A 288,358-nucleotide genomic window follows, 5' to 3' on the forward strand; every position below is an offset into this window, starting at 1 on the left:
CATGAGCTGGATTTAAACTCACAGCGACTCGTTGATGAAAGGCTCTTCAATTAGTTACTGGGCTGCACTGGCCTGCTAACTACTCGATCACCGAGGCTCCATTGATGGCTATAAGCGGTGGACATCACTATACTGTGTCGGTTTTCGATATATAACTGTAATTATGTTGCAACTGAATACTATTTTATATTGCCACCTGATCTGTTCATCAATACCAGTGATAAATCTCCACCTATTCATGGGGGTGACGAGCATATCACCCACCCCTACCTCAACCTCCTACCCTAAAGTTAAGTGTTTAAATCACATTTCAAATTTCGACTTTAAGAATAAAAACTGGATGTGTGTAAATCAGTCTCAGAATTCGTGAATCTTGATACCCTGTGGTTTGTCACTCAGCACGAAGTGACAGACATTCAAGTTTTTGATGACCTAGTGCCTACATACTGAGACTGAGTACATGTGTACTGCGTCAACTTTGCATGGTGTTTTCAACGTGGCATTCCAGTGAGCCAGCGCTATAAACACGTATAGGACATTGAGATCGACCTGCTACAAACAGGAGCCGCTATTTTGTGACCAAAATACGACCCTCAAGTAAACTACGGAAAAAAAGGCAATCAATAAAATTTATTCAGCTCAATCCCATGCAATAAAATGATTCAATCAACTACAAAGGCGTCTCAGAAATAAATAAACCAAAAGCAGCCAAGCATATCAATTCAGTCAATCAGTGAAACACATCAAACCAATGAATCCAATCAATCACTTTATTAATCCATCTATCCAATAATCAACCAATCAACAAGTTAATCCAATCAATAAATCATCAATCAATTAATTAATCATTCTATTAATCCATCCATAAATCCATCCATCCTTCCATCCTTCCACCTATCCATCCACCCTTCCACCCAACCATCCATCCATGCCAATCAATTATTCAAGCAAGCAATCAAGTTATCAAATCAGTTCCTTTCAGATCTTATCAGTCGGCCAAGGAATACAAAATCAATCAATTAAAAAGTTAAACAAGCCCATGTCGGTTCAACCAGCGATGTGAAAGCTAAACATAACATTAAACAGACGTTTCTATGCAGCAGCCATCTGAACAGTTCTGCGCCAAGAGCTGATAGATTTGTACAGTTCCGTTCACAACTGTTAAGGTGCTATTCATAGCATCGACTCCTTGAACTCGACTATACTCCAACAGGACAAGCGTTGTTTCATAAACCGCGTTAATACGGTGCGATTAATCGAATTCTACAAATTGTTTAAAATAACGTTTATTTGGGTTTCGTTCCATTTGTCGAACTAGTCCACACAAGAAATCACATTATGTGAACGTGGTAGCACTGGTAATATTTCTCTGGCAATCAGGTGTAAGCTTCGGGAAAATACGAATTTAATAAGCTATACTTCATTTCCAAGAGAAACAATACAGAAACAATTTGAAGTGATACACCCTGATCTGCCATCATACTGAAGAAAACAAATATGTACAATTTGCAAGTCAGGTTTGTGGTCCTCATCTTATTACTTTTCAAACTATGAGCAAATAAGGGATTTATATATGCCGTGTATGACGGGAGAAAGTAAATCGTTTCCACCGATTGCGGCTTCACACTAGGAATACTTCCCTTCACACAAAACACACTTGTATTGTGTGAACACAAACTTGTGTTCTTTCCAGTAAAAGTCTTGTGTCATATTTGAAAAACTCTATCTTGTGATGAATTAACACAAGGTCTTGTTTTGAAAGAACTGAACACAAGATATGTTGAATGTTATGGCACTAGTTGTTGCAAAATACACAAGTTTTTGTTGCCTTGCATAAATTACCTCATTTTGGTTCAACACGAGTTTGTGTTTTATTATTTTTTGTAACAAACATGTGTACTTCACATTTATTTATCACGTAAGTGTGTTAGGATAACACATGTCTCTGTTGAATGAAAACAACACAAGTTCTTGTGTTAGATTCCAACACAAGTTGTGGAAAAGCTAGAAAAAGATCGATTTGAAACAGCAACGCTTCGCTGTGGTAGCAGAAAAAGCTGACGGGGATCTGTGCCTTGGGTATTTGGCTTGACCCCAATGTCAAATTTATAATGGTTGAATGACGTGGAGTGTGCATGTTGTTGATGTTGTGAGGTAAGAAGTTTTCTCCCAGAAATATAACATCTGGAGATAGGACTGCCTGTCGTGTTCCCGCGCAAACCACCAGCAGATTCTGTGATAGGTCTCCCTACAACACGTATACTGTAATTCAGGAAACTTTGTCAATCAATTTGTCACATTTTAAAAGAAAATTGCGAGAAAATGGATGAGTGAAGCTTTTTTACTGATTTATGTCCACCTTCGTAAAACTGCGGGATTCATGTCCACCTTCGTAAAACTGCGGGAGTCATGTTCACCTTCGTAAAACTGCGGGAGTCATGTCCACCTTCGTAAAGCTGCGGGAGTCATGTCCACCTTCGTAAAACTGCGGGATTCATGTTCACCTTCGTAAAACTGCGGGATTCATGTTCACCTTCGTAAAACTGCGGGAGTCATGTTCACCTTCGTAAAACTGCGGGAGTCATGTCCACCTTCGTAAAACTGCGGGATTCATGTTCACCTTCGTAAAACTGCGGGATTCATGTCCACCTTCGTAAAACTGCGGGAGTCATGTCCACCTTCGTAAAACTGCGGGATTCATGTCCGCCTTCGTAAAACTGCGGGATTCATGTCCACCTTCGTAAAACTGCGGGATTCATGTTCACCTTCGTAAAACTGCGGGATTCATGTTCACCTTCGTAAAACTGCGGGATTCATGTTCACCTTCGTAAAACTGCGGGAGTCATGTCCACCTTCGTAAAACTGCGGGATTCATGTTCACCTTCGTAAAACTGCGGGAGTCATGTTCACCTTCGTAAAACTGCGGGAGTCATGTTCACCTTCGTAAAACTGCGGGATTCATGTTCACCTTCGTAAAACTGCAGGATTCATGTTCACCTTCGTAAAACTGCGGGATTCATGTCCACCTTCGTAAAACTGCGGGAGTCATGTTCACCTTCGTAAAACTGCGGGATTCATGTCCACCTTCGTAAAACTGCGGGATTCATGTTCACCTTCGTAAAACTGCGGGATTCATGTTCACCTTCGTAAAACTGCGGGATTCATGTTCACCTTCGTAAAACTGCGGGATTCATGTTCACCTTCGTAAAACTGCGGGAGTCATGTTCACCTTCGTAAAACTGCGGGAGTCATGTTCACCTTCGTAAAACTGCGGGATTCATGTTCACCTTCGTAAAACTGCGGGAGTCATGTTCACCTTCGTAAAACTGCGGGAGTCATGTTCACCTTCGTAAAACTGCGGGAGTCATGTTCACCTTCGTAAAACTGCGGGAGTCATGTTCACCTTCGTAAAACTGCGGGAGTCATGTCCACCTTCGTAAAACTGCGGGATTCATGTTCACCTTCGTAAAACTGCGGGAGTCATGTTCACCTTCGTTAAACTGCGGGATTCATGTTCACCTTCGTAAAACTGCGGGAGTCATGTCCACCTTCGTAAAACTGCGGGATTCATGTTCACCTTCGTAAAACTGCGGGAGTCATGTCCACCTTCGTAAAACTGCGGGATTCATGTCCACCTTCGTAAAACTGCGGGAGTCATGTTCACCTTCGTAAAACTGCGGGAGTCATGCCCACCTTCGTAAAACTGCGGGAGTCATGCCCACCTTCGTAAAACTGCGGGATTCATGTTCACCTTCGTAAAACTGCGGGAGTCATGTTCACCTTCGTAAAACTGCGGGATTCATGTCCACCTTCGAATAACTGAATTTTTGTTCATAGATTACTACAAACATCAAGAATTTAATTAATTAAATGAGTGTACAACTAAGAGGTAAACACTAAGCAAAACCTGTCCGACTGATCGAGTGGGATGAAATGTGTTGTCACCAATTAGAACGGAACAAGTATTAAAACATAAAAGAAATAATTAAATAATGATAATGATGATGATGATAATAATAATAATAATAATAATAATAATAATAATAATAATAATAATAATGTTGCCAGAAGATCACAAGGCAATAAGCATGGACTCTTTATTTGTATCTGCATATATATCTACATTATATCACAGATTGACAAATTTGTTTGTACATTTTGTTTCATCACATCGATGTCACATTTTTCTGTTAAAAAAGTTTAACAATTAATTTTACAATTTATATATGCACATGTATTTCACTTTCGAAGCAAGATATTGTTATATTCATGATCTAAAACCTTTGGATCGAGAAAACGCTTTGGCTAGGGAAACCGAAACACGAGTCTGTTCAGGTGTATTGAAGTTCCGAACGGAGTTCACCAGCTTTATTCAATCAAGGGGACGTAAATCTTTGCATCAAACAAATATCAACAACCCCTCGGGAAAATGAATAAAAAATACAACATGGTTCACATTTACTGTTATTTCTAATCAGTAAAATATCTGGACATGGTTATAAGGTAGTGGGAAATTATTAAATCCCACCAGTTCGGTTACCTCCACCCACAAACCAAACAGAAATTAGTCTAATAAATATACATAAAGGATTGTTTATTTATTTATTTATTTGATTGGTATTTTACGCCATACTCAAGAATTTTTCACCTATACGACGGTGGTCAGCATTATATTGGGAGGAAACCGGGCAGACCCCAGGTGAAATCCACGACAATCCTCAGGTTTCTGCAGGACCTTCTCACGCATGGCCGGAGAGAAAGCCAGCATGAGCTGGACTTGAACTCACAGCGATCGCTTTGGGGAGGGCTCTTGGATCATTGCGTCGCGCTGGCAATCTAAAGACCTAGGTAACGGAGGCCTCGAAACGATAGTTTCCCATAAAGAATAATGTCTTCACATTCGCAGCGCTCAAAATTCACTTGCAGCTCTCAACCATAATAGCTTATAAGGTAACGTAATTATAACCACGCAGGTGATAACACAGGTTAATACAGATGTAGTATGGCGTTAAACGGCGATCAAATACAAAAATGAATAAATTATTTAAAAAGTCAAGGTAACCTTGCCTCAAGACAGTTTCTTGGTCATGTAAGCCATGTTTTGAGCTAAAGTGTTTCTGAAAAAGACAAAGAGCTCAGAATCAAGATGATCGCTGGACGTCTTTTTTCGGTTTCTTGTGTAAGGTAATCTAAAGGATATTTACAATGTAATGTAAGAAGGCTGTATATAAAGATGTATTCGCGATGTTATTCGTGCAAGGCCCACAAATACAATTTCGTAAGTATTATGTTATAATAACAGAATACATTCTAGCGTGACTCAGACAACAGACTTTCTGTCAACACATTAATTAACACAAATTAATATACTATTTACGAAAGCATTCGTAAACAGACGACAAAAAAATTTGTAAAATATCAATCTATCGTGAAAGTATTTACGGTTATTTTTTCAGCTGTGAAGAGCAGCACGATATGACAGGAGGATATTGTTGTTGTTGTTGGGATGGTGTTCTTATTCTTGATCGTAAGGTTCAGTTTTAATTGGACTGCACATGCGTCGCAGTTATATGATCAGACGCTGGAAGTCAGCGATAATAAAACAGCTTCTCACTGGACATCAAACAGCAAGTAGGATTTGAGAATGGTCGGTAAAGGTAAAAGACTAATCTTATTCGGGAGATCGGGTGCCAGAATCATGCGCAGTTCTAATCGAATCAGGTGCTTTAGAGGACGAGGTGTAGACGCATGCAGCATGAGAAGGTCTTTGACTTCCGCTACTGCACCACGTGATCTTGCAATGGCCGCGACGTCAAAGGAGACAGCCGCGTTCAACAGCAGCTCGAGGATATCAGGCTTGGTTATCAGATTCGAAACATACTGCAGGATCCCGAAAGGATCGCGCATGCGCAGGATGCGGGACGCCGGTTTGAACGTGACCCTGGCGCCGTATTTGAGGAGAGTTTGTATGACTTCATAGGAGACTTCTTCGGAGACGTTAATGAGATATTCGGTGATTGGCGAGAGGCAGGGCGCCGAATAGCTATACTCACTAGAATGAGCATTTGGGTCCGCCCCTCTCCACAGCAGGGTCAACACGATGTCCATCCGGTTTTTGAGATTAGGACTTGCACAAGCCAGCATCAGGGGCGTGCACCCTTCGTCTGTCGGTTCGTCGACTTCAGCACCGCGATCCAGCAAAATCTCGCAGAGCTCTACGCGGTCCTTTAGAACGGCGTAGTGCAATGGCGTGTATTTGAACGTCGACGTCCGTCGCGTTTTGGCGCCATTCTTCAGCAGTAAGTCGGTGATGACGATGTTCCCTGACTGCACGGCGAAGTGCAGCGCCGTCTTGGTGTCAAAACGACTCGGACATAACAGGTTGACGTCGGCGCCATTGGCCAGCAAAATCCGAACAGCCTCTATCTGATGTTCTTTACAAGCCTTCATCAATGGCGAGTGGCCACACCTGTTGAAGGTGTTAGGGTTAGCACCGTGCTGTAGCAGCAGTTCGAGACACGCCAAGTTTTCCAGGGGCACCAAGTTAATTTCAGAGCCCATGAAATAACTGTGGTCTGCTTTGGCGCCATTCTCCAACAGAAGCCTAGCACACTCGACGTGGTTATTCTCAATGGCTAAGTTTAGCGGCTCAATCGACAGGTAGCCCAAGGAACGGAGTTTTTCTTGCACTTCGTCCCCAGCATCGCAGTAATTCACGTGAGCTTTGTTTTCAATCAGCAATTTCATAGTTTCGTAATTTCCCCGCCTGGCGCACAGATGCAAGGCGGTGTAGCCAATATCATCATGAATGTTGACGTCACATCCATGGTCTATCAAAAACTGGACGCCGAACGCGAAATTGACGTAAGAAGCGTAATGCAAAGGACGTAACCCTCGCTTGACTGGATCGTTCACACGACCGCCACATTTAATAATCAATTCCAAATCCTCCAAAGGAGCCTTATACGTTAAAGCGTCGGCGAAAATACGCTGTACGTCAAGGTCGTCTTCAATATCAGTTTTGGCTAGTTGCGGACTTTCCCGCCCCTTCTCCCCTCCGTCCGCCCCAGGCGGATCTCCATCATCAGGTAACTGAAATAACAACAACAGCAATAACTATGTAATGTCTAAGGAAAAAGACTCTTTGTGAACTGCAATATTTAGAAAATTGTCCAGTGTCATTGAAGTCAGCGTTTTTGTTAAAAACTATATACTAGTCATGCAAGGAAAACATGACGGGTTGACTCGATGTCAGTATAATGTGACAGGGGGGTGTCATGTCTGGTGTCCTTGAAATGATACTTCAGTGGCGGCGGCACTTTGGCCTCGCTCTTCCACACGAAGACACATTATATACGTACACACTCCAAAAGACCCATCGTCGTCAGATGACTGAAAAAAATGTTCAGGCATATATACATCCATACTAACAATGAGAAATGCGGGTTCAAACTGTTTACAAAGCCCTGGCGACAAAACGCTGTCGACCATGCCCCTGTGTCGGTTTGTGTCGTCTAAATTACGTTACAGACCGCTTGACTTCCACTCATGTACATGTATATCATTAAATCACACATGAGAAAGTTCGTCAGTAACTTGCCAAAGGTTGCTACCATACCCAAGGCTCTCTGGTTTCCTCAACCCATCAAATATGACTACAATTGTATAAGTGAAGAACCGTTACACATGGCGTTAAGCAACAAATAAATAAATACTAATGACGACATCTCATGAACATTAGTCGAATCCATTAGAACGCGTCTATTAACTTGTCATGACGAAAAAGTAGCCTAATGGTTAGAGGGTCCGCCTCGAAATCCAGTCATATCAAAGACTTTAAAAATGGTGCTTGCTGCTCCCTCGCTTGGCGCTCAGCACTGAGAGATTAGAGCAAAAATCAGGACTTGTTGGCCCTGTGTAAGTACAGTGTGACTGAGTGGGGTGTCATGTCTGGTGTCTTCGGTATGATACGCCTATGGTGGCAGCACTGGTAGCCTGGATTCGCCCTGCCACAAGAAGGCACAGTATATATAAACATACCTACTGGCCCCTCGTCAATATCTGAAAAATTGTTAAGAACGACACACACGCACAAACGCACACACCCTCACACACACGCACACACCTTCACACACACACACACACACGCACACGCACACACACACACACACACATACATACAGTAGGAAATCATAGCTGAAATTTGTGTGCAGTTCCCCACATTCGCTACTCCATATATATGAACGACAGCGCTTGCGGATGGTCGTGGGTTTACCCTAGTCTCTGCCCTGATTCCTGCCACCATAATGCTGGCCGCCGTTGTCTAAGTGAAATATTTAAATAGCAAATGCATCCCACCAACTCCCAATAACTATAACAATGTGATAATGAACCGCAATGTCAGAATTGTTAAATGTGATCAAACGAACATTCGAACAAATACCAAAGTCTTATCATTAACGGTATTTTTATCAATAACTATAAAGCTAATAATTATAAAAAAAAGTTTGCAACCAAAATTTGATTAAATCCGGAGAAATGGTACAATGACAGGCACCAAAATCTACGTTATCCAAACCCTTAAAGCCAATGAAATTCCCAATAACTGTGTAACAGAACAACAAAATAATCACAATTTCAGACGACCAGGAATAAAAGTCTAATTAAAGTCATTATAAGAAAGTCTGAAACCAAATCAGATTTATTTCGGACAAATGGAATCAATGACAGGGACCAAAATCCAATTAGTTCAACCTTATAATAATGTCTTCATAAGAAACAAGTGGTCTTGTGCAAACGTTATGATGTGATACGTGCTCCGATTTCTCAAATATGGCGTATCCCATGACCTATAAAATTTTCAGATTAAAAACGGAAGTCAGAAAAAAGTGGATGTGGGTGTTTAGGCCCATAATAACAAAGGTTACATTATTGGTTGACTCTTCTTTTAAAGGAGCAGACCTCTAAAAATCGCAGGAGGCATCACTAAATAGACCACTTAAAACTATGCATAAATATACTTTCATTTACCTTTTTCCATTTTTGTGAAAAGAGTTTATCCATCTCCAGTCACGACACTAACTGTTGGAATAACTCTTTTTACCTGTCAGTAAAAGATTCCTTTCTTCAGGTGAACATCAGGAAAAAAAGTGATGTGACGTCAAAGTTCCTAGATACCGTCAGTATGGCTCATAAAGCCCACCATAGTATTCAAATGACTGAATGCCTTTCAACACACTCAAAAAAATCAGAAAAAAAATATATAAAGGTAGTTTTGCTATTAGGTTGCAGTTGTCTGCATGAAGAACCTTAGTTCATATTTTATTTTTCTTTCGTTTTAATCGAGCTAAGGAGAATAGATGTCGTCCATCATCAGGGCATATATATATAAAAACTACGTATACCTTACAACATGAAGGAATGAGATCTTCCCTTGTCACTTTTCATAGTTAAACTGCATTGTATATAGAGTATGTGATGAGAGTTGCCGATGCTATACATGTGGCCTAGTGCTTAGAGTGCTTGCCTCATAAACGGTAGATCTGGGGTTCAATCCCGAATCGAGTCATACCTAAGACTTTAACCTGAGTAATCTTGACATTACCTCCCCAAGTGCAGCCCGGGTGACAGGGTGGAACGTTGTACCTGGTGTCTTTGGCATGGCGTTCCGGTGATGCAGCACTAAACATATGTCGCCACTGGGCATATTATATTACAGCTATATTACTGAATGTTTCACTTATAGACGGCGGCTCGCATTATGGTGGGACGAAACCGTACAGACCCCCTAGGGAAACCAGCATGAGCTGTGCATTGGTGAGAGGTTCCTGTGTCATTGCGGCACCCTAACCACCTACCCCTTTCCCACGCCGTCCCACCCTCTGCGAGCTCGATTAAACTCATAACACCATGTATACATGTACACACTGCGTCTTTTGCGCCGCCTGGTTTACACAATCTCTGATCATAAATACCGGCACTGTGTTTAGTTGTTTTCTTACTTATTTTACTGCTTGTTTAAGTCCTGCTCCATCGTTTTCCACCACTAAAAGTCATGTCATGTTAAAGAGGTATGGAGGGAACAAAGAGTATCAATAACTACCAGATTAGCGCGAAACAAAGTAGTATATTCTATTTGATCTACTGGACAGCTTAATTAGCATAATAATTACTTAGAGTAACCCCTGAGAAATTCATTTTTTACGACCTCAGTATTTCGACTGTAATTTATTTAAGTGTAATTTCACAGCCAAACAAACCTATAAGAGCTAGCAATGGTGTTTTCGTATTAGTATATCATATATGCCTGCGGATATAGTAGCGCCTCTAGGCCTATAGGCCTACGCTGTTAGCATGTAAGTACACACCACCAAACAGACATACCAGTTACTGTTACATAGAGAGCGGTGTAAATATAGCGCCCCATCTAGTTGGCAGAAGTACCTCATCTGTACATTACTATGCCCTTAGCCCCCTACCCTCACGGTGCCGTCTTACATCTCATCCGTGCAGATGCGCTTGCACTTTTATGACTGCACTGGGTAGTGCCCGCATGGGACCGCACAAATAAAACATCTACTTCACTCTTATCTATTTTCAGATAAACGTTAAATCCGTATGTTCTGAAAACTGTTTATGATAGACTGTACAATACCTGTTCCGCCATGCCTACGTCTTTGACTCCATCCTTGGGCTAAGATGTTCTGGAGAAAGGTTGCAGTGAGACTGCGTCATAACGCGAGATTGTCTCTACCCTATAGTTTGTATGTGGCATAAACCCACAGCCGAAAAAGGCGCTTCCATTACGTTACATGGGGTGTAAAGGCAACACAGTTGGAGGCGATACGGGTCAAACTCCCAGACGAAGCCGTCTATCTAATGAACGCAGTCTATACGTGCTGATAATGAAACCTTTATTTTTAAGACAAAACTAAATTTAAGTATATTTTGCAACTTTTTCTTTCCAAAACAAACATTTTAGAGACGAATATATGTTAGGATGACGAGATGTCTTACCGACAAGGAAAATTAAAGACAAAGATTTTTTGCTTTAATGGCTAGGAATTTCTGGAGTTGAACACGTCTTGGTACAGCCCTGGCAAACCAGGGGCGCCTAACACTACGCCAGTTCATTTTCTCAATATCTGATGTAAATAGACGACATGTTTAAGCAGAAAAGAACAAGGGAAGTAACTCCTCTTGACGTTTTGGACAGCCGAGTTACAGCCTTCCTCTCAAAACGTTGGCCACATGGAAACGATTTGTACCGGAGTCTGTGCTTAGTAGACTGGTCTCGAGGAACCCGGATAGCCATCAGTGTAATGTTGGCAAACATCCCCGGCTAACGTGGTGAAAAACAGATACTGTGTAGTTATCACAACGACAACGAAATGTCAGAGTGGAAGCCAAGAGTAAGCAGGTTTTAAAAAAGAGAAGAAAACAAAAATGTTGGAAAAGGAGCCTCTCAACAATGTGGGCGCTGTGAGTTGAAGTCCGGTTCATGCTGGCTTCCTCTCCGGCTGTACGTGGGAAGGTCTGTCAGCAGCCCACGGATCGTCGTGGGTCCCCCCCCCCCCGGCTCTGCCCGGTTTCCTCCCACCATAATGCTGGCCGCCGTCGTATAAGTGAAATATTCTTGAGTACGGCGTAATACACCAATCAAATAAAAAAAAAAAAAATAAATAAATAAATAAATATTATAACATAGACAAAAAATACTGTTCTATGCTAAACGTAAGTTTAATACAGTTTTAATGTTGAATTGATAGAGTATGTTTGTCGTATGTAACAATGATCTGCTTTCCCCGGGGGCTGAGCCTGGTTTCCTCCCACCATAATGCTGACCCCCGTCGTGTAAGTGAAATATTCTTGAGTACGGCGTAAAACACCAGCCAAATAAATAAATAAATAAATAGTCTGCCGAAATACTTTTAAAGGAATTGAGCGTTATAACGACTAGACGAACGTTTTACAAAGCTGTCGCAAGGCTACGTAAAGCGCGTTTACGACTGTGACGTACCTCTTCAGTATGTGTTGTCATGGAAGTTACACCAGGCGCCATTTCCAACGTCTTCTGTTCGTAAAGCAGGCCACGGGAGAGGGTAAGGCTGTCAGAACCATCCGCAGGTTATTAAATATTGTATAATGAATGAATGATTACTGCTTGATGTGGTGTTGCAGTCATAACGTGGCGAAGCCACAAAGGGGAATACATAGAATTTTTTCCTTAATTTGCTTGTAGTTCGAAAACTAGAATAAGGACGACCACAAAAGTGATATGTTACATGTGAGGGGCTTGTTAATGACGCGTCAGTGTTCTCTTCAGTGGGTATTTCTTCAAATCTGTCATTCTGTATAAATTTCTCTGGGAAGTTGAGTATAGCCCTTTAAATTTCGTGTCAGCTTGCAAGCTACCATGTGACAAGATGTGTGGATTCGCCTGACTGCTGCTGACAGTTTCGTTATTAATAAGGGGAAATATTAATACCGGTACTAATAACGAACCTGGCAGTACGGTGCGCAGATCCAACTTACACTCAAAACGGCGGCTGAGGCTCCATTACGCTAACTACACATTCCGCTACTTAAAACCAACTTACACTCAAAACGGTAGATGAGGCTCCCTTACGCTGATTTCACATTCCACTACTTAAAACCAACTTACACTCAAAACGGTGGCTGAGGCTCCCTTACGCTGATTACCCATTCCTCAACTTAAAACCAACTTACACTCAAAACGGTGACTGGAGAACTAATACGTGCTTATCTGTTTCTTTTTTTTTTTTTCGTTGATTGATTGATTGATTGATTGGTTTTTGCTTGATTGCTTGATTGGTCTATTGATTCATAGATCTGTTCATCTGATTTGGGTGGAATTAGACCATATTAACCGAATGATTGAATTATGAAATGGATTAGATTTAAAAAACTTTGATTTTTTTTAAATTAGATTAAAAAAACTTTGGATGAACTGATTGTCTTGATGAACTGATTGATTGGTTCGCTGAACGATTTGATTTTTTTAATTTAATTTATTTATATTTGATTTGTTGATATAATTTCAGTTGAGTTCAGCTGACTTCGTTTCATGTGACTTGATTTGATTTGATTTAATATCATTGATTTGATTTGATTTCATTAATATATTGGAATTTATAGATTTTATGTCAATGACCTGACAAGATTGTTTTGATTTCATTTGAGCTTAACGCCTTACTCCAGCATTAACTGATAGGACGGCCCAGGTTTAAGTATTTGAGGAAATGGCACGCATGGAGTAAACCTCAAACCTTAGTCAGGTCCCGTGTGACTCACTGGGTGATTGATTTCTTTTCATTTTGGGTGCTTTGGTTTACTTTTCACTGACATGACGGCGGTCAGTTTTATGGGTGGCTTAAACTGGAGTAGCCGTATTTCTATTATTTGCCTGATTTGAGCTTTATTTAGATTATCATCATATGGTCTTACCTTAATTGTAAAAGGGCGGCCTTAATAACGTCATACATCTATTATACATCTAGACGTGCTGCCTCACGGAAATACCATGTCGGGTGCGCCTGATATGAGAAACTGTTCAGGCAAATATATTGACACCGTGCAGACCAGACCTTTGCGGATCCCATTCTTGACACTCTTGATACTTTCAAATCGGTATGGTCCGGCACTTGAACGTGAACTTCTCCAATCGGAAGTTGACGTTCAGTTTGCCGATTTATTTATCTATTTATTTGATCGTGTTTTCTCTTACTTTCTGCTCTTTGCTTGGCTTTTCCTCAGGTCGAAAATGCGAAGTTAACTTTGCTCTTTCGCCCTTTCCAAAAGGTCGAAAACCGAGCTACCACAAACGTTTAGCGAGCAAGTACACGTACACCAACAAAATCATGAGTGTAAGACTAAAAATGAAAACGAACGAGGACCAGCTCCTAACATGTATACGTATATGCAAAACGGTTTAAGCCAAAAAATGTTGTGGCCATTTCCCCTCAGGCTAAGGTTCGTTACTTGAGAAATAAAAAGGGTCATCTTGTTAAGACTCTAACATAAAAACAAAATTTCCGTACATAGTTTTTATAAATCTGCAGTTTAATACTACCTGAACTCGCATATAAACGTCTTTATTTTTACCTTAGTATAACAAGAACACGTGGGAAGTTCAGGGTCTTTCTATTTTCTTATCATATTACTGAAATTGAACATAAATGGTGCAGTTACATTGTCGAGAATTTCTGAACATTTACGTAGTTCTTGCGTATTTGAAAGTTAATGACGGAGCTTTATATGGGTTTAATTATATTCTCCATTCCAATAAAGTCTGTTTTGTCGTTAAAGTGTGTGTAGCTCTGTACGGAGTGCATCGTTAGATCACTGGTGTAGCTAGCCTGTACCCAAGGCTTTTAGTCCCTCGGATTTCATTTGGCCCGGTCCCAAAAGATGTGTAAAATTTTTACCCAGTAGTTTGTATGTGATTTATTTATTTATTTATTTGATTGGTGTTTTCCGCTGCATTCAAGAATATTTCACTTACACGACTGCGGCCAGTGTTATGGTGGGCGGAAACTGGGGTGAGGTCTACATGAGAATGTGTCGTGCTAATTGGGTTACGGTAAATGGGGTGGGGTGGGGTGTAAAACATACTCCTTATTATTACAAGCATACGTAGTTTAAAGTTTCATATACTCAAGGCTGACAGATTTTTTTAACCTGGTGTAATGGCCAAAATATATTTCGCTGTCTTTGTGTATGTACATGATCTGTTTTGCCAGGATAGATCCATCGGCTTAGCCTTGTAAGGGGCGTAACTCGTGATTTAGTCTTTTATTCGTTCACTGTTTTTGGCGGCAAATTCACCGGAAAGAAAATGGCGACGCCCTTGTCAATGCTTGTGTGACGAGTGTAGCGATATGAAGCCTATACACATATGTGTAAAGTGATGTCGTTGTCTGGTTATGCGAAGTAGATACTTTGTACAGGAATCTTTCTGATGTACACTTCCTATAGCTCACGCACTGTACTAACTTAGCGTCCAACATTGGTTGACGCCTCCCCTGGATTGTTAATTAGATGATCGTTGCTTGCCTTAGATTTTGTTTAGTGGTAATTACGGTACGTTTGTGGCAAAATTGAACGTTTTACATGTTGTGCTTTATATACTCAAAGTAGTATCGTAAGTTTGTACAGTAAGTAGTATGAGCCAAATGAATCGTTGTGTATTTGCAGATATTTTGTATAATCTGTCTAGCTTCCATTATGTAACGTTAATGTACACAATCATGTTCAGTACATATAACTTATACAGCACCATTTTCTTTGTTTAAAGGCAATGACATCAGCACATCAAGTGCCATGTACTACCGCGTCAGCGAACTGTCATGGACTTGAATATTATAGACATGCCCGTGTGCTTACACCGGATGTGAATTGCGTTGTTTCATAACTCTGACCGTTATACCTGGTATAGTCCTGGTAGGATTACAAATAACAATGATTATACATGTAATAAACGTTTTGCTCTGATGCATTGTTAAATGTAATGTCTTCACTACATGTGGATAAAGTGAGCAAATAGCTACATAGGAAATGCATAACTGGCGGGCACATTCACTAATAAAAGATTTATTTTTTTGATTTATTTGATTGGTGTTTTACGCCGTACTGAAGAATATTTCAATTATACCACGGCGGCCAGCATTGTGGTGGGAGGAAACCGGGCAGAGCCCGGGGGAAACCCACGACCATCCGCAGGTTGCTGAAGACCTTCCCACGTACGAGTAATAAAAGATGACGAAAATTAAATGTAACACAAACAAATGGAAACATTATGTAATGAACGGAGATGAACTATTATACATAGCCTACAAGCCTAGTTTTGTATGTTTTAATCGGTACGTTATTGTTAGTTTCAACAAAACATCAAATTAATCTTTAAAATGTAATATAAATGTAGAGGAAGAGTTATTTCCCTTCCATGGAATACGGCGCTTGTTTACTTAGTTTCCTTTTTTTAGACTTGTTTACATGCGTGTGGCGACTAAGTAATGTGATTAGAAACGTTGTGGAACTAAGGTTACTGGAATGGCCCGAACTGAAGTGACCTGGATCAGTATGGTTCACAATTTGTAAAACCTGTGATCATTAAGTTATAGATGTGAGACACGGGTTGTGCCGTCTATAGAGAATGGGAATACCGTTCAAAACCTATTCCGCTGACCAGATCTCCCAACTGGTATCATGCTTGCCTGGACGAACTGAATTGGGATAGCATCAAGCTGCCTGTTATGGCAAACAGCAACATCCCACCATCTATCACCTCTTCCCCAATGGGTAAGTGGAAGGAGGGACACATGTAGAGAGGGTCCATATAAAGTGCCTTCAGTTTGGATACTTGTTTCTTTTTTTCTTTTTTTTTTCTCTCACCTTAACTTAATAAAATTCAGTTGTGGTTTGTTAAGCTGTGTTTGAGTCCCGTTTTTTGGAGAGTTGGCATTTTGGCTGATTCGTGTCACTTGCGGTCCTGACTTACGAACCTGAGTAGGCCAAGGGAGACAACATTACTTACCTCCCGTGACATAAGTAACACCCTCGAGGAACATCGTCGCTCTGTGTTTCGTGACAGTGTTGAAACATAAGACCAAACGAGGGAGAACGCGGTAAAGCTGCAGACTGACTGTGCATAGTCGGTGTCAGACATAACGTACTCCTTGTTTCGTGTGCGTGTGTATGCTTTGAACACAACAGGTGTTGTATTACGGTGATACTGGGTGTATGGTAATAAATTGCAAAAGTTACACTTTTTTGTTCAGAAAAGCCATCCAAGGTTATAGACATATATGTATAATCTGTTTGGAGTTAGTCCTCTTTCGTTTTAATGTTTAGTCTGACACTCTTGATTTTGCTTGTGTAGTTGGGCGTTAAGGGTTAGTAGTACCTTGATGCAGCACACTAGCAAGAGAAAAGGTCGAAAACCCGAAAGTGCGAGGCAAATTCCCGAAAGTAGGAAGAGAAAACGCGACACAACTTCGTACTTTGGAGTTTTCGACCTGCTCTCTTTCACGTTTTCATGCTTTGATCTTTTATGTTTTCGTATTTTTGCACTTTGCCCTTTCGCGTTTTTCGCGTTTTCGACCATTTATTTATGTGGTTGAAACAGAGAAAACCCGAGTGGCCGAATCCGGCTTCCATACCGACGCCTACCTTGCCCAGCCTGTGGGAAAGCAGCCACAGAAATCCTGTTTATTTATTTATCTATCTATCTATCTATCTATCTATCTATCTATCTATTCATTCATTCATTCATTCATTCATTCATTTTATTGGTGTTTTACACCGTACTCGAGAATATTTCACTCACACGACGGCGGCCAACATTACGGTGGGAGGAAACCATCCGCAAGTTGCCGATACACCTGGGTAATTGCTCCGCGCTGACAGAAATCTTAACCCTGATTGACCGTCAGAATCTAGCACGTTCTCTGTACCACCAGATGGGATGGGTACCTAGCAAAGCCAAACGGACATCACTCGTATCTCTTATCAATACAATTCATATTTGCTCAAAGTGTAGGCAATTTACAATATTTTCATACCAAACATGAGTCTGCACACAAGAGGTTGTGTGACAGCGATAAATAGAATTTATACCTTAAAATACAAAGAATAATATTCCCACACTTCCCGAAATGGGAAAAGTAGTAATACGGTACATATTCTATTTATAGTGCTGCTTCAGTGGAATGCCATGTCGAAAACATAAAGCTTGATGCCCTATATACCTATTCCCAGTACATCGATACTAGGCCAACAAGGTCTTGAGTGTCTATCCCTTTGTTCTGAGATACAAACCAGGGCATACCAAGACTGACGGCTTCAGAGAGCGAGGCCAGTTTTGACTCTTTAAAAGTTGAAATTTGAGCTGTGATTAAACGACTAATTTTACACCATATATGAGTTACAATTGGGAAAACATAACAAATGTTATATTAAAAAAAATAAATAAAAATTTAAACCACTGGGACCATAAACTGTATATTATATTACATAACGGATTTAAATTTTACACAGCACTTTTGTTTTTGTGAGATCGGCCCCTTGACCTCAGATTACTCCTTTTGTGGCCCAATTAAAGACCCGTCGTCAACGTGTTGGAGTTGTTACTGAAGAAGATCATAAAATCATTCAATTCAAGTGAAAGTTTCATCAGAATCAGTTAGCTTTATTGACAGTAAACAATCATGGGTGTTGCTACTTCTCTTCAGGCCTGGGCCTAGGGACAAAGCTCAAAGTTTGGACTTCAGCCTTCAGATTGCCTTCTTCTCTTCTCCACAGAACCAACTCACTGGAAACAAAGCGGAACATTTATAACTAGAATGATGTTTGCCCACATGGGGGAAGGAGATACACGTGTAGCTAACATTGGAGACTTAGAACTGGGGCTTGAATGTACATGTACAGTGTATGTATGCCTGGGGTTTAACGTCGTACTTAAGAATTTTTCAGTCATATGACGACAAGTAGTCAATGTGTAGCGTGTAAGGTGTGTGTAGATGTATTGTGTCTTCTTGTGGCAGGGCGAGTTCAGGCCGACAAAGTGCTGCCGCCACTGAAATATCGTGCCGAAGACACCAGACATGACACCCCCACCCAGCCACATTATACCAACAACGGGCCAACAAGTCATGTGTCCTTGTTCTGTCCTCAGAGCGCTCGGTGCTCGGTACATTTTCAAAGCCTTTGGTATAACCCGACCCGGGTTTGATCCCGAGGTCTCCCGACCTGAAAGCGGACGCTCTAACCATTAGTCCACCGAAGCAGTCCGCTGATGACCTGTTCATATTTGCGACAACAGGTGCAGCCGTAGGCCAGGTGACAAAACTAGGTCAGGTGAAACAGTAGTTTCTCTCTTACAACATAATTACGGTTATATGGTGTCTTCAAAACCGACTAAGTGAGCTGTCCCCAAAAACTTATGTCAAAAGCTTGGGTTGTGCTCACACGTTTTGTGTACGAGTAATTAAAAGTCAACTGTTTAAACCACATGCATGCGATATGTACCCAACTTCCGTTAGCAAATGGTTCTTTTGTTTCAGGCCTAAAAACTTTCCGAAGATGTAGCTATAATATTTAGATGTGTTTAATTTAAAAAAAACAATAAATAACCTTAATGTAATTTACTTCAATTACAGATTTAAAATAGCATTATTGTTTGTCAGAAAATCCTTGCAACCCATGCGAAAGCTATTTTCTATTCCGGAAACTAAGACTTCTTGGAAGAAATACATTTTCACGCCCAGAAAGATCGAAACCTGTACACTTACTATGCAGCTCCGAATCCGGTGCTACGGCTGGTGGCCTCAATCAGATTGAGACCTATGACAAGATCCTCGCTTAAGTAGAGTATGTCTTCAACCGTCAGTATAGAGGGAGACCCGTTGAATTCACCGAGAACCCACCAGTTGTAGACGGAGACAATGCCTTTCACCCTACTCTCTGTGAAGGAAATCAGAACACCGATTGCATGAATGTAAGAAACATACTCTGGAGAGTATGAATAAATCGTCCGGTCGTTGGACTTCTTCTACGATCGAAAATGGAAAGATCTTCCAGCAACCTGCGTTTCCTCCCACCATGATGCTGACCGCCTTCATATAAGTGAAATATTCTTGAGAACGGCGTAAAACACCAATCAAAAAAATAAATAAATCTCTGTGAAGAAAATCAGAATGTGTGAGTGGATTGTGTTGTGGTGTGGATGTGTGACAGGAGAGTGTTGTTGTCGGGATGTGTGAGTGGAGAGTGTTGTTGTCTAGATGTGTGACTGGAGAGTGTTGTGGTCTGGATGTGTGTCTGGAGAGTGTTGTGGTCTGAATGTGTGAGTGGAGAGTGTTGTTGTCTAGATGTGTGACTGGAGAGCGTTGTGGTCTGGATGTGTGTCTGGAGAGTGCTGTGGTCTGGATGTGTGACTGGAGAGTGTTGTGGTCTGGAGAGTGTTGTGGTCTGGATGTGTGACTGGAGAGCGTTGTGGTTTGGATGTGTGACTGGAGAGCGTTGTGGTCTTGATGTGTGACTGGAGAGTGTTGTGGTGTGGATGTGTGACTGGAGAGCGTTGTGGTCTGGATGTGAGACTGGAGAGCGTTGTGATCTGAATGTGAGGGTGGAGAGCGTTGTGGTGTGGATGTGAGAGTGGAGAGCGATGTGGTGTGGATGTGTGAGTGGAAAGCGTTGTGGTCTGCATGTGTGTCTGTAGAGCGTTGTGGTGTGGATGTGTGAGTGGAGAACGTTGTGGTCTGCATGTGTGTCTGTAGAGCGTTGTGGTGTGGATGTGTGAGTGGAGAGCGTTGTGGTCTGGATGTATGGCTGGAGAGTGTTGTGGTCTGGATGTGTGACTGGAGAGCGTTGTGGTCTGGAGGTGTGACTGGAGAGTGGTGTGGTCTGGATGTGTGACTGGAGAGTGGTGTGATCTGGATGTGTGTCTGGAGAGTGTTGTGGTCTGGATGTGTGACTGGGGAGCGTTGTGGTCTGGATGTTTGAGTGGAAAGTGTTGTTGTCTAGATGTGTGAAAGGAGAGCGTTGTGGTCGGGATGTGTGTCTGGAGAGTGTTGTGGTGTGGATGTGTGACTGGAGAATGTTGTTGTCTAGATGTGTGACTGGAGAGCGTTGTGGTCTGGATGTGTGGCTGGAGAGTGTTGTGGTCTGGATGTGTGACTGGGGAGTGTTGTGGTCTGGATGTGTGAGTGGAGAGTGTTGTTGTCTACATGTGTTACTGGAGAGCGTTGTGGTCTGGATGTGTTTCTGGAGAGCGTTGTGGTCTGGATGTGTGAGTGGAGAGTGTTGTTGTCTAGATGTGTGACTGGAGAGCGTTGTGGTCTGGATGTGTGTCTGGAGAGCGTTGTGGTCTGGATGTGTGTGTGGACAGCGTTGTGGTCTAGATGTGTGAGTGGAGAGTGTTGTTGTCTAGATGTGTGACCGGAGAGCGTTGTGGTCTGGATGTGTGTCTGGAGAGTGTTGTGGTCTGGATGTGTGACTGGGGAGTGTTGTGGTCTGAATGTGTGACTGGAGAGTGTTGTGGTCGGGATGTGTGAGTGGAGAGCGTTGTGCTCTGCATGTGTGACTGGAGAGCGTTGTGGTCTGGATGTGTGACTGGAGAGCGTTGTGGTCTGGAGGTGTGACTGGAGAGTGGTGTGGTCTGGATGTGTGTCTGGAGAGTGTTGTGGTCTGGATGTGTGACTGGAGAGCATTGTGGTGTGGATGTGTGACTGGGGAGCGTTGTGGTCTGGATGTGTGAGTGGAGAGTGTTGTTGTCTCGATGTGTGACTGGAGAGCGTTGTGGTCTGGATGTGTGTCTGGAGAGCGTTGTTGTCGGGATGTGTGAGTGGAGAGTGTTGTTGTCTAGATGTGTGACTGGAGAGCGTTGTGGTCTGGATGTGTGTCTGGAGAGTGTTGTGGCCTGGATGTGTGAGTGGAGAGTGTTGTTGTCTAGATGTGTGAGTGAAGAGCGTTGTGGTCTGGATGTGTGACTGGAGAGCGTTGTGGTCTGGATGTGTGACTGGAGAGCGTTGTGGTCTTGATGTGTGACTGGAGAGTGTTGTGGTGTGGATGTGAGACTGGAGAGCGTTGTGGTATGAATGTGCGACAGAGCGCTGACAAGCGTCAGAGATTTTGGACATTCAAACAATAAATTATAACAGGCCTTCAACATGTACATAAATCGCATGCCAACGTACCCGTCCTACCCACTGGTGGGCCCCTAAACACTGCAACTCCCTGGTAAAAGAACCAAGTATTGTTCGTGTAGAAGTCGCTCAGGGTAGTATTGGCTATTGTACCACGGAGAGTAGCGTTCTTCCACTCCTCGGTTCTGGCTATAACCTCTGAACGGATATCTGGAAAGAAAACTGTTTTGTATTTGTCTATTCTTGTCATTCAATGTAGCAATTGTGATACTCGCTACATGTATCCTGCATTAGACTTACAGGCTTGTATACTGTAAAGTCAAGTTACACGTTATGCGTTCTCGTCACACTGGATACGTCTGCAATACTACCGGAGTGGAGTTCAGCCTTAATTATTCATACATTCATTCACTGCCTTTTTCATGTGGGTATAATACATCATTCACACGAGTACAACGCGGTATTCACAACAGCTGACTAGTTTATAGGGAAGCATTATGATATCCATCGGAGATCCAGTATGACATTACCTGAGAACAATACGTTATTCACGAAGATCCCATATGCTATTACTTGACAACAATATATTATTCACGGAGATCCTATATCATATTACGGGAGAAAAATACCTTATTTAAGGAGATCCTGTATGACAGTACTACAGAACAATACGTTATTCAGGAAGAACCTATATGACAGTACTAAAGAACAATACATTATTCACCGAGATCCTATATGATATTACTGGAGAAAAATACGTTATTCAGCGTATATATAGTGTGTCTTCTAGTGACAGGGGGAGTCCAGTTCATACCGAAGACACAAAACATGATACCCCACCCAGTCATATTATAATTACACCGGGTCAATCAGTCTTGTTTCCTTGTTCTAACTTTTTAGTACAGAGCCTTGCGTACAGTACCAAGCGAGGCAGCAGCAAAGACCATTTTTAAAGTTTTTGGTATGACCCAATTCGTGTTTGATTCCGGGGTTTTCCAACTTCAAAGCGGACGCTCTAACCATTAAGCCAACGAAGCGATCCATGTTATTCGCGGGGGTTCACAATATCCACAGAACAGTTCACGATTTTGCCACGATATTGTATATTACCAGACTGCAATACATTCTTAAGTGTAAGATATGACTCACCATTGCATTTTGGGAAGCGTGAGGTCTTTGTGATAACTTCCGTTCGACACACGCACCCTGCTCCACACACTTGTCCTTTCTTAAAAGAGAGCAGGGGAAATACACGTTATCATTAGAATCGCAAATAGAAAGTATAAATCATAAAAGAAAAGTGGCAAAAGCCGACAACACACAGGCGTTGGAAGCGGGAGTGAGGCAGAGCGTTGGTTTGGTGCTGGGGGTGGGGGGATGGAGGGGTCTTTTCTCACGATAGGCGTAACTTACATGTTCCAAGCACTGGCATAACCTATATAGAGAGAGACATTCTCACGGTCAGTGTTAGCGTCATTCGTTTCTATCTGTATGTCTGTTCTAAGGACTTGTGTAAAAGAAAAGTCAACAAATAATTTAACTTATTTTGGTCGAAACAACCACAAACATGTTTTCTGACTCGCTTTGTAACTCTGTAAACCAATTTCTGATCTGGAAGTCTGATGAGACCATGGGACATTGGAGAAACCGGAAACGCCAATGTCGCGTCATTCATACTCTCTACACCCACTCAGTATGTGCGTCAAAAAGGCAGTATAGACATCGAGTGAGGTTACAGCGGAAACAGAAAAAAATCAAACCTGACTTGTTTGACTTGATAAAAAGTCGTCGCTTTCGATTTTCTCGCCGTGATTGATTTTGCTTAACTTGAACTACGATATATCAGTTGTAAAACATGACAAAAAGAGAAAGGTGCACCTTTTAACTTTTGAGTAGGATAGGCTACTTTTCAATTATATTTTTGTGTGTGTATTGTTTTCATTTGGACGAGAAAGCTATCAGGTAAAGTTCCAAAGACTTCCTCAACAAGGACTTACATCACATCTTCCTTCACCTTTCTGGAATTTCGGTCTGTTTCGACGTTTTGAATTAGCCAATGACCAGGAGCACTGAAACAAAAACGAACAAACTCATGTTACATACATTTATTACCGTTTTTACATTTATAGGCGGTGAAAACGGCAGTGTTTCACCAGACAATTGATCAAAATATGTATTTCAGCCGAGATTCGATTGCAAGATTTAATTCGTGAGGAACATCAGCATCAGTCAATGAGTCCACAAGTCAAAAATGAACATAAATACATGTATGTATCATTACACATCAGTTATTCTATGTCCGGCTTCCTCCTACCATAATATTCTTGAGTATGGTGTGAAACACAAAGTAAATAAATAAATAAATAAATATCACTTATGCATTGGTTCGGGTATCACTTAACTTGTAAAAATGTTGAAACTCACGGCAATCAGTAGACAGATGATCAGCAGTCTTCTGGACGACATTGATAACATGGAGTGAGTCAAACTGTGTTTCGAGAATCAGTTCACACTGTACTTGCCTGCAGTACAAGTACCCAGCTTGATGGACGTTAAATAGGGGTCCTTTTTGTAGGCGCTGCTCAACCGGATATCGCACTCGATCACGCTGTCTTCAAACCAAACATTTCCAAGTAAGGCTGGCATGACACACGTAGCAACAGCTGGTGATTTTTTTCCAGATAATATCATCTCATTATTACCTGAAATGATCGCTTAAGAGTTTGAGTCAAGGGTTCTGGTATATCTGATTTAGATTTACATATACATTAAACTATTTGTTAATAGGCGTATCCTAGGGTGGCCATGTGTCAAGCGAGAAAGATGGAGGTTAAAATTATCATCTCATCGAATTAATTACATCGTGTTGCGTAAGGGCGTGTAAGGTGTGGTTACTTGGGCTGATGGAGCTGGGAGGTGGGGGAAGGGGCATAGAGAGAGAGAGAGGTGGGGCGAGCCATCTCAAAACACTTTTACTATCTACTAGTGATGGTCAATAGAGATTCGTCCTCGTCTCTATACATGGGGCATTAGTTTAAAAAGTTGTCTCAAAAGCTGGACTCCAAGAGCATCTCACCAAGTCCAGCTAATGCTAGTTTCCCCTCCAGACTTACTTGGGAAGGTCTTCAAGCAACGTGCGGATGGTCGAGGGTTTCCCTCGGGTCTCTGTCCGGATTCCTCTCACCATAATATTGGTCGCCGTCGTATGCGAAATATTCTTGAAAAGGGTGTAAATCAAACAACCAATCAAACAAATGTGTATCAAAGCATGTCTCATATGCTGTACAGTCATGTGCACCATATGGACGGTACGGGGTAAAACATCAATCACAGCTGGATACCCTACAAACACTGTTTTCAAGACAAAGCACTTTTCACGACAAGTATTGTGGAGAAGTGGAAAAGTGGAAAATCTCGGGTACCACATATATGAGTAGATGGTTACCTACTCGTATAGATTTTCCAGACAAGTACTGCGGAGAAGTGGGAAAAGTGGGAAATATCGGGTACCACAGATATGAGTAGACGGTTACCTTCTTGTATGCACTCATGTTTACAGCAAGTATTGTGGAGAAGTGGGGAAAGGTGGGAAATCTCGGGTACCACAGATATTAGTAGATGGTTACCTACTCGTATAGACTTTCCAGACATGTACTGCGAAGAAGTGGGAAAAGTGGGAAATCTCCGGTACCACAGATATGAGTAGACGGTTACCCTCTTGTATGCACTCATGTTTAAAGCAAGTATTGTGGAGAAGTGGGAAAAGGTGGGAAATGTCGGTTATCACAGATATGAGTAGATGATTACCTTCTCGTATAGACTGTTTTAAAGACAAGTATTGCGGAGAGGTGAGAAAAGTAGGAAATCTCGGGTACCACAGATATTAGTAGACGGTTACCTTCTTGTACTCACTCATTTTTAAGGCAAGTATTGTAGAGAAGTTGGACAAGTGGGAAATGCCGGTTACTACAGATATGAGAAAATGGTTACCATTGTTACACAGTTTTCCAGACAAAATGATATTGATGTAAATTACATTACTTACAAAAATATAATAATATAAGTAGATGATTACCTTCTCGTATAGACTGTTTTCTAGAAAAGTATTGCGGAGAGGTGGGAAAAGTGGAAAATCTCGGATACCACAAATATAAGTAGATGGTTACCTTTTCGTGTAGACTGTTTTTCAGACAAATATTGTGGAGAGGTGGGAAAGGTGGGAAATCTCGGGTACCACAAATATAAGTAGATGGTTACCTTCTCGTATAGACAGTTTTCACGACAAGAATTGCGGTGAAGAGGGAAAAGTGGGAAATCTCGGGTACCACAGATATGAGTAGACGGTTACCTTCTTGTACGCACTCATTTTTAAGCCACGTATTGTAGAGAAGTTGGAAAAGTGCAAAATGTCGGTTACTACAGATATGAGAAAATGGTTACCATTGTTACACGTTTTTCCAGAAAAAAAATGATATTGATGTAAATTACATTTATATAATAATAATAATATAATTACAATAAATTACATTATTGTGGATCATTGGTAAAAACATCACAGCCTCGTTCTGTCCAACCTATTCCAGCGAAAGTTTGGCAGTTGGTCTATAAAACTTTCAAAAATACATTTCCCTCTACAATGAGTTTTGGAGAGGAAGGAATTGAAAATGTACAGATCACTAAACATCCAACGCAAAGGCGAGACGAAAATTTTCAATAAAGTTTAATGAGTTACCTTCGAACTAAGAGGACAACGCCGACAACTCATGAAAGAGAAGCATAAGCTAAAAGAAACTCATATTAGTTAAAACACAGATACGTTGTTATCAAAGTTTAAATTTGTTTAAATACCTTTAAATCTCGTTGAGTCAGCCCAGTGATTTCATTTAATCACAGAGAATGAATACTTGCTGGGAATAATCTGCGAGACTTCAAAGGCGACTTTTGAAGTCGAGATAAAGATGTATCCTTGGGACTGTGCGCAGCCTAAATCAAATTTCATTAAATTCTTTCATCTCTTTGATGAGTTTTAAGCATAGATAATGTAATAGATTTTTCTCCGCTGCATATATTTTCCACGAACTGTAATAAAACTTTTCGTGTGGCCATTGCGTTGGATGCTTAGCAATCTGTGCATTTTGAATTCCGCCCACTTTGAAAGTATGTGGTGCAGAAAATTTATTCCATCACAATAATTTGTTTTACCTTGTTTAGATATATTGAACAGCGAATGAAATGCAAATCTGACTTTTGGTGACTTTTCAAGATGAAGTCAAACTGTCGATCAAAGGCTGATTCACCCTTTGTCACACAAATTTCTGTATCGGGTATGCCCGTGCCCACTGTTGTAAACAATACGTATCATTTTGCGCTATGATGTTTGAGTGACGTAATATATGCATGTGTGTGGAGGGCGACAGCCACATGGTAAACTCAGTCCTCTACACTAAGCTTCAATTGCATCATTTCCCGGCCTGATAATGGAGCGAATACATTTTATTTATTTATTTGATTGGTATTTTAAATCGTACTGAATAATATTTCACTTATACGACGACGGTCAGCATTATGGTGGGTGGAAACCGGGCAGAGCTCGGGGGAAACCCAAGACCATCCGCAGGTTACTGACGGACGTTCCCACGTACGGCCGGAGAGGACGCCAGCATGAGCTGGACTTGAACTCACAGCGACCGCATTGGTGAGAGACTCCTGGTTCATTACGCTGCGCTGGCGCGCTGAGCCACGGAGGCCCCGAGCGAATACATAGAAAGAGAAATAACTACAGGCCTACCAGGCATTTCTGAGAATTGTTTTTCTTCTCTTTCTGGTATGGGAAAATCGGTATGGACATTCAATGCATACCAATATTGAGACCGGCCACGATAGCACAATTGGTAGAGCGTCGGCTTCGGGAGCGGTAGACCCAGGGACAATCCTGGGTCGAGTCACACCTAAGACCTTAAAAGAGGCAGTTGTAACTTCCTCGCTCAGCGTTCAGCATGAAGGGGATATTGCAACGACTGGTTGACCCGTAGCACAATGGCTTGGGCGGTGCAAGACTTACTTGCCTTCGGTAAGGCGTCTTAGTGAAGCAGCACTAGAAAAAACAGAGGTGGAAATCCGAGTTAATTTCATGCACTCTAAGGATTCCTTCGTCGTCATATGACTGAAAACTTGATAACTACCTGTGCCACGCTAAACTCCAAGAACTCACTCACTCACTCACTCACTCACTTACTCGCCAACATGGAGAATAAGCTTATTCCGCGGTGCAGGCTAATTTTGTGGCATTGGAATGCAAGTGGCGAAGAAATCTGATGTTAGATGCAGTTGACACACCCATCTGATCTGAATCAGAATAAAATTTGGAGCAGTCGCGGCTGAACCGTTGAAATCTTTTCATCGCTGGGCCACACCAGATGTGAGTTCAATCCCGGCCTTAGACAGTAAGTTTGTAGATTATTTTCTCTCATGTACGCATGCTCGTAGTGCCGACGACACTTATCTGTATGTATGTGTGCTTGGGGTTTTACTTCTTACTTAACAAACAACGAGAAGTCATTAGCTCTGAGTGTAGGCCTACATATATTGTGTCTTCTTAAGACAGTTCTAGTCCTTGCCGTCAAAGTGCTGCCACTACTGAAGTATCACGCCGAAGACACCAGACATGACATCCCACCCAGCCACATTATACTGACACCCGGCCAAGCAGCCATGTTTCTTTGCTGTAAAGCAGAGCATAGGTCGAGCAAGCAACTGGGTGCAGTTCGACGCAGCGTAGCGGAGGTCATAAAAGTTAGTCGGATGTTCGCCTTAGGTGGTAGGCGATTCAAAGAGACCAGACCAATTTTTCAAACTTTAACATTCAAATATCTCTTATCTTTTGAAATATACAATAACCAATTGTTGAAAAAAATATATCTCTTTTGATCCTCTTTTCCCCTAACACCAAAGTTGACAACATCTATCTCCAGGGGGCACTGCAATCGAATCGCCTGTATATTGTGTAAATTTGGTTGCTCTAGACCAATCAGTATTGTGTGTGTGTGGGAGGAGATTCGACGTCGATTCGACGGCGATTCGATTGCAGTGCTCCTTGGAGTTTCTGATCTTCGAAGCGATTATGTCGAAATGTTTAACGATAGTGAGCAAATGGCGGCACCTGATCAGATTCAGCTCGGTGCGCGTAGTTTGACTACGACTGGCGGCAACTGTAAGCAGATACTTAGCAACGTAACTGTCATGTGACCTGTTCATGATGGCGAGATTCTTGTACTTGGTGCGTTGATGTAACTGATATAGCGTCTAATATACCTTTAAGTTAAGTGCCTTTTCTTTCGAAAGTTTAGGTCTCTTGTGCAATTTTCTTGTCATTTTATTCCAACAGTTCTCTTATATACCCCAATTTAGTGACAGACAAGACAAATGTAATACAATTACAGTCCTTTCTCTGGTTACACTCCCCGTGTAAATGATTTGCTTTGTCTGTGCGATGCGAGAGGTGTTGTACAAGCACGGGCTAAGCCACAGGCTATCGATGAACTTATTTGTCGCAAGCACGCCTAGATTGACAGAGTTGGGTACAACGTATACGTATAGGTTCATATTAGGGTTTTCGAAGTCACTGTTCAAACTTAAAATGCAGCTTTTTCGGTAAAATTTCTGCTTTTCTTGGAAAATGTATTAAAATTTCGAACTGGACATGATCACAATAGAAGTTGAAAGCTTTTCAGATAAAGATTTCATATTTGATACGCAGGCTCAGATTAATGTGAACTTAGATTCTATTTAAATTACCACTGGTTTGATTAAATTTCTGGTTTGCACGGAAACTGACTATAAGTAGGAAGTTTCAGCGACGTTATAAATCGCCATGTTCAACTCCATTAAATTTGTCCCATTGTCCATACATGGAGCTGAACGTCTTTTTAGTGAGTATTTGGGGCAAGTTCTTGTACAGACTCAACCTGAGTACCAGCACGTGTTACCTCACCGGAATGTCATGTCAAAAACACCAAACCTGACACCCTGTAGCTTTATAGACATGTCTAGACTCGGATTTGTTCCGCATGTCAGGGAGATGTAGACTTTTTAATGTTGAGGCCACACCAGTGTCATTTAAGGTAAGATCACTTACTGGTTACAGCGCCCGCCACGAAGTCGGGCGACCTGGGATCAAAACCGGGTCTGGTCATACCATCTTTATTTTATCAAGCGACAGCGTGTTATCGGTGTCGCTGGCAGGAAGAAGGGTCATACCAAAGACTTTTAGAATGGTACTCATTGCTGCCTCGTTTTTGTCTTAGCGCTGAGACGTTTGAGTAAGGAAGCAGGACTGGTTGGGCCGGTGTCAGTGTAATGTGAATGAGTGGGCTGTCATGTCTTCGGCATGAGACTTCAGTGACGGCATCACTTTAAGGGCATGGCCTGACCCTTCTTCAAGAAGGCAATATATGTACACACACCTAATGGCTCCTCGTCGTTATATTACTGAAAGATTGTTAAGTGCGATATAAAAAACACACGTACATACATGGTAAGACACAGCGTGCTGCCTTCCATATGCACCAGTGTTGGTATCTTCTCTATTTTATGGCATACGTACAGAATTCCATGCGGAAATGCTGGTTTTTATGGCCGTATTCTATGTTTGATGAAGTGGACATAAACAGAAGTGGACATAAAATCAACCAGTTCGAATGAAGATCTCATTAGAATCAGTAGTTTTATTGACAGCAAACAATCATGGCGGCTGTTACATCTATTCTGGTGGAGGCCTGGGCCTCGGGACGAAATTCAAAGTTTGGGCGGCGGCCTTCAGGACACCTCCTTCTCTTCTCCACAGAACCAACTCACTGCAAAAAAGTAGAGTAGGTGTAATGCATGTTCACATTTATTTGTTTATTTGCCTATACATTTGATTTATTTATTATAATTTATTTGATTGGTGATTTACGCCGTACTCAAGGATAGTTCACTTACATGATGGCGGCCAGAATAATCGTGGGGAATCCCACGACCATCCGCACGTTGCTTTCAGATCTTCCTACTTACGGCCCGACAGGATGAACTGGACTTGAACTCACAGCTATCGCATTGGTGAAAGACCTCTGGGTCATCGTGCGGCACTGGCATGCTAAGCCACTCGGCTACAGAGGCCCCCTTATAAATTTGAGCAGCGCTTTTCAATCGCCAGGTACCAGCTCAGTTGGCAGAGCGTCCGCTTCGGGGGCAGTAGATTCAGGGTCAATCCTGGGTCGGGTCACACCTAAGAACTCTAAAGAGGAAGTTGTACTTCCTGGTTTTGCGTTCAGCATTAAGAGGAAGTGCAAAGTCTGGTCGACCCGTATCAGTATAATGGCTGGGAAGACGCGGCTTACTTTTCTTCGGTAAGTCGTCTCAGTGAAGCAGCACTAGATTAAAGGGCCGCAGAAAATCCCTCCTGCAATAATGTGGTACATTACATGCACTCTGACTCCTTCTTCATCGGATGACTGAAATATTGTTAAGTACGACGTTAAAGTCCAAGCACTCACTCACTCACTAGAACATCGAGATATCAAACTTCGTACCTATATAATCCTAGACCACGTGTCTTCCATCAATGCATTATACAGTCCGAATAAACTAAGCTGGACATAGAATTTTCATACATCCAGCTCGCTCAGACTTTGGAATATCAATTGAATTAACATTATATAAGCATGAACTTACTATGCAGCTCCGAATCCGGTGTTAAAGCTGGTGGTCTCAATCAGATTGAGACCTATGACAAGATCCTCGCTTAAGTAGAGGATGTCTTCAACAGTCAGTATAGAGGGAGAACCGGAGATTTCACCGAGAACAAAAGAGTTGAAGATGGAGACAGTGCTTTTCACCCTACTCTCTGTAAAGAAAATCATAAAACTGCATGAATTTAAGAAACACTCTGGAGAGTATGAATAAATCGTCCGGTCGTTGGACTTCCTCTACGATCGAACATGGAAAGATCTTCCAGCAACCTGCGTTTCCTCCCTCCATAATGCTGACCGCCGTCATATAAGTGAAATATTCTTGAGAACGGCGAAAAACATCAATCAAATAGATAAAAAAAAATCCATATGTTACGTGTAAGCTTTCTCTTTCCGGGAAAATGTGAACATTGAATATAAGAGACACTCAGGACAATACGAGCAAATTATCAATTCGTTAAAAACTCTGTAAGGAACCTAGAACATTAAAAAAAGAAACACTCATCGAATGAAACACTTATGGATGTGTGACTGGGGAGTGTTCTGGTCTGGATGTGTGACTGGGAAGTGTTGTGGTCTGGATGTGTGACTGGACAGCGTTGTGGTCTGGATGTGTGACTGGGGAGTGTTGTGGTCTGGATGTGTGACTGGGGAGTGTTGTGGTCTGGATGTGTGACTGGGGAGCGTTGTGGTCTGGATGTGTGACTGGAGAGTGTTGTGGTCTGGATGTGTAACTGGAGAGCGCTGTGGTGTGGATGTGTGACTGGAGAGCGTTGTGGTCTGGATGTGTGACTGGGGAGTGTTGTGGTCTGGATGTGTGACTGGGAAGTGTTGTGGTCTGGATGTGTGACTGGAGAGCGTTGTGATCTGGATGTGTGACTGGGGAGTGTTGTGGTCTGAGTGTGTGACTGGAGAGTGTTGTGGTCTGGATGTGTGACTGAAGAGCGTTGTGGTCTGGATGTGTGACTGAAGAGCGTTGTGATCTGGATGTGTAACTGCAGAGCGCTGTGGTCTAAATGTGTGAGTGGAGAGCGTTGTGGTCTGGATGTGTGACTGGAAAGTGTTGTGGTCTGGATGTGTGACTGGGGAGTGTTGTGGTCTGGATGTGTGGCTGGAGGGTGTTGTGGTCGGGATGTGTGACTGGAGAACGTTGTAGTGTGGATGTGTGAGTGGAGAGCGTTGTAGTCTGAGTGTGTGACTGGAGAGCCTTGTGGTCTGGATGTGTGAGTGGAGTATGTTGTGGTCTGGATGTGTGAGTGGAGAGCGTTGTGGTCTCGATGTGTGACTGGGGGGCGTTGTGGTCTGGATGTTTTACTGGGGAGCGTTGTGGTCTGGATGTGTGACTGGAGAGCGTTGTGATCTGGATGTGTGACTGGAGAGTGTTGTGGTCTGGATGTGTGACTGGAGAGCGTTGTGGTCTGGATGTGTGAGTGGAGTATGTTGTGGTCTGGATGTTTGACTGGGGAGTGTTGTGGTCTGGATGTGTGACTGGGGGGCGTTGTGGTCTGGATGTTTGACTGGGGAGCGTTGTGGTCTGGATGTGTGACTGGAGAGCGTTGTGATCTGGATGTGTGACTGGAGAGCGTTGTGGTCTGGATGTGTGACTGGAGAGCGTTGTGGTCTGGATGTGTGAGTGGAGTATGTTGTGGTCTGGATGTGTGACTGGAGAGCGTTGTGGTCTGGATGTGTGACTGGGGGGCGTTGTGGTCTGGATGTTTGACTGGGGAGCGTTGTGGTCTGGATGTGTGACTGGGGAGCGTTGTGGTCTGGATGTGTGACCAGAGAGCGTTGTGGTCTGGATGTGTGACTAGAGAGCGTTGTGGTCTGAATGTGTGACTGGGGAGCGTTGTGGTCTGGATGTGTGACTAGGAAGTGTTGTGGTCTGAATGTGAGACTGGAGAGTGTTGTGGTCTGGATGTGTGACTGGAGAGCGTTGTGGTCTGGATGTGTCACTGGAGAGCGTTGTGGTTGGAATGTGTCACTGGAGAGCGTTGTGGTGGAAATGTGTCAAGAGATACAGAGACTCTGGACATGCAAACAAAAAGGTGTAACAGGCCTCCTGCATGTATATAAATATTATGCCAACATACCCGTTCTACCCACTGGTGGGCCCCTAAACACTGCAATTGTCTGGTACAGGAACCAGGTGTCGTCCGTGTAATAGTCGCTCAGGGTGGTATTGGCTACTGTAGAACGGACAGTAGCATTCTTCCACTCCTCGGTTCTGGCTATAACCTCTGAACGGATACCTGGAAAAAGAAAAATGTTTTGTATTTGTCTATTCTTGTCAGACACTTACCGACTGGTATACTGTAAAGTCAAGTTACCCAATCTCTTGTTTTCATTTTTAGTTACCTGGAGAAGGAGGATGGTTTACTCAGCGGACTCCGGGGGCGGGAGGGGGTGGAGGTTCTCCATCCATAAATCTATCTGTCATTATGAAAAGGGAAATATCCTTGACTTGGTTGTTAATAAAGAAATCAAATAAATTGAGAACTAGATCAATAATAAATTTCTTATATTTGCAACATTTTCTATACAGTACTGCAGTACAATATGCAGTTTACAGAAGTACAATATACAGCATGTAATTCACAGGGGGCCCCCGTGGCTCAGTCGATTAGCGCGCTAACGCATCGTAGTGACCCAAAAGCCTCTCACCAATGCGGTCGCTGTGAGTTCAAGTCCAGCTCATCCTGCGGATGGTCGTGGGTTTCCCCCGGGCTCTGCCCGGTTTCCACCCACCATAATACTGGCCGCCGTCGTATAAGTGAAATATTCTTGAGGACAGCGTTAAACACCAATAAAATAAATCAATAAATATAATTCACAAGGGTGCAGTATGTAATTCACGGAGGTACAATGCATTTCACAGAAGTACAATATACAATCACATGGGTACAGAATGTAATTCACAGGGGTACAGTATGTAATTCACATGAGTACAGTAAGTAATTTATGGGGTAAACTATGTAATTCAAGGCGGTACAATATGCAGTTCACAGAAGTACAATATTTAATTCACAGGGGTACAGTGTGTAATTCACAAGGGTACAGTATGTAATTCACAGGGGTACAGTAGGTAATTCACAGGGGTACAGTAGGTAATTCACACGGATATTCACGGAGATCCTATATCATATAACTAGAGAACAATACATTATTCACGGAGATCCTATATAATATTCTTTGAGAACAATACGTTATTCACGGAGATCCCGTATGATATTACTTGACAACAATACGTTATTCACGAAGGTCCTATACGATATTACTAGAGAGCAATACGTTATTCACGAATTACCTATATGACAGTACTTCAGAACAATAAGTAATTCAACGGGTTACTGTTTGACGCCTTGAAGGACAATATGCTCTCTTTATGTATGCTTGGAGTTTAATGCGTACTTGGCAGTTTTTCAATCATATGACGACTAGGACTCTTGAGGTGTGTGTATATATAATGTGTCTTCTAGTGACAGGGGGAGGCCATACCGAAGACACCAAATATGATACCCCACCCAGTCATATTATAATTACACTGGGTCAATCACTATTGTTTCCTTGCTCTAACTTTTTAGTCCTGAGCCCCAAGCGAGGCAGCAGCAAGGGCCATTTTTAAACTTTTTGGTATGACCCAATGCGGGTTTGATCCCGGGATGTTCGGACTTCGAGGCGGACGCTCTAACGATTAAGCCAACGAAGCGATCCATGTTATTCGCGGGGATTCACACTATCCACAGATCAATTCACGATTTTGCCACAATATTGTATATTAACAGAGTGCAATACATTCTTCGCAGGTGTAAGATATGACTCACCATTGCATTTTGGGAAGCGTGAGGTCTTTGTGATCACTTCCGTTCGACACACGCACCCTGCTCCACACACTTGTCCTTTCTTAAAAGAGAGCAGAGGAAATATACGTTATCATTATTAGAATCACAAATAGAAAGTATAAATCATAAAAGAAAAGTGGCAAAAGCCGACAACACACAGACGTTGGAAGCGGGAGTGAGGCAGAGCGTTGGTTTGGGGGTAGGGGGTAAGGTTGGGGTGGGGGTGGGGTGGGGATCGGTCTTTTCTCACGATAGGCGTAACTTACATGTTCCAAGCACCGGCATAACCTATATACAGAGAGACATTCTCATGGCCACCGTGAACGTCATTCGTCTCTCTCTGTATGTCTGTTCTAAGGACTTTTATAAAAGAAAAGACAACAAATAATTTAACTTACTTTGGTCGAAACAACCACAAACATGTTTTCTGACTGGCTTGGGAACTCCGTAAACCAATTTCTGATCTGGAATTCTTACGAGACCATGGGACATTGGAGAAACCGGAAACGCCGATGTCGCGTCACTCATGCTCTACACCCACTCAGTATTCGCGGCAAAAAGGCAGTATAGGCATCGAGTTAGGTTACAGTGGAAAGAGAAAAAAACGTACATGATTTGTTAGACTTGATAAAAAGTCGTCGCTTTCGATTTTCTCACCGTGATTGATTTTGTTTAACTTGAACTACGATATATCAGTTGTAAAACATCACAAAACGAGAAAGGTACACCTTTTAACTTTTGAGTAGGATACGCTACTTTTCAATTGTACTTTTGTGTGTGTGTGTGTGTGTGTGTGTGTGTGTGTGTGTGTGTGTGTGTGTGTGTGTGTGTGTGTGTGTGTGTGTGTGTGTGTGTGTGTGTGTGTGTGTGTGTGTTGTATTCTTTTGGACGAGAAAGCTATCAGGTAAAGTTGCAAAGACTTCCGCAACGGGGACTTACATCACATCTTCCTTCACCTTTCTGGAATTTCGGTCTGTTTCGACGTTTTGAATTAGCCAATGACCAGGAGCACTGAAACAAAAACGAACAAAGTCATCTGACATACATTTATTACCGTTTTTACATTTATATTTTTAATATTCTTGAGTATGGTGTGAAACACCAAATAAATAAAAAAATAAATATCACTTATGCATTTGTTCAGGTATCACTTAACTTGTAAAAATGTTGAAACTCACGGCAATCAGTAGACAGATGATCAGCAGTCTTCTGGACAACATTGATAACATGGAGTGAGTCAAACTGTGTTTCGAGAATCAGTTCACACTGTACTTGCCTGCAGTACAAGTACCCAGCTTGATGGACGTTAAATAGGGGTCCTTTTTGTAGGCTCTGCTCAACCGGATATCGCACTCGATCGCGCTGTCCTCAAACCAAACATTTCCAAGTAAGGCTGGCATGACACACGTAGCAACAGCTGGTGATTTTTTTCCAGATAATATCATCTCATTATTACCTGAAATCGCTTAAGAGTTTGAGTCAAGGGTTCTGGTATATCTGATTTAGATTTACATATACATTAAACCATTTGTTAATAGGCGTATCCTAGGGTGGCCATGTGTCAAGCGAGAAAGATGGAGGTTAAAATTATCATCTCATCGAATTAATTACATCGTGTTGCGTAAGAGCGTGTAAGGTGTGGTTAGTTGGGGTGATGGAGTGGGGAGGTGGGGGAAGGGGCATAGAGAGAGAGAGAGGTGGGGGGAGCCATCTCAAAACACTTTTACTATCTACTAGTGATGGTCAATAGAGATTCGTCCTCGTCTCTATACATGGGGCATTAGTTTAAAAAGTTGTCTCAAAAGCTGGACTCCAAGAGCATCTCACCAAGTCCAGCTAATGCTGGTTTCCCCTCCAGACTTACTTGGGAAGGTCTTCAAGCAACGTGCGGATGGTCGAGGGTTTCCCTCGGGTCTCTGTCCGGATTCCTCTCACCATAATATTGGTCGCCGTCGTATGCGAAATATTATTGAAAAGGGTGTAAATCAAACAACCAATCAAACAAACGTGTATCAAAGCATGCCTCATATGCTGTACAGTCATGTGCACAATATGGACGGTACGGGGTAAAACATCAATCACAGCTGGATACCCTACAAACACTGTTTTCAAGACAAAGCACTTTTCACGACAAGTATTGTGGAGAAGTGGAAAAGTGGGAAATCTCGGGTACCACATATATGAGTAGATGGTTACCTACTCGTATAGATTTTCCAGACAAGTACTGCGGAGAAGTGGGAAAAGTGGGAAATCTCGGGTACCACAGATATGAGTAGACGGTTACCTTCTTGTATGCACTCATGTTTACAGCAAGTATTGTGGAGAAGTGGGAAAAGGTGGGAAATGTCGGTTATCACAGATATGAGTAGATGATTACCTTCTCGTATAGACTGTTTTCCTGACAAGTATTGCGGAGAGGTGGAAAAAGTAGGAAATCTCGTTTATCACAGATATGAGTAGACGGTTAGCTTCTCGTATAGGCTGTTTTAAAGACAAGTATTGCGGAGAAGTGAGAAAAGTAGGAAATCTCGGGTACCACAGATATTAGTAGACGGTTACCTTCTTGTACTCACTCATTTTTAAGGCAAGTATTGTAGAGAAGTTGGAAAAGTGGGAAATGTCGGTTACTACAGATATGAGAAAATGGTTACCATTGTTACACAGTTTTCCAGACAAAATGATATTGATGTAAATTACATTAATTACAAAAATATAATAATATAAGTAGATGATTACCTTCTCGTATCGACTGTTTTCTAGAAAAGTATTGCGGAGAGGTGGGAAAAGTAGAAAATCTCGGATACCACAAATATAAGTAGATGGTTACCTTTTCGTGTAGACTGTTTTTCAGACAAATATTGTGGAGAGGTGGGAAAAGTGGGAAATGTTGGGTACCACAAATATAAGTAGATGGTTACCTTCTCGTATAGACAGTTTTCACGACAAGAATTGTGGTGAAGAGGGAAAAGTGGGAAATCTCGGGTACCACAGATATGAGTAGACGGTTACCTTCTTGTACGCACTCATTTTTAAGCCACGTATTGTAGAGAAGTTGGAAAAGTGCAAAATGTCGGTTACTACAGATATGAGAAAATGGTTACCATTGTTACACGTCTTTCCAGAAAAAAATGATATTGATGTAAATTACATTAATATAATAATAATAATATAATTCCAATAAAGTACATTATTGTGGATCATTGGTAAAAACATCACAGCCTCGATCTGTCCAACCTATTCCAGCGAAAGTTTGGCAGTTGGTCTATAAAACTTTCCAAAATACATTTCACTCTACAATGAGTTTTGGAGAGAAAGGAATTGAAAATGTACAGATCACTAGACTTCCAACGCAAAGGCGAGACGAAAATTTTCAATAAAGTTTACTGAGTTACCTTCGAACTAAGAGGACAACGACGACAACTCATGAAAGAGAAACATAAGCTAAAAGAAACTCATATTAGTTAAAACACAGATACGTTGTTATCAAAGTTTAAATTTGTTTAAATACCTTTAAATCTCGTTGAGTCAGCCCAGTGATTTCATTCAATCACAGAGAATGAATACTTACTGGGAATAATATGCGAGACTTCAAAGGCGACTTTTGAAGTCGAGATAACGATGTATCCCTGGGACTGTGCGCAGCCTAAATCAAATTTCATTAAATTCTTTCATCTCTTTGATGAGTTTTAAGCGTAGATAATGTAATAGATTTTTCTCCGCTGAATATATTTTTCACGAACTGTAATAAAACTTTTCGTGTGGCCATTGCGTTGGATGCTTAGCAGTCTGTGCATTTTGAATTCCGCCCTATTTGAAAATATGTGGTGCAGAAAATTTATTCCATCACAATAATTTGTTTTACCTTGTTTAGATATATTGAACAGCGAATGAAATGCAAATCTGACTTTTGGTGACTTTTCAAGATGAAGTCAAATTGTCGATCAAAGGCTGATTCACCCTTTGTCACACAAATTTCTGTATCGGGTATGCCCTTGCCCACTGTGGTAAACAATACGTATCATTTTGTGCTATGATGTTTTTGTAACGTAATATATGCATGTGTGTGGAGGGCGACAGCCACATGGTAAAATCAGTCCTCTACACAAAACTTCTATTGCATCATTTCCCGACCTGATAATGGAACGAATACATTTTATTTATTTATTTATTTATTTGATTGTTGTTTTACGCCGTACTGAAGAATAGTTCACTTATACGACGGCGGTCAGCATTATGGTGGGTGGAAACCGGGCAGAGCTCGGGGGAAAACCCACGACCATCCGCAGGTTACTGACGGACGTTCCCACGTACGGCTTGAACTCACAGCGACCGCATTGGTGAGAGACTCTTGGTTCATTACGCTGTGCTAGCTCGCTGAGCCACGGAGGCCCAGAGCAAATACATTGAAAGAATGAATGAATGATTATGGCTTAACGCCACATCGGCAATATTTCAGCCATATTGTGGCGAATATACATAGAAAGAGAAATAACTACAGGCCTCCCAGGCATTTCTGAGAATTGTTTTCTTGTCTTTCTGGTATGGGAAATTCGGTGTGCTTATAACAAAGTATGGACATTCAATGTATGCCAATATGGGGAATTAGCTTATTCCGCGGTGCAGGCTAATTTTGTGGCATTGGAATGCAAGTGGCGAAGAAATCTGATGTTAGATGCAGTTGACACACCCATCTGATCTGAATCAGAGCGGTTAAAATCTTTTCATCGCTGGGCCACATCAGATGTCAGTTCAATCCCAGCCTTAGACAGTAAGTTTGTAGATTATTTTCTCTCATCGCATGCTCCTAGGCCTTTGGCGCCAGTAAGCTGCCGACGACACTTATCTGTATGTATGTGTGCTTGTGGTTTTACTTCTTACTTAACAAACAACGAGAAGTGATTAGCTCTGAGTGTAGGCCTACATATATTGTGTCTTCTTATGACAGTTCTAGTCCTTGCCGTCAAAGTGCTGCCACTACTGAAGTATCACGCCGAAGACACCAGATACGACATCCCACCCAGCCAGATTATACTGACACCCGGCCAAGCAGTCATGTTTCTGTGCTGTAAAGCAGAGCGTAGGTCGAGCAAGCAACTGGGTGCAATTCGACGCAGCGTGGCGGAGGTCATAAAAGTTAGTCGGATGTTCGCCTTAGGTGGTAGGCGATTCAAAGAGACCAGACCAATGTTTCAAACTTTAACATTCAAATATCTCTTATCTTTTGAAATATACAATGACCAATTGTTGAAAAAAATATATCTCTTTTGATCCTCTTTTCCCCTGACACCAAAGTTGACAACATCTATCTCCATGGAGATAGGGGGCACTGCAATCGAATCGCCTGTATATTGTGTAAATTTGGTTGCTCTAGACCAATCAGTATTGTGTGTGTGTGGGAGGAGATTCGACGGCGATTCGATTGCAGTGCTCCTTGGAGTTTCTGATCTTCGAAGCGATTATGTTGAAATGTTTAACGATAGTGAGCAACTGGCGGCGCCTGATCAGATTCATTTCGATGCGCGTAGTTTGACTACGACTGGCGGCAACTGTGAGCAGATACTTAGCAAGGGACGGGATCCTTGAACACGATGCGTGGATGTAATTGATATAACGTCTAATATACCTTTAAGTTAAGTGCCTTTTATAAAGATTTCATATTTAATACGCAGGCTTATATTAACGTGAACTTAGATTCTATTTAAATTGCCTCTGGTTTGATTAAATTTCTGGTTTGCACGGAAACTGACTATAAGTAGCATGTTTCAGCGACGTTATAAATCGCCATGTTCAACTCCATTAAATTTGTCCCATTGTTCATACATGGAGCTGATCGTCTTTTTAGTGAGTATTTTGGGCAAGTTCTTGTAGAGACTCGAATTGAGTACCAGCATGTGTTACCTCACCGGAATGTCATGTCAAAAACACCAAACCTGACAAATTGTAACTTTATAGACATGTCTAGACTCGGATTTGTTCCGCGTGTCAGAGAGATGTAGACTTTTTAATGTTGAGGCCACACCAGTGTCATTTAAGGTAAGATCACTTAATGGTTAGAGCGCCCGCCACGAAGTCGGGCGACCTGGGATCAAAACCGGGTCTGGTCATACCATCTTTATTTTATCAAGCGACAGCGTATTAATAGTGTTGCTGGCAGAAAGAAGGGTTATACCAAAGACTTGGTAAAATGTTACTCATTGCTGCCTCGTTTGGCGTTCAGCGCTGAGACGTTTGAGTAAGGAAACAGGACTGGTTGGGCCGGTGTCAGTATAATGTGAATGAGTGGGCTGTCATGTCTTCGGCTTGATACTTCAGTGACGGCATCACTTTAAAGGCATGGCCTGGCCCTTCTACAAGAAGGCAATATATGTACACACACCTAATGGATCCTCGTCGACTGAAAGATTGTTAAGTGCGACGTAAAAAACACACGTACATACATGGTAAGACACGGCGGGCTGCCTTCCATATGTACCAGTATTGGTATCTTCTCTATTTTATGGCATACATACAGAATTCCATGCGGAAATGCTGGTTTTTATGGCCGTATTCTATGTTTGATGTTTCACAGAAGTGGACATAAAATCAACCAGTTCGAATGAAGATCTCATTATAATCAGTAGTTTTACTGACAGCAAGCAATCATGGCGGCTGTTACATCTATTCTGCAGGCCTGGGCCTCGGGACGAAATTCAAAGTTTGGGCGGCGGCCTTCAGGACACCTCCTTCTCTTCTCCACAGAACCAACTCACTGCAAAAAAGTAGAGTAGGTGTAATTAGAATGGTGCCTGCATGTTCACATTTATTTGTTTATTTGCCTATACATTTGATTTATTGATTATAATTTATTTGATTGGTGATTTACGCCGTACTCAAGGATAGTTCACTTACATGATGGCGGCCAGCATAATCGTGGAAAATCCCACGACCATCCGCACGTTGCTTTCAGATCTTCCTACTTACGGCCCGACAGGATGAACTGGACTTGAACTCACAGCTATCGCATTGGTGAAAGGCTTCTGGGTCATCGTGCGGCACTGGTGTGCTAAGCCACTCGGCTACAGAGGCCCCCTTATAAATTTGAGCAGCGCTTTTCAATCGCCAGGTACCAGTTCAGTTGGCAGAGCGTCCGCTTAGGGGGCGGTAGATTCAGGGTCAATCCTGGGTCGGGTAACACTTAAGAACTCTAAAGAGGAAGTTGTACTTCCTGGTTTTGCGTTCAGCATTAAGAGGAAGTGCAAAGTCTGGTCGACCCGTATCAGTATAATGGCTGGGAAGGCGCGGCTTACTTGCCTTCGGTAAGTCGTCTCAGTGAAGCAGCACTAGATTAAAGGGCCGCAAAGGGCATGCATGCGATATGTACCCAACTTCCGTTAGCAAATGGTTCTTTTGTTTCAGGCCTAATAACTTTTCGAAGATGTAGCTATAATATTTAGATGTATTTAATTTAAAAAACATATAAATAACCTTAATCCAATTTACTTGAATTACAAATTTATAATAGGATTATTGTTTGTCAGAAAATCCTTGCAACCCACACGAAAGCTAATTTCTACTCCGGAAACTAAGACTTCTTGGAAGAAATACATTTTCACGCCCAGAAAGACCGAAACCTGTACACTTACTATGCAGCTCCGAATCCGGTGCTACGGCTGGTAGCCTCAATCAGATTGAGACCTATGACAAGATCCTCGCTTAAGTAGAGGATGTCTTCAACCGTCAGTATAGAGGGAGATCCGTTGAATTCACCGAGAACCCACCAGTTGTAGACGGAGACAGTGCCTTTCACCCTACTCTCTGTGAAGAGAATCAGAACACTGATTGCATGAATGTAAGAAACATACACTGGAGAGCATGAATAAATCGTCCGGTCGTTGGACTTCTTTTACGATCGAACATGGAAAGATCTTCCAGCAACCTGCGTTTCCTCCCACCATGATGTTGACCGCCTTCATATAAGTGAAATATTCTTGAGAACGGCGTAAAACACTGATCAAGTAAATAAATAAATCCATGTGTTACGGGTAAGCTTTCTCTCTCTGGGAAAATGTGAACATTGAATATAAGAAACACTCAGGACAATGTGAGCAAATTATCCATTGGTTAAACACTCTGTAGGGAACCCGGAACACTACAAATTAAAAAGTCATCAAATCATTCGAACATTAGACTCCCTGTTGAGAAATGGGAACACTGAATATTAGAAACACTGAGGGGAATACGAGTAAATTATTGATGTCAACAAAGCTTCTTCGACTGAGACTATGTGCTTTGTGACTCTTTTTGCTGAAAAGCAATAGGGCATATAAACAGTTACTTGTCACATGTATATTAAAGGGGTATTTTTTGTTGCTGTAACAATATGGGACAAATCTATGTCTCTTCGCAAACAGGCGATAGAAAACTTCCGAGTTTTTTAGTTGACATATATTCGTGACATTCTGTACCTGCATCAATTTCGAAAAGATGTCAGTTTATAACCTGTATTTTGAATGAGGTGTAGCTATTAACAGTGCGGTGTGACAGGAGAGCGTCGTGTTCTAAATTTATGGCACGGGAGGGCATTCTGGAGTGAAATTGTGAAAGGAAATCTTTGTGGTCTGAATGTGTGACAGGAGAGCTTTGTGGTGTGACAGGAAAGCGCTGTGGTGTCACAGGAGGGCGTTTTGCTCTGAATGTGTGAGTGGATTGTGTTGTGGTGTGGATGTGTGACAGGAGAGCGTTGTGGTGTGGATGTGTGAGTGAAGAGCGTTATGGTGTGGATGTGTGACTGGAGAGCGTTGTGGTGTGGATGTGTGTCTGGAGAGCGTTGTGGTCTGGATGTGTGACTGGAGAGCGTTGTGGTCTGAATGTGTGACTGGAGAGCGTTGTGGTCTGGATGTGTGAGTGGAGAGTGGTGTGGTCTGGATGTGTGACTGGAGAGCGCTGTGGTCTGGATGTGTGACTGAAGAGCGTTGTGGTCTGGATGTGTGAAAGGAGAGCGTTGTTGTTTGGATGTGTGAGTGGAGAGTGTTGTGGTGTGGATGTGTGACTGGAGAGCGTTGTTGTTTGGATGTGTGAGTGGAGAGTGTTGTGGTCTGGATGTGTGACTGGAGAGTGTTGTGGTGTGGATGTGTGACTGTAGAGCTTTGTGGTGTGGATGTGTGAAGGGAGAGTGTTGTGGTCTGGATGTGTGACTGGGGAGTGTTGTGGTCTGGAGGTGTGAGTGGAGAGTGGTGTGGTCTGGATGTGTGAATGGAGAGCGTTGTTGTTTGGATGTGTTTAAGGAGAGGGTTGTGGTCTGAATGTGTGAGTGGAGAGTGTTGTTGTCTAGATGTGTGACTGGAGAGCGTTGTTGTTTGGATGTGTGAGTGGAGAGTGTTGTGGTCTGGATGTGTGACTGGAGAGTGTTGTGGTGTGGATGTGTGACTGTAGAGCTTTGTGGTGTGGATGTGTGAAGGGAGAGTGTTGTGGTCTGGATGTGTGACTGGGGAGTGTTGTGGTCTGGAGGTGTGAGTGGAGAGTGGTGTGATCTGGATGTGTGAATGGAGAGCGTTGTTGTTTGGATGTGTTTAAGGAGAGGGTTGTGGTCTGAATGTGTGAGTGGAGAGTGTTGTTGTCTAGATGTGTGACTGGAGAGCGTTGTGGTCTGGATGTGTGAGTGGAGAGCGTTGTGGTCTGGATGTGGGTTTGGAGAGTGTTGTGGTGTGGATGTGTGACTGGGGATCGTTGTGGTATGAATGTGCGACAGAGCGCTGACAAGCGTCAGAGATTTTGGACATTCAAACAATAAAATATAACAGGCCTTCAACATGTACATAAATCGCATGCCAACGTACCCGTTCTACCCACTGGTGGGCCCCTAAACACTGCAATCGTCTGGTAAAAGAACCAAGTATTGTTCGTGTAATAGTCGCTCAGGGTAGTATTGGCTATTGTACCACGGAGAGTAGCATTCTTCCACTCCTCAGTTCTGGCTATAACTTCTGAACGGATATCTGGAAAGAAAAATGTTTTGTATTTGTCTATTCTTGTCATTCAATGTAGCAATTGTGATACTCGCTACATGTATCCTACATTAGACTTACAGACTGGTATACTGTAAAGTCAAGTTACCCAATCTCTTGTTTTCATGTTAAGTTACCTGGAGAAGGAGGATGGTTTCCTCAGCGGACTCCGGGGCGTTCTCCACCCATAAACCTATCTGTCATTATGGAAAAGGAAATATCCTTGATTTGGTCGTTCATGAACAAATCGAATAAATTGAGAACTAGATAAATAAAAATTTTCTTACATTTCCAACATTTTGAGTCTTCACGCCCTGTTGTCAATACATTGGTACACAGAGGCGCAATACTTTTATCACCTATGTGTAATTCACAGGGGTACAATATGCAGTTCACAGAAGTACAATATACAATTACAGGGGTACTGCATATAATTCACAGAGGTTCAGTGTGTAATTCGCGGAGGTACAATATGGAGTTCACAGAAGTACAATATACAATTACAGGGGTACTGCATGTAACTCACAGAGGTTCAGTGTGTAATTCGCGGAGGTACAATGTGGAGTTCACAGTAGTACAATATATAATTCACAAGGATACAGTATATAATTAACATGGTTAAACTACACGTTATGCGTTCTCGTCACACTGGATACGTTTGCAATACTACCGGAGTGGAGTTCAGCCGTAATTATTCATGCATTCATTCACTGCCTTTTTCATGTGGGTATAATACATCATTCACAGGAGTACAACGCGGTATTCACAACAGCTGACTAGTTTATAGGGAAGCATTATGATATCCATCGGAGATCCAGTATGATATTACCTGAGAACAATACGTTATTCACGAAGATCCCATCTGCTATTACTTGACAACAATATATTTTTCACGGAGATCCTATATTATATTACTAGAGAACAGTATCTTATTTAAGGAGAGCCTGTACGACGTTACTAGAGAACAATACGTTATTCACGGAGATCCTATACGACATTACTACAGAACAATACGTTATTCAGGAAGATCCTATATGACAGTACTAAAGAACAATACATTATTCACCGAGATCCTATATGATATTACTAGAGAAAAATACGTTATTCAGCGGGATACTGTATGACGCCTTGGAGGACAATATGTTTTTGTATGTAGGCATATATGTATGGTTGGAGTGTAATGCGTACTTAGCAGTTTTTCAATCATATGACGACTAGGAGTCATGAGGTGCGTGTATATATAGTGTGTCTTCTAGTGACAGGGGGAGTCCAGTTCATACCGAAGACACCAAACATGATACCCCACCCAGTCATATTATAATTACACCGTGTCAATCAGTCTTGTTTCCTTGTTCTAACTTTTTAGTACAGAGCCTTGCGTACTGTACCAAGCGAGGCAGCAGCAAAGACCATTTTTAAAGTTTTTGGTATGACCCAGTTCGGGTTTTCCAACTTCAAGGCGGACGCTCTAACCATTAAGCCAACGAAGCGATCCATGTTATTCGCGGAGATTCACAATATCCACAGAACAGTTCACGATTTTGCCACAATATTGTATATTACCAGAGTGCAATACATTCTTAAGTGTAAGATATGACTCACCATTGCATTTTGGGAAGCGTGAGGTCTTTGTGATCACTTCCGTTCGACACACGCACCCTGCTCCACACACTTGTCCTTTCTTAAAAGAGAGCAGGGGAAATATACGTTATCATTAGAATCGCAAATAGAAAGTATAAATCATAAAAGAAAAGTGGCAAAAGCCGACAACACACAGGCGTTGGAAGCCGGAGCGAGGCAGAGCGTTGGTTTGGTGCGGGGGGTAGGGGGATGGAGGGGGGTCTTTTTCTCACGATAGGCGTAACTTACATGTTCCAAGCACTGGCATAACCTATATAGAGAGAAACATTCTCACAGTCGATGTTAACGTCATTCGTTTCTATCTGTATGTCTGTTCTAAGGACTTGTGTAAAAGAAAAGTCAACAAATAATTTAACTTATTTTGATCGAAACAACCACAAACATGTTTTCTGACTGGCTTTATAACTCTGTGAACCAATTTCTGATCTGGAAGTCTGATGAGACCATGGCACATTGGAGAAACCGGAAACGCCGATGAAAAGATCGGTCTTTTCTCACGATAGGCGTAACTTACATGTTCCAAGCACCGCCATAACCTATATATAGAGAGAAATTCTCATGGCCTCTGTGAACGTCATTCGTCTCTGTCTCTATGTCTGTTCTGAGGACTTGTGTAAAAGAAAAGACAACAAATAATTTAACTTAGTTTGGTCGAAACAACCACAAACATGTTTTCTGACTCGCTTTGTAACTCTGTAAACCAATTTCTGATCTGGAAGTCTGATGAGGCCATGGGACATTGGAGAAACCGGAAACGCCGATGTCGCGTCATTCATACTCTACACCCACTCAGTATGTGCGTCAAAAAGGCAGTATAGGCATCGAGTGAGGTTACAGCGAAAACAGAAAAAAATCGAACCTGACTTGTTTGACTTGATAAAAAGTCGTCGCTTTCGATTTTCTCACCGTGATTGATTTTGCTTAACTTGAACTACGATATATCAGTTTTAAAACATGACAAAAAGAGAAAGGTGCATCTTTTAACTTTTGAGTAGGATAGGCTACTTTTCAATTGTATTTTTGTGTGTGTATTGTTTTCATTTGGACGAGAAAGCTATCAGGTAAAGTTCCAAAGACTTCCTCAACGGGGACTTACGTCACATCTTCCTTCACCTTTCTGGAATTTCGGTCTGTTTCGACGTTTTGAATTAGCCAATGACCAGGAGCACTGAAACAAAAAACGAACAAACTCATGTTTCATACATTTATTACCGTTTTTACATTTATAGGCGGTGAAAACGGCAGTGTTTCGCCAGACAATTGATCATAATATGTATTTCAGCCGAGATTCGATTGCAAGATTTAATTCGTGAGGTACATCAGCATCAGTCAATGAGTCCATAAGTCAAAAATGAACATAAATACATGTATGTATCATTACACATCAGTTATTCTATGTCCGGCTTCCTCCTACCATAATATTCTTGAGTATGGTGTGAAACACAAAGTAAATAAATAAATAAATAAATATCACTTATGCATTGGTTCGGGTATCACTTAACTTGTAAAAATGTTGAAACTCACGGCAATCAGTAGACAGATGATCAGCAGTCTTCTGGACGACATTGATAACATGGAGTGAGTCAAACTGTGTTTCGAGAATCAGTTCACACTGTACTTGCCTGCAGTACAAGTACCCAGCTTGATGGACGTTAAATAGGGGTCCTTTTTGTAGGCTCTGCTCAACCGGATATCGCACTCGATCACGCTGTCTTCAAACCAAACATTTCCAAGTAAGGCTGGCATGACACACGTAGCAACAGCTGGTGATTTTTTTTCCAGATAATATCATCTCATTATTACCTGAAATGATCGCTTAAGAGTTTGAGTCAAGGGTTCTGGTATATCTGATTTAGATTTACATATACATTAAACTATTTGTTAATAGGCGTATCCTAGGGTGGCCATGTGTCAAGCGAGAAAGATGGAGGTTAAAATTATCATCTCATCGAATTAATTACATCGTGTTGCGTAAGGGCGTGTAAGGTGTGGTTACTTGGGCTGATGGAGCTGGGAGGTGGGGGAAGGGGCATAGAGAGAGAGAGAGGTGGGGCGAGCCATCTCAAAACACTTTTACTATCTACTAGTGATGGTCAATAGAGATTCGTCCTCGTCTCTATACATGGGGCATTAGTTTAAAAAGTTGTCTCAAAAGCTGGACTCCAAGAGCATCTCACCAAGTCCAGCTAATGCTAGTTTCCCCTCCAGACTTACTTGGGAAGGTCTTCAAGCAACCTGCGGATGGTCGAGGGTTTCCCTCGGGTCTCTGTCCGGATTCCTCTCACCATAATATTGGTCGCCGTCGTATGCGAAATATTCTTGAAAAGGGTGTAAATCAAACAACCAATCAAACAAATGTGTATCAAAGCATGTCTCATATGCTGTACAGTCATGTGCACCATATGGACGGTACGGGGTAAAACATCAATCACAGCTGGATACCCTACAAACACTGTTTTCAAGACAAAGCACTTTTCACGACAAGTATTGTGGAGAAGTGGAAAAGTGGAAAATCTCGGGTACCACATATATGAGTAGATGGTTACCTACTCGTATAGATTTTCCAGACAAGTACTGCGGAGAAGTGGGAAAAGTGGGAAATCTCGGGTACCACAGATATGAGTAGACGGTAACCTTCTTGTATGCACTCATGTTTACAGCAAGTATTGTGGAGAAGTGGGGAAAGGTGGGAAATCTCGGGTACCACAGATATTAGTAGATGGTTACCTACTCGTATAGACTTTCCAGACATGTACTGCGAAGAAGTGGGAAAAGTGGGAAATCTCCGGTACCACAGATATGAGTAGACGGTTACCCTCTTGTATGCACTCATGTTTAAAGCAAGTATTGTGGAGAAGTGGGAAAAGGTGGGAAATGTCGGTTATCACAGATATGAGTAGATGATTACCTTCTCGTATAGACTGTTTTAAAGACAAGTATTGCGGAGAAGTGAGAAAAGTAGGAAATCTCGGGTACCACAGATATTAGTAGACGGTTACCTTCTTGTACTCACTCATTTTTAAGGCAAGTATTGTAGAGAAGTTGGACAAGTGGGAAATGCCGGTTACTACAGATATGAGAAAATGGTTACCATTGTTACACAGTTTTCCAGACAAAATGATATTGATGTAAATTACATTACTTACAAAAATATAATAATATAAGTAGATGATTACCTTCTCGTATAGACTGTTTTCTAGAAAAGTATTGCGGAGAGGTGGGAAAAGTGGAAAATCTCGGATACCACAAATATAAGTAGATGGTTACCTTTTCGTGTAGACTGTTTTTCAGACAAATATTGTGGAGAGGTGGGAAAGGTGGGAAATCTCGGGTACCACAAATATAAGTAGATGGTTACCTTCTCGTATAGACAGTTTTCACGACAAGAATTGCGGTGAAGAGGGAAAAGTGGGAAATCTCGGGTACCACAGATATGAGTAGACGGTTACCTTCTTGTACGCGCTCATTTTTAAGCCACGTATTGTAGAGAAGTTGGAAAAGTGCAAAATGTCGGTTACTACAGATATGAGAAAATGGTTACCATTGTTACACGTTTTTCCAGAAAAAAAATGATATTGATGTAAATTACATTTATATAATAATAATAATATAATTACAATAAATTACATTATTGTGGATCATTGGTAAAAACATCACAGCCTCGTTCTGTCCAACCTATTCCAGCGAAAGTTTGGCAGTTGGTCTATAAAACTTTCCAAAATACATTTCCCTCTACAATGAGTTTTGGAGAGGAAGGAATTGAAAATGTACAGATCACTAAACATCCAACGCAAAGGCGAGACGAAAATTTTCAATAAAGTTTAATGAGTTACCTTCGAACTAAGAGGACAACGCCGACAACTCATGAAAGAGAAGCATAGGCTAAATGAAACTGATATTAGTTAAAACACAGATACGTTGTTATCAAAGTTTAAATTTGTTTAAATACCTTTAAATCTCGTTGAGTCAGCCCAGTGATTTCATTTAATCACAGAGAATGAATACTTGCTGGGAATAATCTGCGAGACTTCAAAGGCGACTTTTGAAGTCGAGATAAAGATGTATCCTTGGGACTGTGCGCACCCTAAATCAAATTTCATTAAATTCTTTCATCTCTTTGATGAGTTTTAAGCGTAGATAATGTAATAGATTTTTCTCCGCTGCATATATTTTCCACGAACTGTAATAAAACTTTTCGTGTGGCCATTGCGTTGGATGCTTAGCAATCTGTGCATTTTGAATTCCGCCCACTTTGAAAGTATGTGGTGCAGAAAATTTATTCCATCACAATAATTTGTTTTACCTTGTTTAGATATATTGAACAGCGAATGAAATGCAAATCTGACTTTTGGTGACTTTTCAAGATGAAGTCAAACTGTCGATCAAAGGCTGATTCACCCTTTGTCACACAAATTTCTGTATCGGGTATGCCCGTGCCCACTGTTGTAAACAATACGTATCATTTTGTGCTATGATGTTTGAGTGACGTAATATATGCATGTGTGTGGAGGGCGACAGCCACATGGTAAACTCAGTCCTCTACACTAAGCTTCAATTGCATCATTTCCCGGCCTGATAATGGAGCGAGTACATTTTATTTATTTATTTGACTGGTATTTTAAATCGTACTGAATAATATTTCACTTATACGACGGCGGTCAGCATTATGGTGGGTGGAAACCGGGCAGAGCTCGGGGGAAACCCAAGACCATCCGCAGGTTACTGACGGACGTTCCCACGTACGGCCGGAGAGGAAGCCAGCATGAGCTGGACTTGAACTCACAGCGACCGCATTGGTGAGAGACTCCTGGTTCATTACGCTGCGCTGGCGCGCTGAGCCACGGAGGCCCCGAGCGAATACATAGAAAGAGAAATAACTACAGGCCTACCAGGCATTTCTGAGAATTGTTTTTCTTCTCTTTCTGGTATGGGAAAATCGGTATGGACATTCAATGCATACCAATATTGAGACCGGCCACGATAGCACAATTGGTAGAGCGTCGGCTTCGGGAGCGGTAGACCCAGGGACAATCCTGGGTCGAGTCACACCTAAGACCTTAAAAGAGGCAGTTGTAACTTCCTCGCTCAGCGTTCAGCATGAAGGGGATATTGCAACGACTGGTTGACCCGTAGCACAATGGCTTGGGCGGTGCAAGACTTACTTGCCTTCGGTAAGGCGTCTTAGTGAAGCAGCACTAGAAAAACAGAGGTGGAAATCCGAGTTAATTTCATGCACTCTAAGGATTCCTTTGTCGTCATATGACTGAAAACTTGATAACTACCTGTGCCACGCTAAACTCCAAGAACTCACTCACTCACTCACTCACTCACTTACTCGCCAACATGGAGAATAAGCTTATTCCGCGGTGCAGGCTAATTTTGTGGCATTGGAATGCAAGTGGCGAAGAAATCTGATGTTAGATGCAGTTGACACACCCATCTGATCTGAATCAGAATAAAATTTGGAGCAGTCGCGGCTGAACCGTTGAAATCTTTTCATCGCTGGGCCACACCAGATGTGAGTTCAATCCCGGCCTTAGACAGTAAGTTTGTAGATTATTTTCTCTCATGTACGCATGCTCGTAGTGCCGACGACACTTATCTGTATGTATGTGTGCTTGGGGTTTTACTTCTTACTTAACAAACAACGAGAAGTCATTAGCTCTGAGTGTAGGCCTACATATATTGTGTCTTCTTAAGACAGTTCTAGTCCTTGCCGTCAAAGTGCTGCCACTACTGAAGTATCACGCCGAAGACACCAGACATGACATCCCACCCAGCCACATTATACTGACACCCGGCCAAGCAGCCATGTTTCTTTGCTGTAAAGCAGAGCATAGGTCGAGCAAGCAACTGGGTGCAGTTCGACGCAGCGTAGCGGAGGTCATAAAAGTTAGTCGGATGTTCGCGTTAGGTGGTAGGCGATTCAAAGAGACCAGGCCAATTTTTCAAACTTTAACATTCAAATATCTCTTATCTTTTGAAATATACAATAACCAATTGTTGAAAAAAATATATCTCTTTTGATCCTCTTTTCCCCTAACACCAAAGTTGACAACATCTATCTCCAGGGGGCACTGCAATCGAATCGCCTGTATATTGTGTAAATTTGGTTGCTCTAGACCAATCAGTATTGTGTGTGTGTGGGAGGAGATTCGACGTCGATTCGACGGCGATTCGATTGCAGTGCTCCTTGGAGTTTCTGATCTTCGAAGCGATTATGTCGAAATGTTTAACGATAGTGAGCAAATGGCGGCGCCTGATCAGATTCAGCTCGGTGCGCGTAGTTTGACTACGACTGGCTGCAACTGTAAGCAGATACTTAGCAACGTAACTGTCATGTGACCTGTTCATGATGGCGAGATTCTTGTACTTGGTGCGTTGATGTAACTGATATAGCGTCTAATATACCTTTAAGTTAAGTGCCTTTTCTTTCGAAAGTTTAGGTCTCTTGTGCAATTTTCTTGTCATTTTATTCCAACAGTTCTCTTATATACCCCAATTTAGTGACAGACAAGACAAATGTAATACAATTACAGTCCTTTCTCTGGTTACACTCCCCGTGTAAATGATTTGCTTTGTCTGTGCGATGCGAGAGGTGTTGTACAAGCACGGGCTAAGCCACAGGCTATCGATGAACTTATTTGTCGCAAGCACGCCTAGATTGACAGAGTTGGGTACAACGTATACGTATAGGTTCATATTAGGGTTTTTGAAGTCACTGTTCAAACTTAAAATGCAGCTTTTTCGGTAAAATTTCTGCTTTTCTTGGAAAATGTTCTAAAATTTCGAACTGGACATGATCACAATAGAAGTTGAAAGCTTTTCAGATAAAGATTTCATATTTGATACGCAGGCTCAGATTAATGTGAACTTAGATTCTATTTAAATTACCACTGGTTTGATTAAATTTCTGGTTTGCACGGAAACTGACTATAAGTAGGAAGTTTCAGCGACGTTATAAATCGCCATGTTCAACTCCATTAAATTTGTCCCATTGTCCATACATGGAGCTGAACGTCTTTTTAGTGAGTATTTGGGGCAAGTTCTTGTACAGACTCAACCTGAGTATCAGCACGTGTTACCTCACCGGAATGTCATGTCAAAAACACCAAACCTGACACCCTGTAGCTTTATAGACATGTCTAGACTCGGATTTGTTCCGCATGTCAGGGAGATGTAGACTTTTTAATGTTGAGGCCACACCAGTGTCATTTAAGGTAAGATCACTTACTGGTTACAGCGCCCGCCACGAAGTCGGGCGACCTGGGATCAAAACCGGGTCTGGTCATACCATCTTTATTTTATCAAGCGACAGCGTGTTATCGGTGTCGCTGGCAGGAAGAAGGGTCATACCAAAGACTTTTAGAATGGTACTCATTGCTGCCTCGTTTTTGTCTTAGCGCTGAGACGTTTGAGTAAGGAAGCAGGACTGGTTGGGCCGGTGTCAGTGTAATGTGAATGAGTGGGCTGTCATGTCTTCGGCATGAGACTTCAGTGACGGCATCACTTTAAGGGCATGGCCTGACCCTTCTTCAAGAAGGCAATATATGTACACACACCTAATGGCTCCTCGTCGTTATATTACTGAAAGATTGTTAAGTGCGATATAAAAAACACACGTACATACATGGTAAGACACAGCGTGCTGCCTTCCATATGCACCAGTGTTGGTATCTTCTCTATTTTATGGCATACGTACAGAATTCCATGCGGAAATGCTGGTTTTTATGGCCGTATTCTATGTTTGATGAAGTGGACATAAACAGAAGTGGACATAAAATCAACCAGTTCGAATGAAGATCTCATTAGAATCAGTAGTTTTATTGACAGCAAACAATCATGGCGGCTGTTACATCTATTCTGGTGGAGGCCTGGGCCTCGGGACGAAATTCAAAGTTTGGGCGGCGGCCTTCAGGACACCTCCTTCTCTTCTCCAAAGGACCAACTCACTGCAAAAAAGTAGAGTAGGTGTAATTAGAATGGTGCCTGCATGTTCACATTTATTTGTTTATTTGCCTATACATTTGATTTATTTATTATACTTTATTTGATTGGTGATTTACGCCGTACTCAAGGATAGTTCACTTACATGATGGCGGCCAGAATAATCGTGAGGAATCCCACGACCATCCGCACGTTGCTTTCAGATCTTCCTACTTACGGCCCGACAGGATGAACTGGACTTGAACTCACAGCAATCGCATTGGTGAAAGGCCTCTGGGTCGTCGTGCGGCACTGGCATGCTAAGCCACTCGGCTACAGAGACCCCCTTATAAATTTGAGCAGCGCTTTTCAATCGCCAGGTACCAGCTCAGTTGGCAGAGCGTCCGCTTCGGGGGCAGTAGATTCAGGGTCAATCCTGGGTCGGGTCACACCTAACAACTCTAAAGAGGAAGTTGTACTTCCTGGTTTTGCGTTCAGCATTAAGAGGAAGTGCAAAGTCTGGTCGACCCGTATCAGTATAATGGCTGGGAAGACGCGGCTTACTTTTCTTCGGTAAGTCGTCTCAGTGAAGCAGCACTAGATTAAAGGGCCGCAGAAAATCCCTCCTGCAATAATGTGGTACATTACATGCACTCTGACTCCTTCTCATCGGATGACTGAAATATTGTTAAGTACGACGTTAAAGTCCAAGCACTCACTCACTCACTAGAACATCGAGATATCAAACTTCGTACCTATATAATCCTAGACCACGTGTCTTCCATCAATGCATTATACAGTCCGAATAAACTAAGCTGGACATAGAATTTTCATACATCCAGCTCGCTCAGACTTTGGAATATCAATTGAAATTAACATTATATAAGGCATGAACTTACTATGCAGCTCCGAATCCGGTGTTAAAGCTGGTGGTCTCAATCAGATTGAGACCTATGACAAGATCCTCGCTTAAGTAGAGGATGTCTTCAACAGTCAGTATAGAGGGAGAACCGGAGATTTCACCGAGAACAAAAGAGTTGAAGATGGAGACAGTGCTTTTCACCCTACTCTCTGTAAAGAAAATCATAAAACTGCATGAATTAAGAAACACTCTGGAGAGTATGAATAAATCGTCCGGTCGTTGGACTTCCTCTACGATCGAACATGGAAAGATCTTCCAGCAACCTGCGTTTCCTCCCTCCATAATGCTGACCGCCGTCATATAAGTGAAATATTCTTGAGAACGGCGAAAAACATCAATCAAATAGATAAAAAAAAATCCATATGTTACGTGTAAGCTTTCTCTCTCCGGGAAAATGTGAACATTGAATATAAGAGACACTCAGGACAATACGAGCAAATTATCAATTCGTTAAAAACTCTGTAAGGAACCTAGAACATTAAAAAAAAGAAACACTCATCAAATGAAACACTTATGGATGTGTGACTGGGGAGTGTTCTGGTCTGGATGTGTGACTGGGAAGTGTTGTGGTCTGGATGTGTGACTGGACAGCGTTGTGGTCTGGATGTGTGACTGGGGAGTGTTGTGGTCTGGATGTGTGACTGGGGAGTGTTGTGGTCTGGATGTGTGACTGGGGAGCGTTGTGGTCTGGATGTGTGACTGGAGAGTGTTGTGGTCTGGATGTGTAACTGGAGAGCGCTGTGGTGTGGATGTGTGACTGGAGAGCGTTGTGGTCTGGATGTGTGACTGGGGAGTGTTGTGGTCTGGATGTGTGACTGGGGAGTGTTGTGGTCTGGATGTGTGACTGGAGAGCGTTGTGATCTGGATGTGTGACTGGGGAGTGTTGTGGTCTGAGTGTGTGACTGGAGAGTGTTGTGGTGTGGATGTGTGACTGGAGAGTGTTGTGGTCTGGATGTGTGACTGAAGAGCGTTGTGATCTGGATGTGTAACTGCAGAGCGCTGTGGTCTAAATGTGTGAGTGGAGAGCGTTGTGGTCTGGATGTGTGACTGGAAAGTGTTGTGGTCTGGATGTGTGACTGGGGAGTGTTGTGGTCTGGATGTGTGGCTGGAGGGTGTTGTGGTCTGGATGTGTGATTGGGGAGTGTTGTGGTCTGGATGTGTGGCTGGAGGGTGTTGTGGTCGGGATGTGTGACTGGAGAACGTTGTAGTGTGGATGTGTGAGTGGAGAGCGTTGTAGTCTGAGTGTGTGACTGGAGAGCCTTGTGGTCTGGATGTGTGAGTGGAGTATGTTGTGGTCTGGATGTGTGAGTGGAGAGCGTTGTGGTCTCGATGTGTGACTGGGGGGCGTTGTGGTCTGGATGTTTTACTGGGGAGCGTTGTGGTCTGGATGTGTGACTGGAGAGCGTTGTGATCTGGATGTGTGACTGGAGAGTGTTGTGGTCTGGATGTGTGACTGGAGAGCGTTGTGGTCTGGATGTGTGAGTGGAGTATGTTGTGGTCTGGATGTTTGACTGGGGAGTGTTGTGGTCTGGATGTGTGACTGGGGGGCGTTGTGGTCTGGATGTTTGACTGGGGAGCGTTGTGGTCTGGATGTGTGACTGGAGAGCGTTGTGATCTGGATGTGTGACTGGAGAGCGTTGTGGTCTGGATGTGTGACTGGAGAGCGTTGTGGTCTGGATGTGTGAGTGGAGTATGTTGTGGTCTGGATGTGTGACTGGAGAGCGTTGTGGTCTGGATGTGTGACTGGGGGGCGTTGTGGTCTGGATGTTTGACTGGGGAGCGTTGTGGTCTGGATGTGTGACTGGGGAGCGTTGTGGTCTGGATGTGTGACCAGAGAGCGTTGTGGTCTGGATGTGTGACTGGAGAGCGTTGTGGTCTGAATGTGTGACTGGGGAGCGTTGTGGTCTGGATGTGTGACTAGGAAGTGTTGTGGTCTGAATGTGAGACTGGAGAGTGTTGTGGTCTGGATGTGTGACTGGAGAGCGTTGTGGTCTGGATGTGTCACTGGAGAGCGTTGTGGTTGGAATGTGTCACTGGAGAGCGTTGTGGTGGAAATGTGTCAAGAGATACAGAGACTCTGGACATGCAAACAAAAAGGTGTAACAGGCCTCCTGCATGTATATAAATATTATGCCAACATACCCGTTCTACCCACTGGTGGGCCCCTAAACACTGCAATTGTCTGGTACAGGAACCAGGTGTCGTCCGTGTAATAGTCGCTCAGGGTGGTATTGGCTACTGTAGAACGGACAGTAGCATTCTTCCACTCCTCGGTTCTGGCTATAACCTCTGAACGGATACCTGGAAAAAGAAAAATGTTTTGTATTTGTCTATTCTTGTCAGACACTTACCGACTGGTATACTGTAAAGTCAAGTTACCCAATCTCTTGTTTTCATTTTTAGTTACCTGGAGAAGGAGGATGGTTTACTCAGCGGACTCCGGGGGCGGGAGGGGGTGGAGGTTCTCCATCCATAAATCTATCTGTCATTATGAAAAGGGAAATATCCTTGACTTGGTTGTTAATAAAGAAATCAAATAAATTGAGAACTAGATAAATAATAACATTCTTATATTTGCAACATTTTCTATACAGTACTGCAGTACAATATGCAGTTTACAGAAGTACAATATACAGCATGTAATTCACAGGGGGCCCCCGTGGCTCAGTCGATTAGCGCGCTAACGCATCGTAGTGACCCAAAAGCCTCTCACCAATGCGGTCGCTGTGAGTTCAAGTCCAGCTCATCCTGCGGATGGTCGTGGGTTTCCCCCGGGCTCTGCCCGGTTTCCACCCACCATAATACTGGCCGCCGTCGTATAAGTGAAATATTCTTGAGGACAGCGTTAAACACCAATAAAATAAATCAATAAATATAATTCACAAGGGTGCAGTATGTAATTCACGGAGGTACAATGCATTTCACAGAAGTACAATATACAATCACATGGGTACAGAATGTAATTCACAGGGGTACAGTATGTAATTCACATGAGTACAGTAAGTAATTTATGGGGTAAACTATGTAATTCAAGGCGGTACAATATGCAGTTCACAGAAGTACAATATTTAATTCACAGGGGTACAGTGTGTAATTCACAAGGGTACAGTATGTAATTCACAGGGGTACAGTATGTAATTCACAGGGGTACAGTAGGTAATTCACACGGATATTCACGGAGATCCTATATCATATAACTAGAGAACAATACATTATTCACGGAGATCCTATATAATATTCTTTGAGAACAATACGTTATTCACGGAGATCCCGTATGATATTACTTGACAACAATACGTTATTCACGAAGGTCCTATACGATATTACTAGAGAGCAATACGTTATTCACGAATTACCTATATGACAGTACTTCAGAACAATAAGTAATTCAACGGGTTACTGTTTGACGCCTTGAAGGACAATATGCTCTCTTTATGTATGCTTGGAGTTTAATGCGTACTTAGCAGTTTTTCAATCATATGACGACTAGGACTCTTGAGGTGTGTGTATATATAGTGTGTCTTCTAGTGACAGGGGGAGGCCATACCGAAGACACCAAATATGATACCCCACCCAGTCATATTATAATTACACTGGGTCAATCACTATTGTTTCCTTGCTCTAACTTTTTAGTCCTGAGCCCCAAGCGAGGCAGCAGCAAGGGCCATTTTTAAACTTTTTGGTATGACCCAATGCGGGTTTGATCCCGGGATGTTCGGACTTCGAGGCGGACGCTCTAACGATTAAGCCAACGAAGCGATCCATGTTATTCGCGGGGATTCACACTATCCACAGATCAGTTCACGATTTTGCCACAATATTGTATATTAACAGAGTGCAATACATTCTTCGCAAGTGTAAGATATGACTCACCATTGCATTTTGGGAAGCGTGAGGTCTTTGTGATCACTTCCGTTCGACACACGCACCCTGCTCCACACACTTGTCCTTTCTTAAAAGAGAGCAGAGGAAATATACGTTATCATTATTAGAATCACAAATAGAAAGTATAAATCATAAAAGAAAAGTGGCAAAAGCCGACAACACACAGACGTTGGAAGCGGGAGTGAGGCAGAGCGTTGGTTTGGGGGTAGGGGGTAAGGTTGGGGTGGGGGTGGGGTGGGGATCGGTCTTTTCTCACGATAGGCGTAACTTACATGTTCCAAGCACCGCCATAACCTATATACAGAGAGACATTCTCATGGCCACCGTGAACGTCATTCGTCTCTCTCTGTATGTCTGTTCTAAGGACTTTTATAAAAGAAAAGACAACAAATAATTTAACTTACTTTGGTCGAAACAACCACAAACATGTTTTCTGACTGGCTTGGGAACTCCGTAAACCAATTTCTGATCTGGAATTCTTACGAGACCATGGGACATTGGAGAAACCGGAAACGCCGATGTCGCGTCACTCATGCTCTACACCCACTCAGTATTCGCGGCAAAAAGGCAGTATAGGCATCGAGTGAGGTTACAGTGGAAACAGAAAAAAACGTACATGATTTGTTAGACTTGATAAAAAGTCGTCGCTTTCGATTTTCTCACCGTGATTGATTTTGTTTAACTTGAACTACGATATATCAGTTGTAAAACATCACAAAACGAGAAAGGTACACCTTTTAACTTTTGAGTAGGATACGCTACTTTTCAATTGTACTTTTGTGTGTGTGTGTGTGTGTGTGTGTGTGTGTGTGTGTGTGTGTGTGTGTGTGTGTGTGTGTGTGTGTGTTTGTGTGTGTGTGTGTGTGTGTGTGTGTTGTATTCTTTTGGACGAGAAAGCTATCAGGTAAAGTTGCAAAGACTTCCGCAACGGGGACTTACATCACATCTTCCTTCACCTTTCTGGAATTTCGGTCTGTTTCGACGTTTTGAATTAGCCAATGACCAGGAGCACTGAAACAAAAACGAACAAAGTCATCTGACATACATTTATTACCGTTTTTACATTTATATTTTTAATATTCTTGAGTATGGTGTGAAACACCAAATAAATAAAAAAATAAATATCACTTATGCATTTGTTCAGGTATCACTTAACTTGTAAAAATGTTGGAACTCACGGCAATCAGTAGACAGATGATCAGCAGTCTTCTGGACGACATTGATAACATGGAGTGAGTCAAACTGTGTTTCGAGAATCAGTTCACACTGTACTTGCCTGCAGTACAAGTACCCAGCTTGATGGACGTTAAATAGGGGTCCTTTTTGTAGGCTCTGCTCAACCGGATATCGCACTCGATCGCGCTGTCCTCAAACCAAACATTTCCAAGTAAGGCTGGCATGACACACGTAGCAACAGCTGGTGATTTTTTTCCAGATAATATCATCTCATTATTACCTGAAATCGCTTAAGAGTTTGAGTCAAGGGTTCTGGTATATCTGATTTAGATTTACATATACATTAAACCATTTGTTAATAGGCGTATCCTAGGGTGGCCATGTGTCAAGCGAGAAAGATGGAGGTTAAAATTATCATCTCATCGAATTAATTACATCGTGTTGCGTAAGAGCGTGTAAGGTGTGGTTAGTTGGGGTGATGGAGTGGGGAGGTGGGGGAAGGGGCATAGAGAGAGAGAGAGGTGGGGGGAGCCATCTCAAAACACTTTTACTATCTACTAGTGATGGTCAATAGAGATTCGTCCTCGTCTCTATACATGGGGCATTAGTTTAAAAAGTTGTCTCAAAAGCTGGACTCCAAGAGCATCTCACCAAGTCCAGCTAATGCTGGTTTCCCCTCCAGACTTACTTGGGAAGGTCTTCAAGCAACCTGCGGATGGTCGAGGGTTTCCCTCGGGTCTCTGTCCGGATTCCTCTCACCATAATATTGGTCGCCGTCGTATGCGAAATATTATTGAAAAGGGTGTAAATCAAACAACCAATCAAACAAACGTGTATCAAAGCATGCCTCATATGCTGTACAGTCATGTGCACAATATGGACGGTACGGGGTAAAACATCAATCACAGCTGGATACCCTACAAACACTGTTTTCAAGACAAAGCACTTTTCACGACAAGTATTGTGGAGAAGTGGAAAAGTGGGAAATCTCGGGTACCACATATATGAGTAGATGGTTACCTACTCGTATAGATTTTCCAGACAAGTACTGCGGAGAAGTGGGAAAAGTGGGAAATATCGGGTACCACAGATATGAGTAGACGGTTACCTTCTTGTATGCACTCATGTTTACAGCAAGTATTGTGGAGAAGTGGGAAAAGGTGGGAAATGTCGGTTATCACAGATATGAGTAGATGATTACCTTCTCGTATAGACTGTTTTCCTGACAAGTATTGCGGAGAGGTGGAAAAAGTAGGAAATCTCGTTTATCACAGATATGAGTAGACGGTTAGCTTCTCGTATAGACTGTTTTAAAGACAAGTATTGCGGAGAAGTGAGAAAAGTAGGAAATCTCGGGTACCACAGATATTAGTAGACGGTTACCTTCTTGTACTCACTCATTTTTAAGGCAAGTATTGTAGAGAAGTTGGAAAAGTGCAAAATGTCGGTTACTACAGATATGAGAAAATGGTTACCATTGTTACACAGTTTTCCAGACAAAATGATATTGATGTAAATTACATTAATTACAAAAATATAATAATATAAGTAGATGATTACCTTCTCGTATCGACTGTTTTCTAGAAAAGTATTGCGGAGAGGTGGGAAAAGTAGAAAATCTCGGATACCACAAATATAAGTAGATGGTTACCTTTTCGTGTAGACTGTTTTTCAGACAAATATTGTGGAGAGGTGGGAAAAGTGGGAAATGTTGGGTACCACAAATATAAGTAGATGGTTACCTTCTCGTATAGACAGTTTTCACGACAAGAATTGTGGTGAAGAGGGAAAAGTGGGAAATCTCGGGTACCACAGATATGAGTAGACGGTTACCTTCTTGTACGCACTCATTTTTAAGCCACGTATTGTAGAGAAGTTGGAAAAGTGCAAAATGTCGGTTACTACAGATATGAGAAAATGGTTACCATTGTTACACGTCTTTCCAGAAAAAAATGATATTGATGTAAATTACATTAATATAATAATAATAATATAATTCCAATAAAGTACATTATTGTGGATCATTGGTAAAAACATCACAGCCTCGATCTGTCCAACCTATTCCAGCGAAAGTTTGGCAGTTGGTCTATAAAACTTTCCAAAATACATTTCACTCTACAATGAGTTTTGGAGAGAAAGGAATTGAAAATGTACAGATCACTAGACTTCCAACGCAAAGGCGAGACGAAAATTTTCAATAAAGTTTACTGAGTTACCTTCGAACTAAGAGGACAACGACGACAACTCATGAAAGAGAAACATAAGCTAAAAGAAACTCATATTAGTTAAAACACAGATACATTGTTATCAAAGTTTAAATTTGTTTAAATACCTTTAAATCTCGTTGAGTCAGCCCAGTGATTTCATTCAATCACAGAGAATGAATACTTACTGGGAATAATATGCGAGACTTCAAAGGCGACTTTTGAAGTCGAGATAACGATGTATCCCTGGGACTGTGCGCAGCCTAAATCAAATTTCATTAAATTCTTTCATCTCTTTGATGAGTTTTAAGCGTAGATAATGTAATAGATTTTTCTCCGCTGCATATATTTTTCACGAACTGTAATAAAACTTTTCGTGTGGCCATTGCGTTGGATGCTTAGCAGTCTGTGCATTTTGAATTCCGCCCTATTTGAAAATATGTGGTGCAGAAAATTTATTCCATCACAATAATTTGTTTTACCTTGTTTAGATATATTGAACAGCGAATGAAATGCAAATCTGACTTTTGGTGACTTTTCAAGATGAAGTCAAACTGTCGATCAAAGGCTGATTCACCCTTTGTCACACAAATTTCTGTATCGGGTATGCCCTTGCCCACTGTGGTAAACAATACGTATCATTTTGTGCTATGATGTTTGAGTAACGTAATATATGCATGTGTGTGGAGGGCGACAGCCACATGGTAAAATCAGTCCTCTACACAAAACTTCTATTGCATCAGTTCCCGACCTGATAATGGAACGAATACATTTTATTTATTTATTTATTTATTTGATTGTTGTTTTACGCCGTACTGAAGAATAGTTCACTTATACGACGGCGGTCAGCATTATGGTGGGTGGAAACCGGGCAGAGCTCGGGGGAAAACCCACGACCATCCGCAGGTTACTGACGGACGTTCCCACGTACGGCTTGAACTCACAGCGACCGCATTGGTGAGAGACTCTTGGTTCATTACGCTGTGCTATCTCGCTGAGCCACGGAGGCCCAGAGCAAATACATTGAAAGAATGAATGAATGATTATGGCTTAACGCCACATCGGCAATATTTCAGCCATATTGTGGCGAATATACATAGAAAGAGAAATAACTGCAGGCCTCCCAGGCATTTCTGAGAATTGTTTTCTTGTCTTTCTGGTATGGGAAATTCGGTGTGCTTAAAACAAAGTATGGACATTCAATGTATGCCAATATGGGGAATTAGCTTATTCCGCGGTGCAGGCTAATTTTGTGGCATTGGAATGCAAGTGGCGAAGAAATCTGATGTTAGATGCAGTTGACACACCCATCTGATCTGAATCAGAGCGGTTAAAATCTTTTCATCGCTGGGCCACATCAGATGTCAGTTCAATCCCAGCCTTAGACAGTAAGTTTGTAGATTATTTTCTCTCATCGCATGCTCCTAGGCCTTTGGCGCCAGTAAGCTGCCGACGACACTTATCTGTATGTATGTGTGCTTGTGGTTTTACTTCTTACTTAACAAACAACGAGAAGTGATTAGCTCTGAGTGTAGGCCTACATATATTGTGTCTTCTTATGACAGTTCTAGTCCTTGCCGTCAAAGTGCTGCCACTACTGAAGTATCACGCCGAAGACACCAGATACGACATCCCACCCAGCCAGATTATACTGACACCCGGCCAAGCAGTCATGTTTCTGTGCTGTAAAGCAGAGCGTAGGTCGAGCAAGCAACTGGGTGCAATTCGACGCAGCGTGGCGGAGGTCATAAAAGTTAGTCGGATGTTCGCGTTAGGTGGTAGGCGATTCAAAGAGACCAGACCAATGTTTCAAACTTTAACATTCAAATATCTCTTATCTTTTGAAATATACAATGACCAATTGTTGAAAAAAATATATCTCTTTTGATCCTCTTTTCCCCTGACACCAAAGTTGACAACATCTATCTCCATGGAGATAGGGGGCACTGCAATCGAATCGCCTGTATATTGTGTAAATTTGGTTGCTCTAGACCAATCAGTATTGTCTGTGTGTGGGAGGAGATTCGACGGCGATTCGATTGCAGTGCTCCTTGGAGATTTTGATCTTCGAAGCGATTATGTTGAAATGTTTAACGATAGTGAGCAACTGGCGGCGCCTGATCAGATTCATTTCGATGCGCGTAGTTTGACTACGACTGGCGGCAACTGTGAGCAGATACTTAGCAAGGGACGGGATCCTTGAACACGATGCGTGGATGTAATTGATATAACGTCTAATATACCTTTAAGTTAAGTGCCTTTTATAAAGATTTCATATTTAATACGCAGGCTCATATTAACGTGAACTTAGATTCTATTTAAATTGCCTCTGGTTTGATTAAATTTCTGGTTTGCACGGAAACTGACTATAAGTAGCAAGTTTCAGCGACGTTATAAATCGCCATGTTCAACTCCATTAAATTTGTCCCATTGTTCATACATGGAGCTGATCGTCTTTTTAGTGAGTATTTTGGGCAAGTTCTTGTAGAGACTCGAATTGAGTACCAGCACGTGTTACCTCACCGGAATGTCATGTCAAAAACACCAAACCTGACAAATTGTAACTTTATAGACATGTCTAGACTCGGATTTGTTCCGCGTGTCAGAGAGATGTAGACTTTTTAATGTTGAGGCCACACCAGTGTCATTTAAGGTAAGACCACTTAATGGTTAGAGCGACCGCCACGAAGTCAGGCGACCTGGGATCAAAACCGGGTCTGGTCATACCATCTTTATTTTATCAAGCGACAGCGTATTATCAGTGTTGCTGGCAGAAAGAAGGGTCATACCAAAGACTTTAAAATGTTACTCATTGCTGCCTCGTTTGGCGTTCAGCGCTGAGGCGTTTGAGTAAGGGAACAGGACTGGTTGGGCCGGTGTCAGTATAATGTGAATGAGTGGGCTGTCATGTCTTCGGCATGATACTTCAGTGGCGGCATCACTTTAAAGGCATGGCCTGACCCTTCTACAAGAAGGCAATATATGTACACACACCTAATGGCTCCTCGTCGACTGAAAGATTGTTAAGTGCGACGTAAAAAACACACGTACATACATGGTAAGGCACGGCGGGCTGCCTTCCATATGCACCAGTATTGGTATCTTCTCTATTTTATGGCATACATACAGAATTCCATGCGGAAATGCTGGTTTTTAAGGCCGTATTCTATGTTTGATTTTTCACAGAAGTGGACATAAAATCAACCAGTTCGAATGAAGATCTCATTAGAATCAGTAGTTTTATTGACAGCAAACAATCATGGCGGCTGTTACATTTATTCTGCAGGCCTGGGCCTCGGGACGAAATTCAAAGTTTGGGCGGCCGCCTTCAGGACACCTCCTTCTCTTCTCCACAGAACCAACTCACTGCAAAAAATTAGGATGTGTAATTAGGATGGTGCCTGCATGTTCACATTTATTTGTTTATTTGCCTATTTGTTTATTTTGCCTATACATTTGATTTATTGATTATAATTTATTTGATTGGTGATTTACGCCGTACTCAAGGATAGTTCACTTACATGATGGCGGCCAGCATAATCGTGGAAAATCCCACGACCATCCGCACGTTGCTTTCAGATCTTTCTACTTACGGCCCGACAGGATGAACTGGACTTGAACTCACAGCAATCGCATTGGTGAAAGGCTTCTGGGTCGTCGTGCGGCACTGGTGTGCTAAGCCACTCGGCTACAGAGGCCCCCTTATAAATTTGAGCAGCGCTTTTCAATCGCCAGGTACCAGCTCAGTTGGCAGAGCGTCCGCTTAGGGGGCGGTAGATTCAGGGTCAATCCTGTGTCGGGTCACACCTAAGAACTCTAAAGAGGAAGTTGTACTTCCTGGTTTTGCGTTCAGCATTAAGAGGAAGTGCAAAGTCTGGTCGACCCGTATCAGTATAATGGCTAGGAAGACGCGGCTTACTTGTCTTCGGTTAGTCGTCTCAGTGAAGCAGCACTAGATTAAAGGGCCGCAAAGGGCATGCATGCGATATGTACCCAACTTCCGTTAGCAAATGGTTCTTTTGTTTCAGGCCTAATAACTTTCCGAAGATGTAGCTATAATATTTAGATGTATTTAATTTAAAAAACATACAAATAACCTTAATCCAATTTACTTGAATTACAGATTTATAATAGCATTATTGTTTGTCAGAAAATCCTTGCAACCCATGCGAAAGCTAATTTCTACTCCGGAAACTAAGACTTCTTGGAAGAAATACATTTTCACGCCCAGAAAGACCGAAACCTGTACACTTACTATGCAGCTCCGAATCCCGTGCTACGGCTGGTAGCCTCAATCAGATTGAGACCTATGACAAGATCCTCGCTTAAGTAGAGGATGTCTTCAACCGTCAGTATAGAGGGAGACCCGTTGAATTCACCGAGAACCCACCAGTTGTAGACGGAGACAGTGCCTTTCACCCTACTTTCTGTGAAGAAAATCAGAACACCGATTGCATGAATGTAAGAAACATACTCTGGAGAGTATGAATAAATCGTCCGGTCGTTGGACTTCTTCTACGATCGAACATGGAAAGATCTTCCAGCAACCTGCGTTTCCTCCCACCATGAAGCTGACCGCCTTCATATAAGTGAAATATTCTTGAGAACGGCGTAAAACACCAATCAAATAAATAAATAAATCCATATGTTACGGGTAAGCTTTCTCTCTCTGGGAAAATGGGAACATTGAATATAAGAAACACTCAGGACAAAACACTCTGTAGGGAACCCGGAACACTACAAATTAAAAAAGAGCCATCAAATCATTCGAACATTAGACTCCCTGTTGAGAAATGGGAACACTGAATATTAGAAACACTGAGGGGAATACGAGTAAATTATTGATGTCAACAAAGCTTCTTCGACTGAGACTATGTGCTTTGCAGCTGGTGACTCTTTTTGCTGAAAAGCAATAGGGCATATAAACAGTTACTTGTCACGTGTATATTAAAGGGTATATTTTGTTGCTGTAACAATATGGGACAAATCTATGTCTTTTCGCAAACAGGCGATAGAAAACTTCTGAGTTTTTTAGTTGACATATATTCGTGACATTCTGTACCTGCATCAATTTCGAAAAGATGTCAGTCTATGACCTGTATTTTGAATGCGGTGGAGCTATTAACAGTGCGGTGTGACAGGAGAGCGTCGTGTTCTAAATGTATGGCACGGGAGGGCATTCTGGAGTGAAAGTGTGAAAGGAAATCTTTGTGGTCTGAATGTGTGACAGGAGAGCTTTGTGGTGTGACAGGAAAGCGCTGTGGTGTCACAGGAGGGCGTTTTGCTATGAATGTGTGAGTGGATTGTGTTGTGGTGTGGATGTGTTACAATAGAGCGTTGTGGTGTGGATGTGTGAGTGGAGAGCGTTGTGGCGTGGATGTGTGACTGAAGAGCGTAGTGGTCTGGATGTGTGTCTGAAGAGCGTTGTGGTGTGGATGTGTGACTGTGGAGCGTTGTGGTCTGGATGTGTGAGTAGAGAGCGTTGTGGTGTGGATGTGTGACTGGAGAGCGTTGTGGTCTGGATGTGTCAGTGGAGAGTGGTGTGGTGTGAATGTGTGACTGGAGAGCGTTGTGGTCTGGATGTGTGACTGAAGAGCGTTGTGGTCTGGATGTGTGAAAGGAGAGTGTTGTTGTTTGGATGTGTGAGTGGAGAGTGTTGTGGTCTGGATGTGTGACTGGAGAGCGTTGTTGTTTGGATGTGTGAGTGGAGAGTGTTGTGGCCTGGATGTGTGACTGGAGAGTGTTGTGGTGTGGATGTGTGACTGGAGAGCGTTGTGGTGTGGATGTGTGAAAGGAGAGCGTTGTGGTCTGGATGTGTGACTGGGGAGCGTTGTGGTCTGGAGGTGTATGTGGAGAGTGGTGTGGTCTGGATGTGTGAATGGAGAGCGTTGTTGTTTGGATGTGTAAAAGGAAAGTGTTGTGGTCTGGATGTGTGAGTGGAGAGTGTTGTTGTCTAGATGTGTGAGTGGAGAGCGTTGTGGTCTGGATGTGTGAGTGGAGAGCGTTGTGGTCTGGATGTGGGTTTGGAGAGTGTTGTGGTCTGGATGTGACACTGGAGAGCGTTGTGGTATGAATGTGCGACAGAGCGCTGACAAGCGTCAGAGATTTTGGACATTCAAACAATAAAATATAACAGGCCTTCAACATGTACATAAATCGCATGCCAACGTACCCGTTCTACCCACTGGTGGGCCCCTAAACACTGCAATCGTCTGGTAAAAGAACCAAGTATTGTTCGTGTAGAAGTCGCTGAGGGTAGTATTGGCTATTGTACCACGGAGAGTAGCATTCTTCCACTCCTCGGTTCTGGCTATAACCTCTGAACGGATATCTGGAAAGAAAAATGTTTTGTATTTGTCTATTCTTGTCATTCAATGTAGCAATTGTGATACTCGCTACATGTATTCTACATGACACTTACAGACTGGTATACTGTAAAGTCAAGTTACACGTTATGCGTTCTCGTCACACTGAATACGTCTGCAATACTACCGCAGTGGAGTTCAGCCGTAATTATTCATGCATTCATTCACTGCCTTTTTCATGTGGGTATAATACATCATTCACAGGAGTACAACGCGGTATTCACAACAGCTCACTAGTTTATAGGCAAGCATTATGATATCCATCGGAGATCCAGTATGACATTACCTGAGAACAATACGTTATTCACGAAGATCCCATATGCTATTGCTTGACAACAATATATTTTTCACGGAGATCCTATATCATATTACTAGAGAACAATATCTTATTTAAGGAGACCCTGTACGACGTTACTAGAGAACAATACGTTATTCACGGAGGTCCTATACGACATTACTACAGAACAATACGTTATTCAGGAAGAACCTATATGACAGTACTAAAGAACTATACATTATTCACCGAGATCCTATATGATATTACTAGAGAAAAATACGTTATTCAGCGGGATACTGTATGACGCCTTGGGGGACAATATGTTTTTGTATGTAGGCATATATTTATGCTTGGAGTGTAATGCGTACTTAGCAGTTTTTCAATCATATGATTGAGGTGTGTGTATATATAGTGTGTCTTCTAGTGACAGGGGGAGTCCATACCGAAGACACCAAATATGATACCCCACCCGGTCATATTATAATTACACCGGGTCAATCAGTCTTGTTTCCTTGCTCTAACTTTTTAGTACTGAGCCCCAAGCAAGACAGCAGCAAGGACCTTTTTTAAACTTTTTGGTATGACCCAATGCGGGTTTGATCCCGGGATGTTCGGACTTCGAGGCGGACGCTCTAACCATTAAGCCAACGAAGCGATCCATGTTATTCGTGGGGATTCACAATATCCACAGAACAGTTCACGATTTTGCCACATTATTGTATATTACCAGAGTGCAATACATTCTTCGCAAGTGTAAGATATGACTCACCATTGCATTTTGGGAAGCGTGAGGTCTTTGTGATCACTTCCGTTCGACACACGCACCCTGCTCCACACACTTGTCCTTTCTTGAAAGAGAGCAGGGGAAGTATACGGTATCATTAGAATCACAAATAGAAAGTATAAACCATAAAAGAAAAGTGGCAAAAGCCGACAACACACAGGCGTTGGAAGCCGGAGTGAGGCAGAGGGTTGGTTTGGGGCTGGGGTGGGGGGATGGAGGGGAGGGGGTCTTTTCTCACGATAGGCGTAACTTACACGTTCCAAACACTGGCATAACCTATATAGAGAGAGACATTCTCACGGTCAGTGTTAACGTCATTCGTTTCTATCTGTATGTCTGTTCTATGGACTTGTGTAAAAGAAAAGTCAACAAATAATTTAACTTATTTTGGTCGAAACAACCACAAACATGTTTTCTGACTGGCTTTGTAACTCTGTAAACCAATTTCTGATCTGGAAGTCTGATGAGACCATGGGACATTGGAGAAACCGGAAACGCCGATGAAAAGATCGGTCTTTTCTCACGATAGGCGTAACTTACATGTTCCAAGCACTGGCATAACCTATATAGAGAGAGACATTCTCACGGTCAGTGTTAACGTCATTCGTTTCTATCTGTATGTCTGTTCTATGGACATGTGTAAAAGAAAAGTCAACAAATAATTTAACTTAGTTTGGTCGAAACAACCACAAACATGTTTTCTGACTGGCTTTGTAACTCTGTAAACCAATTTCTGATCTGGAAGTCTGATGAGACCATGGGACATTGGAGAAACCGGAAACGCCGATGTCGCGTCATTCATACTCTACACCCACTCAGTATGTGCGTCAAAAAGGCAGTATAGGCATCGAGTGAGGTTACAGCGGAAACAGAAAAAAATCGAACCTGACTTGTTTGACTTGATAAAAAGTCGTCGCTTTCGATTTTCTCTCCGTGATTGATTTTGCTTAACTTGAACTACGATATATCAGTTGTAAAACATGACAAAAAGAGAAAGGTGCACCTTTTAACTTTTGAGTAGGATAGGCTACTTTTCAATTGTATTTTTGTGTGCATTGTTTTCATTTGGACGAGAAAGCTATCAGGTAAAGTTGCAAAGACTTCCGCAACGGGGACTTACATCACATCTTCCTTCACCTTTCTGGAATTTCGGTCTGTTTCGACGTTTTGAATTAGCCAATGACCAGGAGCACTGAAACAAAAAAACGAACAAACTCATGTTACATACATTTATTACCGTTTTTACATTTATAGGCGGTGAAAACGGCAGTGTTTCGCCAGACAATTGATCAAAATATGTATTTCAGCCGAGATTCGATTGCAAGATTTAATTCGTGAGGAACATCAGCATCAGTCAATGAGTCCACAAGTCAAAAATGAACATAAATACAGGTATGTATCATTACACATCAGTTATTCTATGTCCGGCTTCCTCCTACCATAATATTCTTGAGTGTGGTGTGAAACACAAAGTAAATAAATAAATATCACTTATGCATTGGTTCAGGTATTACTTAACTTGTAAAAATGTTGAAACTCACGGCAATCAGTAGACAGATGATCAGCAGTCTTCTGGACGACATTGATAACATGGAGTGAGTCAAACCGTGTTTCGAGAATCAGTTCACACCGCACTTGCCTGCAGTACAAGTACCCAGCTTGACGGACTTTAAATAGGGGTCCTTTTTGTAGGCTCTGCTCAACCGGATATCGCACTCGATCGCGCTGTCCTCAAACCAAACATTTCCAAGTAAGGCTGGCATGACACACGTAGCAACAGCTGGTGATTTTTTTCCAGATAATATCATCTCATTATTACCTGAAATGATGGCTTAAGAGTTTGAGTCAAGGATTCTGGTATATCTGATTTAGATTTACATATACATTAAACCATTTGTTAATAGGCGTATCCTACACGGCCATGTGTCAAGCGAGAAAGATGGATGTTAAAATTATCATCTCATCGAATTAATTACATCGTGTTGCGTAAGGGCGTGTAAGGTGTGGTTAGTTGGGCTGATGGAGTGGGGAGGTGGGGGAAGGGGCATAGAGAGAGAGAGAGAGAGAGAGGTGGGGCCAGCCATCTCAAAACACTTTTACTATCTACTAGTGATGGTCAATAGAGATTCGTCCTCGTCTCTATACATGGGGCATTAGTTTAAAAAGTTGTCTCAAAAGCTGGACTCCAAGAGCATCTCACCAAGTCCAGCTAATGCTGGTTTCCCCTCCAGACTTACTTGGGAAGGTCTTCAAGCAACCTGCGGATGGTCGAGGGTTTCCCTCGGGTCTCTGTCCGGATTCCTCTCACCATAATATTGGTCGCCGTCGTATGCGAAATATTCTTGAAAAGGGTGTAAATCAAACAACCAATCAAACAAACGTGTATCAAAGCATGTCTCATATGCTGTACAGTCATGTGCACCATATGGACGGTACGGGGTAAAACATCAATCACAGCTGGATACCCTACAAACACTGTTTTCAAGGCAAAGCACTTTTCACGACAAGTATTGTGGAGAAGTGGAAAAGTGGGAAATCTCGGGTACCACATATATGAGTAGATGGTTACCTACTCGCATAGACTTTCCAGACAAGTACTGCGGAGAAGTGGGAAAAGTGGGAAATCTCGGGTATCACAGATATGAGTAGATGGTTACCTTCTTGTATGCACTCATGTTTACAGCAAGTATTGTGGAGAAGTGGGGAAAGGTGGGAAATCTCGGGTAATACAGATATTAGTAGGTGGTTACCTACTCGTATAGACTTTCCAGACAAGTACTGCGACGAAGTGGGAAAAGTGGGAAATCTCCGGTATCACAGATATGAGTAGACGGTTACCTTCTTGTATGCACTCATGTTTAAAGCAAGTATTGTGGAGAAGTGGGGAAAGGTGGGAAATGTCGGTTATCACAGATATGAGTGGATGATTACCTTCTCGTATAGACTGTTTTCCTGACAAGTATTGCGGAGAGGTGGAAAAAGTAGGAAATCTCGTTTATCACAGACATGAGTAGATGGTTACCTTTTCGTGTAGACTGTTTTTCAGACAAATATTGTGGAGAGGTGGGAAAAGTGGGAAATCTTGGGTACCACAAATATAAGTAGATGGTTACCTTCTCGTATAGACAGTTTTCACGACAAGAATCGCGGTGAAGAGGGAAAAGTGGGAAATCTCGGGTACCACAGATATGAGTAGACGTTTACCTTCTTGTATGCGCTTATTTTTTAAGGCACATATTGTAGAGAAGTTGGAAAAGTGCAAACTACTACAGATATGAGAAAATGGTTACCATTGTTACACGTTTTTCCAGAAAAAAATGATATTGATGTAAATTACATTAATATAATAATAATAATATAATTACAATAAAGTACATTATTGTGGATCATTGGTAAAAACATCACAGCCTCGTTCTGTCCAACCTATTCCAGCGAAATTTGGCAGTTGGTCTATAAAACTTTCCAAAATACATTTCCCTCTACAATGAGTTTTGGAGAGGAAGAAATTGAAAATGTACAGATCACTAAACTTCCAACGCAAAGGCGAGACGAAAATTTTCAATAAAGTTTACTGAGTTACCTTCGAACTAAGAGGACAACGACGACAACTCATGAAAGAGAAACATAAGCTAAAAGAAACTGATATTAGTTAAAACACAGATACGTTGTTATCAAAGTTTAAATTTGTTTAAATACCTTTAAATCTCGTTGAGTCAGCCCAGTGATTTCATTTAATCACAGAGAATGAATACTTGCTGTGAATAATCTGCGAGACTTCAAAGGCGACTTTTGAAGTCGAGATAACGATGTATCCTTGGGACTGTGCGCAGCCTAAATCAAATTTCATTAAATTCTTTCATCTCTTTGATGAGTTTTAAGCGTAGATAATGTAATAGATTTTTCTCCGCTGAATATATTTTTCACGAACTGTAATAAAACATTTCGTGTGGCCATTGCGTTGGATGCTTAGCAATCTGTGCATTTTCAATTCCGCCCTCTTTGAAAGTATGTGGTGCAGAAAATTTATTCCATCACAATAATTTGTTTTACCTTGTTTAGATATATTGAACAGCGAATGAAATGCAAATCTGACTTTTGGTGACTTTTCAAGATGAAGTCAAACTGTCGATCAAAGGCTGTTTCCCCCTTTGTCACACAAATTTCTGTATCGGGTATGCCCGTGCCCACTGTGGTAAACAATACGTATCATTTTGTTGTGCTATGATGTTTGAATGACGTAATGTATGCATGTGTGTGGAGGGCGACAGCCACATGGTAAACTCAGTCCTCTACACAAAGCTTCTATTGCATCATTTCCCTACCTGATAATGTAGCGAATACATTTTATTTATTTCTTTGATTGGTATTTTACATCCTACTGAAGAATATTTCACTTATACGACGGCGGTCAGCATTATGGTGGGTGGAAACCGGGCAGAGCTCGGGGGAAACCCACTACCATCCGCAGGTTGCTGACGGACGTTTCCACGTACGGCCGGAGAGGAAGCCAGCATGAGCTGGGCTTGAACTCAAAGCGACCGCATTGGTGAGAGACTCTTGGTTCATTACGCTGCTCTAGGGCGCTGAGCCACGCAGGCCCAGAGCGAATACATAGAAAGAGAAATAACTACAGGCCTACCAGGCATTTCTGAGAATTATTTTTCTTCTCTTTCTGGTATGGGAAAATCGGTGTGCTTATAACAAAGTATGGACATTCAATGCATACCAATATTGAGACTGGCCCCGATAGCACAATTGGTAGAGAGTCGGCTTCGGGAGCGGTAGACCCAGGGACACGCCTGGGTCGAGTCACACCTAAGGTCTTAAAAGAGGAAGCTGTAACTTCCTCGCTCGGCGTTCAGCATGAAGGGGATATTGCAACGACTGGTTGACCCGTAGCATAATGGCTTGGTCGGGGCAAGGTTTACTTGCCTTCGGTAAGGCGTCTTAGTGAAGCAGCACTAGATAAAACAGAGGTGGAAATCCGAGTTAATTTCATGCACTCTAAGGATTCCTTCGTCATCATATAACTGAAAACTTGATAACTACCTGTGCCACGCTAAACTCCAAGAACTCACTCACTCACTCACTCACTCACTTACTCGCCAACATGGAGAATAAGCTTATTCCGCGGTGCAGGCTAATTTTGTGGCATTGGAATGCAAGTGGCGAAGAAATCTGATGTTAGATGCAGTTGACACACCCATCTGATCTGAATCAGAATAAAATTTGGAGCAGTCGCGGCTGAACCGTTGAAATCTTTTCATCGCTGGGCCACACCAGATGTGAGTTCAATCCCGGCCTTAGACAGTAAGTTTGTAGATTATTTTCTCTCATGTACGCATGCTCGTAGTGCCGACGACACTTATCTGTATGTATGTGTGCTTGGGGTTTTACTTCTTACTTAACAAACAACGAGAAGTGATTAGCTCTGAGTGTAGGCCTACATATATTGTGTCTTCTTAAGACAGGGCTAGTCCTTGCCGTCAAAGTGCTGCCACTACTGAAGTATCACGCCGAAGACACCAGATACGACATCCCACCCAGCCACATTATACTGACACCCGGCCAAGCAGTCATGTTTCTGTGCTGTAAAGCAGAGCGTAGATCGAGCAAGCAACTGGGTGCAATTCGACGCAGCGTAGCGGAGGTCATAAAAGTTAGTCGGATGTTCGCCTTAAGGTGGCAGGCGATTCAAAGAGACCAGACCAATTTTTCAAACTTTAACATTCATATATCTTTTATCTTTTGAAATATACAATAACCAATTGTTAAAAAAAATATATCTCTTTTGATCCTCTTTTCCCCCGACACCAAAGTTGACAACATCTATCTCCATGGAGATAGGGGGCACTGTATGTTGTGTAAATTTGGTTGCTCTAGACCAATCAGTATTGTGTGTGTGTGGGAGGAGATTCGACGGCGATTCGATTGCAGTGCTCCTTGGAGTTTCTGATCTTCGAAGCGATTATGTCGAAATGTTTAACGATAGTGAGCAACTGGCGGCGCCTGATCAGATTCAGTTCGGTGCGCGTAGTTCGACTACGACTGGCGGCAACTGTAAGCAGATACTTAACAACGTGACTGTTATGTGACCTGTTCATGATGACGGGATCCTTGTACACGATGCGTGGATGTAATTCATATAACGTCTAATATACCTTTAAGTTAAGTGCCTTTTCTTTCGAAAGTTTAGGTCTCTTGGGCAATTTTCTTGTCATTTTATTCCAACAGTTCTCTTATATATCTCAATTTAGTGAAAGGCAAGACAAATGTAATATAATTACAGTCCTTTCTCTGGTTACACTCCCCGTGTAAATGATTTGCTTTGTCTGTGCCTTGCGAGAGGTATTGTAAAAGCACGGGCTAAGCCACGGGCCATCGATGAGCTAATTTCTCGCCTCATCGGTGGTCGCATTTTTAAATACGTTACTCATGTATGTGAGACACTTCGTGGTTGACCAACCGGACGCAAGCACGCCTAGATTGACTCAGTTGGGTACAACGTATACGTACAGGGTCATATTGGGATTTTTGAAATCACTGTTCCAACTTAAAATGGAGCTCGATAAAATTGCTGCTTTTCTTGGAAAATATATTAAAATTTCGTATTGGACATGATCACAATAGAAGTTGAAACCTTTTCAGATAAAGATTTCATATTTGATGCGCAGGCTCATATTAACGTGAACTTAGATTCTATTTAAATTACCACTGGTTTGATTAAATTTCTGGTTTGCACGGAAACTGACTATAAGTAGCAAGTTTCAGCGACGTTATAAATCGCCATGTTCAACTCCATTAAATTTGTCCCATTGTTCATACATGGAGCTGAACATCTTTTTAGTGAGTATTTTGGGCAAGTTCTTGTAGAGACTCGAATTGAGTACCAGCACGTGTTACCTCACCGGAATGTCATGTCAAAAACACCAAACCTGACACCTTGTAGCTTTATAGACATGTCTAGACTCGGATTTGTTCCGCATGTCAGAGATACGTAGACTTTTTAATGTTGAGGCCACACCAGTGTCATTTAAGGTAAGATCACTTAATGGTTAGAGCGCCCGCCACGAAGTCGGGCGACCTGGGATCAAAACCGGGTCTGGTCATACCATCTTTATTTTATCAAGCGACAGCGTATTATCAGTGTTGCTGGCAGGAAGAAGGGTCATACCAAAGACTTTAAAATGTTACTCATTGCTGCCTCGTTTGGCGTTCAGCGCTGAGACGTTTGAGTAAGGAATATATATCTAAATATATGTACACACACCTAATGGCTCCTCGTCGACTGAAAGATTGTTAAGTGCGACGTAAAAAACACACGTACATACATGGTAAGACACGGCGGGCTGCCTTCCATATGCACCAGTATTGGTATCTTCTCTATTTTATGGCATACATACAGAATTCCATGCGGGAATGCTGGATTTGATGGCCGTATTCTATGTTTGATTTTTCACAGAAGTGGACATAAAATCAACCAGTTCGAATGAAGATCTCATTAGAATCAGTAGTTTTATTGACAGCAAACAATCATGGCGGCTGTTACATCTATTCTGCAGGCCTGGGCCTCGGGACGAAATTCAAAGTTTGGGCGGCGGCCTTCAGGACACCTCCTTCTCTTCTCCACAGAACCAACTCACTGCAAAAAAGTAGAGTAGGTGTAATTAGGATGGTGCCTGCATGTTCACATTTATTTGTTTATTTGCCTATACATTTGATTTATTGATTATAATTTATTTGATTGGTGATTTACGCCGTACTCAAGGATAGTTCACTTACATAATGGCGGCCAGCATAATCGTGGAAAATCCCACGACCATCCGCACGTTGCTTTCAGATCTTTCTACTTACGGCCCGATAGGATGAACTGGACTTGAACTCACAGCAATCGCATTGGTGAAAGGCTTCTGGGTCATCGTGCGGCACTGGTGTGCTAAGCCACTCGGTTACAGAGGCCCCCTTATAAATTTGAGCAGCGCTTTTCAATTGCCAGGTACCAGCTCAGTTGGCAGAGCGTCCGCTTCGGGGGCGGTAGATTCAGGGTCAATCCTGGGTCGGGTCACACCTAAGAACTCTAAAGAGGAAGTTGTACTTCCTGGTTTTGCGTTCAGCATTAAGAGGAAGTGCAAAGTCTGGTCGACCCGTATCAGTATAATGGCTAGGAAGACGCGGCTTACTTGCCTTCGGTAAGTCGTCTCAGTGCAGCAGCACTAGATTAAAGGGCCGCAAAGGGCATGCATGCGATATGTACCCAACTTCCGTTTGCAAATGGTTCTTTTGTTTCAGGCCTAATAACTTTTCGAAGATGTAGCTATAATATTTAGATGTATTTAATTTAAAAAACATATAAATAACCTTAATCCAATTTACTTGAATTACAGATTTATAATAGGATTATTGTTTGTCAGAAAATCCTTGCAACCCACACGAAAGCTAATTTCTACTCCGGAAACTAAGACTTCTTGGAAGAAATACATTTTCACGCCCAGAAAGACCGAAACCTGTACACTTACTATGCAGCTCCGAATCCCGTGCTACGGCTGGTAGCCTCAATCAGATTGAGACCTATGACAAGATCCTCGCTTAGATAGAGGACGTCCTCAACCGTCAGTATAGAGGGAGACCCGTTAAATTCACCGAGAACCCACCAGTTGTAGACGGAGACAGTGCCTTTCACCCTACTCTCTGTGAAGAAAATCAGAACACCGATTGCATGAATGTAAGAAACATACTCTGGAGAGTATAAATAAATCGTCCGGTCGTTGGACTTCTTCTACGATCGAACATGGAAAGATCTTCCAGCAACCTGCGTTTCCTCCCACCATGAAGCTGACCGCCTTCATATAAGTGAAATATTCTTGAGAACGGCGTAAAACACCAATCAAATAAATAAATAAATCCATATGTTACGGGTAAGCTTTCTCTCTCTGGGAAAATGGGAACATTGAATATAAGAAACACTCAGGACAATGTGAGCAAATTATCCATTCATCAAACACTCTGTAGGGAACCCGGGAGATGTCAGTCTATGACCTGTATTTTGAATGAGGTGTAGCTATTAACAGTGCGGTTGACAGGAGAGCGTCGTTTTCTAAATTTATGGCACGGGAGGGCATTCTGGAGTGAAAGTGTGAAAGGAAATCTTTGTGGTCTGAATGTGTGACAGGAGAGCTTTGTGGTGTGACAGGAAAGCGTGGTGGTGTCACAGGAGGGCGTTTTGCTCTGAATGTGTGAGTGGATTGTGTTGTGGTGTGGATGTGTGACAGGAGAGCGTTGTGGTGTGGATGTGTGAAAGGAGAGCGTTGTGGTGTGAATGTGTGTCTGGAGAGCGATGTGGTCTGGATGTGTGAGCGGAGAGCGTTGTGGTGTGGATGTGTGACTGGAGAGCGTTGTGGTCTGGATGTGTGACTGGAGAGCGTTGTGGCCTGGATGTGTCAGTGGAGAGTGGTGTGGTCTGGATGTGTGACTGGAGAGCGTTGTGGTGTGGATGTGTGACTGAAGAGCGTTGTGGTCTGGAGGTGTGAAAGGAGAGCGTTGTTGTTTGGATGTGTGAGTGGAGAGTGTTGTGGTCTGGATGTGTGACTGGAGAGCGTTGTTGTTTGGATGTGTGAGTGGAGAGTGTTGTGGTCTGGATGTGTGACTGGAGAGTGTTGTTGTGTGGATGTGTGACAGGAGAGGGTTGTGGTGTGGATGTGAGACTGGAGAGCGTTGTGGTCTGGATGTGTGACCGGAGAGCGTTGTGGTCTGAATGTGTAACTGGGGAGCGTTGTGGTGTGGATGTGTGACTGGGGAGCGTTGTGGTGTGGATGTGTGACTGGAGAGCGTTGTGGTCTGGAGGTGTGAGTGGAGAGTGTTTTGGCCTGGATGTGTGACAGGAGAGCGTTGTTGTTTGGATGTGTGAGTGGAGAGTGTTGTGGCCTGGATGTGTGACAGGAGAGCGTTGTTGTTTGGATGTGTGAGTGGAGAGTGTTGTGGTCTGGATGTGTGAGTGGAGAGTGTTGTTGTCTGGATGTGAGACTGGAGAGCGTTGTGGTATGAATGTGCGACAGAGCGCTAAACAAGCGTCAGAGATTTTGGACATTCAAACAATAAAATATAACAGGCCTTCAACATGTACATAAATCGCATGCCAACGTACCCGTTCTACCCACTGGTGGGCCCCTAAACACTGCAATCGTCTGGTAAAAGAACCAAGTATTGTTCGTGTAGAAGTCGCTCAGGGTAGTATTGGCTATTGTACCACGGAGAGTAGCATTCTTCCACTCCTCGGTTCTGGCTATAACCTCTGAATGGATATCTGGAAAAAGAAAAATGTTTTGTATTTGTCTATTCTTGTCATTCAATGTAGCAATTGTGATACTCGCTACATGTATCCTGCTTGACACTTACAGACCTGTATACTGTAAAGTCAAGTTACACGTTATGCGTTCTCGTCACACTGAATACGTCTGCAATACTACCGGAGTGGAGTTCAGCCGTAATTATTCATGCATTCATTCACTGCCTTTTTCATGTGGGTATAATACATCATTCACAGGAGTACAACGCGGTATTCACAACAGCTGACTAGTTTATAGGGAAGCATTATGATATCCATCGGAGATCCAGTATGACATTACCTGAGAACAATACGTTATTCACGAAGATCCCATATGCTATTACTTGACAACAATATATTATTCACGGAGATCCTATATCATATTACTGGAGAACAATATCTTATTTAAGGAGATCCTGTACGACGTTACGAGAGAACAATACGTTATTCAGGAAGAACCTATATGACAGTACTAAAGAGCAATACATTATTGACCGAGATCCTATATGATATTACTAGAGAAAAATACGTTATTCAGCGGGATACTGTATGACGCCTTGGAGGACAATATGTTTTTGTATGTAGGCATATATTTATGCTTGGAGTGTAATGCGTACTTAGAAGTTTTTCAATCATATGACGACTAGGAGTCATGAGGTGTGTGTATATATAGTGTGTCTTCTGGTGACAGGGGGAGTCCAGTTCATACCGAAGACACAAAACATGATACCCCACCCAGTCATATTATAATTACACTGTGTCAATCAGTCTTGTTTCCTTGTTCTAACTTTTTAGTACAGAGCCTTGCGTACAGTACCAAGCGAGGCAGCAGCAAAGACTATTTTTAAACTTTTTGGTATGACCCAATTCGGGTTTGATCCCGGGGTTTTCCAACTTCAAGGCGGACGCTCTAAACATTAAGCCAACGAAGCGATCCATGTTATTCGCGGGAATTCACAATATCCACAGAACAGTTCACGATTTTGCCACGATATTATATATTACCAGAGTGCAATACATTCTTAAGTGTAAGATATGACTCACCATTGCATTTTGGGAAGCGTGAGGTCTTTGTGATCACTTCCGTTCGACACACGCACCCTGCTCCACACACTTGTCCTTTCTTAAAAGAGAGCAGGGGAAATATATGTTATCATTAGAATCGCAAATAGAAAGTATAAATCATAAAAGAAAAGTGGCAAAAGCCGACAACACACAGGCGTTGGAAGCGGGAGCGAGGCAGAGCGTTGGTTTGGTGCTAGGGGTGGGGGGATGGAGGGGGATCTTTTCTCACGATAGGCGTAACTTACATGTTCCAAGAACTGGCATAACCTATATAGAGAGAGACATTCTCACGGTCAGTGTTAACGTCATTCGTTTCTATCTGTATGTCTGTTCTATGGACTTGTGTAAAAGAAAAGTCTACAAATAATTTAACTTATTTTGGTCGAAACAACCACAAACATGTTTTCTGACTGGCTTTGTAACTCTGTAAACCAATTTCTGATCTGGAAGTCTGATGAGACAATGGGACACTGGAGAAAACGGAAACGCCGATGAAAAGATCGGTCTTTTCTCACGATAGGCGTAACTTACATGTCCCAAGCACTGGCATAACCTATATAGAGAGAGCAATTCTCATGGCCTGTGTGAACGTCATTCGTCTCTGTCTCTATGTCTGTTCTAAGGACTTGTGTAAAAGAAAAGTCAACAAATAATTTAACTTAGTTTGGTCGAAACAACCACAAACATGTTTTCTGACTGGCTTTGTAACTCTGTAAACCAATTTCTGATCTGGAATTCTTACGAGACCATGGGACATTGGAGAGACCGGAAACGCCGATGTCGCGTCACTCATACTCTACACCCACTCAGTATGTGCGTCAAAAAGGCAGTATAGGCATCGAGTGAGGTTACAGCGGAAACAGAAAAAAATCGAACCTGACTTGTTTGACTTGATAAAAAGTCGTCGCTTTCGATTTTCTCACCGTGATTGATTTTGCTTAACTTGAACTACGATATATAAGTTTTGAAACATCACAAAAAGAGAAAGGTGCACCTTTTAACTTTTGAGTAGGATAGGCTACTTTTCAATTGTATTTTTTTGTGTGTATTGTTTTCATTTGGACGAGAAAGCTATCAGGTAAAGTTGCAAAGACTTCCTCAGCGGGGACTTACATCACATCTTCCTTCACCTTTCTGGAATTTCGGTCTGTTTCGACGTTTTGAATTAGCCAATGACCAGGAGCACTGAAACAAAAAACGAACAAACTCATGTTACATACATTTATTACCGTTTTTAAATTTATAGGCGGTGAAAACGGCAGTGTTTCGCCAGACAACTGATCAAAATATGTATTTCAGCCGAGATTCGATTGCAAGATTTAATTCGTGAGGAACATCAGCATCAGTCAATGAGTCCACAAGTCAAAAATGAACATAAATACATGTATGTATCATTACACATCAGTTATTCTATGTCAGGCTTCCTCCTACCATAATATTCTTGAGTATGGTGTGAAACACCAAGTAAATAAATAAATATGACTTATGCATTGGTTCAGGTATCACTTAAGTTGTAAAAATGTTGAAACTCACGGCAATCAGTAGACAGATGATCAGCAGTCTTCTGGACGACATTGATAACATGGAGTGAGTCAAACTGTGTTTCGAGAATCAGTTCACACTGCACTTGCCTGCAGTACAAGTACCCAGCTTGATGGACGTTAAATAGGGGTCCTTTTTGTAGGCTCTGCTCAACCGGATATCGCACTCGATCGCGCTGTCCTCAAACCAAACATTTCCAAGTAAGGCTGGCATGACACACGTAGCAACAGCTGGTGATTTTTTTCCAGATAATATCATCTCATTATTACCTTAAATGATCGCTTAAGAGTTTGAGTCAAGGGTTCTGGTATATCTGATTTAGATTTACATATACATTAAACCATTTGTTAATAGGCGTATCCTAGGGTGGCCATGTGTCAAGCGAGAAAGATGGAGGTTAAAATTATCATCTCATCGAATTAATTACATCGTGTTGCGTAAGGGCGTGTAAGGTGTGGTTAGTTGGGCTGATGGAGTGGGGAGGTGGGGGAAGGGGCATAGAGAGAGAGAGACGTGGGGCGAGCCATCTCAAAACACTTTTACTATCTACTAGTGATGGTCAATAGAGATTCGTCCTCGTCTCTATACATGGGGCATTAGTTTAAAAAGTTGTCTCAAAAGTCTCACCAAGTCCAGCTAATGCTGGTTTCCCCTCCAGACTTACTTGGGAAGGTCTTCAAGAAACCTGCGAATGGTCGACAGTTTCCCTCGGGTCTCTGTCCGGATTCCTCTCACCATAATATTGGTCGCCGTCGTATATTCTTGAAAAGGGTGTAAATCAAACAACCAATCAAACAAACGTGTATCAAAGCATGCCTCATATGCTGTACAGTCATGTGCACAATATGGACGGTACGGGGTAAAACATCAATCACAGCTGGATACCCTACAAACACTGTTTTCAAGACAAAGCACTTTTCACGACAAGTATTGTGGAGAAGTGGAAAAGTGGGAAATCTCGGGTACCACATATATGAGTAGATGGTTACCTACTCGTATAGATTTTCCAGACAAGTACTGCGGAGAAGTGGGAAAAGTGGGAAATCTCGGGTACCACAGATATGAGTAGACGGTTACCTTCTTGTATGCACTCATGTTTACAGCAAGTATTGTGGAGAAGTGGGAAAGGTGGGAAATGTCGGTTATCACAGATATGAGTAGATGATTACCGTCTCGTATAGACTGTTTTCCTGACAAGTATTGCGGGGAGGTGGGAAAAGTAGGAAATCTCGTTTATCACAGATATGAGTGGATGGTTACCTTCTTGTACGCACTCATTTTTAAGCCACGTATTGTAGAGAAGTTGGAAAAGTGCAAACTACTACAGATATGAGAAAATGGTTACCATTGTTACACGTTTTTCCAGATAAAAATGATATTGATGTAAATTACATTAATATAATAATAATAATATAATTACAATAAAATACATTATTGTGGATAATTGGTAAAAACATCACAGCCTCGTTCTGTCCAACCTATTCCAGCGAAAGTTTGGCAGTTGGTCTATAAAACTCTTCCAAAATACATTTCTCTCTACAATGAGTTTTGGAGAGGAAGGAATTGAAAATGTATAGATCACTAAACATTCAACGCAAAGGCGAGACGAAAATGTTCATTAAAGTTTACTGAGTTACCTTCGAACTAAGAGGACAACGCCTACAACTCATGAAAGAGAAACATAAGCTAAAAGAAACTGATATTAGTTAAAACACAGATACGTTGTTATCAAAGTTTAAATTTGTTTAAATACCTTTAAATCTCGTTGAGAGCCCAGTGATTTCATTTAATCACGGAGAATGAATACTAGCTGGGAATAATCTGCGAGACTTCAAAGGCGACTTTTGAAGTCGAGATAACGATGTATCCTTGGGACTGTGCGCACCCTAAATCAAATTTCATTAAATTCTTTCATCTCTTTGATGAGTTTTAAGCGTAGATAATGTAATAGATTTTTCCCCGCTGAATATATTTTCCACGAACTGTAATAAATCTTTTCGTGTGGCCATTGCGTCGGATGCTTAGCAATCTGTGCATTTTCAATTCCGACCTCTTTGAAAGCAATTGGTGCAGAAAATTTATTCCACCACAATAATTTGTTTTACCTTGTTTAGATATATTGAACAGCGAATGAAATGCAAATCTGACTTTTGGTGACTTTTCAAGATGAAGTCAAACTGTCGGTCAAAGGCTGATTCCGCCTTTGTCACACAAATTTCTGTATCGGGTATGCCCGTGCCCACTGTGGTAAACAATACGTATCATTTTGTGCTATGATGTTTGAGTGACGTAATATATGCATGTGTGTGGAGGGCGACAGCCACATGGTAAACTCAGTCCTCTACACAAAGCTTCTATTGCATCATTTCCCGACCTGATAATGGAGCGAATACATTTTATTTATTTACTTGATTGGTATTTTACATCGTACTGAAGAATATTTCACTTATACGACGGCGGTCAGCATTATGGTGGGTGGAAACCGGTCAGAGCCCGGGGGACCATCCGCAGGTTACTGACGGACGTTCCCACGTACGGCCGGAGAGGAAGCCAGCATGAGCTGGACTTGAACTCACAGCGACCGCATTGGTGAGAGACTCCTGGTTCATTACGCTGCGCTGGCGCGCTGAGCCACGGAGGCCCCGAGCGAATACATAGAAAGAGAAATAACTACAGGCCTACCAGGCATTTCTGAGAATTGTTTTTCTTCTCTTTCTGGTATGGGAAAATCGGTATGGACATTCAATACATACCAATATTGAGACCGGCCACGATAGCACAATTGGTAGAGCGTCGGCTTCGGGAGCGGTAGACCCAGGAACAATCCTGGGTCGAGTCACACCTAAGACCTTAAAAGAGGCAGTTGTAACTTCCTCGCTCGGCGTTCAGCATGAAGGGGATATTGCAACGACTGGTTGACCCGTAGCATAATGGCTTGGGCGGTGCAAGACTTACTTGCCTTCGGTAAGGCGTCTTAGTGAAGCAGCACTAGATAAAACAGAGGTGGAAATCCGAGTTAATTTCATGCACTCTAAGGATTCCTTCGTCGTCATATGACTGAAAACTTGATAACTACCTGTGCCACGCTAAACTCCAAGAACTCACTCACTCACTCACTCACTCACTTACTCGCCAACATGGAGAATAAGCTTATTCCGCGGTGCAGGCTAATTTTGTGGCATTGGAATGCAAGTGGCGAAGAAATCTGATGTTAGATGCAGTTGACACACCCATCTGATCTGAATCAGAATAAAATTTGGAGCAGTCGCGGCTGAACCGTTGAAATCTTTTCATCGCTGGGCCACACCAGATGTGAGTTCAATCCCAACCTTAGACAGTAAGTTTGTAGATTATTTTCTCTCATGTACGCATGCTCGTAGTGCCGACGACACTTATCTGTATGTATGTGTGCTTGGGGTTTTACTTCTTACTTAACAAACAACGAGAAGTGATTAGCTCTGAGTGTAGGCCTACATATATTGTGTCTTCTTAAGACAGGGCTAGTCCTTGCCGTCAAAGTGCTGCCACTACTGAAGTATCACGCCGAAGACACCAGACATGACATCCCACCCAGCCACATTATACTGACACCCGGCCAAGCAGTCATGTTTCTTTGCTGTAAAGCAGAGCGTAGGTCGAGCAAGCAACTGGGTGCAGTTCGACGCAGCGTAGCGGAGCACATAAAAGTTAGTCGGATGTTCGCCTTAGGTGGTAGGCGATTCAAAGAGACCAGACCAATTTTTCAAACTTTAACATTCATATATCTTTTATCTTTTGAAATATACAATAACCAATTGTTGAAAAAAATATATCTCTTTTGATCCTCTTTTCCCCGACACCAAAGTTGACAACATCTATCTCCAGGGGGCACTGCAATCGAATCGCCTGTATATTGTGTAAATTTGGTTGCTCTAGACCAATCAGTATTGTGTGTGTGTGGGAAGAGATTCGACCTCGATTCGATTGCAGTGCTCCTTGGAGTTTCTGATCTTCGATGCGATTATGTCGAAATGTTTAACGATAGTGAGCAAATGGCGGCGCCTGTTCATTTCGATGCGCGTAGTTTGACTACGACTGGCGGCAACTGTGAGCAGATACTTAGCAACGTAATTGTCATGTGACCTGTTAATGATGGCGAGATTCTTGTACTTGGTGCGTTGATGTAACTGATATAGCGTCTAATATACCTTTAAGTCAAGTGCCTTTTCTTTCGAAAGTTTAGGTCTCTTGGGCAATTTTCTTGTCATTTTATTCCAACAGTTCTCTTATATACCTAAATTTAGTGACAGGCAAGACAAATGTAATATAATTACAGTCCTTTCTCTGGTTACACTCCCCGTGTAAATGATTTGCTTTGTCTGTGCGACGCGAGAGGTGTTGTACAGGCTCGGGCTAAGCCACGGGCTATCGATGAGCTTATTTGTCGCAAGCACGCCTAGATTGACAGAGTTGGGTACAACGTATACGTATAGGTTCATATTGGGGTTTTTGAAGTGACTGTTCAAACTTAAAATGGAGCTTTTTCGGTAAAATTTCTGCTTTTCTTGGAAAATGTATTAAAATTTCGAACTGGACATGATCACAATAGAAGTTGAAGCCTTTCAGATAAAGATTTCATATTTGATGCGCAGGCTCAGATTAACGTGAACTTAGACTCTATTTAAATTACCACTGGTTTGATTAAATTTCTGGTTTGCACGGAAACTGACTATAAGTAGCAAGTTTCAGCGACGTTATAAATCGCCGTGTTCAACTCCATTAAATTTGTCCCATTGTCCATACATGGAGCTGAACGTCTTTTTAGTGAGTATTTGGGGCAAGTTCTTGTAGAGACTCGAATTGAGTACCAGCACGTGTTACCTCACCGGAATGTCATGTCAAAAACACCAAACCTGACACCCTGTAGCTTTATAGACATGTCTAGACTCGGATTTGTTCCGCGTGTCAGAGAGATGTAGACTTTTTAATGTTGAGGTCACACCAGTGTCATTTAAGGTAAGATCACTTACTGGTTACAGCGCCCGCCACGAAGTCGGGCGACCTGGGATCAAAACCGGGTCTGGTCATACCATCTTTATTTTATCAAGCGACAGCGTGTTATCAGTGTCGCTGGCAGGAAGAAGGGTCATACCAAAGACTTTAGAATGGTACTCATTGCTGCCTCGTTTTTGTCTTGGCGCTGAGACGTTTGAGTAAGGAAGCAGGACTGGTTGGGCCGGTGTCAGTGTAATGTGAATGAGTGGGCTGTCATGTCTTCGGCATGAGACTTCACTTTAAGGGCATGGCCTGGCCCTTCTACACAAAGACAATATATGTACACACACCTAATGGCTCCTCGTCGTTATATGACTGAAACATTGTTAAGTGCGATGTAAAAAACACACGTACATACATGGTAAGACACGGCGTGCTGCCTTCCATATGCACCAGTGTTGGTATCTTCTCTATTTTATGGCATACATACAGAATTCCATGCGGAAATGCTGGTTTTTAAGGCCGTATTCTATGTTTGATGTTTCACAGAAGTGGACATCAAATCAACCAGTTCGAATGAAGATCTAATTAGAATCAGTAGTTTTATTGACAGCAAACAATCATGGCGGCTGTTACATCTATTCTGGTGGAGGCCTGGGCCTCGGGACGAAATTCAAAGTTTGGGCGGCGGCCTTCAGGACACCTCCTTCTCTTCTCCAAAGAACCAACTCACTGCAAAAAAGTAGAGTAGGTGTAATTAGAATGGTGCCTGCATGTTCACATTTATTTGTTTATTTGCCTATACATTTGATTTATTTATTATAATTTATTTGATTGGTGATTTACGCCGTACTCAAGGATAGTTCACTTACATGATGGCGGCCAGAATAATCGTGGGGAATCCCACGACCATTCGCACGTTGCTTTCAGATCTTCCTACTTACGGCCCGACAGGATGAAATGGACTTGAACTCACAGCTATCGCATTGGTGAAAGGCCTCTGGGTCGTCGTGCGGCACTGGCATGCTAAGCCACTCGGCTACAGAGACCCCCTTATAAATTTGAGCAGCGCTTTTCAATCGCCAGGTACCAGCTCAGTTGGCAGAGCGTCCGCTTCGGGGGCAGTAGATTCAGGGTCAATCCTGGGTCGGGTCACACCTAAGAACTCTAAAGAGGAAGTTGTACTTCCTGGTTTTGTGTTCAGCATTAAGAGGAAGTGCCAAGTCTGGTCGACCCGTATCAGTATAATGGCTAGGAAGACGCGGCTTACTTGTCTTCGGTAAGTCGTCTCAGTGAAGCAGCACTAGATTAAAGGGCCGCAGAAAATCCCTCCTGCAATAATGTGGTACATTACATGCACTCTGACTCCTTCTTCATCAGATGACTGAAATATTGTTAAGTACGACGTTAAAGTCCAAGCACTCACTCACTCACCAGAACATCGAGATATCAAGCTTTGTACCTATATAATCCTAGACCACGTGTCTTCCATCAATGCATTATACAGTCCGAATAAACTAAGCTGGACATAGAATCTTCATACATCCAGCTCGCTCAGACTTTGGAATATCAATTGAATTAACATTATATAAGCATGAACTTACTATGCAGCTCCGAATCCGGTGTTAAAGCTGGTGGTCTCAATCAGATTGAGACCTATGACAAGATCCTCACTTAAGTAGAGGATGTCTTCAACCGTCAGTATAGAGGGAGATCCGGAGATTTCACCGAGAACAAAAGAGTTGAAGATGGAGACAGTGCTTTTCACCCTACTCTCTGTAAAGAAAATCATAAAACTGCATGAATTTAAGAAACACTCTGGAGAGTATGAATAAATCGTCCGGTCGTTGGACTTCCTCTACGATCGAACATGGAAAGATCTTCCAGCAACCTGCGTTTCCTCCCTCCATAATGCTGACCGCCGTCATATAAGTGAAATATTCTTGAGAACGGCGAAAAACATCAATCAAATAGATAAAAAAAAATTCATATTTTACGGATAAGCTTTGTCTCTCCGGGAAAATGTGAACATTGAATATAAGAGACCCTCAGGACAATACGAGCAAATTATCAATTCGTTAAAAACTCTGTAAGGAACCTAGAACATTAAAAAAAAGAAACACTCATCAAATGAAACACTCATGGATGTGTGACTGGGGAGTGTTCTGGTCTGGATGTGTGACTGGGGAGTGTTGTGGTCTGGATGTGTGACTGGACAGCATTGTGGTCTGGATGTGTGACTGGGGAGTGTTGTGGTCTGGATGTGTGACTGGGGAGCGTTGTGGTCTGGATGTGTGACTGGACAGCGTTGTGGTCTGGATGTGTGACTGGGGAGTGTTGTGGTCTGGATGTGTGACTGGGGAGTGTTGTGGTCTGGATGTGTGACTGGGGAGCGTTGTGGTGTGGATGTGTGACTGGAGAGTGTTGTGGTCTGGATGTGTAACTGGAGAGCGTTGTGGTGTGGATGTGTGACTGGAGAGCGTTGTGGTCTGGATGTGTGACTGGGGGTGTTGTGGTCTGAATGTGTGACTGGGGAGTGTTGTGGTCTCGATGTGTGACTGGAGAGCGTTGTGATCTGGATGTGTGACTGGGGAGTGTTGTGGTCTGAGTGTGTGACTGGAGAGTGTTGTGGTCTGGATGTGTGACTGGAGAGTGTTGTGGTCTGGATGTGTGACTGGGGAGTGTTGTGGTCTGAGTGTGTGACTGGGGAGTGTTGTGGTCTGGATGTGTGACTGAAGAGCGTTGTGATCTGGATGTGTAACTGCAGAGCGCTGTGGTCTAAATGTGTGAGTGGAGAGCGTTGTGGTCCGGATGTGTGACTGGAAAGTGTTGTGGTCTGGATGTGTGACTGGGGAGTGTTGTGGTCTGGATGTGTGACTGGGGAGTGTTGTGGTCGGGATGTGTGACTGGAGAACGTTGTAGTGTGGATGTGTGACTGGAGAGCGTTGTAGTCTGAGTGTGTGACTGGAGAGCCTTGTGGTCTGGATGTGTGAGTGGAGTATGTTGTGGTGTGGATGTGTGACTGGAGAGCGTTGTGGTCTGGATGTGTGAGTGGAAAGCGTTGTAATCTGGATGTGTGACTGGAGAGTGTTGTGGTGTGGATGTTTGACTGGGGAGCGTTGTGGTCTAGAGGTGTGACTGGAGAGCGTTGTGATCTGGATGTGTGACTGGGGAGTGTTGTGGTCTGAATGTGTGACTGGGGAGTGTTGTGGTCTGGATGAGTGACTGGGGAGCGTTGTGGTCTGGATGTGTGACTGGAGAGCGTTGTGGTGTGGATGTGTGACTGGAGAGCGTTGTGGTCTGGATGTGTGACTGGGGGGCGTTGTGGTCTGGATGTGTGACTGGAGAGCGTTGTGATCTGGATGTGTGAGTGGAGAGTGTTGTGGTCTGAATGTGTGACTGGGGAGTGTTGTGGTCTGGATGTGTGACTGGAGAGCGTTGTGGTCTGGATGTGTGACTGGAGAGCATTGTGGTCTGGATGTGTGACTGGAGAGCGTTGTGGTCTGGATGTGTGACTGGAGAGCGTTGTGGTTGGAATGTGTCACTGGAGAGCGTTGTGGTGGAAATGTGTCAAGAGATACAGAGACTCTGGACATGCAAACAAAAAGGTGTAACAGACCTCCTGCATGTATATAAATATTATGCCAACATACCCGTTCTTCCCACTGGTGGGCCCCTAAACACTGCAATTGTCTGGTACAGGAACCAGGTGTCGTCCGTGTAATAGTCGCTCAGGGTGGTATTGGCTACTGTAGAACGGACAGTAGCATTCTTCCACTCCTCGGTTCTGGCTATAACCTCTGAACGGATACCTGGAAAAAGAAAAATGTTTTGTATTTGTCTATTCTTGTTAGACACTTACGGACTGGTATACTGTAAAGTCAAGTTACCCAATCTCTTGTTTTCATTTTTAGTTACCTGGAGAAGGAGGATGGTTTACTCAGCGGACTCCGGGGGCGGGAGGGGGTGGAGGTTCTCCATCCATAAATCTATCTGTCATTATGAAAAGGGAAATATCCTTGACTTGGTTGGTAATAAAGAAATCAAATAAATTGAGAACTAGATAAATAATAACATTCTTATATTTGCAACATTTTCTATACAGTACTGCAGTACAATATGCAGTTTACAGAAGTACAATATATAGCATGTAATTCACAGGGGGCCCTCGTGGCTCAGTCGATTAGCGCGCTAGCGCATCGTAGTGACCCAAAAGCTTCTCACCAATGCGGTCGCTCTGAGTTTAAGTCCAGCTCATCCTGCGGATGGTCGTGGGTTTCCCCTGGGCTCTGCCCGGTTTCCACCCACCATAATACTGGCCGCCGTCGTATAAGTGAAATATTCTTGAGGACAGCGTTAAACACCAATAAAATAAATCAATAAATATAATTCACAAGGGTGCAGTATGTAATTCACGGAGGTACAATGCATTTCACAGAAGTACAATATACAACCACAGGGGTACAGAATGTAATTCACAGGGGTACAGTATGTAATTCACACGGATATTCACGGAGATCCTATATAATATTACTTGACAACAATACGTTATTCCTATACGATATTACTAGAGAGCAATACGTTATTCACGAATTACCTATATGACAGTACTTCAGAACAATACGTAATTCAACGGGTTACTGTATGACGCCTTGAAGGACAATATGCTCTTTTTATGTATGCTTGGAGTTTAATGCGTACTTAGCAGTTTTTCAATCATATGACGACTAGGACTCTTGAGGTGTGTGTATATATAGTGTGTCTTCTAGTGACAGGGGGAGGCCATACCGAAGACACCAAATATGATACCCCACCCAGTCATATTATAATTACACTGGGTCAATCAGTATTGTTTCCTTGCTCTAACTTTTTAGTCCAGAGCCCCAAGCGAGGCAGCAGCAAAGACCATTTTTAAACTTTTTGGTATGACCCAATGCGGGTTTGATCCCGGGATGTTCGGACTTCGAGGCGGACGCTCTAACCATTAAGCCAACGAAGCGATCCATGTTATTCGCGGGGATTCACACTATCCACAGATCAGTTCACGATTTTGCCACAATATTGTATATTACCAGAGTGCAATACATTCTTCGCAAGTGTAAGATATGACTCACCATTGCATTTTGGGAAGCGTGAGGTCTTTGTGATCACTTCCGTTCGACACACGCACCCTGCTCCACACACTTGTCCTTTCTTGAAAGAGAGCAGAGGAAATATACGTTATCATTATTAGAATCACAAATAGAAAGTATAAATCATAAAAGAAAAGTGGCAAAAGCCGACAACACACAGACGTTGGAAGCGGGAGTGAGGCAGAGGGTTGGTTTGGGGGTAGGGGGTAAGGTTGTGGCTGGGGTTGGGGGGATGGAGGGGGGTCTTTTCTCACGATAGGCGTAACTTACATGTTCCAAGCACTGGCATAACCTATATAGAGACTGACATTCTCACGGTCAGTGTTAACGTCATTCGTTTCTGCCTGTATGTCTGTTCTATTTGTCTACAACAAATAATTTAACTTAGTTTGGTCGAAACAACCACATACATGTTTTCTGACTCGCTTTGTAACTCTGTAAACCAATTTCTGATCTGGAATTCTTACGAGACCATGGGACATTGGAGAAACCGGAAACGCCGATGTCGCGTCACTCATACTCTACACCCATTCAGTATTTGCGGCAAAAAGGCAGTATAGGCATCGAGTGAGGTTACAGCGGAAACAGAAAAAATCGCACCTGATTGGTTAAACTTGATAAAAAGTCGTCGCTTTCGATTTTCTCAGTGTGACTGATTTTATTTAACTTGAACTACGATATATCAGTTGTAAAACATCACAAAAAGAGAAACTCTTGGGTAGGACAGATTTTTTTTCCAGTTGCACTTTTTTGTATATTGTTTTCTTCTCTTTTGACTGATACATAGACACACATTTGGACGAGAAAGCTATCACATAAAGTTGCAAAGACTTCCACAAGTGGGACTTACGTCACATCTTCCTTCACCTTTCTGGAATTTCGGTCTGTTTCGACGTTTTGAATTAGCCAATGACCAGGAGCACTGAAAGAAAAACGAACAAACTCATGTTACATACATTTATTACCGTTTTTACATTTATAGGCGGTGAAAACGGCAGTGCTTCGCCAGAGAGTTGATCAAAATATGTATTTCAGCCGAGATTCGATTGCAAGATTTAATTCGTGAGGTACATCAGCATCAGTCAATGAGTCCACAAGTCAAAAATGAACATAAATACATGTATGTATCATTACACATCAGTTATTCTATGTCCGGCTTCCTCCCACCGTAATGCTGACAGCCGTTGTATAAGTGAAATATTCTTGAGTATGGTGTAAAACACCAAATAACTAAACAAATAAATAAATAAATATCAGTTATGCACTCTTTCGGGTATCACATAACTTTAAACTCACGGCAATCAGTAGACAGATGATCAGCAGTCTTCTGGACGACATTGATAACATGGAGTGAGTCAAACTGTGTTTCGAGAATCAGTTCACACTACACTTGCCTGCAGTACAAGAACCCAGATTGATGGACGTTAAATAGGGGTCCTTTTTGTAGGCTCTGCTCAACCGGATATCGCACTCGATCGCGCTGTCTTCAAACCAAACATTTCCAAGTAAGTCTGGTATGACACACGTAGCAACAGCTGATGATTTTCTTCCAGATAATATGGTCTCATTATTACCTGAAATGATCGCTTAAGAGTTTGAGTCAAGGGTTCTGGTATATCTGATTTAGATTTACATATACATTAAATTATTTGTTAATAGGCGTATCCTAGGGTGGCCGTGTGTCAAGCGAGAAAGATGGAGGTTAAAATTATCATCTCATCGAATTAATTACATCGTGTTGCGTAAGGGTGTGTAAGGTGTGGTTAGTTGGGGTGATGAAGTGAGGAGGTGGGGGAAGGGGCATAGAGAGAGAGAGAGAGGTGGGGGGAGCCATCCCAAAACACTTTTACTATCTACTAGGGATAGTCATTAGAGATTCGTCTCCTTCTCGATACGTAGGGCATTAGTTTTAAAAGTTGTCTCAAAAGCTGGATTCCAAGAGCCTCTCACCAAGTTCAGCTAATGCTGGTTTCCTCTCCAGCCTTACTTGGGAAGGTCTTCAAGCAACCTGTGGATGGTCGAGGGTTTCTCTTGGGTCTCTGTCCGGATTCCTCCCACCATAATGTTGGTCGCCGTCATATAAATGAAATATTCTTGAATAGAGCGTAAAACACCAATGAGACTAACAAAACATACATCATATGATGTACAGCCATTTGTACCATATGGACGGGTAAAACATCAATCACAGCTGGACACTCTACAAACACTATTTCAAGACAAAGCACTTTTTATGACAAGTATTGCGGAGAAGTGGAAAAAGTGGGAAATCTCGTTCATCACAGATATGAGTAGATGGTTACTATCTTGAATGTACTGTTTTCCAGACATGTATTGAGGTGGGAAAAGTGGGTAATCTCGTTTATCACAGATATGAGTAGATGGTTACCTTCTCGTATAAACTGTTTTCCAGACAAGTATTTTGGAGAAGTGGGAAAAGTGGGAAATCTCGTTCATCACAGATATGAGTAGATTGTTACCTTCTTGAATGTACTGTTTTCCAGACATGTATTGAGGTGGGAAAAGTGGGTAATCTCGTTTATCACAGATATGAGTAGATGGTTACCTTCTCGTATAGACTGTTTTCCAGACAAGTATTTTGGAGAAGTGGGAAAAGTGGGAAATCTTGTTCATCACAGATATGAGTAGATGGTTACCTTCTTGAATGTACTGTTTTCCAGACATGTATTGAGGTGGGAAAAGTGGGTAATCTCGTTTATCACAGATATGAGTAGCTGGTTAGCTTCTTCTATGTACTGTTTTCCAGACAAGTATTTTGGAGAAGTGGGAAACATCACAGCCTCGTTCTGTCCAATCTATTCCAGCGAAAGGTAGGCCTTTGGTCTATAACAGGTTACCTTTTGTTACCAGATTTACCTTTAAAATGAGTTTTGGAGAGGAAGGAATTGAAACGTACAGATCATTGAACATCCAACGCAAAATCGAGACGAAAAATTTGAATAAATTTTTCTGAATTGCGTTCGAGCTAAGAGGACAACGCTTACAACTCATGAAAGAGAAGCATAAGTTAATTGAAATTTATATTAGTTTAAACACAGATACGTTATTATCAAATTTTAAATTTGTTTAAATACCTTTAAGTCTCGTTTCTAAAAGCAATAATCCAGGTTTATCAGATGTAAAACTTTCGGAAACAAATATAGATTGCACATAGATGAAATGTTCATTTTTCTGGAATTTAGAATAGAATGAGATGGAAAATTTTAACTCGAAAAACCATTAATCGCCCACTACAATTTGTTTCTCACTTAACACTTCTGGGAAAATGTTTGCAATACTCTTCACTACTAGGATACATGATCATAACCTAAAAACTTTGAAACAAGCCCAGTGATTTCATTTAATCATGGAGAATGAATACTTGCTGGGAATAATCTGCGAGACTCCAAAGACCCTTACGACTGTGCGCAGCCTAAATCAAATTTCATTAAATTCTTTCATCTCTTTGATGAGTTTTAAGCGTGGATAATGTAATAGATATATCTCCGCTGTATATATTTTCCACGAACTGTAATAAAACTTTTCGTGTGGCCATTGCGTTGGATGCTTAGCAATCTGTGCATTTTCAATTCCGACCTCTTTGAAAGTAATTGGTGCAGAAAATTTATTCCACCACAATAATTTGTTTTACCTTGTTTAGATATATTGATCAGCGAATGAAATGCAAATCTGACTTTTGGTGACTTTTCAAAATGAAGTCAAATTGTATTCCCTCTTTTTTGAGAGCTGAAAAATGCCTGTTGAAATAATATTAGAAGACTTCCCATGCCACGGGAAGCAGTCGGTCAAAGGCTGATTCCTCCATAGTGGAAAGTCACACCCATTTCTGTATCGGGTATGCCCCTTCTCATTGTAGTAAACAACACGTAACATTTAGTGCTATGACGTTTGAGTGACGTAATATATGCATGTGGTGGGGGGGGGGGGGGGGGTGTAACACAAAGCTTCTAATGCATCAATTCCCGACCTGATGATGGGGCGAATACATAGAAAGAGAAATAACTACAGGGCTACCAGGCATTTCTGAGAATTGTTTTTCTTGTCTTTCTGGTATGGGAAAATCGGTGTGCTAATAACAAAGTATGGATATTCAATGCATGCCAATATGGAGAATAAACTTATTCTGCGGCGCAGGCTTATTTTGTGTCATTGGAATGCAAGTGGCGAAGAAATCTGATGTTAGATGCAGTTGACACACCCATCTGATCTGAATCAGAATGAAGTTTGGAGCGGTCGCGGCTGAACGGTTAAGATCTTTTCATCGCTAGGCCATACACGCTGCGAGTTCAATCCCGGCCTTAGACAGTAAATTTGTAGATTATTTTATCTCATCGCATGCTCGTAAGATTAGAGATATTTGAATGTTAACGTTTGAAAAGATAATGACTCGTACCTTTGAATCGCCTACCGCCTACCGCGAACCGCCGACTAACTTTTCTGATCTTCAAAGCGGTTATGTTAAAAAGTTTGACGATAGTGAGCAAATGGCGGCGTCTGATCAGATTCAGTTTCGGTGCGCGTAGTTCGACTACGACTGGCGGCAATTGTGAGCAGATACTTAACAATGTGACTGTTGTGTGACCTGTTCATGATGACGGGATCCTTGTACACGATGCGTGGATGTAATTGATATAAGGTCTAATATACCTTTAAGTTAAGTGCCTTCTTTTCCGAATGTTAAGGTCTCTTGGGCAATTTTCTTGTCATTGTATTCCAACGGTTCTCTTATATACCCCAATTTAGTGAGAGGAAAGACAAATGTAATATAATTACCGTCCTTCCCTGTTTACACTCCCCGTGTAAATGATTTGCTTTGTCTGTGCGATGCGAGAGGTGTTGTACAAGCACGGGCTAAGCCACGGTCTATCGATGAGCTTATTTCTCGCCTCATCGGTGGTCGCCATTTTTATAGCGTAACTCATGCACGTGATACACTTCGTGGTTGTCCAACTGGACGTCAGCACACGTAGATCGACGGAGTTGGGTACAACCGGATGCTTCGAGTCGCAGGAAAGTAGAACGTGTTTAACTACGAGCAACTACCTCCCACCGTAACTACGAGAGAGTCAGCAGTCATCGGTGGTTAAAAGTGCGCGTAGATCGGCTAAAACTAGTGTCCGATCGTATGCTCCCAGTTGCTTCCAGTTTCTCCCAGTCGCCAAAAACCCAGTTGCTCTCAGTCACAAGGTCGCAGGTTTAACCTCTCAGTGTTGAGAGTCAAGCGAGGCAGAAGCAAGTACCATTTTAAATGCCTTTGGCATGCAAGAAACCGGGTTTGATCCCGGGGTCTCCAGACTTGGAGGCAGAAACTCCAATAGTTAGGCCACCGAAATGGTCAGGAAACGTTCGTTGTAGCCGACATTTCTTCCATCAATACGGTGTACATGTCTGTACATCATATGACATATGTTTTGTTTGTTTGATTGGTGTTTTATGCCTTATTTAAGAATATTTCACTTATACCATGGTGACCAGCATTATGGTGGGAAGAAAGACGGACAGAGCAAGGGGTAAACCGTCGAACATCCGCAGCTTGTTGGCAGACCTTCCCACGCACGGAGAGGAGGCCAGCATGAACTTGGCTTGAACTGACACCGACGGTATTGGTGAGAGGTTCTTTGGCCATTTCCTCCGCGCTGGCACGCTAACTACTCGACCACAGAGGCCCCATATGATATATGAGAACATTCATCATCAGTACCTTGTCAAAGACCATGGTTTACCCAAAGCCTCAGTTTCTTGCCCCCTTAACACTGACCGTCATCGTATAACTACAATAATCTTAAATATGATGTTAAACAATACTTTAAAAAATTACCTGTATAACTGTCGCGTTCAACATGTGCTTCTCCAACATACAAAAATAGTGCCTGCACCGTGAGGGCTATCTTTAACTTCGTCTATCAATGTATTTAATAAACGATTTTCAAGACACTTTTATTGAAAGAATTATTTCAACAAATTTTGGATCCATGTAGCATTCCCTTAGTTAACAGAACACAGATTAGCAACAGTACTGCAATCATCGCATACTCCCTTGTAGCAAATATTTACATAGAATAAAACAGACAGATAGCCCACTATGTAAGGATTGTCAAGAACAAGAGTCCTTTTGCCATATGCTGTATGAATGTAACACTGTTACTTATTTTTGGCGCCAATTTGTTGATTGGTGGTCTGCAGACTTCTCTGCGGTTACGATCAGAATGCTCTCCACGAGTAATATCATATTTAGCATACATGATATGGAGAAACAACCATATAATATACTGTGAAATCATTGTATACTCCTAAGAAATGGTATATTTACAAATGCAAACCAGAAAACCAGACTTCATGCCAGTCTTATATGATATAGAAGATATCATCGCAACCGAAAAATATATCTGTCTATAAGGTAACGCTTCAATTGACATATTTCAAAAGAAATGGGGAAATCTTCCATGCTCTCTTAAAAAAAAAAAAAAAAAAAAAAAGATTACAAAGACTTAGTAACTGATGTTCTGGTTATGTACTCTGACCTGTGTATGCATGTTTAGACATATATTTTGACCCTACACAGATGGTTTGTTGTTACTTTTTACCTTTCCCACTCTTTTAAATATATATCAGCATATGATTAGCGCTATGTACGGAGATTTTATAAATTTGTCATCCTTTTACCATCATTGCCACTCCTTGCAATATGTACTGGTGTATACTTTCCATCTCTGGCAGCAAGACTTGCAGTATATATAACTGGTATTGTACATCGAATGTAAAGGCGCTAATGCATGTAAAAGCATTTCTCTAGGTGACTCTTCATGGAGGTGTATATTATACGTCATCGAAAAAGAAAAAAAAAGAAATGAAGGTCAGCTATGCAAAAAAAAAAAACAAAACAAAAAAAACCAACAAAAAACAGTGCTGGAATCTGCCTTATTCCTCTCCTTAAACACATACATCCCTGGTAAATATAGCTTACAGCAACAAATCTGGCATAATTACACAATTTCATATATCTTATTCCATCTTTATGCACACCGCAGTGTAATTCTAAGAATAGCGTTATACCGCAGTTCCTTTACACCAGCTTTATGCAACCAACTGTGATATAACCGAGAAGTAACCACTCAAAACTTGGTTTCTTCCTACCATAATGCTGGCCGTCGTCGTATAAGTTAAATATTCTTGTGTACGACGTAGAACATCAAATAAATAAATAAATAAAATACACTTAAAAATTAATGTGTTAATTTTAACAGAAAGCCTGTTACCTGAGTAATGCTAGAATGTACTCAGCTATTATAGCAGATTGTTGTTAAATATAAGCAAATTGCTGTTAAATATAACACACATATGCTATTAATTCAACATAACCATTCTATGACAGAATATTGTGTTATAATAAAAGAATGCATTCTAGCATCACTCAGACAACAGATTTTCTGTTAAATTTGAGGGATCAATTTTTTTGAGTGTATGCCTGGAATAAGCTGTTCCTTGCTCATCAAACTTCCATGTATTCGGTTCATGGGTCCAGAGCTCTTTACCGCCATTACCCAGCTGCTTCTGTTTTATTAACTGGGACTTTCTCCATGTAGACACAATCAATCGAGAGACAGCAAACGATTGACAATTCTCCAGTGAGAAGCATTACCATGCTGTGATAAAACCTGTGCTAAGAGAGCGGGTCTTGTTTTCACGGGGAAGGAATCCCACCAAGTTTGACAAATGTGTCGGACTGGGTAAATATTGCTGACAATTGGAGGTGAAAACCTTTTTCATCATCAGACCAGCGTATGTAGTAGAGAAATCGGTTAATACAAGGTCAAAGGTTGATTTTCACTGAATGAGCTTTGATTCTACTTTACTCTTCATAAATGACAACTAGTGTAAAATACAAAGTTTGATTTCTTCATGAATAGCTACCAGCTTAAGATCAGCTTATGCCTTGGAAATATCACTTAAAACAGTAGTCACCAAAAAGGAAAGACAGCTTACATGTATGTGATGGAAAGGTCACGGAAGACAAGGTCAACGATTAATTTAGGCTGGATGATTTTTGATTCTACTTTTATTGACATAGATCTTACAGGAATTATATTGTCGAGTTTGATCACTGTGTCTTCGGCAATAATCCTTTAGAGCAGCTTGCATGTATATGTTGGAAAGGTCACATAAATCAAGGTCAAAGGTTAATTTTTCACTAACTTTTAATTCTACTTTAACCTCTACAAGTCTGAAATCTGGCAGAAAAGTTGCTAGTTATGAATTTTTGTTTGTTTTTGTCTGTTCGTGGTTATTGGTCTCATGATATTTTGAAATGTAAAGCGTGAAAAGTAGTAACAGCTGTGTCTGACTGGCGCTCCCAAATCTCATTCGTCACTTGCAGGTATCAAATAGATCTTTAATAGGGACACAGTGGACTTTACGATCACAGTACAAGATTAGCCAGGGAACGCCATGGTAAACAGTTGATTTCTTAGTAGATGCTTGCCCTTTTCTCGATCCAACGTAACGCTGACGTGTTTTTCATATCTCTGACACCTTTGAAGTAAACAAGGGCTTGACAATAATTGGTGAACGCAACCATTGATATAACAGCGTTTGGAGTAGGAGATAGACCACACGCGTTGGCCTCCCATTGGTCCTCAGGGCGCTGTAAGACATTTTATAAATCTCGGTGTATTCCCCTGTGTAACCATAATCGTATAAGGGCTCAAACAGATCCTTTTGGTGTTCAAGTCTTCCTTCGTTCAAAACAAACTCTGTCGACACAATGCCATCCTACAGGTTTTCATTGACAGTCGCTTTATTGGCCTCGGTGAGTACGTCTATTAAGTTCCTTTACTAAAGAGTAGAAAGTAAAAAAATAATAATATTCATACGCTGGTACTGAACACTGTCATGGTACAGGTGCCTTGGACACTTTCACGGTACAGGTGCCTTGGACCCTGTCATGGTACAGGTGCGTCGGTGTTGAACAATGTTATGACACTGGTGCGTTGGTACAGACAACTGTCATCATACAAGTCCTTTGGTATTGAACACTGTCATGAAACATGTACGTTGGTATCGACCACTGGCATGATACAGAACGTGTGACGTTATGTCGGTAATTTTTTTCTTGTTCTTTTCTTTTCTCACTGGAGACAGTATATGTTAATTATTTGTGCCCTATAAACGTAACTTGTAGTCAGAAATGATTGTTTAAGATCCTTGACTGGAACGGGGTCTCCGTGGTCTCGTGGCTTAGCGTGCCAGCGCCGCGCTTTGACCCAGGAGCCTCTCACAAATGCGGTCGCCGCGAGTTCAACTCCAACTCATGCTGGCTTCCACTTCAGCCGTACATGAAAAGGTCTTCCAGCAACTTGCGGATGGCTGTGGGTCTCTCCCGGACTATTCCCGGTTTCCTTCGACTATAATGCTGGCCGGCGTCGTATAATTGAAATAATCTTGAGTACGGCGTAAAACACCAACCAAATCAAATCAAGTCCTGATGACAAATAGCAATCCTGTGTGTGTTCGCATAGAAGAGTCCTCCGTGCTAGGCCGCATGCGAACTAATCTTGGATATGCCACTTCACAGCAATGAAATAAACAATTAAGTAAATTTGAATAAGGTTTCTTAAGTTTCAGTAAAAATTAGAAGACACCGATTGGTCACACCGCATTTCAATCAAAAAACAAGCGTTCACGAAATCTAAAACATAACAATGATTGTTGAATGAATGCATGGTATAGGTTAAACGCTACATTGTAAGTATTTCTACCATGTTAAAAAAATGTGTGGCTCCCGTTCCATTTGGTTCCTGTCCAAATGGCCTTCTGTCCTACTGGGTTCCTGTCCTGTTGGAATCCTGTCCTATAGGCTTCTGTCTAAATGAGCGCCTGTCCTACTGGGTTCCTTTCCTTATGGGCTCCTGTCCTAAGGGCCTCTGTCTAAATGAGCGCCTGTCCTATAGGTTAAACGCCACATTGTAAGTATTTCTACCATGTTTAAAAAAACTCCCGTTCTATTTGGCTCCTGTCCTAAGGGCTTCTCTTCAATTGGGTTCCTGTCCTAAGGGCTTCTGTCTTAATGAGTGCCTGTCCTACTGGTTTCCTGTCCTGTTGGGCTCCTGTCCTATGGGCTTCTGTCTTAATGGGTGCCTGTCCTGTTGGGCTCCTGTCCTAAGGGCTTCTGGTTTAATGGGTGCCTGTCCTACTAGCTTCCTGTCCTGTTGGGCCCCTGTCCTATGGGCTTCTGTCTTAATGGGTGCCTGCCCTGTTGGGCTTCCGTTCTATGGGCTTCTGCCTTAATGGGTGCCTGTCCTACTTGCTTCCTGTCCTGTTGGGCTCCTGTCCTATAGGCTTCTGTCTAAATGGATGCCTGTCCTGTTGGGCTTCCGTCCTAAGGGCTTCTGTCTAAATGAGTGCCAGCTCTGTTGGGCTCCTGTCCTAAGGTTTCCAGTCCGTACGCATATGAAAACACTTTACCTCTTCTGAACTGGGTGGAGATTGTCCTAATATACCCAGATTAGATCCTTCCCTAATTATTTTCGTTATGAATACATATGACCTCTGAAATAGTTGCCACTTATTAAAACCATCATTTGGAATGTTTGTAACTGTAAATCTATTGTAATTATGTTCTGTTTAACAGAGTCTTACTCTTGTTGCCTGTGGCAGGTCTTGCGAAGTAAGTACTTATATCAATCTTGTTGATTGTTTTTTTCTTTCAATTCCACGCATACTGAAAACTGTTTCACTTACAACCGTCAGGTTTATAGGTGAAGTGCACATAGTAAACCACCGATCGAGGCCAGGTATCAGACAAACCTTCTGACTAAAACACGTGGGCCAATCAACGAGAGCTGGATTCTAGCCTGCGACCTTATTGACTATGTTTCCATCAAGGAAGAATTAAGCTGTGGTGTAAAAGCAGGTCGTGGACTACATGCATTTCACTACTGATTCCTAACCAGATTCAAACCACGTCACTATTGTCGCTAAGTTTGATGAACTTCATTTTCCCTTTTCTTGGATCATGAAGTATATGTCCGATGACAAACCATTAAATACTGTCCAGCAAAATGATTCAATTATTTTCTGATTTTCTTTTTTTCAACCGATTATAAGCATTTGAAACGGGATTATGCGATGGCCTTTTCTGGCCGTACTGTGAACACCGATATCACATCAGGGTTGTGTCACTTGACACACACAGGCTACTAGATGTCTTTATTCGAAATGCACACATATAGCTAGCAATACATTTGCCGAATGGGCCTTATAACAAATATGTTTAAACAAAAATATAAATGTGACATCGTTGATAACGACTGGGTCCCTTAGAAAATGTCTTGGAAAGATTTTACCCGCGTGGAAAATTAAAAAACAAGAATAAGTCAAACTATTTTCCTGAACGATATTTCTTTTGCCATATAATAGAGAAATTGATCTATTATCATCATCATCATCGTCGTCGTCGTCGTCATCATCATTGTTATTATTATTATTTGCCTTATCTAAACTACGTGTATTTCAGGATCGGGGTTGTCCCACAGGATCGGAGTGCTTGGAAAAAAAGACTTTTAAAACAGCCAGATTTCCAAGATGCCTTCGTGGTAATTAGTATTTGATTGGATAAAGTTCACGTCACGTTTTCTTCTTAAATTGTTTTTCCCTTCTGAAACATATGAGAAGGGCTACAGAACCTATAACGTAGAAATGAAAAATAGATGCAGACCTAAGACTAGTTACTTACAGAACTTCATTCGCTTTCACACATCTGGAACATGAACAAAATGAGAGGCTTAGACTACATCCACTAAGCACTGTCTGCTGGTGGAGAGTCTATAGCCAACAATTACAAAATCATAACCGCGTATGCAAAAAGCATATACCTGTAAGACCGAACACTTTGACTAATATATCTCTCCAGCTGAATGTAGTTTTCAAGACATTTGTCTTTCTTGTCACACACACGCCTCATGTATTACACCATGTTTCATTACGATGTTGGAATTTCAACGTGCCTTTGTTTCGGTCGACGAGTGTCTAGCTAATTCAGCCATTTTTGTTCAACAGACCTCAGGGAGGTTCTCCAAGGACGTTTGGATGAATTTGTAATAGCCTGGAATAGCCGAGATTACGAGGGCATGGAGGATTTCTTCACGGAAGACAGCGTCTTCGTGCCAGCTGGTAGAGATATTCGTAGGGGAAGCGACGGTATGTGAACTCCTTGGTCTTGTCACTATCTGGACATGCTTTTATTTGGCCCCCTAGCGGCGGTAGCCAAGGGCACTGTAGCTGTTAACCGCGCCTGTCAATCTGTCAGTCTGTCTGTTTCACTATTCTGTTGTATATATTAAGGAACTCAAGTTTTTCGCACTCTTTTGTTTTAATAGAAAGTTTGAACTTGAGTTTCGTATAAAGTTATAACTGATTTGATCTGTGTGGACTCGTGTGAAAATCTTCCCATACTCTGGACCTATTAATTCCGCGTGGAATATTTCAAATTTAGTATTAACCCCAGGAATTGATAAGGGACGGCATTGCTCAGTGATACAGCCGGACAGGTGGCACGCTATCAGCTCAGACAAACCACAGATAAACTAGTAGCACGCTACGAGCTGAACACACGCAAACCACAGACAGACAAGTCGCACGCCACAAGCTCAACACATACAAAGCACAGGCATTCAAGTGGCACGCCACAAGTTCAACACACACAACCACAGACAGACAAGTGGCACGCCACAAGCTCAACACATACAACCACAGGCAGCCAATAGGCACGCCACAAGCTCAACTCACACAACCACAGACGGACAAGTGGCACGCCACAAGCTCAACACATACAAATCACAGAGTAGTGGCACGCCACAAGCTCAACACACACAACCACAGACAGACAAGTGGCACGCCACAAGCTCAACACACACAACCACAGACAGACAAGTGGCACGCCACAAGCTCAACACACACAACCACAGACAGACAAGTGGCATGCTCAAGCTCAACATAGAAACTACAGACAGACAAGTGGCGCGCCACGAGCTCAATACATACGAACCAAAGACAGACGACTGGCACACAACAAGCCAAATCACAGAGTAGTGGCACGCAACAGACTGAACACATATTAACGGCACACCACAAGTTGAACACACACAAACCAAACACAGCCTAGTGACACGCTACAAACTCAACACATAAAAAGCGCTGACGCTGACAGACGAGTGGCATGGGGTGACTTGGGTGATCTTTGTAGCGTATACATGAACATTCTCTCATAAAAACTCGATCGCACGATTTAGGTTTTTTAATGTTGTTCTCTTATTCTGCAAGGTTATGCTGAGTTCATCGAGGGGCTGATTACCGAGTTCCAGTGGGGAAATGCAACATATGTCTTGGAAGACATTATCTATGTCACAGACGAACTGGTATTCTCAATTGACACTTTCGTATGGGAAAGTGGTACCAGTCCGTCCCCTCTTCACGGCAAGTAAGTATCATACGTGCACAAAAGGGGAGATACGTCCATACGGTTACAAATATGGCATAACTGTAACCACTCGCGCTCACGCACCGAGAAAAATTCATCTTTCAATTTTCCCGTCACGATTTGAGGACGTACGTGCATTGTGTGCCCTTTTTATTTTTTTTTAAAGTAAATTCTGCTTCTTTTGTTAATTTTTCAATCAGAAATTTGACTTAGTTTGAATAACCAAAACAATGTATGGTATAAGAACAGCTTCCTTACTATTCATGGCAGAATAAAGTAAATCTCTTTTCCTCATTAAATATTCGTATACTTGTACGGACATCTGACGTCAGGGGTAGGGAGCCACCCAGGGCGGCTCACACTCGCGCGCGCGTGCGCACACGGAAAAGGCTTGTGTTCAAAGGACTGACTTCACAGTCCACACAAAGCCGTAAATAATTGGAAGACAGGTACACCTGGTAAACATAATATCTTCCCAACCACCACCCCCGCCCTTAGAAATCAATTGAAAGGTCCTATTTCTGTTATCCAGTTACATCTTTCACCCTGAAACAAACAATTCATAGATTCCCAGATTCTTGGAGCGTGAAAATCTTTCGATGCCACTCCATAGTTTGTGTAGCATTACATTTGTGCTCTTCTTTCTTACGTATGTATAAGGTGATAATCTGTACCTGACACGTGGGAAAGTCCTCCAGTAACTTGCCAAATGTCGTTGGTTTACCTTGGGCACTCTTGTTTCCTCCACCCAAGAAATTGACAGCAGTCACTTATGTGAAGAGTTGTATTGTATATGGCGTTGAACATTCAGTCAGATAAATCCATGAATGTCAATTTCACGGAACAACCATTTTATTTGGACCAGGTCAAGTGCGAATAAACCTCTCCGAACTGTCAACCAAGAACACGCAACTGACCAATCATAAGCAGTGTTGTTGCAAACAGGTCAACCGGATGTTACACATATTGGTTACAAATGTTCACAATTGCTTTCACCTGGGATGGATTGAAAACTAACGTTTTCACGAGAAAGGGTGGTGGGACATTGGGCGTGTTGGGTCCATCCATTCGTTAAATCCTTCGCGATTTCAGTAACTGAATTGTCCTGTTATTCTTTCAGAGAACTCGTCCTGTGGAAGAAAATAGACGGAATATACTACATTCACTACGGGATATCTAATTTAGGCTAGATTCTCGATGATGTTTTTAACAAAACATAACGAAGTTCAGCCCATAACTGTACATCCCCAGAGCAGATGATGTCATGATGAATAAAAGTTATATATCGGTACAATCAAGTTCAACTATTCTTCTGTTGTATATATAAAGGTACTCCTGTTTTTGTCTTCACTCGTTCTCCACGAACAAACCTAACCGACGATCTCATCAGCCCTAGAGCGGATGGTCGTGTGTTTCCCCCTGGGCTCTACCCAGAATCGTCCCACCATTATGCTGGCCGCCGTCGTATAAGTGAAATATGCTTGAGCACGGCGTTAAACACTAATCAAATAAATAAATAAATAAATAAATAAGACTTAAGTCAAAAATTCAAACACAGCTTCAATCAAAATGTTTTGCTCTAGGAAATATAAAATGTATAAATTTATCTTTAATAACCTACGTTGTCCCGGTGCACAGGAAAAACTGGGTATTTCGGGTATTTAATAATGCAGTGGTGACGATATTGAGGATGGTTTGAAATATACGATTGTTTAGTGCAGAGAAATAGAGACACTGAACAAACCACGTGTTAAACCTCAACAACGTTTACTGACTAATTAATCATTTTGCCAGTGTTTGAACGTGCGCTTAGGCGACATGGGACTATCATGTGACAAAAATTTTCCCTGTATGAAATAGATTTCATATAAATTAACAAGCAGTTACAACCACTATATCAAAAATTATACACTCATCTAAACGGGGATGTTGATGATTTCAACAGTCACGTGGGCATCTCACTTCATCATTTTCTGAGCGTTAATCATCTGTGGTAACATTGTTTCTGATCGTCAGTCATCCGTAGTAACACTGTTTCTGATCGTTCATCATCTGTGGTAACATTGTTTCTCATCGTCAGTCATCTGTGATAACATTGTTTCTCATCGTCAGTCATCCGTAGTACCATTGTTTCTGATCGTTAATCATCTGTGGTAACATTGTTTCTCATCGTCAGTCATCCGTAGTAACATTGTTCCTGATTGTTCATCATCTGTGATAACATTGTTTCTGATCGTCAGTTATCCGTAGTACCATTGTTTCTGATCGTTAATCATCTGTGGTAACATTGTTTCTCATCGTCAGTCATCCGTAGTAACATTGTTCCTGATTGTTCATCATCTGTGATAACATTGTTTCTGATCGTCAGTTATCCGTAGTAACATTGTTTCTGATCGTTAATCATCTGTGGTAACATTGTTTCTTATCGTCAGTCATCCGTAGTAACATTGTTTCTGATCGTTCATCATCTGTGGTAACATTGTTTCTGATCGTTAATCATCCTTAGTTTCATTGTTTCTGAACGTTAATCTGAACTCAAAAGTCAACATAGCAATCGCTACGAGGACAGACAATGGGAATGCGCATGTCGCGCTCTTCCTTCCGGAGTTACGACCAATTAATGTAAATAGTACTATGACGTCAGCGAAATGAACGAGCTACTAGCCTTCCGGTGTATGGACAGCCAGGTGGTCACCGGGGTAACCAGTCGCCATGACAACCATTACGAGGACAGAGTTTTTGGTTTTCGCTGTTGTGATATCACGAAATTTAAGTTGGAAAACTGCTTAATAACCAGTTTTATTAACAACTACGACGGATTTATAAACTACATCTTACCTCATGACTACGTCATAATTGGCATGGACAGTGAGCACGACAACCGCTACCAGTAAGTCATGATTGTCCTCTACGTTTTGCTGTTTTACTTCCATGCTCTTTTGGCATTGTCATGTGATTGTACCTTTCAACAAATGTATTTTGCATGATATGTGTAAATTACAAACAGAAATCTTTCTGATCACCTTACTTTGTGTGGAATTCAGACTTGCAGTTCACATGTTTTTGTAATAAATCCAAACATTCATGCAGATTGCGAAGGTGTAAAAGTTGCAAGAGACTTTTGTTTGACATACTTATTTACCTGGCTCAATCAGGGGCGCACGTATCCACTATCTCTTTTCAAACATGGAAAATTCGTGTTGTTCAGTGTGTTACTACAGCACAGCGAACCCACAAATATGCTCGTTGGCATTTTTTTAAAGGCAAAATTGTTTATTGCACAAAAAAATTTACGGAGCCGTAAAAGTGACATGCTGAATAAAAATTAAATAGAAAAAACAAATAAACAACACAACTTTCAAAGAGATTGGTATGTTTTTTGAATAAGTCGTTCTCACGGGATAATTGCTCAATGTGAATGACCAGTTATTTCGTGCGCACGAGATCTTTGATCTCTAAGTCTTCACGAAGACGGAGATGAACTAGTTTACGAACGTGAGCATGAATCAGTTTTACAAGGGCGGGCATGACCCGGGGACTCCTCACCAATGCGGTCGCTATGAGTTCAAGTCTAGCTCCTCCTGGCTTCCTCCCCGGCCGTGCGTGGGAAGGTCTTCCAGCAACCTGCGGATGGTCGTGGGTTTCGCCTTCCGTTGTATAAGTAAAATAGTCTTGAGTACGGCGTAAAATACCAAATAAATAAATAAAATAATCAATAAATAACATTTTAATCTGCCTATCTCTAAATTCCATATACTCTACATATTGCCTTACTTGTACTATGTCATAAATAACAATTAAGTAGCTCAGGTCTTATCTCAACATCTCGCAAACAACAGATGCGATCAGTGCCAAACGGTTCCCATAGCGCCTGATCTCATACATAACCATTCTAGCACACGACTGACGAAAATGCCATCCCTGAGAACTTTTATAACCCTGGAATTTTACATGGCCATCTTATCCCCTCATGCAAAGAGTTCCAATAAAGAGACAATTTGAGCTTGAACTGCGCTACACAGCATTGGATTGGTCAGGTAAAGACATAAAGATAGCTTAACCAATCAAACTCTTTGAAACTTTTTTCCAATCATTATGGACTTCTCTCGTGTTACAGATTATAAAACTTTTTATGAACTTTTTGCCCAGGATTCGAAAGAAATCTGTTTCCTTGGGATACAGGGAGTGAAAGCTCCTGTCACTAAAAATGTGTGGACAACCTCATCAAGATGGCCACTTAATTCAGCAGAGACTTAGCGATACTTCGACATGGCAGGTTGTACGCTATACGTGCTGTGGTCGCAAGGACACAGAACTGATTCCTCGGTGATAAATCCAGACACGCAGTTCAGGGATTTGGGGAGCTTTCCAGTTGACGAAACAATCATGGTTGCCTCTCTGTCCTTCTTGGTTTTGGTAGGTCTATTCCAATTCGGTGATGTAATCGCCTGGCTAAACGATTATGACAAGGAATTGACTTTTGAATGCACGGAAAACCAGTATGTTTCTGAAATCAAAAGTCAACATAGCAATCGTTACGAGGACAGACAATGGGAATACGCATGCCGTGCACTTCCTTCCGGAGTTATGACCAATCAATGCAAATGGTACCGTGATGTCAACGAAATGAACGAGCTACTAGCCTTCCGGTGTATGGGCAGCCAGGTGGTCACCGGGGTAACCAGTCGCCATGACAACCATTACGAGGACAGAGTTTTTGGTTTTCGTTGTTGTGATATCACGAAATTTAAGTTGGAAAACTGCTTGATAACCAGTTTTATTAACAGCTACGACGGATTCATGAACTACATTTTACCTCATGACTACGTCATAATTGGCATGGACAGTGAGCACGACAACCACTACCAGTAAGTCTATTTTTAACAAGGGGGGCTTTATGAACTAGTGGTAAGCGTGCTAGCAGGAACAATGACCCATTATTCGCTAGTAGTTCAAGTCCAGCTCATGCCGGCTACCTCTCCATCCCTACGTAAGAAGGTCTGCCAAAAACCAGCGAATGGTCGTGGGTTTCCCCTGGGCTCCGCCCGGTCCCCACCCCCCCCCCCACCCCCTCCCCCACCATAATGCTGGCCGCCGTCGTATAAGTGAATTATTCTTGAGTGCAGGGTAAACCACCAATCAAATGAATATATTTAACAGCTGTATATTATACCTACACCAAGATGGTTATGGGGACCTCCACTATAGTGAGACGGTCCACCAGCCACACACAGGTGGCCGTGGGTTTTCTCCATGCTCTGCCTGGTATCCTCCTGCTACAATGCAGGCCGTCCATGGACGTTGGGTGAAGACATCTCGCCTCGCGGCCCTCGGCTCGAGGACGGTGCAAATACAATCACCGTGTGGTTTTCTACGTGTGGCGGAAGTTCCTTCTATAGATTCAATAGTAACATTAAACCAACGTATACGATAAACAGTCTTGTTGTTCGAATCTCTAGGTGTACCCGGGGGTCGGGTTGTAGATTTGGACAATGGTGCAGGATATATGAAAATCTGGGAGTGTAAGCAAAAGTGTAAGAGATATAACCATTTCGCCCCCCCGCCCTACCTCCATCACCACCATCCCGCACATTGTATTTTAGAAGGACTAGTGAACAATTGAATTCAACCTCGCCAACATCAACATATAATGGGCTTACTTTTTACACTGGATAGTAACTAACGGTACGTGATATAATAATGCTGTTTATTTATAGGGATCGTCGATGGAAACTTGAAATATGCCAGGTAATAAACGAGACGAAAATGGCTTTATAGGACGCGACTTTTACCGCAATAAGACAATACGACTGACCTGCGGTCACTTAATATACGAATCGTATGACAAGCTTGTACAGATCATTAAGTAATAAAAGGAGTCTGGTAAAATTGCTGGCACTACTTTCTGGGTTGTCGCTGACTTCGTATACAATGAGGCAATGCTCCCACCTCAGTGTTTCGGGCCTAAGTCTGTACTGTTCATTTTTTGTTTTTGCGAGTTTTGTGAGTAAATTTCCAATGTATTACTCATTCGTCGCAAAGGTAAATAAATAATCCTTGGAACCGAGTCACTATTGCGCTAGAAAAGGCATAGGCCTCGAGCGATGAAGAACCTTTCTCGCCAAAATGTTGTCGGGGCTATGCTGGGTAGTTTATTGTTCATTTCTGCGTATACGATTACGTTCAGTGGAAAAACTGGTGACGTAGTACTCATTCGTTGCAACAGAATAATGGTAAACACTCGTTGAAAACGAGTGATCATTACATTGGTAAAGGTACCCTTGAAGTGGAGGACCTTTCCCGCCTAAAGTGAGTCGGGACTTAGCTGGGTAATGTTCAGTGGGCAGGCTGGTTACGAAGTTCACTCATTGCGTGAGAATAATGGTAAATCCTGCCGGGAAGCCAATCACCATTGCATTAGGAAAAGTATATACTCTTGTTTAACACAATTACACAGCTCTGGCATCCAGTTCAAGGAGATATTATTTGATGTATATTTATTATCACAATTTCCAACATACTGCGAAGTCCGGTTGAATTAAACAGGATTAAGGTTTATGCAGGATAAACAGCACTGACATTCGAGACGGCGTACATCTGGGTACTTCCCTCGCTTGCGGCAGTGGCTAACAGACGACGAGGTGAAGGATAACAGCGGACGGTCAAGAGAAATGAACAACATATACGATTTTCTGGGAACTTATATTTGATAATAGCCTATATATAGTATAGTTAGAGAATACAGCAATCTGCACAGCACACGTAAGAGCGAAGAAAATTACAAGTGCCCTTATGTCCGCGGTCTCGAATACACAAGATGTTATTTGAGACGGATTAGCTCTGCGTAGCCTGATATGCACGTAGACGAGTCTCTGTTCCTCTATTTACCATTTATAATTCACTAACGACATCGTTATGATCAAGTGTGTACTTCAGAAACTTTTGACGGTTTGGGTAACACGACTGTCAGGCCCATGCCAGGTAGCGGAGCAGACGAGACAAAAACAAGATCATTAACGTCCGTCATTTACTTATTGGATCGGCGTTTTACGCCGTAATTATAGCTTATAGAATGAATACGGGCTGATGTGGACGAGTTCCCTTTAGCCGAGGTGGTTAGCATGCCAGCGCGGCACAATCACCCAGCGGCCTCTCACATATGCAGTAGCTGTGAGTTCCAGTCCGGCTCATGCTGACCGCCATTGCATAAGCGAAATATTCTTGAGCACGGCGCGAATACCAAATTAAATCAGATCGTAATCGAAGTATCCAACTTACAATTCAGGCCGTCAACCAATTATACAATATCCAAAGTCAAATCGTGAAGAACCGCTTCGGTGTTCTAATGGTTAGAGCGTCTGCCTCAAAGTCGGGATCGGGACCGGTAGGTCCAGGATCAATCCTTGATCGAGTCACACCTAAGACTTTAAAAGCGGAAGTTGTAACTTCCTTGCTTGGCGTTCAGCATGAAGGGGATAGTGCAACGACTGGCTGACCCGTATCAGTATAATGGCTCGGGCGGGGCTGCTTACTTGCTTTCGGTAAGTCGTCTCAGTGAAGCAGCACTAAATAAAAAGAGCGGTGGAAATCCGTCTTGCAACAAGGGGGCACATTACACGTACATGCACCCCAAGGGTTCCTTCGTCGTCATATGACTGAAAAATTGTTGAGTACGACGTTAAACCCCAAGCACTCACTCACTCACTCAAAGTCGGGAGATCCGGTATGAAAGCCGGATTGCGTCATACCATTGACTGGTTGGCACGGTGCCACTATAAAGTGTTTGGGTGAGGTGTGGTGTCATCGGCATGATATTTCAGTGGCGGCAGCACTTTGAAGGCACGGACTCGATCATTCATTCATTCAAATCATCAAAGACCAGTTTCATAAATAAAATTACCAACACCGAGTCAGTTTTTAAATTCACCAACAATTTAATTAAATCGGGTTCTTGATTCTCTACTAGGTGAGGTCTATGATTCTCTGTTATATTGGATTTTCATTCTCCACCATACCTGGTTTTTGAATCTCCACAATGTCATTTTTCTTTCTATCTTCAACAGGTCAGGTATTTGATTCAGTACCATGTCAGGTTTTTGATTCTCCATGTCAGGTTTTTAATTCCCCACTACTTCAAGTCTTTTATTGTCGGTCATGGGTTCCATTCTCCATCATGTGAGCTTTTAGAATCTCCATGTCAATTTTTTTCATTCTTTGCCAGGTCAGGTTTTTATTCTACACCATATCAAGTTATTAATTCTTCACCACGTGAGGTTTTTGATTCATCAATATGCCACGTTTTTTAATCTCCAGCATGTTTTTTGATTTTTTGATTAATTATCATGTCTGTTTTTTATTCTTCACCATGTCAGTTTTTTGATAGCCAACGAAATCAGGATTTTGAATCTGCATATCAGGTGTTTAAATCTCCAGTATGTCAGGTTTTTGATTCTCCACCATGTCTGCTTTTTGTTCCTCTAAAATGTCAGGTTTCTGACTGTCCACCATATTAGGTTTTTGAATCACGGCTGTCGAGTTTTTGTTTCTCCACCGTGTCAGGTATCGACCGGCAGGGTTGTAAGTTTCTCGGGTTTTTGAATCCCAGCCTCGTCAGGTTAGGGGTTTTCCACCACGCCGTTATTTTGATGTCGGTTAGTGGATTCTCTGCCATGTCATTACGTCACGGTTGTGATTGTTCACCATGTGAGGGTTAAATGAAATTGTCAGGCAACTTTCCCCGACAGTAATTTCTTTACAGATTGCCGTATTTCCGGCTAAACTGCATGGTTTTACGGCTTTGCAAGACTGAGCATCTGTCGTTAGAAGCTGCCAGAAAATTACATCTCCTGGCAGGGTTACTTTGCGAGAGCCGCCACCTTATCTCGTCTAAACCTGCGTGGATTCGCGAGATTCCTGAGATGCTGATTCAGCTTACAGCACTGGACGTACATACACATGTTTAATGGATTAATGATCACATCAATACCACAAACAGACCCAGACAGGTAGATGTTCTCGTCCAGGCTCTAAAACATTCCACTCGCACAACAACTGTATCCCACTCCTGCATTCACTCTCACAAGCAATACCATCCAAACCTTTTTCACATTTGATCGCTTATGTCCAGCCTTTGAAGCTGTACCAGAGAAACCCAACTCGATGGCTTCCGTGTAATTGCTTTATTATATTTCTGACACGATTATTTCACACTTAAACCTGTCATTTCCTAACTGTATACTTGTAATTGTTATGATGACATTTATGTCAAATCCCCAGACAAAGTCTTCCTATTTTGCAATTGTACAATTGTAGTTGTTGTGATGACATTTATGTCAAATCCCTAGGCAGGCAAACTCTTCCTATTTTGTAGTTGTATAATTGTAGTTGTTGTGATGACATTTATGTCAAATCCCTAGGCAGGCAAATCCCTAGGCAGGCAAACTCTTCCTATTTTGTAATTGTATAATTGTAGTTGTTGTGATGACATTTATGTCAAATCCCTAGGCAGGCAAACTCTTCCTATTTTGTAGTTGTATAATTGTAGTTGTTGTGATGACATTTATGTCAAATCCCTAGGCAGGCAAATCCCTAGGCAGGCAAACTCTTCCTATTTTGTAGTTGTATAATTGTAGTTGTTGTGATGACATTTATGTCAAATCCCTAGGCAGGCAAATCCCTAGGCAGGCAAACTCTTCCTATTTTGTAATTGTATAATTGTAGTTGTTGTGATGACATTTATGTCAAATCCCTAGGCAGGCAAACTCTTCCTATTTTGTAATTGTATAATTGTAGTTGTTATGATGACATTTATGTCAAATCCCTAGGCAGGCAAACTCTTCCTATTTTGTAACTGTATACTTGTAATTGTTATGATGACATTTATGTCAAATCCCCAGAAAAAGTCTTCCCATTTTGTAATTGTACAATTGTAGTTGTTCTGATATTTATGTCAAATCCTCAGACAAAGTCTTCCTGGCCTTCTGCTCCGCCTAATTCGTTCCCAGCCTGAAACAAACAAGCCATTTAAAACTAAATGTTCATAGAAACTTTAACATTGCTTTATTTTTAGACTCCACTCCATGCCTTTTAAAGGGAAAATTTGAAGATTTGGCTGATCTTCATCTATACAATGGCTGACAGTTAATGTTTCATCAGTGGAGGAAACTGGTGTGCCTGGATTTACTAAAAAACTCTCCTGGTGAGTTACCAGCAAACTCTCCCGGCGAGTTACCAACAAACTCCGCCATACGTGAAGTACTAAAGTACGTGGTGGAAAATAATATATACAAGAAAGGATGGTTCACGACTAATTGCTACCAAGGCCCCATGATCATGAAACCACAGGATACTTTGAATCCCAAAGAAATGGGGCTGAACCCCCAGGTGGCCTCTCCACTGGAAGTCCTGCTCCTTGACAGGAATCTCCATGACCTAGTGTTCAGGGTGGTAACACCACACCATGACTCAGAGCCTCTCACCAATTCAATTGCGGTGAGCTTAAGTTCAGCTCATACAGGCTTCCCCCTCTGGCCATAATACGTAGGCAGGTATACCAGCAACATGCGAATGGTGTAGGTTTCTCCTGGGTTCTGCCCAGTTTCCTTCCACCATAATGCTGGCTGTGGTCATGTGAGATATTCTTGAGTGCCGTGTAAAAGATCAAATAAATAAATAAATAGTCACTTGACAACCACGTTAGCCACTAGAGCCCCTCTTTCTATGCAGAGTGTATATGTCTACCACCTAGCATTAATGGTCAGGTATTTGAGCACCTGTGTATGGGACATTCCAGTATAGCCACTTACCATAGACGGAGGGTGTGCTACAGACAAAAGGCCCTCCGGATACTGCCGCATGGGCTCAAAACATGGCGCATCTGGAGCAACAACAACATAATTAAAAGAAAGGCCCAAGAGCTTGTCCTACATCTTTAAGATGTCATTAAAATTCTGCTTCATATGATCATCAGTTTATTTGACAAACATCTCTATTACAGGTCAACTCACAGCTTGACTAGTTACAGAGTTAGTGCTCTCATTGGCCTCAAACACCCATGTTATAATATTTATTTATTTATTTGATTCGTGTTTTACGCCGTACTCAAGAATATTTCACTTATACGACGGTGGCCAACATTATGGTGGGTGGAAACTGGGCACAGTCCGGGGGAAACCCACGACCATCCGCAGGTTGCTCGCAGACCTTCCCACATACCACCGGAGAGAAAGCCAGCATGAGCTGGACTGGAACTCCCAGCGACCGCATTGGTGAGAGACTCATTATGCTGCGCTAGCGCGCTAACCAACTGAGCCACGGAGGCCCTTATGTTATAATATTAAAATGTGATCAAAAATAGTTAGTTTAGCAATAATGGAATTCAAACTTGAAAATCGCCATTTAATATTACCCACAAAAGATAACTTATCTCCTGAAATATTTCAATAATTCAAAAAATTGATGTCATCTTTTGAGGATAATTTTCTCTATTGTATATATTCGCTTTTCATAAAAGCATACTGATTCCAGTGCCATACATTGACAACGTCATGGGATAAAGTATGGCGTCTCCATCCTGTCTGTTCCATATTTACCTGTTACTTGATTGTAGGAAATCTCCTGTGTAATCTTTAACCCCAAAATGTTCCAAGCAATCCTTGTGGCTGAGTTGTTAGGGGTCTGAAGGGCACAATACAGTGGACTCCTCAGCTGTAATGAACCAAAAAAATGGGTACACATAAGCTTTTATAGTACCAATGGGGAGACTCCATATGTTTAATTCCTCTGAGGTGGCCCTAGTTTCAAAACTGTGAAGCCACGATGGGTTGTTCAAAACTGTCTAAAGACTTAAAACCAGATTTAACTTTTAACTTAAGCCAAGTCATCCGTTTTGTACTTAACCCAAAACGATTGTGTTAACAGTATATTGAGTATGAACTAAGTCTGCTCCCATGATAATTGGCACTGGGACAACTTCATTGGCTGCTGGGATTCGCTAACATTCTGACTATAAAATCTGACATAATACCGGTATAAGCGAACGCACTTTTGAACAGCCGAATCTTGGTCCACAAACCACTGAAACACTGAGTGCTGCATGATATCTACAATGTTAATACAATGTATCATTTTCTAACCTAATGTCATACTGTTCTTAATGTGATGTCATTATGAAATGCTGGGAAAAGAACATTTAACATCAATAAAATGGCATGTGTTCAGTCAATAACGGGACCATATTATGATGCTGATAATGCAACTTTGTCTCATTCAATGGGATAACATGCCAACGGAAACCACACAATATGCCTCAACCAGTCACATTAGGCTGACATTACCTGTTGTTCTATGGACTGACATCAAATGACTCATTCATCAACTGCTGTTTTAACACGTAGACAGACATGCTTGTCAATTTTTAGGCCACATCACTTAAAATTTTTGTTTTATGGGCAGAAAGAATCTGTTTACATTGTCTGACCAGAGAATAAAAATAAAACTGAAAAATGATCTAATTTGTCATGTTTGTAGGAAATGTGGATTTTCCCAGTCACTGTTCCTCTTGGACATATTTACATGGTTGAAAAGTATTGAAAATCTTGAAAAACAACCATTGCCTCTGGCAAGAAACTGACAATCCTTCCAGACAAAAAAAGAAAAAGAAAAAAAAAACAAAACGTAACAAACTTACATGTATCCTCTCCAAATAAGACATGATCAGGTTTCTCGCATTATCAACATCTCTGAATTTTCCGTTGTCAAAGCCTTCACATCCTCGAAATTTTGGACAGCTGAGATCACCCCAGACAACACTGGTAAAATTATCCTGGCAGACATAAACGGTGCCCACTGAAAAAAAAAAAAAAAAGGAAAGAATAAAAACCCATGGATAAGATCTCTCTGTAGCATGGAAATATTAGTTTTGGTTCATCTACTTGTCATTCAAGTTGTTCCATATAAAATATGGAGGTTTACATGTAGTTCATAGAGGCATTGGAAAACTGATTTATGAGACATTCGAAAATATAATTTGCAAATTTCCTAAAGTCTTGGGTGTAATGAAGTGATTAATTTTATGTTTACATGTTTCACAGAGCAAAAATACCAACTGCCACTGAAAATCTGATGGTGGAATTATCCAATATTCATAAAACAAAAAGTTCGAATTTTTTGGTGCAAAATTGTATTTCTGCTGTGGCCTGCTGGGGACCAAGCGGTGAACAGGGTTGCAGTAGTGAGGGCTGTATGACGTTGTGGTAGCTAAGGAGTTGAACGGCAAAGCAGGGTTGGGTGATGTCAGCAGAATCAGTCCCATTCTCAGGTAGCAGAAATAACTTGCCCCTAAATGGTTAAAACTGATAACACAAAGTCGCTCTTGGTTGTCTGAATATGCTTGATTTGCATACTTTGAAGTGTGAGATCTCCTTTGTGCAACTTCACCAGAATAAAAAGTTATGTTTTTCCTATAAGATACATTATCCAGACATAGATGCGATTGGTCCAGCGTTGATTTTCTTTTAACCAACTCGATATATCACATATTTTCAACCAGCAAAGATGTATAACTTGGCAAAAGTGTTTCAAACTGGAAAAAAATGTTCACTTAATACTAATATACATCTTTGTGCACAGAAATCTGTCAGAAAACCACTATCCTTCAGAAAGTGAAACATACTTATCAACTCACATGTAATGCCAAGGTTGGCCACCCCCTGGTTGTGCCAGCGACTGATTTCAGTGAACAGCTGGGCCGTTATGTCTTTGAGAACATCCATATCTCCTTTGCACCACTCCAGATACTTTCTCAGAGACTTCTCATCTTGCCCTAAAATGTATTTTGTGCACATTAAAATTAACCCACTTAAATAATTAAGCAAAAATACATTAGACAGACAGACAGGCAGCAAATACTGAATGGTACTATGGTATAACCCAAAGTAGGCCAATGTCCGCTTGTCTCCAAGTACTAGCTGCTGTATTTTTCACTTAAAAGTGCACATACTACCACAGCACAGGACAACTACACACTACACAGAGTGACATGGTCAGCGGCTATCTAAATATTAACCAATCAAGGCACCTTTGTAATAATGTGAGTTGAAATTCAAATACTCCAGTAAACATCCAGATCGTTTTTAATCCGATTGCTGACAACATTGTACCATAAACATGTACCGTGAATAACCCAAAATTTCTCCTGTCAGAAAGTTGCAAGTTTTACCGGATTCTCACAGTTCTATTCATTTTGCATTTTGTAACGGTGTTGTAAAAGAAAAAAAAAATATGTGAGTTTCAGCACTAGAAGTTATGGTGTATGAAATTTATTTGTCTCTAAACAAAGGACCTCTGGCAGTGTTTTTTAAGTGATTTACAACATAGATCTATGAAATACAGCCTTGTCATCATACCACTAATGTCTGATAGGTGCAACAAAAAAGTTTTCCAGCACAGGATAGTCTGGTAATGTCACAGTGCTTTGATTATGAACACTAAATACTGTGCAACACACAAAATACATGTACCACTCCACCTTAAACACTGCTGCAAGGGATAGTGTGTTTACCATGTCCACTGGGGGTAGTGGAGGCGCAGGACCAATGACCTTGAAAAAATAGTTCAAGGTCAATGTATTAAATTAAGGTTTATCTATATGACTGGATGCATATGTGTAGTTTTTAAGTTTAGAGTTCAAGAAATATTGTATTAGCAATTCTATCACAAAATGCACCCTTACATCACTCACGACGCTGAAAAAAAGGTTGACTAAATAAACAGCATCTTTTCTTATTTATTTATCTGATTGGTGTTTTACGCCATGCTCAAGAATATTTCACTTAGATGACAGCGGCTAGTATTATGGTGGGAGGAAACCGGGCAGAACCCGGGGGAAACATCTGCAGGTTGCTGTAAGACCTTCCCGTGTGCGGCCAGAGAGGAAGCCAGCATAAGCTGGACTTCAACTCACAGCGTTTTTTCAACTAATTTTTAAGTCTACATCTGGTATAAGTTTTGTACACCAGACCAAAATTTTGTCAAGAGATACAGTGTTAAGAAAGAAAAGGATGGAGGGAGTGATGGACAAGCAGATACTTGTACCGGAACACCCCTATAAAAGAATGCTCGGCCAATTTTGACCAAGGAATAAAAAAAATATATAAATAAATTATCTGGTTACCTGGAAGTCTGAGAAAAAGGATGATCTCTGCTTGTCTCTTCTTGAACAAGAAGCCATAAACTTTCGGGCACAGAGTTTGGTATGTTGCCAACATCATCGCTGGTATCCACTTCAGGAAGTCAGGAATAGATACCTGTACAACAACAACACTAAATATATATGGCTATACCAGCATGCAAATTATTTTACTAAAACAGAAGCAAAATTTAACCCTAAATCAAAGACACGGTAAACACAGAACAGCATTCACTTACACTTGTCTGTCATTTATAGAGCACATAAAAGTCTTAGCATGGTGCTTTTGATGCCAACACTTTTTTCTCACAGGTTTGTATGCAAAAATGCACTTTCTGAAGCACAATGATCTTAAATTGATACTTTTGGTGCCCATGCGCATCAGTTTTTCTGATAAGAAATTGATCAAACTTCTATCAAAAACTTAAAGTGGCTCTTCAAAAGTGAATCAATCAGAATGAAGCAAAATGCGTCGCTTACAAGATCTGATTTATTTATTCGATTGGTATTTCAAGCTATACTCAAGAATATTTCACTTATAAGACAGTGGCCAGCCTTATGGTGGGAGGAAAACAAGCAGAGCAAGGGAAAATCCGCTGGCCATCTGCAGGTTGCTGGGAAAAATGTGCAAGATTTTAGGTCCATTAGATCGTAGGTACAGGATATTACAATAATCTTAAGTACTGAATTATTCACCTACAGCCCGAAGAGTCGTCTATTGACACGATCCATAGCTACTTCAACCTGTAGAGAAGTTCCGTCATGCCGGGTTACGTTTTCACGTTGGCCTAGTATGACATACTCCAAACCTTGTCGGAAATTACCAGTTTCCTAATAATCGGACACAAAGATAATGATATACGCACTGAGAGTAAAAATATTTTTTAATTTGTGAAATACCCAACTGATAGACTTATATGAAATTAAGAAAATTGGGAAAAAGATCAGGGGTCCAACGAGCTGACCACAACATGAACAATTCTGGGGGACCCACAAATAAGTGACCATATAAATCCGTTTAACTATGAAGTTTCATTGATGTATTTATTTGATTGTTGCTTGCTGCCGTAATGAAGAAGAAATTTTACGCTGATACAATGGCAGTCAGTTTTATGGCGAGTAAAACGGAGTGCCCATGGAAAACCACTAACCCGTGGCAAGTTACCAACAAACTTTCCTATGTTTGACGTACAGATCTGCACACCATACTGTTGGATTCATTTATTTCATTGATGTTGTACGCCGTATTCAAGAATATTTCACTTATACAAAGGCAGCCTGCTTATGGTGGGAGGAAAACGGGCAGAGCACAGGGGAAACCCCATGACCATCTGCAGGTTGCTGCGGACCTTCCCACGTCCGACCGAAAAGGAAGCCAGTATGCCACATTGTTGGAAGACAAGCGAATATTACAGCGTACTTGCCACGTAAGAATCGCTTATTTTTGCCAAGGCTCTACAAGAGATAAGCAGCAAGAGCAGAGGAATGAAATTTCAATGATTATGGCTCAGCAGTTTTAGCGATATCTAGCCTAATATAAACCCTAACCTGGGGCAAAGGTCAATCAAACTATCCAAAATCTAATCCACAGTACTACTTATTTCTTTGATTGCTGTTTTACGCCGCACTCAAGAATATTTCACTTATATGATGGCTGCCAGCAAAATGATGGGAGGAAAGCTGGCAGGGCCCACGACCATCTGCAGGTTGGTGGCAGACCTTACCATGTATGGCTCATAATTAACAGACATCAAATCAGCGAATTTGCAATATTCTCCTCCTTCAAGATGTGGCGATGTTTGTACAATGTATGAGATTAATTCTGCCAGTAGACTGGAATAAATTATGGCTTTTGACATTTATAACCCGTTTTTACTTTATTGAGAAACGTGATTTATCGTTTGCATCAAACCTGTAGAATTGACCATATTCCCCCCTAGAGATTGTGTGTTTTGTAAACAAGGTCTGATAATTATTGGGATCATCATTCTATGGCCAAGTATGTGAAAGACCCAACATACACACCTTAGACTGAAACAACAGTATGATCTGTGTGTACACAGGGTTGGTACAGGCCTCCAGGCAATCACAGAAGGTTTGCATAGGATTCTGGCACACAATCGTCTTGGGTCGGCATTCTGAAAGTGATATTTACAAATATATTTTAGTGGCCTTAGTTTCTGGGCCTGGCATTGGTGTCACATTTTGGGCCTCTGACAGATTACGTTCTTTCCTGGCAGGCAGCGATGACGTAGCAACAAAATCAAGTATGATGCAGCAAAACATGTTGAAACATGTATTGTAGCAACTTGTACATTTTGTAACATTACACATTTGTTGCAATAATCCTCCTGAACTAGACCCTAAACATTCCGCATCAAGCCGCATCAAACCATGCACATGGGATAAAATGAAATGCGGGATCTTCATTTGATGGTACTCAAGAACATTTCAGGGTGCTCACTGGCCTTGTCAACTAAATGAATAAAATCGCAGTGCTGGCTGCAGTCAAACGTCTCTTGTACAGATCAAGCTCCTGCGTATTTGGAAGGGACCCTTGCACAAAGCGATCTTTGGCTAAGTTGTCTTTAACTACAATGGCAACATATGTTTTTAACATGGTAATTAAAATCAACCTACAGTCACTCTGAGCAAAAGGCTCCTGCAACTTTAGAGGAAAGGACACCAGGGTTTGATTGACATCAGCAGAAACAGTCCCTCCCAGGGGTTGAAGTAACTTCTACCCGATTGGTTAAAACTGCTAACATGCCAGCACTTTTGATTTTCTCAATGGGTAAAATTTTCCTTCCTATGAACTGCGATATGGGCTACACGACATCACGAGAAAAAAAAGTACACTTTTGAAACTTTATGCGGGATACTTTATCAATGCATGCATACATCTAGTCTGGTGTTGTACTTTAATTTTAAGTCAGAAGGTTTAACCGTTAGGTTATTTAGAAAGGTATTAGATCTCCTTGCACACTCCATTCAGTTGCCTCCACATGTAAGATTGCCAGTCTGACAGTTTATTGGCAACTAAATCTATTTCTGGCTGGCCTGGAAACTGGCTACATCACTGGTGAAGGGATATAGTGGTGTGTACTAACTCAGGCAAGGTGAAACTGGCTACATCACTGGTGAAGGGATATAGTGGTGTGTACTAACTCAGGCAAGGTGAAACTGGCTACATCACTGGTGAAGGGATATAGTGGTGTGTACTAACTCAGGCAAGGTGAAACTGGCTACATCACTGGTGAAGGGATATAGTGGTGTGTACTAACTCAGGCAAGGTGAAACTGGCTACATCACTGGTGAAGGGATATAGTGGTGTGTACTAACTCAGGCAAGGTGAAACTGGCTACATCACGGGTGAAGGGATATAGTGGTGTGTACTAACTCAGGCAAGGTGAAACTGGCTACATCACTGGTGAAGGGATATAGCGGTGTGTACTAACTCAGGCAAGGTGAAACTGGCTACCTCACTGGTGAAGGGATATAGTGGTGTGTACTAACTCAGGCAAGGTGAAACTGGCTACATCACTAGTGAAGGGATATAGTGGTGTGTACAAGATGTATACAAACTCAGGCAAGGTAAAAGAGGCTACATCACTGGTGAAGGGATATAGTGGTGTGTACAAGGTGTATAAAAACTCAGGCAAGGTGAAACAGGCTACATCACTGGAGAAGTGCCACAGTGGTGTGTACTAACCCGGGTAAGGTGAAACAGGAAACATCACTGGTGGAAGGCTAGAGTGATGTGTACTAACTCAAGCAAGGAAACTTGGAAGGGCCTAGAGAAAAACTTTGTGCCTTACTCACCAGGTACATAATCAAGCTAAAACCACCCGGCCACCATTAAGATAAGCCAAACCAACTTGAGCGGGATTTGACCTCCCAACCTCAACACTCAAGGACTAGTCATCTTTCAAGAAAAAAAAAACAAACCCATCAGAGGTCCTGACCAGATTAATTAATCTAAATAAATATTTACATAAACAGTGGTGTATTTTTTAGGGTCATGGTTTTATTAAGCCCAATACCTTGAGAAGCGCCTCTTCTATTACCATTCTCTCCAGCATGGTTTCTGAAAATATACGTGGAGTTTTCAAGTAATACATACCCTTCAAATACATTATCATACACTAGATACTCTGTGTACGGTAGTGTTGATAAAACATACTTCACGTAATACTTACCCTTCAAATACATTATCATTCACCAGATACTCTGTGTACTGTAGTGTTGATAAAACTTACTTCACGTAATATATACCCATCAAATACATTATCATACACTTATCATACATATGCATAAAGAAACTGCCCTTAAGTTTCGCCCATGATTATAAAGATAGTAGCTTATTTTGCCAGATTCTAAGCGTTCTAATGAAGTTAGCAAAGTGTTCCCCAACTAGAAAAATGGAAGCTTCGACACCAAAAGTAACATTTCAACACATTCATTTGCCCCTGATAATGCACTTGTTGTATTGTACACATGAAGTATACGTAAACTAAAAAGATTGTCTAATTGATATTAAAGACTATTGTTACTAGATTTTCATATGGTGTCAATTATGTATTTTATATTTGTATTAATGTAAAGAATTATTGTATGGCTTTATGTTTATATCCATATGTGAATGAATTATGCATGTACATATGTTATTAAATTTCATATGGGTGTCTACTATGTATTTTATAGTGTATTAAGGTAAAGAATTATTGTACGTTCATATGTGGGTATACACATACGAGTTAATTTTATATTTTTATATACTAATATGGTCTTATTTTTAACAAAGATGTAGGAATTAGTGTGTATTACTTGTCATGCTAGATGCGCAAGATTTATTAGTTACATTGTGGAAACCAGTGCAAACTGCAGGCTTCGCCTTAACTTGAGTTTTGTCTAACAATCAGTAGTCCTATGGTTACCATGTCCAGTCAGACGCTGATTGGAGATTAGGTCACCATCGGGAACACAACACAAGTGTAACTTGAAGGGACACGTGGTGGTTGAGAACAGTTTCTGTGTCTTTATAAGGACAGCCAGCAGTGAGCACTTCACTCACCAACTTGACTGTTGAATAAAGTAGAACTAACGGTCAACACGGTGCTTTCCCTTCAGGTAAGTTGTAGCCTAGCTCCCAAATGATACCCATATACCTTTGTTTTATTAGATGTTTTTATATCGAAGAGTAACGTACATAACACTTCTTCAATAATATACGTATGCTGTTTAAACTATGTTGTATGTAAATGTGTTTGTATGTAGTGTATATAAAGTCTTCTATCGCCACGGTATGGCTGAAATATTGCCGATGTGGCGTTAAGCCATAATCATTCATTCAAGTCTTCTGATACCAAATTATGTACATGTAAAATACTCACAAACTGGGCTCTTGAATAAAGTAGAACTAACGGTCAACACGGTGCTTTCCCTTCAGATTATTATACAGAACACAACACACTTTCTTGGATTAAAAAAATGTCAAAGTTGACCAAACTTGTACTATGACATTATCCCACTGAGCTCAGATTGAAACATTACAAAACGAGTTCCCTTTTTGATCTCGTGGTGTTTGAGTGACATGTATCTATATCTATATATCTATCTATATAACATAAATAATAAATTATCAGTGAAAGAAATCCTGACATTTTTTTCACTCACACACACACACACATATATATATATAGATAATAAATCTGGATATTAAAGTTACAATTAAAATTATACTTAAAGTTGAGTTATTACGTGATGAGGAGTTATCCTCATAACTCTTTTATCACTTCAAAAATCACGTCTGCACTGTAGCCCAAAGAACACATGCACAACAGACAATCACCACATAGCAAATGAAATGTGAATAAAATGTGAATGTAACCAATCAAAAGCTGTACAAAGAATGGGGAGGCGGCATACTTTTCAATCCCATGAGGTGGCACTAGTGTGAAGCAGAACCTCGAGCCAGTGTTACGTAAAAAATTAATAGTACTGAAACATGTCTACAATGTAACGATGTATTGGGTTCTACTGTAACATCGTTCTGTCTTCACTAGGACACTTCTATACTGAGTTGGGAAAGGAACATTCGACGTAAATAAAATGGCATCAAAGTCCTGCACCAGGGCGTTTGACACGTCAACATGTTCAAATGCATGTACATGTAGCTTGTAAAATACATCAGAGAATGCGCAAAAAAACACACCAAACATCTGCAAAATTTCAGGAAAATTTCACACCAGTTTAGTTGGCAAGCTCTCCTTCAATCGTCTAAGGCTGGTACACGTAATTTGGAAAACATTTTAGAGAATTCTATCAAAAAAGCACAAGCACCATGACATCTACATATCATCCCCCCACACATCCACATAATTTCAGAGAAAATGTTTTCAAAGCTAGAAAGGAGCTGCATTCACAAGCTCTAATATATGTTCGTCTGCATTCCATCCTTAAACGATGATAACTTTGAAACTAATTCAGGGAATGGATTAAAAAAAAAGCAAATCCACCACATCAGACAGTCACCACAATGCATCACACTTACCAAGGTTTCAGCAATATCCAACTAAAAGTGCAGAAAGAGTTCCGTTGACAAGATATTATACCCCCGCTGATTGGGGAAATGAAAAAGTTTCTGATGTCATTTACACTTATAAACGTGGTCCAAAAGCCCGACATAAAGATTAAAATATCTGATTGCTTCTTATTTATTTATAAGAGGAGTGGCTTGCCAGTGCTTATACTGACAGTCGCAGATGGGAATTTCCTGTTAGTTCACTTGGAAGAATCTGAGAGAGTGAGTGCATGCTTGGGATTTAATATTGTATTTAATTTCTCAGTGACGATGAAGGATTCCCTGGAGTGCCTGTAATGTGCCTCCTAGTCGCAGGACAGATTTCCATCAGGTTTTCTTTCTTATGCGAAAAGGTTAAGGAATTAAGGTACCTTAAATGACCTAAAATTTTGAGCACTAAAGAGCATTTTTGAAGGAAAACAAATGTCACAAGATATTACTTCCAGTGGCACAATTTACATTTTCCCAGTAAAATATCTACCCACCTTCCAAACAACTCTCAAAGCATTTTTTAAAAACCTAACGAACTCCCAGAATCTTTAAAAAAAATAGGGCAATTTAGTGGTTGATGAAATTTTAGGTCAGTCAGGGTACATTTACATGTAGGTGTTCCTTCTGAGAACTACCGTACACCTCACAAATATATACCAGATTAGACACAAGTTATAATCCTGTAAAGTGACACCTACCTTGATGGATTGTTACCCATGTTAAAATGTCAGGTGTCAAGATGGTGGCCACACAGGCTGATCAGATGAAAACCCTGAAACTGTAAACAAAAACTAATCTGTAAAGACCGTCAAAATTATCCCAGCAGGTGCCCTGAAATCGTCCACTGAGGTTAATTTATATCTACTATAAAATAAAAATGGTGCCTGCCTGAAGTCCACTGGACATGCTGACCAACCAGATGACAGGTCCTAAACCCAAGCTTTCCCATGTTTGACCATGGTTTCTCTGGTGCATGTACCTTGTGAAGTGTGGTGCCAGAGAGGTGGTGTTCTCTGGGTGCTGTCTGAATGTTTCTAACATTTATAGGTAAAACATCACTGAAAGTAGATTTAAAATCATACACGTGTATGTGCAACCAGACCCTGAATTACGGAACATTATGCACTGTTGCAATCTCCTCTCAAAATGTCTTAATAACATGGGGACGGACAGACAGGTGAACAGGACCATTGCAAACACAGCACACAAGTCATTCCAGTCCTTTTCTGGCCCAGTTATTATTTGATCTGATTTATGTTTTATACCGTACTAGAGAATATTTCATAATAAATGATGGCGTCTGTCATTATGGGGAAGGAAACCCATGACCATCCGTCTGCAATCCCCCTCGGCCACAGAGGCCTCTTATGGGTCCAGTGTTCACCCCTCAAGTTACAGGTATAAAGGGTGACCATCCGTCCGCAATCCCCCTTGGCCACGGAGGCCTCTTATGGGCCCAGTGTTCACCCCTCAAGTTACAGGTATAAAGGGTGATCATCCGTCCGCAATCCCCTTTGGCCATGGAGGCCTCTTATGGGCCCAGTGTTCACACCCATAAGTTACAGGTATAAAGGGTGACCTTCCTTTTGCAACTATTTAGAGGCTTTATACATCTGTTCAAGATACAGTCTAACATTCTTGTTCGTTTAAATATAGTTTCAGCATAGAAGAATAAAATCTCTATTCAATGGGGTATTTTTGTACGACAGGAATTTACTCTCTTGGTATAGGATTAGCCAGGTACTCATCCACCTGTCCACAATGGGTGAAATCGTTACCCATCCCCTTCATGCTGAATGCCAAGCAAGGAAGTTACAACTTCCTCTTTTAAGGTCTTAGGTACAGGATTGACCCTGGATCTACTGCTCCCGAAGCAGACGCTCTACCAACTGTGCTAGCGGGGCCGGTCCCTCTGTATATGGCTTTTTGGGATTAGCCAGTAAGGTGTCCCTCACACAGCCCTCTGTACACTCCCCAATATTTCACCCCTGATAGATTCTAGTTTTCTTAAAAACAATAGCAATCTGTGTACCTGTAGAGTGTGTATGTGACATATTACAAGTCTAGCCGGAAGTTAATGAATGTTTAGCAGAGGTGTGTATTCACATCAGGTAAAGCTTCTTAGTTAATTCTCCTAATCAGCAGGGACTACACATGCGCACCTATGTCGACCAGCAGTGCTTTTGAGAAATATAGGAATGTAGTATTCACAAAAATCAAACCTTGTACTAAGCCACTTACGGGGCCATGTGCACATTCAGTTAGGTATTTTCGACCATCTTATCACAGTACATCGTTAGTTATGCGGAAATGTGATATTTTTTGAACTCACACATGACCAAGTTTGGATATTTCGCCCCAGATGGGTTCTAGATGGATACTCAGCTGAGTGGACTAATCCATGACATTTGACACTGGTCATGACATTTGAGGTTTTTCATGCACAGCAAACGATTTGAGCAAAACAGAAGCCGATTGTGGTCCAATAAAAGTCCTATCCCCTCGCCTAGGAAATGATAATTGAGAATATATCAGCAGGGTGTTCATTTTGTTTTTAAGCACCATGCTGCTGCCCAAAACCAGGCCGATGTTCGATGAGCCTACATGTATACACAAAATTCTAATTAGTAAATGAGCACATAAGAAAATTTCAGATATAGTAAATATCATTTTTTACTTGTGTGTGTTTCTTTTTTCTTTCCCATAAACAGTACACATGTACATGTCCAGCTCTTATATGCTGACATTGGAGCCATCAATAATTAACAGCAAGAAATCGTTTTCTTGTGTCTTTGCAGTAAATGCAGCCATAAGATTTCAACAATTCAAAAGTTCCAACTCAAGTGCAAGCATGTGAGAGTATACGAATACTGTAAGCACTAAATGAACAAAGTTAACAATGAAACACTTTCTCATAAAACATTTCAATCATGGCATAATAGCCAATAGCCAGACTACAGTATCTTAAATTACATTAACAGGTTCAATCAAAATCACTTTCAGAAACCAAAGTTGCAGACTGAGAGTTCATATCTATATCTTGTGTGAATCAGCAATGATTTCAGACTTAATCACTGACTTATCTTAATCCAAATGTGTTAATTATACAGATATGTGTTAAACATGTAAAGTATAGAGGTAGACCTTTAAGTTCTGCAGGTAACTCACAGGCCCTGTTATTGTTATCTGTTTTTCTAAATAAGTGTAGCCAGCCAAAGGCCAATAAAGGAGACCAATAAAGGCCAGGCCTTATCTGATTTGTCACTACAAAGCAGTCTGCTCTATCAGTAATTGCAGGCGTAACAGCTTTGTCACCTGAGATTACATATTACTCTTCAATTCTTACGCAGGGCCTCCGTGGCTCAGTTGGTTAGCGCGCTAGCGCAGCGTAATGACCCAGCAGTCTCTCACCAATGCGGTCGCTGTGAGTTCAAGTCCAGCTCATGCTGGCTTCCTCTCTGGCTGTACGTGGGAAGGTCTGTCAGCAACCTGCGGATGGTCGTGGGTTTCCCCCGGGCTCTGCCCGGTTTCCACCCACCATAATCCTGGCCGCCGTCGTATAAGTGAAATATTCTTGAGTACGGTGTAAAACACCAATCAAAAAAAAAAAAAATCAATTCTTACGTACCTGTAAGGTATTACACTTAAAAGCTAAAGAACCCATGTCAGTGAGTGCATTTCAGTGAAGCACTTCATTTCAAAGTCATAATAAAAATACCCAACATCATGGTTGTAATTTTAGACATAAGCTGAGGAAAGATTTAAGCACAGTTCATATGCATGTAAACAGTTAAGTGTACCGGTAACTTATTTATGTACATATTCTAAAACAAAATTGTTTGTTTAAATGCATTATTGATAAAGTGTAGTGGAAAAGTTGTGATGTAAGCACCACCAAGCTATGTATTTGATTTCATACATAAATGTTTAACTCACCACCTGTCCCTACAATAAAGGCAACAGATTCACACAATTTGACTGATTAACAAATTACAAAGGTTATCCATATTGTGAATTGTACTGTTTTTTTTTTTGTTTTTTTTTTTTTGGTGGGTCTGGGAGTAGACATCATTCCTAATTTTCACACCTAAATTTTTGATCCTTGAAATTAAAAAAATCTGCAAACAAGACAGCCCAAAGTCAACATTAACATTTAAAACTGGTTTTCAGTCGGTGTTTGTACTGCACAGTGAGAAATCGGTCTCTGGAGTGCATTAATTTGAGTTTACATACATGTACTGTTGTACGTGAAGACCTGTATGTAAATAATAGAACCTTGTGTTCAAGTAGATATCCAAAATTCATTTCTGTCGGTCATTCCATCTATTTTGTAAAAAGAGACAAAACCATACAAATCTTGTCCCATGGTCCCAAAGCCGAAGCAAAGAAGTGATGTTTGATTCATGATTTCATCTTGAATGTTTGTTTGTCGAGTAAACCTTGTCGGTGTTCTGTCAGAAACATGTGGTTCAAGTTTCCCCGCGAAGCTGTGAGGCACGATAGGACAAGTCATCGTCAGAAATGGGCATTGCACATAACATAGTACAACAGTTCCCAAACCTCAAGGTGCTCAGAACGGTCACAGGCAAGTGGTAGGATTACAGATTGCCACAAACACTGTCAGCAATACCACCAGTGATCTCTTAAACCGGCTGACCAGGACCAGCTTTGAAATGACACCCAGCTGTCCACTGACAATTAAGAGCAGTTTACAATTTTACTTTGCTGTGGAAAAGCTTGATAAGATGGTAGTAGCCTGCGGTATGTGAACAAATACCCGCCGGAGCTCCCCGCCGGCTACCGGCTTGAAATGAAAACCCTGTATCAGGTAGGGAACACTACAGAAGTTCCAAATGCGGATAGGAGAATATCAATGTTTTTGTGGACGGACCTCTGTCAATGTTTGTTAGACGTTGTTTCATTAGCATACAACCTCTACTTCATTAGGAAATCTGAAGAGCAGTATCATATACATTGAACATGAAAGACCACCAGACCATGGAAGGATTCATTCCTAGTACACAGGCAAAGATGATATGTCCGGCCGGCTCACTGGGTCAGCTGAACAAGCTGTTCCTCCTTCTATCATAGTATGCCCCCCTTCACCCTTACCCGCCTGTTACACAGACGCCTAATGGCCACATCGTAAAACTAGACCTAGCGCTAGGTAGGCCTCTACACTATATATACCGTGTATAGGTAGTTTGTAATGACAGCCCATTGGGTATCTACTATAAGAGGTGTCATGAGCTGGGCAGAGGCCCTTAGCTAGTTAGGGCATACAATGGGCAATATATATAAACTTGTCCCATAGATGGCTGCCATTGCAAACCTTCTATAGTAGTACTTAGTGTATATCAGCCTCATGTTACTGTGTGCCTATGCCCCGTTAGTGTTTGTCTTCGACTGTTTTTTGCAACTTTACCAAGTGTCGGCCAATACAGGAGTGAATGTAACCATCCTTCAGCGTCATGGACAAAATGGCCGTCCAATTCTGATAGACAGGTCGGAAGTTGGGGGGTCACGTGACCACCCTTTCGTGTCTAAAACAAAATGGACACCCCGATGATGACTACGGAGAGATGACTATGACTACAGAAAAACAAATTATTTGGTGCCCAGCAGTAGTGCTCTTGTACAAGATGACTGAACGGCTACAGGCCTTACCAGAGGCTCAGCAGAAGAAATCTCTCTTCGCACCAATGGTCCTGGCTCTTAGGATTGTTTGCTCTCTTAGCTCTGTCTTGCTCAATCTCGTCTGGTCTTCTCTCCTTTAATGGCTATGGCTGACCCGGTTTTATAGGCACACACTCTCCTCCTTATGAAAACGGGGACAAAACCTCTGAAAGGCTAACTGCAATAAAACACATAAAATGAAATCCTATAGTGTCAGGTTTTTAAGTTTTCTTTCACACCAATACAATCCGATGCAGATCAATCACACAACCATGAGCCGTGAGGAAATTAAATCCCAGCAAAATAGGATCTCTAACAAAAGCAACCACAACATCCAATACATAGGCCTATGGATCACCCATATCTCAATCTTAAAGTCCTTAACTACCTCACCCACACAGCTACCCACAGGGAAAGCTCCACTTAAGTTGATACTACTTGTCACTGTGTAGCAGGCAGCTACCTTCTTATACAAATCCCTATTAAGGTTAGTCGTTTCAGAGGCTGTATCTTGGACAACCCCTGCTCGGCAAACTCCTAATTTAGCTGGTATTACCATAGACCAACCTACACCAATCGACCGCCCTGCTTCTAAGTCATGGGATCGACTCAGAGCCTTTATTATTAGGGGTGCCAAATCGCCCCAAGTTGGCCGACCGTAAAGCACAATTCCCACTGACAACACCCTCAGCGGACTTCGGAACCTCACCCTGATATACCCCTACCTCCCTTTCCAGCTCAAAAAAAAAAACCCTGCTGGCTAGAACTCCTACCAAGTAATGTCCTTTGACCTACACCCACCTTGGTAAACTTCCCAAGTCTATTAAAACTCTGCTCAAAACGATCCGCTACCTTATCCACAAACTCCTCATCCACGTGTCCAAGAAGCCTGGAAACTTCGCAAGACGGAAGTTACGTAAGGTAGTCTTGCACACGACACCACGCCAAGCTTACCAACAACAGCGCTAGTATGTCGGGCTTGTCTTCAGAGGAAGACGATCACATTTCGCCAAAAAGACAAAAACTAACCAAATCTGAGGACACTCTAGCTGTATGTCATTGTGAATTGCTCTCCGTTTCATTTGTTGGAAGATTTACATGTATGTTATGTGGATTTTGACATCAGCGTGATTCAAACAAAGCCAAACTTAACCTTGTTTACATCATGTTATGTCCAGTTTTCGTAAACATGCTTTTTCTGTTATATATTTCAAGCCTGACCATATGTTTATTAAATTTCCTGTGTATTAAGTGCTGGAAGGATGTATATATTAGAATTGTGGATGGATTGAGTGAATCCTATTTATTGTCCTTGATGTTATTTCAGAAGTTAAGCCACATCGACTGGAAAAAGTTGAAGCAAAAAAGTAAGTTTAATAGTTTATTCTGCAACATTCTGTAAGGTAGATCAGAAGCTAGAGACCACATGATCTCCTTAGTAACAAACGGCGTGGATGGAGAAAACGGCCCTCCCAATTTTATTGCATAGGAAACTAGCTATTTTTGAATCGCTGTCAGCGATCTTGTATGCGTTGAATTTGTATAATTTTCAGCTTTCCAGATAGTCTGAGTATTTCTGCAGAGCTTGTGTGCTGTTATTTTGTACAATTATGTCTTCCTGGTTGCTAGCAATGTGGCAAACAGTAATCTTTCCCCAGTGCTTCAACATTGGGCGACCATTTTGTTTCCGACATGATAGGGTGGTCACATGACCTCCATCTTCCAACCCGTCCTAGGGAATCAACAGTCAACACACCTGACTTGACAAGAAGGGTATTGTAGTAAATACTGGTGTAGATTTAAAGAAGAAGGAAAATATGTGACAATATGAGATTTCCCTGATGTTAGGTTTGGCTAGTAAGTGTGCGACTTCATCTCTGGTAATTGGGATATTACATATAAATCCCAGCGCACACGGACAACATTTATTGTTGAAAATGGGATCATCCAGACAATAAAAATCCTCGAAATTTACTTGTGTGCAGGTAACGCAACAAGAATTCCTTACCCTAGGAAACTTAATCCAAAGATTAAGCTTGTATAATATGTAATATCCAGAAACAGATGACCTGGGCACCAGATTTTGCTTGTGCCAGCAATCTGGGATTTGCGAGATCAGTGTTGTCTCAATAAACCAATCAGCGTCTATGGAATGCCATGTTTGTGCGGTCACACGATCTTGAACATATTACGTGACTGCCCTTTGCTGCTGGAATCTTCAAAAATGGGCACCAAATGTTGCTTGTGTGTGGTTCACAACAATTGTTGTCTGGGCCTCTGTGGCCAAGGTGGTTAGCGCTCTACCTTGGTGCAAAGACCCAGAAAAGGCTCGCAAATATGGTCGCTGTGAGTTCCAGCTTATGGTGGCTCCCTGTCTGGACATACATGGAAAGGTCTACCGCCAACAACCTGCGGATGGTTGTCGTTTTTCCCTGGGTTGCTTTCATATAAATGTAATATTCTTGAGTATGGCGTAAAACATCAGTCAAATAAATAAATGTTATTTATGTGTGCTAGGCTTGATGTAGCACACAGCACCAGTCACACAGACTTCCACACGGACAATTTCACTAAAATAGTTCAAACCCTACCTCACATTTGGTATGCGTTGATTCCCTGAGTCATCCAAAGTGTAGTTATGTCACAGCCAGAATAGGTAAACCATCTTTTAACAGTAATCTAGCCATGTAAACTTTTGAATCGAGCAAGGCGAACCAGCATCTGCCATGTTTGGAATTCGAGCAATTCACAAGGTGTCTGTTTAATCATGTGCGATTACTAATGATAAAATCCAGTGTTCAGACTCAGTATATGCTTGTCTGTACTCTTGGCTGAGCTGAGCAGGTGTGTTGAGCTATGTCTGAACATTAACTGTTTATTATATTTGTCTAGGTGTGACCAAATTTAGGATAGATATTGTGCATCTATAACAACTTGCTGACCACTTTGGTGACCTAGCTGGTTAGGAGACCCCAGGATCAAGCCTGGGTCGGATCATATCGAAGACTTTGAAAATGGTATTTGCCTCACTTAATTAGTGCTCGGCACTGAGAGGCTAGAGCAAGGAAACAGGATTGATTGGCTGGGTGTCAGTATTGTGTGACTGGGTGGGGTTTCATGTCTGGTGCCATCGGCATGACACTTAAGTGGCAGCAGCACTTTGGCAGCACAGACTCACCCTGCCACAAGAAGACACAATATATGTACACATGCTTAAATGACTCTTCGTTGTCATATGACAGAAAAATCGTTAAGTACAACACGTTGGTAATTGGTTTCCCATGAGCTCAGTCCAGTTTCCTCCCACCATAATGCTAGCCACTGTGGTACAACTGAAATATTATTGAATACCGCGTAAAAATACCAATTAAATAAATAAACAAATCTCTCTTTTTGTGGCCATTTCCAAGCCTACCCACATATCATGTATATTAATTACTGGTTTTTTGCAGAGAGAGAAGAGAAGCGAAAATGGAAAGAGCAAAAGTTGCTGAGGAAGTTGGAGAGAGCAAAGCAACAGGAAGTTGAAGAATCTTCCAAGAAAGAGCAAGAAGAGGAGAAGGAAAGGTTGAAAAAAGTTTTTGGTGAGTCAGATGTTGTTGTACGTGTATAATGAGCGAGTCAGTTGTGAAAAAGTAACTGTGATAAATTTAACTTCATAAATTATGAAGAACTCAACTGAAAATTGCATGTTATGAAGTGGGGGAAAAAACACCCCCTCACCAGGTACCAGTAGTTTATTAAGGATATGCCAACTTGTGCTCTCAACCATTTTGTGGACAAAATCACATTTTTATAACCATGCTCTGTACTCAGTAATTTTAGTTATACAGTAACGAGGTCAAAGGATGCAGAAATATATAAGCTTGATAACGTTCATATATTCTTGTATCCTGTTTGCTGAGTAACTGTGTTAGGAATATATCCCTCAGAAAACCCATCATTTCAACTCAGGAGGCCGGTCTTTCGGCTAATCATCGGTACAAGCCAAACAGAGGCATATGGCATTAGAAGCAGGATTCAGAAATATGCATGCCATCATGGTGACAGTTGCTGTGAAATGAAACTGGACTATTTTGTCTGTAGTGGGATAAATGTACTGTCACCAGAAATTTGTGTGGGAGTGTATTTTTAGAGGAAATGAGGAGGTCTTAAAATGTTACTGTTTTCAGTAGTACATCATAATCATTCTACCTTCCGAACAAATGTCAAAAAAAAACATTCTAAGGTCAATAGAAATGTCAGAATTGGACAGAATGGGTAGCTTAGTCATGGGCAAAATGGGTAGCCTAGTCATGGGCAAAATGGGTAGCTAAGTCATGTGCAAAATGGGTAGCTTAGTGATGGGCAAAATGGGTAGCTAAGTTATGGGCAAAATGGGTAGCTTAGTGATGGGCAAAATGGATAGTTTAGTCATGAGCAAAACGGGTAGCTAAGATCATGGGCAAAATGGGTACCTTAGTAATGGGTAGCTTAATCATGGAGAATATTTTAGGTCAGATACTGTAATTATGTGTACTTTCTGCAGGTGGAAGTTACAGACTTACCTGAATCTAGATTGCTGGTACCTCTGGTGCCCAGTTGCAATATAGTATGTTGTAAAATTATTAAAGGGCCTCTTCTTGCCCTGCCATCATGAGTGTTGTGAATGTGTGTATGCATGAGGGACTCAAGGAAGGGTCTTTTGTAAAACCTGTCCAATACCCTCTACCCAAAATCCTGATTGTTGTCAACTAAATTGAAAAATTCTCAAAAAAAATATTGAATTATATAATTGTTCACGTTGATTTCAGGTAGAAGTTACAGTCTGTCCATAGCCTTACCTGGCTCTATCCTCGATAATGCACAGTCACCGGAACTCAGAACTTACCTGGCTGGACAGGTAATCTCATTCACTTTAGTCAGTAAAGAGCTTTTGAAATCTTCTGATGCGTCATGGAGGTATGAATGTAGGGGGACACAACCTGGGAACTCACATCGCACAGTGGACAATTCCAACACAACACGCTGTTTCAGTGTACATCTTTACAACAACAACAGTGACATTCCTAGGCAAAATGACGTCGCCCCAAAGTTATGGCAGAATGTCATCATTTTTTAGTAATGTTAGACACCTATACCCACCCAAGAACATTATCCGAATTCCTAAATCTTTTCGCATGTGAAAGATCAATTTTCAATGCAATTAATACATGTTTTTAATTTGATTTTGGAGACAAAACTACATTGGTTGGAATGACCAATTGCATGGCCTCACAAAAAGTATAATTTTATCAGTCTCTACAGAAAAATGCCCTCAGAAGTTGCTTGAATAAACACCTTGCAACCATGCGAAAAGGTTGAAGCATTACAGTAGTTTTCTTCATGTACATTGTTACCATCCCTGTGATAAAACTACCAGATTGACCCTGCCATGATGTAAAACAATGAGGTCATGTCACATGGGGACATCGATCAATTCATCACCTCTCTAAACACGTAGTTTAAATTGGGGGCTGTACATTCCGTGAGGATTAGTCTGTTTTGGTAGTCCATACAGCCTGGCATTGCACACTTTCATTCTAGAACTTTTATGTGGTACGTGGGAAGGTCTGACAGCAACCTGTGGATGGTCGTGAATTTTCCCGGGCTCTGTCCAGGTTCCTCCCACCATAATGCTAGCCGCCATTGTATAAGTGAAATATTAATGTAAAACAACACTTGTAAATTATGTATGACCTGTGAGGTATTACTAAAAATTAGGGGGATGTAAGCAGTTTTACATGTAGCGGTTACAGTGGTTTTTTTTTTTTTCATTTTTTTTTCCCATTTGTTTATGTATTAATTTATTTGTAGATAGCAAGGGCTGCTGCTGTTTTCAACGTGGACGAAATTATTATTTTTGATGAGACGGGCAGCATAAACAGGTAGGTTTTGATGGCCCTGAAAAGTGTTTACCTGGTAATGTTGAACTATATTTCTGTATCTATCTATGATATACCGGTAAGTGAAAACCGGTATTCATCATTAGTCCAAGTAGGTCAGTTGAACATTTTCTTCAATATAAATATAGTTTTACCACTAAAGAGGAATCCTCTAATTATAATTTTAGTGTATAGTTCTCTGGTTGTAATGAACATACTGTCATTTTAATAGTTAAAGTCAGTAGTTTAATAGTGTACTGTTCCAGTTGTGACCATTAGACAAATTTTTTGTACTAGAAAACCTTCAATTTAAAACATTGCTTGTTTTTTGGTGTATCAGTGTCTATAGCTCTTTGGTTGTGGTGTAAAGTTCTTTATTTGAAGTCTGTAGTTCTCTAGCTGGATTCTGTAGTCCTTTACTTGACGTGTATAGCCCTGTAATAGAAGTCTGTAGTTCTGTAGCTGAAGTGTATTGTTCTGTAATAAAAGTCTAGTTCTCTAGCTGAAGTGTAAAATTCTGTAATAGAAGTCTGTAGTTCTGTAGCTGAAGCCTTTAGTTCTGCAGTTGAAATCTATAGTTCTGCAGTTAAAATCTGTAGTTTTGCAGGTTGAAGTCTATAGTTCCTTTGTTGAAATCTGTTGTTTCTTTAGTTTAAATCTTTAATTTCCCAGGTTGAAGTCTGTAGTTCTGTAGTTGAAATCTTTAGTTTTGTAGTTGAAGTTTATAGTTCTGCACTTAAAGTCTGTTGATCTGCAGTTGATATCTGTACATGTAGCTCTGCAGTTGAAGCCTACAGTTCTGTAGTTAGAGTCTATAATTCTGCGATTGATGTCTGTACATGTAGTTCTGCAGTTGAAATCTAAGGTTCAGCATTTGAAGCATATAGTTCTGCAGGTGAAATCTATGGTTTTGAAGTTAACGTCTATAGTTCTTCAATTGATGTCTATGAGTTCTGTAGTTCTGCAGTTGAAGTCTGTATATGTAGTTCTGCAGCTGAAGTCTAAATTTCTGCAGCTGAAGTCTATAGTTTTGTAGTTCATGTCTATAGTTGGCTGTACATGGGAAGGTCTGCCAGAAACCTGCGGGTTGTTGTGGGTTTCCCCAGTTTCTTCCCACAATAATGCTGTCCGCTGTCATATAAGTGAAATATTCTTGAGTGCAGCGTAAAACACCAATGAAATAAATAAATATAGTTCAGTTGAATTTGTGCCGTGTCAGTTCAAGTTGAAGTCTGTACTTGTAGTTCTGCAGTTGAAGTCTGTAGTTCTGCAGTTGAAGGATCTCAGAGAAGTTAGGCATAGGTATTGTATACAGTCTTTGTAATAGCAAGTGCACATGTTTATGAAGAATAACATCATTCATACCAGCTCTTCTTTGCAAACAATACGATTTGAAATTGATGAGAAATTAGATAGTCATACCATATGTTAAAATTTACCCAGGAGCACTGAGGGAGAATTTCACGGGGTGGGCAAAAAGGGCAATGCCAATGTACAGATTGCCAGGATTTTACAGTACTTGGAATGCCCACAGTATCTGAGAAAGTGTCTCTTCCCACAACACAAAGACTTACAGTATGCAGGTGAGTTTGATGGAAACATTGAGTATGTGCAGGTGAGTTGGATGGAAACAATAAGAATGTGCAGGTGAGATGGATGGAAACATAAAGAATGTGCAGGTGAGTTGGATGGAAACATAAAGAATGTGCAGGTGAGTTGGGTGGAAACAATAAGAATGTGCAGGTGAGCTGGATGGAAACATAAAGAATGTGCAGGTGAGTTGGATGGAAACATAAAGAATGTGCAGGTGAGTTGGATGGAAACAATAAGAATGTGAAGGTGAGCTGGATGGAATCATAAAGAATGTGCAGGTGAGTTGGATGGAAACATAAAGAATGTGCAGGTGAGCTGGATGGAAACATAAAGAATGTGCAGGTGAGTTGGATGGAAGCAATAAGAATGTGCAGGTGAGTTGGATGGAAACATAAAGAATGTGCAGGTGAGCTGGATGGAAACAATAAGAATGTGCAGGTGAGTTTAATGGAAACATTAAGAATGTGCAGGTGACCTGGATGGAAACATAAAGAATGTGCAGGTGAGCTGGATGAAAACAATAATAATGTGCAGGTGAGTTGGATGGATACAATAAGAATGTGCAGGTGAGTTGGATGGAAACAATAAGAATGTGCAGGTGAGTTGGATGGAAACAATAAGAATGTGCAGGTGAGTTGGATGGAAACAATAAGAATGTGCAGGTGAGTTGGATGGAAACATAATGAATGTGCAGGTGAGTTGGATGGAAACAATAAGAATGTGCAGGTGAGTTGGATGGAAACAATAAGAATGTGCAGGTGAGTTGAATAGAAACAATAATAATGTGCAGGTGAGTTTGATGGAGACATAAAGAATGTGTAGGTGAGTTGGATGGAAACATAATTAATGTGCAGGTGAGTTGGATGGAAACATTAAGAATGTGCAGGTGAGTTGGATGGAAACAATAAGAATGTGCAGGTGAGTTGGATGGAAACATAAAGAATGTCCAGGTGAGTTTGAGGGAAATAATAAGAATGTGCAGGTGAGTTTGATGGAAACATTAAGAATGTGCAGGTGAGTTTGAGGGAAACATTAAGTATGTGCAGATGAGTTTGAGGGAAACATTAAGTATATGCAGGTGAGTTTGGGGGAAACATTAAGAATGTGCAGATGAGTTTGAGGGGAACATTAAGAATGTGCAGGTGAGTTTGAGGGAAACATTAAAGAAAACATGAATTAAAAGATACATGATGTTGCCTAACATTTAGAAGTGCAAAAAGCTCACCTTTCTTCTTGGGGCGTAAAAATGGCTTTTACAGTTTTTAAAATGTCTTCTTTTTTTGGGGTGTCAAAGAGACAAAATGTGAATCCTGTCCAGTTTCATTGTCGGACACTTTGTTTATACTACGTCATACTACTTCCTGTGAAGCGAGACTGTTATATACCTCCGGAAGCAGGAGAGTCAGACGATAGCTCAAGCGAGCACGTGTTGATATCGTGGTGAAATTTGTCTTGTATAGTCCGGAATAAAAGTAGTATTGCATAGTTAAAGAACAGTGTTTATTGAAGTAATTTAGCGGAGTATCACTGGTAGCAGTACAGCGTGAAATGGCAACTAATTACAAACAGCCTCCACGGTTTGACGACCAGACAGCCTTCGAGACGTGGACAAACGAAGTAGAAATATGGCGTCGGGTAACAGATTTACCAGCCGAAAAACAAGCCCTGGCACTTTCACTATCTTTATCAGGAAGGGCCCGAGAAACAGCTATGGAACTGCCTGCTGACGAATTAGCCTCAAGAGGTGGTATGGACATTTTGTTGACATAATTAAAAACTGTATTTCAGAAAGAGATTAAAGACGCATCATACGAAGCCTACTCCAAATTTGACACTTACCGAAAATCTACCGATCAGTCAATGACAGAATACATAATTGGATTTGAACAATGTTACAATAAAGCCAGAAAGTTTGAAATGACTTTGCCAGATGCAGTTCTCGCCTTCAAGCTGTTAGACAGTGCAAACCTGTCTCACCAAGAACGACAACTTGCGCTTAGAGCTGCTACAGACTTAACATTTGATGCAATGAAAGGGTCCTTAAAACGAATTTTTGGTAATGGCTCAAATTCAGACACCCGTTTTGAAGGAATTCAAGTTAAAACTGAGAGTGCTTTTCACACACAGAGAACCCCCAAGCAAAATAAACAAGCATTTAACTCCACTCAAGACATAAGGACCCAAGAACCATTAAAAGGAACTAACCCCTTGAACAGATTTGGAAAGCGTTCTCGGTGTGCAATCTGTCAAAGTACTTACCACTGGGCCAAAGACTGCCCTCATAGAATACAGGGAAATGTTAATATAACGGAGATTCAACCAGAAGACACAGAAAGTTGTAACAATACACTTTTTGCTAAAGAGACCGGACAGGAATGTGAGGTTGAAGTTTTTATGGCTGAAGCAAGCTCAGCTGCTGTAATTGATACCGCATGTACAAGAACAGTGTGTGGTGCTACATGGCTTGAGGATTATATATCAAAACTTGAAAATCAGCAGAAAATTATACAAACTGAAAACAGTGTGAAAAAGTTTAAGTTTGGGGATGGAAATGTAGTGCAGTCAACAAAATGTGTAACTATTCCAGCAAAGATTGCTCGGACATGCTGTAGTATAAAAACTGAAGTTGTAGATGCTAATATTCCTCTTCTTTTGAGCAAGGCTTCTCTGAAAAAAGCTGGAGCAAAAATGACAAAGCTATAATGTTTAATGAACCTGTCACACTTAACTTCACTTCAAGTGGGCATTATTGTATTGATATTCTAGACCAAAAATGTGTGGAAGATGATGAGTTGAACAGTCTGGATGAAGTGTTGTCTGTTTTGGATATCTCAAAAATGTGTAAACAAGAACAACAAAAAACATTAGCCAAAATACACAAGCAATTTGGCCACGCATCAACTCATCGGATGTCCTGTTTATTAAAAGGTGCTGGACAGAATGTTAATGTTTTTTCGGGAAACTTACAGGAATTGGTAGAAAACTGTGACATTTGTAAAAAACACAAAAAACCCAGGCCCAAACCAGCTGTTAGCCTGCCTCTGGCCACCTCATTTAATGAAACAGTAGCCATGGATCTTCATGAATTACAACCAGGTGTTTGGTACTTGCACATCATTGATCTCTTTACAAGATTTAGTGCAGGATGTATTGTTAAAACAAAACAAGCTTCAGAAATCACAGCAAGATTTATTCAACACTGGATAGGCATACATGGGGCTCCTGAAAAAGTTTTCACAGATAATGGTGGGGAATTCAACAATTCTGAATTCAGAGACATGGCAGAAAATTTCAACATTCAGGTTCTCACTACAGCAGCATACTCTCCATGGAGTAATGGCGTAGTTGAACGACATAACCAAACGCTTACAAGCACATTATTGAAAATTAGAGCGGATAACAACATTGACTGGGAAACAGGACTTAGCTGGGCCTTGATGGCGAAAAACCCCATGCATAATGAACAAGGTTTTAGTCCACATCAGCTAGTTTTCGGTAAAAGCCCCAATCTGCCGTCTGTTGTAAGTGACATGCCTCCAGCATTGGAGGGTACTTCAATGAGCTCTGTTGTGGGAAAACATATCACTGCGCTGCACGTAAAGCGTATGCTGAATCGGAATGTTCTGAAAAAATTCGTCGAGCACTGCGGAAAAAGGCGCCCTCATCCACAGAGAAATTTTACACTGGGGATATGGTTTACTACAAGCGCATAGACAGCCCTGAATGGAAAGGACCAGGGGTTGTGATTGGTCAGGACGGTGCTGTGACATTTGTGCGACATGGAGGTACATGTATTCGTGTTCATCACTCAAGACTACAAAAAATTACACGTCAAGCAGAGATTGAAGAGGATCTTGAATTAAAGGGGTTTCAGTCTGAACAAGGTTCTGTCAGTGTGGACAAAAATTCGAAAAATATTTTGGAAGATAACTATGAAACCTCTGATGATGATTATGGTCCAGAAGCAGGCAGTGACAAATATGCTTTGCGTCAACAACAGACTCTGCTCAGCAATATTAAGATTGGCCAGGAGGTAAAATTCATGCAGAATGGAATTTCTCATACAGCACAAATCCTTAGTAGGGCAGGGAAGGTCACTGGTAAATATGTGCACTGGTACAACGTTCAATTCTCTGAGCCAGGCGACAAAGCCGGTAAACAAGGATCTGTGAATTTGAGCAAAGTGGATATTCTTGAAGTTCGAAATGTTGAAAGTTTAAGTGGTTCTTCTCATGATAATGTGTTTAACATTGAGGATGTTTCTTTTGATAAAGCTAAGCTGGAGGAGCTGCAAAGTTGGAAAAGAAATGAAGTGTATGTGGAAGTGAAAGATGAGGGACAGCGTTGTGTGTCGACAAAGTGGATATGTACTCTGAAAGAAAAAGCGGAAGGGATACAGCCGAAAGCACGCCTTGTGGCAAGAGGTTTTGAGGAACTTGACAAAGACCTGCCAAAAGATTCACCAACGTGTTCTTCAGAGTCGCTGCGCTTGATAATAGCAATGTTTGCTCAAAATAAGTGGCAGCCGTTTTCCATGGATATCAAGACAGCATTCTTACAAGGGTCTCCTCTTTCTAGAGAAGTGTATGTACAACCGCCATTGGAAGCAAATGCCAGTGGAACTGTTTGGAAGCTAAAAAAATGTGTGTATGGCCTGGCTGATGCCTCTTTGTACTGGTATACACGTGTGAAGCAGGTTATGAAGGAGTGCGGTGGTCAGATGTCCACTGTCGACCCAGCTGTGTTTTTTTGGCCAGACAATATTGGTGGTGTGAAAGGTGTATTGGCCTGCCATGTGGATGACTTTATTCTAGGAGGCAACTCGGATTTCATGCAAACGGTAGTGCCTGCTATACGGTCAGAATTGTGTGTGGGCAGGGAACAAAGCTCTTCATTTCGATACCTGGGGATGGAGCTCTTACAGTTCCGTCCTGGGGAACTCTACCTGCACCAGGAAGAGTATGCCAAAACCATACATCCAATGATTCTTACTTGGGCCAGAAGACAACAAATTGATTCACCTTTGTCAGAAGAAGAAACCAACATCTACCGTTCCAAAGTGGGCCAAATACTCTGGTTAGCTCGCCAAAGCAGGCCAGATTTGATGTTTGACTCGTCAACATTGACTGCAGGGGTAAAAAATGCAACAGTGCAAAATGTTGTTGAACTTAACAAAGTCATCAGGAAAATGCAAGCTGAACGTGTTGTTCTAAAATTTCAGCATTTAGGCAATACAGAGCTACAACAGCTTGTGGTATTCAGCGATTCCTCCTTAGGAAACCTTTCAGATGGAGCAACTCAAGGTGGTCACCTCATTGTGCTAATGGGGGCTGAAGGAAAATTTTCACCAATTCATTGGCAGTCAAAACGGATAAGGCGTGTTGTAAGGAGCACCTTGGCTGCTGAAACGCTTGCTCTGACAGAAGGCATTGACAATTGTTTATTTTTGGCTAATCTCTATGCCGAGATTACTGGAGGAAAAATTGGAGCTCAGTCGATACCCATTGTTTGTGTAACAGATTGTCATTCGTTGCTTGATGCAATTCGTTCAATGAAACATGTTGCAGAGAAACGGTTGCGCTTGGAAGTGAGTTATGTTCGGGAACTGGTGGCTGAAAAGCGTATCTCCAAGATTTTGTGGTCTACTACAAAGCAGCAGCTTGCAAATTGCCTTACTAAGAGAGGTGCTTCTGGAAATGTTTTGTTACAGGCAATCAGCAGCGGAGTCTGGAATTTATAAGCTGTCCAAAGAACAATATCTGTTATCTTATTACTAATTTTGTTTGGCTAAATTAGAAAAAAAAAACAAACAGTTTGTTCAAAATTATCTTTATTTTATAACTGAAAGAGGGGAAATTGTGAATCCTGTCCAGTTTCATTGTCGGACACTTTGTTTATACTACGTCATACTACTTCCTGTGAAGCGAGACTGTTATATACCTCCGGAAGCAGGAGAGTCAGACGATAGCTCAAGCGAGCACGTGTTGATATCGTGGTGAAATTTGTCTTGTATAGTCCGGAATAAAAGTAGTATTGCATAGTTAAAGAACAGTGTTTACTGAAGTAATTTAGCGGAGTATCAAAAATTCTTAAAGACTAAATGTACGACTAACTTTTCACACTCTTTCATCTGACATTCACATAACTTTAACGTTAATTTCTCCACCTTTAAGCTGTTGTGTTGTTTACCTTTGCAGGTGTATTGAATCCTTTAGACACGCCTCACCACATGAAAGCGAGTGACACCTGTGAGTACAGGGAAGGGGTTGTGCTGGACAAGCCTTGCAAACCTGGTAAAGGCTCCTATGTAAATGTGGGTTTGTTGAAGGTAAGACCGTGGTGATGGGTCTTGTTTATATGCTGAATACAGCATTAGAGAACAGTCAGATAAGTATTTGTATGCGAATGTGTGTGACAACACGTAGATTTATACAAACTAATGGTAGATATAGATCTTTCCTCAGGGCAAAATGTGTTAAAGGAGAATATCAGTCATATGTATTTGCGTGCGCAGCTGTAAAAGGGACATGGCAGTTTTCCTTTTTTTTTGAACTGTGCGTTTTTTGTTTTTTTTTTCCACCTTTGCTGTCTTTTCCTTTTTTCAAGCAGGCCCCCAAAAAAGAAAACCTCACAGAAAACGATATCGGGTGGAAGTTTTTCTTTTTTAAGCAAAAAAAAAAAGCGAAAATTCCGAAAAGAAGATCTGAGGCCCAGAGATAATAAGCCAATCGGATTACAGTTTGATTCTTGCATTCATCAAAATTGCAATACCTGTGCCCCGAGATAATCATCCATTGATAGTGTCACATGCATGAGTGTTTCAACAAAAGCATGAAGCAAAACGTAATCCGATTGGTTTATTATCTCGAGGCCCAAGATCTTTTTCAAGGATTTTTTTATCTTTTTTTTTTCATTTACTTGAAACAAGAAAAGCTGTCAGCCCATCTTTTTCTGGGAGCTGAGCTTTTCTCTTTTTTCCGTCTGCTTAAAAAAAGAAAAACTCTGACCGCAAAAGTGGAAAGATTCAGATTTAATACGTGTGGGTATAAACAGCAAAATGGCATTCGGATAAAATTCATTTGGCATGCATTGCATCCTCATTTTGTGCATACTTATGCATAATTATGTCATACTTCCATTATGCGTATACTAAGAGGTGGTTCCAAATACCAACCAAACAGAAATTATTCTCAAATATCCTTTTGGCCTTACAGAAAAATCTATGGTCATGGTTAACTTTTTACAGCTCTCCATATGAAGTTTGCATTAATTGTTACGTTTTCTCCTTCATGTCAAGTCTGCAGAAGGTCCTGAGTTCAAGTCCAGGTCATGCTGGCTTCCTCTCTGGCCGTGTGTGGTATGGTCGTGGGTTTCTGCAGGGCTCTGTCTAGTTTCCTCCCACCCTAATGTTGGCAGCCGTCGTATATGTGAAATATTCTTGAGTACTGTGTAAAACAACAAACAAGTTAAGAAAGAAATCGTCCTTGTTACAACTGGTCTGAATAACAGCCTTGACTAGAGTTGTCATCTTGATGGTGCTTTGTAATAAAGAGATTCATCTAATTTACCGGGTAGAAATAGTTGATATAAAAGTGCAAATTCAGTCAGGTTTGAAAATCCAGGTCTTCCCTGATGCTATGCATACATGTGGGGGTCATCGCACGTTTGACTGTATTGTTATTAACATGTGTTTTTGCTGGCTAACATCTTAAACCACTGGCTCACTACGATTATCAGTGTCTTGACCAGTGTGGTTGTGTGTTTGAGTCCAGCTTCTGCTGTTTCAGCTGTGGCTTGATTTTTTTTTTTTTTTTTTGATTGGTGTTTTACGCTATACTCAAGAATATTTCACTTATACAACAGCGGCCAGCATTATGGTGGGTGGAAACCCACGACCATCCGCAGGTTCCTGGAAGACCTTCCCACGTACGGCGCTGTGGCTTGAAGTGGTAAAGTGTGTCATGCACATGACAAAGGTTGGTGGTTTACTTCGGCAGTCTGGTTTCCTCCACCCATAAACTTGACCACCGTCATACATGTAACAATCTCGAGTGCATTGTTACACATTGATGAAATTAATAAATAAATATGTTGAGGTGACTTGTGTCAGAAGTGGGAGAGTTGTTGTTGTTGTTGTTTCAGGAGGTACAGTTAGACAAACAGTTACAGCCTGGATTACGTGTTACAGTTAAGCTGAATAGCTCTAGTCCTAGTAAGTTACAAGGAGTAAGTTAAGTTTGTGTAGATCGTTACATTTAACTTGTACATGTAACACCCATTTTTGTCTTTAAATTGTGTAGTGATGGCATTTGTTGTGAGAGCAATTCCTCAACTTTTTCACATACAGAAGAGCAACTTTCAATGCTATTTATACACCTTTTTCATTGATTTTGAAGATTGGATTGGCCAATTTCAGGGCTTTACAACAAAACATAATTTTATCTGTCTAATCTGCCCTCAGAATATGCTTAAATAAACACCTTGCAAACATGCAAAAAGGTTGAAGAATTACAGTAAATAATAAATGGGGATAACCAAAATATTTTTTTGTCTTTCAAATGCTTTTGGGTTTCTCCTTTTACTCCTATACGCTACACACCACTGTACTTAATGTCTCTCAGATATATGAAAGGCAGAAAGAAGTCGACTGTGATCATTGTGCAATAGATGTATATATTTACTGGTATGTACCATATTTAATTTGTTGCAGATAAAAAATTGCTGAAAGGGCAGGCAGTACCCCCTTCTGAACCCTCCATGTATGCGGGGCTCTATTGGGGGTACTCTGTGCGTCTGGCTCGCAGTCTGGGGGCAGTGTTTACAGAATGTCCATACAAAGATGGCTATGATTTGACAATAGGGACATCTGATAAAGGTGAAAATGTGGACGAATTTGTCATGTCAGACTTCAGGTAAGTCAAAGAAAGATAAAATGTTAAAATAAAGCTGAATTAAAGGACAAAGGGAGCAGTTTGTGGCTGAGGAGTTAAGGTGCTTGTACCTGGCCCTGGGCGGATACGTTCCCTTGTTGTCACTGTTATATGTGGCGATGCTCATGTGTCTGTTCTCACAGTCTAATGTTTGTTAAGGACCATTTATCTTCCACCAGATATGCATAATTGTACGTCACGTGTGAAATAGTTTCTCACCGCCTTGCCAAAGGTCGGTGGTGTATCTCTTGGCACTCGAGTTTCCTCCACGCATGAAAATGACAGCTATAGTATATATCTTCATGTAGATAAAAATTTCTTTAGTATGGGCAACAGTTATTTATTCACTCATTCAATGAATGAAGTTATTTATTTATTTATTTGTTTGGAGTTTTACACCATGCTCAAAATATTTTACTTATGCAACAGCGGCCAGCATTATGTCGGGGGGAAATGGGCAGAGCTTGTGAGACGCCCATGACCATCCACAGGTTGCTGCCAGACCTTCCCATGTGGGATGGGAGATGAAGCTAGAATAAATAAATACATAAAACCATGGGAAAACCCAAGACTGTCTGTCATGTACAAAGGGGAAGGAAGCCGGACTAAATAGATAAATAAATAACCTACTGTAGATCTATGCCGCTATGAACCTAAAATGTCTTGACAATTCTCATTTCAGCCATGGCTTGGTCGTCTTTGGCGGGCTGAAGGGGTTAGAGGCTAGCTTAGAAGCAGATGAGGCTCTCGATGTGGAGGACCCAAGTTTATTGTTTCATCATTACCTGAACACCTGTCCTAAACAGGGGAGTGGGACAATACGAACTGAGGTGAGCATCGGGTGGATTTTAGTCATACATCAGTCATACCTACTATCTTCGCCTGAGAAAAAGTACACTCTTAGACACAAAGAAAGGTCATGAAAGTGTTATTTTTGGTGCTGAAATATTGATATTGTTCCAGTTGGATATTATCCAACCCACAACACAACCCTGAAAACTGATTGGAAATTTCTGTCAAAATCCGGCACCTTAAACCTTGCTTTAAAGTTCCATGGACAGAATTGAGAATTGGTTGTGGCTTCATTGGTAAATAGTTCTCTTTTGTTTATCTTTCAGGAAGCCATTTTAATAACAATGTCTGCTTTGAGACCAAAACTACCACAGCCACAGAAGAGCTCCCCAAGCTGATGAATCATACACCAGATGCCATGAGCTGGACATCTTTTCTGTTACATATATCTGACATTACAACTGTATCTAGAGAAATATTGTAATTGGTATGAATAAATTTTAATGAAATTCTCAGAAAGAATTCATAAATTTGTGAACCCTTGTGGCTTTCACTTTCTCTAGTAAGAACTACTTACCCTAAATGACCTAAAATTTCACCCACAAAGGCACATTTTTAGAGGCAAATAAATGTCACAAAAAATATTATTCGTAGTGCTGAAACTTAAAATTTTCCAGCAGAATATCATTAGATTCTGCAAGCAAACTTCAAAACACCTTTCTAAAATCAATAGAACTTGCAGAAAATGGGCAAGTGAGTCATGGATGAAATTTGTGGTCATTCAGGGTTTGAGAAATCCACTGCTTAATGACAACAAGACCCTGGGAATAATGAGAACAGGAGGGGCCGCTACTACAAGCAATTTGGGTAGTATCACGTATTTCAACCCGATGGCCGGAGCGGGACTTGGTGTAGTGCTTATCAAAGGTGCTTGCCTTTTAACCGCTTGGACACATGGTGTGGCTTCAAATGCTGCCGTCCGCTTCGGGACCGGTAGATCCAGGATCAATCCTTGATCGAGTCACACCTAAGACTTTAAAAGTGAAAGTTGTAACTTCCTCGCTTGGCGTTCAGCATGAAGGGGATAGTGCAACGACTGGTTGACCCATATCAGTATAATGGCTCGGGCGGGGCGGCGTACTTGCCTTCGGTAAGTCGTCTCAGTGAAGCAGCACTAAACAAAAGAGCGGTGGAAATCCGTCCTGCAACAAGGAGGCACATTACACGTGCATGCACCCTAAGGATTCCTTCGTCGTCATATGACTGAAAAATTGGTGTTACAAGTTAAATGTAACGATCTACACAAACTTAACTTAATCCTTGTAACTTACCAGGACTAGAGCTATTCAGCTTAATTGTAACACGTAATCCAGGCTGTAACTGTTTGTCTAACTGTACCTCCTGAAACAACAACAACAACAACTCTCCCACTTCTGACACCAGTCACCTCAACATATTTATTTATTAATTTCATCAATGTGTAACAATGCACTCGAGATTGTTACATGTATGACGGTGGTCAAGTTTATGGGTGGAGGAAAATTGTTGAGTACGACGTTAAATCCCAAGCACTCACTCACTCACTCAAATGCTGCCTTGGACAGGAAATTAGATCCTTGCTTGAGGGACTTGGGTCGATGACATATGTTTGGCCATTGGCACAGTCTAATGCTTGTTGAAGACCACTTGTCATCCACCGATATGTACCGTAGTAGAGCATCATAAGAAACAAAAGTGAAATTAGACAATCATGGACGGCCTTCTATTAAGTTTTTCGATAATAGATCTCCTATTAATATATACTGTATTTGTACTTAGTAGTGTTTGCAAGAAGTAGTCATTGCAAATACGTTTCATAAAATACATCTGCAAAAATTAAGATCTGTTCAGCCTGCAATTTCGCATGTGCCATTTTAAAAGGAGGACATTTTATGAGGATCGTTTTGGTGGCCTGATGGTTAGCGCATCCACCTGAGAATCATGAGACTTGGAATCAAACCTGAGTGTTGTCAAACCAAAGGTTTTAGAAATGGTACCTGTTCCTACCTAGCTTGGTGCTCAGTTCTGAAAGGGTAGAGGAAGAAAGAACTGGTCGCTCTGGTGTAAGTGTAATGTCATGTCTGGTGTCTTCAGCATGATACTTCCGTGACGGCAGCACATTGGCGGCATGGACTCGCATGTTTCAGAAGCCGACATTTGAGTGCTGAGTTTTATATACTCAACAAAAATATAAATGCTTGAAGCTGTGCTCACACTGAATGTTTTGTATAAAGTATTCCATGGAACAGCTGAACACATGATGGAAACTTGTACTCCCCCCTAGTATATTATTAATATACTAGGGGGAATATAGACTGCACCTTAACATAAAACTTAATACTACTGAAATATCTGCCAAAAAAGTCAGATTTCCCCTTTTTAATAGGACAGTCATTTCTGCTTGAAAAAATGCTAAGAAGCGCATGAAGTGTATTGGCTTCTGTGAAACATGTTTTGCATGTATATCGTATTTAGCGTACAGGATGCAAACGTTAATTTTAAGGGTACGGTATTCCAAGACTGTTAATGCAACCAAATAAATGTTATACATGGATATCATAATGTAGCAGTTCAAACTGCATAAACTGAACTTTGTTATTTACACATTAAATCGTCATTAACGAGGAAATCATCAGGTATATTCTGAACACCACATTGTGTGCAATACTTTTCGAAAAGGAGCTTGTAGAAAATTTTTGTTTTCATTGTATAGCCATATAAACTCTCTTATATCTTCTCTTTTTGGGATATCAAACACTTTTGGCCTATGTATTTCCTGATAATTTCACTTTTTTATGGCCAAGTAGAGTATGTAGAAAAGTTATCTCCCCCTTGACAATTCCAAACCGAAAGTAAATGCGCTACATTGTGATTGGCCAAAACTTGTGGCTTCTTTCATTTAGCTTTGTATAGCGACGCATGCGTGGTGATTGTTAGTGCGGACAGTGGCGGTTTCAGTAGCAGGGGTAAGTGATTAGATAGTTGCGGAATGTAACTCTCGGTATATTGTGTTTGTCGATGCAGAGAGTGGCACTGCGTAACTAAGAAAGTATTAGCTACGTTGTCGACTGGTCGCGTTAGGAATTCAAGATCTTGATACATACAAGCCAGATGAAAAGGTCACAATTGTGTGTTGACGAGAACCTGAAGATGAGATAGAAAATTTCATTGAAAGTAAGACTCGATAGATGATGATTGTTGTGTATATTGTGCGTAAAATTGTAACAGTTGTCGTACTGTTTTGATTGTGAGAGTGTTTCTTTCTTCTTGCCATTCCCTCCCCCCCCCCCCCCAAAACTTGCTGTGAGGTGATGTCGCTACCTTTCATATCCGATATTCCACAGCCGAGTCTATATATAGAATTGCGTCACCACCACTACACATAGCCGACTTCTTCTTAGAAGCCATGTAAATGTGGGACTAGCCCAAGTGTGTATAGTAGGTTACTCGAGCGCACTGATTTTCCTTACTATTTAAGTCGTAAATTTGTTAAATTCAACCTCAAAAATACATATGCCTAAACTTTCACGTGGTTTGATGCCATACCACCACATGCAGTTTGCTCTTTTCTCTACAACATATCAAAAAATCAACCCAGCATGACCACCGTTTTTTTTTAGCTTTGCTGGAAGTGAAGTCATAGCATTTTTTTACCTTGATAACCTCAAGAGTTGGGTGGGGTTGGGGTGAAGTAACATGGGAAAAAAAAAGGTCTATTCAAAAGAGACAAAATTCTGATATATTTTAATTAGGTTCAAATGAACGGTGCTGAAATTTACCTTGCGTCAACAACCTAAAATTTCTGTGTGGCAGTATTACCCATGCAATCAGTGCTCCTTCACTCCTCAGTTCGGAGGCAAATGTAGGACCCAGTCGCTTGAATTGGGCATGTGTAACCTTTGTGTACCTCGCAAAACTGAAAGATTTTGCTGTTTTTCGGTTTTCATGTGGCTACGTTGTTCTGGATTACGCCGATTGTTAACAAGCTCCACTGACATGAATGCTTTTAAAAAAGTAGAAGGGGGCCTCCGTGGCTCAGTTGGTTAGCGCGTTAGTGCAGCTTAATGACCCAAGAGCCTCTCACCAATGCGGTTGCTGTGAGTTCAAGTCCAGCTCATGCTGGCTTCCTCTCCGGCCATATGTGGGAAGGTCTGTCAACAACCTGCAGATGGTCGTGGGTTTCCTCCAGGTGCTGCCAGGTTTCCACCCACCATAATGCTGGCTGCCCTCGTATAAGTGAAATATTCTTGAGTACGGCGTAAAACACCAGTCAAATAAATAATAAATAAATAAAAAAAGTAGGAGGACTTAATTAAAACATTTGCAGCCACAAGGTACGTATTCAAGTTTTTACTTAGACTTGATTGAAGGTTAGTTCAGTTGTTGTATGTTGTACGCTGTGCTATGCCATGTCTGCGTATTTATTCCCATCTCGCCCATAAAATATCACATTTTCATTACTCTAACACAACATTAGATGACTACTACAGGGTTTATTGCACTGAAAACAATATTTGGAATAACAGCTAGTGTAACCACTTCTTTAATTCAAATAATACTGTGCCATTGAAGGAAACTTAATGAACAATACTGTGTCATTAAAGGAAACTTAATGAACAATACTGTGTCATTAAAGGAAACTTAATGAACAATACTGTCATTAAAGGAAACTTTATAAACATTTTTCAAAAAAATTTTATCTTTTGAAAAATGATTTTTGTTTTAGTAAGTTCATACATGCACACGCATTCATGAATGTAATGTTTCTACTCTGTAGTGAGTTTTTGCTCTTAAAACAGAAAGTTTACAGTTCAAATCCAGCTCACATGCTTTTTTCATGATACCTGAGGAAAACACATTTGAGGTTTTTCATAAGTACATGTACGTGTTGAACTAGGGAGAAGTAAAAATTGATTTTTCATTTGAAATGTGACATATTATGGAGCATAGTGTGACATAATATGGCATTGTTTATCATCACATGACATGTATACTAATGTAGTAAATTAGTCACAAACAGGCCAAGGGCACTCACAGGCTCAGTGAGCTAAAGTGTTGGTCTTACCACATCATAGTTTACTCTGGTCACCAATATCAGAGGTCACATGCTTTTACTGTCTTTATTCTTTTTCTTTTTTTTTATCGTATATTTTAGAATTTTGCTCATTAAATGTTATCGTTTATTTATTTTAGAATTATACCACTATAATTACTTTGTGCCGAATGTATGTTAATTGAGGCAGGGTTAGAGATACATGTAATGTTTATACTTCCGACCTTTTGGAGTGTTGTCTGAGCTAAACCTTTGCTGTGGTGAGACATATTGTATTTGAGGTTGTTGTAAAAATCTTCTTTCTTGGGGGTAACTGAACCCGATGAGTAAAAATAAATAAATTGTTCTTCTTTATTAATTCTTATTAATTTTAAATTCATTAAAAATTAATACTTGGATGGTTTCACAAAGTGGAGTGCATAATGCTATTATCTAGTGTTTGAGTTAATTGAAGCAGTTACATACCAAAGTAGACCTATGTGTGCTAGCGAGCTACATGGTGGGAAATAGAAAGTTCTCCAACATAACCGAATTACATGTGGCTTACATGTTATGTACATGTAAAGATGCATTTCAGTCGGCCTCACTCAGATCTAGTCTATACTTGAAAAGGAGAATTAGAAATATAGCTGTACAAGTACATGTATGTGTAAGTAAATGTTTTCTATAAACATGAATGGACTAAATTTATATGTTTCAGCTGTAGCTAACTGATGTATAAAGTTATCTGTTTATTTCTTATTTATTCTTATTTCTTATTTATTTAATAGCTGAGTTCTTCACTAAATGCTTGGATTATTACAGTTGAAATCCTCATGGGAAGTGTCATGTATGACATCATCAGCTTATTCATCCTCACAGTAAAACCTCACCATAATGATCAAGTAATAACAATGATCAAGGCCTCCATCAATTGTGTGATACAGAAGCAGTTATAATGTGAGGCAGGTGTGGGATAAGAAACCAAGTATAGTCTGAGGGTTGTGATAAAACAATTATAGCCTGATGAGTGTGATAAGAAAACAGTTAGTCTGAGAGTGTGATAATAAAACTATTATAGTCTGAGGGTGTTTGAACAAACAATTATAGTCTGAGGGTTGTGATAAAACACTTATAGTCTGAGAGTGTGATAATAAAACAATTATAGTCTGAGGTGTTTGAGGAAACAATTATAGTCTAAGGGTTGTGATAAAACAATTATAGTCTGATGAGTGTGATAAGAAAACAGTTAGTCTGAGAGTGTGATAAAAAAACAATTATAGTCTGAGGGTGTTTGAAGAAACAATTATAGTCTAAGGGTTGTGATAAAACAATTTTAGTCTGATGAGTGTGATAGGAAAACAGTTAGTCTGAGAGTGTGATAAGAAAACAATTATAGTCTGAGGTGTTTGAAGAAACAGTTATAGTCTGAGGGTTGTGATAAAACAATTATAGTCTGATGAGTGTGATAAGAAAACAGTCTGAGAGTGTGATAAGAAAACATTTAGTCTGAGAGTGTGATAAGAAAACTGTTATAGTCTGAGGGTGTTTGAAGAAACAATTATAGCCTGATGAGTGTGTTAAAAAAACAGTTAGTCTGAGAGTGTGATAAGAAAACAATTATAGTCTGAGGTGTTTGAAGAAACATTTATAGTCTGAGGGTTGTAATAAAACAATTATAGTCTGATGAGTGATAAGAAAACAGTCTGAGAGGGTGATAAGAAAACATTTAGTCTGAGAATGTGATAAGAAAACTATTATAGTCTGAGGGTGTTTTGAAGAAAAAATTATAGCCTGATGAGTGTGATAAGAGAACAGTTAGTCTGAGAGTGTGAAAAGAAAACAATTATAGTCTGAGATGTTTGACGAAACAATTATAGCCTAAGGGTTGTGATAAAACAATTATAGTCTGAGGTGTTTGACGAAACAATTATAGTCTGAGGGTTGTGATAAAACAGTTATAGTCTGATGAGTGTGATAAGAAAACAGTTAGTCTGAGAGTGTGATAAGAAAACAAGTATAGTCTGAGGTGTTTGAGGAAACAATTATAGTCTGAGGGTTGTGATGTAACAGTTATAGCCTGATGAGTGTGATAAGAAAACAGTTAGTCTGATAAGTGTGATAAGAAACCAATTATAGTCTGAGGTGTTTGAAAAAACAGTTATAGTCTGAGGGTTGTGATCTAACAATTATACAGACTAACTGTTTTCTTATCACACCCATCAGGCACCCATGAGAGTGTGATAAGAAAACTATTATAGTCTGAGGGTGTTTTGAAGAAACAATTATACCCTGATGAGTGTGATAAGAGAACAGTTAGTCTGAGAGTGTGATAAGAAAACAAATTATAGTCTGAGGTGTTTGAGGAAACAATTATAGCCTGATGAGTGGGATAAGAAAACAGTTAGTCTGAGAGTGTGATAAGAAAACAATTATAGTCTGAGGTGTTTGAGGAAACAATTATAGCCTGATGAGTGTGATAAGAAAACAGTTAGTCTGAGAGCGTGATAAGAAAACAATTATAATCTGAGGTGTTTGAGGAAACAATTATAGTCTAAGGGTTGTGATAAAACAGTCTGATGAGACAATTAAAAAACAATTATAACCTGATGACTGTGATAAGAAAACAGTTAGTCTGATAAGTGTAATAAGAAAACAATTATAGTCTGAGGTGTTTGAAGAAACAGTTATAGTCTGAGGGTTGTGATCTAACAATTATAGTCTGATGAGTGATAAGAAAACTGTCTAAAAGGGTGATAAGAGAACAGTTAGTCTGAGAGTGTGATAAGAAAACAATTATAGTCTGAGGTGTTTTAGGAAACAATTATAGTCTAAGGGTTGTGATAAAACAATTATAGTCTGATGAGTGTGATAAGAGAACAGTTAGTCTGAGAGTGTGACAAGAAAACAATTATAGTCTGAGGTGTTTGAAGAAACAATTATAGTCTAAGGGTTGTGATAAAACAATTGTAGTCTGATGAGTGTGACAAGACAACAGTTAGTCTGAAAGTGTGATAAGAAAACAATTATAGTCTGAGGTGTTTGAAGAAACATTTATAGTCTGAGGGTTGTGATAAAACAATTATAGTCTGATGAGTGATAAGAAAACAGTCTGAGAGTGTGATAAGAAAACATTTAATCTGAGAGTGTGATAAGAAAACAATTATAGTCTGAGGTGTTTGAAGAAACAATTATAGTCTAAGGGTTGTGATAAAACAATTATAGTCTGATGAGTGTGATAAGAAAACAGTTAGTCTGAGAGTGTGATAAAAAAAACAATTATAGTCTGAGGGTGTTTGAAGAAACAATTATAGTCTAAGGGTTGTGATAAAACAATTTTAGTCTGATGAGTGTGATAAGAAAACAGTTAGTCTGAGAGTGTGATAAGAAAACAATTATAGTCTGAGGTGTTTGAAGAAACAGTTATAGTCTGAGGGTTGTGATAAAACAATTATAGTCTGATGAGTGTGATAAGAAAACAGTCTGAGAGTGTGATAAGAAAACATTTAGTCTGAGAGTGTGATAAGAAAACTGTTATAGTCTGAGGGTGTTTGAAGAAACAATTATAGCCTGATGAGTGTGTTAAAAAAACAGTTAGTCTGAGAGTGTGATAGGAAAACAATTATAGTCTGAGGTGTTTGAAGAAACATTTATAGTCTGAGGTTGTGATAAAAGAGTTATAGTCTGATGAGTGATAAGAAAACAGTCTGAGAGGGTGATAAGAAAACATTTAGTCTGAGAATGTGATAAGAAAACTATTATAGTCTGACGGTGTTTTGAAGAAAAAATTATAGCCTGATGAGTGTGATAAGAGAACAGTTAGTCTGAGAGTGTGAAAAGAAAACAATTATAGTCTGAGATGTTTGACGAAACAATTATAGCCTAAGGGTTGTGATAAAACAATTATAGTCTGAGGTGTTTGACGAAACAATTATAGTCTGAGGGTTGTGATAAAACAGTTATAGTCTGATGAGTGTGATAAGAAAACAGTTAGTCTGAGAGTGTTATAAGAAAACAAGTATAGTCTGAGGTGTTTGAGGAAACAATTATAGTCTGAGGGTTGTGATGTAACAGTTATAGCCTGATGAGTGTGATAAGAAAACAGTTAGTCTGATAAGTGTGATAAGAAACCAATTATAGTCTGAGGTGTTTGAAAAAACAGTTATAGTCTGAGGGTTGTGATCTAACAATTATACAGACTAACTGTTTTCTTATCACACCCATCAGGCACCCATGAGAGTGTGATAAGAAAACTATTATAGTCTGAGGGTGTTTTGAAGAAACAATTATACCCTGATGAGTGTGATAAGAGAACAGTTAGTCTGAGAGTGTGATAAGAAAACAAATTATAGTCTGAGGTGTTTGAGAAAACAATTATAGCCTGATGAGTGGGATAAGAAAACAGTTAGTCTGAGAGTGTGATAAGAAAACAATTATAGTCTGAGGTGTTTGAGGAAACAATTATAGCCTGATGAGTGTGATAAGAAAACAGTTAGTCTGAGAGCGTGATAAGAAAACAATTATAATCTGAGGTGTTTGAGGAAACAATTATAGTCTAAGGGTTGTGATAAAACAGTCTGATGAGACAATTAAAAAACAATTATAACCTGATGAGTGTGATAAGAAAACAGTTAGTCTGATAAGTGTAATAAGAAAACAATTATAGTCTGAGGTGTTTGAAGAAACAGTTATAGTCTGAGGGTTGTGATCTAACAATTATAGTCTGATGAGTGATAAGAAAACTGTCTAAAAGGGTGATAAGAGAACAGTTAGTCTGAGAGTGTGATAAGAAAACAATTATAGTCTGAGGTGTTTTAGGAAACAATTATAGTCTAAGGGTTGTGATAAAACAATTATAGTCTGATGAGTGTGATAAGAGAACAGTTAGTCTGAGAGTGTGACAAGAAAACAATTATAGTCTGAGGTGTTTGAAGAAACAATTATAGTCTAAGGGTTGTGATAAAACAATTATAGTCTGATGAGTGTGATAAGAAAACAGTTAGTCTGAGAGTGTGATAAAAAAAACAATTATAGTCTGAGGGTGTTTGAAGAAACAATTATAGTCTAAGGGTTGTGATAAAACAATTTTAGTCTGATGAGTGTGATAAGAAAACAGTTAGTCTGAGAGTGTGATAAGAAAACAATTATAGTCTGAGGTGTTTGAAGAAACAGTTATAGTCTGAGGGTTGTGATAAAACAATTATAGTCTGATGAGTGTGATAAGAAAACAGTCTGAGAGTGTGATAAGAAAACATTTAGTCTGAGAGTGTGATAAGAAAACTGTTATAGTCTGAGGGTGTTTGAAGAAACAATTATAGCCTGATGAGTGTGTTAAAAAAACAGTTAGTCTGAGAGTGTGATAGGAAAACAATTATAGTCTGAGGTGTTTGAAGAAACATTTATAGTCTGAGGTTGTGATAAAAGAGTTATAGTCTGATGAGTGATAAGAAAACAGTCTGAGAGGGTGATAAGAAAACATTTAGTCTGAGAATGTGATAAGAAAACTATTATAGTCTGACGGTGTTTTGAAGAAAAAATTATAGCCTGATGAGTGTGATAAGAGAACAGTTAGTCTGAGAGTGTGAAAAGAAAACAATTATAGTCTGAGATGTTTGACGAAACAATTATAGCCTAAGGGTTGTGATAAAACAATTATAGTCTGAGGTGTTTGACGAAACAATTATAGTCTGAGGGTTGTGATAAAACAGTTATAGTCTGATGAGTGTGATAAGAAAACAGTTAGTCTGAGAGTGTTATAAGAAAACAAGTATAGTCTGAGGTGTTTGAGGAAACAATTATAGTCTGAGGGTTGTGATGTAACAGTTATAGCCTGATGAGTGTGATAAGAAAACAGTTAGTCTGATAAGTGTGATAAGAAACCAATTATAGTCTGAGGTGTTTGAAAAAACAGTTATAGTCTGAGGGTTGTGATCTAACAATTATACAGACTAACTGTTTTCTTATCACACCCATCAGGCACCCATGAGAGTGTGATAAGAAAACTATTATAGTCTGAGGGTGTTTTGAAGAAACAATTATACCCTGATGAGTGTGATAAGAGAACAGTTAGTCTGAGAGTGTGATAAGAAAACAAATTATAGTCTGAGGTGTTTGAGAAAACAATTATAGCCTGATGAGTGGGATAAGAAAACAGTTAGTCTGAGAGTGTGATAAGAAAACAATTATAGTCTGAGGTGTTTGAGGAAACAATTATAGCCTGATGAGTGTGATAAGAAAACAGTTAGTCTGAGAGCGTGATAAGAAAACAATTATAATCTGAGGTGTTTGAGGAAACAATTATAGTCTAAGGGTTGTGATAAAACAGTCTGATGAGACAATTAAAAAACAATTATAACCTGATGAGTGTGATAAGAAAACAGTTAGTCTGATAAGTGTAATAAGAAAACAATTATAGTCTGAGGTGTTTGAAGAAACAGTTATAGTCTGAGGGTTGTGATCTAACAATTATAGTCTGATGAGTGATAAGAAAACTGTCTAAAAGGGTGATAAGAGAACAGTTAGTCTGAGAGTGTGATAAGAAAACAATTATAGTCTGAGGTGTTTTAGGAAACAATTATAGTCTAAGGGTTGTGATAAAACAATTATAGTCTGATGAGTGTGATAAGAGAACAGTTAGTCTGAGAGTGTGACAAGAAAACAATTATAGTCTGAGGTGTTTGAAGAAACAATTATAGTCTAAGGGTTGTGATAAAACAATTGTAGTCTGATGAGTGTGATAAGACAACAGTTAGTCTGAAAGTGTGATAAGAAAACAATTATAGTCTGAGGTGTTTGAAGAAACATTTATAGTCTGAGGGTTGTGATAAAACAATTATAGTCTGATGAGTGATAAGAAAACAGTCTGAGAGTGTGATAAGAAAACATTTAATCTGAGAGTGTGATAAGAAAACAAGTATAGTCTGAGGGTGTTTGAAGAAACATTTATAGTCTGAGGGTTGTGATAAAACAATCATAGTCTGATGAGTGATAAGAAAACAGTCTGAGAGTGTGATAAGAAAACATTTAGTCTGAGAGTGTGATAAGAAAACTTATAGTCTGAGGTGTTTGAGGAAACAATTATAGTCTAAGGGTTGTGATAAAACAATTATAGTCTGATGAGTGTGATAAGAGAACAGTTAGTCTGACAGTGTGATAAAAAACAATTATAGTCTGAGGTGTTTTAGGAAACAATTATAGTCTGAGGGTTGTGATAAAACAATTATGGTCTGATGAGTGTGATAAGCAAACAATTATAGTCTGAGGTGTTGAGGAAACAATTATAGTCTAAGGGTTGTGATAAAACAGTCTGATGAGACAATTAAAAAACAATTATAACCTGATGAGTGTGATAAGAAAACAGTTAGTCTGATAAGTGTAATAAGAAAACAATTATAGTCTGAGGTGTTTGAAGAAACAGTTATAGTCTGAGGGTTGTGATCTAACAATTATAGTCTGATGAGTGATAAGAAAACTGTCTAAAAGGGTGATAAGAGAACAGTTAGTCTGAGAGTGTGATAAGAAAACAATTATAGTCTGAGGTGTTTTAGGAAACAATTATAGTCTAAGGGTTGTGATAAAACAATTATAGTCTGATGAGTGTGATAAGAGAACAGTTAGTCTGAGAGTGTGATAAGAAAACAATTATAGTCTGAGGTGTTTGAAGAAACAGTTATAGTCTGAGGGTTGTGATCTATCAATTATAGTCTGATGAGTGATAAGAAAACTGTCTAAAAGGGTGATAAGAGAACAGTTAGTCTGAGAGTGTGATAAGAAAACAATTATAGTCTGAGGTGTTTTAGGAAACAATTATAGTCTAAGGGTTGTGATAAAACAATTATAGTCTGATGAGTGTGATAAGAGAACAGTTAGTCTGAGAGTGTGACAAGAAAACAATTATAGTCTGAGGTGTTTAAGAAACAATTATAGTCTAAGGGTTGTGATAAAACAATTGTAGTCTGATGAGTGTGATAAGACAACAGTTAGTCTGAAAGTGTGATAAGAAAACAATTATAGTCTGAGGTGTTTGAAGAAACATTTATAGTCTGAGGGTTGTGATAAAACAATTATAGTCTGATGAGTGATAAGAAAACAGTCTGAGAGTGTGATAAGAAAACATTTAATCTGAGAGTGTGATAAGAAAACAAGTATAGTCTGAGGTGTTTGAAGAAACATTTATAGTCTGAGGGTTGTGATAAAACAATTATAGTCTGATGAGTGTGATAAGGGAACAGTTAGTCTGACAGTGTGATAAAAAACAATTATAGTCTGAGGTGTTTGAGGAAACAATTATAGTCTGAGGGTTGTGATAAAACAATTATGGTCTGATGAGTGTGATAAGAAAACAATTATAGTCTGAGGTGTTGAGGAAAGAATTATAGTCTAAGGGTTGTGATAAAACAGTCTGATGAGACAATTAAAAAACAATTATAACCTGATGAGTGTGATAAGAAAACAGTTAGTCTGATAAGTGTAATAAGAAAACAATTATAGTCTGAGGTGTTTGAAGAAACAGTTATAGTCTGAGGGTGGTGGTCTAACAATTATAGTCTGATGAGTGATAAGAAAACTGTCTAAAAGGGTGATAAGAGAACAGTTAGTCTGAGAGTGTGATAAGAAAACAATTATAGTCTGAGGTGTTTTAGGAAACAATTATAGTCTAAGGGTTGTGATAAAACAATTATAGTCTGATGAGTGTGATAAGAGAACAGTTAGTCTGGGAGTGTGGTCAGAAAACAATTATATTCTGAGGGTTGTGATAAAACAATTATAGTCTGATGAGTGTGGTAAGAGAACAGTTAGTCTGAGAGTGTGATAAGAAAACAATTATAGTCTGAGGTGTTTGAAGAAACATTTATAGTCTGAGGGTTGTGATAAAACAATTATAGTCTGATGAGTGATAAGAAAACAGTCTGAGAGTGTGATAAGAAAACATTTAATCTGAGAGTGTGATAAGAAAACAATTATAGTCTGAGGTGTTTGAAGAAACATTTATAGTCTGAGGGTTGTGATAAAACAATTATAGTCTGATGAGTGATAAGAAAACAGTCTGAGAGTGTGAGAAGAAAACATTTAGTCTGAGAGTGTGATAAGAAGACTTATAGTCTGAGGTGTTTGAGGAAACAATTATAGTCTAAGAGTTGTGATAAAACAATTATAGTCTGATGAGTGTGATAAGAAAACAGTTAGTCTGAGAGTGTGATAAAAAAACTATTATAGTCTAAGGTGTTTTAAGAAACAGTTATAGTCTGAGGGTTGTGATAAAAGAGTTCTAGTCTGATGAGTGTGATAGGAAAACAGTCTGTTAAGTGTGATAAGAAAACAATTATAGTCTGAGGTGTTTGAAGAAACAATTATAGTCTGAGGTTTGTGATAAAACAATTATAGTCTGATGAGTGATAAGAAAACAGTCTGAGAGTGTGATAAGAAAACAATTATAGTCTGAGGTTTGTGATAAAACAATTATAGTCTGATGAGTGTGATAAGAAAACATTTAGTCTGAGAGTGTGATAAGAAAACTATTATAATCTGAGGGTGTTTGAAGAAACAGTTATAGTCTGAGGGTTGTGATCTAACAATTATAGTCTGATGAGTGATAAGAAAACAGTTAGTCTGAGAGTGTGATAAGAAAACTATTATAGTCTGAGGTGTTTTGAAGAAACAATTATACCCTGATGAGTGTGATAAGAGAACAGTTAGTCTGAGAATGTGATAAGAAAACTATTATAGTCTGAGGGTGTTTTGAAGAAACAATTATACCCTGATGAGTGTGATAAGAGAACAGTTAGTCTGAGAGTGTGATAAGAAAACAATTATAGTCTGAGGTGTTTGAGGAAACAATTATAGCCTGATGAGTGTGATAAGAAAACAGTTAGTCTGAGAGTGTGATAAGAAAACAATTATAGTCTGAGGTGTTTGAAGAAACATTTATAGTCTGAGGGTTGTGATAAAACAATTATAGTCTGATGAGTGATAAGAAAACTGTCTAAAAGGGTGATAAGAGAACAGTTAGTCTGAGAGTGTGATAAGAAAACAATTATAGTCTGAGGTGTTTTAGGAAACAATTATAGTCTAAGGGTTGTGATAAAACAATTATAGTCTGATGAGTGTGATAAGAGAACAGTTAGTCTGGGAGTGTGGTCAGAAAACAATTATATTCTGAGGGTTGTGATAAAACAATTATAGTTTGATGAGTGTGGTAAGAGAACAGTTAGTCTGAGAGTGTGATAAGAAAACAATTATAGTCTGAGGTGTTTGAAGAAACATTTATAGTCTGAGGGTTGTGATAAAACAATTATAGTCTGATGAGTGATAAGAAAACAGTCTGAGAGTGTGATAAGAAAACATTTAATCTGAGAGTGTGATAAGAAAACAATTATAGTCTGAGGTGTTTGAAGAAACATTTATAGTCTGAGGGTTGTGATAAAACAATTATAGTCTGATGAGTGATAAGAAAACAGTCTAAGAGTGTGAGAAGAAAACATTTAGTCTGAGAGTGTGATAAGAAAACTTATAGTCTGAGGTGTTTGAGGAAACAATTATAGTCTAAGAGTTGTGATAAAACAATTATAGTCTGATGAGTGTGATAAGAGAACAGTTAGTCTGACAGTGTGATAAGAAAACAATTATAGTCTGAGGTGTTTGAGGAAACAATTATAGTCTAAGGGTTGTGATAAAACAATTATAGTCTGATGAGTGTGATAAGAAAACAGTTAGTCTGAGAGTGTGATAAAAAAACTATTATAGTCTAAGGTGTTTTAAGAAACAGCTATAGTCTGAGGGTTGTGATAAAAGAGTTCTAGTCTGATGAGTGTGATAGGAAAACAGTCTGTTAAGTGTGATAAGAAAACAATTATAGTCTGAGGTGTTTGAAGAAACAATTATAGTCTGAGGTTTGTGATAAAACAATTATAGTCTGATGAGTGATAAGAAAACAGTCTGAGAGTGTGATAAGAAAACAATTATAGTCTGAGGTTTGTGATAAAACAATTATAGTCTGATGAGTGTGATAAGAAAACATTTAGTCTGAGAGTGTGATAAGAAAACTATTATAATCTGAGGGTGTTTGAAGAAACAGTTATAGTCTGAGGGTTGTGATCTAACAATTATAGTCTGATGAGTGATAAGAAAACAGTTAGTCTGAGAGTGTGATAAGAAAACTATTATAGTCTGAGGTGTTTTGAAGAAACAATTATACCTTGATGAGTGTGATAAGAGAACAGTTAGTCTGAGAGTGGGATAAGAAAACTATTATAGTCTGAGGGTGTTTTGAAGAAACAATTATACCCTGATGAGTGTGATAAGAGAACAGTTAGTCTGAGAGTGTGATAAGAAAACAATTATAGTCTGAGGTGTTTGAGGAAACAATTATAGCCTGATGAGTGTGATAAGAAAACAGTTAGTCTGAGAGTGTGATAAGAAAACAATTATAGTCTGAGGTGTTTGAGGAAACAATTATAGCCTGATGAGTGTGATAAGAAAACAGTTAGTCTGAGAGCGTGATAAGAAAACAATTATAATCTGAGGTGTTTGAGGAAACAATTATAGCCTGATGGGTGTGATAAGAAAACAGTTAGTCTGAGAGCATGATAAGAAAACAATTATAGTCTGAGGTGTTTGAGGAAACAATTATAGTCTGATGAGTGTGATAAGAAAACAGTTAGTCTGAGAGTGTGATAAGAAAACAATTATAGTCTGAGGGTGTTTGAAGAAACAATTATAGTCTAAGGGTTGTGATAAAACAATTTTAGTCTGATGAGTGTGATAAGAAAACAGTTAGTCTGAGAGTGTGATAAGAAAACAAGTATAGTCTGAGGTGTTTGAGGAAACAATTATAGTCTGAGGGTTGTGATAAAACAATTATAGTCTGATGAGTGTGATAAAAAAACAGTTAGTCTGGGAGTGTGATCAGAAAACAATTATATTCTGAGGGTTGTGATAAAACAATTATAGTTTGATGAGTGTGATAAGAGAACAGTTAGTCTGACAGTGTGATAAGAAACCAATTATAGTCTGAGGGTTGTGATAAAACAATTGTAGTCTGATGATTGATAAGAAAACAGTTAGTCTGATAGGTGTAATAAGAAAACAATTATAGTCTGAGGTGTTTGAAGAAACAGTTATAGTCTGAGGGTTGTGATCTAACAATTATAGTCTGATGAGTGATAAGAAAATTGTCTAAAAGGGTGATAAGAGAACAGTTAGTCTGAGAGTGTGATAAGAAAACAACTATAGTCTGAGGTGTTTTAGGAAACAATTATAGTCTAAGGGTTGTGATAAAACAATTATAGTCTGATGAGTGTGATAAGAGAACAGTTAGTCTGAGAGTGTGATAAGAAAACAATTATAGTCTGAGGTGTTTGAAGAAACAGTTATTGTCTGAGGGTTGTGATAAAAGAGTTCTAGTCTGATGAGTGCAATAAGAAAACAGTTAGTCTGAGAGTGTGATAAAAAAACAATTATAGTCTGAGGTGTTTGAAGAAACAGTTATAGTCTGTGGGTTGTGATAAAACAGTTATAGTCTGATGAGTGATAAGAAAACAGTCTGAGAGTGTGATACGAAAACATTTAATCTGAGAGTGTGATAAGAAAACAATTATAGTCTGAGGTGTTTGAAGAAATATTTATAGTCTGAGGGTTGTGATAAAACAATTATAGTCTGATGAGTGATAAGAAAACAGTCTGAGAGTGTGATAAGAAAACATTTTATCTGAGAGTGTGATAAGAAAACTTATAGTCTGAGGTGTTTGAGGAAACAATTATAGTCTAAGGGTTGTGATAAAACAATTATAGTCTGATGAGTGTCATAAGAGAACAGTTGGTCTGAGAGTGTGATAAGAAAACAATTATAGTCTGAGGTGTTTGAGGAAACAATTATAGTCTAAGGGTTGTGATAAAACAATTATAGTCTGATGAGTGTGATAAGAAAACAGTTAGTCTGAGAGTGTGATAAAAAAACTATTATAGTCTAAGGTGTTTGAAGAAACAGTTATAGTCTGAGGGTTGTGCTAAAAGAGTTCTAGTCTAATGAGTGTGATAGGAAAACAGTCTGATAAGTGTGATAAGAAAACAATTATAGTCTGAGGTGTTTGAAGAAACAATTATAGTCTGAGGTTTGTGATAAAACAATTATAGTCTGATGAGTGATAAGAAAACAGTCTGAGAGTGTGATAAGAAAACATTTAATCTGAGAGTGTGATAAGAAAACTGTTATAGTCCGAGGGTGTTTGAAGAAACAATTATAGCCTGATGAGTGTGATAAGGAAACAGTTAGTTTGAGAGTGTGATAAGAAACCAATTATAGTCTGAGGTGTTTGAGGAAACAATTATAGTCTAAGGGTTGTGATAAAACAATTATAGTCTGATGAGTGTGATAAAAAAAACAGTTAGTCTGAGAGTGTGATAAGAAAACAATTATAGTCTGAGGTGTTTGAGGAAACAATTATAGTCTGAGGGTTGTGATAAAACAATTATGGTCTGATGAGTGTGATAAGAAAACAATTATAGTCTGAGGTGTTTGAGGAAACAATTGTAGTCTAAGGGTTGTGATAACACAATTATAGTCTGATGAGTGTGATAAGAGAACAGTTAGTCAGAGAGTGTGATAAGAAAACAATTATAGTCTGAGGTGTTTGACGAAACAATTATAGTCTGATGAGTGTGATAAGAGAACAGTTAGTCTGAGAGTGTGATAAGAAAACATTTAGTCTGAGAGAGTGATAAGAAAACATTTAGTCTGAGAGTGTGATAAAAAAACAATTATAGTCTGAGGTGTTTGAAGAAACAGTTATAGTCTGAGGGTTGTGATAAAACAATTATAGTCTGATGAGTGTAATAAGAAAACAGTTAGTCTGAGAGTGTGATAAGAAAACATTTAGTCTGAGAGAGTGATAAGAAAACATTTAGTCTGAAAGTGTGATAAGAAAACTATTATAGTCTGAGGTGCTTGAGGAAAAAGTTATAGTCTGATGAGTAATAAGAAAACAGTCTGAGAGGGTGATAAGAAAACATTTAATCTGAGAGTGTGATAAGAAAACTTATAGTCTGAGGGTGTTTGAAGAAACAATTATAGTCTAAGGGTTGTGATAAATCAATTATAGTCTGATGAGTGTGATAAGAAAACAGTTAGTCTGAGAGTGTGATAAGAAACCAATTATAGTCTGAGGTGTTTGAGGAAACAATTATAGTCTGAGGGTTGTGATGTAACAGTTATAGCCTGATGAGTGTGATAAGAAAACAATTATAGTCTGAGGTGTTTGAGGAAACAATTATAGTCTGAGGTTTGTGATAAAACAATTATAGTCTGATGAGTGATAAGAAAACAGTCTGAGAGTGTGATAAGAAAACAATTATAGTCTGAGGTTTGTGATAAAACAATTATAGTCTGATGAGTGTGATAAGAAAACAGTTAGTCTGGGAGTGTGATCAGAAAACAATTATATTCTGAGGTTTGTGATAAAACAATTATAGTTTGATGAGTGTGGTAAGAGAACAGTTAGTCTGACAGTGTGATAAGAAACCAATTATAGTCTGAGGGTTGTGATAAAACAATTATAGTCTGATGAGTGATAAGAAAACAGTTAGTCTGATAAGTGTAATAAGAAAACAATTATAGTCTGAGGTGTTTGAAGAAACAGTTATAGTCTGAGGGTTGTGATCTAACAATTATAGTCTGATGAGTGATAAGAAAACTGTCTAAAAGGGTGATAAGAGAACAGTTAGTCTGAGAGTGTGATAAGAAAACAATTATAGTCTGAGGTGTTTGAGGAAACAATTATAGTCTAAGGGTTGTGATAAAACAATTATAGTCTGATGAGTGTGATAGGAGAACAGTTAGTCTGAGAGTGTCATAAGAAAACAATTATAGTCTGAGGTGTTTGAAGAAACAGTTATAGTCTGAGGGTTGTGATAAAAGAGTTCTAGTCTGATGAGTGCAATAAGAAAACAGTTAGTCTGAGAGTGTGATAAGAAAACAATTATAGTCTGAGGTGTTTGAAGAAACAGTTATAGTCTGTGGGTTGTGATAAAACAGTTATAGTCTGATGAGTGATAAGAAAACAGTCTGAGAGTGTGATAAGAAAACATTTAATCTGAGAGTGTGATAAGAAAACAATTATAGTCTGAGGTGTTTGAAGAAACATTTATAGTCTGAGGGTTGTGATAAAACAATTATAGTCTGATGAGTGATAAGAAAACAGTCTGAGAGTGTGATAAGAAAACATTTAGTCTGAGAGTGTGATAAGAAAACTTATAGTCTAAGGTGTTTGAGGAAACAATTATAATCTAAGGGTTGTGATAAAACAATTATAGTCTGATGAGTGTCATAAGAGAACAGTTAGTCTGAGAGTGTGATAAGAAAACAATTATAGTCTGAGGTGTTTGAGGAAACAATTAAAGTCTAAGGGTTGTGATAAAACAATTATAGTCTGATGAGTGTGATAAGAAAACAGTTAGTCTGAGAGTGTGATAAAAAAACTATTATAGTCTAAGGTGTTTGAAGAAACAGTTATAGTCTGAGGGTTGTGCTAAAAGAGTTCTAGTCTAATGAGTGTGATAGGAAAACAGTCTGATAAGTGTGATAAGAAAACAATTATAGTCTGAGGTGTTTGAAGAAACAATTATAGTCTGAGGTTTGTGATAAAACAATTATAGTCTGATGAGTGATAAGAAAACAGTCTGAGAGTGTGATAAGAAAACATTTAATCTGAGAGTATGATAAGAAAACTGTTATAGTCTGAGGGTGTTTGAAGAAACAATTATAGCCTGATGAGTGTGATAAGGAAACAGTTAGTTTGAGAGTGTGATAAGAAACCAATTATAGTCTGAGGTGTTTGAGGAAACAATTATAGTCTAAGGGTTGTGATAAAACAATTATAGTCTGATGAGTGTGATAAGAAAACAGTTAGTCTGAGAGTGTGATAAGAAAACAATTATAGTCTGAGGTGTTTGAGGAAACAATTATAGTCTGAGGGTTGTGATAAAACAATTATGGTCTGATGAGTGTGATAAGAAAACAATTATAGTCTGAGGTGTTTGAGGAAACAATTATAGTCTAAGGGTTGTGATAACACAATTATAGTCTGATGAGTGTGATAAGAGAACAGTTAGTCAGAGAGTGTGATAAGAAAACAATTATAGTCTGAGGTGTTTGACGAAACAATTATAGTCTGATGAGTGTGATAAGAGAACAGTTAGTCTGAGAGTGTGATAAGAAAACATATAGTCTGAGAGAGTGATAAGAAAACATGTAGTCTGAGAGTGTGATAAAAAAAAAATTTTTAGTCTAAGGTGTTTGAAGAAACAGTTATAGTCTGAGGGTTGTGATAAAACAATTATTGTCTGATGAGTGTAATAAGAAAACAGTTAGTCTGAGAGTGTGATAAGAAAACAGTTAGTCTGAGAGAGTGATAAGAAAACATTTAGTCTGAGAGTGTGATATGAAAACTATTATAGTCTGGGGTGTTTGAGGAAACAGTTATAGTCTGATGAGTGATAAGAAAACAGTCTGAGAGGGTGATAAGAAAACATTTAATCTGAGAGTGTGATAAGAAAACTTATAGTCTGAGGGTGTTTGAAGAAACAATTATAGTCTAAGGGTTGTGATAAATCAAATATAGTCTGATGAGTGTGATAAGAAAACAGTTAGTCTGAGAGTGTGATAAGAAAACAATTATAGTCTGAGGTGTTTGAGGAAACAATTATAGTCTGAGGGTTGTGATGTAACAGTTATAGCCTGATGAGTGTGATAAGAAAACAATTATAGTCTGAGGTGTTTGAGGAAACAATTATAGTCTGAGGTTTGTGATAAAACAATTATAGTCTGATGAGTGATAAGAAAACAGTCTGAGAGTGTGATAAGAAAACAATTATAGTCTGAGGTTTGTGATAAAACAATTATAGTCTGATGAGTGTGATAAGAAAACATTTAATCTGAGAGTGTGATAAGAAAACTATTATAGTCTGCGGTGTTTGAAGAAACAGTTATAGTCTGTGGGTTGTGATAAAAGAGTTATAGTCTGATGAGTGTGATAAGAAAACAGTTAGTCTGATAGGTGTGATAAGAAAACATTTAGTCTGAGAGAGTGATAAGAAAACATTTAGTGTGAGGTGTTTGAAGAAACAATTATATTCTGAGGGTTGTGATAAAACAATTATGGTCTGATGAGTGTGATAAGAAAACAATTATAGTCTGAGGTGTTTGAAGAAACATTTATAGTCTGAGGGTTGTGATCTAACAATTGTAGTCTGATGAGTGATAAGAAAGCAATCTGAGAGGGTGATAAGAAAACATTTAATCTGAGAGTGTGATAAGAAAACTTATAGTCTGAGGGTGTTTGAAGAAACAATTATAGTCTAAGGGTTGTGATAAAACAATTATAGTCTGATGAGTGTGATAAGAGAACAGTTAGTCTGAGAGTGTGATAAGAAACCAATTATAGTCTGAGGTGTTTGAGGAAACAATTATAGCTTGAGGTGTGTGATAAGAAACAATTATAGTCTGAGGTGTTTGAGGAAACAGTTATAGCCTGAGGTGTTTCATAAAACAATAATAGTCTGAGGTGTTTGAGGAAACAATTATAGTCTGAGGTGTTTGAGGAAACAATTATAGCTCGAGGTGTGTGATAAGAAACAAATATAGTCTGAGGTGTTGGATTAGAAACAATTATAGTCTGAGGTGTTTGAGGAAACAATTATAGCCTGAGGTGTGTGAAAAGAAACAAATATAGTCTGAGATGTATGATAAGAAATCAAGTTATAAACTGAGGCAGGCTTCAGAGTGTTCTTATATTTCTTTTATTTTCCTATGTTTCTCACAACCTCCTCTATTTTCCTATATTTGCTTAAAAATCCTGTATATCCTATATTTTTGCCGAAACCAGCTCAAAATCCACTGTCATCGTCAACTTTTTTGCTGCTTTTTAATTTGCCTGTGGACTATCAGGAGCTTATGTCATACCCATCACATTTGCATAATTTTATTTTTTTTAACAACATTTATAGGAAATGAGAGCAATACTTGTACTATAATAGTACTTTACTAATCTTGTCTTCATGTAACAGTTTCTAACATTAGGGGGTTAGAGCATTTAAACCCAAATTCAACTTACAAATTTGACAATTCCTGTCTTAGTCTTCAATGTTGAGTTAAATGTTAAGGCTGGTATCTGATATATATAAAGCATAATGACATGAGGGAAATATCCCATAGGTGTGTGTTAATTACTGAAAATGTTAATCAGTATTAAAGGAGAAGAAAACCTTAAAAAATGACACTAAAGGCTGAAAAGAGCACATGTTTTTTTCTATCTGGTGGTGCCTGCTGCATAATTTTGCCATTTTTCCTCACCATACAGCCTGAAAACAGCAAAGTTGGCATAAATAGCTGATAGGGCTGATACAAGTGCATCTGATGCCAAGGACAAAGGGTGAATCTACGGTCGCAAATATGGCAGTACCGGAAGCAGGGCGGTGGATGGGTGTAGGTTGGTCTATGGTTATACCAGCTAAATTAGGAGGGTCCCGAGCAGGGGTTGTCCTAGATATGGCCTCTGAAATGACTAACCTAAATAGGGATTTGTATAAGCAGGTAGCTGCCAGCTACACAGTGACAAGTAGTATCAACTTAAGTGGAGCTTTCCCTGTGGGTAGCTGTGTGGGTGAGGTAGTTAAGGACTTTAAGATTGAGATCTGGGTGATCCATATGTATTGGATGTTGTGGTTGCTTTTGTTAGAGATCCTATTTTGCTGGGATTTAATTTCCTCACGGCTCATGGTTGTGTGATTGATCTGCATCGGATTGTATTGGTGTTAAAGGAGAAGAAAACTTAAAAACATGAAACTATATTTCACATTTTTTTCTATCTGGTGGTGCCTGCTGCATAACTTTGCGATTTTTCCTTGCCATACAGGTAAAGCCTAAAAACAGTAAATCTGGCACAAATCGCTGAGTCCATCGCGTTTTCCATCTTTAACACTCTGTAATTTATGCTGGGGGTGTGTTTCCTCTCAGCCAATGAGAGTTGTTAAAACTGCCGGCTTGTTCGTGTGAACTCTGAACCTATGTCCTACATTCCGGTTTCCCAATCGTCAAGCAGAAAATGAACTGTAATGTTCGCAACCTTCAGGGAAGAAGAGTTCTATTGGAAATGTACGGACTGCACTTCGGCGGTTTCCGACGGCAGTTCTCCTCCTAACACCGAAGACTTCAGGACTAGTTCTGAGGCAAAATGGAGTGGGCCACAACGGATGTTGGCACTGACTTTATTTATAATTTATCAACTTGAGGTACACATTAGAATTTTTTTTATGGCATGCACCTGCGAGGAAAAGCATACTCTTTTCAGTGGTATTTGATTGATATTTAAATTATCTTTTCCTGTAAGATAAATGCGTATGGTGAGAGTCGTATTTCAAAAAGTGTACTAAACGCACAGGTACATATATTAAGCTCATGTTTTTACCTACACATAAACCACAATAACAACAAGGTGCGTGATTGATAATGTGTTATATGCCTGCTAATTGCAATCAGTTACAAAAGTAACGACCTACTTCATGTGTATTCTATGTACAACTGTATGCTTCCTTTTTCCTGCAGTGAGCTCAAATTTTGCATACAAGGACACAAGGGTCATGTTGTGTCCTTGATACCTTAATTGTAACGTAAATTGCAAAATTCATGACTTTGTTCCCATTGTGCTTTATTTAATTATTTATTTACTTGATTTTTGATGCCACATTCAAGAATTCTTCAAACTTGTATGAGGCATTTTTGAAAGGCCATCATGTGTGTTCTAAGTAAAGAATAAATCTGAGGTGTGTAATACAAACACAATAATAATCTGATGTTTGATTAATGATGTAAAATGACTATTATCAACAGTTATGCAGTGCAGGTCGTTAGTACGATCGGATACTTATACACTTAAAAAATGAACAGTATATACACTGAATATCCTTTTATTTATTTATTTTTTTTTTTGGACAGCCTAATTAATGGGTCAGAATGACTTCATGATGTTTTTCGACTCACCTTTTTATGGTACATTTTCAGCCACTTAAAGTACTGACCTTTGTCACTCTTGTCTAATATTTTCTTAGAAGTACTTCTGAGAGTGCCTGGATTTGCTCACAGTTTTAAACAGTTAGACATTAAACTGTTTCTACAGTAGACGTCATGTAAACACATTTATGCCAGGTCATTCTAATACCTCCCAAGTAATAAGACGGATCTTAATTTAAAAACTACTTATGTAAGATCATGATGCACAAACTGGCCTAGTTTGCTTCGGTGGCCTAATGGGTAGGGCGTCCGTATCAAAGTCAGGAGACTCAGGATCAAAACCGGGTCGGGTCATACCAAAGATTTTTTAAAATAGACTCATCCTGCCACAAGAAGACACAGTATATGTACATACACCTATAATGATTCCACATCGTCATATAACTGAAAACTTGTTAAGTATGAGGTTAAATCCCGAGCATACATACATACATTAACTGGCTTAATGAAATTCGGTAAGTTTATTTCACGATGAATTTACAACAGGGTTCTGATATTTGATGAAACGTATAGGGTGCATTGAAGTCATATGCCTTCATAAATAATAAACATGAAAAAAGTTGTTGTCACAGTTAGGGATTCCTCATGCATTCAGTTTTTCAACGTTTATCAATAAAGAGTTCAAACATGAAACTCCCCGGTTAAATCTATGTGAAATAGTTTATGCATTAGCTTGTGGTTGCTGTCACAACAAGATAACTTTCGGATCAAAGAAAGCTCCTGAGTCATTGTGCTGCGCTGACATGGGAACCAAGGGCACAAGTGAATGCAGACCCCCAGACCCCCCCCCCCACCCCCCCCCCAGCCGAAGTTTTACACGTACAGGAAATGTGCTGTTGTCTAGTGATAATGGAGGCACTTGTCTTCCAATCACTTACTTGATTTTACTTGTTCCTGTTGTTATGTTATCATCAACTTGATCGAGTAACAATGAGCGTTTGTGCGGGAGACTTGTCTGTTTATTTTCCTCCGTCACCCTTAGTTTTTCCCCGTCACATGATGATGTGACATATGACCTACGTGTAAACAAAAGCACGTGTAACATGCACGTGGAGTATGGTACATTACATTCCCCCTTTCACAAGTAAGAACAGTTCTTTGAATCAGTATGAATTTTAAATGCACTAAAACTGAATTTAAAATTGTATGTCTGTATATCTGAAATGAAACAACATTACCTTGAATTTCCTTTCACATAAAATAGTTTGAAACAATATCGAATTCAAACTTATGAAATTGAACTCGAAAGGAATGTTGTTCATCTGAAATGAAACATCATTGTCTTTCGCATAAATTGTCAATGGCTTCCAGAGTCTCTCAATCATTTCACTAAACAGATTTATAGACTGAATTAAACTCGTTTAAAATCTTTGGCTGTCACTATCCAAATCCTTGGAACGGTTTAGGGTGATTTTTTCTTACTGTGGATATGTTGTTGTTCTAAACCTTCAATAACATAAATCTCGTCTACTGCTGATTTGTCTCTCACAGAAAATGGCGCTGTAAATGTTCCTTTACGCTTGATTTCATATCTACAAGGGCCATACATTATCTTCCAGTTGCTGGCTTCAGTGGCTATGGCCGTCCTAGTTTAGTGTACAGACTGACGGGAATGACAGTATCATTTGCGCCCGTATCAAGTTTAAATGTAGTCACATATTCGTTCATTTTGACGTCGGCTATCCATGGAGTGTTTTTGGTGTTTCCAATGTTGTCAATCGCCGAAATTCCACCAAGACACAAATCCACATCATCACTACAGTTGCTAGCTGCACTCACTTGATGAAGTGCACTCTATGACCTCTTTTCATACAAATGTTGCAAGTCATCATAAGCTTGTCAGTTCACCCTTGAGTGAGGATAATTTAGACACCCGCTACAATTTCGGCACTGTGTGGGTTTGCTGTCTTAAGGCTGTTTGTTTGATATATTTTTACCTGATTTCTCTTTTCGTTTTTGGTAGTGATGTTTTCCTTTATTTTGACCCTTGTATACTCTGTCTACTGAAGAACTAGGTTGGAAAATGTCCCATTGTTTCTGGACAGTTTCTCTTTGCCTGACCAGGGTTATTTCTTTCTCCTGTGTCAGTTCTGAATTTAACCTGGAATAAACTGTTCTTTTAGGGCACCATATTCCACCAAACTAAATAACCCTGTGATGTAAGAATCTACAGGTCCTTCTGGTTTCTGATGTCGCACCTTGAATTGAGCTCTTTCAAAGATCACATTCTTCTTTATCACGAAATGACTCCCAAATTTCCGTTTTACCGTCTCATAATCAAACATATCTTCCTCTGTCAGATTAAGCGAACTCTGGATATCTTTCACTTTCTCTTTCAAAGAATAAACCAAATTATTTACCTGTGACCCCTCACGTTATGTTGTAACGTATGACCTACATGTAAACAAAAGCATATGCAGTGGGCACATAGATTACGTTACATTACATTTGTGATGACAACCTATTAGTTTTCAGCCATGTGGGATTTTAACTCAGCCTGTATATTACTGACAGTTAGACTAATGTTGTGCCCTGAGTGAACAAGGATAACTCGCACATCATTTGAAACTTAAAACTGTTGAGAAACATCAAATTACTGTACTTCATTTAAAGTGTAGCATTTTTAAAGTGATACACTTCACTTGATTCTCATTGATTTGTGCAACTTTTAGAGCCACTTTTAAGGGAAAGACCTCTAAAAATCAGTGGAGTTATAACTAAACAGACCACTTAAAACTACGCATAAATATAATTTCATTTATTTTTTTATATTTTTGAAAAAAGAGTTAAAGGTGTTTAAAACATTTGAACACTAAGGTGGAATTTATTGACCGTACTATCAGGGTTTAGGAACTCTCACATCACAGGAAGTTTTTCCAACTGTACAGAGGACGCCGAAGGTTGAAATAACTCTTTTTACCTATGAGTAAAAGATAACTGAAGTAAAGTTCTCAGAACTCCATTCCTTCTGATGATCATCAGGAAAGAAAGGTGATGTGACGTCAGAGTTCCTAGATACCATCAGTATGGCACATAAAACCCGCTACAGTGTTGAAATATTTGAATGCCTTTCAACACTGTTAAAAAAAAATCTGAAAAAATAAATGAAAGTATTTTTACGCATAGTTTTCACTTGTCTGAAGCTTACTTCATATTTTAGCTTTCTTTTACTTTCTGATAACAGTTTCTCTATAAGATTGATTAATGCCATAAAAACTCAAGTATTGGCTCATCAGTAATGATGAGTTGAAGGCCTTTATGTGCTTCTCACGGTGCATTTTTACAGGCCAACTTTGAGGTGAAATATGTACTTTGCATTCACATATGTACCTGTTTTCCTAGTCACATCCTCATGACAACCGAGGAAAAGACAGTTTAACTTAAACATGGTCCACCATTTACCCCAGCATATGACCTACTCGCGGAGCGCTAAATGGCCTATTAAGCAGAGGGACTGGATATAGCTTTTCAGAGTTTTCGTGCATTTATGCTTCATCGTTTTAAAAGCTGGAGAAAATTTTTAAAATTTGCTTCTGATGGAGGTCGCATTACATGTGTACAGTCAGACCAGATTTATTATGTTATAATAGGACAACTTATGTGTTATCTGACAACACTTTTATATTTAAACCAAACAATATGTCTTGGGAAATGTATAAATCTACCCAAAAACAGTCACTTCAGAAGCTGTGCGAATTGGTACACCCAGTATTTCTGGTAACTTAATCTAGGCCTTCCTGGAAATCTATATATATATAACCTCTATACGTGAAAACACTCCTCAAATAAATAGGGCCTACATAAATCAGACTGCTGTGGAGCATGACGCTGACTGACTGTAAACAATCAGCCAGCCAGATTAACTGTGGGCATAGATGTAAATTTGATCGGCTTCTACATCATAGACTCGTCACAAAGGGTGGGACCGTGCCGTCATTAGTTGATGGTTTGTGATCTCAGGTTGTGCCTGTGTAAAGGAGTGGAATGTGCACGAGTAAAGAGTGGCAGAGATTGATGGGTACACATACATAGCAACACTATACCATAAATGACCATAAATTTCGTACATGACTAACCTGCCCATTTTTCCTCACTTTGAGAGTTGTGTTGAGTTTAGAAAGGTGTTTGCAGGTTTGTTTGGAACATGAGATGATATTCTACTGGAAAATTTTCAGCACCAATAATAATGTTCTGTGACATTTGTCTCTAGTATACACTGGCTTCAAATTTACTGCTCAGGCAAGGAGCTGAACACATGTGAGGCCAGAAATTCCACAAAGCAATGTCTGTCTTGGGTTTTTTTTTTTGGTTTTTTTAGTGTTTTTGTCAACTTTGAGATTTGATCCCAAACCAGAAATTTCCATGGCCAGAGCCTTAATGAGGTCACAAGTAGACATTTGAGTTTGTTAGCCATATAGTCAATAGTGGAGGACAGCCAGAGGCATGCCACAAAGTTACATAGAAAAGCATTAGGATGACAGGAACTGGTTATGCGACAGTAGCCCCCTACAAAACTGCATGTGGCAAAGACCATAGAAACTATTATTATTAATGTATATAACTCTCATTGATTAAATCATTTCATCTCGTTTGGAAAATAAATATGTGCTGATGAAATCTACATCTCGGGTAGCTTTCTTTCTCAACTAGCTGAGGATTTTGGGCCTAGTAGTATGCTGCACTGGTATAAGTTTACTGCATTTTATAACAGTAAAATACCCGTATATGAAATAAAACCTTGGTGTGCAGAAAAAATAGTTAAACTGAATTGTCTTTGTCTTTAAATCAGTATTTCAAAGGCTCAGCTCTGTGTTATCAGCTCAGCTCCATGTAGCTGCCAGGTTTATATCTGGTTGAGTCAAACATCACATGATCACACAGAAGTGCTCTAAAAATCATTAAACATATCTTGTGATAAAGATTAAAATAACTAAGTACAGTGCCAGTATAATGTGCATATTTAGCGGTGGTATTAATGTCTGTGTTTTGGGTGGCGGTCGTTTGGAGTGACCTAATCCCTGCTGCCTGATAGACCATGGACATTTTAGTGCCTAGTTCTAAAGAAATAATATCCGAGATGCAGTGTATGTTACAATAAAACCTTTTTTTCTGGTTACAGATAATAGATTGTATTGACCTTATAAAGAACTGAAAGCCTTTACTTGAGCCATAGTATAAGTGATATATACGTGCCGTGATGGGTAATAGCTGATGGATCGAGTGTTTGTCAGCACACAAGCCTTTATCTGAAGTAATTCACACTGTAAAGGAAGATCATTGGTTGAATGGCATTTTGTGTTAAATAAGGTGAGGTAAGGGAATCCGTGTCACGCTCTGCAGGCGAGTTCAACATAATCAAAAGCACCAAGTTCTGGGATAGTTAATGGAAGTATACAGATCTGTTTTGCTAAAAGCTTGGAAGAAGGAAACAGACCTGAGATCTAAAGCTGCGCCCGAAGACAATATCGATTATGAATACACATAAATACAGGCATATGTAAAGAGACTATTTGCAGAGACTACCTTCCGCGCATACCCCCCCACCCCCAACTGAAAGATTGTGATCAGTGTGATGTTAACTGCATAGCGTTTGTGAAATCAGAAGCTGTTTGTCAAAAAAAACCACTGCAGAGGATAATAGGTAATATATGTCAGGGATTGAAGTCTTCTGGTTCCATTACCAGACTGCCAGCGTGGCAGACTACAGCATGTCGCCCATGTGACTGTCTGTGGCCTTACTTCTGAGAAAAGGGGAACAATGGATTGAGAGAAATTTAGTGTAAACTTAAATACAAGATACATGTACATCTTTTGTGTGGTATACATTACTATGAAAACTGGCAAAACAGCCTACATTAGCAGATTCTTCATAGTTTAACTACATGTATATATTTGACAGGCCCATAAACTGCAGCTTTGTTTGTGGAGGATAAGGGGATGTCAAATGTCAGTAATCCAGGGGCCTGTTTAACACAGGGGCTGGAGGAAAGCACACGCCCTTTGATTGAGCAATAGATATGGCTGATAAACCCTGTCAGTTGACTTCACTGAGTCATCAACATGCATGTGACAAATTTTACCTGACAAAGTTAACACTGCAGGTGTTGAATTTAAGCCTTGGTTCAAAACGTCTCCGCCTGCCTACCTAAAACTTAGACCCCGAGCAAGATTGCACAATTTTGATATAGGCTGGGGAAGTGGGGTTGCTACTCACTTCCCGGAACTTGGCTTTCAGTCATTGGTTTCAAGATGTGCTCAGGTAGTGACATGTGGGAATCTGGTTTTGAAAGATGTGTCGAAGAGAAAATATCAGTGACAGTATGGTTGCCATACAAATGTATTCATTAAATATGAGCCCCAAAACAATCCACATGAGCTTCTATAGGACTATATAACTATATATAGGCAATCAGTAGATTTAGCTAGACTTTGAAATCACAGCATCTCTATTGATCCACATGAGCTTCTATAGGACTATATAACTATGTATAGGCAATCAGTAGATTTAGCTAGACGTTGAAATCACAGCATCTCTATTGATCCACATGAGCTTCTATAGGACTATATAACTATATATAGGCAATCAATAGATTTAGCTAGACTTTGAAATCACAGCATCTCTATTGATCCACATGAGCTTCTATAGGACTATATAACTATATATAGGCAATCAGTAGATTTAGCTAGACTTTGAAATCACAGCATCTCTATTGATCCACATGAGCTTCTATAGGACTATATAACTATATATAGGCAATCAGTAGATTTAGCTAGACTTTGAAATCACAGCATCTCTATTGATCCACATGAGCTTCTATAGGACTATATAACTATATATAGGCAATCAGTAGATTTAGCTAGACATTGAAATCACAGCATCTCTATTGATCCACATGAGCTTCTATAGGACTATATAACTATATATAGGCAATCAATAGATTTAGCTAGACTTTGAAATCACAGCATCTCTATTGATCCACATGAGCTTCGATAGGACTATATAACTATATATAGGCAATCAATAGATTTAGCTAGACTTTGAAATCACAGCATCTCTATTGATCCACATGAGCTTCGATAGGACTATATAACTATATACAGGCAATCAATAGATTTAGCTAGACGTTGAAATCACAGCATCTCTATTGATCCACATGAGCTTCTATAGGACTATATAACTATATACAGGCAATCAGTAGATTTAGCTAGACTTTGAAATCACAGCATCTCTATTGATCCACATGAGCTTCTATAGGACTATATAACTATATATAGGCAATCAACAGATTTAGCTAGACTTTGAAATCACAGCATCTCTATTGATCCACATGAGCTTCGATAGGACTATATAACTATATACAGGCAATCAGTAGATTTAGCTAGACTTTGAAATCACAGCATCTCTATTGATCCACATGAGCTTCTATAGGACTATATAACTATATATAGGCAATCAACAGATTTAGCTAGACTTTGAAATCACAGCATCTCTATTGATCCACATGAGCTTCGATAGGACTATATAACTATATACAGGCAATCAATAGATTTAGCTAGACGTTGAAATCACAGCATCTCTATTGATCCACATGAGCTTCTATAGGACTATATAACTATATATAGGCAATCAACAGATTTAGCTAGACTTTGAAATCACAGCATCTCTATTGATCCACATGAGCTTCGATAGGACTATATAACTATATACAGGCAATCAGTAGATTTAGCTAGACTTTGAAATCACAGCATCTCTATTGATCCACATGAGCTTCTATAGGACTATATAACTATATATAGGCAATCAACAGATTTAGCTAGACTTTGAAATCACAGCATCTCTATTGATCCACATGAGCTTCGATAGGACTATATAACTATATACAGGCAATCAGTAGATTTAGCTAGACTTTGAAATCACAGCATCTCTATTGATCCACATGAGCTTCTATAGGACTATATAACTATATATAGGCAATCAGTAGATTTAGCTAGACGTTGAAATCACAGCATCTCTATCATTTAATTTTCATTTAATCTTTAGAAATTGTTTTCTCCCATTAAACTTGGGTGTCTCAAACACGTTAAACCTCAAGGCCATGCACCAACCTTGTAAATTAATTACCATATACACGTACTGTCTTTTGTTAAAGTTAAGCTTTTTTTAAGTGGCACATTTTGTTTTATTCTGACTAATTCATCCACATTACAGGGCCACTTAAGAGTTTTTTTTTTTTTTTGGTGAAGCTTGAATAGTTTCTTACAGTATGAGAAAAAAAGTGTATGAATTAAAAGAATCATTTTAAGGCTGTGTGTGCCGATAGTGCATTTTTACCTACTAAACTTACAGTAAAAAATACAGTAAATGTGTTCAAATATGAAATGAAATACAGTATATGTGTTCAGATTGTTGTTAGTTCTGAGTGTAAGTGTAGATAATGTATAAATTTGAAAAAATCTGTGCATGTGCTGTCTGTGGTAGACAAGGAAACAACGTGGGTGGGACCATAGATTTTCATGTGTCTGTCTCAGACAGCAGCACAGTACGTCAGAGGTGCATGTGCTGGCTGTGGTAGACAAGGAAACAAGGTGGGTGGGACCATAGATTTTCATGTGTCTGTCTCAGACAGCAGCACAGTATGTCAGAGGTGCATGTGCTGGCTGTGGTAGACAAGGAAACAGGGTGGGTGGGACCATAGATTTTCATGTGTCTGTCTCAGACAGCAGCACAGTACGTCAGAGGTGCATGTGCTGGCTGTGGTAGACAAGGAAACAGGGTGGGTGGGACCATAGATTTTCATTTGTCTGTCTCAGACAGCTGCACAGTATGTCAGAGGTGCATGTGCTGGCCCTGGTAGACAAGGAAACAAGGTGGGTGGGATCGTAGATTTTCATTTGTCTGTCTCAGACAGCAGCACAGTATGTCAGAGGTGCATGTGCTGGCTGTGGTAGACAAGGAAACAAGGTGGGTGGGACCATAGATTTTCATTTGTCTGTCTCAGACAGCAGCACAGTACGTCAGAAGTGCATGTGCTGGCTGTGGTAGATAAGGAAACAAGGTGGGTGGGACCATAGATTTTCATGTGTCTATCTCAGACAGCAGCACAGTATGTCAGAGGTGCATGTGCTGGCTGTGGTAGACAAGGAAACAAGGTTGGTGGGATCGTAGATTTTCATGTGTCTGTCTCAGACAGCAACACAGTACGTCAGAGGTGCATGTGCTGGCTGTGGTAGACAAGGAAACAAGGTGGGTGGGACCATAGATTTTCATGTGTCTGTCTCAGACAGCTGCACAGTATGTCAGAGGTGCATGTGCTGGCTGTGGTAGACAAGGAAACAAGGTGGGTGGGACCATAGATTTTCATGTGTCTGTCTCAGACAGCAGCACAGTATGTCAGAAGTGCATGTGCTGGCTGTGGTAGACAAGGAAACAAGGTGGGTGGGACCATAGATTTTCATGTGTCTGTCTCAGACAGCAGCACAGTACGTCAGAAGTGCATGTGCTGGCTGTGGTAGACAAGGAAACAAGGTGGGTGGGACCATAGATTTTCATGTGTCTGTCTCAGACAGCTGCACAGTATGTCAGAGGTGCATGTGCTGGCTGTGGTAGACAAGGAAACAAGGTGGGTGGGATCGTAGATTTTCATTTGTCTGTCTCAGACAGCAGCACAGTATGTCAGAAGTGCATGTGCTGGCTGTGGTAGACAAGGAAACAAGGTGGGTGGGATCGTAGATTTTCATTTGTCTTGTCTCAGACAGCAGCACAGTATGTCAGAAGTGCATGTGCTGGCTGTGGTAGACAAGGAAACAAGGTGGGTGGGACCATAGATTTTCATGTGTCTGTCTCAGATAGCAGCACAGTACATCAGAGGTGCATGTACCGGCTATGTGTAATTGTTCAATCTTATTGTGTATTAATGTTGTTAGGACAAGCCCGTCAAGGTACATTGCAGTGTTCTATTGGTGATATGCAGAATACATGTTACATGTGGTGTTTTCCATGGGGAATCCCCGGGGGCGGATGGTTTTTGCACTGCCTACTATTTCATGGTGTTTACACTCTTGTTTAACTCTCACAGTTAATGACCTTCCTGGCTGGGTACATGTAGGTGTAAGTCTAAGAGTGGCTTTTATATATTGCTATCCGGGGACTGTTAGCCTAACCCCATATTAAAAGATCACAGCCGAGATCCTTGGCTAGGTAGGTGTTGGTATTTATTTTTTCCTGATTTAGTCTGGTACATGTTACATTGTTTAAGTGGTTCAAATGACAAAAAAGCTGTAGCTTCTGCGTATCGATGTTTACCAGCTATAAAGCTTGTGCAGTAGCAGAGCATTGGGGGAGCAAGAGGGGGTGGGACAGGCTGGCGGAGCAGCCAACTGGGCCTTCATGCTGTTGCCAGCCCTTGTTTATCAGTTGTACTGTGTCAGCCGTGATGGAGTATACAAAAGGTATTGCCTAACAAATCACTTGTTTTGAAAAGTGACTTAAAAACTTACAAGCTAGCACTACTTCTATTTGCCTGTGCTAGTTTAATGAAGAAGAGAGATTTTGTAAAAATATATTTTTGACTTGTGATTGTCTGGTCTGTACAAACTACAGGCATGGCTTATGTCTTGCCCTGAGCCTGGGCCTGGGTGTCCAATAGTAGAGAAAATCATGTTAAACAAAATGTTATGAGTTAAAAAGTACTGCAGGTATTGAGCTCAGGATTTGCACGCATGTAGAGCACAATAGGATGAGGGAATATATATTCCATTGTTGATTTGGTGTATACATATTAAGTACCGTAAATTACTGAATTCCTGATTTAGTGTATTATGTATTAGAATCAGTGTTGAACAAAATGTTAGGGGGTACCTGAAAAAGTATTGCATGTGTTGAGCTAAGGATATGCGCACATGTAGAGCGCATATTCCATTGTTGATTGGGTGTGTGCATATTAAGTACCGTAAATTACTGAATTCCTGACTTAGTGTATTGTGTATTAGAGTCATTGTTACACGAAATGTTAGGGTGATATGTCTTAAAAAGTATTGTTCGTATTGACCTGAAGTTTTACATGCGTTTAAAGCAAAATAATGCAAGGGGGGTATTCCATCACTGATGCTCTGTGAGCATATTAATTACCGTAAATAACCAAATTCATGATTTCAAGAGCAGAAGTTTTGCATACATACAGGCGAGTCTCATACAGGTGACCGCTTTGGAAGACTTGTTACTAATCCTGAGTTTTATTTTCAGAATGAATTCCTTGCCATTTAAAATTGTTTAATTTGTTTTGTCATACTTATATCTCTATATGAATTACCCTATATGACAAGGGTCCATATTGTGGTTGTCATATATGACTTTTTCAGAGGGTTAAAACTTGTGATGGTGAGCAATGAACAGTTGTATTTAACATTATCAGTGGTGGTAGTTGTCTGTATGCTTAGCATTTTTGCATTTAAGGAGATATCTAGGCCAAATATACTGTAGCTCAGTCAGGTGTGCACTGTGACTTGGAGGGCTTTGTGACAACAAGAGCTTTCATGTCTTGTTTCTGTCCGCATGTACACTGTGACTGGGTAGGATTGCATATTTTGTTCAGGTGCCTGCATACTGAGGCTGGGTGGGTTTTCATATTTAGTGTGTTGTTTGAGTGTCTTACACTATGACTGGGTGGGCTTTCATGCCTGGACACCAGGCATGAAAGCCCACCCAGTCATAGTGTTTGTGTGTGTACACACTGTGAATGGGTGGGCTTTCATTTCTGGTGCTCTTTCATGTCTGGTGTTCTGACTGGGTGTCTATAACCTCTGACTGGGTGGGCTTTTATTTCTGGTGTCCTGTTTGAGTGTCTGTAACCTGTGACTGAGTGGGCTTTTATTTTTGGTGATCTGACTGGGTGTCTGTAATTTGTGACTGGGTGGGCTTTTATTTCTGGTATTCTGATTGGGTGTCTGAAACCTGTGACTGGGTGGGCTTTTATTTCTGGTGTCCTGTTTGAGTGTCTGTGACCTGTGACTGGGTGGGCTTTTGTTTCTGGTGTCCTGTCTGGGTGTGTGTAATCTGTGAATGGGTGGGAATTCATGTCTGATGTCCTGTTTTGGTGTGTGTAATATGTGACTGGGTGGGTATTCATGTCTGATGTCCTGTTTGGGTATGTGTAATATGTAAATGGGTGGGTATTCATGTCTGATGTCCTGTTCGGGTGTGTATAACCTGTGACTGGGTGGGTATTCATGTCTGATGTCCTGTTTGGGTGTGTGTAACCTGTGAATGGGTGGGTATTCATGTCTGATGTCCTGTTCGGGTGTGTATAACCTGTGAATGGGTGGGTATTCATGTCTGATGTCCTGTTTGGGTGTGTATAACCTGTGAATGGGTGGGTATTCATGTCTGATGTTCTGTTTGGGTGTGTATAACCTGTGAATGGGTGGGTATTCATGTCTGATGTCCTGTTTGGGTGTGTATAACCTTTGACTGGGTTCTGTAGTGTGGCTTAGATAGTAGTAAGGCAGCTCTGTAAAAATTGTAACATAGATGTATTTGTCAACTACAAGCAGATGATAAACTCATGTAGCAAACACCATCCTAAAAGCACCTTCAGCAATGAAATAACAACACTAATCTGCCGATAACTGTTAGACTTGCTGCAAAAGGGATACATATTGAGTCTCTTGGCTCAGCAACTTGTAATTTTCAGTGGCCTTTCTACTGATGTTTATATATATATATATATATATATATATATATATATATATATATATATATATATATATATATATATACTTATATATTTTATTGTCAGAAGAGGCTATTTTATATATATATATATTTATTTGTTTATATATGTGTTATGGGTAAATGCACTATCAAGTTTATATGCTGAATGTAAACATTAATACACATGCACATATATAGTGTGTTCACACGAGGACAGTAAATGGGATCTAAAATTTTACACAAGAAAGTGTATTTTATAGTCAAAATCATAATGCCAGAAATTATTACTTTTTTCTGGTGGTGAAAACTTACATTTTCCCAGTAGGCTGTTATATTGGTATCTTCCAAACAAACCTAAAAACACCTAGCTATCAATATAGAACTCTCTGAATCAGGAAAAATGTGCAACTTTTTCGTGGACAAAATGTTGGGTAATTTACAGTAAACCGCTTCAATGCTTGAGGGTTGGTTTTGTCACCACAAGCGCGAGCGAGTGACAAATGACCCTAGTGGATACACACATGACAAGCTTTAGGATCAAACCAACTCTGATTTCTGGTGAACCACACACTGCTGGATGTTTACAAATACATTGATCATAGCTAGGGCTTTTGGGAAACTGAATTGTCGTCATTGTGGCAGGCATACCAATAGATACCATACATTTACTGTCAGTGAATGGTGTGAAATTCTGCTCAAGAAGTCCATTGAGAGGATTATATATGTCATAAAATACTAGTTTTACTGCCAAAATATTATTTTCTCCAGTTGGATATCATCTTACCTTCTCAAAATACGTGAAAGCATTTTTCTAAGATTTATCATAATAGACCTTTTAGAAGAAAGGAAAATATGTAACTTCATTATAGTCAAAAAAGAATTTCATTTGTGAATATAAGTTTGAAAATGATTGCATTAGTTGACCTGAACCATTAGATGAATGGTTAGAAATCATTAGCTTTCCCATTTTGTGGACATTCCTCATTGTGTGGATGTTACATTTTGTGAGGGTGTTACGTTGAGTGCTGAGGTGGAGGTCGGGGTGAGGGTGGTGTAGGGTGGGGTGGTGTTGGTTGGAGGGGATACATGTTGTTGTATCACTTCACCTGATTGCCTTACTACATAATTGTGTGATTATCTGTAGTAGAAAAATACATGTAAAATTGACAAAAAAATTAATACTTTTGATACCAATTACACTTAAATTTTTCTGATAAGAATTAAATTAATCAAACTTCACAAAAAACTCTTTAAGGTGGATGAATTAATCAGAATTGAGCAAAATGTGTCACCTGAACAGTGCAGATCTAGGTGAATTACAGTATATATAGTTCCAAGCTCTTAGCTTTACAATAGGCCTGTACTGCGCTAATATATTGTACTGCCTCTGCCTTGGATTGCACACACAGGCCAGACTCAACATTCAAGTTTTGAATTCGCCTTCCAGTGTCATGGGCATGGAAAATGCAGGTGCTTTCTGCATGCAGTCAGCCAGCTGTCTAGGCCTATAAGCAGCAGAAATGCAGATTTTCGGGCAAGTGCACCAAGAATGCCCCACATGCGTTTATCATGATACATGTATGTTCAAACCACGTGTGTATCATGACAGTGATGGCATGCCAAACATGTCTGGGCATGACCGTCCTACACAATATTATTGATACATATATACTTAAAAGAGACTCATTTCTGAGAAGTCAGAGGATTCTAACCATAGGTTCTAACTATACAGTCACTTGTACTAGCGTAAGTATGTTACACAGGAAGATTTCATAGGCTGTAGATGAGTGTAAAAGAGCATATTTTCATGAACAAATTCTAAATTTGTGACAATATATACTAGGAGAGCATAGTCAGTTTGTGCAGTGGCATTCATTCAGAAGTTGAAAAAGTTAATCCACTAGAAAAATGTGTACCGTTGATAGTGTAATTCATCAACATTTTTGCATGTTTGCTCAAACAGTGTTTATTCAAGCATAGTATGAAGGTAGCTATTCTGCGTATACTGATAAAATTATACTTTTTGTGTTGCAAATCCAATCAGTGTAGTTTTGTCTCCAAAAGTGAATTATAAAATATGCATAAATTTGACTGAAAGTTGCTTGTACCTGTGCAAAAATGTTGAGGAATTGGGGTATATGTGATGTATGTATATTACTCGTGCTTGACAGATGAATACCTGTGTTCTTCACTGACTGGTATTAAAGATATCTGCGCATATTTAATGTGTTTAAGGCCAAAGCAATTTAAATTTTTGTTTTTCCTACAGAATGAATCGTAATATTGATGGATGATATAGAAATGAAAATTAAGCTGAAAAATCATCAAATTTGCGGGAACTGTGGACTGTCCTAGCAGTTGTTCCTGTTATAGACATTTTTAGGAGATCAGAAAGGCTATGATGTACTACAGTAAACAACAAAATTAGATATCTTGGTTTGACTTGTGTTGGTTGGACAGTGTTCCCAATAAAATATAAAGAATTTAATGAGGTAGGATCAGTTACATGATTGTTTATTGGTATATATTATCCTTAATAAAATACACTGCAGGTACCAGATTGAGTGAACAGTCCACAGTCTAGAAAGAAGAAGGTACCTGAGGAGGTGTTTGTTTTCTTCTTATATTTATTGAAACTTTATGTTGCTCATGTTCTTCTGAAAATTCTGACTGAAGAAAATTAATGTCTGGTAAAAGATACTATATGCACTTATAGATATTTGTTGTTTATAATACGTGGTATGCCAAAACAACTCATATTAATATACAACGCATATTAATGAGCAAGGAAATAAAGTGTGTGTAGTACAGTCTGGAATGGGAGATTGTAATTGGAGAACTAAAACGGATAAATAATCACTTAGTTGTGGTAAGTTTTTTTTGTCTTGAGCTTATGATGATTTAGTCTGATTTGATGTAAACTGAAACTATTTAATCCTTAAAAATGCATAAAGCAATGGTATACATGGCAACCAGTAACTTTGAAAAGAGTCTGACAGATTTTCCCCAATAATCTAATGGTAAAAGCATGGACTGGAAATGCAGAGATCACTGGCTAAGTCTTCAGGTGGTAAGCTCAGTAGCTCTTGCGTATAACCTGTGACTGGGTGGGTATTCATGTCTGATGTCCTTTTTGGGTGTGTGTAACCTGTGAATGGATGGGTATTCATACCTGATGTCCTGTTCGGGTGTGTATAACCTGTGAATGGGTGGGTATTCATGTCTGATGTCCTGTTCGGGTGTGTATAACCTGTGAATGGGTGGGTATTCATGTCTGATGTCCTGTTTGGGTGTGTATAACCTTTGACTGGGTTCTGTAGTGTGGCTTAGATAGTAGTAAGGCAGCTCTGTAAAAATTGTAACATAGATGTATTTGTCAGCTGCGAGCAGATGATAAACTCATGTAGCAAACACCATCCTAAAAGCACCTTCAGCAATGAAATAACAACACTAATCTGCCGATAACTGTTAGACTTGCTGCAAAAGGGATACATATTGAGTCTCTTGGCTCAGCAACTTGTAATTTTCAGTGGCCTTTCTACTGATGTTTATATATATATATATATATATATATATATATATATATATATATATATATATATATATATATATACTTATATATTTTATTGTCAGAAGAGGCTATTTTATATATATATATATTTATTTGTTTATATATGTGTTATGGGTAAATGCACTATCAAGTCTATATGCTGAATGTAAACATTAATACACATGCACATATATAGTGTGTTCACATGAGGACAGTAAATGGGATCTACAATTTTACACAAGAAAGTGTATTTTATAGTCAAAATCATAATGCCAGAAATTATTACTTTTTTCTGGTGGTGAAAACTTACATTTTCCCAGTAGGCTGTTATATTGGTATCTTCCAAACAAAGCTAAAAACACTTAGCTATCAATATAGAACTCTCTGAATCAGGAAAAATGTGCAACTTTTTCGTGGACAAAATGTTGGGTAATTTACAGTAAACCGCTTCATAGTGGTAATGCTTGAGGGTTGGTTTTGTCACCACAAGCGCGAGCGAGTGACAAATGACCCTAGTGGATACACACATGACAAGCTTTAGGATCAAACCAACTCTGATTTCTGGTGAACCACACACTGCTGGATGTTTACAAATACATTGATCATAGCTAGGGCTTTTGGGAAACTGTACGCTGAATTGTCGTCATTGTGGCATGCATACCAATAGATACCGTACATTTACTGTCAGTGAATGGTGTGAAATTCTGCTCAAGAAGTCCATTGAGAGGAATATATATGTCATAAAATACTAGTTTTACTGCCAAAATATTATTTTCTCCAGTTGGATATCATCTTACCTTCTCAAAATACGTGAAAGCACTTTTCTAAGATTTATCATAATAGACCTTTTAGAAGAAAGGAAAATATGTAACTTCATTATAGTCAAAAAAGAATTTCATTTGTGAATATAAGTTTGAAAATGATTGCATTAGTTGACCTAAACCATTAGATGAATGGTTAGAAATCATTAGCTTTCCCAGTGTCCGCCCAACACAAGAATTTAATGAGGTAGGGTCAGTTACATGATTGTTTATTGGTATATATTATCCTTTAATTACAGGGCGAGGGTCTAAAATACACTGCAGGTACCAGATTGAGTGAACAGTCCACAGTCTAGAAAGAAGAAGGTACCTGAGGAGGTGTTTGTTTTCTTCTTATATTTATTGAAACTTTATGTTGCTCATGTTCTTCTGAAAATTCTGAGTCAAGAAAATTAATGTCTGGTAAAAGATACTATATGCACTTATAGATATTTGTTGTTTATAATACGTGGTATGCCAAAACAACTCATATTAATATACAACGCATATTAATGAGCAAGGAAATAAAGTGTGTGTAGTACAGTCTGGGATGGGAGATTGTAATTGGAGAACTAAAACGGATAAATAATCACTTAGTTGTGGTAAGTTTTTTTTGTCTTGAACTTATGATGATTTAGTCTGATTTGATGTAAACTGAAACTATTTAATCCTTAAAAATGCATAAAGCAATGGTATACATGGCAACCAGTAACTTTGAAAAGAGTCTGACAGATTTTCCCCAATAATCTAATGGTAAAAGCATGGACTGGAAATGCAGAGATCACTGGCTAAGTCTTCAGGTGGTAAGCTCAGTAGCTCTTGCGTATAACCTGTGACTGGGTGGGTATTCATGTCTGATGTCCTTTTTGGGTGTGTGTAACCTGTGAATGGATGGGTATTCATACCTGATGTCCTGTTCGGGTGTGTATAACCTGTGAATGGGTGGGTATTCATGTCTGATGTCCTGTTTGGGTGTGTATAACCTGTGAATGGGTGGGTATTCATGTCTGATGTCCTGTTCGGGTGTGTATAACCTGTGAATGGGTGGGTATTCATGTCTGATGTCCTGTTTGGGTGTGTATAACCTTTGACTGGGTTCTGTAGTGTGGCTTAGATAGTAGTAAGGCAGCTCTGTAAAAATTGTAACATAGATGTATTTGTCAGCTACAAGTAGATGATAAAGATGAGGCTATTTTATATATATATATATTTATTTGTTTATATATGTGTTATGGGTAAATGCACTATCAAGTTTATATGCTGAATGTAAACATTAATACACATGCACATATATAGTGTGTTCACATGAGTACAGTAAATGGGATCTACAATTTTACACAAGAAAGTGTATTTTATAGTCAAAATCATAATGCCAGAAATTATTACTTTTTTCTGGTGGTGAAAACTTACATTTTCCCAGTAGGCTGTTATATTGGTATCTTCCAAACAAAGCTAAAAACACCTAGCTATCAATGTAGAACTCTCTGAATCAGGAAAAATGTGCAACTTTTTCATGGACAAAATGTTGGGTAATTTACAGTAAACCGCTTCATAGTGGTAATGCTTGAGGGTTGGTTTTGTCACCACAAGCGCCAGCGAGTGACAAATGACCCTAGTGGATACACACATGACAAGCTTTAGGATCAAACCAACTCTGATTTCTGGTGAACCACACACTGCTGGATGGTTTACAAATACATTGATCATAGCTAGGGCTTTTGGGAAACTGTACGCTGAATTGTCGTCATTGTGGCAGGCATACCAATAGATACCGTACATTTTCTGTCAGTGAATGGTGTGAAATTCTGCTCAAGAAGTCCATTGAGAGGAATATATATGTCATAAAATACTAGTTTTACTGTCAAAATATTATTTTTTCCAGTTGGATATCATCTTACCTTCTCAAAATACGTGAAAGCACTTTTCTAAGATTTATCATAATAGATCTTTTAGAAGAAAGGAAAATATGTAACTTCATTATAGTCAAAAAAGAATTTCATTTGTGAATATAAGTTTCAAAATGATTGCATTAGTTGACCTAAACCATTAGATGAATGGTTAGATATCATTAGCTTTCCCATTTTGTGGACATTCCTCGTTGTGTGGATGTTACATTTTGTGAGGGTGTTACGTTGTGTGTGGGCGGAGGTGGAGGTCGGGGTGAGGGTGGTGTAGGGTGGGGTGGTGTTGGTTGGAGGGGATACATGTTGTTGTATCACTTCACCTGATTGCCTTACTACATAATTGTGTGATTATCTGTAGTAGAAAAATACATGTAAAATTGACAAAAAAATGAATACTTTTGATACCAATTACACTTAAATTTTTCTGATAAGAATTAAATTAATCAAACTTCACAAAAAACTCTTTAAGGTGGATGAATTAATCAGAATTGAGCAAAATGTGTCACCTGAACAGTGCAGATCTAGGTGAATTACAGTATATATAGTTCCGAGCTCTTAGCTTTACAATAGGCCTGTACTGCGCTAATATATTGTACTGCCTCTGCCTTGGATTGCACATACAGGCCAGACTCAACATTCAAGTTTTGAATTGGCCTTCCAGTGTCAGGGGCATGGAACATGCAGGTGCTTCCTGCATGCAGTCAGCCAGCTGTCTAGGCCTATAATCAGCAGAAATGCAGATTTTCGGGCAAGTGCACCGCGTGGCAAAACCCTGTCTGGGAAATGATGAAATGGAATGCCCCACATGCGTTTATCATGATACATGTATGTTCAAACCACGATGACACAAACTTATGTATCATGACAGTGATGGCATGCCAAACAAGTCTGGGCAAGACCGTCCTACACAATATTATTGATACATATATACTTAAAAGAGACTCATTTCTGAGAAGTCAGAGGATTCTAACCGTAGGTTCTAACTATATAGTCACTTGTACTAGCGTAAGTATGTTACACAGGAAGATTTCATAGGCTGTAGATGAGTGTAAAAGAGCATATTTTCATGAACAAATTCTAAATTTGTGACAATATATAGTAGGAGAGCATAGTCAGTTTGTGCAGTGGCATTCATTCAGAAGTTGAAAAAGTTAAACCACTAGAAAAATGTGTACCGTTGATAGTGTAATTCATCAACATTTTTGCATGTTTGCTCAAACAGTGTTTATTCAAGCATAGTATGAAGGTAGCTATTCTGCGTATACTGATAAAATTATACTTTTTGTGTTGCAAATCCAATCAGTGTAGTTTTGTCTCCAAAATTGAATTATAAAATATGCATAAATTTGACTGAAAGTTGCTTGTACCTGTGCAAAAATGTTGAGGAATTGGGGTATATGTGATGTATGTATATTACTCGTGCTTGACAGATGAATACCTGTGTTCTTCACTGACTGGTATTAAAGATATCTGCGCATATTTAATGTGTTTAAGGCCAAAGCAATTTAAATTTTTGTTTTTCCTACAGAATGAATCGTAATATTGACGGATGACATAGAAATGAAAATTAAGCTGAAAAATCATCGAATTTGCGGGAACTGTGGACTGTCCTAGCAGTTGTTCCTGTTAAATTAAATTCAAGAATTTAATGAGGTAGGGTCAGTTACATGATTGTTTATTGGTATATATTATCCTTTAATTACAGGGCGAGGGTCTAAAATACACCGCAGGTACCAGATTGAGTGAACAGTCCACAGTCTAGAAAGAAGAAGGTACCTGAGGAGGTGTTGTTTTCTTCTTATATTTCTTGAAACTTCATGTTGTTCATGTTCTTCTGAAAATTCTGACTCAAGAAAATTAATGTCTGGTAAAAGATACTATATGCACTTATAGATATTTGTTGTTTATAATACGTGGTATGCCAAAGCAACTCATATTAATATACAACGCATATTAATGAGCAAGGAAATAAAGCGTGTGTGGTACAGTCTGGAATGGGAGATTGTAATTGGAGAGCTAAAACGGATAAATAATCACTTAAGTTTTAAGTGGTAAGTTTTTTTTGTCTTGAACTTATGATGATTTAGTCTGATTTGATGTAAACTGAAACTATTTAATCCTTAAAAATGCATAAAGCAATGGTATACATGACAACCAGTAACTTTGAAAAGAGTCTGACAGATTTTCCCCAATAATCTAATGGTAAACGCATGGACTGGAAATGCAGAGATCACTGGCTAAGTCTTCAGGTGGTAAGCTCAGTAGCTCTTTGTTCAAATCCCCAGATGGTAAGCATCACACTTTTACTTTAACAAACTTCAAAGTGTATTAGGATGGTTACATACTGTTGCTGTCATAACATTTTCAGTAAAACGAGAAAGTACTCTTTATATTCAAATACTTCAGTACATGTGTATGTAGTTGTAAGTGAATAAGGGAAGAAATGTAAGAGAAATCGACTATTGTATTATATTGTACTTTCAGCAAGCTATAGCTCATGCATTGGTCAATGGATGATCATTAACAAGTAGTACCTGTGATTTCATTGGTCATTGGGTCATTAATTAGCAGGTAGTAGCTGTGATTTCATTGGTCATTTTGGTGCTTCGCATCCAGTAGGACCTGTGACGTCATTGGTCAGTGGGTGGTTAATTTACATATATTACTTGTAATTCCATTGTATAGGGTGATTTACAGTGGTGAAAGCTAGGGTTATTACTTTACATCTAGCCAGTACCGGCAATCTCATTGGCTAGTGGCTCGCAATTTACATGTAGTACCGGCATTCTCATTGGTTCATTGATCAGTGGCAAATGGCATTATGAATATGTTGTTTAAATAGATTACCAGAGGTTTTTTCATTTGTTGTTTCAGGTTATAATTTGATTTTGCATAAACTGACTGACCTTTGTGGATGTTATCTTGGCATTTGACCGTTAAAGATGGACAGAAATCATCAAAGGTATGATATGTAGGAGTTCCTGTCTTGATTGCTGCTATAGTAGGGCTTCTGATCATTATCTTTCAGAAAAACTTCTTTGGAAAATAACCAGCCTTTAGCCTGACACAGAATTAAATGAAGTCATACTGGTCCTTTGGCCAGAAAAAATTTTGTTTGCTTTGTTGTTTTTTGTTTTTTTCTCCTTTTTGTTGTTGTTGTTTTTTTTTCTTTCTTTTCAAAGATGGTATAACTAGCTGTAGGTAGCTGATAACTGCCTTTGAAGTAATAAACCCACTGTTGATTTTTGTTGATATTTTATAAGCTTAGGACATTATAATGAAATGGCTTAATTCCCTGTCTCAATCATAATGTAGAAACACTTTGGTTTTATGCCATTTCTGACTTTAATGCTTGTCTTTGTTACGGACAAACCGTTAAATTAGCCAAAAAACTTTCTGACACCTTTATGGTGATAATAGCTGTGCCAGTGCTTCTTTGACAATTATGGCTGTCTGATACATATCATGGATGTCAAAATACTGATACCAGTACTCTGTGATTTATTTTGGAAATTAATTTTCTGTTTTACCAAACACTGCATTATGTCAAGCATGTGTTGCCTTTCTATGATCTGCACAATGCTGAAAGATGAACAAAATTAGTTCAGCTGCATCACTTGTTTTAATGGAAGATTGCGTAAAATCAGCCTTACCCTCCAAATTAACCAATCAGAACGATCATTGCTTCCAAGACTCCATGCCCATGCTGAGGACCCCCTCATACATACCATATAAGAGCTATGTTCCTTTGTCGGAAACTTAAAGGGTATTTACAGTGTGAAAATTATCGTTTCAGATGTCCTTTGGAACGAAGATCTAATTGTCAGGGTAATTATATGTTCTTAAATTTATTTGATGCTGAAAAGTATACTGTTTTTTATGGTTTTCAAATACATAAGGTTTATGCTAATTTTTATGGTCTAACAAGCTACAGCCTAGTCATTTAGAGGCATTTTCCAGTTAATCACTACAGGACACTTGATGTGACGGTTCAAATCCAGCCTTGGATGCGAAATTTGTATATTCCCCGCTGTCGCTGTTTGTGGGGCCTTGGGGGCGAGAAGCAACCCACGTTTCTCTAGTGCATGCTATGCAGTGTAACATTTGTTGAAGACCTCTTACTTTGCACCTATATTCTGCACGCATACATACCTGTACGTCACATGTGGGAATGTTCTCTGGTAACTTGCCAAAGGCTGGTGGTTTACTCCACCCATAAAGCTGAATCCCATTGTATAACTGGAAAATTCTTGATTATGGTTTTTAACAACAATGAAATAAATAAATTTAGCACAAAATTTGTTTCTATACTTCTTCTGATGAAAGATATGACGAAGAAATACACCCAAGTTTACCTGTGTCTTTTCACGCTTTTTCCATGTTAGGCAACACCAATTTTTTTTTTCATTTGTTTAAAAAAAAAATAATTCTGCCTGTAAAATTGAAGTTGGTATGGCCTTGCTTCTGTGCTTCTGAAAGTAAAGTTAACATGATGATATAAACTGTTGACTGCATAATGGTTGTATTGCCTGATTGTATAGCTACAAGATCTCTTGTTAAATTGTGCAAAACAATTTCTCAGGCATTGCATCATAGCTGGTTTCATATGTGACAAGGGAGGTAATTCTGTGGATGCTAGCTGCATGTTGGCATTCCGAATAGCCTCAGGGTAACCTGGCAAATTCAATTCATTCAGTGACATTTTGAAGATGGTACGTGAATAAGTCAGCAAATTGCTTATATGCAAGAAAGCTTCTTAGTTTTTTGCAGGTATGATTTGCTTCTCGGTTGTGCAATCTTTATCATGCAATAAGCACAGTGAGATTGGCCAGCATCTAAAGTTTTTTTGATGAGGGTAAGATGGCTGACCCTCCTATAACAATGGGTCCAGTACTGGTTTTTCTTATTTTTGATTGTTTATCAGTGTTGATTTCTTTAAAATTCCTGTTCCATTAGATATAATAAAAAGAATATTGCCTACCAACTTTTTTTGGTCATGGATTTCCCCTGGGCTTCCCTCGATTTCCTCCTACCATATGTCTGAGTATGGTGTAAAGCACAAATCAGATGTACAAATTGTACACCTGTATGCAATTTGCAGCTTATATTTGGCCAGAAACAAACTGCACAAATGCGAACTGTCTATATCTTGCTCAAATGAAAAATTTGTATGCTTGGGGTCTTACGTCATATGTAACAAAGAGTTTTTGTATGTATGTTTGTATGCTTGGGGTCTTACGTCATACGTAACAAAGAGTTTTTGTATGTATGTTTGTATGCTTGGGGTCTTGCGTCATACGTAACAAAGAGTTTTTGTATGAATGTTTATATGCTTGGGGTCTTGCATCATACGTAACAAAGAGTTTTTGTATGTATGTTTGTATGCTTGGGGTCTTACGTCATGCATAGCAAAGAGTTTTTGTACGTATGTTTGTATGCTTGGGGTCTTTCGTCATGCGTAGCAAAGAGTTTTTGTACGTATGTTTGTATGCTTGGGGTCTTACGTCATGCGTAGCAAAGAGTTTTTGTATGTATGTTTGTATGCTTGGGGTCTTACGTCACACGTAGCAAAGAGTTTTTGTATGTATGTTTGTATGCTTGGGGTCTTACGTCACACGTAGCAAAGAGTTTTTGTATGTATGTTTGTATGCTTGGGGTCTTACGTCATACGTAACGAAAAGTTTTTGTATGTATGTTTGTATGCTTGGGGTTTTACGTCAATTCATACATAACAAAGAGTTTTTTTAAACAAGTGAAATAGTTTAGTTCACCTTTAAACCTGCTGACATGAAGCCACAGCCAATCCAGCTTTACTAGAATGAGTGAATGAGTGAGTGAGTGCTTAGGGTTTAACGTCGTATTTAAAAAATTTTCATTCATTTGACGACGAAGGAATCCTTAGAGTGCATGTAATGTGCCTCCTTGTTGCAGGACGTATTTCCACCGCTCTTTTATCTGGTGCTCCTCACTGAGATGCCTTACCGAAGGCAAGTAAGCCGCCCGGCCGAGCCATTATACTGATACGGGTCAACCAGTCATTGCACTATTCCCTTCATGCTGAATACCAAGCGAGGAAGTTACAACTTCCTCATTTTATAGTCTTTTATAGGCGTGACTCCAAGCTTTATTAGCTTAGTCTGTAGCTTGATTAGAAGACTCATCCTCATTGATCAAGGCTAGAGCTGTTCAGCTGTGGTGGTTTAAACCTCTAAGTCACAAACGTCCCTGTTTTGTTCATCAGTACAGTTAAAATGAAAGATACATGAAATGTTTGGTTGCTATTTCGTTAAATAATCAGTTTGTGGCCCAACATATTAAAAAAAAAGCTTTCTAGCTTTCTTTCTGGGCTATAAAAAAGGTTTCAAATAACAGTTTTTCTAAGGCCCTAGTAGACATGGGGAAATCGAGTAGCCTGTTGTGCTGATGTCAGTGTAGCCAGGGCTTCGAGTGACCAAGGCAGAATCACTGAACGCCGTGTTGGACGATTTCCACGTTATACTTGACTGTAGAATTATTCAAAAAAAAAATAACACTGAGTTGTTGAACCATAACTAACACTGCTTAATGCTTTTTGCACGTTATTACTAAAGTTATGTTATGCATGTAATTTCTGTCCATTTTTTTTTTTTAATGCATAGAATGGGTTCTAGTTTTTAGGTGGTTTAACTTTTTCAAATGAGCAGAACACTGATCTTGGTAGCCATTAATAAAATGATTTCATTTATCAGGTAAATGAATACAATATGTTTGAAATTGAATGCCAACATTGAAATGTTCTTTTTGAGCTACAGAGAAGGATACCAACTTTGGTATTTTCTTTTTATTCATTTTTTTTTGGGAATTTTTAACTGCCACATGGTTGGTAGGGTTAAGTCGTCAAGCCCTGCACTGCTGACAAAGCGCTATTAGGAAAAGTAAAATATGCCTCAAAAATAAACACTTCTGCCTCATTTTATTGAAATATCTTTAAACTACTCTTCATTTTGTAGTGCTTTTTGTTGTTTACATTGAGAAATGTCTATATGTATATATATATCTCTTTCAGAATGTCGTTCCAAAGTCATCATTTTTCGAAATCTTATGCAAATATGGCGGGAGTTTTTGGAGGCCTTTGACAATATTGTGTATCAGACGATCATACTCGTATTTACATCCCAGGTATGTCACTGATATCTGCGCATTAAAATACATGAAATCATTGTGGATCTCCAAAACTTCTGAGCCGAATTTAGGGAAACTTTATGCAAGGATGCACGAATTCAGGGAGTTCACCTGTGGTCAGAACAGGTGACTTTTGACATACTTTTTCATATTGAAATTTAGTATATTTATCCGGGAAACATTATATCTTCAAAACCATTGATACATATGAAGTCAAAATTCAAACACTGATTTACTGGTGCATGGTGGGTGTACCTTATATCCAATTCAGTAGGGACGTTTCGTGATCGTCGACCTGTATCATGTGACTTCTTAAAAATGTTACACATCCTGCAATAGTCACCTAACATTTTTGGCAGGTCACATGACACAGTAGGACTTTTTACTTCTAGCGATAAGAGTTTGAATTCAAAATTCCCCTATAGTTATCATGTGGCTCAAATCTTGGCTATAATCTGATAATTATATTATTTTAGACCATGATATATTTTTCTCATTATTTCTGAGTATATGCACTTGAAAAGCCATTAAAACTTATATGAATCGTAAGGTTTTTTTTATCATCCCACCATCGCACACGGACCCTCGGCCAACCATTGGCCCATATTATCAAATGTTTTAACACTAAATACAGATGGATTTCCTGTAAAATGTCATGACTTTTTTGAACACCATGATGGCTCACAGTATATTCACTTGCACACAGATTTCACTCAAATTTCGAGTGTTAATAGCTTATTGGTTAGGACCCCTGATATTTTGGTCCGCCACCCGTATACACAGAGGACAGAGGATTCAGGTTTATGTTTTTCCATTTAATCTCCTTTAATTGTAATCTCAATTTCAAAATTCTCACTCCTATCATTTATTAATTTAATCAACACAAAAACATGTTTATTATAAGTTAGTGCAACTCCCAAATATTTACCTTTTGTAAAATATAAGCTTCTTCTGTGTAAATGTTCCCGTTCAAAATTGGTAATAAAAGTTCCAAAAATTCATTGAGCAATTCACATATTAACTTTAGAATCATTTTAACAATTTAAATAGTACAGGTTTGAGTCTGGCGTTTACGGCTTGAAACTTGATCGGGCAAATAATACAAAGCCTACAGTGTACATCTGATGTCGTTACATCCAATTCGCAAGTGCATGAATGTCGTAAAATGATACGCTGATCATGGCGCCACCATGTATGGACTGTGGGCTGACCGTACGCCGATGGTATCCAGGGGGTGATGGCATGTTTGATCAGGGTCGGCATATAGTGGGTGTATGATACGCGGGCCATCCGGCCACAGTGGGCGTAGAATTGATGGTAAGGATCCAGCTGTATATTGTTAATGTTTTGTGCCTGACGATAAAACTTCTTGAAAACAAAAACCCCACAAGACAAAGTATCCTAATTCCTCAACTTTTTTGCATATGACAAAGCAACAATTCATACACAATTTATACACAATTCATACACAATTTATACACAATTCATACACAATTCATACACAATTTATACACAATTCATACACAATTTATACACAATTCATACACAATTTATACACAATTCATACACAATTCATACACAATTCATACACAATTTTTGGGCCTCAAAATAAGTATAATATTATCAATCTAGACAAGATCTCTCCTTCAGAATATGCTTGAAAAAACACAATGTAAACATGCGAAAAGGTTGAAGAATTACAGTAAATTTAGTTACAGATTTGCTTGGAGCTTTCAAATGACAGTGACTTTGTCTCCTTGGTTATGTTCACTTTAATTATATTTTTCCGTATTTTTTATAAACTTTGAAAATATTTTTGTTCTTAGTGCCTGTATCATTGTCTCTATGTCTGATTATTAGGAAACTATTAATATTGGACAAGGTTTGGAGTATATTGTCCTGCACCAGAATCAACACATTTTGTGGTATGATGGAAGATCGATGCTGGTGACAGTAGCCAGAGATTGTGTCACTGGAAGACGTTTCGCCCTTTATCCAGTATGTGAATTATTCCGTACTTAGAATAACTGTGTTGTTTATAGACGCTTTATACAGTTAACACAAGCAACAATTGAAATTTTTCCGCAGTTTTAATTAGGCTTTCAAGCTGAAAGTTGGAACGCCTGTAAGTATTGCCGGGATAATTTTTTATTTTCGTAACAGGCAAACTTAGATTTTGCATATATGTAATTAAAGCACAATAATTAACATAACTAGGATTTCAACTGTTGATGCCGTGTGTGCATATTAATTACCGGTTCCACAAATATAAAAATTCATAATTTTCTGATATGTATTGGAAATACAGTTCAGCTACCTTTGAGATCAGTTGGCCAGTAATCCCAGTTCATCATCCAAATTAACTGGACATGTTCACAAGCCTGGAACTTTGTCATGTCACCTACACTGTCCTCGAAGTCTTGAAGGTGTAAGAAACCAAAACACGTTTCCCTTGTCTTGTAATAATTCTGAATTCATATCACCTTAATTAGGCATGTGGGAATAATAAAAACCATAACTGAAAATCAAGACAAGATGACCTCTTCGGTGGCATTATGGTTATAGAGCACCTGCCTTGGAGTCGGAAGACCCAGGATCAAACCTGGGACGGATCATACCAAAGACTTTTAACAATGGTACTTGTTGCTGCCTCAACTGGCGCTCAGTACTGAGAGGTTAAAGCAAGGAAACATGACTGGTTGGCCCAGTGTCGGTATAATGTGACCGACACTGGGCCGAATTTTGTAGCGGAATTTTCGAATCACTCGTTTTTATGCTCCTTCCGAAATTGAGATATTTTTTTTCTCAGTACTTGCTGAAAGCTCCCTCTGTTCATTAGGAAAACAAAACTTCATGTTTATCAAGATGTCTTGCAAATTGTCAGCACCCTTTTTGATTTATTTATTTATTTGATTGGTGTTTTATGCCGTACTCAAGAATATTTCACTTATATGACAGCGGCCAGCATTATGGTGGGAGGAAACTGGGCAAAGCCCAGAGGGAAACCAACGCCCATCCACAGGTTTCTGGAAGACCTTCATTCCAAACATTCCACCAAGTTTATCTTTTTCTGGGCGAGGCCGAATTTGGCCGACTCTTGTGGCAGCTGGTGAAGTTTGGTTTGCAGTGGATTTACTAGATGTATTTGTGTTAGTTGTGACTTTATGGTCTGTATTATTCATGACTAACTCGGTGATATGAAGTCAGAATTACTGTAGGATTAAAGGGAACATGTTTTTGCGACCTACAGCATGGACATGTTCAGGACAGTGGACATTTTGTGACGTAGTCAAATCATTTTAGCATCATTTTGATAATAATTGTATGCTTAAATTCTACTGAAAAAAAAAGCATTAGTTGTTGAAAAGGTTGAAGATTTACAGTAAGTTTAAAGTTATGTAATGGTACAAAAAGCAAAATAACATGAGGCGAATGTTTTGACATAAACATAACTCTTGAGAAAAGCATTGACCACTTTCGAAAGAAGTTTCCATTGTGAAATTCTAAATGAGCATATTTTACAATAAAATTTTTAAATTTTATTTCAAAATTCACGGCTTATACTCTTGTATTTATTTATTTGATTTGTGTTTTATGCCCTACTCAAGAATATTTCACTTATACGACGGCAGCCATCATTATGGTGAGAGGTAGCCAGACAGAGCCCGGGGAAACCCACAACTATCCGCATGTTGCTGGCAGACTTTGCCATATACTCTTGTATGTTAGAAATACATGTATGTTAAGGTAAATGTTGAGCATAAAACTAAATATAAAGAAATATTGAATGTCTTCATAGATTTATTTATTTGATTCTTTTATGGCGTCTTTTTACGCCATACTCAAGAATATTTCACCTATACAATGGCGGCCACCATTGTTAGAGGTGGGAGGAAATAGGCCATATCCCAGGGGAAACCCACGACCATCTGCAGGTTGCTGACAGACCTTCCCATGTATGGCCGGAGAAGAAGCCAGCATGAGCTGGACTTTAACTCACAGCGACAGGCTCCTGGGTCATTGCGCCATGCCGGCATGCTAACTGTCTTTGCCACAGGGACCCTTGCATGTTTTTAGCTCAAGTTTCTTGAGTGAATTTCATCTAGACATATCTTTCCAGCTGCTTAAGTGCTTGTTCCAGCTGATTAAGTGCTTGTTCCAGATGCTTAAGTGCTTGTTCCAGATGCTTAAGTGCTCATTCCAGCTTTCTCTTTTCCCTGAACCCACTATATTGCTGGGTGTTGTTGTATAAGTGAAATATTCTTGAGTATGGCGTAAAACACCAATTTATCAAATAATTTATCGACCCATGAAACATAGGCTAAATTGGAAAGACTTTTCCGCATAAACAAAATATCTCCATCCTCCTAAAAATACTGGATCTTATCAAACAAGACACGCTGAAAAAGGCTGTCACATTTATTTTTCATAGGGAAAGAGGGGTGGGGGGCCTCTATTTGTTACGGGGAGGGCCCCAAGGGGAGGGTGTGCCAGAACCTATAGTGTGTATACTACTAACACCACTTTATCAAATAAATAGATAAATTTTACCTGAACCCCTTATCGAGAAAGTTCAAAAATTTGATTCCTAGAACTGTACTGAAGTCAAGAGCATGGCCTTTTTTGTTGCATAATCAAGAATTGCCAATTGTTGGTTGTAGAGCTCAGTTTTGAAGGTATGTTTTCAATGTAACTTTTATGCCATCTCTGAAACTTGTTGTTATCAGGTGTCCGTCCTTGAGCTAATCCTAAGATGGTTACCGGAGTTACGGATTTCAGCGTATTATACTCCGAATCCAAAGGTCTATGGCATCATGTTTAAGAGACCAGCAGAGGTTTTCCTTGTGCTTAGACTCCCAGGTAAGCGCATCTCAAGTTCATTGCACGGTATTTATTTTCATTTTGATAGTAACTCATTTGATTATTTGATGGTCCTTTAGCGCCATACTCAAGAAGTTTTCACTCAAATGGTGATGATCAGTTTTATGGGAGGAAGAAGCCAGATTAGGGTGCCAAGAGTAAACAACCAACATTAGGAACTTGAGAGAAAGAAGCCAGATTAGGGTGCCAAGAGTAAACAACCAACATTAGGAACTTGAGAGGAGGACGCCAGATTGGAGTGCCAAGAGTAAACAACCAACATTAGGAACTTGAGAGGAGGACGCCAGATTGGAGTGCCAAGAGTAAACAACCAACATTAGGAACTTGAGAGGAGGACGCCAGATTGGAGTGCCAAGAGGAACTTAAAACTGATGAACTTTCTGTGATGTTGTTTTTGACGTTTAGATTTAGTCTTCTATGAGCATTTAAATCTGCCCTAAATGGTTCATTAACTGCTTTAAATAATTTATCATCAAGGCCTCATAAAAATAGATGGGAGATGGAGATTCTTTTCCATGCAAAGGTGGGAAATTTAAACTGTGTCTGGTGTACTATTCAGTTCACATTGTGCTCACTGGAAGTTGACAGTATATAGGCCCTACTAGCCATCTGGCTGAAATATGCAAATAAGGCAGTCCAGCACGTAGTAGTAATTTTTCCAGGCATTCATTTAATTTGAGTCTGTCCAAGTGCCTGTCAGTAACTCGTTTTATTTCTGGACAATAACTTTCTAAATAAATATTGTATTTCGATAAAAGTTTGTGTGCTTGATCATTGTGTTGATAATTATTTCCCTCATTCTGATTGGCCATCATTTCCTGTGCAGTAACACTTCTAAATACTGTACACTTTTGAGAAAATTTTGCGTTCAGAGATCATTTATTTCTTGCATGTATTAAAGCTCAGTTCAAGTTTGTAAACCAGTGAGCCAGTTTCAGGCGTAAGTTTACGTATAAAAGGATTTCCTTGATTCTGAATGGTCATTGGTCTCCATAGAATCACTACTTCAGATGTTGTTCATTTTGATAAAATTTGCTGTGCAGATTATTATCTTAGGGCTGTCAGATCTAACTGAAAATCAGCTTTGATCCAACTTTGATTTTGTGTGTTTAGCGAGGGATGTAAATTTTTCAGAATTTGTATGTTTGCAAAAGTGGCCGCAGTGTTTCATAAGCTCATTTTGAAGATGAATGCTTCTGTGATACTGTTGTTCCAGAAACCAGCAGTTTATCATGAAAAGAATATTACCTCTCTTTAGCGCATCTTACATATCATTGAAAATATCATTGCAGTCAAAAGGGTTACAAAAAAATGGTAGTGAAGTCGAATTCTGTACAGAGGGCATGGGTAGAACATTGACATGACTGACATGACAGAATACCCCTAATAAGCCTTCAAATCATAATTTGGCTTGCTCTGATTCAACACATAATCAGAGGTGATTTGAAATGTGGCCAGCAGTCATGTGTGATGGCACAAGGCATCCGAATAGAAGATGGAACATGGGGGATTGTTCTGCACAAGATGGCAGAATAGAAAATGGAACATGGGGGGTTGTTCTACACAAGATGGCAAAATAGAAGATGGAACATGGGGGATTGTTCTACACAAGATGGCAAAATAGAAGATGGAACATGGGGGATTGTTCTGTGCAAGATGGCAGAATAGAAGGTGGAACATGGGGGATTGTTCTGCGCAAGATGGCAGAATAGAAGATGGAACATGGGGGGTTGTTCTGCGCAAGATGGCAGAATAGAAGGTGGAACATGGGGAATTGTTCTGCGCAAGATGGCAAAATAGAAGATGGAACATAGGGGATTGTTCTGCACAAGATGGCAGAATAGAAGATGGAACATGGGGGGTTGTTCTGCACAAGATTGCAGAATAGAAAGTGGAACATGGGGGGTTGTTCTACACAAGATGGCAGAATAGAAGGTGGAACATGGGGAATTGTTCTGCGCAAGATGGCAAAATAGAAGATGGAACATAGGGGATTGTTCTGCACAAGATGGCAGAATAAAAGATGGAACATGGGGGGTTGTTCTGTACAAGATTGCAGAATAGAAGATGGAACATGGGGGTCGTTCTGCACAAGATGGCAGAATAGAAGATGGAACATGGGGGATTGTTCTGTGCAAGATGGCAGAATAGAAGGTGGAACATGGGGGATTGTTCTGTACAAGATGGCAGAATAGAAAATGGAACATGGGGGGTTGTTCTACACAAGATGGCAGAATAGAAGGTGGAACATGGGGAATTGTTGTGCGCAAGATGGCAAAATAGAAGATGGAACATGGGGGATTGTTCTGCACAAGATGGCAGAATAGAAGATGGAACATGGGGGTTGTTCTGCACAAGATTGCAGAATAGAAGATGGAACATGGGGGGTCATTCTGCACAAGATGGCAGAATAGAAGATGGAACATGGGGGATTGTTCTGTGCAAGATGGCAGAATAGAAGGTGGAACATGGGGGATTGTTCTGCGCAAGATGGCAAAATAGAAGATGGAACATGGGGGGTTGTTCTGCACAAGATGGCAGAATAGAAGATGGAACATGGGGGATTGTTCTGCACAAGATGGCAGAATAGAAAATGGAACATGGGGGGTTGTTCTACACAAGATGGCAGAATAGAAGATGGAACATGGGGGATTGTTCTGTGCAAGATGGCAGAATAGAAGATGGAACATGGGGGATTGTTCTGCGCAAGATGGCAGAATAGAAGATGGAACATGGGGGGTCATTCTGCACAAGATGGCAGAATAGAAGATGGAACATGGGGGATTGTTCTGCGCAAGATGGCAGAATAGAAGATGGAACATGGGGGGTCATTCTGCACAAGATGGCAGAATAGAAGATGGAACATGGGGGATTGTTCTGCACAAGATGGCAGAATAGAAGATGGAACATGGGGGGTTGTTCTGCACAAGATGATAGAATAGAAGATGGAACATGGGGAGTTGTTCTGCAAAAGGCGACAGAATAGAAGATGGAACATGGGGATTGTTCATTCCTAAGTGCTTTCTTTCATAAATGTAGCTTGTATAACATGCTATGATCTTGTCAGCACAGCACCGCCAATTAACTCTTAAGCCAGAGAATGAGTTTGCAAGTCTGAACCCCAGGGCCCAGTTTCACAAGGCAGTTTACGACATTTTTTTAATCGTACATTTGTCCTACGATATTTTGTATGTCACTGTTAACGTATCATTGTCCCATGTGTGCGATATCATACAAGTACCAGCTTTTTGTGAAAGTGGCCCCAGAGCTTCATCAAAAATACCAGCATGTCACATGTTAAAGACCTAAAATTTCACCTATGACTAGGTTGCACATTTTACAGGATTCATTGATCTTACGTGTTTTTCCCTACTGGAAACTTTCTGCACCAGGATTCAGATGACGTACATGTTTAACGAGGAAACAGATGAGTTTTCAGGTTATAGAGATAACTCTCATCTGATTAATCTAAATTGATAACATGGCAGCACATTTGATTTTCTCAGTGTGTAATTTTGCTTACTTTGCTTACTCTGTGATATCTCAGTTATACAACATCACAGACAAAAAGTTGTCCTTTTTAAACTTTGCTGTGGGACATCGCTGCATAATATACCTGTAGTATGATATGTTTTTTTTTTCTTTTACACTTTCCCACCTTTCAAGGTATCAATATGGTTATTACATGCACATGTCACAGTAAGTCTTAATGGCTTCCTGTTTTGATTTTTTTGTTTTTGTGAAAGGCGAGGGCTGTGATTTCATGTAAGTACATGTACTGATGGTTTTATGTGGTTTTTTCATTATTAGCGATCGTGGACTCCATGTATATGATTTCTTTCATTTACATGTGCTATACTCACACCTCATTCCCTGTGACAATTAAATGGTTGCAGTCTTTCTAGTTTGTACTCACTTATCTTGGTGAATGTTCCTTGTTGATTTTGTTCTTTTCTCATTCTATTACCATATGTATCATGACTACGTCAATGACCACTGAGGTGCATATCCTTCTCTAACCCTTTTTTGTTTAGACGATGGAAATTTTGACTTTAGTCACACTATGATATTCTAGAAAAAAATAGCTCCTTTGATGTATACAGGTAAGCTAGCTTGTAGGAAATTAGGCTCTTATAAGTAATAGCCTGCGCTATTCCTAGCTATAGTCCATTTCTTTAAGCAACTCGCCTGTAGTTACGTAACAGCTTAAGCTCTACGCATGCATGTGTTTGAAGTTCATTTTCCAGCAACTGAAGTCTTGATATATTTCATCTCAGTACCTTCACTTGCCTCCAGATTGTCCATAAGTTTATATACAGTCCTTCAACCTTCCAGAAAACCTTCAAACCTTTTTCAAAATGCAATCTGTACACCTTTACCCAACACGACATCAAAGATTAAATCTTCATGCACCATACTTAAGAACTATAGCCGCTTTCTTTATCCCCCATCAGACAAAATGCTCCTCTTTTCTTTGGACGAGAACCGTCACATGGGGTACTGATATATTCTAGAATCCTGCAGACTACGTCAAATGTGTCTGCTGAGTAGGTTATCTCCCTTTGTTGGGTTGTGCAAACACTGGGCTTACTCACTCATTCGATAGAATCACTAGAAGTCCCACCAGTACCGGTCAGCATCCACATTGTCTACACCGTGAATAAATCTTGCACTCAGCAAATTTGCCATATTGATCAACAAAATTGTGGATTGATTTTGACAATTCATTGAGACGAAGTTTAGTTCTGATGATGTGATTAATGTAAAATACTGCAGTTGTATTATCAGATAGAACTTAATTCATGTTTGCATGTTTGCCCGAATAGATAAGTTTGATAAGTGCTTGTAGACTGAGAAAAATAGCCAAAAGTTCCAGATAATTAATGTGTTCTAAAATTTCATGTTGGGACCATCGCCCACTTGTTGTGCCACCAGGCCCTTTGGCACCCCATCCCAGTCGACTGGCATCAGTGTGGACAGTTACTTCCACTTGTAGAAACCTAATAGGAGAACCATTTTTACGCCTGATATTGTTAGTCCTGATATTGTTAGTCCTCCAAACATTGCCTTTTTGAGATGCCGAAGAAAGGGTCACTTTAATATCATAATTCAGACTTCCACCTAATGCCAGAATCTTATCCTGTTCAAAGGCCCTATAGTGAAGCCCCCCGAGTCATACAGCATGACTAACTTGAAACGCACATGGCTGTGAGTCTAGCTATCTGTCATCTGGTGGGTGTAAGAGTGTCTAAGATCGCACATAGCCTGCTTTTCTTCTGGATGCTAACAGTATGGATTTTGTACTCAAGGAAGTTCCAGGCCAACTCTCTTTATTATCGTACAGGTTTTGTGCATTAAAAGACAAAAACCAAAAGATCTACTTTCTGCATCCACTGCATCGCCACCTATTTGTCCCTACTCGCTTTAGAATAGATTTATTACTGCCATGAAGGCTTCCACGGTATGTTCTCGTTGGCCGTGGGGCTGCCATGTTGAGCCGTTACATGTAGACCTACGCACATGTACTGCTTCACAGTGGAGCAGTATTTATTTATTTATTTATTTGATTGCTGTTTTATGCCGTACTCAAGAATATTTCACTTATACGACGGTGGCCAGCATTATGGTGGGAGGAAACTGGGCAGAGCCCTGGGAAAACCCATGACCATCCGCAGGTTGCTGACCTTCCCACTTACAGCCGGAGAGGAAGCCAGCATGAGCTGGACTTCAACTCACAGCTTCACAGTGGAGCAGTAGGAAGATGTAACGGAGAGATATGTGCAAGATTGGCGGGGGAGAGAGGTTGCTGTCAATCATTAGGTCACACGAAATAAGCATTATAAGCAATAATATAAGCAATAAGTCCCATTCTGGGACATGGAATTTTCAACACTGCCCTGCTTGTATTTCAGTTGGGACCTTGGTGGCTGCTAAAGCGGTCAACAGTGTTCTCCCTGTGTGGTTTTGCATGAAGGCCTCTGACCAAATTCCACTAATATCCTGTTTCCTTAGCCTTCACATGTTGAAAGGAAGTTTTGAATGCAATTGACCCACCTTAATTTATTGATTACGCATGTTAAAGAGAGAGTGGTGATATATATTTTGGTGGGTTAGACAACATCAGAGCTAAAAAGGGCATATACTGCTAATAGGTCAAACAGTTACAGTTAGCCAGCCACTTGCCAATTGCAATGGTCAGTGGTTGCATTTGATTCCCCACCAGTTTCCTTGAGATCCGTAAAACTGGTCTCTGGTATCTTATTAGTAGCCTAAAGAAGTATAGTGTATGGGGTAACAGGTACTGGTACTAAATAAAAAAAAAACCAAAAATAGGTCAAGATGGGTGTTGGGTATGTCATTTCCTGAACAGATTTTTGAATACTTATGTGTGCCCTGTGATTGGTTAATATTTGTAAACTCACCAATCGTGTTGTTCCCTGTGTTTGCATTGGTATAAAATGTGTTTAAGTGGCTGTGGCAAATAACCTAAAATATCACCCAATTGACAAAATTGCATATCTTGTCTGATTCTGGCAATTTTGCTGATCATGCACAGAAAGGTGACAGTTTTTTGTTTGGAATGTTTGGAATGTCCAGTATCTATTGCCTTTTCCTTTAAAATGTTTTCGGGGCCTCTGTGGCTCAATTGGTTAGAGCGATAGCGCAGCTTAATGACCCAGGAGCCTTTCACAAATGCTGTCTCTGTGAATAAGTCCAGCTCATGCTGGCTTCCTCTTTGGCCGTAAGTGGGAAAGTCTGTCAGCAACCTGCGGAGGGTCGTGGGTTTCCCCCGGGCTCTGCCGGGTTTCCTCCTACCATAATGCTGGCCACCATCATATAAGTGAAATATTCTTGAGTACAGCGTAAAACGCCAATCAAATAAATAAATGATAGATTTAAGATATTTTCATCTGCATTAATTTATATTTGAATCAATGAATTACCTTCCAGAAGAAGATAAAGAATCCCTGAGAATGTTCCTGACACGTTACCTGTGTGATGATCAGGATATGGACATCGTTAAGGAGCTGACAGAGCACCTTTTTGCTGAAATTATGCAGCATCACAGCCAAGGCGTTGCGGATCTTGGCATTACACGTAAGTTTATAAACGTATTAGGGGCCTGTGTGGCCAAGGTGGTTAGCTTGCCAGCACAGCATAATGACCAAGGAACCTTTCATCAATGCGGTTGCTGTGAGTTCAAGTCCAGCTCATGCTGGCCTCCTCTCCGGCCATACGTGGGAAGGTCTGTCATCAACCTGCGGATGGTCGTGGGTTTCCCCCGGTCTCTGCCCGGTTTCCGCCCACCATTATGCTGGCCGCCGTCGTATAACTGAAATATTCTTGAGTACGGCGTAAAACACCAATCAAAAAAAAAAAAAAAAATCATTTGAATATTTGTAGTTTTTCAAGTGCACAAATCATAAATCAGCTTTCCACTCGTGCTTCTATAAACTGTACCTTCATTGTTTATATACTGGTATAACAATGTTGTGGTTGCTGCCTCTATAAACTGTACCTTCATTGTTTATGTACTGGTCTAACAATGTTGTGGTTGCCTCATAAGAGACCAAATAGATGAATGAAAACAAATATTTCCATGTTACAAGAAAAATTTCCAATAAATGTTTCTTAGTTCTTTATTTTATTATTATTATTATTTGTTTCAGAGGATACTGTGTATGTCAACCCTCACAGTTTCAACATCGTGGAAATCGGAAATTTAAGTAATGCAGTGTTTCGATGGATGGATGAAAGACGGTTTACTGAAGCAAAGGTCAGAGATGTGAGGAAGGCCCAAGAAATACTGCTGTTTTATTTGAACCGGGTAGGTGTAAGTTTGTAATGACTTTTCAGCTTGTCTATGCAGAGTACAGAAGGAATTTACTGTATGAGGAGGGCTGCAGTCAGCACAGTTAATGACATTAGGGGCATTTTTGCTGCTATAATTCTTCCCTATACTTGTTAAACCTTTTCGAATGTTTGCAAGGTTGATATACAGACATATTCTGAAGGCATTGTTCTGTGTAAACTGACAAAATTACACTATTTGTGAAGCCCTGAAATTGACCAATCCAACCAGTGTAGTTTTGCTCCAATATCGGTTTAAAAATCTGTGTAAATTGGACTGAAAGTTGTTCATTTATATGCGAAACGGTTGAGTTAGGTATACTGATTTTTAATTTTGTCTTTTATAAAGAAACAATTTGTAATATTCAGAGATGGAAATGTTCAGAGTTTATTACGCATCAAAGAGTTGATAAGCTGGAACCATAACTAAACATTGAATATTCAGTATCCTGGTATGTCTATATGTAGGTAAAAGGTAAACTTTAAGAATGACATTTCAAAAAGTACTGGATGTATAATTAGTTTAAGCTCAAGTTTAGCATTCATGTAAATTTAGCACCATAACACAATGCACTCTTTAGTTGGTCTATAAATGCAAAAAGTTCTTCGAGGCCTTAAAGGTTAATACAGCATATAACTCAGTATTATGGAAGCCAAATAACTCTGATCGGTACATAGTTTATTTATTTTTATTTATTTGATTTGTGTTTTACGCTGAACTCAAGAATATTTCACTTATACGCCGGCGGCCATTATTATGGTGGAAGGAAACTGGGCAGACCATCGGCAGGTGGCTGACAGATCTCCCCACATACTAGTAGTAGCTTGATCTGCTCCATTTTATTAGTGGCCCTGTTACATTGGGGGTTGACATTGGGCACCTCACCCAATATGTGGGACTAATTACAGACTCCATATATTTTCTTATCAGACAAAATACTCTGCTTTTTATTGGACATTGACGGTAACGTTGAGTACAGATATGTTCTCAAATCCTGCAGACGAAATCAAATGTGTCCACTGAGTAGGTTATCTCCCTTTGTTGGGCTGTGAACGCAATGGTCACATAGCTCCTACACAAGGGTCTTCTGCACTAAATTGATGGGTCTTTGTAGGATAAATCAGTTACTGACGCCTCGCTCAATATGAGGATGACTGACACCTAGCTAATAATATCGTGTCACTGGATAACTCTGCAACAAATTTATCCTGCAAAAGACAGAGTAATTCAGCGCAGAAAGCAGATACACAGGCAGGTCCATTCAGCGTCATCATTGTTTTCTCAGCTGAACAAAGGGAGATAACCTAGTCAATGGACGCATTTGGCATCGGGTGCAAGATATATACAAGAGTACAAATGTCCCTCCCTTTAGTGTTTGCTTTTCAGCGAAAATGAGCAGTTTGTCTGATGCGGGATAATAGTTGGCTGCGATATCCTCTTTTGCTGTTCTTTTATTGCATGCATCAACAGCCTTTATTAGGCAAAGTTTGCACGATCAAGTATGCTTTGTTTTCTTATTCATTTCAGCTCCCTTTCTGTCCCTTGTATTTTGCCCTGCAAGCACCAGTTTCCATCTGTAATAATATTAGAATTCGGGGAACAAGAATCACCCAGGTTTCGTGTGACCATGCAGGTAAGGGCATCATTGAAAATATGTTCGGTGAGGTAATACATCCCCACTTCCATGAAAGGGGCCATATATTGTAAAGTTTTTGTATTGCTTTTGATGGAATTTCTTTTTTCTTTTTTTTTTTTTTTTTGTCTCTCAAGGCTAATTTACTTAAAATCCTTATCCTTTTCCTATACAAGGATAAAGAGAAAAGATTTCCCTATAACGATCCTATTTTTTGATAGGGTTGGGTTAATCACCCCTAACAAAGAATTTTTTTAAGGATAGCCTTGGTGTGAAAGAACAGTGTGTTACAGGGATTTTGGACTGAAGCATGAAATTGTAATCCAAATGCATCAAATCTATACAATTTTGACGGCTGATTCTTTACTGTGGTAATACTATTTAAACCAAGTTATAACATCCAGCTTCAAATGTTTATAGAAGATGAAAGGTTTGAACTTCAGTCTAACTTTCAGAAACGGGCTTTTTTTGTCACTTAGCACACATAGACCACGAGACTAATTGCTTACATTCAGAATGCATACACATACAGATCTGTATTTTTACTGGTAGTGAATCATAACTCCCCTACCATCGAAAAAACATTACAATTATTTTCCTGGATAGATATTAGTTTAGTGAGTTTTCATTGTAGGTAACTCTAGGTAAGTCCAAATTGTAAAACATAGGCCCTGGACACACCTTAATAACCTTAACATTCAGCTTCAAAAGATCTCAAGAGAGGAAAAAAAACGTAATGAGATGTTACTTCTGGTGATAAAATTATATTTTCCCAGTTGGCTATCATCCTACCTTCCAGATACCTCTCAAAGCAACTTTCTAAAATCACTAGAACTCACAGAATCTCGAAAAATGAGCAACTTAGTCATGGACGAAATTTTAGGTCATTTAGAGCACTTTTAACTTAAATTTGTAACTGGTTTAGTTGATAGCTGACTTGTGATAATGATGCAGTTAGATAAATGACCAACCAGAATAATTAATGAAAACATTCTCATTACAGGCTATTGAAAACTGGTGCATATTAACATGTAGGCATTTGACTTAAAGGCTAACAAAAGTCTGAAATTTACATGTTAGATGAAAGGACATCTAACTGTAATTGTCAGGAGAATATGCGTGTGTTTATTTATTTATTTTTTTTCTGGGGTGGGGTGAGGGGGTCCACTGGAGACAAATACTTTCATGTCATTAGTTTCTGGGGTGGCCTGTTTGGACGCAATGGGTATCAGTAACCTCACATGTATGTTGTTTGCTGGAAAGAGTTTGCTTTAAGGCCCATTCAGCAAATGCATCTAATGGCAAAAATGTAGCAGTCGTTTTGGTAAGCAGTAAGAAACTAAAATGTGGTCAGAAAATGTCATGAATTTTAAGCAAGTACTGCACATGAGCTAAAATTTTGCCCAAAGGAAGTGCATTTTTTGTTGAAAAATAAATTGACTCTGAAAACTTAACTTTTTACATTTTGATATCACTCTAACTTCTAAGCAAACCTCAGAACACCTTTTTAAGACCGGTATAACTCAGGAGTCCAGAAAAATGGGCGGCTTAGCCATGTATTAAATTTTCAGTCATTTACACTAAATCAAACAATTTTGCTGGACAAAGTTTCATGACCTTACATCTGACACACATGCTTCATGTTGGTGTTTTTTAAATGAAGCTTTAACAGTTTTCATCTGTGTTGTTGCAGATCAGCCAGGCTTTATAAACTTGCATGCTCATGCATGGTATCCAAGAGGATTACTTAATGGAGCACATCAGCTGTACAGGACACAGGCTAACCAGGTTGCTGTGGAAAGAGTTGCACAGCTTCAATCAAGGGTATGTATGTTTTGTAACCCTGAAAAACCCTGGGGGTGGTAGATTGAAGGACAGTCCGGGATAAATCCTGGGTTGGGTCACGCCTAAGACCTTAAAAGTGGAAGTTGTAGCTTCCTCGCTTTGTGTTCAGCATTCAGGGGATACTTAACTGACTGGCAAACCTGTATCAGTACAATGGCTTGGGTGGGGTTGGGAAGCTTGCCTTCGCTAAGTCGTCTCAGTGAAGTATCTCTAGATGAAAGAGCAATGGAAATCTGTCCTGCAACAAGGAGGGACATTACACGTACATGAACTCTAACGACCTCTTTGTCATCATATGACTCACTCGCTCACGAAAATCCTGATCTTTAAGAGGGAATATTTTGATTCTCACTTCTTTATTTGGGGCGTTAATTTTTGACAATGAGCTTTTGATGATCCACATGTGTAGACATTCGTTGAAGACCACTTGCCTTCCACCAATATGTGCGAGTATCTGTGCATCACATGGGGAAAAGGTTGTCAGTAACTTGCCAGAGGTTAGTGGTTTATGTCATGAAATATGTGAAATGAAAAACTCTTGAGTTTGACTTTAAACAACAATGAAGTAAACTAAATATGGTTCAAGCTGCTGTTGGAGGACATTATCATGTATCGAGTTACGCAAATACGTTTTGTTTATTATTAAACATTTTTGTTTGTCTGTTTAGGCAAACACGAACGAAGAAGAAGAACCTGTGAACGTGTTGCAACGTAAGTGTCGCTCCTGTTTGCATTCAATGTTTGTACACAGTTAAAAGCAAAGAAAACTAAATTAAAGTACATACCACACGAAAGACCATAAATCCCTGTCTAGGAAAATAGTTTTATTTATATTTTTAAACTTTTTCCAACCGAGAAAAATGTTTTGAAAATGTTGAATTCTACAGCGGTCTGTTGAAGCCCAGTGGGCATCAATGGCGCCAGAGCCATATTTTTGGGTCGAATAGTTTGTTTCAAGGTCCATTCAGACATGTGGATTTATAGTATATTTAGAAAGGTTAAAATCTAACAGTCTAGGCAAAAATCTTCTGGTCCCAATATGGTCAGAAAAGCTGGACCACCATGGAATCCAAAGTTTCGAATGCATTTTTGGTAGGTTGAAAAAATATCTAGAAAAAGAAATACTGAAGTACTTTCCTGGAACGTGTTTACAGTTTATATGACACATACTTCATGTTAGTGTTCATGTTAGTGTTCTTTGCTTTTCAAGATGCAGCTTGATTCATTCACATGTTGTATGAGTGATCTGTGTTATGTTATGGTGACTGTCTGTCTGTCTGTTTGTAAACCACAGTTACGGCAGGATCCCAGTAAGAATGGGAGACATGGGGTACAAAAATAACCAGTTCATAGGGCTCACAAACTAGTGTGAGATTTTCCTCAGATTTGATTGTGGAAATTTCTTGATAATCGTCTCTGAAACAAAACTTTCAGTTTTTGCTGCCATGGTTAATTTTTACAGGAAAATTTAAAGGTGGTGAAAACATAAAAATAAATTCAAATGAAAGAGTGCCAAAAGTTAGTCGTAAATGTGGTCTTCAGTATTTTTTCATGATTTTTTCTTCAGAAAGAAAGACTTGAAAATAATTTTTGTATGGTGTGACCACCTCTTGGCCAATAATTGTGTTTGTGTAATAATGTTATAAATGAGGATGAAACTCATAACACATATTCAGTGAAAGTCCATTTTCAATAGAATTTGGTCTTTTCAACTAACAAATGTGTTCAAAATGCATTTGTTTACATTCAAATAAAATGCATCACATCCTTATTTAGAACATTATGCAAAGACGATATATACCTAACATTTTTTTATTTTGTTTATGTGATTGATGTTTTACACTGTACTCAAGAATATTTCACTTATACGACGGCGGCCAGCATTATGGTGGGAGGAAACTGGAAAGAAGCTGGGGGATACCCACGACCACCCGCAGGTTGCTGACACACCTACGGCCGGAGAGAAAGCCAGCATAAGCTGGACTTGAACTCACAGCGACCGCATTGGTGAGAGGCTCCTGGGTCATTACGCTTCGTATACCTAATAGCATTATCGTTAGTAGGACTAACACTTTGTGACCAAATCGCCAGCAATATAGCAATACATGCCTGACTCTGAGGTCACTGGTTCAAAACCTGCAGTGGTCTCAGCCAATTTTCAGCATTAGAATTCTGTGCTATATTCACAAAGTGTAATTCCCAATAATGATAATGCTGTTACTTCCTAAATGACATCTATACCAGTACGATATTTACCTGTTTATATATTTTTTGTTTACTTCATTTTATGCTCTATTGTTGGGATGGGGGGGGGGGCAGTTTTGTTTTGTGGGGTTTTTTTGTCTTTTTCTTTTAAGGTGTGTAAGGGAGGAATATTTGGCTTCTCATGCACCTCCTGTCACAGAAGTGACATTGATTATTCATTGATTCATATTTGCCCTTAACTACTGACATTGTTTTCATGTTGTGGACAGCAGCACCTCCTGTTTCTATGCCACCGCCTGAAGACATGCACAGCGTGAACCAAGTTCCTCCTCCCTTGCAAAAGACAAACTCCAAAAGCCTAACAGTGCAAGTGGGCATTGCTGAGACTGAGGAGTTCTCTTCCCTGTTAGAAAGTACAGAGCAGTGGTCCAGTGAGGAGGAAGAGAATTCTACAGACGATGAAGAGCTGATGACTGATGGGGCTATTTCCATTGACCAGGGCCAGTTGAGTCAGGAGTCAGTGCCCATAGCTACTGGCATCTCAACTCAGGTAGCGTATATAAAATGCATGGACATAATAGCCTATTAAACCTTCACTTCCACCGTTACACATTGCATTTTTTAAATTTTTGTTAAAGATTTTTTTTTTTGTTTTTGTTTTTTTGTTTTTTGGATTGGTGTTCACTTAAGGAGGAACATATGAAGCAACTTTTCACGTATTGTGCTGTTTTACCAGTCATGTGAATTAGGGGCCATTTTGACTATTAGTGATAAGCTGAAAAAGTCTTCTCCAAAATGGCTAAACCTTTGAAGATGAACTTTTCGTTTACAGTTTTGTCCTACCCATTTGTCCTTTGTGTGAAAACTTTCTGCTGATAGCCCAGGACAAAAAGTCTAGTAGTGTGGACCCGAGCAATGCTGTTGGATAACATCTTTATTTAAATTTGTTTTAGTGGAAGGATTTTGATGATATACCTCTATATAAAAAAAAAACCCTAAACCTTCTTTTTCATCTTAGTTAATTGTTTGATTTAAAAATGAAAGAACAAATAAACGTTTCTAAGGTAAGATCATTTTTTAAAATTATTAAAAATGTAGGATTATTTTCTAAATATTATGCTTTATCATCTTTTGAAGGACGCTGATTCAGGTGTGAGGACATGGGAATTGTCAACAGATATGGCCGACTATGTGGATGAATATCTGGCTCCTGACTGATAACGTAAGATAAAGCTTTGTCTTTGATATAAGGACAAAAGATGCACGCATTTACAACAGTAATCTACCACTTGGGATACACAATTAAGTATGCTTCACAATATATGTCCAACGAGGCCTGGCTTCCTCTCCGGCCGTACGTGGGAAGATCTGTCAGCAACATGCAGATGGTCGTGGGTTTCCCCCGGGTTCTGCCCGGTTTCCACCCACCATAATGCTGACCGCCGTCGTATGAGTGAAATATTCTTGAGTACGGCGTAAAACACCAATCAAATCAAGTCAAATCCAACAACACCATCCAGCGGCTGGAGACATGCGCTTAACCACAAAATATGCCTGGAAGGTTTTTACATGAACATTCTCTGCTAAATTTTCACCAGGTATCTTTGATCTTAGATGTTGTGGTATGAAGGGAGTATAAACACAGTTGAAGGTTAAACATGTAATAAAGTTTTTCCTAACTGGACATTCACTGTCATGTGGATTGAATGACCATGCATTTACCCTAATTCCTTGACCTTTTTGAATGTGAAAGAACCACTTTCGGTCCAGTTTATGTGCATTTTTTTAATTGATTTTGGAGACAAAACTACATTGGTTGGATTGACCATTATCAGGGCTTCATAAAAACGTATAATTTTGTCAGTCAATACAGTGTACACTTTTTATAAATAGTGCCTTCAGAATATGCTTGAATAAACACCTTGCAAACATGCAAAAAGGTTGAAGAATTACAGTACCACAGATTCCATGGATGGCAGTATTTGAGGTTTATAAACATGCATTCCAGTTGTACTAAATTAATTCATATCTCACCTGTTGCTGATTACCCTTATTCTTCTAATTTTTGGGACATCTCGTCTGCTCTCTTTAGCCAGTAAACACAATTGTAACAGGAATACTTCTTTTTACTTTTTTTCTCACATTTCTGGAATGAAACAATATATCTTTACTTTTCCGAAAGAAAAAAAAATGGGCAAGAACTGTAATTTTTTGCTTTAGGTAATACCTAGCTGCCTAGCAGTACTTTGATTGTGAAATAAGTCACCACAACTGGTAAAAGAATAGATCAGAATCATGGTCTGAATATACATAGTTTTTTTTTTTATTTTCAGTTAAATGTATATAATGTTGCTTACAGATATAATTTGTCACTGTTGTGAATCTTCATGTATATACTGCATACTTTAATAGGCGAGGTTAGTACATTGTTTTGTATTTTCTGTTTCAGGTTCAGTATGTCATGGATTACATCAGAGTCTAACAAACAAGAAAAATAAAAAAATAAAAAAAAGGAAAAAAAAAAAAAAAAAGAATAGCCAAAAAACTGTAGACTGTAGATTTGGAGCCTGACTCTGAGGATGCTGGTTCAAAACCCGCAGCGGTGTCAACCATTTTTCAGACAGATAAGACAGATATACATGTCTTAATAGGAATTACACTTCCTGAATATAGCACAGATTCTAGTGCATAAAAATTGAAAAATGAGTGGTCTAGACAGTCGACATGTATTGCTAGCGATTTGGCGATCCTGACTCTGAGGATGCTGGTTCAAAACCCGCAGTGGTGTCAACCATTTTTCAGCACATTTCAGCAAGAAGTGTAATCCATATGAACGATAATACTGTTATGAAGAAAACATGTCTGACCTTCATGTATTTTTACACGGCTTACAAAGTGAAGCCAGTGTAAATGTGGTCTTCAGTATTTTTTCATGATTTTTTCTTCAGAAAGAAAGACTTGAAAATAATTTTTGTATGGTGTGACCACCTCTTGGCCAATAATTGTGTTTGTGTAATAATGTTATAAATGAGGATGAAACTCATAACACATATTCAGTGAAAGTCCATTTTCAATAGAATTTGGTCTTTTCAACTAACAAATGTGTTCAAAATGCATTTGTTTACATTCAAATAAAATGCATCACATCCTTATTTAGAACATTATGCAAAGACGATATATACCTAACATTTTTTTATTTTGTTTATGTGATTGATGTTTTACACTGTACTCAAGAATATTTCACTTATACGACGGCGGCCAGCATTATGGTGGGAGGAAACTGGAAAGAAGCTGGGGGATACCCACGACCACCCGCAGGTTGCTGACACACCTACGGCCGGAGAGAAAGCCAGCATAAGCTGGACTTGAACTCACAGCGACCGCATTGGTGAGAGGCTCCTGGGTCATTACGCTTCGTATACCTAATAGCATTATCGTTAGTAGGACTAACACTTTGTGACCAAATCGCCAGCAATATAGCAATACATGCCTGACTCTGAGGTCACTGGTTCAAAACCTGCAGTGGTCTCAGCCAATTTTCAGCATTAGAATTCTGTGCTATATTCACAAAGTGTAATTCCCAATAATGATAATGCTGTTACTTCCTAAATGACATCTATACCAGTACGATATTTACCTGTTTATATATTTTTTGTTTACTTCATTTTATGCTCTATTGTTGGGATGGGGGGGGGGGCAGTTTTGTTTTGTGGGGTTTTTTTGTCTTTTTCTTTTAAGGTGTGTAAGGGAGGAATATTTGGCTTCTCATGCACCTCCTGTCACAGAAGTGACATTGATTATTCATTGATTCATATTTGCCCTTAACTACTGACATTGTTTTCATGTTGTGGACAGCAGCACCTCCTGTTTCTATGCCACCGCCTGAAGACATGCACAGCGTGAACCAAGTTCCTCCTCCCTTGCAAAAGACAAACTCCAAAAGCCTAACAGTGCAAGTGGGCATTGCTGAGACTGAGGAGTTCTCTTCCCTGTTAGAAAGTACAGAGCAGTGGTCCAGTGAGGAGGAAGAGAATTCTACAGACGATGAAGAGCTGATGACTGATGGGGCTATTTCCATTGACCAGGGCCAGTTGAGTCAGGAGTCAGTGCCCATAGCTACTGGCATCTCAACTCAGGTAGCGTATATAAAATGCATGGACATAATAGCCTATTAAACCTTCACTTCCACCGTTACACATTGCATTTTTTAAATTTTTGTTAAAGATTTTTTTTTTTGTTTTTGTTTTTTTGTTTTTTGGATTGGTGTTCACTTAAGGAGGAACATATGAAGCAACTTTTCACGTATTGTGCTGTTTTACCAGTCATGTGAATTAGGGGCCATTTTGACTATTAGTGATAAGCTGAAAAAGTCTTCTCCAAAATGGCTAAACCTTTGAAGATGAACTTTTCGTTTACAGTTTTGTCCTACCCATTTGTCCTTTGTGTGAAAACTTTCTGCTGATAGCCCAGGACAAAAAGTCTAGTAGTGTGGACCCGAGCAATGCTGTTGGATAACATCTTTATTTAAATTTGTTTTAGTGGAAGGATTTTGATGATATACCTCTATATAAAAAAAAAACCCTAAACCTTCTTTTTCATCTTAGTTAATTGTTTGATTTAAAAATGAAAGAACAAATAAACGTTTCTAAGGTAAGATCATTTTTTAAAATTATTAAAAATGTAGGATTATTTTCTAAATATTATGCTTTATCATCTTTTGAAGGACGCTGATTCAGGTGTGAGGACATGGGAATTGTCAACAGATATGGCCGACTATGTGGATGAATATCTGGCTCCTGACTGATAACGTAAGATAAAGCTTTGTCTTTGATATAAGGACAAAAGATGCACGCATTTACAACAGTAATCTACCACTTGGGATACACAATTAAGTATGCTTCACAATATATGTCCAACGAGGCCTGGCTTCCTCTCCGGCCGTACGTGGGAAGATCTGTCAGCAACATGCAGATGGTCGTGGGTTTCCCCCGGGTTCTGCCCGGTTTCCACCCACCATAATGCTGACCGCCGTCGTATGAGTGAAATATTCTTGAGTACGGCGTAAAACACCAATCAAATCAAGTCAAATCCAACAACACCATCCAGCGGCTGGAGACATGCGCTTAACCACAAAATATGCCTGGAAGGTTTTTACATGAACATTCTCTGCTAAATTTTCACCAGGTATCTTTGATCTTAGATGTTGTGGTATGAAGGGAGTATAAACACAGTTGAAGGTTAAACATGTAATAAAGTTTTTCCTAACTGGACATTCACTGTCATGTGGATTGAATGACCATGCATTTACCCTAATTCCTTGACCTTTTTGAATGTGAAAGAACCACTTTCGGTCCAGTTTATGTGCATTTTTTTAATTGATTTTGGAGACAAAACTACATTGGTTGGATTGACCATTATCAGGGCTTCATAAAAACGTATAATTTTGTCAGTCAATACAGTGTACACTTTTTATAAATAGTGCCTTCAGAATATGCTTGAATAAACACCTTGCAAACATGCAAAAAGGTTGAAGAATTACAGTACCACAGATTCCATGGATGGCAGTATTTGAGGTTTATAAACATGCATTCCAGTTGTACTAAATTAATTCATATCTCACCTGTTGCTGATTACCCTTATTCTTCTAATTTTTGGGACATCTCGTCTGCTCTCTTTAGCCAGTAAACACAATTGTAACAGGAATACTTCTTTTTACTTTTTTTCTCACATTTCTGGAATGAAACAATATATCTTTACTTTTCCGAAAGAAAAAAAAATGGGCAAGAACTGTAATTTTTTGCTTTAGGTAATACCTAGCTGCCTAGCAGTACTTTGATTGTGAAATAAGTCACCACAACTGGTAAAAGAATAGATCAGAATCATGGTCTGAATATACATAGTTTTTTTTTTTATTTTCAGTTAAATGTATATAATGTTGCTTACAGATATAATTTGTCACTGTTGTGAATCTTCATGTATATACTGCATACTTTAATAGGCGAGGTTAGTACATTGTTTTGTATTTTCTGTTTCAGGTTCAGTATGTCATGGATTACATCAGAGTCTAACAAACAAGAAAAATAAAAAAATAAAAAAAAGGAAAAAAAAAAAAAAAAAGAATAGCCAAAAAACTGTAGACTGTAGATTTGGAGCCTGACTCTGAGGATGCTGGTTCAAAACCCGCAGCGGTGTCAACCATTTTTCAGACAGATAAGACAGATATACATGTCTTAATAGGAATTACACTTCCTGAATATAGCACAGATTCTAGTGCATAAAAATTGAAAAATGAGTGGTCTAGACAGTCGACATGTATTGCTAGCGATTTGGCGATCCTGACTCTGAGGATGCTGGTTCAAAACCCGCAGTGGTGTCAACCATTTTTCAGCACATTTCAGCAAGAAGTGTAATCCATATGAACGATAATACTGTTATGAAGAAAACATGTCTGACCTTCATGTATTTTTACACGGCTTACAAAGTGAAGCCAGTGTTTTTGTCAGCATTATTGCTGACTACAAAGGACAGATATGAAGCCCTCAATGGGGTCCTCTTTGTTTTGATCAGTCCTGTAATACAACATGACATATTGTATCCGAGATCAGTCCAAACTGTAGTACAGGAAAGAGATCCAAGCTTTGTTAGGGGAAATTGCTGCAAGCTCTCATAGAGGAAATCTGCCTGTTACCCTAATTTTTATGTCTATGTTTATTTTCATTTACCAAGTTCTCATTAAAAGGAAAAGATCTCTAAATTTCCATCACATGAAGATCTTTGAGTCTTTTTTATACAAAGTTGTGATTAAATTGTTGTTTAGACAATATACAGCTCTGCACTTTTTTTTTTCTTTTTTTAGTCCAAAAAAAAAGCGGTTTTAAGGTTATTATAGAGTTAACTCATTTCATTGCTACGTTGATGGAAACAAGTTTACATTAGGTTTAAAAAGCTGAAAACAGATAAATAGTTAAGATACAAGTTTAAAAACTGCATTGGAAGTGTAATTCAATTTGCTGTGTATACAGGAACAACTTTTTAGAGTAAACTCTGAGAGCTTGGACAGTTGACTGCAGACACAAAGAGGACAGAAGTATGTGGGAGCTTCATATGCTGTATTTTTTCACAGCAAACTTTTTCTGGCAGTTTGCCTATGACAAAGCTTCCATGTTTTCACACAGATATGGCTTCACTTCACCGAACTCTTCTATAAAGCTGTGTGGAAACCAAGAGACTTGATTGGCAAACAGCAGAAAATGTTTGACCAATGGATTTGCTGGTTTGTGCTTTGTCCTTTGACCTTCACTGCCGTGGGAGTGGAATAAATGTTGTGTGGACTTAATCACGTGGCCTTAATAGTTCTCAGCTTGTGGATGCATGGTTATAGGTTTTCCCCGGGTTTCCTCCCATCATATAAGTGAAATATTCTTGAGTACGATGTAATTAAAACATCAATCAGATAAAGTAAATTAATAGTTCTCTAATTTCTGACAATTTGACTTCTAGCTATGTATCCGCCTGTCCATTTATAGCATCCTTGTGATGTCAACACAATCTTTTTTCCACTGATTTTCGCACTTTTCGGAAGGCATGGGCATGGTGCAGATCCTTGCAAATTCCATTTGTATATAGGTGTATATACACATGTAGCTATACCTGGCTCAGTGACTTTTTTCACCTTTTAATCTTTTAATCTTTTACTATTTATTTAGTTTTATTAAACATGCTGTGAGAGTTTTATTTCCACGTTAAATACAAATTTACTCGAATACCTAATAGTAGTGTACACTGTGCTTTAGTTTGTGCAGATAGTTAAAAAAACTTTTTTTTAGCGTTTTATTCAATGTAAAAATAGAAATGTATAAATTGGAACCAAATAGCACCAAATAGTGTTTTAGATGATGTGGACGTCATTCATTACTGGTTTTGTTCTTTTAAGTATCTGATATTAGAAGGTTTTGACAGTAAACTGTGTGTATTTTCTTAGATTTTTAAAAAGGCATATCTGTGAAAGGCAACCCAAAATTTCAGGGTTCGACATTATTTACTAAAAAACTAATTTACTGATACTCTGTTGGAGGCTACCAGGAAGGTGTCATGCATTGTGTGGCGCATATTTTCAATGCTGACTGAAGAACTGACTCTAAGCGCCAGGCCCCAGGTTCACAAAGCGATCTTTAGACATAATTCAACAGTTTAATCTTTAAAATTTGTCTCTTCCTTTCCATTATTTTAGCTGAAATTTGTTTTACAATACTTACCTAGAATTTAAGTTTTAAAGTGAGTTGAAATTTTGACCTAAGCCTAAGTTGGCTGCGTGATCCCGGGGCCAGTTCACAATAGCTGCAACATCCCCTCAGTACAAAGTTGATGTCATCATACACTGAGGACTCTCATTGTGTGAACCATGCAGGCACAGGCTGAAAGATTGGATGCCAAAATTTGACTGACCAGCTCATTTTGAAAGGTAGGATGTCAATAATTCGACCAATTGACCCATTTTCAAGTGTAGATTGTCACAAATTTGACCGATAAAAGATAGGATGTCAAAAAGTTGACCGATCAACTGTCAGACTGGTAGAGCTGCTTGTCACGGATGGAAAAAATTACATGAGTCGTTAGCTCATGTTGGACCACTGTATACGTCTACACGGCGTAATTTCACCATTTTAACCTTCATTTAACAGACCACATTAATTTTTGGGACCAAAAACAGGTCATCTGCTTCATCCAAATTGAACAGTTTTTGACCAACTCGTCACACACCAATCTTATTAAACATTATTTAACGCACATATACATGGGGCCATATATATGTGAAATCCCAAAACCCTCTGTTAAGTGTGACTAGGCAGGTATATATATATCAGCCAGCCTAAACGTGTTATCAGGGTGTCACCTAACGAGAGAACTTAGTGCAAGATGACACGAAAAACTATGTTGGGGGGTAGTCAGTGCACCTAGCTATTGTGAATTTGTGTTTTTAACTGTTTCGGTCAACAAAAGTCTGGAACCCTGAAGTTTTGAGATGATGCTTAAATTGGATGTACTTTTTGGTAGTTCCATCCTGTAGCCCAAAGTACATGTATGTAGGTTAACAGACTAGAACTATAATCGTTGTCTTCAGATACTGTTCGTTATGTTTGCTGAAAAAGGAAATTTATGGTTGTCTGTTCTAGTGTTATCCAATATATATTTAAGGATTTTATATGTGCTGTTGATTTATTGTGAATGTATTCTGTATAAATGTTTAATGGTACTATTTTTCTTGGGAAATCCATTAACTTTGTTAGTAATTGACAGTGTCTACTTATAATGGAGTGCACATAAAATAGTTATAGTTTGCTGCTATCTAAAACCAACTTCCTTTCAAGAGTTTGATTTTGCTAGTTCAAATAAGGTCTTTTGATAAACTTTCTGTTACGCAATTCAAATTGTTTGTGGTTTTGTGTCCTTCATCGTTCAGTAATTGTGATAAATCTAATTAACGGTTGTTATAGTCTTTAAGGATTTACACAAAACATTACATTATTACATTTACACATTTACACATACAGACTGCATGTAAGCAATAGTGCTAAGGTATAGCTGTGCACATTTTCTTAGTTTCTTACCTCTTGTTTTGTGAGACTAAAAAATTAATTATCTGTTCTATTTATCAAGCCATTAGTGATTCATATGACCTAAAATGACCTGTAAGCCACACTTTCACATTAACGGTTTTTTAAATGGATTGCCCTTTGAAAGTTGCCCCTTTTAAATTATGTTTTCTAAAAATTAAAAGGAATGTTTCTGAAATGCTTTAATTAGGCTAATTGTACCAGTTTTCTGAGGTTTTAATTAACCCATACAATGAACATAATCAGGGGTTATGTAAATGTGCCATTAATCATGATGCAAGCATTACATGTCTCATGATTTACATGTCTGTGTTTCTCGATGTACATGTCATGCATATATAACTTAAACATGTATTTTGTACATGTATTTTCCAATTCAGTAGCCATGTTACAGGTGGCCTGAGAAGACAACAATGTATTTTCTGACCTTTTACTGATAAGAAATGATGTATCTTCAGATTTGATTGTTGACATGTTGTCTCTAAAACCAGGTGTGAACAACAGTGTACACACTTGTATTTTCCCCTGTCTTTGGCAACGGATTGTATATTTTCTTTCCAACCTCTTGACAATTTTTCAGTCTAATGTATCAGAATCACTGCAGGTGATGTCCTATTGCATCTTGATCGGTTTCTGTTTTTTCTGTATCTTTTCTTTACTTTTTTGACATGAAGATGGCTATTTTTCTTACCTTGCACAGGTTTATATTTGAGTGTACATGTAAATGTATTTTAATTGTCATAATTTTGCATGCACTTGTACATGTATTTTAAATTTGAGGAGCATGTGTAAATAATTTTCATTACTTATTTTGATGGCTTTAATTGTTCCTCTGTGGAGCTAAATTTGTAAATCTTACTGTTACAATCGCATTTCTCATACATGTATTGAGTAATCAACTACTGTAGCAGCAAAATAAAAAAAAACTTCAAATCTGGGTATGTATGTCCTTCAGAACAAAAATATTCAAGCCGTGGTGCAAGGTGGGTAAACTACCCTGAACAAAAACGGAAAAAGTTTTAAACAGATTGTGTTAAACATTTATCAGATCAGATGCAGTCTTTTCCACTATGATTAAAAGAAAAAACAATTCAGCTAACAGGATTTGAACCCTGACCTAACTTATCACGTTTATACTGCAGATGTTTCAGAGGGTAACCACCATGCTTTTGTTTGCCTTTATGCGTTGTATACTTTGCTTATTATATACGCAGATAATAAAAATGCTTTTTAAAAGAGTTGTTTGTCTTTTACATGGCTATTTAGTTACGACCTGATTTGTCAAATTGACTAGATAATGAAAATATGGCAAAGGTACATAGCATGCATGTACATTCTAAAAAGTAATTGGTTCCTTTAAGTAAAAACAAGTCTACAAACAATGGTACACTCTTTAATACAGCTTAGAAATTTATTTAATTGATTAGGTTTTATTGGTGTTTTACGCTGTACTCAAACATATTTCACAACGGCCAGCATTATAATGGGAGGAAACAAGGCAGAGCTCAGGGAGGAAACCATTGAACATCCGGAGGTTGCTGGCAGATCTTCCTGGGTATGACCGGAGAGGAAGGCAGCATGAGCTGAACTTGAACTCTCAGCAACCGGCAGCTGAGGGTGGCAGATGTTCAGCCACCTAATGTTAGAGATGAAGCGTTAACAGTGAAGTTACAAAATAATATTTGTACGTGAGACACATGTTCCTACAAATTATCTAACCTAATCTTATGTTCACCTTACCAACAATAGTCCATGACAATAACACAAATTGAAAAAAAATTACATTTTTAGGGTCTATCCTACTGCGACCGCCATCTTGAAAACTCTCTAAATGCTATGGTATTTAGGCTCGGAAAATGTGATTATTTCATGGACAAGCGTGATTGCCATGGGCCCTTTTAGTTCAGCGAGTCTCACATCAGGTTAGTTAATTACAGAGACCATACGTTTGACGCCAATTTATGCTAGGGAAGATTTATGGAACAGCGGTAAATGTTCCTTTCCGTTCATCCGACACAAATGGGGCTGTTTCTCTCAGTTACTCTTGAAACCACGTTGCTCGATTTCAGAGTTACATTCCTCAACTAACGAGTTGTAGCAACATGTGGCCCTATTCTTTTCACAAAGCCTCCGGGATCTTAGACTTAAGTCAAACATTTAATCATTAAATTTGGTATGTTCCTTTCTGCTATATTAGCAAAAATTTAACATGAATTTACGTAGTCAAGCAATATTTTAGCCTTGTTACAAAAAGAGTCGCAGACAGTAGATTTGTCGCTGTGATCTTCATACATATGAGGTACTACAGTACTGCCCAGTCCTAATGACAGGCCCTGTATCTCATACGGATGTGGGCGGGAACATGCGTGTAAGGAGGGCGTAATGTCAGAGGACTATGTTCCTATCACACACCGATTAGACAGCGACCAACATTGTAATGGGCGGCCCATCATGACAGTATGTTCCGCGTCGGATCGGCACCACATTGACCAAGATTGGCGGATGATCCGCGTGGGATATATATCATTATGATCGAGCAGTAATTTATATCATGTTTATATCATTATAATATGTGATAATGACTCATAAAGCCTATATATTCATTGTCTTACATTGTAATTTGTGTTCATCCTAACAACAAATAGAATGCATCATGGTCGGACAAAATGCTGCCTCACTGGAACGCCATGCTCAAGACATCAGACACGACGTCCCATCCATGCAGTTACATTAGACTGCCACCGGGCCGACCAGTTCTTTGCCTGTTATGCTGAGCACCAAGCGAGCTACACTGAAAAAATGTAATCTGATATTATCATACAATATTGTGTCACATTCAACATAGTATTCTGTTAGTCAAATAGAATGCCTTTGTTGAATTAATAGAATATATGTGTTATATTTAACAGAAAAATCTGCTGTAATCACAAAATACATTCTATAGCACCACCCAGGTAACACACTTTCTGATAAAAATTAAACAGATTAATTTTTTGAGTGTAATGCCAAGATTACCTTTGTTATCTTGTAATCTTATATAATTGTTATTCGATTTTGAGACTAAACACCGGAACTGCCATTTGCGAGGCAAGCACTCTATCCACTGCACCTGTAGGCCTATGTGTTCGCTTAACCCGGAGCTAGGGACTTTCTATTCATCGTGTTGAATTAGATCGCCACGTTGGACATATGAACAGTTGCAATCAAAGCCGAACTGAGATAATTATATATTTTGTTATCGACAACTGATATTCTAGCATGGTACACGACTTGAATACTGATCTCATTCCGTCGCCGGGAACCTTGCGCCTTTCCAACATCATTAAAAACTGTTGACTGCTGTCTCTTTGCATGATTCCGTCCCATTTTCGTACTTTATATACTTTCTTAGTTCTTCGGTGGCTCGTGTTACAGGCCTACGTCGTTTTTGCGAATTGGCCTCGCGATTATTGACCACTAACGTCCTTACTGGTGGACGACTGGTACACGAATGTCTGTTTTGACGCACAGATACTTACTTTATCTTCCCCGACATTGTTATCTTTCTGCTTAAAGGCATATTCCTCACTACTGTAGCGGATTTTTCTTTAAAACCAAATCTTATGACCTTTAGAGATTAAGAATACAGGCTTTGCTCTGCTCTCTGTTTATAAACAACTAATCTCTATCGACTCCGAGGTAAAAAAAACTTTATATTTTGGTAGCGTATGAGACCAATATTTACCTCAAGTATTTGGAGACACCACTACAGAAATGTGGATTTACTCTCATTACCCCAATCATAAATTCAATGCTGTTATTCTATTTAATACACCAAATGCATTCCCAGTCTGTATTGTTCTGGGATAATTCATGGAGGAAAACTCAAGTCTTACGACTTATTTCAGTAAATCGGCAAGAACAGCATAATAGAAGATCCGAAGATTTGTTTTTCAGTTCGAACACTAAACAGTGAAATCCATTTATGCACATATATAGTCAAATCATCAAATATTCCTTCAGAATCAGCAATACCATTTCCGAGAGAGAGTTTCAGGGGGAATAACTCTGGGCGGCTTCTTGACACGAACAATCTTTAGCAATTTAAAAATATTACGATAGGTATATGTGCTGGAATGTCTACCTAACCGTAATCCTTAGGTATATTTTCATGTAAGAGAAGTAACTATTTAACTCATATAGTCACAGTTCCTTCAGTATAACACTAAATCCTTCCCGCGTAATATACTGGGGATAGCAACTCTCCCGCGGGATCGAGCAAATCTCCCGCCAGATCGAGCGAATCTCCCGCGGGATCAAATACACAAGCTCCGCCGGCTGTCAATCAAGAAATGCTGAAAGTCATGGCGGACTTTACAAACCACAATGAACTGACGTAAATCATTTCGGTCGGAAATAAATATCTAAATAGCTTTCAAGTAAGGTAAGACCATAGAAACTTCAGCAATATATACCTGTTTCATAAACTATCAGTTCAAAGCCAACACTGAGTACATTTTTATACCAGGATTCTGTGACAATCAGCCACTGAAATTTGACTGTTGTTGTTGTTGAAATCAATCGTCAACAACACATACCTCTATCAAAAATAATCCCGTGAAACTCTTCTTACGTTTAATTTTCGTTAACACTAAAATGTTAGACATGCATAAGACATGTAGGAAGACTCACAGTTCAATGTCCAACAAAAATCTCCAGGTCTAATGTTCGATTGTGGTGATTGTCTCAGGCTCGATCAGTCGCTAAGAGCGTTCCTCTGAATATTCATGCAGTATCGTGTCATAGTTTTAGAACTTAACAGCAGAGGTAAGCTGCAGACAACAGTTATTTATGAACATTTTGCGCCATTTTCGTGTTGTTGCTCTTATACAAATCATGTATTTCTTGCGAAATACTCAGGACAGTCAAGTAATCACAAATACACTTCCAATGTAACATCAGAAAACGAGATTACTTTCAGGTAACACCAGCCAATCTGATATGAATAAGAGATTATCCATGTGTTTTCGTCACTCTAGTGAACTGTAACAAATAAAGATCAGTACAATCAACAAAAAGCCTACCCATCTATTCCCCTATTACCCTACAGACATTGCGATTTACAATAACTTTACTGAAAAAATTAATCTGTTAATTTTAACAGAAAGTCTGTTGTCTGAGTGATGCTGGAATGTATTCTGTTATTATAACATAGTACTGTATTATATTCACCATACTATCCTGCCTGTTAGTCTAACAGAATCTTTTAAGTTGAATTTATAGAACATTTGCATTATAATTAACATAATAATCTGCCGCAATAGCAGAATACATTCTGTCATCACTCAGACAACAGTCTTTTGGTTAAAGTTAAGATTTTTTTTGAGAGTACAAAATCTTGAATACAGCTATACAAATGATATTAAGGATCTTTTTCTGTATGAGTTAAGGTGTACTTTTTGTTTAAGTAAAAGTGTACTGAACTAAATTTTATGTTGTATTGTGCCACTATCTATATATTTCTAATATCATCTATTTTACAGCTTGAAATGTAGTACATGTAAATACAATTAATAAAGCAACTAGTTTTGAATAATTTTTGTTTCCTCGGATTCAGACCGACACATGGGCCTAGCATACTAATAATGTTTTTCTTTTAGAGGTTTTCTTTTCATCTTGAAATACTTGTTATTTATGCTTTGTAAAATACATTTTAACACAGTATGGACTCCAATTGGTCGGTATTTTTTAACTCAGTTTGGTAAAAAAAGAACTCAATTTCTGAGCTCAAGTTTGTCAAATTTGGACTTATATGAATCCCTGCATGCATGCAATGTGTATCACCTTTCAGTAGGCCTAGTTGTATCTGTCATGTCTCATTTCTCGCCCGTACTCCACTCTCATAACACCAGGTTAGTTTTGCTTAAAACGTGGATTTTTTTTCTGGAAAATACACATTTCAGAACTAAAATTATTTTCAGTACAGGCACATTCCATAAAATACTGCCATGAAGAGTACAAGGTTCATTTCAAGTTAATTATTAAGAAAATGGTAAATATTTCTTATAAATGTTTATGAAAGTGGAAGAAAAATAGAATCTAATCATTCTAAGGGGTCATATACAGTAAGGGAAACAGTTGATCTTTCTATAGTCCAGTGTCACGTGATAAAATTTGATTGTCGACATACACACTGTATGTACTTACGTAGAAACATATAAACATTAAGTGTATTCTGAAATTCCAAAGTAATAAGCCCTTTAAAAAATGCTAACCATGTCATTAGGTATATTTGTACATATTTAAAAACACAAGACTGATGAAAGTAAACTGACTGATTACGTTGAATCAATACTTAATGTACCCCCCCCCCCCCCCATTACTAGAGGACCGGCATTAGCCCACAGTGTAGAGGTCATTCTGTACAGCCACAGATAGTGATTCCCTGTGGAAAATAGGACATAATATATGATTTAGGCCCACTTGTGGCTATGCTGTAGGCCATCCTGCACGTAGGTACAGTATGTGACCTGGTCCATTCTATATACCTACCAAAGGCTTTACCGGGATACATATATACCATTGTAATTGTTCCAGTTTTCCTGTACACTCGCTAAATGATTTCACTGGATTGTATAACTGGATTGTATTTTTCTCAAGATTGGTAGCATACAATAAGAAAATGATTGAGCATAAGCTCAAAAAAGTCTATATGCCTGGGGAAGCTATTGAAAATTTTTGAAACTTGTTAAATCATGTTTCGAAGAAATATACGCACAGTTCAGATTAGAATACCAGCTTATAAATTCCCTAATTAAAATCATAAATACTTACCCACTGTCTTGGTGGTCATGAAAAATACAGAAACTAAAGATAAGCCTAGATAGAGCGTCGATCTTAGGGTGCTGCTGTCTGATGAAATAAGCAGGATGTGAATGGTGCGTCCTCCCCGCCAAATGTCCAATCCATCAGAATCTTTGATCATGTGAATCTCTGGGTGCTATACCCAAACCCCAGCTAACACCTGGGGCTTAAGACTCCATGAGCACAGCACATGCAGACACCCAATTGTAGGGTGAAAGTTTACACTGAATTGACAAGGTATGTATAAATATATGCAATTTTTTAATTAGATATATAATGATGAATATACATGTATATGATGGTTTCCTGAGTGCAGAAAGTATTTCAAAGTCATGGACAAATATAACTATTTACTGACTGAAATTAATTACTACACACCAGTCACATGTACCCACCCACTAATGCAACATTCCTCTCACACTTTATTATTCCTATATCCGTTTCTACCAGCTGCCTTTTACAAAACATGCTCTGATGATATATACTATTTCATCATAATAACTTATGTAATTGTATGCAAAAGTATATTTGTCCCATTTTGGCTTTACCAATATGGGCTACATGTGTGGAAAACGATAAGGGTCCTAGTTGGGAATTATTTGGGTTTAATGGTTTGGGCTACATATGTGGTAAAGGATAAGAGTCCCATCTGGGAATTACTTTTGGACTTAACCGCATGGGCTATATGTGTGGAAAAGATTAACTGTCCCATTTGGGAATTACTTGGGTTTAACCGTATGGGCTATACGTGTGCAAAAGAATAATTGTCCCATTTGGGAATTACTTGGGGCGTAACCATGTGGGCAACGTGTGGAAAGAATAACTGTCCCATTTGGGAATTACTTGGGCTTAACCATGTGGGCAACGTGTGGAAAAGAATAACTGTCCCATTTGGGAATTACTTGGGCTTAACCATGTGGGCAACATGTGTGGAAAAGAATGACTGTCCCATTTGGGAATTAATTGGGCTTAACCATGTGGGCAATGTGTGTGGAAAAGAGTAACTGTCCCATTTGGGAATTACTTGGGCTTAACCATGTGGGCAACATGTGTGGAAAAGAATAACTGTCCCATTGGGGAATTACTTGGGCTTAACCATGTTGGCTACATTTGTGGCAGATGACAAGGGTCCCATTTGGGAATTACTTGGGCTTAACCATGTGGGCAACATGTGTGGAAAAGAATAACTGTCCCATTTGGGAATTACTTGGGCTTAACCATGTGGGCAACATATGTGGAAAAGAATAATTGTCCCATTTGGGAATTACTTGGGCTTAACCATGTAGGCAATGTGTGTGGAAAAGAGTAACTGTCCCATTTGGGAATTACTTGGGGCTTAACCATGTTGGCTACATTTATGGCAGATGACAAGGGTCCCATTTGGGAAATACATGGGTTAGCCAATTCTGGCCTTGCCAGAAGAAAATGACATGGGGCCCAAATGGGAAAATGTGGGGATACAAGGGCCAGTGAGCTTGTATTATCCCCACATGGGAGCCGCAACCCTTTGCTGTCTGGGATATTTACATCATTTGGGATTAATGGCACAATGGCATCATTTTTTTGTCAAATGTGGGCTACACAGGGCAGGCCTAAGCAGTCAATCTCAGTATAGGTATCGGTAAATTTATTTATTTATAAATGTATTTGATTGGTGCTTTTAACGTGCTGAGGAATAGATTCTATCTCAATGATCTTAGCAACTGTACCAATTTGTAACATGGAAACAAGTGAGGCACCGCAGTCAGCAGGCCTATCTTGTAGACAAAATTGAATCCGCAAGTAATTTTCTAGGCGGAAATCATGTTGTGCTAATGTGGAAAGAGAAGTTGGATAGTTGCAATGCTGGAGGCGAGGCCAGGATTGAGTGACAATTAGGTGGGGGGAGGTATACTAATTGATTATGGCTGGTAATTAGAGTGGTTTAGGCAATTGTGGAGTTATGCTTACTTTACATATCGCGCAGAATACCTGCACGTGTGCTGAACGTTTTGATGTGATGCCTAAAGGAAAGGTTAGACAGGCCAAAAACAACAACAACAAATGTTTATGTCAAACATTTACACCTCTGCTGTCAAAGTAGTTATGGCAATATCAAAATGTTCATCCTGTAAGTCCTGGGATTAGGATAGACATCTGTCTTAATCCCAGGTATGTCCTGTAGAAGATATGTCAACAATTAGTGCGGTTATGATTTATCACTGATCATTGGGGAATAAAATTCCATGGTTAATTTGTCATCTGAAAGGATAGTCCAGTTAAATTAAACGTTTGATTTCAGCGAACTTCTGAAAGGAAAGCAATCCTATATGTGAGGATCCATTAATTAATTAGTGTTAAAGCTTTCTTAAAGTGTATGATGATCAAAGCTTTGTAAAATGATTTATGATTGTTTTGTGAACATGTTTACGTTGATTCTAATGGGGAATATCAGTGTATTTTTAATGATGTGAAAACTGTATTTCAACTGAAGTGTAGTTTTATCCAGGTGACACTCTGATTTTTCTTCATTCATCCTCCTTAAGGGCCACTTGAGTATGTTAAAAGCTTTTTGTGAAGTTTGATTAATTTCTTATCAAAAAAACTTAAGTCTTTGCATAAGAAGTATGATTTTAAAGCCATTATGTGCTTCTGAAAGTGCATTTTGCATACCTTAATTAAGGTGAAATTCAGTAATGTGTGTTGAAATTATCTCTTCAGCGGACTTTCCAGACAAGGTTTTCTACAAAGTGACGGACAACCTGCCAGAATAGGTACATGTACATGTAAGTTCATTTACAATTTTTAGGGATCCCGTTCTCCCGAACGGGATCCCTTTTGTTATTGTTCTGTTTTTTAGGGATCCCGTTCTCCCGAACGGGATCCCTATTGTAATCGTTCTGTTTTTTCTTATTATTATTATTATTATTATTATTATTTTTTTTTCACCGACTTTGTTAGCAAGGAAACTTTTTTACTGTTCAACATAGAGGTCTGAAATTTTGCACACGTATTTTGGCGGTGATTTTCCAGGGATAAATTCTCCATTTTTTTTTTCATGTCACGTGGTTCGGCCGCCATATTGGATTTTGTGTAAAACTTTTAAAAATCTTCTTCTCCAGAACCACTGAACCGATCGTTATCAAATTTGACATGCAGCTAGTAGGTCACGAGTTCTTTAAAGTTTGCAAAAATGGTTCACTTCCGGTCAAAATTCTGGAAGCTCGCTATTGGTCGAATTTGTGACGTCACAAAAAGTTCTCAAAGTTCAATTGTTCTGAACGTATTCTGATGTATCTTGAGCTGCTGATTCTGAATCTTGTTGTATTTTTTGCATATCTTTGTAACTTTTTGAGATATGAGCAAAAAACTCAAAAAAGTGACGTAATTTCAATGACCTGTAACTCGAGAACTATGGCAGCTAGAAATGTGCAACCTGCACCAAATTGTAGAACAAGACATGCTCTTTCGATCATTCGTCAACAGATTTGAGCTCCGATCAATAGTTTTTTCGCTAGAAGCGTTTAAATGACAACACCGTTTTTTGTTTAGAAAAAGATGGGAATCCTATTGCTTTAACATGGAGTTAGATGGGGACTGGACTGGGTTTGTAGTATTTGACCTGATGCTTTCGACTACCTTCTCCGTGATCTCTCGAAACGGTTGTAGGATGACATTGATTCCAGTTCCCATCTAACTCCAGTACTCTATTAGATGGCGTAGAGATCTAAGTACAACAGCAAATGACATGGACCTGTAAAAGATAGCTTTGTTTTGCCCAGACCTCGTGCTCTTTACTATACGTTAAACAGTCCAGGGTGATTAACAGATATGGACATGTGAACTGGTCCAAGTGCTGACTTTCCAACGATGGCCGAGCTATCAGTGGAGCAGTGAGTCTGTGCATGGCAGGTCGTGGATTGAGATGTAAATGTACAAACCTGCTGTTACACTGGTCGTGTTTTTGCCTTATATCTTACAATTAGCGGGCTAAGTCTGCCAAGGAACGACCGTTTTTCATTGGGCATAGCGTAGCATCATTAAGGTCGCCGATCTATTCGAGGGAATGCAAATGACTGGCCGACTGCCTCAATGACAAGCGGTGTAAGGTCGGATGGAATCTTTGAAAGCCGTGTATGTGGAACATGTGTCCTTCGAACACAGAACATGAAGGGAAAAAACGTCATCGATCCGATCCGGGATCCCGGCCTAGGATCTGCTATTCGCAGATCCATTCTAGTTCTTATTATTATTATTATTTTTTTTTTTCACCGACTTTGTGAGCAGCAGAACTTTAACACCGTTCAACATAGACGTCTCAAATTTTGTACACACAATCTGGCGGAGATTTTCCAGGGGTATTTTTTTTGTTTTTTTCTTATGTCACGTGATTCGGCTGCCATATTGGATTTTGTGTAAAATTTTTAAAAATCTTCTTCTCCAGAACCACTGAACCGATCGCTTTCAAATTTAACATGAAGCTAGTAGGTTACGAGTTCTTTAAAGTTTGCGAAAATTGTTCAGTTCCGGTCAAAACTCTGGAAGTTCGCCATTGGTCGAATTTGTGACGTCACAAAAAGTTCTCAAAGTTCAATTGTTCTGAACGTGTTCTGATGTATCTTGAGCTGCTGATTCCGAATCTGGTTGTATTTTTTGTATATCTGTGTAACTTTTTGAGATATAAGCAAAAAATTCAAAAAAATTACGTAAATTCAATGAACTGTAACTCGAGAACTATGGCAGCTAGAAATGTGCAACCTGCACGGAATTGTAGCCCAAGACATGCTCTTTCGAGCATTCGTCAACGGATTTCAGCTCCGATCAATAGTTTTTTCGCTACAAGCGTTCAAATCAGAACACCGTTTTTTGTTTGGAAAAAGACAGGAATCCTATTGCTTTAACATGGAGTTAGAAGGGGACTGGACTGGGTTTGTAGTATTTAACCTGATGCTTTAGCCTACACTGTCCGTGATCTCACGAAACGGTTGTAGGATGACATTGATTCCAGTTCCCATCTAACTCCACTATTCTATTAGATGGCGTAGAGATCTAACTACAACAGCAAACGACGTGGACCTGTAAAAGTTAGCTTTGTTTTGCGCAGACCTCGTCCTCTTTACTATACGTTAAACAGGCCAGGGTGATTGACAGATATGGACATGTGCCGTGGTCCAAGTGCTGACTTTCTAACGGTGGCCGAGCTATCAGTGGAGCAGTGAGTCTGTGCATGGCAGGTCGTGGATTGAGATGTGAATGTACAAACTTGCTGTTACACTGGTCGTGTTTTTGCCTTATTTCTTACAATTAGCGGGTTAAGCCTACCAGGAACGACCGTTTTTTACTGGGCATAGCGTAGCATCATCAAGGTCGCCGGTCTATTCGAGGGAATGCAAATGACCGGCCGACTGCCTCAGTGACAAACGGTGTAAGGTCGCATGGAAACTTTGAAAGCCGTGTATGTGGAAGATGTGTCCTTCGAACACAGATCGTGAAGGGGAAAACGTCATCGATCAGATCCGGGATCCCGGCCTAGGATCTGCTATTTGCAGATCCATTCTAGTTATTATTATTTTTTTTTCACCGACCTTTTTCGCATGGAAACTTTTTTACCGTTCAACATACAGATCTGAAATTTTGCACACATTTTCTGGTGGTGAATATCTCGGGACAAATTCTCCACTTTATTGCTATGTCACGTGGTTCGGCCGCCATATTGGATTTTGTTTAAAACTTTTAAAAATCTTCTTCTCAAGAACCACTAAACCGATCGGTTTCAAATTTGACATGCAGCTAGTAAGTTACGAGTTCTTTAAAGTTTGCGAAAATAGTTGACTTTCGGTCAAAATTCTGGAAGTTCGCCATTGGTCGAATTTGTGACGTCACAAAAAGTTCTCAAAGTTCAATAGTTCTCAACGCATTCTGGTGTATCTTGAGCTGCTGATTTTGAATCTGCTTGTATTTTTTGCATATCTGTGTAACTTTTTGAGATATTAGCAAAAAACTCAAAAAAGTTACGTAAATTCAATGACCTGTAACTCGAGATCTTTGGGAGCTAGAAATGTGCAACCTGCACGAAATTGTAGCCCAAGACATGCTCTTTCGAGCATTCGTCAACGGATTTCAGCTCCGATCAATAGTTTTTTCGCTACAAGCGTGTAAATGACAACACCGTTTTTTGTTTAGATAAAGGTGCTAATCCTATTGCTTTAACATGGAGTTAGATGGGGACTGGACTGGGTTTGTAGTATTTGACCTGATGCTTTCGGCTACACTGTCCGTGATCTCCCGAAACGGTTGTAGGATGACATTGATTCCAGTTCCCATCTAACTCCAGTACTCTATTAGATGGCGTAGAGATCTAACTACAACAGCAAACGACGTGGACCTGTAAAAGTTAGCTTTGTTTTGCGCAGACCTCGTCCTCTTTACTATACGTTAAACAGTCCAGGGAGATTGACAGATATGGACATGTGCCCAGCTCCAAGTGCTGACTTTCTAACGATGGCCGAGCTATCAGTGGAGCAGTGAGTCTGTGCATGGCAGGTCGTGGATTGAGATGTGAATGTACAAACTTGCTGTTACACTGGTCGTGTTTTTGCATTATTTCTAACTAATAGCGGGTTAAGCCTTCCAAGGGACGACTGTTTTTCACTGGGCATAGCGTAGCATCATCAAGGTCGCCGATCTATTCGAGGGAATGCAAATGACCGGCCGACTGCCTCAATGACAAACGGTGTAAGGTTGCATGGAATCTTTGAAAGCCGTGCATGTGGAACATGTGTCCTTCGAACACAGAACGTCAAGATGAAAACGTCATCGATCCGATCCGGGATCCCGGCCTAGGATCTGCTATTCGCAGATCCATTCTAGTTAAGTTTTTTTTTGTTTTGTTTTGATTGGTGTTTTACGCTGTACTCAAGAATATTTCACTTATACAACGGCAGCCAGCATTATGGTGGGTGGAAACCGGGCAGAGGCCAGAGGAAACCCACAACCATCCGCAGGTTGCTGACAGACCTTCCCACATACGGCCGGAGAGGAAGCCAGCATGAGCTGGTCTTGAGCTCACAGCGACCGCATTGGTGAGAGGCTTCTGGGTCACTACACTGCGCTAGCGCGCTAACCGACTGAGCCACGGAAGCCCCCAATTTTTAAGAGATTTGTATTCAAGTCTTCATTTGGGCTATGACATCTATATTCAGGGAACAATCTACTAGAGCTCCTAGGCCCTATTGTCAATGGCCTGTTGGGGATTTATTTGCCAAAATATACAATCTTTAGATATGCATGCCTCTCTTGTACTTTTGAACAATGGGGTTAAGATATAACCTGAGAAGTGAAACTTTGTATGTTTGATGTTGGTTAACTTAAATGTACATTCACAAGTTATTATTCAACAGGCTGGTATGTGACCTAGGTTAACAACCAGTTAACTGTAAAGTACACACAAATACCAATCACATCTTCTTGGTACATGTTTTTCTCTGAAAAATGCACATTAGTTGATTGATATGTCTGTTTGTCTCTCTGTGAGTTGGTCTGTGGGTAAGAGGACCTGTCAGTTTGTCTGTGGGTAAGTGGGCCTGTCGGTGTGTGGTTGAGTACGCCTGTCAGTGGGTCCATGGATGAGTCATCTTGTCAGTTGGTGTGTGGGTGAGTCGGCCTGTCAGTGGGTCCATGGATAAGTTAGCCTGTCAGCTGATCTGTGACTGAGCCTACCTTTCAGTGGGTCTGTGGATGACCACCCTGCAACAAATTTTTATAACTCTACCTGTACAAGCTAGCACCTTTGTAGTTTATGTCATACCCCGAGCATCAGCATTGGCGTCTAATAACAGCTAACGCAATGTTAAGGTTGGTATTGTATGTTAAACCAAAACATCACATAAAGATGACAATCGCATTAAAATATTTAGGAATGCGATCTATTTAGGTGAACATTGTTCATACATAGGTGTAATTAGAAAGTCCATCTTTATATGGCCAGGACTTTATATGTTATAATGTTCAGCTCTTGACCTATCTTTTCATTTGTACCTTACAAACACAGATTTTCACTTGTAATTCAAGGCTACACAATGTATGTTTTGTATCAGTTCACATATCCTGGTTGTGAACAGTGAACTTATCGGAGAATTAAGCTTTAGCTGTAAACTGTATGGCATCAAAGCTTTTAAAGAATTGTATATTTTTAAATAGTTGTACTGCTAAATCTTGTGGTCTTTACCTAAACCTAGCCTCATTTTAATTTACATTTTCATTCCCCCACCCCACCCCCACGCCTTACTTGGGCTTTATATTTCATATCTATTTTCCCCAGTATTGCATGCAATGCCTCTTAATCGAGACCGCGGACATCTGGGCATGTCGCTCATACAAGTCAGCGGTAAGCAGAGGACGAGGTGAAAGATAACATGGGAGGGTATAGGGAAATGAACAACATTAAACAATTGTCAGAGAAGTACCGCTGATAATCACCAGAAATTATAGTATGTAAGACAACAGAACATTGTACACAGCATATATAAATTGTGTCAGCAAAACCTGGTTTTGAACTTTTGAGGCTGTGAAATAGATTTTGTATGAACTCCATGTTATGTTTTCACTGACGCGTGTGAGCGAGTATACGTGTTGACGCAAATAAAACAGCAAATGCCCAGACGTCCGCGGTCTCGAATACTAGCTTACTATTATGTACATGTGCATGTAATTCCTGCTAAACCATTCCTGCCATAAGTCTGTTTACTAACTTACCACACCTTGATTTGTCTTAAATACCTGACTGCATTTTAAACCTACACAGCTACATGTATATAAGTCAATGTGTTCTTTACTGCATGTATTCCCATCATGTTGCAGTATATTTATTTTGTTTTATTTGATTGGTGTTTGATGCTGTACTCGAGAATATTTTACTGGTTTGATGGTGGCCAGCATCATTGTGGGAGAAAATTCCGGGGAGAAACCCACGAAGGTCCACAGTTTGCTGGGAGATCTTCCCATGTACAGCCAGAGAGGAAGACTTGAAACTGACTCACCGTCACGGCGGCATTGGTGAGAGGCTCCTGGGTCATTACGCCGCCATGCTGTCTGGTTAACCACGCTAACCACCTTGGCCTTGTTGTGACACCACAAGTAAATTGTTACAAGTGTGAGTCAGGGGATCATTTATCAGGCAGACCCTGACAAATGGTGGCGGTTATATCTTTGGCAAATAATGTGCTTTGAGGTAAGACATATAATTTAGGGAAACCATGTTGGTTGATGTCTACTAATGAATAGAGCTGTTGGAAAACTATACTCAAAATGGTGGTTAACATTGAGGCAGACATTCTAGTGGATGTTGTATTTTACTATTGGTAATGGTGTTAACAATCTGCCCCCAAAATGTCCCCTCCCCCCCAAAGTTTTTAAAATAAATATCAAAAAATGTTAGTTTTAGTGCTGAAACTTTATCTTTTCCAGTTGGATATTATCCTACCTTCCAAACAAACGAGACATTTCTAAGATCATGTAGCAGTAGAAGGCAAAATGTGCTTAGTCCTTGGAGAACTTTAAGGTCATTCACCTGGGATTAAGATAATCTAGCTTAATCCAAGCCTCAACTCAAAGAGAGTTTTTTTGCCAAATTCTTCTAGTATTAGCTTCATAAACTTCTATTAAAAACATATCATACTCTATAAAGTATATACCACAGGCTCTACCTGATTTCCTCCCACCATATTGCTGGCCACCATTGTATCAATGAAATATTATTGAGTACAGCCTAAGGCACCATTTATTTTATTTATTTATTTGATTGGTGTTTTACGCCGTACTCAAGAATATTTCACTTATACGACGACGGCCACCATTATGGTGGGTGGAAACCGGGCACAGCCCAGGGGAAACCCACGACCATCCGCAGGTTGCTGGCAGACCTTCCCACTTACAATCAGAGAGGAAGCCAGCATGATCTGGACATGAACTCACAATGACCGCATTGGTGAGAGGCTCCTGAGTCATTATGCTGCGATAGCATGCTAACCGACTGAGCCACAGAGACCCCGCCTAAAGCACCAGTCAAATGAGTGAATAATATATATACCATGCTAAATAAAAAAGAATGCTGTGTTTTTTTAATGTTAAAATCATTTGACAGACCAAGTGTATGTATAACTATGCAGCTTAGCTGAATAGAATGGGCATCTTCCTCAATCTGTGGCCATGTGGGCAGACTGAGGGGGGGGGGGAGTGGGGGGGGGGGGGGGTAACAGAGGCTGATGGGAAGGGGGAAGGTGTATCACATGTTGCAGAACTGAGCTAGGTCTCCATCGTTACATTTATGTGATATCCTGGTGATCAGTAGGTACTGCATGAATAGAAACACATGAACCCTTACAAACGTTCCATCATTCCATCATACCCTTCTGCGTGTACGTGGCATGTATATGTGACTGTTTTATTTTGTATATGTGTATATACATGTATATGTTGACCTACTGTAAATCTTTAACATTTTCAACAACCGAAGCCCTTTTTTTGAACAGTTACAGTAGTTCAAGTATACTGACTGGTCACAGTAGGCTAAGAAATATTTGAATACGCCATAATCTTGGCTGCTCAACCTTCAACATACATACAAAATATGGGTGAAAAACACTGGAGGTATAGCCTGGAGGGTTTCTTTCTCTAGAAATGATACTTTACTGAAAGACGGTTACAAAAGTGTGTGTAATGATGGTTAAGGGGAGACGTTACAACGCTGATTTGGTACATTCATGCGCTGTACATTCTTTTAATATAGTTAAGGTATACAGCACAGAGAGAAGAACCAGAGCAGCAATGATAGTGTGATAGCTGGCAAATGGTCACAGGTTAACTGGGTGAAATAGGTTTCATTTCAGTTTACCCTCTTGTCATTGTATTCACGCTGCAATCTATTCTTAACCACTTCGGCAAATGGTGAGGTCTCTAAACTACATGTCTAGAGGTTGAACAGCCATGATTATCGGGTATCCAAATATTTCTCAACCTACTACATGTATACAGCCATTATATTCAGACTATAGATTTATAAAGACCAGAAGTCTGGAAAAATTTATCTCTCACTAATTTATATATCACTAGGACAGTCCACAGGTTTCATGGGATGTAACATGCTCCTTACATTCCTGCAAATTACCTTACGTCATCAGCAAATTTTGTACAGAAATCTAGAACAACGGCAAGATCACTGCAATCAAGGTGATGAGGCAGGAAGTGATGTCACAAAACACAAACAATCCGTCTCAACCTTTGTGTCTATTAACAATACTTCATATACATACACTTTCTTTATTTAGCATATGTACAACATCATTCTAACCAACACCTAAAACAATTTTATTGATGAATGTAGATTAAATAGTTTCACGGAAGGACACAAGTGATGAGGCTAAGCCTATAAAACAAGTCTGTAAGGTGCGTCTCCCAGGATTCGAAGGTTAAGCTTCTCTGTTGGTGGCAATGATGTAAAGGGAAAGGTGGAGTGCGCAGCAAGTGCTGTAAGGTGTTTGGGACTAACATAATCTGTCCATACAGTGTAAATGCTACATTCATGTAGGTGTGTACTTGATAGGAAGCACTGGAGACATCAGATTTTCTTTTGTGTATCTCAGATGGAGTGTAAAGTAGGTTTGGTTTATGTGGTTTATGCTCGTCCAGAAGTTTCCAGGTAACGCCCCCCCCCCCCCCCTTCCAGCAGCACCACCTGGATGTCTCTGCCTGTAGTCCACCCCGTGCAGTTTATGTGGTTTATGCTCATCCAGAAGTTTCCAGATAGTCTATCAGCCGAGAACTTGTGTAAGCATGTATGTAACCTCTGTGAATGAGACAGAATTGATCACATTACCTCGATACCCCCCCCCCCCCCCCCCAGACTTCCTTCCAGCAGCACCACCTGGATGTCTCTCCCTGTAGTCCACCCCGTGCAGTTTATGTGCTTTATGCTTGTCCAGAAGTTTCGAGATAGTCTATCAGCCGAGAACTTGTGTAAGCATGTATTATGTAACCTCTGAACGAGACAGACTTGATCACATTACCTCGATACCGCAGTTTATGTGGGTCAATACTGAGGCCATCGCTCAAAACATATCTAGGAAAAATTGAACATTCTGATACCAAATTTTAAACAGGCCATTGTGAAGATTCATGCTTAAAGAAATTTCATAAATCTAATTCAAAAGAATGCTTTCCATGAGCGATGACCTATGATAGAAATTCGTGTAGGCCACATACCGTGTAAAACGGATTTCTGTGTGCCCTGTGATCTGTCAAACCACACGTGGAGCGTTGTAGACTCACTTGACTTACAGCCGAACTACATTTCTATGAGTAATTTCTCCTGAGCCAGCTGCAAGGTAGGCATACCCCATTTTCTCTGCATGAGATATTACCTTGTTATCGTGTCTGCCCACTATTTATCATCTATTTACCGTGTTGTCTAACATGTTAGACTTCCGTTTTGATGTAGGCTGTAAAGTAGCTAACATTATAAGATGAATGAATGAGGCGGAACAAAACAAGAATGTGTTATTTGAAAAATACTAAACTTTAGGTGAACTACAGGACAGGTATGTAAGTTCTCCATTATAGTATGTATGCCTTGTCATTGACGCAAGGATAAAACACAATACAGGAATGTGAGTTCTCCGATAGTGTATGTATGCCTTGTGATTGACCCCACATAGAGCTAGAGCATGTGTGCTGTTGTTGATTTCAGACCAGGTTACTAAATTCTCAGAAATGTGATCAGCAAGTTAGCATTGATGTGTAGGCCGAGGGACAGCTCCTTCCACTGTATAAATGGTATATGCGTTATCTCCCCATACCATATTGTTGGCAGCCCGTTAGGGGGCACCCCTATCTGTTCCGTCTGAGCAACTCACCATCGACCAACTTGCTCAGACGTCGCGGTGTTGAAGAAGTGAGTAGCTGGTAGATGTATGTGAATAATATGGTACTTCTCTACCGTCGTGAGTGCATAAAGCAGTACTGTGTTAAGAGTATCTGGAGGTAGACCAATTGTTCACAAAAGCGACGTGTTGAAGTCATGAATGTACGGTTATTGCTATTGCTCAGTTGATTGCATGAAGTCAAGGCTGCAGTGATGTCGTGATGTTCACCTTGTGGGTGCTAGGTTACATTATAATGTTCTGATACACTGTAAGACTTATCACACTGTAAGATTTCAATACACTGTAAAAACATGATTCATTGTAAATATTCTGCACAAAAATTAGAGCTAACACTTGTGTTTTTTATGTTATAGTGATATTACACTGTGAAGCCACTGTTTTCTATCTGCTACATTTTTCCCTTGAATACAGCAATTCAAAAGGAGAAATGGACTTTTGTCTTTAAATTAAGGCACCCACGGTGTCTAATGTAGCCCAGCCCGGTTACACATGTATAACATTGAACATTCTAGTGGAGTACTATATAAATATACAGATAAGTTGCGTGGACAGGGCTAGAAATATTTTATTGGTGAATGTGACAGGGGAGTAAGCATTTTAACCCGTCACATTTTGGTCTTGTACTTCTGTGTGTGCCTTTTACACTGATAGAAAAACACGTTTACAAACTCTTTCTTTATTTGATTGATGTTTAGCTTGATAGTCTCAAGAATTTTTCATTTAGTTTAAACTAGCACAGTAAAGCCAAAAAAAGTTGACAACATACTGTTGCCTGTCTATGACCTCATGCCACAAACTGTCACTCTATCTTCCAGGTCACAATAAAAACTTGAATATGTCATTGAAAAGTTAGGGCAGCATTAGTGTAGATGAAACTCTATCATATGGAATATGTTTGCATAGTTGAACATGTACATGGAGGTTTCAAATAATAGACCATTGAAGTGGTTTATTCTTTGTTCATCATGAGGTAAAGTTCTATTTACAAAAGACAGGCTGCAGTAGGCTTGCCGATCCTACTTACATGTACTTCCTAATTCCGCAATAACCATATTAAGCTGTGGCTATATTCCTATCATGTTGCAGTATATTTGCTCAAGGCTTTATTTGAGTAACAGGCCGTTACAAAAGGTTTTGCTATCTGACTGTGATATTGACTGTAATCCTCATATCAAAAACAAGGAATAAATATGTACATGTACATGTAAGCCTAAGGTAGGCAGTAGTTTGTTTATATACATATTTTTCTTTACTTACAGGGTGAGAATCGGCGGTTACTGTTTTAATTAAGATTAAGCGAGCAGACAACTGAGCTCCTAGCCTCTATTAACAGACGACATCAGGAGAGGAATTTTGTTGGTATGGCAAATGTGTTTTTTCTTATATTTCATGAAACTAAATTTATGATTTATTTCCTCAGAGAAGTACTACCATACCCAGTACAGTTAATTTCTCTTAAAGATGCTGCAATACAGATTTATTGTTTGATAGTTGGTATGCCAAAACTATATGCACACGACCAAGGAAACTATACATTATTACTAGAATACCTAAATACTTATTTAAAACTTAATTACTACTTATTTTAACTATAATTTAAACAGATGATAAGTACACTATTTCTTTGTATGAATTAAATTTTTATCATGTTTTTTTAACCAGCTGTTTTAATTTCAATTGAAACTTTGTTTTTAAGCCTTAAAAATTCGTGAATTGATACTGTCCACAGCATCTAATAACTTATTAAAGAGTCTGAAGGAATTAAAAAGTAGAAAGCTTTTACAGGAAGTTCAGAGATCTCTGGTTCGAATCTCCAGCTGACAAGTCTGGTGGGGACTCCTGTGGCAAGCAGGTTTAAAGGTGTACATGGAGCTTGTAATTAGGATGCGACACTTATGTGGACTTGAGGGAAGTTGCATGGAAATGACATGGAAAAACGTAGACATGAATGTAACAGGGTTGAATATAAGCACTGGTCTACCTCCAGGCAGAAGGGAATTCTCCTTTTGTCTAGAGGTAGTGGTGTGGCTTGCAAGCTCAGAGATCACAGATTCAAATCCCTAGACGGTAAGACTGGGTCACTTTGTGTTTTTTTTTTTAAAGACGAAGCAGCCTCAAAACTTATTGGGATTAGACATTTGGTTACACAGTTGCTGTGGTAACATTTTTTGTGTAAAAAAAATATTATCCTTATATTTCCAACATTTCAGTGGGTGTATAAAATGGTTGTATTGACATGCAGGCTTTTCCCATGTAATCATGTATATATTTCCTGAAAACGTATAAATGTGTTAACTAAAAATTTCAGTTGAAATCATTCACATTCTAATGTCACTGTGGCTTGTTTGGATGTACGCGTATGAATTAACATGGCGAGTCAATTTTAAATGTTGATCTCATTGTGACTTTTGAAATGTTTTTTGCCTGGGTATAAATCTTTTTGAGTTGTCATAATAATGACTGAAGAATTGGGCATTGATCTCCAACAAAATGCACGACTAAAATATGAAAACATTATGGGTGTCCTGGGCCATCGCTGGCACAAAAGGTTGAAATGTTTGGTGTCAGTGTGATTTTCAGGCACTTGCTCAATGAGCTTGGAGGTCCTGGGTTCAAAAGAAGCTGCGTTTTTCAGTCAAGATTTTTTTCATGCACTTTGATTTCTTCCACGCATGGACATGATGACTGTCATATTAGTGGAAAATTCTTGAGTATGACAAAAACACGAATGAAATTAAATTTTATTTTTCAGTTTTCATAAGCCAAAGAAATAAAATCTTCTCTGTGACAGTGCCTAAGTAACATACCGATGTGTGTAGGAAGACTCGCGTAGTGATAGCATTATGTCATCATTTTGGCCGTAATGTTGGCCTACATGCAGGCTAAAGTAAAAGTAAACAGTTTGGCAGATTTCATTTCTTTTTTTTTCTTGTGATGTAAGGCTGTGGCATGGCTTAAATTTATGCGTGACTTTACGGACTCAAGGAGTTCATGCTTTTGAGTAACTTTCAGTTATTCTGGAGTTCTTCTTGAAATCCATTGCTGTAACAAGTGGAAGCTGGTTTAGTACATGTGATCTCATTGGTCAGTGGGATGTTTTACTTGTAGTATCTGTGATCTCATTGGACAGTGGATCATTAATTTACATGTACTTCAGTACAGTGTGAACTCATTGGTCTATTGGTCAATGGACTTGAGGCAGTTGTCATTATATTTTAAATAGATTAATGGGTCAGGAATGACCCTGTTCTGATGAAAAAGATAGGAGTTTTATTTTGTTTGCCATTTCAGGTTTATTTTCGTGTGTCAGCTCACCAACTTGTGCGGCCGGCATCTTGGCACTTGAAATTTACAAAGATGGACAGAGATCTAGCAAGGTATGATCTGACCAATAAGGTCCTGTCTTGATTGTATTTGTTATAGGTTATGTGAACGCACTAATTTTCCTTACTATTTATGTAGTAAATTTGTCAACTTCAACCCTAAAACTATATATCCCCCTAACTGTGGGAATCATGTGTGCAATTATAGCTGTCTTGCTCCATAAGGTTACCTTGAACACCTCTGTACTTCCCTTGATTGCATCAGTACACTAATGCTGGGCACCTAATAATTTGTCTATCCTTAGTCATAGTTGTCTCAGTTATTAATTGCAGGTAGGTGTTGCCATGCATTCTTACTAGTAAGTCCACACAAGCATGACACTTGTGTAAACTGGATAATTTTCAAGCATGCAAGGGAGATAACTACTGACATTACTATCAATTATCATATTTTGAATGTCTTAATCTTTACTTTAATTGTTTGAGAATGTTTTTATTGATCAGTGTTGATTATGGGTTTCCTCTAGGTCATTACTGGTGATTCTAAGCAATTAGCCAGTATGTGTGTCAAAAGGTCTAACTTGCCAAATAGTGGCAGTGATATAGGGCTATGATAGTACAAGTAATCATTTTTACCCTACAGGTAAATCACTACATTTTGACATTGGCAGGCATATACAATAATGAAAATCAGGCATGGGAATTTTCCTACAATTGGCTGATTTCCAACCTTTTTGTTCAAAATTCAAAACAGAAGTAGTTGATTTTGTTGGGACAGGTGATTGCTAATGTAATTTGAAGATAGGGTGAGGCATATATTGTCAAACTCTTTTCTGCTTTTATGTTGACTACCTGTTTCACAAAGTGCACCCAACGTAACGTGTGCAACTACATGTACAGTGTAGGTATATACTTTATGGCGCCATGGTACTAACGTGCATGGAGCGCTATTTGCTTTACAGGCCACAGTTCTTATTGAAGGTTTAGAGTCATTCCTGCAAGCCCAGCACATAGTTGTGGAATATTTAATTCAGTGATATTTATGATGGAAAAAAACTTGTCATTTGTGACATTATTAATTTCTGACAAATCATTTTCTTTGAAGATGTCCATCACAAAATCAGCATGGAAATCAAAATACTGATACATGTGCACTATGATTTATTTTGGCAACTGATCTCCATTATATGGGGCCTCCGTGGCTCAGTTGGTTAGTACAAGTGAAATATTCTTGAGTACGGCTTAAAACACAAATCAAATAAATAAATAAATCTGCATTATGTTTTTTTTTCCACACTACATGTACTTAGTAGTATATAATTGAATAATAATGTCCTTGATACTGTATTTGAAGGGTATTACAATGTGAAAATTATCGTTTTCAGAGGTCATGAAGAACGGAGATTGAACGCCCGCCGAGGTAATTGTAACAGTGTATTTGCTTAAAACTGTTGATGCTGAAAGGTAGACCTAGGTTGTATTTTTATTTTTGTGGTTTAACGAGTGGTGACTGTAGTGACTTAGAGGCACTTTCCTTTGAAACACTTTAGGACTCACGAGGTGTAGGTTCAATCCAAGCCTCTGACAGAGAATTTCTACATTCTGACTCTAAGAGGGGCTTTTGTGCCCGTGAATCTGGGCAAACTCTGTTGATCGGGTACAGTGATTATCAGCTGCATTGTTTTTTTTTTCTTCATTGTACTCATGCTTCTTGTATGTAGCTCAGTTCACTTGTAAAAAATTCGTTCTTTGACATTTTAATATATTACAACTGGTGTCATGTATGCGACAAGGGAGGTAACTCATTGAAGGCTAGCAACAATGGAACTCAAAGGTTCACAGGAATTTCTGGCAGTCATTCAATGACAATTAGAATTTGGTAGGGGAACAAGTTCCTAAATTAATTAGCAGTATGTGGAAAACGACTTTGAGTCTATTAGAGGTGTCTTTTGTGTCATCTAACATCAGTTCTCATCATCTAAAATGGGTTTGTTGGAGATAACCTGGTCAACCCTCTAAAAAATTCCAGCTCGTCAAAAACTTTTAGTGGGCATGTAATGGATTTTCTGATCTTTTAATTTTTTTTTTTTTTTTCAATACTATCTTTGTAATACTTCTTCATTAGCCAGCATGTAAAAAAGGGCCAGCAATTAACTTGTGATGGATTTTCTTCTCTTGTACATTTTTTCTTAATGTTGATTTCTTTAGAAATTCTGCCTTCTTCAGAGACCAGAATAAAAAAAAACTTCTGACTTACCCTATTTTTCCTGATAGCTTGAGCTGGTTTACCCGGACAAAAAATTATTAAAGGATGGCTCTGTGCTTAATAAAGGTGTTTCAGCCGACATTCAGATGTCACCTTGGCAACTAAAATAATAAAAGGTGAACTGCAAAGGTAGTTGAACTGAAGGTGAAAGGTATGAGAGTAAATACATTAAGGTCATTGTTACATTGTTACATTGTTGTATTATATTACCTACATGCATGCATGCCATTTGTAGCTTATGTTAATTTGGCCAGAAACAAGCACCAACATTTGAACACTTTGTAAGTTGTAAGTTCCACCACTCTTGTCTTTGATTTTAATATATTTATTTATTTATTTGATTAGTGTTTTAAGTCGTACTTCAGAATATTTGATTTATATGGTGGCGGCCAGCATTACGGTGGGAGGAAACCCACGACCATCCGCAGGCTGCAGACACACCTTCCCACGTATGGCAGGAGAGAAAGCCAACATGACCTGACTTGAACTCACAGCGACGGCAGTGGTGAGAGGCTCCTTGGTCCTTCCGCCGCGTCGGCATGCCGTCTTTTATTTTGAAATGCGGTGATGTCAAATAAAGCTGTCCTAGCTCATAATCTGACAATCATCACAAAAACAAGTCCATTTTTTCAAAACATTAATGACAGCTGGGCCACCAATTCTAAAACATTCTAAAAACTAAGGAAAGGTCAGCACTGGAGATTTTCCATACTGAAAGATTACCTGAGACAATATAGTAAAGATTTATATTAAAAATAAGTAAATAAATTATGTGCACAATGGAAACATCTGTAATGTTATCAAATATTAACTGAAAAAGTCTGTTAATTAACAGTATAGTTTTTTGTGAAAGTCAAAGCATTGCACTTCGCCTTTCAGCCTGCCAACTTGATGCTGTATTAGCTTGATAAGAACGCCCAGTCTCATTGTTTGAGCTGGATTTCAAAAGCTACACTTTTAATAGTTGGCTGAATACTTAGTAAGTGCCTTGAATATGTTTTTGAATACACAACCACTAAGAGCTTTATTGTATAAAAGCAGAAGTCCATTACCTAGAAGTACGCAACTTCCTGTATCTAGTCTCCGTGACACTTTATGCTTTCGTTTGATTTCTAACACACTTGTGTGACATATCTGTACAGCCATGTATTATTTTCTGTCTGTTATGCAGTAAAAGTTTAAGAAACGGCTGATGTATGGTGGGAGAAATTGATGTAGACTTCAAAAATCAAATTACGACAACGGAGAGTTTTGCACAAGGACAACAATGAGAAAAACATATTTATCAATCTTACAGATCAAAGTCTGCTTGGCTTCAGTGAACATGACAGTTTATTCGTCTAAGCCAGTGAACACACTACAATGTTCAGGAGCTAGTGCAATAGATTTCTCCTAGAATGTTTCTTTTAGTTTGGCGCTTGGTCAGGGCGATGTTCATGGACACAAGCGTCATGTTTTAGCAATCCTGTTTGTCCTCATCCTACAATTTTGTAAGCATTTGGTCTAGCTTGCTGTAGCGACTTCAGGGAATTTACTGAGCATAGCAGGACCTTCTGATTTAAAACAGAATCTTTCATTCTGATGTTGGGAAGACATTTTGGTTTTAAATCTGACTTTGCTAAGGAAAAATAATGCAAAGTGACAATAATTGTCTTCAAGCAGTGACTATCCCGAGATCTTTTTCTGGCCAGCTCAACCTGACAAAGTTACTTTCAGCGCTTGTGATTGGCTGAGTTCATAAGGGCTTCTACAGCATGGCTACCCTGAGTGAATTCTCCGTCAGTGCCAAATCCTCATTGTTAAACTGTGTCCTTTATCATATTTTCTGTGTATATATAGTGACAGAATTTATGTTCACTTTAAGGTGAAATACAGAACTGCCGTTCCAAAGTGATATTATTTCGAAACCCTGGTCAAGCCTTTTGGGAGTGTTTCGAGGCATGGATGAACGCTATGTATTTGCAAGTCATACTTTTGTTTCAATCTGAGGTTTGTATTTTTTATGTTTCACTTACATGTACATAAAATAAACATCATGTCTGTATTTAATCCAAGATATTAAACTCAATTTGTTGAGAGTGAAATTTTTATTCCTCAATACATTCGCCTGCCTACGTGCAGAACAACAGGTAAACAACCTGAAAGAAAAAGAAGTTAATGCAACTTTGCACTCTATAAGCTAAGTAATGTAGCTACTGGAACATTACCTTAAAAAAGAATTGAAGGCATTATGATCCATTTTCACTGATACTTCTCATGCAGCGTTTGATTCCATGAAATGATGGTATCAACAGTCTTAGGGGATATATGCTCAGTGCAACTAACCTTTGACCTACATATACTTTGTCATGAGGCCATGGGGTAAATGCAATGATGAGGGTGGAGGTTTTGTGGTTAACTCATCATCCTGTAGATCAGCTTCAGAGCTGAATTTTTGAGAGTTTTTAATAACCTTTGAAACAGTTTCAGCATCTGGTCTGCTGTATGCCTATGTCAACTTCTGATCTGTTTGATATTAGGAAACAAGCAATTTTCGACTAGGCCGAGAGTATGTCATACTACGCAATCCTACCATGTTGGAGAACATTATGTGGTATGACGGGACACCTATGTGGGTGCGAGTGGCATTGGACCGCGTGAATGGACGACTATTTGGGCTGTATAAGGTGGGTGAATAATCAGACGCTAATATATCCGAGCCTTTTGGGCACAGTTTGTGGTACAATTAACCCAAGTAACAAGAACATTTAGAACATTATTATGCAACAACGCTAAAAGTGCCAAAAAGGTGGCTCCAAATACCATACTATACATAGATATTATCAAATACCCTTTTCTCCTGAAGAAAAAAATCTAAAAAAATATTAACAACCATGCATACTGGAAAATAAGTTTTGTTGCTCTTCCATCTGATTTTGGCATAATTTTTACATTTTGTTCTCCTTGAACATAATATCATACATGTAGTTTACATTGAATATATAGAAGTACATGCTATAAACCAAGCTACTGGGTGCAAAGACAAAACATGAATGTTTTCTTCACAGCAACTTTTGAATGTGTATAGAGAGGAGTGCAACAACATCCTTTTGGGGGAAAAACATTTGGGGGGGTGGGGGACATTGGCAATCATGCTTCTATATGTATATTGAAGTAGGTGTGGTAATGATATGTGCTAGCATTGGGGGGAGGCGAGGTGTTCATGTAGCTGCACTAAAATCAAGGGATTAATTGTCACGCTTTAGGGTAATGCTGTTTGATTATTGTAGGGTTCAGTTTTGATGGTATATCATATCAGATAGGAAAATGATAGGAAATCTAATGTAAACAGCTGCTACAAGAACTAGCCACACCTTGAAATCAAAAACTCCATATTTAAAAACGGAGATTTGGCCAATCATTGTTGCTATGCAGTTCTAAACCCATTGACGATTTTTATATTTCCAAGCAACTCTAAAACAATTACTGTCAAGGATATTGTTGGCCTTTCACAAAACTCCCTGTTGTCCTAATTTTTTAAAGTCTATTTGAGTCAACACAACCGCGTTTGGATCCCACCATGCGTCAGCCATTTCTAAAACATTAGCTGCACAGTAGAGAAGAAAAAAAATGTTCATAGATATGTCACATAATGTTTTGGAGATGGAAGAAATGTGTAAAGTGCCGTGGAGACTAGCCATAGGGAAATTGCACACTATTAGGTAATGGACTTCCGATTATATACATTTATGATTTCTTTTGTTCCATGCTTGGCTGTCTCCAATATTTCTTGTGTGCAGGTGTCCTTAGCTGACCTGTTAAGATGGCTACCAGAGATAGTCCTGGCCACTTTTCAGACTCTGGATCCAAAGGTGTATGGGATCATGGCTAAGAAGGAACAGGGAGACGTGTACCTTTTCCTTAGACTCCCAGGTAAGCAAAAAGAAAATTAACCTTTTTATGCAATCACTGTGTTACAGACAAGGAATTACCGTACCTTCTTAATAATTACACACACTTGCTAATTGACACTCACCGAGAGTAAGCAGGTAGATCAGAGGAGTGTCCCGCGAGGCGCTCACTGCCGGCAATCTCAGCCTGCCCGCTGGAGTGTAGGTCTGACCAGGTATACTTGTATAAAGCCAGCCTTTCCCCACAGCTTATACACGGCAGCTCACAGTGTGCTTTTTCAGAATACACGTGAGTTTAAAAATTAAAAAAAAAAATAAATATCACACACAATGTCATTTCCGGCTGTGTCCTACAAACTCTGTTATCCGATATTTAAAGTAGATGGTAGTGTGGCATTATTTATAGGTGAACATTGAACACCCCTCTGCATTAGGCATTACATCTGCCGGATTGTCTTGAATCTACTGACCTCTTGTCTTCCTCGCCATTCGTGTATGAGGCCCAAATAAGAATAGGACGTGGATGATTGCTATGCAATCATTGAATTAACAATGCTGGCTTACATATGTGAATAAAACACCCGTGGCGGTAAAGCACGAGCGCCGGACATATTGGCAGACTTTACTGACCAGATGTCTATTTTGGCGGGAACATGACATACATCTGACAACTCGTCTCAGTGAAGAGCACTAGGAGTGGGGGCCACAACCTTTTTAGATTACTTAAAAAAAGATAGTTTGTGACATATTACCACAGGTATTTCAAGAAAAAGATAGTAATGTATGTACATATATGTCATTAAATTAGATAAACAGGGCTTTGTAACACATTCAAATGGCTTAATTGAAAGCTCACTTGTTATGTACCAGACAACCATAAGAGAATATCAATCTCTGAAGAGTAAGTATTGCTGTGAAAGGCAGTGCTAATTTGACAGAAAGTGCATAAACAGTTTGCACAGAAAGTTCAAGTGGTTAGATCCAACTGAAATGCTGAAAGGCCTGATTTCCCAGTACCCGGACGAGAATACAAACCATTTAGATTTCATCTGGCACCTGCAGCTCTGGGACATGCGAGGCTCAGATGTCATTTCAGACGTAAGACCTAAATGTATAGGTTCTGTGTCCTAACAAATGTCTGAAGTAAAGAGAAGAATTGTCAAATTCTCATATGTATTTATCTGTTAATCACTCTAAAGGTATGCTCAAAAGTTACAAGTGATGCAGAGTATGACACGCTATCAATAAACATATTAACAGGTACCTAAATATCCCATTCTGTTGAAACCTCACTCAGTTCATTCCGACTGGAAATAAACTGAAGCAGCTTGACAAACTCTTCAGTTGAACGTTAGTAAGGCTAAATATGCAAAGTGTATCTGGGTATATGGATTGCAAAAAATCAAGACTTGTATGTATCCAGCTGATAATGTATTTTTAAGCAGCTTTCTCAAATTATCGGCAGGCCTAGTCTACATGTACATATGCTGGTGAATGACCAGTTACCGACTGTGAGAAAAACTTTTGAATCAGGTTTTATTATTAATGTGGCAATAAAACCTTTATTCACTGGAAGCAGGCCTTTATCAGCAGGAATCTCCAACACCTGCCTTGGATTGGTCAATCACCCCTATGGTGAATGGAACAATCTCCAAGTGCTGCTCACTGTATATCAGATGAGTCTATCTAGTAAAATCACTAAGGGTTACAGATGCTCCCACACTAACTTTGTTATTAAATTTCTGTCCAGAATTTCTCCCTCTTACTGTATTTGACGTTTGCAAAGTTTTTTAGTATCTTCCTTGCAGTAAATTGAAAAAAAAAAAACATACACCCCATGTAAAGTGATGTTTATGAGAGTACATCCACTTCTGAAAAGCCGGTAATTACAAACATGTGCTTAGCCCATCTTCATGGACTTTGTGCGTTTGTTTTTTTTTTTTTGTTTTTTGTTTGTTTTTCATCTTGACATCGCATCACCGAGTGCATTTCTGCCTCTTACAACCGTTCACAAAAAGAGAACCTTTAAAAACATGGTAGTCTGTCTCATTGAGGTGTGACAGAGGCATGGACAGCTGTCACTGATCAAGTACCAGTAATCCCTTACTCCCCACAGAGAGCATACGACTGAAAGGCATCGTGGTATACATTTTCTGAAAATGTGTCTGAAATTATTTAGAAGGTACGGTATGTCATCATAATGTCTGTCCGTCCATCTGTATGAAAGATCAAAGTTATGCTTTCTAAAGCGATATTTGTCCATCTGTATGAAAGATCAAAGTTATGCTTTCTATAACTATAGCTACCCATGCATCCATCCATCATCCATCTGTATGAAAGGTCAAATTTCTGCTTTCTATAACTATAGCCACCCATGCATCCATCCAGCATCCATCTGTATGAAAGGTCAAATTTCTGCTTTTTATAACAATGTCTGTCCCCCCATCTGTATGAAAGATGAAATCTCTGCTTTATATATTAAACAATGTCCATCCATTCATCCATCTCATCATACACTGGTGTGCTCTTTTTAGCCAATTTACATGTAATTGCAACTGGAATATTTAGTTTCTTTTTTTGTGGGCATGGTTAGTCCATCTAATGAACCACATACAAGTGTTGATATATTACTTTTCCAAAATACTGGGAAAGAAATGTAGTTCTTTGCAACTAATATTTTTTGACAATTTTGACACTTGTGACATGAAGATATGAATAAAACTTGTACAGATTCTCAGCTAGTCTTAGTTGCTTTTCTTCTTTTTCATGCGTGTAATTATAACCAGTGTAAGGTCAAGGCTGTGATCTGATGTAAGTACCAGTGTTTTGTGCAGTTTTCGGCAATTTTTTAAGTTTTCCTTATGCCCTAACATCATAGGCTCTGCCAAGTGTTTTCAGTTTACATTTTCATTACTAACATGAGTGTTTTGAGTTCAGATTTTATTGTCTCTCTTTCTGTAGATACATGCAACCACAGGTGTGTTATTGTAAGTGTTTATATGTACCGTAATTCGTTGACATTTTTGGACCAGCTGAGCAGCACTTGTGGAAGGGATGCTCGAGGGAAAGTTGAAAAAACAAGGTCATCGGCTGTAGGGGAATCTGCTCAGATAAGTTGAATAGCGGACGCGAGTGGTTGATGGTTCTCGCCTATACGACCGTAGATAATATAGAAAGTCGGCACATCTCAAGTGGCGGGCATGTGCCTGGCTCACCAGTGAAGGGGCGGAGTAAGCTTTGACTGGTCAGTCTGAGTTAACACACAAGGCAAAACTGTAGGCCCCATCGCTCAGGTAATTTCCCCGAGCCACGTTGTCTTTTTGCACTATCATTTGTTCACCGCGGGTAACAACAGTTGCGAAACTGTTTAATAACCTATTACACAACTTAATTTATTATACAAGCTCATCTGTAAGACTTTGTGTAGCAAACCAACAACACACGTGTAGGTACAGCAAACATTAGTAATACACTATAATTCTACTCAGACCTTGGTCCTTCTCAATAAAGTGTGAGCCGATGCAACGTGAGGTGAAATTAGTTGTCCCTTGCGTGTAATCCGATTGACCCACCATAACTGGGCCAAGTCGAGAGTGTGTGGTTTTTTTTGGTAGGTTGATAACTAGCCACTGCGCTGCTCCACCTTTAAATTCAGAATTTAGACTTAGCATTAAATGATTCTTCTGGTAATCAAACATACATGCGTCTTTACAACTTATGAATGGAGGCTTTCGTGATCTAACAATATCATTCTTTGTGTGGATATTTTGGGGAGGAAGGGTCTATCCGAAACTGACAATGTATTCAAATATAAACACCCAAGTTGTATTGATATACAAATCGCCACTTCGCCAAGCTCTGGGTATAGCCTTTGAAGGTCTATCTTTGTTTGTAGGACTAATCAATCATGGCAGAGATCCGATCGGATCACCTGTTGCTTTGGTAACTGTTTTGAATTCTACCCGTGGTAAATAGATTACATGTAAGTGTTATGTATATGTTTGTAATACACCTATACCGGGACATGATGTTTTGATGGCTTTACTGAAGTGGTTTAGTGACAAAATTCAAAATATAGTGCACAGATTCTTCCCTAGGCACTTGACAGTACATAAAATTTTCAGCCACCGTCTGCTAGTCTAGATTTGGTGGGAGATTTCACAACTGTGTTGACTTTTTTTTTCCAACGAGGTTTGAACATGTGTTAGTTTAGGAAACCTTGTCCCGAGTATGTTTACATGTATAATGAACAGTTTCTGAAATGAAATGGAGCAGGAACATAGAACACTTCTACAATGAGATGACAACACACCACGACCTTGGACACCCACCCAGTTTTTTACGGGAGCTTAACGTCAGTCAGGTCTTTATCGGTAAAATACATTTGCATGATGATTTGGTACATTTATTTATGGGACTGTGAACAGACAACCCTGTTCCCTGTATAATGCATTCACCGATGCAGTGTGGCTGACAGCTGGAGAAGCAGCCATAAGCTATAAGCTTGAAGGTATGACAGGAACATGCCTTGAGACAGTTTCGGAATTTACAGGTTTGTAAGCAACTATGGCTTGATGCTTTCTTCATTTTAATTCATGGATAGAAATAAAGGTGTTGTCCGTAATTCTTCAAGCTTGTATCCACCTGACTACTTTCATCTGGCCAAGCATGTGCACAGCTGTCCCATGGCGATGTTTGTCTTGCCATCGGTCGAGGTGGGAAAACAGTCACCCACCCCCACCATTGTGGCACTGTTTTAAGTTTGGATCATTTGAAGTAAAAGTGACAAATTTCAGCCTCGATGCATGAACAAGATCTTCAGTAACTGTGAATGTGTTTGATTCTTGAAATTTTGAGATCACTGCGCATCTATTAAGTATTGAATTTTTTCTTAACTTCAAAGCATGAACATGAATATAAACTGCAATCGTCGGTGTTTGCCGATAATGGAAATTTTGACTTAAGTTTTATGGTTTTGTTTAAAGTGTAGGAGCCTTGCACAAAACTATATCAAGTAATACAAACAATTCAAATGTTGTAACTGTTCTGCATTGTGTGAAAACTTTCCCTTTTGTTTTTTTCAAATGAGTGTGAGACACTTTTCAGTTTGTTAAGGAGCAGATGTCATTATGATGATAGCCAAATAATACAGCTGGGAACAGTTGGTCAAAAGTGAATTAGGGCATGATTAGGGCATGATTTAGTCCAGACTAAAATGCCATTTGCCTTGAGTTTTAAAGATGAGACATACTGCATGGTATTGATTAGGCTTTAAGGTGGCTTTGAAAAATTTAACTACGAGTCTTTTATTCATAGATAAATGTTTGGAACAAACCAAGTTGCTGATGTAGCTGAAAATGAATTGGAGTTGTTGGGGTGGTGGGGTGGGGGTGGGAGGGGGGGGGGGGTACCTACGGCATGCAAAAGAGTTCAGTCCCATTCCCAAAGGAAACTGTAGGAGGCAAATGTTCCACCTTAAGTGATTGATAAAGCATTAATTTATGTTTTGTTGGGTTTTTGTCAGGGCTTCACCGGAGTTGTCAGTTGTTCTGACTATAACCAGAGAAACACCCTGACGATATGCTTAAAACATCATTGGGTAAAATGGGCATTAAGGGTGAAGAAGTAGTGTTTCATTATGGAACATTCACCACAGGTAGTAACTTGCCAGATATGGCAAATTAATATATTTTAAACAGATACAGAATCAATGCAGAATTCCCTGGGCTAAATCTTGCAGCCTTGGCCACGCGTGAATAAATGTACCGTACATACAATTCAGCTTTAATAAGCAAGGCATAGGCTGGAATTACCTATCAGTCTCACATCATCCAATCAGAATTGATTCTGTATCCCTTTAAGGTGCCCTGTGATTGGTTAAAAGTTGTTCTTAGTGATTGGGTTAATGAATTGTGTTAGCAATGGTGTTTTATGTACTTTAAATGCCAACAATAAATGACCTAAAATATCACCCAATGACAATGCTACATATACGGCCAGATTCTGTTGGAGAATTCTGTTGATTGTAGATAAGTGTTTTTAGGTTTTTATAGAAATTGGGATGATATCTCACTTTATAGGTACATTTTATTTTAAAAAATAAAAATCACGGCATAAGGGTTTGCATACATAATTGAACGTCGGATGCTGGCCTCCACTCATTTTCCCTTGTTGCGTCATACATTGTATGTATAGGGTTTACATTATTGTATTCATTTTATGCCTTTAAGTTTCTTTTTCATTAAAACCACTTGGGTGGCCTAATGGTTAGAACTTCAGGTGGGGAGACCCTTGATCAAACTCCGGTCGGGTCATACCAAAGACTTTAAAAATGGTACTTGTTGTTGCCTCGCTTGGTGAGGGTACTGAGGAGTTAGAGCAAGGAAACAGGACTGGTTGGCCTGGTGTCAGTTATAATGTGACTGGGTGGGGTGTCATATCTGGTGTCTTCACCATGATACTTCAGTGGCAGCATCATGGACTTGCCCAGATGCCTAATAAAGACATATTATATGTTCACACACGTAATGACTGATAACTTACCGGTAGATGGCTTCTACTGACAATATCATGACTTCCGCTGTCACTTTCTCATGGACGTGTGCGGGAGTGGATTGGCAGGTTTTGTTTTTGATGTGGTGGACTGCCTGTGTGTCTATCCTTGTACCGAATAAAGGTGTGGGATTTGACGTCCCTTTGTTTGTATGTCAGTGACTCTTCATTGTCATATGTACTGAAATTGTTCAGTATGATATGAAATCTCAAGCATTCATTCATTCATTCTTTTTCATTACATTTTAATAGCATAACATTTTTTCTTTACGCTTGCCTGAGGGCTATATTCTCCTGGCCTTGTCTTATGTATCTTCTGGGCATGCCCAGAGGGCAGTCATATGTACTGACTCACTCTCTTATCTCTTTTGGCAAAAGAAAACTGTTAAATTGAAATTCATTTTAGCCTTGCATAAGAAAGTTGTTAAGGATAAGGGGTAAGGATGTTATGTTCTGTTTGGATACCAAACCATATTGGTATCCATGGAAAGACAGTCATAGAGATGGAGACCTAAGCTGCCCTGAATAAACCTATATTGATAGTAAAAATCCCCTATACTGATTTTCGTTCAAACATTCTTAAGTATATTCATCACCTTTGGCAGGGTGAATAGAACCTACAAGTCCATTATAAACTGCAAGAATTTCACTGCCATTCTTATACACAAGCTATGTCTCTTAGAGACCAAGTAGTTTTATACTGTTTCCAAGATAAACTTATAAAAACGGGATGGTTTTCGGGTTTAAACTGTTTTGGATCTTCTCGATTATCTGGTTTTAAACATGTTCAACCACTTTTGTTTTATTTTTGGTGTTCTCATTACGATATCAAAAACACATTTTCCACCTTGTGCTTTCAACTTGCTATGGCACAAATATTGACAATATGGCGTTAAGCCGTAATCGTTCATTCTTTGTGTGTATACCACACTCTTAATATGACAGGCTTTGTTTGATATCTGTGGTCGCCATGGGAGACTTTCTTGTTAGTTCTTTCATGCTCTTGCCAGCATCCTGTTTGGTGTCCCTTTGCTCTCATGCTCTTGCCAGCATCCTGTTTTGTGTCCCTTTGCTCTCATGCTCTTGCCAGCATCCTGTTTTGTGGCCCTTTCCTGTCATGCTCTTGCCAGCATCCTGTTTTGTGGCCCTTTGCTCTCATACACTTGCCAGCATCCTGTTTTGTGCCCTGTTGCTCTCATGCTCTTGCCATCATTCAGTTTTGTGGGCCTTTGCTCTCATGCTCTTGCCTGCATCCTGTTTTGTGGGCCTTTGCTCCCATGCTCTTGCCAGCATCCTATATTGTGGCCCTTTGCTCTCATGCTTTTGCCAGCACCCTGTTTTGTGGCCCTTTGCTCTCATGTTCTTGCCAGCACCCTGTTTTGTGGCCCTTTGCTCTCATGTTCTTGCCAGCACCCTGTTTTGTGGGCCTTTGCTCTTATGCTCTTGCCAGCATCCTGTTTTGTGGCCCTTTGCTCTCATGCTCTTGCCAGCATCCTCTTTTGTGGGCCTTTGCTGCCATGCTCTTGCCAGCATCATGTTTTGTGGTCCTTTGCTCTCATGCCCTTGCCAGCATCCTGTTTTGTGGTCCTTTGCTGTCATGCTCTTGCCAGCATCCTGTTTTGTGGGCCTTTGCTCTTATGCTCTTGCCAGCATCCTGTTTTGTGGTCCTTTGCTGTCATTCTCTTGCCAGCATCCTGTTTTGTGGGCCTTTGCTGTCATGCTCTTGCCAGCATCCTGTTTTGTGGGCCTTTGCTGTCATGCTCTTGCCAGCATCCTATATTGTGGCCCTTTGCTCTCATGCTCTTGCCAGCATCCTGTTTTGTGACCCTTTGCCCTCATGCTCTTGCCAGCACCCTGTTTTGTGGCCCATTGCTGTCATGCTCTTGCCAGCATCCTGGTTTGTGGCCCTTTGCCCTCATGCTCTTGCCAGCATCCTGTTTTGTGGCCCTTTGCTCTCATGCTCTTGCCAGCATCCTGTTTTGTGGCCCTTTGCCCTCATGCTCTTGCCAGCATCCTGTTTTGTGGCCCATTGCTGTCATGCTCTTGCCAGCATCCTGTTTTGTGGCCCTTTGCTCTCATGCTTTTGCCAGCATCCTCCTCCGACAATATTTAAGGAATGGCTTTTAACACCCTTTCCGCATTCCATCGGTTTTACTTCCTAACAGTAGTCATGTCCTACTCTTTGTTGGAATTGGTTCTCCCTCTCTGCCACCCCATGTACATGTATACAATATTTATTTATATGTGTGTATTATTTTTGTTATTTCTCTTGCTTTAAGTTTTTCGTTTATATATAGATATATATAGGTATATTTATATCCTGTAAAGTTTATGACAGTGGTGGGTTAAATTGCACGCCAAGCCTTGCATGCACACGTGTGTGTCAACCAGGACCATATACATTTTCAGAGTTAAATTCCCCTCTGACGTTGGACAGACCTGAAGTAAATTATTTGGTAGACAAGCATGTATGTCAGGCTTCGTATAATGTCCCCCCAAATTTAATAAAATAAATACATATAGAAATATTATATTATTATTATTTATTATTATTTATGTTCATAATTAATATTATTATTTTCCTCAGTTGTGTTGCACCCTTTGTTTAATTGATTCAGCACCAAAATTAATAATTTTTGGCATTTATCTGTCTCTAAAAATGCACTTTTTGGATGATATGTACATGTAGGTGCTCATTTACTGTAATTTTGGCTTAAGGAATATAAAAGAAAATCTCTTGGCCTCCATATAAACATATGCTATATCCAGTATCGGTTGCTTTAAAGAGAAACAGAATCAACTGTGACTGAATGACAGTGGAGATAAGGTTCCGGGGTTAAGCCCTGAAGTCTTGGTCGTGCGTTAAAAAAACTGAAATACATACCTAAAATATAACTTTAAAGGCTATAGGTGTACCCAAGACTTGCCTATCTCTCACAACAGCCAGTCAGAATTGATTCTGTATCCCTCTAAAGCATTTTCATGAATTCTTATTTGCATTAATCTATATTTGCATCAATTACTTTCTAGAACAAGGGAAGCAATCTTTGAGAATGTGCTTGTCACGCCATAATGAGGATATGAATATCATCAGAGACCTGACGGCCCGGCTGTTTGCCGAAATCGCAAGGTATCACAGGGCAGGGGTGGCCAATCTTGGCATTACTGGCAAGTTTCTAAACACTTTGTTGAAATATTTTAATAGTTTTGTTGAAACATTTTAATAGTTTTCTCACACAGCTATTATAGAGATAAAAATGTAGGGCCATTCATTTATTATAGACTTAATATATTTATAATTTTGATTGGTGTTTTTCTCTGTACTCAAGAATATTTCACTTATACAACGGCGGCCGGCATTGTGGTGGGAGAAAACCGGGTAGCCCACGATCATCCACAGGTTGCACAGGCCCGGATAGCACAGTTGGTAGAGCGTCCACTTCGGGACCGATAGATCCAGGATCAATCCTTGATCGAGTCACACCTAAGACTTTAAAAGAGGAAGTTGTAATTTCCTCACTTAGCGTTCAGCATGAAGGGGATAGTGCAACGATTGGTTGACCCGTATCAACCCGGCTCGGGCGGAGCGGCTTACTTGCCTTCGGTAAGTCGTCTCGGTGAAGCAGCACTAGATAAAAGAGTGGTGGAAATCCGTCCTGCTACAAGGAGGCACATTACATGTACATGCACCCTAAGGATTCCTTCGTCGCCATATGACTGAAAAATCGTTAAGTACGACATTAAACCCCAAGCACTCACTCACTCCAAGCACTCATTCACTCCACAGGTTGCTGAGAGACCTTCCCACATACAGCCGGAGAGGAAGCCAGACATAGAATTAAAGAGTAGAAAATTAATATAATAAGTCTCTGTAACTGCTTAGTCTCATTAACTGTCTGGGATTTGCCAAAGCCGGCTGTGCATTGTGATAATTTTTCCGTGGTTGTATGTATGTACAGTTTTTAAGGTGTAATTTTTCAACATTCTATATTTTAAATTATATAATTATTTATAACTGGATATAAAATATAGAAACTGGCCCACTATCAACCATTATACAATTTATTCATTTCAAAATATTTCTATAAATTGTATTTATGAGACAAAAGTTTATAAACTTTACACAGCACGTAAATTGTATGTCTAGTTTGTATGTGAGTTATCACATTCAGCAATGTCCAACAACAACATGTCATGTGCATGAATTTGTTAAGGTTTACATAGAATTTAAGGTTGTTTCCTTAATATTTTCTTACATACTATAGTTTGTCTCTGGGCATTTGTTGTGTATTTTGGGCTTCAAAACTAAGTCATAAATATTTACAAAGATCTAAACTAAAAAAAAAAACGGATATCTTTTCTCTTAGAGCAACTCATACCATGCCAGTTACATTTAAAATCTATGGAAATTTCCAGACAAGCGAAATAGGAAGTATCGTCGTTGACGGAGAAAAACAGAGTAGCATGTAGACACGCTGCGCCACTAAAATTCATCCAAAAATTAACCAATACAAGTATTTACTGGGCAAAACTCCAATAAATTATGTTCACCTGGCCTGGTACATGGCTTTACCGTAACAAGTTACAGTTAGACCAAATTCCAGCTTCGCACCTCTACGTCCAATTTGGACAACTTGAAACCCTTGACCATTTCTGTCAGAAAAGTTTTTCAAATCTGTACTCGTTTAACAAACAGCTCTTGAGTTAAATTGGAATTGGTCCATGATTTCACAGTTAGAAGTTACAGATCAGGTTTGAACTTCAGGCCATTTAGTATATGTTTGTAGAATATTGTGACAGTTTTGTCTGATATTGGACTTAAAATTGTCATTTATATTTTTTTTGAAAATGGCTGGTCCTCTCCGGCTTAACGTGAAAACACAGGGTTTTCCACAGGTTACTGTTCGGTTCCCCCCCCCCCCCCCCACCCACCCACCATAACGCTAGCTACCGTCGTATAATTAACTTAATTAACTGAAGAGACTAAAGTAATACAGGTCATAATTCAGCGTTCTGTGAATGAAGTGTCTTGATCACTATGAATTAGACTATCGGTATTATCTTTTCAGTAGAACACTTTTATGGTTGTTTTATAACCTGATGTTTTAAGTGGAACAAAGTTGTGCTTGTCTATAGAAATCAAGTTGTTCTAAATTACTGGGAAAACTTCCTGTATATGTTTCTTGATATTTATATTATTCTTTTCAGAGGACGCCGTGTCTGTCATCAGTGGCGGTTTCCTCCGTGTCGTATTAGGAAGTCTGAGTCATGCGATGTTTCGAGGATTCGCTCCTGGGTTTGAGGAGGCAAAACTCAGAGATGTTGAGAGGGCCAGAAGTATAATTCTGACTTACCTCAGCAGGGTACATGTTCTAGTTGTGGGGAAATCTGGCCCAGGATCACAAATCAATCCTAGACTTTTTGAAGTCAGAATTTCAGATCACTTTAAAACTGTTATTTCTTATGTAACCAGGTCAAAATATTGCTTGACAATGTAAATTCTGGGTATGGGTAAGTTATCATAAAACTGACTTCAGCTAAAATAATGGAAAGAAACATAAGACAGTTTTACATCAGTCCAAGATTGCTTCGTTATCCTGGGTTCATTGCTGCTCTTTTTAGCCAATTTACATGTAATTGTAACAGGAACGTAGCTGATAGCAAAGGACTTACATTTTACCATCCTCAAATTGGCCAACTTTGCTTTTGAAAGTACATATAGCAATTTCCAAGATTCAGAGAAGGGAATATTGATTCTAATGCTTCCGTATAATAAATTTTAACCATAATTCAACACTGAATGTTCAAAGCCATTGTTTCTATTCAGTGTTATGAAGAAGTATTCATTTTAAGCGTTGAAGATGGTGTCTCAAAATGTAAACTGTAGTTTTAAGCCATTTTTATGCCCCAAGAAGAGAACATGAGTAAGACTTCTAAAACTTCAATTTAATAATGCAGTAAATATAATTGTTTTAATTTGTGCCATGAAACTTAAAGTCTACCTTTATTTATTTTTTTTTTTTTTTTTTTTTTTTTTGCTCATTACAGCTGCCATTCGTGTGCCCCTTGTATTGGGTCCTCCTTACCCCAAACTGTACAGCCATAAACATTTTGAGCAGAATTCATTTATTAAAGCCAACCCAGGAGGTTTCATATGATCTAGCCACAGGTAAGGACATCTTTAAAAATGCTGGCTGTCGCCGTATTAGTGAAATATTCTTGAGTACGGCGTAAAACACCAATCAAATAAATAAATAAATTAATAGCACCCAACAAACATGAGGGGAAGTATTTGTTCCTATACTGTCTCTTGAGCACGTCTTTTTGTTTAACCAGGTATGGTAGGATTATGATTGTCAGCACAGTTTTGATTTGTCATATTACAAATTTACATTAATCATATATATTAATGAAAACTTGAACGTTATGGGGGAAGAAAAAAATGGGGGTCACTACACCATCCTGTTTAATTCTGATTTTGTGGTAAATTGATCCGCATAAATTTGAGGGAGCGGTGAACCCAGTTTAAAAAATTGTAAACAAATATATGATCTGAAATTTCACCTAAAGAAGTGCATTTTTATATAAATCACATAAATTGATACTGAAACTGGAATACACCATCCTAACTTCCAAGCAAACCTCAAAACACCTTTCTAAGAGCAAAAAAACTCTCAGAATCAGGAAAAAGTAGCAGGTTAGTCGCGGACGAAATTTGAAATCATTTACAGTATAAAATGAATCCATTTTCTCAGACGGTTTGTAATTTTCCTTCTTTTATCGGAAATGGTATTTTATGGACAGACCTCGACAGCTCAGCTGGTAGAGCGTCTTCTTCAGAGGCGGTAGATCCAGACTCAATCCTGGGTTGGGTCACACCTAAGACCATAAAAGAGGAATTAGTAACTTCCTCGCTTGGCGTTCAGCATGAAGGGGATAGTGCAACGACTGGTTGGCCCGTATCAGTATAATGGCTCGGGTAGGGCAGCTTACTTGCCTTCAGTAAATGGTCACAGTGGAGAAGCACTAGATAAAAGAGCAGTGGAAATCCTTCCAGCAACAAGGAGGCATATTACACGTAGATGTACTCTAAAGTCTCCATTGTCATATGACTGAAATATTGTTAATTACGGCGTTAAACCCCCAAGCACTGGCTCACTATTTTATGGTTGTTGTTGTTGTTGTTGCAGATGAGCCAGGTTTTTTGACGTCTGATGATCAAGCATCATATTTCCAGAGATTTCTTTCTGGACCACACCAGCTGGCACTGACTAGTTGTGACCAGAATGCCAGTGGCACAGGCTCTCCGACCCAGCCCATCTCACCCCACATGGTACATATGCCTTACTGTTACGACCCAAACTGCCTGTATTATTAAGAGATGGCTTGTTCGAAATACACGACAGTTTAGCCGCACAAAAAGTAATCAAAACCAGCAGATTTTATTTTACAACAATTTATTAGCTTAACAAGAACAGATAATAAGACTTATACAAATACTGGTGTCATTGGAGTCTTGACGCTTACAATAGGTTAAGTTGCAAACTCATGGCGTTACGACGGAAAACTGTTAAGCTACTCCAATAACGCAAGTTGTGTCCTCCAAATAAATTAGACCAATGCTGTATTTTCACAAAGTCACTGGTGATACATATTAAGAATGATGTACAATAGAACACTATTTACATGTTTACAGTCATAATGGCGTCCTCTCAGGACGTACATAGCAAGGTCTTCCAGCAACCTGTGGATGACCGTGGGTTTAACCCGGGCTCTGCATAGTTCCCCCTCCCACCCCAGTAAAGCTGGCCGCTGTTGTATAAGTGAAATATTTTTGAGTACAGGTTGAAAAAAACAATCAAATAAATAAATACATACATGTTTACAGCATGGACTGAGCTTGAAAGCTGCAGCACATGTGTTGTATTGTTATCGGACAGGGTAATGTGCATAAAATACATGCAGTTGCAAAGTACATTTTCTCGGCTTAAGTTCCACATTTTGCAAGTAAAATTTGATACTTACAATAGACTAAGTCTTCATGAGTAGGTTTTCACTTGTATTTCACACGGGGGCCTCTGTGGCTCAGTTGGTTAGCACGCTAGCGCAGAGTAATGACCCATGAGCCTCTCACCAATGCAGTCGCTGTGAGTTCAAGTCCAGCTCATGCTGGCTTCCTCTCCGGCTGTAAGTGAGAAGGTCTGCCAGCAACCTGCGGATGGTCATGGGTTTCCCGTGGGCACTGCCCGAATTCCTCTCACCATAATGCTGGCCGCAGTCGTATTGAAATATTCTTGAATACGGCGTAAAACACCAATCAAATAAATAAAATAAATTTATTTCACACCCAAACAGATAAAACTGTTACTGTTCATGAGTATCTTAACCTCTCTAGTGTTAATTTCATACTCAACAAAGGTTCAGGCTGATTGTCGCGCACAAATAAAAGACACCAACCTGAAGACCTGCTTTCCGCACCCAACGCCCCGCCACCATATATGCTGCTCCATTTAGAACAGATTTATTATAGCCATGAAGGCTTCCAAGGGATACGCCCCTTGGCTACTGCTGCCATTTTCCTACTGCTCCGCTATGAAGCAGGGCGTGTGTAGCTGCTCAACATGGTGGCAGTCGCCGAGGAGCGTATACCGTGAAAGCCTTCATGGCTATAATAAATATGACGCTAGGCCAGTAAAAGAAAAGGAGTTGCAGTCTTTCGGGGCTAGCTTTGGGGAGTCATTTAAACACGTTTAATAGTTGGCAAGAGTCCTAACCCTGTCTCTTCCAAACCTTTTCATGAATGTCCTGAAAAGCCAACAGGGTCATTTGACTGACTGTCAGGTATACAGTCTAACTCTCGATCGTTGAAGGCCTCTAATGTCATTCACCAATAGGATGTGCTTATCCTTAGTCACACATGTTTCGACATAAACTTGCCACAGGTGGGTGGTTCACTCTGGGCAGTCAGTCTTTCCTCATCCATGTTACTGCCTACTGTCATGTAAGTGAGAAGTTTTTGAGTTTGGCATTCAACAACATTCAAGTAAAATCAATAAATAAATAAATATATCCTTGAAAAGCTCATAGAAACAGGTGTTTGACCTGAATTATCATGCATTTGGGTATATAATTGTCATATTTCTTGGCTTATGTTCATGCAGCAGTGCTTTTGTCCTGTAATCACTTTGCTCAGTGTAGGTGTAGCTAATTGTAATTAATTCTCTATAAATAATGTTTTTTATAATTTACCATTTTTATTTTTGTGTTTTCAGAGAGTCAGAGAATCTGGAGAAAATGTGGAAACGCGCGAGGAAGAGCGTTGGGAGCAGCGGAGACGGGGGCAGTGGTGGCAACGGCAGTGTAAGTACACTATACTTGTATTCAAGGCTTGTACACAGTTCAAGGTGGAGATTCATTCATGGTTTGTATACGCAGGTTGTATTATGTTATGCTGTCTGTCTGTTTGTCTGTCTTGTAAATTACAGCACTACAGTAGGTTCACAGGAAGAATGGAAGACATCTAGCATGTCTAGGATAAAGATCATGACCAGTTCAAAGGGCGGAGAGATCAATTTGTGCGAGATTGTCCTGAAAATTGTTATATAATGCACTTAGACCTTAGCAAGAGAAAGAACCCTATTGATTTTCAGCGACCTTGACCTTTTTCTAGAGAATCATTGGGGTCAATTAGGTTAAATTTCATAAAAGGCTTAGCAATCATGATATCTCCAGAGAGGTTTATACCAAATTCACCAAGCTTACACCACACATACACTTTGTCTTGAGGAAGAACCCTTTTGTTTTTCAGTGACCTTGATCTTTTTTTTCAAGGTCATTAAGGTCACATAAGTTAAATTTTATAAAAGGCTTGTAAACACTCTAGAACGGTATAACCCAAGTTCACCAAACTTACACCACACTTTCACGTTGGCATGAAGAAGAGAACCCTATTGATTTTTAGCGAGCTTGACCTTTTTCTTTAAGGTCCTTGGGGTCATTTTGGTTCAGTTTTATTTAAGAGGCTGCAATGGCGCTCTGAAATCAATTCAAAAGTTGTTATCCTAAAAAGGTATTCTTCTGCTTCATATTTCACAACCATCTTTTTTTTTTTCTTTTTTTTTTTTTGATTGGTGTTTTATGCCATACACAAGAATATTTCACTTATACAACTGCGGCCAGCATTATGGTGTGAGGAAACCGGGCAGAGCCCATGGGGAAACCCACAACCAACTGCAGGTTGCTGGAAAACCTTCCCACATAGAGCTGGAGTGGAAGCCAGCATGAGCTGGACATAAATACTCATGACAACTGCATTGGTGAGAGGCTTCTGGGTCAGTGCGCTGTGCTTTAGCGTGCTAACCAACTGGGCGACGGAGGCACCCAACAACTGTCTAAATGCCACCCGAAGAAGATCTACACATTACTATAAACCACTGTTGGATCTCTTCATAACATTGTACATGTGCTCAAGGCTGAGCGGTTTTGAGTGAGGAAGTCACACATGTTTAATAAATATATATATGCACCAGTATTTGGTCTTTCCAGCTACCAGATGTGTTCGACATCAATTTTGATCATACTTATTCTTTTAATGTATTTATAATCGTATGTCATAATCAAATTAAATACATGTGTTTAGATATGAGCAACAAGTTTATATTCTAATAAGTTTATTAAACATGCATCACATCCTTATTTAGAACATTATTATGCAAAGACCATATATACTAAACGGTGGTCCCAAATACCCACCATATAGAATTTTTTTCATATATGATTTCATGCTCTTTCATCTGACTGGCATTATTTTTATGTTTTCTTCTCTTTGATTTTATTTATTTATTTGATTGGTGTTTTACGCCTTACTCAAGAGTATTTCACTTATACGACGGCGGCCAGCATTATGGTAGGTGGAAACCGGGCAGAGCCCGGGGAAAACCCACGACCACCCGCAGGTTGCTGACAGACCTTCCCTTGTACGTCTTCTCTTTGAAATGAAGTCTTAACTCAACAATTAGGGTAAATATTCATTATCAAATCTGCCTGCAGTTTCCACCAGATTTTCAAATTTGGGGCAATAATCCAGGAGCTATGGCAGCATGAAAATAGAATGGTCGGTAATCACAGTTCATAGCACTCACTACGGAGTGTGTCCATCATTACTAACATAACAAAGAGCATGAACTGTGATTTCCGATCACTATGTTTTCACTCTTCCATTGACCTAAAATGTGAAAATCTGGTGGAAATCGAAGCCACAATTGATAATGAATAATTACCCTAATTGTTGAGTTACAACTTTATTTAACACTGATAGTAAACAATCTATAATTGCTTTGTGTGTTTATCTTTTTGTTCAGTATACATATATACCATTATGGCAGAATGATACCCGACTAAGAAAATGTAAGTTTCAGCACCAATGGTAATGTTCTGTGACATTTATTTGCCTCCAAAGATGCACTTTTTGGTCAAAATTTTAGATCATTTAAGGTAGTTTTTTTTTTGTTTTTGGTTGGTTGGTGAGAAAGAGTTTTGTTTTCCTACATTTCTCTATCCATAGAAGTGAGATGCATTCATAAACGTGTAACCACTGGCATAATATTTTTGTTAATATTTATGTTTCTATGACAGCGGCTCTTCCCGAATCTGCACTGCAAGCTGAAGACATTCGAAGCGTAAACCCAGTGTCTTCTCCCTCAAAAAATACAAGCTCTAAATGTCTAACAGCAAACCTGCCTGTCGTGGAGAGCAAGGGATTCCCGCAGAGCCCAGTGGCTGAGGAGCTGACCGACATCTCCGAGCAGGGGTCAAGCGGAGGCGCAGTGGCTATTTCTAATAGTGAGCAGAGAGAGCTGATTAGTGATGAGGCAGTAGATATTTCTGCAGACCTGGAAGACGTAGAAACTGAAGACGTGCCTGTCATTATCAGCATTCCCAGACAGGTACTACATATATTTACATGGATATGAAGCAAAATCGTCAGCTCTAATGTTGTATGCCATGCATCTTCGTAATTAACTTTGAATTGCCGGTCTTACCCTATTTCTTCAACCTTTTCGGATGTTTGAGGGTGACTTTGAATGCTATCCACCTTATTATTTTGATAATAACAAGAATTTATGTTTTGATGGGTTTGCCAACTACTGGACTTGGTAGAAAAAATAACCTTTTTAGTTTAAACAGAAAAATGTCCGAAAAATGCACTTAAAACATCAGTAGGCGAATATGTGAAAGAGTTGGAGAAATCGGGTAGACCTTCCAACTTATGACCAGAGAGGAAGCCAGCATGAGCTGTAATGTTGATTTTTCAGTTCTTCAGCTCCACACAGTTATGCACTGTAGGTTTGTGGGAAATTTACGAGAATTGCACAAAATATTTTGTTCTCGTGGTATTATGGTAAATGATGTAAAATTTAGAACAAAAGTGAGCATAATTTTAGAGAGAAATAAACATTTGGGGTTGAAATTTACACACCTTTTTACCATTCTAACATCAGTAAAACTCTCAGGAAGTCATGGACAGTTCATATATAGTGTTCGATCGTGTTTATTACCAATTCTATTAAATTTGTTGAGACCTCTGTGGCTGAGGGAGTTAGCGCGCCATAACCCAGGGGTCTCCCACCAATGCAGTCACTGTGAGTTCAAAAGTCCAACTGCCGTTGGTTTCCTCTCTGGCCGTATGTACATGTTAAGGTCTTTCAGCAACCTTTGGTTTCCCCCCAAGCTCTGCCTGGTTTCCTCCCACCATAATGCTAGCCGCTGTTCTATGTTACATGTTCTTGAGTACGGCATAAGACCCCAATCATATAAATAAATAAATAAAATAAATAAATTTGTTTCAGCATGAAAATTGTTATGTAAAAAAGCCTGAGCACTTATGAGTTTGTTTGTTTTTTTTGTCAGTCTTGGTGAAATGTTTACTTTTGAAAATGAATTAAAAACAAATATATTTTTCTAAGGTGAGGCATATTTATGGGGAAAAAATGAAAAAAATAGTTATGTATTTTTATCAATTGGTTGAAGGTGACTTTGGCAGATTCTGGTGTGGGCGCAGACATGGCCGGCGATGATGATGATGACGACGGTCATCCTCCTGACTGAGTACGTGAGCTAACTCTTACTTCTTTGCCTATAAAGTCAGGGGCACATTAGTGGAATATGAACTTTACCACAGATTTAATACGCTGGTGACATTCATAGCATAGTCACAGATACACTAGACAGATTTTTCCCATCCCTCGTGGTCAGTAAGGTATGTCATGTGACCTAGTATGTAATGTAGTAAGAAGGAAGATTGAAGTTAAGAATTGCTTTTACCTGGACATTCATATTTTCTTGTTGAGGAATAAATATTCTTCATGAATTCAGTTAAAGTAATCATGAGAAGTAACTCTAGCATGAATATTACGTACTATGGCTATGTGGTTAGTATCGGTGAATTTACCAGCTTAGCATTCCCTGTTTAGACTGTTACTTTAGTAGTAAGAGCACATCCTAAACTGCATGTTAAGACATTGAACCATACACATTTCGTGTATTATATAATGGTTGAATTTGAGGTCTATTTTGAACAGTTGCTAACTAAATCCAAAAAAAGAAAATACTCCTAGTAATCGTGCAAATGGATCGTTTCAAGACATAAACGATTAAAAGAGCAGGTGACTTCCATCTCCTGCTTCCTTGATTCACCTGCTGGTTGGCACTCATATTTTCCCTTTAATAGTTTCTTGCTTATTTTACTGAATCTTTACTGTAATTCTTATGATGATAATAATAATAATATCTTTATTTATTCAACGTAACTTTTAGGTCAGTTTCTACAAAACTGTTCTTCTCCAAAGCCTTCACAAACAAAATCAAAACAATACATAGAAACAGTTATGCAGTGACAATCTTCAACCATTTCAACCACTAAAGCACTTTTTTCAGATTAATTTATGCATACATTTGGTGTGAAAATGCTGATAAAAATGATGTGTTTGTGTCACTAAAGATGCAAGCTTCATGAAACTGTACAAATTATTTCTCTACACGCCATTGTTCTCTTAAAATGTTTCAAATATTGGTTGCAGAGGTTGTTGAAAAAGTTGAAGAATTACAAAGTTATTTTCTTGCATTAAGTCAACGACACAGCTAAAATTGTTAAACCTTTCAATTTATAAAGAATGTATAACACATCGTTTTTAGCCTAGTGTTAGATTGGCTATATATCTTAATAGGATACTGAAATCCATACACATATACATATACCAGGTATATTGTTTTCTGTGCGAAAGCTTTGTGGAAGAACAGTTTCATGGAATCTTGGCTGAGTTACTGTTCAAAAATAAAGATATTATTCTATTCACAAAATATGGAAGCAAGTATTAATTTAACTTTGCAGATATTCAGTTAGCACACATTTGCCATCATGATAAAAAATGACCAAACATTTTGTCCCAAAGGGTACGTTTTTTGAGGCAAATAAATGTGATCAGGTGTTACTTTTGATGTTGACACATGACACGGTGCCGGAAGACAGATGTGAAGCCCTAGATCTCTCCTCCAGGTCATGAAATCCTTTTAGACTTAAGTCAAAACATTTATCATTAAATTTGATATTTTCTTTTCTGTTATTTCAGTTGAAATTTGTTGCACATTAACTAAGTCACAACTGACTGTTTCAAACAAAATGTTGACCTCGTAAAATAAGAAAAAACAATTTTAAAGTGATTTGAAATTTTGGCTTAAATCTGTGATGACATTGTGATCCTGGGACCTGGTCCTCTTTGTCTCAGTCCCAGCTCTAACACGAGGAAAGACTTCCAAGCTCTCATTTTGCCTGTTAGGGGATAGAGCGCCCATCTCTGGTTATTAAGTAAAAAGCCCCAAAGAGCCCTTTAAGGGTTAAAGAAGACAAGATACTGTCGTACTACTTTTTCCATCTTTCTTTTCATCTTTTTTTCTTTTTCATCTTTTTTTTTTTCATCTTTTTTTTATTTCTTTTAATCCTAACCAAAAATAGTTTTAAGTTTATTGTAGACTTAATTAACTCTTTACATTGAAGGAACCATGTTTACATGTTACTTTAAATTACCTGAGCTTAAAAAGTACATTGTAAGTTTAATTCAAATTTTAAATGCCTCTGAAAGAAGCCATACGTCATCAACATGGAGATGCGGCAATTGCGGACATCAACAAGCTCAACAAATCAGAGAAAAACTATGTCAAAACCAGCAACCACCTCACCTTTTTGATGAAATGTAGGAACAACAACCTGACACCTAAGGGACTCACCTTGAAATGCCCAGTGCATTCACATGCAGCAAAGAAAATTATTAACGCAGCCAGCAAATTACTAGTGAAAGAGAGAATCCATCATCACCGGAACACCAAAGCAAGAACTTTAACCACCATTACCCAGCTGCAGGAGAAACTAAGGTCGACCCTAAGTGATCATCGTTACAAATCATTGCGACAGGCACAAACAAACAGCAACCAACGGCTTGACGAGAAAATTAAAGGATCTCAAAAAAGAAAGTTTGAACTTCTGTCTAAGCACACTAACAGAGAGAGTACTCAACGGCCCACGAGTCACAATAGCAAAACCGTCATCAATCTAAGCAGTCGGACCCTCACACCCAATGAAGCGACATTACTGGCTAAGGGTTTGAACTATATTCCTACCCAAGACAAAATCCCCAGAGATGATTTTGTGTCAGCCATAGAAAAAGGTTTTCAACAACTCGCCCCTGGAGGTAACATTGATTACATCCGACACCAAATCAGCGACATTCTCATCAAAGCAACCAAGCAAAAACCAAATATCAACCGAGAAGAAAGAACGGCCATCAAGAACCTACGCTCCGATAATACCATCACCATCGCCCCTGCAGACAAAGGAAGAGCCACAGTTATACTTGACAAGAACAAATTCAACCAACTAGTCAACGACATGCTCAGCGACACAAAGACATACAGGCAAATAACCAAAGACCCCACACCGAAGCTAGAAAGAGAATTTAGGGCAAAACTCAAAGCCCTGCAGAACAGCAATGAAATCGACATCCAACTGTACCGAAAGCTCAACACAACGCACCCCAGAGCACCTTACGCCAGGGCAACCATCAAAGTCCATAAGAACCCAATCAAAGCCCGACTCCTGATCTGCTCCAGAGGCACTGTCCACTACGACGCGGCACAGTACCTCACTAAACTCCTAACACCTCTGGGCAAAACTTCCAAATCTTACATCAAAGACTCAGCAGAATTTTGTAACAAAATTAAAGACATTCCAGGCACAGCCCAACTGATCAGTTACAACGTCATCGACCTATTCACCAATATCCCTAGAGAAGAATCCCTAGACATCATACGACAGAAGCTGAACAGCGGACAACACCCTCTCAACACAGCCACGAAACCTGACAGCATAATCAGCCTCCTGGACTCGTGTATACATTCCACCTATTTCACGTGGGGGGATGACATATATGAACAACTCCACGGTTTACCGATGGGATCCTCCCTATCACCACTTATCTCCAAAATATACATGACAGAATTTGAGAACAAAGCCTTAGCTGCAAGCCCCATCAAACCGTTGTGTTGGTTCCGTAAGGTAGATGACACATTCGTAGCACTAAACAAGAATGACAACCCCCCAGTCCCTACTTGACCACCTCAACACCCAGAACAACAGGATACAGTTCACCATGGAACAAGAATGCAAGAAAACCATACCGTTTCTGGATGTACTTATTAGCAAGAAGTACGACAAACTCCTCACTTCAGTATACCGCAAACCCACACACTCAGACCAATACGTGAATTACCAATCTAACCAACCTAATCGGATCAAGAGAGGAATAATATCTACCCTAACAAAACGAGCCCTACAGATATCCAGCATCAACCTCCGAGAAGAAATAAATCACCTCAAAACAGCCTTCACCACCCAAAACTGATACCCTCCACAATTAGTGGAGAGAACGATCAGCAAAACCCTCAATCCGACTAACAAGACCAGAACAACGAGACCTGACCACCCCAATATATATATATAACCATTCCGTATATAGGCACCCCAAGCTACCAGATAAGAAGACTCCTGCATGACAAACTGAACATACAAACAACGTTTACCTCCGCCTCTAACCTTAAAAACCCTACTCAAAGCCAATGGAAAAAACAGCCAACCCATAGGCAAGAACCCAAAGGATCAGTGTACTGCATTAATGGTGATTGTCAACGGCAATACATTGGAGAAACCAGTAGACCACTCAATATCAGAATTGCAGAGCTCAAGGCCTCCGTAGAAAAATTAGATGGAAAATCAGCCCTCAGTGACCACATCAGAGCCCATCCAGAACACCAACTCGCATGGAACACAGTTCAAACCTTACAAAACAACCAGTCAGACTATAAAAGGAGGAAACTGCTGGTAGCCATCATGATCCGACGACACAATCCACAGCTTAACAAAGACAGCGGGTACCACCTACCGAGCGTCTACAATGACCTCATCGGATTAGACAGTGACCGCCTTAGTAACCCTGAAGTTACTATCTATGTTACATTGTGCCTGTTGTTGACACCACTCACTCTCTTACTGTATATGTTGTCTTGTATCTCTGTATGTTCATATGGTTTGATAACGATGTAAGAACCTACATCGAAACGTAACCAACACAATAAATCCAGGGATTGTTATCCATAAGTAATGCCTCTGTCAGTCTAAAGTTTAATTCAGTTCACCATGCATTGCAAGTTTAATTCAGTTTGCCATGCCTACATTGTCAGTTTAATTCAGATTGCCATGCCTATATTGTCAATTTAATTCAGTTTGCCATGCGTACATTGTCAGTTTAATTCAGATTGCCGTGCATGTAGTTGCAGCTGTAGACAACTTTTTAGAGTAAACTCTGAGAGCTTGGACAGTTGACTGCAGACACAAAGAGGACAGTAGTATTTGGGAACTTCATATGCTGTATTTTTTCACAACAAACTTTTTCTGGCAGTTTGCAAGTCAAGCCTTATGACAAAGCTTCCATGTTTTCACATATGTGGCTTTACTTCACTAAACTCTTCTATAAAGCTGTGTGGAAACCAAGAGACTTGATTGGCAAACAGCAGAAAATGTTTGAACAATGGATTTGCTGGTTTGTGCTTTGTCCTTTGACCTTCACTGCCGTGGGAGTGGAATAAATGTTGTGTGGACTTAATAGTTCTCAGCTTGTGGATGCATGGTTATAGGTTTCCCCCAGTTTTCCTCCCACTATAATGCTGCCCGGTTTCCTCCCACCATAATGCTGCCTGGTTTCCTTCCACCATAATGATGGCCGCCATCATACAAGTGAAATATTCTTGAGTACTATGTAATTAAAACATCAATCAAATAAATTAGTAAATTAATAGTTCTCTGTTTTTCTGACAATTTGACTTCTAGCTGTGTATCCCTCTGTCCATTTATAGCATCCTTGTGATGTAAACACAACCTTTTTTCCACTGATTTTCGCACTTTTCGGAAGGCATGGGCATGGTGCAGATCCTTGCAAATTCCATTTGTATATAGGTGTACATACACATGTAGCTATACCTGGCTCAGTGGCTTTTTTCACCTTTTAATCTTTTACTATTTCTTTGGTTTTATTAAACATGCTGTGAGAGTTTTATTTCCACGTTAAATACAAATTTACTCGAATATCTAGTAGTAGTCTACACTGTGCTCTAGTTTGTGCAGATTGTTAAAAAAACGTTTTATTAGCATTTTATTCAATGTAAAAATAGAAAATGTATAAATTGGAAGCAAATAGCACCGAATAGTGTTTTAGATGATATGGACTTCATTCATTAGTGGTTTTGTTCTTTTAAATATCTGATATTAGAAGGTTGTGACAGCAAACAATGTATATTTTCTTAGATTTTTGAAAGGGCTATCTGTGAAAGGCAACCCAAAATTTCAGGGTTCGACATTATTTACTAAAAAACTAAGTTACTGATACTCCGTTGGAGGCTACCAGGAAGTTGCCATGCATTGTGTGGCGCATATTTCCTATTTCCTTTGCCTGACTGAAGAACTGACTCTAAGCGCCAGGCCCCGGGTTCACAAAGCAATCTTTAGACATAAGTCAAGAGTTTAATCTTTAAAATTTGTCTCTTCCTTTCCATTATTTTAGCTGGAGTTTGTTTTACGGTACTTACCCAGAATTTAAGTTTTAAAGTGAGTTGAAATTTTGACCTAAGCCTAAGATTGCTGCGTGATCCCGGGGCCAGTTCAGAATAGCAGCAACATCCCCTCAATACAAAGTTGATGTCATCATACACTGAGGACTCTCATTGTGTGAACCATGCAGGCACAGGCTGAAAGATTGTATGCCAAAATTTGACTGAGCAGCCCATTTTGAAAGGTAGGATGTCAAAAATTTGACCCATTGACCCATTTTAAAGTGTAAGATGTAAAAAAACAATTGACCCATTGACCTATTATAAAGGGTAGATTGTCAAACATTTGACCAATAAAAGATAGTATGTCAAAAAGTTGACCGATCAACTGAAAGACTGGTAGTCTGTGCTGCTAGCTACTGTGAATTTGTGTTTTTAACTGTTTTGGTCAACAAAAGTTTGGAACCCTGAAGTTTTGAGATGATGCTTAAATTGGATGTGGTTTTTGGTAGTTCCATCCTGTAGCCCAAAGTACATGTATGTAGGTTAATAGACTAGAACTATAATCGTTGTCTTCAGATACTGTTCGTTATGTTTGCTGAAAAAGGAAATTTATGGTTGTCTGTTCCAGTGTTATTAAATGTATATTAAAGGATTTTATATGTGCTGTTGATTTTGCTATTTGATAGAAGTAATATAGACTGCATGCATACAATAACCCTCAGGTATAGCTATGCACATTTTCTTATTGTCTTACCTCTTGTTTTGTGAGACTATAGACTTGTGAGACTTGTGATTTGTATGGCCTAAATTGACCTGTAAGCAATATTACACTTTAGATATGATATGCTGCATCAATGGGGGAACTGCTATATACATGACGTGCACACTCAGGGGTTTTGTAAATGCGCCATTAATCATGATGCAAGCATTACATGTCTCATGATTTACATGTGTGCAAAACCTGATCTCCCTACATCTTGTTTCTTGATATGCCCGTTACGTATATAAAACTGAAACATTATTTTTATACCGATTGGATGAAAAGTATATGTAGTTTCCAATTCAGTAGCCATGTTACAGGTGGCCTGAGAAGACAACAATGTATTTTCTGACCTTTTACTGATAAGAAAAGATGTATCTTCAGATTTGATTGTTGACATGTTGTCTCTAAACCAGGTGTCAACAACAGTGTACACACTTGTATTTTCCACTGTCTTTTTGTATGGTTTCTTTCCAACCTGTTGACAATTTTCTGTGTAATGTGTCTGAATCACTGCAGGTGATGTCTTATTGCATCTTGATCGGTTTCTACTTTTTCCATTTCTTTTCTTTACTTTTTGAAATGAAGATCATTTTTCTTGCTTCGCACGTGTTGACTTTTGAGTGTACATGTAAATGTATTTTAAGTGTCATAATTTTGAGGAGCATGTGCCAGTGATTTATTTTCTTATTTTGGTGTCTTTAATTGTTCCTATCTGGAGCTAAATTTGTAAATCCTATTGTTAGTATCACATTTCTTGCACATGTATTAAGTAATTAACTACTGTAGCAGAAAGAATAAAATCCCATAGCTGGGTATGCATTTCCTTTGGAACAAAATCATTTGCATATCATTTGTAATTTTACTGTATTTCAGGGCGTTAAGGTTTTGCTTAAGGAGAATCTTATTGCTGTATTATTCTGGCCGGCTTCTCTGGTGCAAGGTGGGTAAACTAACATGAACAAAAACGGAAAAAAGTTTTTTTTAACATATTGTGAATAAAAAAACACATTAAACGTTTATCACATTAGATGCAGGTTTTTTCCAGTAGATGCAGCTTTTTCCAATATGATTGAAAGAAGAAATTCAGCAAACAGGATTTCAACCCACCTTAGTTATGGCACGTTTATACTGCAGATGCTCCTGTTGTATTGTGAATGTTAGCAGGCCTTACACATAATCTGTTTTAATCTGGTCTTGCAGTGGAACTGTAGGCTTGGTGACCACCTACTGTTTTAATCCACCGCAACACTGCATATCAAGACCAGTCATGTACGTTACTGTTAGAATTGTATGTCTGTAAACCTTGTTAAAACTTGTTTGTTACTATGCAGTATGTTTTTGTATAAAAATGTACTGTCACTTGTCAAAGGTTACCCAGAGCCCCGGAACCACCGAATCTGCGATACAACTGTGCCATAGGTGAAGTTACACCAGCTAGTGTGAATATGTCTAATTTATATGTGCATGTTTTCCTGTCGTTCATCAAGTGTTCGGTACATAAGTAAATCCTGCCTTGAGTGTTCCTGATTACAAATTGTGACCGGCATCACAATATCTGGTGGAGAACCTGGGCAATTAGGACCTTCTGTGTTCCTAAACTTTCCCGTGTACCAGAGAGAAGACATCGGCTGTGAATTAATTAAGATGGCCAACATGACAGTGCCAAGCATAGATGTGTACCAGATTATCAGCATGTTAGGGGGTAAGCCTACACCCGACACACTGGTCACTTCAGCACCATAATGGGCAGTCTATGCAGGTTACCTTCACCTGGGGGGAACTACCAGAG

General features: G+C 39.6%; 14 protein-coding genes and 2 long non-coding RNA genes across 26 annotated transcripts; 8 read left to right on the forward strand and 8 right to left on the reverse strand.

Annotated features, from left to right (window-relative positions):
* Positions 1 to 4,069: 4,069 nt before the first annotated feature.
* LOC135480369 (ankyrin-1-like) lies at positions 4,070 to 10,717 on the reverse strand. The gene is made up of 2 exons (XM_064760198.1): positions 10,655 to 10,717; positions 4,070 to 7,092 (listed from the first exon to the last, which is right to left on the reverse strand). Exons 1-2 carry the CDS (start codon positions 10,664 to 10,666, stop codon positions 5,611 to 5,613), a joined length of 1,494 nt encoding a protein of 497 aa, XP_064616268.1. The 5' UTR covers positions 10,667 to 10,717; the 3' UTR covers positions 4,070 to 5,610.
* A 7,369-nt stretch (positions 10,718 to 18,086) lies between these two features.
* Positions 18,087 to 72,050, reverse strand: LOC135480713 (uncharacterized). Of its 3 annotated transcripts, none has more exons than XM_064760623.1 (6): positions 24,090 to 24,236; positions 23,663 to 23,734; positions 22,815 to 22,893; positions 21,717 to 21,875; positions 19,311 to 19,482; positions 18,087 to 18,331 (listed from the first exon to the last, which is right to left on the reverse strand). In XM_064760623.1, the coding sequence occupies exons 1-6, from the start codon at positions 24,138 to 24,140 to the stop codon at positions 18,238 to 18,240; spliced, it is 627 nt and encodes a 208-aa protein (XP_064616693.1). In that variant the 5' UTR covers positions 24,141 to 24,236; the 3' UTR covers positions 18,087 to 18,237. The 3 variants fall into 3 exon arrangements, with proteins under 3 accessions (XP_064616693.1, XP_064616692.1, XP_064616694.1); XM_064760622.1 differs by lacking the exons at positions 19,311 to 19,482; positions 21,717 to 21,875; positions 22,815 to 22,893; positions 23,663 to 23,734; positions 24,090 to 24,236 and adding exons at positions 67,225 to 67,396; positions 69,142 to 69,300; positions 70,381 to 70,459; positions 71,516 to 71,587; positions 71,937 to 72,050 and having other exon boundaries at positions 18,110 to 18,331; XM_064760624.1 differs by lacking the exons at positions 18,087 to 18,331; positions 19,311 to 19,482; positions 21,717 to 21,875; ... (1 more) ...; positions 23,663 to 23,734; positions 24,090 to 24,236 and adding exons at positions 66,230 to 66,335; positions 67,225 to 67,396; positions 69,142 to 69,300; ... (1 more) ...; positions 71,516 to 71,587; positions 71,937 to 72,050.
* On the reverse strand, positions 30,380 to 48,527 carry LOC135480714 (uncharacterized). 3 transcript variants are annotated; one of them, XM_064760626.1, is made up of 6 exons: positions 48,381 to 48,527; positions 36,172 to 36,243; positions 35,215 to 35,293; positions 33,484 to 33,642; positions 31,377 to 31,548; positions 30,380 to 30,517 (listed from the first exon to the last, which is right to left on the reverse strand). In XM_064760626.1, the coding sequence occupies exons 1-6, from the start codon at positions 48,429 to 48,431 to the stop codon at positions 30,424 to 30,426; spliced, it is 627 nt and encodes a 208-aa protein (XP_064616696.1). In that variant the 5' UTR covers positions 48,432 to 48,527; the 3' UTR covers positions 30,380 to 30,423. The 3 variants fall into 3 exon arrangements, with proteins under 3 accessions (XP_064616696.1, XP_064616695.1, XP_064616697.1); XM_064760625.1 differs by lacking the exon at positions 48,381 to 48,527 and adding an exon at positions 36,411 to 36,504; XM_064760627.1 differs by lacking the exons at positions 30,380 to 30,517; positions 31,377 to 31,548; positions 33,484 to 33,642; positions 35,215 to 35,293; positions 36,172 to 36,243 and adding exons at positions 41,823 to 41,980; positions 42,855 to 43,026; positions 45,048 to 45,206; positions 46,818 to 46,896; positions 47,953 to 48,024 and having other exon boundaries at positions 48,381 to 48,508.
* On the reverse strand, positions 54,662 to 60,914 carry LOC135481070 (uncharacterized). The gene is made up of 6 exons (XM_064761002.1): positions 60,768 to 60,914; positions 60,529 to 60,600; positions 59,578 to 59,656; positions 57,847 to 58,005; positions 55,682 to 55,853; positions 54,662 to 54,808 (listed from the first exon to the last, which is right to left on the reverse strand). Exons 1-6 carry the CDS (start codon positions 60,816 to 60,818, stop codon positions 54,715 to 54,717), a joined length of 627 nt encoding a protein of 208 aa, XP_064617072.1. The 5' UTR covers positions 60,819 to 60,914; the 3' UTR covers positions 54,662 to 54,714.
* Positions 72,051 to 77,893: 5,843 nt separating the features above from the next.
* On the reverse strand, positions 77,894 to 83,471 carry LOC135480782 (uncharacterized). The gene is made up of 6 exons (XM_064760706.1): positions 83,315 to 83,471; positions 82,895 to 82,966; positions 81,761 to 81,839; positions 80,537 to 80,695; positions 78,912 to 79,083; positions 77,894 to 78,037 (listed from the first exon to the last, which is right to left on the reverse strand). Exons 1-6 carry the CDS (start codon positions 83,363 to 83,365, stop codon positions 77,947 to 77,949), a joined length of 624 nt encoding a protein of 207 aa, XP_064616776.1. The 5' UTR covers positions 83,366 to 83,471; the 3' UTR covers positions 77,894 to 77,946.
* Positions 83,472 to 90,375: 6,904 nt separating this feature from the next.
* On the reverse strand, positions 90,376 to 94,815 carry LOC135480820 (uncharacterized). Its single transcript, XM_064760748.1, has 5 exons — positions 94,726 to 94,815; positions 94,280 to 94,351; positions 93,412 to 93,490; positions 91,951 to 92,109; positions 90,376 to 90,395 (listed from the first exon to the last, which is right to left on the reverse strand). The coding sequence occupies exons 1-5, from the start codon at positions 94,774 to 94,776 to the stop codon at positions 90,376 to 90,378; spliced, it is 381 nt and encodes a 126-aa protein (XP_064616818.1). The 5' UTR covers positions 94,777 to 94,815.
* Positions 94,816 to 102,114: 7,299 nt separating this feature from the next.
* LOC135480754 (uncharacterized) lies at positions 102,115 to 108,222 on the forward strand. The gene is made up of 6 exons (XM_064760676.1): positions 102,115 to 102,256; positions 104,078 to 104,113; positions 104,963 to 105,041; positions 105,505 to 105,645; positions 106,768 to 106,924; positions 108,045 to 108,222. The coding sequence occupies exons 1-6, from the start codon at positions 102,212 to 102,214 to the stop codon at positions 108,112 to 108,114; spliced, it is 528 nt and encodes a 175-aa protein (XP_064616746.1). The 5' UTR covers positions 102,115 to 102,211; the 3' UTR covers positions 108,115 to 108,222.
* A 2,971-nt stretch (positions 108,223 to 111,193) lies between these two features.
* On the forward strand, positions 111,194 to 111,796 carry LOC135480821 (hemagglutinin/amebocyte aggregation factor-like). Its single transcript, XM_064760749.1, has one exon. It carries the CDS (start codon positions 111,194 to 111,196, stop codon positions 111,794 to 111,796), a length of 603 nt encoding a protein of 200 aa, XP_064616819.1.
* Positions 111,797 to 116,088: 4,292 nt separating this feature from the next.
* On the reverse strand, positions 116,089 to 122,313 carry LOC135480190 (uncharacterized). 2 transcript variants are annotated; one of them, XM_064759958.1, is made up of 6 exons: positions 122,097 to 122,313; positions 120,609 to 120,746; positions 119,613 to 119,770; positions 118,516 to 118,630; positions 117,730 to 117,800; positions 116,089 to 116,929 (listed from the first exon to the last, which is right to left on the reverse strand). In XM_064759958.1, exons 1-6 carry the CDS (start codon positions 122,191 to 122,193, stop codon positions 116,882 to 116,884), a joined length of 627 nt encoding a protein of 208 aa, XP_064616028.1. In that variant the 5' UTR covers positions 122,194 to 122,313; the 3' UTR covers positions 116,089 to 116,881. The 2 variants fall into 2 exon arrangements, with proteins under 2 accessions (XP_064616028.1, XP_064616029.1); XM_064759959.1 differs by lacking the exon at positions 117,730 to 117,800.
* A 2-nt stretch (positions 122,314 to 122,315) lies between these two features.
* Positions 122,316 to 135,236, reverse strand: LOC135480191 (uncharacterized). 4 transcript variants are annotated; one of them, XR_010445916.1, is made up of 6 exons: positions 135,163 to 135,236; positions 134,353 to 134,539; positions 129,384 to 129,463; positions 128,665 to 128,685; positions 124,137 to 126,198; positions 122,316 to 122,942 (listed from the first exon to the last, which is right to left on the reverse strand). XR_010445916.1 is itself a non-coding variant. In XM_064759960.1 (6 exons), exons 3-6 carry the CDS (start codon positions 129,401 to 129,403, stop codon positions 122,808 to 122,810), a joined length of 312 nt encoding a protein of 103 aa, XP_064616030.1. In that variant the 5' UTR covers positions 129,404 to 129,463; positions 134,353 to 134,539; positions 135,163 to 135,236; the 3' UTR covers positions 122,318 to 122,807. The 4 variants fall into 4 exon arrangements, 1 of the variants encoding a protein (XP_064616030.1); XM_064759960.1 differs by lacking the exon at positions 128,665 to 128,685 and having other exon boundaries at positions 122,318 to 122,942; positions 124,137 to 124,249; positions 126,155 to 126,198; XR_010445917.1 differs by lacking the exon at positions 128,665 to 128,685 and having other exon boundaries at positions 122,322 to 122,942; positions 124,137 to 124,249; positions 125,934 to 126,198.
* A 73-nt stretch (positions 135,237 to 135,309) lies between these two features.
* Positions 135,310 to 152,078, forward strand: LOC135480512 (putative methyltransferase C9orf114). Its single transcript, XM_064760359.1, has 11 exons — positions 135,310 to 135,412; positions 135,689 to 135,728; positions 137,814 to 137,945; positions 139,155 to 139,243; positions 140,197 to 140,267; positions 141,708 to 141,847; positions 148,055 to 148,185; positions 150,000 to 150,069; positions 150,568 to 150,769; positions 151,470 to 151,617; positions 151,906 to 152,078. Exons 1-11 carry the CDS (start codon positions 135,332 to 135,334, stop codon positions 151,975 to 151,977), a joined length of 1,176 nt encoding a protein of 391 aa, XP_064616429.1. The 5' UTR covers positions 135,310 to 135,331; the 3' UTR covers positions 151,978 to 152,078.
* Positions 152,079 to 200,389: 48,311 nt separating this feature from the next.
* Positions 200,390 to 223,764, forward strand: LOC135480638 (uncharacterized). 2 transcript variants are annotated; one of them, XM_064760531.1, is made up of 12 exons: positions 200,390 to 200,527; positions 202,718 to 202,830; positions 204,694 to 204,831; positions 207,561 to 207,693; positions 214,666 to 214,812; positions 215,385 to 215,542; positions 217,094 to 217,199; positions 218,893 to 219,023; positions 219,713 to 219,755; positions 221,519 to 221,799; positions 222,387 to 222,471; positions 223,699 to 223,764. In XM_064760531.1, the coding sequence occupies exons 2-11, from the start codon at positions 202,753 to 202,755 to the stop codon at positions 222,465 to 222,467; spliced, it is 1,296 nt and encodes a 431-aa protein (XP_064616601.1). In that variant the 5' UTR covers positions 200,390 to 200,527; positions 202,718 to 202,752; the 3' UTR covers positions 222,468 to 222,471; positions 223,699 to 223,764. The 2 variants fall into 2 exon arrangements, with proteins under 2 accessions (XP_064616601.1, XP_064616602.1); XM_064760532.1 differs by lacking the exon at positions 200,390 to 200,527 and adding an exon at positions 203,889 to 204,150 and having other exon boundaries at positions 202,720 to 202,830.
* A 1,354-nt stretch (positions 223,765 to 225,118) lies between these two features.
* On the forward strand, positions 225,119 to 227,350 carry LOC135480184 (uncharacterized). Its single transcript, XM_064759950.1, has 3 exons — positions 225,119 to 225,385; positions 225,973 to 226,057; positions 227,285 to 227,350. Exons 1-2 carry the CDS (start codon positions 225,122 to 225,124, stop codon positions 226,051 to 226,053), a joined length of 345 nt encoding a protein of 114 aa, XP_064616020.1. The 5' UTR covers positions 225,119 to 225,121; the 3' UTR covers positions 226,054 to 226,057; positions 227,285 to 227,350.
* On the forward strand, positions 227,347 to 286,248 carry LOC135480185 (uncharacterized). Its single transcript, XR_010445915.1, has 2 exons — positions 227,347 to 228,630; positions 284,895 to 286,248. It is a non-coding gene; the product is annotated as an uncharacterized LOC135480185 (long non-coding RNA).
* On the forward strand, positions 240,398 to 255,366 carry LOC135480665 (uncharacterized). Of its 2 annotated transcripts, XR_010445952.1 has the most exons (4): positions 240,398 to 240,471; positions 251,883 to 251,982; positions 253,915 to 254,000; positions 255,332 to 255,366. It is a non-coding gene; the product is annotated as an uncharacterized LOC135480665 (long non-coding RNA). The 2 variants fall into 2 exon arrangements; XR_010445951.1 differs by lacking the exon at positions 240,398 to 240,471 and having other exon boundaries at positions 251,796 to 251,982.
* Positions 278,291 to 284,858, forward strand: LOC135480552 (uncharacterized). Its single transcript, XM_064760406.1, has 2 exons — positions 278,291 to 278,599; positions 279,684 to 284,858. Exon 2 carries the CDS (start codon positions 281,779 to 281,781, stop codon positions 283,315 to 283,317), a length of 1,539 nt encoding a protein of 512 aa, XP_064616476.1. The 5' UTR covers positions 278,291 to 278,599; positions 279,684 to 281,778; the 3' UTR covers positions 283,318 to 284,858.
* Positions 286,249 to 288,358: the final 2,110 nt, after the last annotated feature.

The sequence above is a fragment of the Liolophura sinensis genome, chromosome 13 (genome assembly GCF_032854445.1).
Source record: "Liolophura sinensis isolate JHLJ2023 chromosome 13, CUHK_Ljap_v2, whole genome shotgun sequence".
NCBI classification, from domain to species: domain Eukaryota; kingdom Metazoa; phylum Mollusca; class Polyplacophora; order Chitonida; family Chitonidae; genus Liolophura; species Liolophura sinensis.

Excerpts from the sequence above, each read along its gene's own strand:
- LOC135480713 (XM_064760623.1), bottom strand. The coding sequence starts at position 24,140 with ATGTTATCAATGTCGTCCAGAAGACTGCTGATCATCTGTCTACTGATT. Across the intron at positions 21,876-22,814 it reads ACGCTTCCCAAAATGCAATG|ATATCCGTTCAGAGGTTATA; the intron begins GTGAGTCATATC and ends TTTTCTTTCCAG. Across the intron at positions 18,332-19,310 it reads ACCGGATTCGGAGCTGCATA|TGAGTTGGTTCTGTGGAGAA; the intron begins GTAAGTGTACAG and ends CTTTGTTTCCAG.
- LOC135480714 (XM_064760626.1), bottom strand. The coding sequence starts at position 48,431 with ATGTTATCAATGTCGTCCAGAAGACTGCTGATCATCTGTCTACTGATT. Across the intron at positions 35,294-36,171 it reads AAGGTGAAGGAAGATGTGAT|AAAGGACAAGTGTGTGGAGC; the intron begins GTAAGTCCCCGT and ends CTCTCTTTTAAG. Across the intron at positions 33,643-35,214 it reads ACGCTTCCCAAAATGCAATG|GTATCCGTTCAGAGGTTATA; the intron begins GTGAGTCATATC and ends TTCTTTTTCCAG.
- LOC135481070 (XM_064761002.1), bottom strand. The coding sequence starts at position 60,818 with ATGTTATCAATGTCGTCCAGAAGACTGCTGATCATCTGTCTACTGATT. Across the intron at positions 59,657-60,528 it reads AAGGTGAAGGAAGATGTGAT|AAAGGACAAGTGTGTGGAGC; the intron begins GTAAGTCCCCGT and ends CTCTCTTTTAAG. Across the intron at positions 58,006-59,577 it reads ACGCTTCCCAAAATGCAATG|GTATCCGTTCAGAGGTTATA; the intron begins GTGAGTCATATC and ends TTCTTTTTCCAG.
- LOC135480782 (XM_064760706.1), bottom strand. The coding sequence starts at position 83,365 with ATGTTATCAATGTCGTCCAGAAGACTGCTGATCATCTGTCTACTGATT. Across the intron at positions 81,840-82,894 it reads AAGGTGAAGGAAGATGTGAT|AAAGGACAAGTGTGTGGAGC; the intron begins GTAAGTCCCCGC and ends CTCTCTTTTAAG. Across the intron at positions 80,696-81,760 it reads ACGCTTCCCAAAATGCAATG|ATATCCATTCAGAGGTTATA; the intron begins GTGAGTCATATC and ends TTCTTTTTCCAG.
- LOC135480820 (XM_064760748.1), bottom strand. The coding sequence starts at position 94,776 with ATGTTATCAATGTCGTCCAGAAGACTGCTGATCATCTGTCTACTGATT. Across the intron at positions 94,352-94,725 it reads TCATCTGTCTACTGATTGCC|TGCTCCTGGTCATTGGCTAA; the intron begins GTGAGTTTAAAG and ends TTTTTCTTTCAG. Across the intron at positions 90,396-91,950 it reads CCCACCAGTGGGAAGAACGG|GTTCCTTACAGAGTTTTTAA; the intron begins GTATGTTGGCAT and ends TTAATGTTCTAG.
- LOC135480754 (XM_064760676.1), top strand. The coding sequence starts at position 102,212 with ATGCCATCCTACAGGTTTTCATTGACAGTCGCTTTATTGGCCTCG. Across the intron at positions 102,257-104,077 it reads CAGTCGCTTTATTGGCCTCG|AGTCTTACTCTTGTTGCCTG; the intron begins GTGAGTACGTCT and ends TCTGTTTAACAG. Across the intron at positions 105,042-105,504 it reads ATTTCCAAGATGCCTTCGTG|ACCTCAGGGAGGTTCTCCAA; the intron begins GTAATTAGTATT and ends TTTGTTCAACAG.
- LOC135480821 (XM_064760749.1), top strand. The coding sequence starts at position 111,194 with ATGGCAGGTTGTACGCTATACGTGCTGTGGTCGCAAGGACACAGAACT.
- LOC135480190 (XM_064759958.1), bottom strand. The coding sequence starts at position 122,193 with ATGATGTTGGCAACATACCAAACTCTGTGCCCGAAAGTTTATGGCTTC. Across the intron at positions 119,771-120,608 it reads GGCCAACCTTGGCATTACAT|TGGGCACCGTTTATGTCTGC; the intron begins GTGAGTTGATAA and ends TTTTTTTTTCAG. Across the intron at positions 117,801-118,515 it reads TTCCTACAATCAAGTAACAG|ATGCGCCATGTTTTGAGCCC; the intron begins GTAAATATGGAA and ends TTGTTGCTCCAG.
- LOC135480191 (XM_064759960.1), bottom strand. The coding sequence starts at position 129,403 with ATGGGTAACAATCCATCAAG. Across the intron at positions 126,199-129,383 it reads ATGGGTAACAATCCATCAAG|AAACCATGCTGGAGAGAATG; the intron begins GTAGGTGTCACT and ends GTATATTTTCAG. Across the intron at positions 124,250-126,154 it reads TAGAAGAGGCGCTTCTCAAG|AATGCCGACCCAAGACGATT; the intron begins GTATTGGGCTTA and ends TATCACTTTCAG.
- LOC135480512 (XM_064760359.1), top strand. The coding sequence starts at position 135,332 with ATGTCGGGCTTGTCTTCAGAGGAAGACGATCACATTTCGCCAAAAAGA. Across the intron at positions 135,729-137,813 it reads GAAAAAGTTGAAGCAAAAAA|AGAGAGAAGAGAAGCGAAAA; the intron begins GTAAGTTTAATA and ends GGTTTTTTGCAG. Across the intron at positions 151,618-151,905 it reads GTGGGACAATACGAACTGAG|GAAGCCATTTTAATAACAAT; the intron begins GTGAGCATCGGG and ends TTTATCTTTCAG.
- LOC135480638 (XM_064760531.1), top strand. The coding sequence starts at position 202,753 with ATGCAAATATGGCGGGAGTTTTTGGAGGCCTTTGACAATATTGTGTAT. Across the intron at positions 207,694-214,665 it reads CCTTGTGCTTAGACTCCCAG|AAGAAGATAAAGAATCCCTG; the intron begins GTAAGCGCATCT and ends ATTACCTTCCAG. Across the intron at positions 219,024-219,712 it reads TTGCACAGCTTCAATCAAGG|GCAAACACGAACGAAGAAGA; the intron begins GTATGTATGTTT and ends TTGTCTGTTTAG.
- LOC135480184 (XM_064759950.1), top strand. The coding sequence starts at position 225,122 with ATGCCACCGCCTGAAGACATGCACAGCGTGAACCAAGTTCCTCCTCCC. Across the intron at positions 225,386-225,972 it reads CTACTGGCATCTCAACTCAG|GACGCTGATTCAGGTGTGAG; the intron begins GTAGCGTATATA and ends CATCTTTTGAAG.
- LOC135480552 (XM_064760406.1), top strand. The coding sequence starts at position 281,779 with ATGCCTCTGAAAGAAGCCATACGTCATCAACATGGAGATGCGGCAATT.